The sequence below is a fragment of the Ostrinia furnacalis genome, unplaced genomic scaffold (genome assembly GCF_004193835.3).
Source record: "Ostrinia furnacalis isolate ACB-3 unplaced genomic scaffold, ASM419383v2 OfSCF5861, whole genome shotgun sequence".
NCBI classification, from domain to species: Eukaryota; Metazoa; Arthropoda; class Insecta; order Lepidoptera; family Crambidae; genus Ostrinia; species Ostrinia furnacalis.
Genome location: NW_021136100.1, coordinates 145004 through 417252, shown reverse-complemented (window position 1 = coordinate 417252; position 272249 = coordinate 145004). Strand labels below are relative to the sequence as shown.

General features: G+C 40.3%; 8 protein-coding genes and 1 long non-coding RNA gene across 12 annotated transcripts; 5 read left to right on the top strand and 4 right to left on the bottom strand.

The window, feature by feature from the left end:
• The first annotated feature begins 34619 nt into the window (after nt 1–34619).
• On the top strand, nt 34620–55902 carry LOC114361666 (uncharacterized). Its single transcript, XM_028316789.1, has 14 exons — nt 34620–35344; nt 37255–37471; nt 38960–39030; nt 39712–39824; nt 41299–41385; nt 42332–42414; nt 43616–43710; nt 44741–44831; nt 45525–45748; nt 51777–51892; nt 52345–52514; nt 53844–53923; nt 54449–54538; nt 55755–55902. The coding sequence occupies exons 1-14, from the start codon at nt 34805–34807 to the stop codon at nt 55824–55826; spliced, it is 2049 nt and encodes a 682-aa protein (XP_028172590.1). The 5' UTR covers nt 34620–34804; the 3' UTR covers nt 55827–55902.
• Nucleotides 55903–66563: 10661 nt separating this feature from the next.
• LOC114361643 (BTB/POZ domain-containing protein 7) lies at nt 66564–131110 on the bottom strand. Its single transcript, XM_028316758.1, has 34 exons — nt 130703–131110; nt 126726–126827; nt 123806–123870; nt 123179–123276; nt 121727–121907; nt 120151–120261; nt 118099–118211; nt 116765–116827; nt 115856–115981; nt 114251–114338; nt 112658–112772; nt 111340–111411; nt 111144–111220; nt 110341–110466; nt 108244–108355; nt 107461–107533; nt 106514–106665; nt 105312–105440; nt 103798–103890; nt 102974–103153; nt 102393–102472; nt 90082–90153; nt 89514–89593; nt 88866–88935; nt 87865–87878; nt 86274–86381; nt 85316–85378; nt 84024–84085; nt 81254–81338; nt 78062–78181; nt 74371–74511; nt 72028–72151; nt 70345–70412; nt 66564–67342 (listed from the first exon to the last, which is right to left on the bottom strand). Exons 2-33 carry the CDS (start codon nt 126783–126785, stop codon nt 70346–70348), a joined length of 3120 nt encoding a protein of 1039 aa, XP_028172559.1. The 5' UTR covers nt 126786–126827; nt 130703–131110; the 3' UTR covers nt 66564–67342; nt 70345.
• A 648-nt stretch (nt 131111–131758) lies between these two features.
• LOC114361665 (E3 ubiquitin-protein ligase RFWD3) lies at nt 131759–135988 on the top strand. Its single transcript, XM_028316788.1, has 2 exons — nt 131759–131907; nt 133280–135988. Exon 2 carries the CDS (start codon nt 133302–133304, stop codon nt 135108–135110), a length of 1809 nt encoding a protein of 602 aa, XP_028172589.1. The 5' UTR covers nt 131759–131907; nt 133280–133301; the 3' UTR covers nt 135111–135988.
• Nucleotides 135989–137343: 1355 nt separating this feature from the next.
• On the bottom strand, nt 137344–143856 carry LOC114361667 (thioredoxin domain-containing protein 9). Of its 2 annotated transcripts, none has more exons than XM_028316790.1 (6): nt 143750–143856; nt 143209–143291; nt 142915–143014; nt 141345–141546; nt 139275–139410; nt 137344–138377 (listed from the first exon to the last, which is right to left on the bottom strand). In XM_028316790.1, the coding sequence occupies exons 2-6, from the start codon at nt 143271–143273 to the stop codon at nt 138242–138244; spliced, it is 639 nt and encodes a 212-aa protein (XP_028172591.1). In that variant the 5' UTR covers nt 143274–143291; nt 143750–143856; the 3' UTR covers nt 137344–138241. The 2 variants fall into 2 exon arrangements, with proteins under 2 accessions (XP_028172591.1, XP_028172592.1); XM_028316791.1 differs by having other exon boundaries at nt 143687–143845.
• Nucleotides 143857–143993: 137 nt separating this feature from the next.
• Nucleotides 143994–167463, top strand: DPCoAC (dephosphocoenzyme A carrier). Of its 2 annotated transcripts, none has more exons than XM_028316797.1 (9): nt 143994–144214; nt 147604–147683; nt 157076–157211; nt 158895–159083; nt 159967–160146; nt 160916–161001; nt 161525–161708; nt 166354–166517; nt 166989–167463. In XM_028316797.1, exons 2-8 carry the CDS (start codon nt 147623–147625, stop codon nt 166490–166492), a joined length of 975 nt encoding a protein of 324 aa, XP_028172598.1. In that variant the 5' UTR covers nt 143994–144214; nt 147604–147622; the 3' UTR covers nt 166493–166517; nt 166989–167463. The 2 variants fall into 2 exon arrangements, with proteins under 2 accessions (XP_028172598.1, XP_028172599.1); XM_028316798.1 differs by lacking the exon at nt 143994–144214 and adding an exon at nt 147290–147343.
• Nucleotides 167464–169191: 1728 nt separating this feature from the next.
• Nucleotides 169192–171445, bottom strand: LOC114361664 (fumarylacetoacetate hydrolase domain-containing protein 2-like). Its single transcript, XM_028316787.1, has 2 exons — nt 171108–171445; nt 169192–169435 (listed from the first exon to the last, which is right to left on the bottom strand). Exons 1-2 carry the CDS (start codon nt 171398–171400, stop codon nt 169207–169209), a joined length of 522 nt encoding a protein of 173 aa, XP_028172588.1. The 5' UTR covers nt 171401–171445; the 3' UTR covers nt 169192–169206.
• Nucleotides 171446–183281: 11836 nt separating this feature from the next.
• Nucleotides 183282–184741, top strand: LOC114361641 (uncharacterized). Its single transcript, XR_003656611.1, has 2 exons — nt 183282–184336; nt 184558–184741. It is a non-coding gene; the product is annotated as an uncharacterized LOC114361641 (long non-coding RNA).
• Nucleotides 184742–189919: 5178 nt separating this feature from the next.
• LOC114361613 (protein C-ets-2) lies at nt 189920–200382 on the bottom strand. Its single transcript, XM_028316714.1, has 8 exons — nt 200306–200382; nt 199041–199139; nt 195208–195264; nt 194668–194777; nt 194072–194155; nt 193457–193578; nt 191435–191543; nt 189920–190083 (listed from the first exon to the last, which is right to left on the bottom strand). Exons 1-8 carry the CDS (start codon nt 200356–200358, stop codon nt 189920–189922), a joined length of 798 nt encoding a protein of 265 aa, XP_028172515.1. The 5' UTR covers nt 200359–200382.
• Nucleotides 200383–234051: 33669 nt separating this feature from the next.
• Nucleotides 234052–259026, top strand: LOC114361670 (protein toll). Of its 2 annotated transcripts, XM_028316792.1 has the most exons (8): nt 234052–234219; nt 247467–247637; nt 251117–251345; nt 252017–252262; nt 254341–254504; nt 254954–255282; nt 255608–255905; nt 257356–259026. In XM_028316792.1, the coding sequence occupies exons 1-8, from the start codon at nt 234193–234195 to the stop codon at nt 258778–258780; spliced, it is 2889 nt and encodes a 962-aa protein (XP_028172593.1). In that variant the 5' UTR covers nt 234052–234192; the 3' UTR covers nt 258781–259026. The 2 variants fall into 2 exon arrangements, with proteins under 2 accessions (XP_028172593.1, XP_028172595.1); XM_028316794.1 differs by lacking the exon at nt 247467–247637.
• The last annotated feature ends 13223 nt before the right edge of the window (nt 259027–272249 follow it).

Genomic DNA, 272249 nt, shown 5'->3' with positions numbered 1-272249 from the left:
TGAGACCGTGGAAAAACGCAGAGGTCGCTGCCTGTGTCGACCAAAAACTGGGTTTTTGTTGCGCGGTCTGTTACTAAGAGGCGACCAGGGGAGGTAGGGCAGTCTTCTGTCGCCATTAATGACCGCCCACGTCGTTTCCCGCCTTATAATCACAAGGCTTTTGGCATTTGCGCGCTTTCGAACCATATTTCCAGTGATACCAACAGACTGGGTGCCGATTGTAGTTGGAAGACGATCTGGATTGACTTCTTGAAGATGGTTGGCGCTGTTGTGGTCTAGACCGGTTTTGGGGGCGCGACGCTCTCGAGTACTGGTCCATTTTTGATTCTAGGCGTTCTACCATCATCCGTAGTTCTGCGATCTCGCTGTTCGAGGCGTTGCTGCTTGATGCAGTTGGTTTCGAAGTGGTAGCCACGTGACATCCAGGTCCTGTGATCTCTTGTATGCGGTCTGCTAAGTCTGCTAGCTGCTCCAGGGAGTGAGTTGGCTGCGTTGTGAGCACCGTTTGTATTTGTTTGGGCAGGCGGTTTGTCCAGATTGATCTTACAAACTCTTGAGGTACGTCTGGGCCAGCTAGATCCAGAAGATGGCGTAGAAATTGAGACGCAGTTCGATCTCCGAGTTCTTCGTATGTCAAGAGTTGTTTAACTTTTTTCTCGTGTGAGGCCGTTAGCCNCCCAAACTGGTTTGATCAGCTCTGATTTGATCTTGTTGTAATGGTTTGTGTCTGGTGGGTTCACGATAATGTCCTTAACCGTCTTGGCATGGTGTATATCCAGGTTGGTAATGACGTTGTTGAATTTCATAAAATCGTCAGTTATGCCAAAGTTGTTAAATTGCCCTTCCAATAATGCAAACCATATCTCTGGGTCGTCTGGGCTGAATGTCGGAACCTTCAGGTTTAACTTTAGGTAGTCGACCGACTTTTTCTCGGACCCGTCAGTGGAAACGCGCTTTGTCTTTTTGCGTTCCGTGACACCTCCCTTTTGTGTTTCGTCAGTATTTGATGATTCGCTGACGTCGCTCATCGTGTAAAATACGGGGTCACCAGTTTGGGGATGTAGNATAATGATAATTACTTCACTTACCGCTTATTTTATATCCAAATTTTCACTCACACAAACACTGTAAAACAGTCAAAATAACGCACACACCAAATAATGCCGATCAGCAATTGATTGAACAAACAAGTTTATCAAATTACTTTAAAATATTATTTACCCATCAGCAACTTTTATTCGCGTGAAATTTACGAAATATTATTTCAATCACTAGGGATTGACCGCGGCTCCACCTGCACATTTTTGATTTTTCACAAAGTTTCAACCAAATCACACTTATGGTTTTATTTATGGTTTTATATGACTCAAAATCATTTGATGTAGTTAGTAANATTTTGATGATCATCAGTGAGTGAGTGAGTGAGTGTCGTAAATGCGAAACTTTGCTTTCGCTTAACTTCGGAACTAAATGACCTACAAACTTGAAATTTTGGATTTTAAGTATGTGATTATAGCTTACTAGATGACCAAAATTTCTGCGTTCTGGTCTTATCCAGAGGTTCTCAAATAGAGGCCTGAAAATGCGGCGAAATGGTTCCAGTAAAGATGGTACGGCAGTGTTTGCTTCGCGCTCGACTTGGCGGGGGCACTGCCGTGCCCCCAGATATTAGTCGCTCAAATCAATAATAATTATGTATTATTATGAATAGGTATTTCAAATTCAGAGCTTCCTGGAATGAGCACCTCCAATTTGCAAGCACGCTTCTGTTACAGTTTTATAAAACGTACATGTACCTACAGACAATATGTTCCCCAACAGTGGGAGTATAGGATCCAGCAGCGTTGTGATGAAATGATTTATATAAGGCATTCCTGATAATGTACTACATAGATTATTTACTAGCCTTGCTTACAGTTTTGACAATTTGTTATCTTAAATCCATATTTCATCTAAATCCGTTCAGCCGGTAAAGCTTTATGAGTAAACAAGTCAATAATTCGTTACGAAATCCATCAATCCGTTTGGAAGATACGAGGTAAGAAATAAAACATGAACATAATTACACACATACAAGATATGTGCGAAAAACATAATTTAAAAATAAAATAAAATTATACAGGGTGACTTTGCAATCAGTGTCCAAATTTTTAGGAGCGACTCAGAATCAGTAACTTAATCAATTTGCATAAAGAAAACACTTTTTTTTATTTAATTNTATTTCATCAACAGCCCTTTACAGTCCACTGCTGGACTATGAGCCTCCTCCACTATGGTGGAGGGATTTGCCATAATCTCCACGCTTGGCAGGCGGGTTGGAAATCGCAGTTTAAAAGATTGATGTTTATTTTATTTTATTTTATTTTTCTTTATTATGTTTTTCAGAGAGCGCTGCTGCCCATTCTCTGTTTGTTGTGTAGTCCCTAAGTCGCCTCTTACGACACCCGCGGGAAGAGTAGGGGTTGGTGACAAATGTATTCTACTCTGCCGTCACCACACGGCGACACTTATTTATTAGGACGAATTATTAATATTTATGTAGGTATACCATGATTAATACTTTTGGAGTCGGTGCAGGCAAACTTTACATATTTCATAATCTTGGCACCGACTCCAGAAGTATCAATCATGGTATACCTACATAAATATTAATAATTCGTCCTAATAAATAAGTAGGTAATTAGTAATTATTTTTCTACTTTTTAGTGTAGGTTTTTTGGAGTCGGTTAGTTTTTTTTTAATATCATATTTTTATTATAAATATGAGGTAACGGGAAGTCCAAATAATATGGTTAAATTGCTATCTCTTCAATACAACATTAGGTGTCCATATTAATTATATCTGTTTATTATAATTTCTTTAAATATCCACCACAATTATATCTGTGGGGACCTATAAGTGGTTATCAAGTGTTATTAATTGTAAAATAATCAATTATGTAAACCCTGGTCTTCCTAATATAAATAAATAAATAAATAAATAAATAAATAAATAATAGTGCTCGAAAATAAGCCTTATCCTTTATGGGCACCCGCGAATTAGATTTTCAAAATTGATTTGCGCAAACTGCTGTGATTAAAAATAATTAAGATAAAGTTGTATTGTTGAATTGATCTTTAGAGCTTATTAAAAAAAATTGGATACTGTTTACAAACTCGCCCTGTATTAATCGCAATGAAAACCTTTGTCGATAATACGAAACTGACATAACAGTTTTGTACATAGGTACACTTGAGTGCAAAATAATGGATAACTGTAATTACGATTCATTTTAAAACTAGTAATATGAACGTAATTCTTTTTAATTCTTTATAACCACAATCATATTCTTAACTACTTTTATCACTTGTTAGAAAACCTCAAATTCCATCTGAACATAATTTACAGTATGTAATGTTAATTGTGAAAAATATAAAACGTTAAAATAGTGGTATCGTTATAGCCAATGAGATGCTGTCATAGTGACATTGACAATACGTCAATGTCACGCTGGCATCAAACGTCAGAATAGAGGGACGCGCGGAGACGACTCCGCGCGCTTTTGTGCTAAGTGATGAATTGTATCTAAAATAAGGCAATATACTGTGAAAGTTAAGTATCCAGTGTTTTATTTATGAGAATAGATCGACCGGCCTCTAATAGTAAGGTAAAAGTATTCAGACTTCCATAACGTTACAAATATCTCAGAATCTAATTAAAGACTTAGGCCATTAACATTCTTAGTTACCAATATAAAGTTTAGGTAAATGATAAAATAAATAATAATAATAAATGTGGACAACATCACGTCATACATTGTTCTGAGCCCAAAGTAAACGAATCGAACCCGGGACCTCAGAACTAGCGATGTCATGAAAATCGATGCGTACACCACTCGACCATGGAGGTCTATAGGTGAATTCATTGCTCGCAAGTGTAATGTGTAATAAGATATGTTAAGTTGACAGAAATGGGTTCGCACGCTATGTGTGTGCTAAATAAGCAAAGTTGATTATAAAGCTGTGCATACACTCCGTTATTTAGGTGTTTATAATATTAATTTGTTTTAGATTGTACGTATGTATATTATTATGTTAATATAGTAGATAATCTGTGATGATAATCCAGTTTAGCATAAGTTTCACTTAGCATCGAGCAACATTCGTCTGATTAAATAAATATACCAAACGTCCAATACATTGCTCTAATCCAAATAAGAAGCTTTTAGCCCTTAATTTGATTTTGTTCACTGGGATGAACATTAAATTGAAAAAAATAATATGGCGAGTGCATACGTTTTAATTTCTGGTAAGTTTTTTTTTTCACTAGAAAATATACTTAAGTTTTGGTAGAAAAATATTTTTATGTGCTAGTCACAGTCTGAAAGTGTTAATTTTAGCCAAAATGCCGGGATAGCGAAGACCAGGCTTTAGTGTCAAGGTGTTTATTCAAGCTTTACATGTTNGCTTTTAAGCGCTTCTTGTGTAATGGAATCAGAAACAACGAACATCCAGACTTGAGACAGTAAAGTGCTTTTTCTATATTGTTCTGTCCGGGAATCAAACCCGTGATCTCAGAGCTGTCGACACTTTGATAACCGATGTGCACGCCTATCGACCACAGCGGTTGTGGATTGTCATCATCGTAAGTAAAGTAACTATGTATGGTTGGCTATAAACAGTGTGCCCTCGCCTTAACGTACACGAGCAAGTAACCCGTGATGTCATGTTTCTTTCATTTGAAGCAATGTTCCGATCAGTAGTGTGTGATTGTGTAGTTGAATTGAAATATTCAAAAACTTTGCTTTTAGTATTAACATTTTTATTTAAATCGTTTATTTTATATTAACATCATTTATTGAGTAGGGGGCTGAATTGTTTTTCTTTTTCATGCAGAGTTAATTTACGTCTCAGTAGTCGTTGTTTAGAATATTTTTATGTGCTAATTTATTGTGGTGATATTTTTTAATGCTAAGTGGGTGCCCTAAAAGTCGGGATGCAACCAGAAATAAGTACCCCTATTGGTATGGTTGTAAACAAGGCATTACCTATATACCCACAAACATNGGTAGAGCGTAAACATTTGCGTCCTACTATTTGATTCAAAGATCATGTAAAAAGTGCTATATTGAAGACATTAACAGTATCAATTTGAAGCGTGGGTTGTGGACTAATTAAGGGTGAATAAAATTCCACAAAAAGTGCAGTACTTTCTACCAAAATTGTGACTATAAGCACCTATAAGTGACTGTTGCTTGACAAGTGTAAAATCGGCGCCGTACGAACCCGGTCGTTATCGCTGCCTGGGTGTTCGTGTGGATCGTTGCAAACAACTCTCGTCCTTATTGCGATACTCCTAGTACTGCGTGCGGTGTATTTTTCCTTGAGCGCTGCTGCATAAACTAGTTGTGTTCTACCTACCTTGCGGACTATTTATTGACATTGTATCGTTAAACAGAGTAAACACTCGTCACAATGAACTGTTTAGCTTGCAATAAAACTATTTCCCGTGGTGAATTGATTAACTGTGTGACATGCTGTGGTGTGTATCACTTCGCCTGTTTGGGTATGACCCCTGCTGCATTACTACGGAAGACATCAAGCGGATTTGAATAAGGCCTGGAAATGTCACTCCTGTAGTAACGTAAATACTCGGCGCAGAAACGACAGTACGCCTGTACGTAACCAATTCGAGGTGCTTTGTGAAGACGCAAATATGTCCTGTGACGAAATGAGGCTTGATAACTCCATCGTGGGGCCGTCGGCGGCTGCCGTCACCGGCGCTCGTCGACCTGTAACTTCGGCCGCTGTCATAACCTATGAGCAGTTTGGTGAATTACTGGACACGAAACTTGATTCTCTCAGGGCATCTGTAATTGGCGAAATTAACTCAACTATACGAAAAGAAATATCGAGCGCAATCGAACGGCTGAGATCGGAGTTTACAGAGACTACAGACTTTTTGGCAGCTGAACAAAAAGATATTAGATCAGATATTCAGAAGGCTCACTTGAGGGTGACAACACTGGAGACTGAAAGCAACCGGATGCAATCTGAAATGGTTGAACTAAGAAGACGGATGATTACTCTTGAAAAATCGTCTAGAAGCCACAATCTCGAGATACAAATGATCCCTGAAAAACAAAATGAGAATCTTTCAATAGTAGTAAAGAAACTGTGCGACCAAATTAACCCATATATGCCCAGAGGCACGAAAACGACCCAATGGTACATGTTCCCTTGCGAAGCCTATAAAACAAAAACTATACGTTTAATTTCTGTTTTAGCGCCATCTATATAATGTTGATAGAACTTCCTAGTAATATTTAATAGTGGCTGCGTTCGTTAGCCGCTGTTTTTTTTCAAATTTGACATTCAATATCACAGTTTGTTTTGTTGTTGAAATTAGTGCACCGAGTCTCACAAAAATGTAAGTATTTATTTATGTATTTTGTTTTGAACGATTATTGCGAATGAAATATTGAATTGAATATATTTCCAAGGTAAATAACTAAAAAGTTTTGTGAAAATATAAATATGTTCTCTGTTATTTGTTAGAAAATGTTTGTTGGTCGATAACGACCGGCTGGGCATATATGATGACTGTACTGTATAGTAAACCTATGATTGTTTGTTGACTAGGTCTCGCCGCGTGCTTTCAACAAACGAAATAGCCGACTACTTAGAAGAGTTGGACGATAATGCTGACTTCCAAAATATTGATGTCTTCCTGGATCCACCTCAGGATGGCGGAATATCTGACGGTGATTCCGGGGATGAAGACTGTGAAAATATTGACCGGCTAAACAGGCACCAATTACTTGCTCCAGCTGAGTTGGTTTTCAACAACGCCGTCGATGATCCTGTAGAAGAGATTCTAGTTGACCAGCATCAGGTAATATCGACTGACTCCACTGCTGCACCTAGTTCGTCGACGTCTACACCGAACAGTAATAGAGGGGCTATTCCCAGACCACGTCGCTGGGTCAAACAACATTTGCGGCCAACTGAGAATGAGTGGTCATCGCCTCCACCAAGGCCAGATTTGCCAGTGTCGAAAGATAGCGACCCAGTGGATTTTTTTCAATTATTTTTCAATGAAGAAGTAATTATTCACATGGTAAGACATTCAGTCATGTACGCTATCAGTCGTGATCTAAACTCTAATTTCAGTCTATCTGCAGATGAAATGTATTGTTTTATCGGAATCCTGATCTTGAGCGGTTACGCCCCTCTACCTAGACGTAGAATGTACTGGGAAACAAACGAAGATACTCAAAACGTCTTGATAGTCAAATCTATGAGAAGGAACAGGTTTGAAGAAATATTTCGTTATTTACATGTTGCAGATAATGGCAACTTACAACCTGGGGATAAAATGGCAAAGGTACGACCTTTGTTCGATCTTCTCAATGCGAAATTTTTAGTTTACGCACCTATAGAAAAATGTTTCAGTATTGATGAGTCCATGATTATGTATTTTGGTAGACATGGATGTAAGCAGCATATTCATGGCAAACCCATCAGATTTGGATTCAAGGCATGGGTGGCAGCCACTCGTTTGGGTTATTGCCTTCGAGCTGACTTGTATCAAGGACGATCTGAAGTTAGAGACGTTGGGCTGGGCGAGCATGTTGTTACAAGTTTGACAGAATCCGTAAAAGAAGTCTTCCCTGAACATACCTTTTCTGTTTTTTGCGACAATTTTTTTACATCACCTTCTCTACTGAGCAAGTTGCAGGATAAGAATGTGAAAGTTACAGGCACAGCGAGGCAGAACAGAGTAGATAAATGCCCCCTGAAAGATGTCAAGTCTTTCAAAAAACAACCAAGGGGATCTTATGACTACCGACTGGACAAAAATGATAACATCTGTGCCGTTCGTTGGAATGATAACAACGTAGTTACGCTACTTTCAAACGAATTCGGAGTGAACCCGATTCAAAAAGCTCGTCGGTACTCAGTAACTCAAAAACAGAGAGTTGAAATTGATCAGCCCAACGTAGTCTACCAGTACAATAAATATATGGGTGGCGTAGACCGATTAGACGCCAACGTAGGGGCTTATCGAATTGCCATTCGAGGAAAAAAATGGTACTCATGTATTTTGACATGGTTGATTGATGTCACCGTCAATAACTCTGCCTTACTAGCGAGATCACTTGGAGCATCTGTAGACACTTTGGAGTTTAGAAGGTCAATTGCTAGAAATTTACTTCTAAAATATGGATCTCCTCGAACTCAGCCTGGACCTTCAACATGCCCATTGCCCTCCAATGTACCACTCAGTGTAAGGCGACATGGTGCTGAGCATTTGATCCTCACTGGTCAGATTCGGAGAAATTGTGCAGTATGCAAAAACAAAACTGTGAAGAAATGCAGCAAGTGCGGTGTGAATCTCCATGACAAGTGTTTTGCAGGATTTCATGCCTAAATGTACTAACTATGTTATTATTTAAGTTCCTTAATAAACCAAATATGATTATTACATACTGTTTGCTATATTTTTGTTCAATTTTATAAACTGATTCTATAATAAATACGACTTTTATTTGAAAACACTGCATACTATAAAATCCTATATTCTAGTCTCATATATGCCCAGGCGGTCGTTTTCGACCGACTGAAAAAAACATAGTTACAAACACTGAAATCAAAAAACTCATCTTGGTTCGTGATTATAGACCTATATAGAGTAAATATGCCAAATTTCATAAAAATCTGAGACCTAAATAGTTCTGGGCATATATGGGTTAAGGCTCCAGTCACTGACAGTGATATATGTGCGGTTCGTAGAGTGGCTAAAATGGATAACTCGTCGAAAAGACCGCGCAATATACTTGTTACACTTCCATCGGAGCGACACCGCGACCATGTACTATCAGCTTATAAAAGATACAACAAAACACACAAGGGCGAGCCACTAAGTACCAGGAACTTGGACATGCCAGGGGAAACTCGCATCATCTATCTAGCTGAACATCTTGCACCAGAGTGTAAAAGCCTTTATGCAGCTGCTAGGAAATTAGCCAAGGAACGGGAGTACCTATTCGTGTGGGTCAAGTTTGGTCGCGTTTATGTACGGAAAAATGAATCATCAACAGCCATTGTAATTAAGGATAGTGCTTGCTTNAGTGATATATAAAATAATCTGAATATTATGTGTTGTTACTTTATTATTTTTTGTTTCAATTATATCTTAGAAATTTTATATTTTGTTCTGACCTACTTATCTAATGATAATATACTATCAAAATGTAAATAGGATTCGGTCTAAATTAACCGAATTACTTCTGAATTCACTTAACTGTAATTATGATATAATCTGTCTCACGGAAACCAACCTCAACTCTGGCGTATTTGATAGTGAGTTATTTGATCAACGTTATAATGTATTTCGTAGAGACCGAGAAAGTACATTCGTGAACAAAGTTGAGGGTGGAGGTGTTCTATTAGCGATTAATAAAAGTTTTGATGTAATTCGGCGTAGGTCTTGGGATGGCCCAGTCGAGGATATCTGGATTACTATTTTGCCGCGCAGCAATGATAAAAATGCCTCAGAGATTAATTTATGCGTCTGTTATTTGCCTCCTGATTTACCCATGGATTCCTTAAAAAGTTTCTACACTAATTGTCAAAGAGTTTTGTCCGCCACACGTAGCAACTCAATTAACATAATTTTTGGCGATTTTAATGTTCCCAGCCTTTCTTGGACCTTTTCACCTACCTCAATTTCCATGGCTCCTGGTATATCAAATGACCAAAAATCACACCTCCTCTTGGACACCATGGCACTTTGTGACCTGACCCAGTATAATAGTATCCCTAATAAGAACCACAGGTACCTAGATCTTGTGTTGTGCAATACTAACTGCATTACAGTAAAAAAAAAAAAAAAAAAAAAAAAAAAAAAAAGATAGGCGGGGTTCCAAGTTTAAAAAAAAAAGGGGGGGGGGGGTAAACCTTATACGACTGTGAATGCGACCAAAAAAATCGAGCTCATGTTGAGGCCTTAGAAAAACATGATTCCAATGAAAATACTTACATGAATAAATAATTAACAGTACCTATACTCCTAAAGTAGGCATAATAATTATGCTCTCTGCAGGAGTAATAGACATTAAGAAAGTTAGTATGTATAGATTGCTGTACCCAACCAGGTGTGCATAATACCTAAGTTACTTACTTTCATGCCGAAAAACCAAGGTGTTTGCGATCGCGAGTGATACCCTATATAAAAATTCTGACATTGACAGTGGTGCCAACCGTCGTACATCCTAGATTTTTAGTTTCTCTCTCTGCCTTGTGGAACCGATCAGTACACACGTCTGTTGAAATTATTTCGCATTTTTACTTCAAAATATACCTGGCCCCCCTTCATGGTCCTGGATCGAGCCAGATTATTATTGCAATCGAGAAACCGCTACGAGGATTTCACGGAAAGCGCAGTTATTTGCATTGGGGATTGCGCGTCGTCAAAGAGTGGTCGAGGTTCAAAGTTCAACGGATAAAACGCGTGAGCAAAGTGGTATAACCCNGCACTTTTAAGCCGGTTGCACATGTTGTCGTAGACTCTCAGTCGCTTTGTTTTTATACAGTTGAATGTGTGTGTGGGAGCTGTGGTGGGGGAAATGTGGGGACACTGGTTCTCGTTGTAGTTACGCGCGACTTCATATCTATTCTCTTTCTATGATCTGAGTCCGAGACTCAAAGCGGATTGCTCGACACAATTAAACCGCGTGAAAGTGCTGGAGTGATGCGAGCTTTGTGATAGGGATGTCAAAATATAGTTTCTTTTAACTATAATGCGAACACTGTACGTCTGTAGTACAGAGTGTACAGACGTACAGAGTACAAGTGACAAACCTAAAAAGGATTTAGGACGCTATTTGGATCAAATATGTAATTGCTCAATAATGAATAATAAATAAATAAATAAATAAATAAATGTAGACTAGGATGGTACAGACTCTGTACCATCCTAGTCTACATCTTCTCACTTAACATCAGGGTTTGAAACCACTATCATAAAAAATGCGTAACTAAATCTGTTCCAATGTTGGAGAATTTTCCTCAAGAGATAGATTACGTTTTTTAGAAGGACGTAGGTCACTTTTTGATGCGAAAATAAATCTTGAAGGGAACGAAATAGAGGACAGGAGCAATTAATCATTTTGGTTCTCCAATCTAGCACCCGTTTGCTTCACTTTTCGCTGATTCTACGACAATAAAGATGCCCTTGGTTATGGATTTATGCGTGTTTGTTTCATTAAATATTATTATTTCAGTTGAAGTTTTCCTATTTCCTAGATGTCTACCTACATTTAAGTAAGTAACCTTAAACTCAGGGGCTTATTGCAAAAAAATAAACGGGCATTGAACACTTTGACATTATGGAAATGTCATTTTAAACATGTGTTTAACGTCTGTTCAAGTTTTTTTGTAATAAACACGAAAATAGTTTGCGGAAACTGTCCTACATTTTTTTTAACATCTATCGCGACTTGTTGGTGACACCCCTGGCAGCCATTGTACGTGTAATTGTGTTCGCGCCTCGTCCCTAATGGGCCCTCCAGGCAGGCTGCTAAATGTTGCAGCAGGCTCAAGGCAGTCCTGAGAAAGAATGAACGTTTTGCTTTAGAATCGGGCTACACGAAGTGACTGCTGAATTTTTACGAACCTCAAATTAAAGGTATAACACACTTATCAACACGGAAACGGATCGTAACCGTATCAACTCGAGGTGGTCAGTATTCTTTGTTTGAAACTCCGTACTGCATCACACGTTAGGCGGGTTTTAGAATCGCGCTGACCGCTCGCTGATCGTCGGCGCTGACAGATCAATATGTATGTAATTGAAGGGAACGTTCCTGAGTGACGCTGATCGCTCGGCGCCGACGCTTCATACATTTCGGATGTCAGCGCTGACGGTCAGCGTGCGTCAGCGTGACTCTAAAACCAACCTTACAGTTTTATCCGTAAAAGCACTTTTACACGTCCCAGTATTAACCCTACCACTGCTTCAGGACAATAAATGGGCCAGCGCTGAGAAGTAGCGCAAGAAACTCAGTCGCTATTTAACCGCCTCTGTGGTCTAGTGGTAAGAAGACCACCTGCTTCAGACGCAGAGGTCCCGGGTTCGATTCCCTGTGGGGGTAGATTTTTCTGTTCGGTTTGGTTGGTGGTAGGGCTTGTTCTAAGTCCGCCTGGCTAGCTACCACCATCTTACCTAAGTTTGTTGCCATAACAACAATGTTAACAGCATTATTGTGTTCCGGCAGTTAGAGGTAAGATAGCCAGTTCCTCCGTGGTTGAGGATTCCGGGTGAAGCTCGCTTCCACCTTCAGCCTGATCGTCACTTACCATCAGGTGAGATACAGGCCAAGAGCTTCCTCGTTGTGGATAAAAAAAAGAAAGCTACATTTAACAAATATTTTACTTAAATACTAGCATACGATTAATTTACTTCATACTTATAAAGACTTACAATTGTTCTGTCTGTCTGCCTTATCAACAAATGGACCGTACGAAAACAATGCCTTTGTGACGTCACCCGAAGTCCAAACTTCGTGTTACCGTATTCGATTGGTACGTGCCAGAATGCATATTTTCCTGTACAGCATGCATTAAGTTTGTGTGTATAATATAAATCAGATGACCAAATATAAACGATACGGTACGTGACCAAAACTGAGGATATCCTTGCTTTTTGACTGACTTAAAAAAAGGAAAATGCCTGCCTTGCTTACGTGACAATTCTCACCTCTCGCTCCCTCCGCTACTACCAGGCTGTAGCTACGATCTTCAGCTTGCCCTAATAAAAACCCAACCAGTGAAGGTCAAGTTTGTCCCTAGGGAAAGTCGAACTGTCATTTTACCCGCAACGACATTTTGCCTGCTGAGAATCCAGCCTTGCTTTTGAGAAGGTTATTTTCGGTTGTATGTTTGTTAATAGAACTCCGTCATTTATGATATGACTTGAAAAATCTTTTGATTTTCTGGTTGGTACAGTCAGTTTCGAATAGTTAGTGACACCCAAAGTAGCCAAAAAGTTCGCAACACATCTAGGTTTGAATTGAAATAAACTCGCTCAAATGTTAAATGTGTCCTATCCCGTACAAAACATGTTTTCGAATTGTACCTATTCATGCTCGCCGCCGCGCCGCGCTGTGACTTACTGGATGGCAGGATGGATTAAGACAAATTAATGTTTCTCTGTAAGTGATTGCATTGTAATCTTTTTGAGAAATAAATATCTTTAACCATAAATAAGGTGTTGTCAGCTTTTTGGCCGTTTTGGGTGTCATGAACTATTTGACACTGACTGTATCTTGATTTTTTACAAGCTTTTTTTTAATCAGTCTACTATTTTACTAAAGCCGGAAGACCGGCAGGCCTCCCACTAGGTGGACCGACGATCTGGTGAGGGTCGCGGGAGGTGCCTGGATGCGAGCAGCGGCGTAGGACCGGTCTTTGTGGAAATCCTTGGGGGAGGCTTTTGTCCATTTTTGAACGCCTTTCGGCTGAAACGAACGAACGGACTTCTATTTTATTAAAAAACGAAAGAAAAGTATTGGGCGGTTCCAAAGTGATAAAAAACACAACCCTCCTTCCGGCACAGTCGGGTAAAATACAATTCAATCGTTAACTTATTCTTAAACTAGGAGAGGATCAAAGAACTACCAAAACTTTTACCACTTTTCACTTTTCCATAATTTTCCATGCCCTATCTATCTCCCCGATCGTATCCCGATCGTAATGTGATCGGCGCCATGATTGATGGCCGACCAACTTTGCGTTTGTCGCCAAGCTCCGACTTATTCAATGGGCAAGTTGGCGACGAGGGAGGGAAGTTAGGACTGATTGTTAGTTCAAGGTTGTATTTATTTACACATTATAAAAAACCATAATGTACACTATGATGTAGTATGTATGTAATGACAGCACATCTGTTATTTGCCTCCTGATTTACCCATGGATTCCTTAAAAAGTTTCTACACTAATTGTCAAAGAGTTTTGTCCGCCACACGTAGCAACTCAATTAACATAATTTTTGGCGATTTTAATGTTCCCAGCCTTTCTTGGACCTTTTCACCTACCTCAATTTCCATGGCTCCTGGTATATCAAATGACCAAAAATCACACCTCCTCTTGGACACCATGGCACTTTGTGACCTGACCCAGTATAATAGTATCCCTAATAAGAACCACAGGTACCTAGATCTTGTGTTGTGCAATACTAACTGCATTACAGTACACGAGGCTGACCCTCTCACACGGATAGATATACATCATCCACCTTTATATGCTGAGATTAATATCGGAAACGGATTCAGAAAATTGAAAAATAAGACCAACCATAGACTGAATTTTAATAAATGTAATTACATCAAACTCTGTGGCTCGCTTAGCAACACTGCTTGGTCTGACCTACTCAGTGACGCGGACGTTGACGTGGTGGTTGCAAATTTCTACGATGCGCTTAACGGTATCATTAATGAACACACACCTGTAGTGTCTTCCAGAGAAAAGCAATATCCTAGCTGGTTCTCAGCTGAATTGATTAGGCGTCTAAAGGATAAAAGTAAATATCNATTGTTGGGGCACCATGACTGTGTCAGTAGAAACGAGTTTTACTGTAAAACGTAGGTGGGCCGATTTTTGTGATGACCAGTATAGTTAAATTTTCGCTATTCAATCACACACTCACGATTGCCGCCGAAATTGAATTGATCTGCCCCCTAGACAAGTGGCAAAATCTGACATTCTATTCGGACGGATTCGATTTTCCAAAAGTGTGACTAGTCTATTCTAGTACGTAGCTACAAGTACTACAGCGGTCCACTGTAGTCAGGGACCTCGGCGTTATGTTTTATGATCAGCTGACTTTCAGGGACCACTATGACCACGTTATATCTAAGAGTCTTAAANATTATTCTGTAACATAGTTTCAAAAGGTAATATGTGCTCGCGATTCATTGAAGGAATCAATTTGAAAACTGACGAACCTTTTCATTCCGCGACTGTACAGTGTACACTTATGAAGCAATAAATGATTATGATTATGAACTGACTACGACGATGATGATGATGATGTATGAATAAAGTGTCAGCAATAGATAACTTACAGCATTGCTGTGTGTCTGGTCTGTCTTGAGCTCCTTGTGGTTGGAGAACTGCACGTAGACGGCGCGCCCGCGCAGCTGGGCCACGCAGCCGCCGAAGTACGCCACCATCGCCACCGCCGATATCTCCTCCGCCATTTCGAGGAATGCCTGGAAATATCTTCGAGTTAATATTTGGAAAAAAACGTAAGTATAGTCGGGTCTGCGAGCACGTAGAATTTTGTCCAATGACAAGCTACCCATCCTTATCGCTCGCGCGTAATTATATTGCTGTCGCGACAGCAACATAAACATTGGACTAAATTCTACGTGCTCGCAGACCGGGCTTTAGTAGGCATAGTTTTCAGTAGCTTTAAAGATCTTCTTCTTCTTTTATTTTGACAGTGACTTCTTTTATTTTGACCCGTGACATTGACAGGGGGGCGCCATTGTCAATACCGGATCGCTGGTTTTGATTTTTGCCACGTTGGAAAACACTAAAATGTCATTTGCAAGAGGGTACTGCCATTAATGCCGGGTTACGATTTCCGATCTTTGCCAAAAAATCTATGAGGATTGTAGTTCTTGAAACGTAAAGTAATTACAGTTAAGAATATAATATCTTCCTTACTGGTAAAACTGCCAGCAACAATCACTCGTACAATCACAACTTTATTATGATCAGCTCAGAAGTCTTATTTGGTTTCTGTGGCTAACATAAACATTAGGTACAGAATATCTTGGTGTTCATTAGAGTACCGGATTATACAGGATGCCGATAACAGACAAACAATTTGCCAGACGCTTTAGTCTAGATTCAACACTGAAGTTGGATAGAGAATTTACAGCCTTGTTGCCAATAAATATTGCACCACTTTATTTTATAACAATAACCGGTGCTTTTTATGTGGATTTGACAGATATTTGACGTTTGTCAAAGTTACAATGAGATGGTGCAACTCAGCCTTACACGTACCTACTCTAAGGTTGGTGTGATCTAGTTCTGATTTTGTTTCACCAATCCCAAATTTTAAAACGATACAAAATATCACAACTTACCCAAGTATAACCTAGTAATTAATTATGTTTAATAATCTATAGAAGCTAGTGCCGATTAAACTTCGTTTCTTGGATAATTAAGTTTTTTTATTAACCATGCGATAATTTTCAGACACCTAAACGTTTTTCTCCAAAATTGAACAAAAGTATGATATTTCTGATAAAAGTAAAAGCGCAAAGGCTTTCGTTTTCTATTTTCATGTCTCGCATCCAGATTAAAATGCAGGTGTGTACAGTGCCCAAGGAAAACTTGCGACGAAATAAATCCCTGTCTAGTTGTGCGGCCAAAAGCTTTAAATAAAATGGTTTGAACTTACACGCGTACTTAAATTCCTGAAGTTTGTCGTTTTTTTTTGCGTTTGGTTTGTTACTATGATAATTTTACTAAAAAATACAATATCATACTCATACTCGTAGTAAAAGTATTATAGCTTTTGATATTATATCAAAGGATTCCCATGAATTGGACAACTTTATGCCTATTTATTATTCAGTACTACCTATACGCAGAAAATGTATCTGATCTAAATAGCAAATTTACTCAAATTTTGTAGTCAAATTCAGTAGTATTGACCTTTATCTAGTAGTATTAGGTTAGGTTTAATCTTTGAGGTAAGAAACTTCGCAAACTATCCATTTACTAGGCAGATAAGTACTGAACCAACGTTCAAATTAATTGGCCTCTGGCGTAGACACACTTAAAACAAGCAAATCACGGACTAATCCGTATTGCTTCCATTACCTACGCAATATCATTTCACGATATCAGATAGTCATGTTTGCTTCTGACGTTTCAATTCGAATGATCAACCCACAAAATAGATTAGCTACTTGTATTACGTTTGTTATTAAGTAGCATTAATAACGTCCATGTTCACATTTTCAATGCAATTCAAATGTCCTAACCGTGCAATAGAAAAGTAAATAGTACTTACTTAACAATATTAATCGAAGCTACTAAGATAGAAAAATGCACTTAGCACTTACTCCTTGCTACCAGTTTTTGGCTGTCGAAAAACTTGCCATATGAATTGAATCTGAGATAATAATAATAAATAATCTTTATTTAAAACCAGAAACAATTTTACACAATCATTCTAGCGTTAATATTTGCAGTAGTCTAAGACTGAAACATCGTTGAAAAGTGACTGGCAATAGCGTCGAAAGAGCCTCACATCTTCATATTTTTCCATAGGATTTTTATCTAAGCCATCATTAATTTGTCGGCCGTTTGGTGTAGTGGTTCAGAACGGACTACTATACCGAGAGGTCCCGGGTTCGATTCCCGGCCGGGCAGAAATTGAAATGATGAATTTTAATTTCTGTGACGGGTCTGGGTGTGACTATGTATAATATTTATGTATTTAAAGAAAAAAGTATATAAGTAGTATATCCGTTAAGCTAGCACCCATAACACAAGCATTAAGTCGCTTACTTTGGGGCTAGCTGGCGCTGTGTGAAATTGTACAAACATTTATTTGTGCAAAGATTTATTCCCCGTTATATTAGGATTAACTGATAACTCCCACGATTTAATTACAAAAAGATTTTTAATAACTTGTACATTCCAGATTATAGTTTCTTTTATGTTATAAACAACTAATGGTGCAACACAAACCCCCTAAACTATTATCTCTATTGCAAACAGTATGATTTCGGGATAATTTCGGAGGACCGAGCCCGACCGCACGCCTGGTCTTGGCATCCAACACGGCTGACCAACGCACGGAACACATCGTTAAAGCCAGTAGTAAGCCGCAGATTAAATACAATGTACGGTAGGTTAATTAAAAAATTCACAGATTACGGATCATCTGGTATAATTATTTAATTTAGGGCGTATTCAACTGAAAATAGCGAGTCACTGATTGATTTTTTGTAAAAACGTAGACTATGCAATACGATGTCAATCATTTAACTATTATACTGCAATATTAAGAACGGCAAATAAAAAAAAAACTATACATTCAATTAATAAAAGTAGCGATACAAATCTAATGCTGTGATAATCGATGTTATTAATGAAGTTTGATCTGTAGAAATACTTATGTTTGGAGCTTCTAATGGTAACTAAATTAGCTATGAGCTAACCACAAAATTACGAAGGATGAACATTAAACCCGTACAAATTGTACATCAGCTGATGTAGCAGCGTGTGGGTAAGCGAGCGAATTTGAAAGATTTACAGTTTCCATGTTTGTCTTGTGAGAGAGTTGTTGTTTGAGAAACCAGACTAACAGATTATGGTAGTTTGTCGTGTTACTTGCTACAATTTTGTGCTTATTTCGAAAACTGCCAGACTGGTAAAACGATTTAGTTTTCTTGCAGTTTTCATAATACCCTTGAAACCCAAAATGAGCGTGACAGGATATTTGAGGAATTCCTTGAAATGTAGGTATTTGTAAATCTACATGTAAGCGACTTCCGGCAACAACTTTTACTAAAGGAAATAACCAGAATTTCCAATTCTACGAAATAAATAATTACGACTATTCTGAAACATCAAAAGAGAGTTTGCATGAGAAATTCATTGATTCGCTTTACGCAGAATAGTGAAACAATGGACTGGCTCTCTATTCATCGGAGGAGTGATAAGACTGGTCCCGTAACATTCCCGTATAGTGACGTGCGATCGATGGATCACAAATTAATAGACGCATCCCTGTCACGCGAGGCCCGCTCGTAAAATAGTGTCAACGGCTCTTTCACTTTAATCACCGAGAGTGAAGCGATTGTTAGCGCCCACTCCCGCTGTTTGCCCACCTCTCGACATATGCCGCCTTTGTAACTGGACCGGCCGGGTTCGGTTACCATCGACTACGATACTTTCCATCATCCTCTCTATCAAAGGACAGCGCATGTCGAGAGCTTTACCCATCCATACCTATCTAGAACCTAAATGCAGAACATTTGTTATTCATTATTTAATTAAACACCCAACAAAAAACTCTGTAAATCTTATACGAAGTGAGTAAAAACTTATGAAACTTTTTCCAACGCTTTGCACCTTAAGCATGGAGCGCTCTGGAAAAAGATACGGAATATTTCATGACAAAAAAGCAAGCAAAGAGACTGTGACCGTTCATAAAAAGGGATTCGACTCGTTTCTCGCGGTAGAAGAGAGATTGTTTTCCTTCACGCCGTGGTATATAGCGGCGGACGTCATACGGGCTATTTATTAGACGGGATAACATTGTCGCGCGGCTGGGGCCTCCGGACTGCCTTGCCTTAATAGGATTTTCTTTTTATCATTTTATTTCTCAGCTGTAAACTAACTCATTTTTAATTTGTCAGGGGGAGAATCGTAAATTTCGCATTGCACGTGTCTGGTGGTCGTTTGGAGTGAAACGCGCAGTAAAACCGGCTGGATGTCGCCTTATAACCCGTTCGGACGTAGTTCGCACTCGACGATGATGGGGGCATGTTACTTGATGGATTACTAACTGTACCGTACGAACATGTTTACTGCACGCCGCATTTGATGTAGGTACGGGCACGTCATAACTGTACATTGTATAAGGTTTATACTGGAGATAGCTACTTTGTAATGCAAACAACGATGAATAAAACGTCGAAACCCCCTTCAATATGGGAAGGTGCTAATTTTCAGGAGGTTGAGTCGTAACTGCGCTCTGAGATATGTATCTACGTCTTCTCATTCATTGAGCCCTGCTCGACCCAAATTTGATTTTATTTCAGTCGTCGTCGTTCCCTTAATTTCCTCTAAACACGATTTTAGATGCAATCTCGTGATCGGGGTCATTTTGCGGGGGTCTTGTTGAAAAACCCTGGGGGAAAAAGTAAGTAGGTAAACCGAATTATTTCTATTAGGCTACCAAGTATACCAAAGTGTAAAAGTGTTCGGCTCTTTGAAAATTGAAGCATCCATTTATGGTTTAGCATTTTCTGAAATACATATTAGAGCAAGCAATNTAATGAACACACACCTGTAGTGTCTTCCAGAGAAAAGCAATATCCTAGCTGGTTCTCAGCTGAATTGATTAGGCGTCTAAAGGATAAAAGTAAATATCACAAAAAATTTAAAAAATATGGTAATCCAAGAGATTATGATAGGTTTTCTTCTTTACGCTCTATATGCAAGAGTCTTACCAAATCCTGTTACAAATCATATATCTCCTCTGTCGAAGACTCTCTGGTAAGCAATGTGAAATCATTTTGGAAGTATGTCAACAGCAAGAAGGATTCTAGTGGCATCCCCCACACCATGAAGTACGGTGATACTGTTGCATCGGATGGCGAAAGAATTTGCGAGCTTTTCTCTGACTTTTTTGGTTCTGTTTTTGATGCCACCAGTCCCCCGTCTCTCGATACAGAACGTGCGGGTGAGTTTTGTGGTACCTACTTCTCCAACCTGTCGCTGACACATGATGAGGTTCTCCTTAAGTTGAAACAGCTTGACCCCAATAAGGGCTCCGGTCCTGATGCTGTACCCCCAAAGCTGTTAAGGGAATGTGCGGATGAACTATGTACACCACTATTAACAATCTTTAACTTGTCACTTAAATCAGGTGTTTTTCCCACGGTTTGGAAAACTGCTCACGTGGTCCCAATTTACAAAAGTGGTGACAAATCTGATTGCACTAACTACAGGCCTATAAGTATCCTTTCAGCTATGGCTAAGTTATTTGAGAGTGTGGTCTACGATCACATCTACGGCCATGTCAAACCATCCCTATCTCAAAGCCAACACGGCTTTGTCAAGCACAAGTCCACTGTAACGAATCTCCTCGAATACAAAAATTTTCTTTGCACGGCATTTGCTAGTGGTGGTCAGGTCGATTCTGTATACACCGACTTCAAGAAAGCTTTTGACAAGGTCAATCATTCGCTGCTTTGCCAGAAGCTGCATTCGTGGTATGGTTTTCATGGCAGTCTGTTAAGATGGGTTTGTTCCTACCTTAGTATGAGGAGTCAACTTATTACATTGAAGGGTTTCAAATCAGCTCCTATCACTATTACATCAGGGGTGCCACAGGGTTCGCACCTGGGACCCTTGCTCTTCCTAATATTCATAAATGACTTGGCAGATAATCTGGTTTCTCCGTGTCTTCTCTATGCTGACGATCTTAAAGTTTTCACGACCATTAATAACATTAACGATTGTCATAGGCTTCAGCGAGATCTCGATAGCATCTCGACATGGTGTCGGCGTAATCTAATGTATCTTAGTGTCAGCAAGTGTTACATCATCTCGTTTACTAAAAAGACGAAACACAAAAAAATCTTTGACTACCGGATTGACGGCCAAGTACTACAGCGGTCCACTGTAGTCAGGGACCTCGGCGTTATGTTTGATGATCAGCTGACTTTCAGAGACCACTATGACCACGTTATATCTAAGAGTCTTAAAACTCTTGGTTTCGTTGCTAGAACAACCAAAGACTTCAGCAAACCCCAAAGCCTTATCTGTATTTATTACAGTCTTGTTAGAAGTTGTTTGGAATACTGCTCGGTGGTGTGGTCCCCGAGCTATGCAGTACATTGCAAAAGGATTGAGAACGTTCAAAATAAATGCCTCAAAATACTCGCTTACAGATTAGGACTCAATCGTAAACTTTTATCGTACCATGACAGACTTTTGCGTTTTAAAATGACGTCGCTTGAGATACGACGAAAACAGCAGGATCTTTTTCATTTGCACAAAATTTTACACTCCATATTTGATTCCCCTAACTTACTTTCTCTGTTGAATCTTGACGCTAGAATTATTTCTCGCCATCGTATGAAAACATTTGTTTTGCATGTTTATAAGAACAATACTTCTTTTTATAACCCTGTTATACGCATGTGTCGGCTATACAACGAATTGCTGCAGAATAGTAACCTCGATATATTTGTAGCGAATCATAACACCTTTCGACGAACCGTCAAACGTATCCTCGGCTGAGCTACTGTTCTCTCTTTGCTTGTTTGCTATTGTGAGTAGTAATTACATATATACTGAAACTTGTGAATTCTAACGCAATATTATTTGTTTTTGTTTTCCTTTGCGAGTATTCCTTTATTATGTGGTATTATACCTGCCCGCCCACCTGTTCAATATTGTTACTATTGTTTTACTTTTATGATTTTATAGCGAACGGGTTGCGCCTGTGCATTACTTGACTTTATGGGTAATTCATGGGCGCAGCTTACTTTTGTGTTACTTTTACCTCTATAACACAATGTTTGCGTGATTGTTATTGCATGCTGTGTGTACACATTTTTAGGTTGCAATCTAGATTTATAAGCATTATTCTGTAATAATTGCAATTATTTGTAACTACCGTTGTATCCCTTGATTGTTACCTGTTGTGTATGCCTTAATAAATAAATAAAAATAAAAAAAAAATAAAAACATCAGAATACATTTTCGTTTTTTTTTATCCACAACGAGAAAGCTCTTGGCCTGTATCTCACCTGATAGTAAGTGATGATCAGGCCGAAGGTGGAAGCGAGCTTCACCCGGAATCCTCAACCACGGAGGAACTGTCTATCTTACCTCTAATTGCCGGAACACAACAAAACTGTTAACATTGTTGTTACGGCGACATCGTTGCAAAATAGCTCCTTTTACAACAAGTTTAAGATCACCATCTATGTATGTACACTTATGAAGCAATAAATAAATGATTATGATTAACTTTATGTGCTGTTGTCTGTGCATCATGCTATAAAATAACAGAGAGCAGTATGGCTAAAAAACTTTTCCCAAAGTATCGCATCCCAACCAAATTTTTATTTCCCAAAAATAATTTGCTAAAATAACGTATCGCACTTTCTCATTCTCACTTAGCTATAAACCCTTTTTTGGCAAGATAATATTTGGCATATAATAATTGTTTGGTCGAGCTGACTAAACTATCGGCCGACTAAAAATCTGTGGTTTGCGGGGTGTCTAAGATTTTAAACCTGCTTTAAATAGAAAAAGCTCGAAGTGTAAACAAAGATGTAAAAATATAACTTGAAAGAAAAAAGGGATAAACTTCTAACACCATGGAAGTTGAATCACCAACAGAGTTGTAAAACTGAGTTGCTGACCCAATACCACACAATACCCTCGGAAACCGATCAGAGCGCGCAAAACTTTGTTTTGCTTATAAATCGAAAATATACCCTCCGCGAGCTCGGTAAAGCAATTTCCGTCACCCCCGTGTTTATCGCATTAGTGACGTCACGGGGTGGCAGACGTACATACGTCATCAAACTACAGGTTGGCGGAGTAACCCCATCTATCCAACCTAGCTTTAGAAACTTTAAAGGCCAATGTATAACCCACTTAATTTTAAGCTGCATGTGTCAAATAAGGCTGTATGTTTCTTTAATAAAGATAAATAAACAAATAAATAAATAAATCTTTGATGAAGATCTGGAAACGTCTAGGTGACGGAATTGGGTATGAATGATAGCCTAAATCAATATTTAATTATTTTTTAATCAAATTCAGAGAGAGACAAATCGAGGAGAGGATTTAAAAATGCCTTTGGAATTGATTTGGCTAAATAGTGACGTTGCAAACCCAATGGCCCGGGGGGAACAAAGGGATAAGTGGGACTCTCACCCAAAGTAGACAAAAAGTTCGCAACACGTCTTTGTTACAATCGGAATTTTGTGTTTTCAACTTTTTGACCACTTTGGGTGTCACGAACTATTTGAAGCTGACTGTACCATCTTAGACTGCATCTCACATCTCACTTGACATCAGGTGTGATTGCGGTCATACACCTGCCTTCTTGCCAGTGTTGATTTATGGATCTGAAACGTGGTCGCTTACTATGGGCCTCATAAGAAGGCTCAAGGTCACCCAAAGGGCGATGGAGCGGGCCATGCTTGGAGTTTCCCAGCGTGATCGAATCAGAAATGAGGAGATCCGCAGGAGAATCAAAGTGACCGACATAGCTCGCAGAATTGCTAAAACCAAGTGGCATTGGGCGGGGCACATAGCTCGTAGAGACGATGGCCGTTGGGGCAGAAAAGTTCTCGAGTGGCGACCACGGGCTGGAAGACGTAGCGTGGGCAGGCCTCCTACTAGGTGGACCGACGATCTCGTAAAGGTCGCGGGAAGAGCCTGGATGCGGGCAGCGCAGGACCGTGCATTGTGGAAAACCTTGGAGGAGGCCTTTGTCCAGCAGTGGACGTCATTTGGCTGAAACGAAGGAACGAACCTGCCTTTTGCATTAAAAAAAACTGGTATTTTACAGAGTGGTGGCACTGCACATTTGTCGAGGGTAGGTGGATTGAAAGGCAGATGAAGCCAGTTGGATAATTACTATCACTGACTCACTGTTGGATAACTATCGGATTACGTACGGCTGTGGTACAGTCACCGTCGAATAGTTCTTGATACCCACAGATCACAGAAACCAAAGGGAGATGTGACAAGGGGGCGGGGCCAGTGTCGTAGCAACATGCCCAAAAACAGAACACATTGCTCATGAAAGCAATGATGACAGCAGCGATATCATAATGTAAACAGTGTGTCTAGACAAAGTGCAAATTATAATCGCAAACCAGTCGAAAAGTGGTCGCAAAGCCCCTTTTTTGTATGGAGTTTTGACGGATTCGATTTTCGATTCGATCAAAAAGGGCGTTTTGTCTAGGGGGGCTGTTTACATTGCTTGCGTAGTAGTAAAGATTATTCGAATGTTGAGTGCTGATACCGCAGTAGATAATGAGCACATATTTTGATTACCTACTTTGTGTGTGTGAATTTCTAATGCGACACTGAGTTTCGAACTCAGCGCATTAGTTGGCATCTCTCTATATCTCTATGGTGAAACCCAAAGTAGACAATAAGTTCGCAACACGTCTTTGTTACAACTGAATAAGGTTTTGTTGTCGACTTTTTGGTCACTTTGGGTGTCACAAACTAATAAACACATCCCACATCCCACTTAACATCAGGTGCGATTGTGGTCAAATACCTGCCTTATTATGCATAAAAAAAAAAAAATCTTTGGACAATTTCACACAGCGCCAGCTAGCCCCAAAGTAAGCAACTTAATGCTTGTGTTATGGGTGCTAGCTTAACGGATATACTACTTATTATACTATTGAATTTGACGCTGACTGTACGGCGGGAAAGATGAAAGCTAACGAGTGTGTGTGTGTGGTGGATATTATTAGACTTGTTTGTGTTTTATTTAGATGTTTATTTGTTTTCTTGGCGGTTACTAAATTGTTTTGTTTGTTTTTTCTTTTCATTTCAGCCTGTCACAAAATCTTTATCAAGAACTCGTTGTCCTAAAATACTCTTTTTGGTAATTATTAAACGCATATTTATAGTGATTTTCCATATTGACAATAATATGAGAAATGATGATTCAACATCAATACTTTTCCTGTTTTCATAGTCATAGTCATAAATTTCACCCTTTTCAAGTTTTTTTTCGTGACAAAAATTAGAAGTGTAAAATTCTATCAACCAAATATTGCTTCTTCTCAGCATTGGCCCATTTATTGTCCTGAAGCAGTGGTAGGGTTAATACTGGGACGTGTAAAAGTGCTTTTTATTAAAAGCCTACTTGCATAAATAAGTTTTATGAGTTTTTCTTTCTCCTGAAAATATGGTACTCAGAAAAGTCAGTTCTGAAGAAAGAAACAGTCAAAAGGAAAGTATTTTTTGGATAAAGACTCTATTACTGCTTATTTCTACCCTTGCATTAAATCAATACTGTCAAAAGCGTTTTCAATAAACTTTCAATCGTTTGCTAGACCATAAACCTTTTCGCGACCGTTGTGCCTTGGGCCTCGCGGTCAAGGTCACCCCCCACTTTAGGGGGAGGGCAAAGTTATGTCAATAATAGTCCCCGAATGACGTATCTCCTGGAAAAATTGCTTTTGATAAAGCCAAAGCGAATTTTCGCGGACGATGTGCGCCTTGGGAGTATTTTAGTGTTGTGTTGCGGTAGAATGATACTCGTAAATAATATTTTGAGTGTGGTGTGAGTGCCCATTTGATAAAACTCTTGTAAGATTGTGCTTAGGATCTAGGGAACATCATCATCATCATCATCAACATCATCAACAGCCCTTTACAGTCCACTGCTGGACTATGAGACTCCTCCACTGTAGTGGAGGGTTTTGCCATAATCCCCACGCTTGGCAGGCGGGTTGGAGATCGCATTTTAAAAGATTGATGTTTTTCAGAGAGCGCTGCTGCCTTTTCTCTGTTTGATGTGTAGTCCCTAAGTCGCCTCTTACGACACCCGCGGGAAGAGTAGGGGTTGGTTACAAATGTATTCTACTCTGCCGTCACCACACGGCACTTAGTAAACATGCTAAAGATTAATCGTTTCATTTGGTTAAAACGATGGCCAATGATGGCCACAGGTCTGCAAGGGTTTCCACAACAACCGGTCCTGTGCCACCCTCATCCAGGTGCTTCTCGCGAATTTACCTTCGTCGGTCTATCGAGTAAGAGATCTTGTAGGCATGGGATGCGCGTCACGATAAACTTTTCTATAAAGGTATTTTATTGATTTTGCGCGATTAACCCATACATAAAATCGTCGATAAGTTTCTATCGTGGCGCGTATCCTAGTCCGGATGATCGTCGGTCTACCACCTAAGAAACCTATGGATAGATTGTATCTTTGGGGAAACTATTTATATTTTCCCATGGGCATTATAATCAACCACATTTCATATTTCGAAGTACCACAAGCCATGTTTAAAGAAGATCAGCGTATAGAATGCGGAAACTAAAGCCAAAAGCCCTAAATAAATCACCTAAGAGTGATGTAAACAATGATTCAAGTGATCTAACGGCTTGAACTATAGTGATGTCTAAGTATCGATAGAGCAAACTAATTCAACCTGTCGATAGATTTCTCATTTATCGATAAGTGATTTTTCTTCTTCTTCTGTTTATAGTATGGTCATCATCTTCTTCTAGTAGTATCTAATATGATATTTTTATTTAAATACTGATTTGATGGCATTTTATCGAATTGAAATTCCTGGTCACATGATATTTGTAATGTGGACTATTTATCAACACAAATGATTGCACATTAATACGTTTTTCAAAAGCGGAACTTGCCGAATTTGCAAGCACAACTAACGTGTATGTACAAAAAAGATATTATGCGAAATAATAAATACTAGTTTGCGCATTTTGCTGAATAACAAGAAAAAGATCGGGTTTTTGACTGTGTGGTGGACTGCAAGACTACAACTAGCAGATAAATTAAACTGTGAAAATCAAATTAAACTGTGAAAATTTATCTTGCCACACTCAGGGCACTTCAATCCATTTTTCCTTTAAAAATGTGCAGATTTTCCCCCCTGTATGCGAGTGACTTTTTCTATCGATATATGTTATTCATCGACACATTCCCATCACTATTAATGCAATTGTTTCTGCTGGCGGCCCGCCAGCTCCGAGGTCTACGGACTTTGTCTTTGAAATTTTATTGTGGTGCAAAAACACTGAAAGGTCTGTTTTGATGTGCGCCGATATCTGACAGGCCACTTGTTTTATGTTGATGGGATGTTATTTTTAGTATAGGTCTACCAGAATCTCATGGCAAACAAAAATATTGGAAAAGTGTGTTTTTCATATGGCAATTGTCTATGGTTTAATTGTCACCTGTCAAAGAAAATTATGAAATCTGTCAGCCGCTGCAAAAATTTTGTAATCTCTTCTTGACTATTTGTTATTTTTGTGAAAAAGTCGAAAAAGCTCAAGCAAGTCATATTGTTTTCAATGTGAATTGTAAAATAAGGCATAATTCAAAGTCAATCTTTGATTCTAAAGCTCGTCGTCGAGTTGACAGTAAGTTGGACTGAAATGTTTTGATACTTAGTTTATTACCCAACTACGTCACAAGGAGGGTTATGTTTTTTTATATTATTCTTAATAGCTGCTTTATCGGGGTTTTCAGGTATATCTCACAAATTGGTGCAGAGGAATGGTCAAAATGTTATGACCATGTAAAGAAAATTGAAAAAGATTTTATCTCTTTATCTTGATCATCTATTGAAGAACAAGAAATTGCAAGTGGAGTTCTTAGAATCGTTTTCTAGTTCTGAATGAAGTGATAAGTTAAAAGTATGATGCATAATAAAATTAGTTAGGTACTTAAAGTAATAATACGATTTATTTATTTTTCAAGACATTTTCCTATGTTAAAAACCCGATGTATAACAACATTCTTCATACACATACCTACCTAAAATGTATATTCGTACTTCATGTTCATTAATACTAAAGTCATAAAAGTAAAAAATTAAACAGTATCAAGATCGTTTATTCCAATTTCCCCAGTATTGCTCTCAACAAAGTTTATTTTCCCTATTTGCCATGAGATTCTGGTACACCTATAGTTTGTGTACGTCGCTTTGTACAGTCAGCGTCAAATAGTTCGTGACACCCAAAGTAGCCAAAAAGTTCGCAACACGTCTTTGTTACAATTTGAATAAGGTTGTGTTATCAGCTTTTTGGTCACTTTGGGTGTTATCATATATTTGACGCTGACTGTACGTTGGTTTTGGACTGAAACATAATGTTTTGGGCGCGGCGTCCCCCTGTAAAATACACGATGGCCTAGAGAAATTAAACCTTTGAAAATTCATAGAAAAAGAAGCGGCATAATTTTGCAAAACTTTATTTATTGGTATGCAAAGAACATTAAAAGATTTATTTTTAATTTACGTTTATAAAATTTTGAAAATTTCTTAGTTTCTGCTGCAAAGTTGTCCCAAAAATCGCCAAAAGCATCTCACGTAAATTCACGTAATTAATGGACGCCCCCTTACTGTATTAGTTTTGACAAACGGTTTGATTGATGGTACTTATAAGCATAATAAAAATTGCTAATAGTTCTACATACAATGACTGCAGTCAGCTTGGGTTACCGCAAGCATTTTCCTGTACTATTTCCTTAAACCTATCTAGTAAATTCAGTTCTATCGCGAACCTTAGCACAAAAGTCATAAGGAACAAAATAGTATGGTAATTATATTCCCTTGCCTAGACAGTTGTATTTTCCTTAATTATCATAGTTATGACTGTTGACCTCTTTATTCACTCTTTATCCAGCAAAATACCCCCCTGTTTATTTATATAAAATCTTTAACGCACAAAAAAGTGTACAAAAAGCAATTTTAATGTGGCATTCTCTACCAGTTAACATGTAGGCTAAACAGAGAATTTGAGTCATAGTCCATTGTCCAGTTTTTCCAGGTGGATTCCAAATTCCAGGGACACCAAAGTAGAAAAAGTTCTGAAATGAAAATCAAAAAAAAAAATCAAAAGTATTTATTCAGTTTAGACCACAAGTGGCACTTATGAACGTCAAAGAAGAACGGTCATCTGTGACCCAGGCCCGACAGAAACGAGACATACCTCAGTTTTTTGTCATGTCTTAATTAGTTAAATTATATATTTTTTATATTCGAAATCTATGTATAACACCAAAATATTACCCTTTGTTTTTGTTCAGGCGTTATACAAAAACTAATACAAAATGCCTATTTATCGCCAAAATTGGTAAATGTATGTACCTAAATGTCTATTACAGCTGCTATGGAATGTATCTAGGTGACCTGGAGATACAGCCGGATTATACAGGGTGGAAACNCCGGATTATACAGGGTGGTTATACATATGGAACGATAAGTGATCTCACTCGATTATTTCTAAACTATACAAGATATCGAAAAACTAGTTACTGATTCTGAAAGTGCTTCACGAGCTCTTTCAAATGATACCAAATAATAGGTAACAGATTATAGAAGCTGATAACATAGAATTTTTGGATTTTGTAACTTCTCGTTTCCACCCTGTATAATCCGGCTGTATCTCCAGGTCACCTAGATACATTCCATAGCAGCTGTAATAGACATTTAGGTACATACATTTACCAATTTTGGTAATAAATAGGCATTTTGTATTAGTTTTTGTATAACGCCTGAACAAAAACAAAGGGTAATATTTTGGTGTTATACATAGATTTCGAATATAAAAAATATATAATTTAACTAATTAAGACATGACAAAAAAACTGAGGTATGTCTCGTTTCTGTCGGGTCTGGGTTTTTTTTGTATGGGGCGTGACCGTTCTTCATTATTATAGAAAATGATAAAAAAAGAAAAGTTAGCCCTTATGGGGCACTTTACATGTCTCCTTATCTTTTGGGCCCTACCAGCGCTTCGAGACAAACATATGGCAAGTGCTGAGAAGAAACGCCGGAACAAACTCAGTCACCACTAATTGCCAGGAATTATCTAACGGTAGGAATAACCAAATTCGAGTACATCAAATATGTGCAGACTGAACTGACCACGCATCCTTGTCATCAATATAGTCTCGAACCTTGTAGTACCCTTTGGACATAAGGGTATTTTTTATATGTATCTTAAATTTGTTTATTGTTAATTCGACAAGGTTGTGTGGTATTTTGTTAAATATGGTAATACATTTCCCCAAGAATGAATTACCTATTTTATGCAACCTAAAAGATGGAACAGCAAGTTTTTTCTTATGTCTCGTGTTAAATATTATCTGCTCTGTAAAGATTATTTATAACTGCCAAGCTCGCATATTTTTTTTGTAACTACAATAAATAGAAACTTTGTAAACCCTTGAAAAAGAGGCTGACTATAGTCACAAGAGTTTCTTGCGCTATTTCTTCTCAGCACTGGCCCATTTATGGTCCCCCAAAGCAGTGACAAGGTTAACACTGGAACGTGTAAAAGCGCTTTTTAAAAGCCTATTTGCAAAAAATAAATTTTGGTGAGCAATCAATGCTACTCAGATTTAAAAAAAACCACGATGATGATGTGTGAATTGTGTGATTCAATTTACATACCTATATTAACTCATAAAAGCCTGAAAATAACAGAACAAGGTTGTAATATCATGTAAAGAACTTTTTCGATCGATTTACATTGTGATTGAGCCCCGCTAAATAAAGCCTAAACGTCCCTCGTGTACTTATGGGCTCCAATGTGGCTCTAAGCAATTAGGTCAACCTTCGCCTCGACACAGCCCGTGTGTAATCAACAGCTCATCAGACCACGGGGCTATTCCCACTTCTCGTTTCCACCGCTCACTGACCTTTAGGCGGGTTTTAGAGTCACGCTGACCGTCAGCGCTGACAGCCGAAATGTATGAAGCGTCGGCGCCGAGCGACCAGCGTCACTCAGGAACGTTACCTTCAATGACATACATTGATCTGTCAGCGCCGACGATCAGCGAGCGGTCAGCGCGATTCTAAAACCAGCCTTAACACAGGCTGTCTCATACAAATGACAGGTAATATTGTGTGCCAATTTGAAGCGCCACTACGAGTGTCCCGAGTCGTACATTATATGGAGTAATATAGGAGTAAGCGAGAAAGAAAATCACAAATTTAGTTCCATGGACACTCGTATCTGCCTACAGTATGGCTTACAGCGCCAAATGGCGAACATCAAATAGGCACAAAAATATTACGACAGCACCCAGTCCAGTGTGTATAGAGGTCAGTGCCGCCGCTGCAACTCCTGTTTAGCCAGGATCTACAGCTTGACCGTCACCCAACCAGTGAAGGCCAAGTTTGTCCCGGGGGAAATCAAACTGTCATTGGACCCGCAACGAAATTAATCAGAAGAACACAGGAGTTCGAAGTTAAGGTTCGACTTCTCTCCACTACAATGTGGACGCTAACTTTGTCTCATCATCATCATCTCAGCCATAGGACGTCCACTGCTGAATATAGGCTTCCCCCAATGCTTTCCATGTTGCTCTTTGTCTGGGAAGCAGGAAATTAATGCTTATCGTGTCAATTGAAATGGGCTGGCTGTTCAACAATTGGTAATGTGCCCATATTAATAAAACTGTTGACTCATGTGTGTCGGGGCGAATCAATTGCCACAAAGTTCGTTGTCTCGCCTTGTAAATGTGGCAGACTCATAATAGGGTGATAAAAATAACCAATAAACTGTTGCTTTGTCATAAGGGTCAATTTCAGTTGACCTTAGTACCTAACTAAAATACACCCGGTCGAGGTTACTGCGCAAATGGCGGTCGTGGCGTCACATCGAGGCTCTGTACGGCAAGCACGAAAAACTTTCGAGTTCGAATCGTTTGAGTATAAATCGCGATCAAAAGATTTAGTACGAAAACTACAACAGCGCCCTTGTGAACGTGTCTTAAAGTGAACTTAGTATGAGAAATGGTTGCACGAAACTTATTTTGAGAATCAAAATTGTCACGTTATCGTTGAATTCGAAGGTTGAGAATCGAATTTTGTCGAATACGCAAACGATTCGAAGACGAAAGTTGTTCATGTTAGATGTACTGGTACAACGCTGCGGGGCTAAGGCGGAGAGATGTGCGGGTGAGTGCGAGGGAGTCCAATGAGGGCTATTATACTTAACAGTTGGCACCCCTGGCGATTGACAGGACCTTACTCTACAGTGGCGCCATCTTGATGAGTGCAAATGCGATAGTCCTCCTACCACTTTCGCGCTCACCAGTTGGTGCCACTGTCTTCGCTACTAGCAAGTGACAGGACCTTACTCTACAGTGGCGCTAACTGGTGAGCGCTAAAACGATAGCCCTCATTTCAGCGAGGTGCGCAGTTAACTTGACTAAGTTGTAGTTTTCATGTAAACACTACTTAATTACTGGTGATTATTTTCTTTAGAGACTTAAAACCATGATTTGAAGCGATATTTAAAGTGAAAATAGCCGGTGTCGGACTTGCCGAATAGTAGGAACGCGAGTTCGAACTCCGCCGCTGGACTATTGTGTGTGATGAACCCACTCGTAATCGTCACAAGATATAATATCATTGGTCACAAGCATTTATCTTACCACGAGGGGTTAACAGGGACAAGTTACACAGTTTCGGGTCACGGGACTATTCCCACCTCTCGTTCCCACCGCTGCAACTCCTGTGTAGCCAGGATCTACAGCTTGGCCGCCAATAACCCAACAAGGTCAAGTTTGTCCCGAGGGAATGTGTCAATTTTAAATTTTATGTGTCAGCTAACTTACTCGTAACAATTTTACCGGTGAATCTGACTTTTAATCATTACCTTTTGACGATTACCAAAATGGCTGCCACAACACAAAATCACATGACTGTGCAGTTCATTTCCATTCCAACGCAAATGACCAAAAAATACGGTAATTACGCGAAACTATTGCCGGAGCGATGGTAAATAATTAAGCCATTTCACGGGCAGAAGGCCGGTCTTAATTAGTGGGTAGACAAAGTTGGAGATAGATGCTGCAACCTTACCTTAATGGGGCAGTTGACACCGTTAAACAATTCCAAGGTTTACCACCACCATTATCCAAACGACTTCTTTCTAAAGCCTGGTCCGTGAGCACGTAGAATTTTGTCCAATGAGTCAGCACAGTCGCGACAGCAATATAATTACGCGCGAGCGATAATGATGGGTAGCTTGGGGTCATTGGACAAAATTCTACGTGCTCACGGACCAGGCTTTACATCACATTATATTGGGATGGGGACTATAGATCGTTTCATCTACGAAGATGCGTCCCACATTCTTCCGCTAATGTTTGAGTGTTATCGGTACACGCTAAATCATCCATGAGTGCACACGCACTACAATAATGACGCTCGGATTGCTCGGATCAAACTCCCCGCTCCCCGCGCAACCGAGACCAAACATTGCTGGGGCGCGTCTTCGTGGATGAAACGATCTGTGCTAGCATATTATTGGTTACGGCGGAGTGTATCCCACCCTTTCTGTGGATGTCGTAAAGGCGAATAACTAAGGTACAAAATATGGTCTAAGGAGCGTGAAATCCTCCATTTGCCTCGGGAAAATTAGAGAGGGTGGTTCTGCAGTGGAGACTAAATGAACTGGACGAAGACATCATATAATAACACTTGATAATTATGTGAGCTCCTTTTTAAACTAGGATCACAGTTTAAACACCTGAAACGTACCATAATGTTCTTCTGATTAATTTCGTTGCGAGTCCAATGACAGTTCAACTTTTCCCCGAAACAAACTTGACCTTCACTGATTGGGTTATTGGCGGTAAGCTGTAGATCCTGGCTACACAGGAGTTGCAGCGGTGGGAACGAGAGGTGGGAATAGACCCGTAACAAATACACCCCAACACAAATATCTCTCTATATTGTGGCTTCTATTACTGACCTAGTCTACGCCTGTTTATTTCCAGTTGTTGAACAACTAATTAGTCCGGTGGATCCGCGAATTGTCCGCGAACGTAGACGTCCACAAGTCTATTGTCCCAGACATTTTGTCTGCCAATTGCCATGCTCTATTGAACAAAGAATCGATTTTATTGCTGTATTTTCCTTGTGTAGTGCATTTCGCAATATTGACTTGGAGTTAGAATGAATGACAATGTTATTAGCTCATCAGAAGTAACACTTTTATAGTATTGCGTTTATTATTCTCAAAATAAGATCGATTTTAACACTCAACAGTTTGATATGCCAGAGTATCTTTGACGGTTTTTGTACGCTTTTCGCATTGAAATCGACGAAACTTTTCTCTTTACAATCTAGGAGGTAGATGTATAAAAATGACCATATCCTTATTGCTCGAATCCACTCTTCAAAGTTCATATAACTCAGGAACCCAGTGACAACTACAAGAATGTAGCAACAAGCTCCAAGCATTCACTATCGAACTAGCCATATTACTCTCCAAGCATGCTATGAAAACGGACACCCTGGCTGGCACCAGGACACAAAGCGGGGAGCCGCCGCGCTCCACCGCCTATTACTACGCAGACCTTGAAAGACTCAAGAAGAACAAAACTTCTCCAGAGCCGATACCTCAAGAAGAAACCCAAAACCCGAACGACCTCAGCGAATACGTAGAATCCAATGAGGTCATCAACGATGGTGCCATCAGAGAAGTCCCTCCATTCCGCGACAGACGGCAGTGGAGTCTTCCCGAATACTCCACCCCCGAAAACACGAGGAAGTTGGAAGAAACATATTCCACAGCTGGGACTTTTCCCATGCCAGAACCAAAGGAGAAGGAACCGTTATTGGCGGAGTTGGAAGTTGTGGGAAGGCTGCCGTTGACTCAGCTGGATTCTTCTCCAGGGGTCAGGAGAAGCAGGAGCTGGTATCTCTGCTGCCCGAATGTGGCTGACGAGGAGATCTCGAGGGAGTCTTCGTGGAGGTACTCCAGCCTCAGGCCGGTGACTGCTCCGCCGCTGCCTGGGCAGAATGGAATGAGCGAGCTGGTATGTCTTAGAGCTAGATTTTGGTGTATGTATGTCTGATTTTAACTGAAGTGTTTTTGTAAAATCTGATTGTGAATACATACAGTGTGAGTCACGTTAAAGTGTACATATGAAAATAGATGAAACTAGACCTATTTTTATCGACAAAAAAGAGGTCAAAAAATTTTTGAGTTTTTTTTTTTTATTTTTTATAGAATTTTTTTCTTTCAATTACTTATTGTAAAGAAAACGTAATAACTTTTAAACTAAGCGGTATATCCTGATAAAATAAAAACTGTAATAATGCTAAATAACAGGCGATACTAAAAAAATACATACAATGCACAAAAAATGCCAACAAGTAATAAAAAATGATACTTTTTGAAAAAAATCTGCTTAAAAATTCGTGTTTTTTTGGTTATTTGATAAATTTCTCCAAAAAATGCCCCTATAACAGGTGGTTTTTATTGTTGTGTATTATTCTCTATCGTATTACCTTTGTAAAACCAAAAATTGCATGTCTCTATCCCTATCACAACATTTGCTATGATAGTTTGAACAAAGGCCTACCACAACATTATTCTCCTCTACAGGTAGGGACAATTTTAATTTTAACTAAAATGCTTATTTTACTTCGAAATCTTTTGTTTTTACTTGAAATCTAACTTGTCTTTATCAAAATTACAAATCTAGAGCCATTTTCAGTTTCGTTGTTAACGAAGCGTTGAATGGCGCGCCCGGAGAGGCTTGGTTCGAACGATCATAGCAAATGTTGTGATAGGGATAGAGACATGCAATTTTTGGTTTTATAAAGGTAATACAATAGAGAATAATACAAAACAATAAAAACCACCTATTATAGGGGCATTTTTTGGAGAAATTTATCAAATAACTAAAAAAACACGAATTTTAAGCAGATTTTTTTCAAAAAGTATCATTTTTTATTATTTGTTGGCATTATTTGTGTATTGTATGTATTTTTTTAGTATCGCCTGTTATTTAGCATTATTATTGTTTTTATTTTATCAGGATATACTGCTTAGTTTAAAAGTTATTACGTTTTCTTTACAATAAGTAATTGGAAGAAAAAAAATTCTATAAAAAATTAAAAAAAAATCGCAAAAAAATTTTGACCACTTTTTTGTCGATAAAAATAGGTCTAGTTTCATCTATTTTCATATGTACACTTTAACGTGACTCACACTGTATAGAGCCCATGTGCTCAATAAATTCCTATTTACTCGAGTCTTATGCCTGTTTTCACCATCAATCCCTAATTATTTTTTTAAGTGACCCATGTGAAAACTAAATTCCTGTTATGTGTTATAGGGGTCACTTAAAAAATAGGGATCGATGGTGAAAACGGGCATTAACCCCGCAAAGCAAGGCACAAATAAATAATACATCAATTGTTACGCGGTCATAATGCGACCACATGGGGATTGATTGGCTAAAAATAAGAAAGAAAAATATTTTTCTTCATCATCTTGGCGATATCACACATTCGTACAACATGTAGTTACTCATAGGTCGAGAAAACAGTGGATGTCTAAGGGAGAAATATGGTCACTTAAAGCCTCCCAACCCGTCTGGCCAGTGTGGCGAGTGTAGACCAAATCCTCCATTTGCCTCTATAATTCAACTAGCGGCCGCCCGCGACTTCGTACGCGTGAATCCCGTTTTTCCCGCTAATTCCCGTTCCCGTGGGAATTTCGGGAATTCCTTTCTTAGTGCACCTCTACGGTACCTAAGCTACGTCCCTTCCAAATTTCAAGTGCCTACGTTTAGCCGTTTAGGCTGTGCGTTGATCTGTCAGTCAGTCAGTCAGTTTCTCCTTTTATATATTTAGATTTAGATTAGAGATCCCTTCTGGAGTGGACACTAAAGACCAAATGTTCATGATAAAAATAACCCCTATCATTTCTTTCCAGGTGCTAACGCACAGCAGCGGCCGAGAGGACGTGGCTTCACTGCGGGCGGAGCGTGACGCGCTAGCTCGAGCATTGTCAGCGGAGCGACAGCGCGCGGCCACGGCCGCTAGAGCCCACGACGCGAGGCTAGCGGAGCTGCATGGCGTCATAGCGGAGCTGGTGAGGCGGCGCGCCGCTGACAAACACGCCGCGGCCATACCCGAGGAGGAATTGTCAGGTAAGACAGTTATTGGTTTCACTGCAGAGCTGAGCGTGACGCTTTCGCGCGGGCTTTCAGAGATGCTGTACGGGCGTTAAAACGAGGTGCGGCGACGGAACGTATCTTATAGAGCCAGGGATGCTGCGGTGCGATGACGGAGCGACAACGCAGCGGAGCGCAGTATTTTTAGAATGTCCTAAGTGATAGCTGCTCCTTCATAGCCTGACTGATTCGGTTTAGTGGCGTTGCATTGCGACATTGCGCCGCTCTTGTGGCTCTCAATGCGTTGACATCATACTCTGTTACGACGCAGCGCTTTGGCATCGCGAGTAGGGCATGGCATCTTTCTATGTATGCATATCGGCGGAGCTACGGCCGCTAGGGCCCACGACGCGAGGCTGGCGGAGCTGCATGGAGTCATAGCGGAGCTGGTGAGGCGGCGCGCCGCTGACAAACACGCCGCGGCCATACCCGAGGAGGAACTCTCTGGTAAGACCGTTATATTGTACAGATTTTATATTGACAAAGCCTCGGTGTGAACGTAGCGCAGTATTTTTTAGAATGTCATAGGTGACAGCTGCTTGGTCAAAGACTGACTGATTCACCATTGCTACAACGTCGGAGTTGGTTGGAGCCTCTCACGCAGTCTTTCAGAGATGTTTGACAGCTGCTTGGTTAAAGATTGACTGATTCACCAATGCACAAAGCGGCGATGCGTTGCGACATCGCACCGCTCTTGTGACAATGCATTGACATCATCACGTTGTTACGACGCAACACACCGACAACGCTAGTGCGGCATCTTTGTCCACGTCGGAGCATCAGCGGCCAGGGCCCACGACGCGAGGCTGGCGGAGCTGCATGGAGTCATAGCGGAGCTGGTGAGGCGGCGCGCCGCTGACAAACACGCCGCGGCTATACCCGAGGAAGAATTGTCAGGTGAGTAGTTATGGAGGTCTTGGCTTCACTGCCAAGCGGAACCTTAACTTCGAACTCCTATGTTCTTCTGATTAATTTCATTTCGGGTCCAATGACAGTTTAACTTTCCCCCGGGACAAACTTGACCTTAATTGGTTAGGTTTCCTGGCTACACAGGAGTTGCAGCGGTGGGAACGGGAGGTGGGAATAGTCCCATGCCAAGCGGAAAGCCTTTTTGGCCGAGCGTAAGGCTGGGCGTATGGTCCACTGCAGTGAAGCGAAGGAGTAATTGGGAGTTTCGTAAAGTGTATGTCCATATACGCGGAGATTATAGCGGAATAGAGAACGTATGCGGAGCGGAGATGACTGTGTTTTTCCATACACGGACGGAGTTAAGCTGCGAGCAAGCGACGAGTCATTTTTTTTTACGTAGTGACAAATTTATGTTTGACCAACCAAGGAGATGACGCTCTTTCCAACTGTGGCTTTCATATAATTACCAACATTTTGGTCCAGACAATTTACGTATTGTTTTACTAAGCTGTTGAATGGACCGAATATAAAATGTTTCTTTCTCTCTTATTGCAGATGAGTGCGAGTCGACCACGCAGCCGGCTGGCGAGCTCGACAACGATGCGGACAGATCCCGGACTGAACAGGTCAGTACGACTTAGACATTGTGAATAAGATTTAAAGAAGCCCCCTCTGAATGCAGGGGACTGGATATCATTGGGGGAGGCCTATGTTCAGCAGTGGACGTTCTGTGGCTGATGATAAAGCGCCGCAAAAACTCGGGCTAGTTGGTGTCATTGCTATCTGCGATTCATCATCATCATCATTTCAGCCATAGGACGTCCAATGCTGAACATTGGCCTCCCCCAATGCTTTCCATGTTGATCGATTGGTAGCGGCCTGCGTCCAGCGCTTCCCTGCTGCTTTTACGATGTCGACTATCTGCGATTAATTAAAATAAATTATATCCAGGACAGCGTAGGATCAGTCGTGGAAATCCTTGGGGGAGGTCTTTGTCCAGCAGTGAACGTCACTTGTCTGAAACGAATATCCAGGAGACATATCCAGAAGCATAAATTGCAGAGCCGACCCACTGCCTCCTTTCACCCTGGGAGAAAGGTTCATCCTACCTCCATGGCAACTTCTTAGTTCTTCTGATTATTTCTTCGGTTTTTTGACAGTTTAACTATCCGCTTGAGACAAATTTAACCTTCATTGGTTGGGTTTTTATGGCGGTCAAGCTGCAAATCCTGGCTACACAGGAGTTGCAGCGGTGGGAACGAGAAATGGGAATAGTCCACAACGTTTAAGTTTCCTTACCCTCACAGAATGATTCCTCATCCATGCTGAGTCCTGAGGAGCTGCCGACTCCTCAGGAGCCGAAGCAGGACCAGCTGCCTGATGATACCAGCGAGTCTAGCACGCAGGAGATACCAATCGGGTGAGAACTATTTTATAAAGCTCAGCTTTTTTATACCTTACATCCATCTATACCAGCGGTTCCCAAACTTATGTAGTCTACTGCCCACTTTGACAATAAATTATTTTTTAGCGCCCCCATTTTTGTAGTCAAGAGTCGAGCTCGGTCGGTGTCTAAGAGTCCTCCTAGTAGATGACGCCTCCCAAGCCTCTACACAACGTCCCGATTTTTTTCTGGGTCTCTTACCGCCCCCCTTTAAGCCTGCAGCGCCCACAGGGGGGCGTTATCGCCCACTTTGGGAAAGACTGATCTATACTAATATAAGTTTGCTTTTTTTTTAACTTTAATCAAATTTCGGAAACTACGGGTCCGATTTGAAAACTTAATTTTGTGTTGGATAGCCCATTTATCGAGGATGGTTTTAGGCTATATTATAACATCACCCTACAGCCAATAAAGGAGCAGTAAAGAAATACTCGTATGTTGCAAAAACGGGGAATATTATTCAAAATATTTTCACGCGTACGAAGTCGCAGTCTGTAATATGTAGGCCCTTTTCAAGGCACTTAGGCCCGGTTTCCACCAAAGCGGAGCGGAGCGGAGAAGTGTCAGCCGTCAAATTTTCTATTGAATTTAACAGCAGTGGCGGCGCGGCGCGTAACGGAGAAGCGGAAATAATGAAACCCATCAAAAACAATACTTGTCAAAAAAACCAAGTCTCGCAACTCAGTTGTTCTACGGTAAAAAGTTGTGAGATCCATGTAATACCAAGTCCAGGCCAAGAAATAAAGATTTCCTGGCCTGGACTTGGTATTACATAAATACGTTTTACATAAATATATTGACTTGGCCATCGCATGAAAACACGTGTAAATTTTTGATGGGATCTCATTTCTTTTTGTATTTTGTAGACAGCAGTTATGTATCTAGAAAACTGGACCGAAATTGAAAAATTTTACTCGACTTGGCGGTTGCACTACCGTGCCCCCAAATATTTTAGTTTTTCCTTGATTCATACACCAAACACTACTTATATTCCAAATTTGAAGCTTCTAGGTCTGCTAGAAGTGCCTTAGAATTTTGATGATCGGTGAGTCAGTCTCAGTGAGTCAGTGAGTGACAAAATTAAGTAACTTTGACCCGTTATAATTCTTAAACTACTGGTTCAAATTGAATGAAATTTTAAATATACCGTGTCTTTACAATGCCTGCATAGCTAATGAAAATTCAGCCTTCTAGTTTTATCCACAACGAAGTTACAGGCAGTCGAAAATGGCCTGAATTGCTTCGAGAAAAGGATGGTACGGCCGTGCCGCTTTTTTGCTCGACTTGGTGGGGGCACTGCCGTGCCCCCAGATGTAATTGGTTATTCAACACACTTTTCTGTTCCGCTCCGCTTTAGTAGAAACCGGGCCTTATACATGTCCCAGCATGTTGGCTAGTTTCCTCTGGTAGAAAACAGCCTAGTATTTTTATCATAATTATGTATTTCCAGGGCGGAACAACGAACGGAGGCGGCGCCTGAGAGCGGCAGCCTGCATCTATCCGGGCGGGACTCGGAACTGTGCCTCAGCACTGCCAGGTAAGGCCGCTGCAGTCATCATCATCTTATCATCAACCGTGTGCTTAAAGTCCAAAGATTTTGAAACGTCAAGTGGCAAAAATCAAAAACTAGCGTAGGTCACCTATAATTCTATACCATGAGTTTACGTCAGGTGAGCATAAAAATTGGGGATGTTATGGATATGTAGTTTCGGTTATAGATACGGTTACGGATATAGGAATAATATTATACCGGTTTCGGTTATGGTTACGGATGTTTTTTTATTTCGGATATCCGAAAGTTTCGGTTACGGTTACGGCTATCCATAACATCCCTGATAAAAATGACATTAAATTATGACATAAACTGTACAGCGTCCCTAGAGCGATTACTTTTAAGAACTAAAATCTTCATGATTTTTTTTGATGCACTCGCTAACGAGCACACCTAACGTAAACTCATGGTAAGTGGGTACACATGTCCTTTAGATTTCGAATTCGGTTTTGTCATTAAACTGGACCAGTAAAACAGTATTCAGTTTAGACGTGTACTCTTAATTAATCAAGAAAAAACGGGATACTACCGTGTGAACATACAAAACCAGTTTTACGGGATCGATCCCACAGAACCTGGGAAAGGGCCTTTTTTCATTGGACTTCTAAGAGCGCTTTATTTAAAGCCTATATGCAGAAAATTAATTATTTGTACAACCCATCGAACTAAGGCGATTATCACACTGCGCCGCGCTCCGCCGCGGTACGCGGGACGACAGATTTAATCATTGTATGCAAGTATCTCAGTTTGTATAGAAAACACGCACAGCACAACACACTGACAACGCGTCTGCGCGCGGGATTTTTTATATGAAATCACGCGGACCGCAGCGGAGTGCGGCGCTGTGTGATAAGCTAACTGCGCACCTCCCTGCGCTCGCCCCGTCCGTACCAGTGCGCAGTTAACTTGTATGTGTATGCGTTGTCTGCAGGTGTTGCCAGTTCGCGCGCGGCTGGTCGGCCGGCGACAGCTGCGAGCGCGGCAGCGAGCCGAGGGTGTTGCCAGCCGAGCCAGGTAATATTAAAAGGATTAAAAGTGCTTTTTATAAGCCTACTTGCATAAGTAAATGACTTTTTTTATTAGCATAATATTCAAGCTTTTGTGAGCAGAAAATGTAATCTATCAGCAGAAATAGGTAATTGGTCATTAAACCATGACTAGCAAACATTATTAATTCGACCAGTTTATCATTTTGCGCATTCTTTAAAATAATTTATCTAATTCAATATCTAAAAGAATCTCCGGAAGAACGGAAGAACATAGGAGTTCGAAGTTAGGGTTCGACTTCCCTCCAGTGCGGATGACAGGTGACAAAACAAAGGCTTATGCCCGTTTTCACCATCAATCCCTTGGAATTTTGTTTTCAAAGGGGTCACTTAAAAATTAGAACCAATCTACCCTTATATGCCTGTACTACTCACTGATCAGAAGCATCTTGGAGTATGGTTGTGTAATCTGGTCGCCATTCTATAATGTTCACTCGGACCGAATTGAGGGTGTCCAAAGAAAGTTTCTGAATATTCTTTGCTTCAGATTGGGTTTGGGTCGCGAATATAGGTCATACAGGGCAAGGCTACAGCGCTTCAAAATGACGTCTCTGGCCTCCAGACGTGAATGTCTTGAACTGGTCTGTCTGCACAAGATTTTGCACTCTGAACTTGATTCACCAAATCTTCTTTCCCTTCTTAATTTTAACATTCATTACAAATCCCGAAACCCTACCAAAAAATTATTTTCGCTCCAAGTCTACAAAAACAATACCTCTTTTTACAACCCTATAGCCAGAATGTGCAGACTTTATAATGACACTGTCACTGAACACTCTTCTTTGGACATATTCTGTTCTAAGCTGTCCAAATTCAGGAGAGATATCCTGAATACGAGTATAAAGTTAAGTTGTCCTTTGTAAACTTTAATAACACTTATTAACATTAAATACTAAGCATAAAATAAGTTAAACTAACACTACTTACCCTCTTTATTTCATCATTTTCAATTCATTCTGTGCACACATGTTTAGAGTTGCGGTTTAGATTAATCTATGGAATATTATCGGTGCCTGAATATGACTGTAACTTGTTTTGTGAGCCTTAAATAAATAAATAAAATAAATAAATAAATTAGGGATTGGTGGTAAAAACGGGCATTAGTCTATCGATGTAGGACTATCAAAGCAACACATTTACAGCAATGACCTTATTCTATTATATTGCAGGGCGGTGTGAGTCGCGGCAAGCGAAGGTCGCTTCGCGGGTGCGATTGCGAAAAACTGACGAGACGGATTCCAACCAACACCTCAGTGCCGAGGAGGTGAGTGGAAACAGTATAACCTGCACTATCCTCATCATCATCATCATCATTATCATTATCATTTCAGCCACAGGACGTCCACTGCTGAACTTAGGCTTCCCCAATGTAGCTCTTTTCTTGCAGGCGTGGTGTTATCTAAATATAGTTATAACTCAAAGGTGACTGACTGACTGACTGACATACGCCCGTTTCCTATATTCAATCCTTGTCCAAATCCGGATTACAACTGTCAAATTGAATTCAGTCTTAGATTATATTTCCAAAATGTTCGAAGCATTTACACTTTAACATTGTTTAAATAGTCATATAAACAATATAAAAATGCAAAAACATCAAAAACCGCAGATATTTTGGCCAAAAACATATTAAAATTTGACAGTTGACAATCCAAATCCGTCCAATTTAGATTAGGATTGAATATAGAAATCCAGCAATAGTGATCTATCAACGCACAGCCCAAACCACTGGACGGATCGGGCTGAAATTTGTCATGCAGGTAGATGTTATGACGTAGGCATCCGCTAAGAAAGGATTTTACGAAACCACACCTAAGGAGGTAAAACGGGATCTACGCGTACGAAGTCGCGGGCGGCCGCTAGTGTAAAATAAATTAAGTTTTAACGATTCAGATTTAGGGCTGATTTTTCAATAGCCGGATAACTTTTGTCTGAAGAATAAGTTTGGCATATTTACAGTTTTAGTATGGGAAATATGTCAAAATGACAAGTTTATTATTTAGTTAAAAGATAACTGACGATTGAAAAATCAGCCATTGCTCATGTAAATTACCCAATTTTACCTACTTTAATTAACTGAATAGTGAGATAGACCGATATGTTTGCCCATAAAGTCTCACCCGCAAGCTTCCTCAGTTATTCCGTGACCATGGCGCTTGCAACAGTGCCGAAATATCGGAAACACAAAATTAAGGTACATGGTAGCAATCCCGTCAGTAATAATAATTAATTATGTTAGTGACCATGAAAGTTTAAAACAATTTAATCAACTGTATTGGCACTTTTATTTCTAGGCGTGGTGTGCGGAGGCGGCAGAACGCTTGGCGTTAGACGTGTGCGCTCAAGCCGATTTGCGTGAAGCTCTGGCAGCCGCCTCCAATGACGGTGAGTTGGTTCAGCTGTGATTTGTAGAATGTAGGTGAAATAAGACAAAATAAAAAATAAAACTAATGGTTTCGTGATTAGACACGTTGTTCTACCTAAATCAAGCTTCCACGTACTCTTTGTTAAAAATATTATGAAATCTAAGGCTTTTTCAGGCACTATCATTTTCATTCTTCGATAATGATATTCTAAAACACATCAATTATCCTTTCGTCTCACTATCTTCATTACTTCCGATCCGAGGAACGCGGGTTCGAATCCCGCCGCCGCTCGACTATTGTGGTGAGCCCACTCGTAAAACCAGCGTATGCCTGCGGCTTCACCCGCTTAAAATTTAGTGTCAAACATCGGCATAAATTATAGCCTATATGTTAATCTGGGTTACAAACAATAATACTGTAAAGTTTTAACAAAATCCGTTCAGTAGTTTTTGCATGAAAGTGTAATAAACATCCAGACATCCAAATTTTCGCATTTGTTTAGTAGGACGAAAGGATAACGGGATTATTAGTAATTTGATTTTACTTCGTGGTATTCGTGGTGGAATATTCTTTAAAAAATGACCATCATTTGTCTGTAATAAATGTTACAGTGTCCGGTCCACTTATGAAACTTGATGTTCAGTTATAACAAGTTATGTTTTATTTCCACGGCATTGTCCATAAACTCTAATTTAATCACCGCTCGTTGCAGACTGCGTGTGGCGCGTGCGTTGGTTACGCGCAGCAGCCGAAGAGCGTGTCTTACGCGCCGCACTCGCGCGCTCCGCTGACACCGCGCGACGTTTGCTACACGCGTGCGGGGAGCTTGAAGCCGCTGCAGTCGCTGTGTGTGCTGCGTTGGCAGCCGCTGATCGCGCTTTAGAAGCATATGATGTTCTGTTAGCACTTGCGGAGACGAGCTCTACGCATCACCAGGTTAGATACGCAACTGTTTTAACACAATCACCAAACTTCAGATGACCGCCTATGATGGATGTCTTATTAGCACTAACCGAAACCAACGCCACGCATCACCAGGTAGCGTAATGCATTGTTTTAACGCAATCACTTAACGCTACATATTATATCATAACTATCTACAATAAAGTCTCCGCTAACATCGCCTGGCGACGATTGCTACACGCGTGCGGGGAGCTTGAAGCCGCTGCAGTCGCTGTGTGTGCTGCGTTGGCTGCTGCTGATCGCGCTTTGGAAGCATATGATGTTCTGTTAGCACTTGCGGAGACGAGCTCTACGCATCACCAGGTTAGATACTAGGGCATGCAAACCGGTTAACCGGATAACCGAAAAAACCGGATAACCGACACAATTTAGAACTCGGTTTTTGTCAGTTATAAATCCGGGTTTTTCGGTTTTTTCGGTTTTTCTTCTACGATTTTAGATAATTTAATAACTCATACAAGAACACGCTTCTTTAGTCATATCAATAAAAACAATTATTGTAATGCAATGTGGAAGCGGTACCAAGGCTCCAAAGTGTTCGCAAGAGACAACTCTATTGGGCAAAGCCAGCTGACGAAGCTAACGACGGCGGACGGTAGTGTAACGTCAACAAAAGCCGAGGTTCTGGGTGAGATCGAGAGGTTTTATGGACAGCTATATACCTCGGTCACCAAACCCGTTGATAGCTCAACTTCAGATCCAAGAGCTAAGCTAACTCGACACTATACCGAAGATATCCCGGACATCAGCCTATACGAGATTAGGATGGCTCTCAAACAGCTAAAGAACAACAAGGCACCGGGTGATGACGGAATAACATCGGAGCTTCTGAATGCGGGTGGAACACCGATACTGAAAGTCCTTCAGAGACTCTTTAACTCCGTTTTCTTCTTCTTTTTTGATGATGTTGGCAATACACGTCGAGGTCGACTTGATTTGTGCCATTTTCCAGTATATAAGTGATACGAGTTACAAAATGAGATCAAGTAATGATATAATGAAGGATGATAGATGATACCCTTTCCCACCCTTTGAGTCTCAGTAAAGTTGTGGTGCTTTACTGAGACCTCCTATGGACAACTTGAGAGAACCAGAAGAATCACGATGCACTGTTTTGCTTCACTTGCCCACACCCATGGACGTTCACGAACACTCAATGGTTAATAATCCACCATTATTACACATTAATAGTCGCCCACACACGAATTTGAGGAAATAAAACAAAACCGCTAACATGACGCTTCAGATTCCCGCCAAGAAGTCCTGACCAAAGGTTTTGCTTTGCTAATGAGCGAAGTATCCTATTGTTGATCTCTTTATATTTGATTTTTAATTAAACTATTCAATTGATCTCACAATATTATGTTCAGAACATGTAACTTCATCTTGTCAAACTAGAATATAAAAGAAATAAAATTATTTTTATAATAATTTGCAGCATTTTTATTTACTTACAAACAGTCGACCCGAAAAACCCGAAAAACCCGAAAAAACCGGTTTAGTTCGGTTTTTAAAAATAAAAACCGAAAAAACCGGTTTTTCCAAACCGCTCGGTTTTTGCATGCCCTATTAGATACGCAACTGTTTTAACACAATCACCAAACTTCAGATGACCGCCTATGATGGATGTCTTATTAGCACTAACCGAAACCAACGCCACGCATCACCAGGTAGCGTAATGCATTGTCTTAACGCAATCACTTAACGCTACATATTATCATGGTGGACTAACTATAATGAAGTCTCCGCTAACATCGTCAAAACCACTACTTATCATTGGCAGAAACGAGCGCTACGCATCATAAGGTAGGATTACATATTGTATTATTTTAACGCGATCACCAAACGCTCCATTTGTATCATAGTGGACTGACTAATTATGTAGTGTGGGGAACTTGAAGCCGCTGCAGTCGCTGTGTGTGCTGCGTTGGCTGCTGCCGATAGGGCATTGGAAGCGTATGATGTGTTACTGGCTCTGGCAGAGACGAGCTCCTCTACGCATCACCAGGTAGGATTACATATTGTATGTATTATTTTAACGCGATCACCAAACGCTCCATTTGTATCATAGTGGACTGACAAATAGCGGAGGCTGATACTGTGCGACGATTGCTACACGCGTGCGAGGAGCTTGAAGCCGCTGCAGTCGCTGTGTGTGCTGCGTTGGCAGCCGCTGATCGCGCTTTAGAAGCATATGATGTTCTGTTAGCACTTGCGGAGACGAGCTCTACGCACCACCAGGTTAGATACGCAACTGTTTTAACGGTATCCTTCCGTTTGGCCAAATTACTTTTCGCCAAATTTCACTTCGCAAACAACTTATCGCCAAAGTTTCATTTCCCAAATGAACTTTTAGCAAATGTACTTTTCGCAACTAATTCATTTGGTCAAATTATCATTTGGCCAAATTTTACTTGGCAAATGTTTATTTAGCAAATGTTTTATGTTGCCAAATATTATATCCCAAATAATTTGTTTGGTCAAATTGACACTTCACATACTTACTTACCCACCGTTACCCACAAATCAAAGCATAAGGCACATTATCATGGTTTTCACAATAATTTTATGTAAAACATTGCAGAAAATAGTATGGTTGCAAAAAGTAGGTATTGCAGAAAATAGTAGGTTAGGTTAGGTTAGAACAGTGACCCTTAATGCGCGAAGGCGAGCGAAGCGTGCCGCGGCAGCGGCCGCCGAGCGCTAGAATCACCTCTATTGTTAATGAATCATTTGGAAATTTCGATACAAAGAATGAAATAAGGAAATTAATGTAGAACAAATTTTATATTAACTCCCCACTAAGCAAAATAATAACCACAATAATAGCTAATTTGTATACCATTCTATGCACCAATCAAATTATTTTGTAAATAGTTTATCGTGAAATATTTTTGCCTAATGAAACATTTGGCAAACCATACTTTGCCAACCAATAATTTGATAAACAATAATATGCCAAAAAAAACATTTGCGAATTAAAAGTTTGCAATAAGTTGCTTTGCCAAATGAGAATTTGCCAAATGAAAATTTGCGAAACGTTGTTTGCGATGTGATAATTTGGGAAACATTTTTTGGCCAAACATTAGTAATCCTGTTTTAACACAATCACCAAACTTCAGATGACCGCCTATGATGTCCTATTAGCACTAACCGAAACCAACGCCACACATCACCAGGTAGCGTAATGCATTATCTTAACGCAATCACTTAACGCTACATATTATATCATAAATCATAACTATCTACAATAAAGTCTCCGCTAATTACATATTATATCATAGTGAACTATCTCCAATAAAGTCTCCGCTAACATCGCCTGGCGACTATACTACACGCGTACGGGGAGCTTGAAGCCGCTGCTGTTGCTGTCTGTGCTGCGTTAGCAGCCGCTGACAGGGCGTTGGAGGCATATGATGTGTTATTGGCACTCGCCGAAACAAGCTCTACGCATCACCAGGTAGGATTACATATTGTATTATTTTAACGCGATCACCAAACGCACCATTTGTATCATAGTGGACTGACTAATTATGTAGTGTGGGGAACTTGAAGCCGCTGCAGTCGCTGTGTGTGCTGCGTTGGCTGCTGCCGATCGCGCTTTAGAAACATATGATGTGCTGTTAGCATTGGCAGAAACCAGTTCTACACACCATCAGGTTAGATACTAAATAGACGGACGACCCACAGTCTTATGTCTGACCCACAGTCTATAGACAGCTGCGTGCGGCGAGCTCAAGACCACTACTTATGCTCTACATTATCATTGGTAGAAACGAGCGCTACGAATCACAAGGTAGGATTGCATATCGAATTACTTTAACGCAATCACTAAACGCTCCATTTGTATCATAGTGGACTGACTAATTATGTAGTGTGGGGAACTTGAAGCTGCTGCAGTAGCTGTTTGTGCTGCGTTGGCTGCTGCTGATAGAGCGTTGGAAGCATATGACGTGTTGTTAGCGCTTGCGGAGACGAGCTCTACGCATCATCAGGTGGGGAAATACATTGTCTTAACGCGATCCACCAAACGCTAGGTTGTTTCAATATAAACTTTAGTGTCTAGGTGCTTATTGATGCGGCGACACACTGACCCACACTACTAGACTACACAAAACACTAACTAGACGCTCACTCATTTTAGAAACTAGTACCACTGTAAGAGTCGCTTTTGTCCGATGGACTGGTTAACCAATTGAGCTCAAGTTACTCAACATAGACTGATTATGACTATATTGACACCGCGCGGCGTTTGCTGCACGCGTGCGGGGAGCTTGAAGCCGCTGCAGTCGCTGTGTGGTGCTGCGTTGGCAGCCGCTGATCGCGCTTTAGAAGCATATGATGTGCTACTTGCTCTAGCAGAAACCAGTTCTACACACCATCAGGTTAGATACTAAATAGACGGACGACCCACAGTCTTATGTCTAACCCACATGTCTATAGACTGCTGCGTGCGGCGAGCTCAAGACCACTACTTATCATTGGCAGAAACGAGCGCTACGCATCATAAGGTAGGATTACATATTGTATTGTTTTAACGCAATCACCAAACGCTTCATTTGTATCATAGTGGACTAATTATGTATTGTGGGGAACTTGAAGCCGCTGCAGTCGCTGTCTGTGCTGCATTGGCAGCCGCTGATCGCGCTTTAGAAGCCTATAACGTTTTATTGGCGTTGGCAGAAACTAGTTCTACACACACACCACCAGGTAAATGCAACTATTCTAACGCAGTCATGATAAGGTCTTATAGATAGACTAATGTCAAAGTCAAAGTCAAAATTTCTTTATTTGTTTGGACTAATAAATAGTTCTTACAAATCGTCATTTTGCTCTTAAGGAGCCTCTACATGTCTCATAATCTTTTTACCCTACCAGCGCTTCGAGACCAACATTTGGCAAGTGCTGAGAAGAAGCGCCGCAACAAACTCAGTCACCACTGTCTGCCGGTTAATATAAATAAATAGAAATAGTAGTAGTAGGTACATTCGATTCAGGAGCAGTTCACTGAATTTACCATGCATTCTTGTATGGTGTATCTTATAAGCATGGGTATACAAGATTGCGTGGTATATTAAACAAGGTAGTGACGTGCTAATTTCTAGACTTACATATTAAGATACTAGTAGAAATGACTCGCATACATAAATTTGAATAACTTGGATTGACCAGTCCCCGAAAGCAGCGCCTGTTCACAGACATGACGAGTGAACCAGCCATCGCTTCACTCGACCATATTAGAGGGAATGTAACGACCCGCCTCACTACGCCACCACCCCAGAGACATTTTAGTGAGAATGACAATTCCAAGTTATCTCTATAAAAAAAAACTAATAATAAAGCTAAGTAACAGTCCAGATTGAGAAGCATGACACTATAACATTTGAGAAATTATTATTAGTTTATACATTACTTTTCATTTTAATTCTTAATACTAAATCTAATGCACCGACACACGCCGACCGTGCATTAAAATTTATATATTAAAAGCATAATAATAATTTGATGTTCTACTACCAGCGCTTCCAGATGCACTACGCATCACCAGGCATATTTTAACGCCATCTCCAAACGCTTGATGGTTTCAAACAGTAAACTTACACGCCTGCGGTGCATGAAGTTTGAGGCCGCCAACAGAGATTGGTGCTACGCATCACCAGGTAGCGAAATGCATTATCTTAACGCAATCACCAATCGCTAAACAATTTAAAATGTTCTTGACTCCCTGAGTATGTTAGATAAAGTGAGTGATAAATTAGAGACTGATGGATAGACTATACTACCACACAAATGTATTCCATGAAATGACATAGTGTTCCGAAAAAAGTCTTTACATTACACACAATAACAACTATTCGCTTGTTTCCAGCGCGAAGCAGCGGAATCCGTGCGCTACATATAATATCTGCGGCTCACAAATGTGTTCCATGAAATGACATAGTGTTTCGAAAAAAAGTCTTTATGTTTATACGTAATAAGAACTACATTCGTTTGTTCCCAGCGTGAAGCAGCGGAATCAGTGGCGCTGCAACTGCTGCGGCAGTTAGATGGGGCCCAGCGCTCCGCCTGCATCGGCCGCCCGCTGCTCTCGCCGGGACCTTGGCTGTCGCGAGACCAGTCAGTATTTAATATTCATTCACCACTAGTTTGACTAGTCCGTACGCATAACTAGTCACCTTGTGCCCAGCTATTCAGCCATAATTTAATTAGTTTAACTTGTCACCTGCTACTAGTTACCCTACTAGTCATCTCCTATTTTATATACTTACTGAGTGACTGGTCGCTGGTCAGGCACACAAACGCAACCTTGACCAGACAAGACAAGACCAGAAGGATGTTTTTTTGTTACGACACATACCTACTTCCATGCCACTCCATTATCAGTTATACTCAAATACACGTCTCGCGGTGTATTTGCGTCTCGGAAATTTGAATTTCAATTAGGCGCATAAGCGCCTGAATAAGCGGTTAAAATAAAACCACCAATGGCCCAGTATTACAAAAAACAATTTACATATATTTTGTTATGTAAGTTATTAAGTTTAGCTAAGTTTCCATTCCAATTCCAGGACCAACGGCACCGAGATCCTAGAAGCCCATGACTCGTCCCCCGAGAGCGAGCTCGACACGATGTGGAAGCCGGCGCACGAGGCGCGCCTCAGGGAACACTGTGCGCGACTCAAAGCAGAGACAGTGTCGCTGCGGGCCACGCACCAGCCGAGGCTGTTCTCGTATCATGGTAAATACACACACGCTCGTGAGTTCGTGACTTACTCACACGCTCGTGACTCGCTCACACTCTCGTCTCACTCACTCACACCCTCGTGACTCGCTCACACTCTCGTCTCACTCACTCACACGCTCGTGACTCGCTCACACTCTCGTCTCACTCGCTCACACGCTCGTGACTCGCTCACACTCTCGTCTCACTCGCTCACACGCTCGTGACTCGCTCACACTCTCGTCTCACTCACTCACACGCTCGTGACTCGCTCACACTCTCGTCTCAATCTCTCATACCCTCGTGACTCGCTCACATCCTCGTGACTCGCTCACACGCTCGTGACTAATTTACGCTTGTGACTCACTCACGCTCTTGACTCGTCCCCCGAGAGCGAGCCCGACACGATGTGGAAGCCGGCGCACGAGGCGCGCCTCAGGGAACACTGTGCGCGACTCAAAGCAGAGACTGTGTCGCTGCGGGCCACGCACCAGCCGAGGTTATTCTCATATCATGGTATACTGACACATATGCTCTCTTTCTCACACTTACGATCTCTCACGCTTTTAAAACACTCATACGCCTCTCACTCGCACCCATACACTTACAATACATCTGTTATATGTATATTGGAATGAAACTCAGGTTAACTTAACGGCGTATATTTGGTGACTGGCTTCTCATTACAAATACAAGCTTGTTAAAAGCATTTAGGCATACCCTCGTATCGCAATATTATTAATTATAAAGTACCTACATAACAACATCGACGCTGCAATTTGCTTAGAACGGAGACAGTGTCGTCATGAGCCACGCACCAGTCGAGACTGTTCTTCTATCATGGTAAATGTACACAGCACTCAGAGATTGTGTTTTGACTCTCTCTCTCATGCTTTAAAACATCCTCACACTCTCTAAAACACATTCAGACTCACTCCCATGCTCTAAATCACACTCGCACGCTCTAAAACAGTCTTTCCCAAAGTGGGCGATAACGCCCCCTTGTGGGCGCTGCAGGCTTAAAGGGGGGCGGTAAGAGACCCAGAAAAAAAATCGGGACGTAGTGTAGAGGCTTGGGAGTCGTCATTACTAGGAGGACTCTTAGACATCGACTGAGCTCGACTCTTGACTACAAAAATGGGGGGCGCTAAAAAATAATTTATTCTCAAAGTGGGCAGTAGACTAAATAAGTTTGGGAACCACTGCTCTAAAACACCCTTGTATGCTCTCACTCGCACCCATACTCTCTCAAAAACAATTGGAAACTCACACGCCCGTGACGCACTCACATTGATGATTAATAGATTGAGAAATGTTTAATTTATGATTACATTTGTCTTTTTGTAGATATAGACGAAGAAGACATACAGAAGTCAACCACAGGAGCCTTCAGCATGGCTGAAATGGAAGCTGCTGTTATGATGCAGGTGAGACATTGATACTTATTTCCTGACAATATTAATCATCATCATTTCAGCCATAAGACTTCCATTGCTGATATAATTAATACCTTTATTAAGTAACTAGCGGCCGCCCGCGACTTCGTACGCTTGGATCCCGTTTTACCCCTTTCATCTATCTTACGCGGTTTAGATTTTTTCATACAAATGTTTTTTCCCGCTAACTCCCGTTCCCGTGGGAATTTTGCAATATCCTGTTGTAACTAAGCTTTGAGTTTACTAAGGTACCTGCATGCCAAATTTCAAGCGTCTAACTTAAGTGGTTTAGATTTTTCATACAAAAGGATTTTCCCGCTAATTCCCGTTCCCGTGGGAATTCCTAAGTATACTATAACCTGCCCAGGAGTATGAAGAATAATTGTACCAAGTCTCGTTAAAATCCGTCGAGTAGTTTTTTTATGTACTACTATTACATACTACTATACTGTAATAGTCATTATCATCATAGTCTGGGATGCTTTATTAAGTCTTTGAGTTGGTATTGTGTTTCAGGAAATGTTAGCGGCGCGCGAAGCCCGGACCAGTTCCAATCCTCACTCGCACCACTCACACCATTCGCACCACGACCACCCGGACTATAAGGTGAGTGATGGATGGTACCCATAGCGTAACTTCTGACCGAAATACAATGTCTAAGTATACAACGTGCTCCTTTTGTTTTCCGGAAATTTTAGGGGTATATTCTATAAATAAAAACTAGTTAATGAGTCTTAGGAATATGTGTTTTTAAAAGCATATTTTTGAAGATATTGTGGATTCTAGATTTAGAAGATACCTAGTTGATTTAGATTATAGTAGTCTTCTTGTGCAGACTTTTTATTGATAAGTGTATGTAAATTATGAATTATTTCAGTGAAAAATTAAGTTTTTAAATAATTTCGTATGAAAAAATAAGTCGAAAAAAATTGTTGAATTTAACAAAAAATGTAATACCATTCCATTCTTTGAAGTGGTCTTATTAATACTCTAGAGTTCCAGGAAATCAAAAAGAGCACGTTGTATTTGTTTATTTATAACTAGCGGTCCGCCCCGGCTTCGCACGATTGCAATGGAAATTCTCGGCTTTTCTCTTCTATAATATGCATGTTTGTTTATACATATAAAAAAATCTTCCTCTTGAATTAGTCTATCCATTAAAAAACCGCATCAAAATCCGTTGCGTAGTTCTAGTGTAGTAACGCCCGTATTCACAAACGATACTTGTTTAAGTGAAGCAGCAAATCGAACGCACAGCGTTGAATAGAGCTCTGATTTGTTCGTGTGAGACCCCATAGTAATGTTTGTTAATACGGGCGTAAATGTCATTAAAGCCCTGGCGGTCTTGATGTACGCTGAGCGGGTGCCTTTTTGTCAGAGGGGCACAAGCAGTTAATAGGCTAGTTTCCTAAAAAAATTTTTTTAGTCCGTCATGTTTAATATCAAAAAATATTGGACACATATATTTTATTTGTCAATCTAACAAATAATTACATAGTTATGGTGCGTTGAAGTTTCGCACGACGTCACAACGTGCGGCACTTTTATGCACGCATTGACGTCACGGGCCTCTTCTTATGAACTTTGGCGCGCTTTATCTCTTTAAATTTTCATTAGTTTGAAAAAGTGAAAAATACGTGTAGAGTATTTTTTGATAAGTTAACTGACGGACTAATTAAAACTCTTGCTTTTTGACCCAGGAAACATCATTAGGTATCTCTCTGCTTGAATCTATGTCTTGCCTGCTTGTATACCTTTCATGCAAATAAAAAGTTTTCTATTCTATTCTATATTAAATAAGGTTGATTTACTTTTCCTACAGAGCGAGCCGCCTCGCAGCCGTCGCCGCGACCGCGCCCGCCGCCGCGCGCGCGCCTCTGAGACCGCGCTCTAGCGGGACATGACACGCCACGACATGACACGCCACGACACAACATGACACGTCACGACACGACATGACACGTCACGACATGGCATGACACGTCACGACACGACATGACACGTCACGACACGACACGCCACGACACGACATGACACGCCACGACACGACACGACATGGCACGCCACGTCACGACACGTCCCATCACGCCACGCCACGCCAGGCCACCTTATATCAGGCTACGACTCGATACACCACGTAAATAATACATACAATAAGCTAGATGAAAAAAATTCAATTATTTGTCGGTCAAACAGATAATTAGAAAATATTATACTCATATTTTTTATTTTCTTTCATAATTAAATAATAACAGTGCTACCACAGAATAATAATAAGTACTACGTACAGAAGTTTTACTTCGCGAAGGTATTTAAAAAAAATATGCTCAATGTCATTAACAATATGGTGTAATTTAGCCTGTCTCAAGAGTCAAGCACCATTTTGTTGACAAACGTCAGTGATCGGCACTGCGCCGAAGCTATAGGGCTGACTTCGGTAAAATGATGTGACGTGAGGTGCCAAACTGCGGAAAATGGCGGAGGAAATACATGATTTAGCATGAATTATCATGAATAATATTAACTACTTATTTAGGTACCTCTCAGTGTCTTGAGGCAACTTAAAAAAGTACATTCTGTGTTTTTATTATTATTTAGGCAGTTAAATACTGCACAGTATTTAGTACACCATTTTCTTTATTTTCTTCCATCATACACAAGAATACGCGTGCGTGTGCGTGAGTCAATGTTCGCTCGTATGTGAGGCCTTGTCGAATAGTATCCTGTAGGTGGGCCATCGTGCGTGTTTTGTTTTCGATGTAAACTCGCGGAGATGAATAGGCCTGGTGCTACATCGAGTTGAAATGGCGCGTTACGTCACGCTTGAGTAATTTTTTACTCAAAAGTGACGTCACGCGACACAATTTTACTGTAATTATTCGATTATGAAAAAAATTTAAAAATGTGTCCAAATTTTTTTAATTATCTGTCTGACGGACTAAATAAAATTTCGATTTCATTACCCAGTCATCATCCCTATTGCTTAATAATGTCTGTCGTATCTTTCTTCTATCTTGAGGGTCGTAACAGCGGATGCCATAAGAAATTACAACGGGCGAATAATATTAAAATGTAATTATTGAGGAATTGTGTTTACTTGTATTAATTTAGCAGGTCTATACTCAAATGTACAGGTTTCGAACCAGTGTTAGTAGCAGAATTATCATTATGTCAAAATGTACAACCGATTTACTAGTGAAGAACAATTTGTAAGTTCAAGATGGTTCAAGATACAAGAAAAGATGATTTCTTAGGACTTAGTTACTAAAGAACAATCTCAATAAAAAATAAAAATATGATATTAAATGTTATAATATTCGGAATTTTAATAGTGTTTAGAATGTCGACAAAAATCCGACGCGAGGCTATAGTTAGATATTATGTAATTGTTTTATTTAATTTTATAATTCGTCATGGAATTATACACATCTTACTTAATTCCTAATACTACGATTATACTACTAATGATTTAAATAGTTTTTTAATAAAAAAAAATTATTGACGGGTGATTTACAATTGGCCATTTTATGTGTCATTTTAAAAACAGTTTAATTTTAAGTAATGTTTGTTAATTTTAATTGAAGTATCAATGATGCCTTTTTTTAAATTTTAACTAAGTTATTAATAATTTAATTTTGCATGAAAAAAGATCTAAAAACATTTCTGACGATCTCTAATTTCCTTTTGTGGTGCATTTTTATTATATTAAAAAAAAACTTGGCCTATATTGGTTTGAATATGTTATTCGCATTTAATATAGAAAAATAACAATATATTGTACTGTTGCAACATTATAATTGTAAAACATACCAAATAAAGATCAATGTAAAAAATAGATTAGTTAGAGATAATATTGTTACAATGAGGGTTTTCGCGAATGAAAGATCCGCTAGATGGCGGGACGTGGATGTGGGGTCTGACTGCTGCGTGATTGGTGGATTTTGACATATCTGTCAGTGTCATGTCAAAAATAACCAATTATGCAGCATTTTGACCTCGCGTCTACGTATTGCCATTAGAGATGGGTTTCCACCCGGGTAAAAACCCACATGAGGGTAAAAACCCAATAAAAACCCGTTTCATTCCACCCGTGGGTTTTTACACCGGGTGAAAACAAATAGTTTTATAATTATTTCAATTGGTATCTTTTCTTTATTTTTATTGAATTTTTCTCATTTAAGTTTATTGATTAATAAGTAATAAGTCAAATTTAACACTAATATGCATTTATATCGTGGCCAAATCGTAAAATTGATCACGTTATGATGATGTGACCAATTATTTCATAAAATGGTGTTATTTCAAGAATCGTTGAACCGATTTAAAATAAATTTAGTAGGAACACAATAATTTGTGATCATGGCAAGGACATGGAGAGGGGGATGCCAAACATGCCAAACTCTCTCTTTGATGACATTACGGTATAAAGTTACAAATAACAACACCAACTACAAAGTACTTCTGCTTAAAAACTTGAAATCGACCGCCCTTCCGCCACTGTAACGCATTGTAACGTTTTTCAAGACCTCCTCTCCCCCCAGATTGCATTACGTAACACTAGAACGCCCCCTTAGGCCTTAGCAACAAATACCACTTCTCACTTTTAAAAAACGCTATTTTTGTTTTCACCCACCAGAATGGGTGATAATGGGTAAAAACCGGGTTTTTACCCAAATCACCCAGTTTAAACCCAATCGGGTGAAATGGGTTTTTACCCACTACCCATCACTAATTGCCATCTGGCGGATTTTTCATTCGCGAAAACCCTCATTAAGTGATGCTTGACGATGTAAATCACAGTTAGACGTAAGAATATTCTAAAATCTAGACTAACATCTAGTTCCAATTAAAAAACAAATTATTCTCTTTAAGAAATCTCTCATCTGTAATTTTAATTGAAGAAGTAACGAGTTGATTTTGAAATGAAGCTGTTTTGTGTCAGAAATGATCCGAATAAGTTTTTTTCGTGGTTTAAGTGTTGAAAATTTTGTTTATTAGTGTGGACTTCTTAAAATGGTAATATTATTTTTTTACATCAACCGTTTCGTGCCTTCATTTTGTCGCTGGATATTTCAAATATGAAAAGAGTCATATCTCTGAAACGGTGGTACTTTTAATAAGGTCTCTTTATGGGACACCCTGTATAATAAGGTTTGTTTGGATCATTTTGCCACAGCAGTGTTGCCAGTGTACATGCGTAATGGTAGTGATACTAACGAAGTGCTTAACGCGTGATTCCCCGTGTGATTCCATAGATAAAAAAAGTATTTGGTGTTGCCAGAGAGAAAATTACATATGTTTTGTTTGTATCATATTGTTTTTATTTTGTGTACAATAATTTTGGTGCTGTCCTCATTTTTTAAATTTATGTAATTTGGTGCCGAAATAAATATTTTTCTTTAGTCTATGACTGTAAAATGTTGCCATATTGGATTGATTTTACGAAAATCTCTCTGGACATCTGCAAGTGGAGGAATAAATGGTTTTAAATTGCATTTAATGGCATTTCTGTGCTTGTTTGCTTGTCGCCATGAAATTGTAAATGTGTGTAAAAATGTATGTATGTACAGAGGGCGGGAGGGCTGGTGCTTCAGACTAATAATGTCGAATAAAGGTACTATATTAATGATGCCGTTGTTTTATTTTAACTTTTAAACTCGACTCTGTTTAATAAAAATTGCAAGGCAATTTAAACCTTATTTGTTTACGAATATGTTTCAATATCGTTCGTATTTTATAAAAAAATGTTTGCAAGGCCTCTGTTAAAAAATAGTAACGTAATTTGCACTTTGTTCTGTTTTTATGAATATGGTTCAATATCGTTTAGGGTATATCAAAAATTTAAATTTATTGCAAGTAATTTTGTATCTTGTCTTCTTAAATACAAGGAACAATATCGTTTGCATTTCTTTCAAACTTTTCGAAAAAAAAATTAGGATGCGTTGTTGTTATTTACTTATTATTTTGACTAAGTAAGTAAAAAATTAATAAAATATCATTAAATTTTATGAAATATCAAAATAGCAGCTTTACATTTTGTGGAAGTTTTTAAAACACTTTATTTATAAATAAAACCATGAAATGTGAATAAATATTTTATTTATACATAATAATTTGCAACAACGCCGCGGCCGGCGGCGCGGGCGCAGCGCTACTCTATGTACATATACTTAAGGTTCAATTTCGCTAACATATTGCTTTTTTGACGAACTTTTGGCTCATATTATAATTATTTTATGTATTTATATTTTAGGCAATATGACTCCATTTACGGACTATCCGATTTATATTGAACTAGACAAAATAATATACAAATAGGTACAGCTGTCTCATTCTCCCGTTACATGAAAGAGCGAGACAAGTTCATACAAATGTCATTTGATGTCCCTTTCTTCTTGGTTAAGATAGAGCAGGACAACAGTATTCTTATCAACAGCAATTACATAACATTTTTTTTTTTAAAAATGGACATAATAAGTTGAAAAATTTAACAAAAAAGGACTATTTTAAAATGTAAAATATTGTTTTTAATATCATGTTGGTACAAACAATAAAATGGTCATTTGATGCAGTATTAATGGAATAAAATGTATATTTAGAACATTGATAAAATTCATGGTGACATCGATAAAATTAAAATATTAACACTAACAGTCATTTTAATAAGACTTACAATAAATCAGCAGTTAATTTTATACATAAAAAGATCTTACAGTAACTTGTTTGAATAATACAAAGCATTTCTAATATCTTCAATTTAATTTTCTCTCATTGCAACACCAAATAGTGTTACCATTCGAAAAAATTTCGAGTATTCTGTTGCCAGTAATAAAAAATTAAATTCAAGATATTAGAATTAATATTTAAACATCTCGACATTTCAACATATAATTGACGTTAAATCAACAAATACGCGAAGCCCGCGCCGCGACCTCGCTTACACTAAACGTAATTAAAATATGTCGTAGATACAAACAAATTAATGTTATATAACAATCCGAAACACCTTCGGACGCCGCTTAGATTGCACTCGTTCGCTATTTACCGTTGTTACATAAAATATTTACAGTAATTTACATAATATATCATAGAATCATCTTTTCAGAATAGGTCTAATAAATCTAAAAAAATTCAATGCTGGTTAAAAACTACAATTTTATGTGTCTGAAACTTATTTTTTACTGTTTTACCTTCAATGCGAGAACTGCCAGTGATTATATCTTGCATCGGTTAAATAATTTAGATAACCGTTTCAAATTTTATCAATTACAGAACCAATGTTAAATCAAGTCCTAATAAAATAATATATTTTTGTTGTATTTGGAGATTATCCAGAAAAATCATGAAAAGGCCAGTTGTTTCATAAAAATGTGAAAATTAAAGAATAAAATATACAAAATAAAATAAAAATACACGATTAAATAAGTAAAAACAATAATAAAAATATATACAATTTTGAATAAAACGATATTAACACTACTTCAAATACACAACTTGCGTATAAAAGCGAACGAGTGCACTATAACCTGCTGGCATCATCCTAAAGTGTCGTCGATACGAACATTCGTAGCGTGTCTGTTCGCCGCCGAATTAACAGGACTAGAAAAGAGTCATTTCAAGACATTGTACAGCACAAAAGGTATTTTTTGAAGTTGTTTTTGAAAGTTGAAGGCAAAGTACAAAATTTGATAAAAAAAAGATTTCAAACTTTCGCGTTCCCTTTATAATAAACTAGCTGACCCGGCGAACTTTGTTCCGCCTTAATGGCAATAAATAAGCAGACTTTTTTTTTATTTCGAACGGGATAAAAAGTATCCTATGTCCTTCTCCTGGCTCTAAACTACCTCCCTGACAATTTTCAGCTAAATCGGTTCAGCCTTTCTTGAGTTATAAGTGGAGTAACTAACACGACTTTCTTTTATATATATATATATAAGATATAAGATGTCGCGTTAAGACCCAGGTATTTAAGTTGATAAAAAAAATACAAATATGATTAAAAACGTAGGTAGCATAATTTCATAGATAGTAATGTCGCATAGCTAAAAATAACACGTCATTGTGCAATATCATCCATAAAAGAAATAAATAATGAATTTAATTTTGCTGTTCTACGAAAATACAATGGGATTCAACCCCTGTAACCTAATAGGAATACAAATTAAATAGCTTTTAAAACTAATTTAATACAAGGACTAAGGACAAATCATGACAAGAAAGGATTTGGTAAAAAAATACATACACAAAGATTTTTCATAAATTTTCATCTAGCGACAACAGACACGCGTACGTTACAACTAACTATGAACATGTATAGTTATTTACAAAACATAAAACTAGTTAGTCACATCGCTCGGCCGCCCCGTGACCATAGACAAATGTTTATCTTTTTTTATGCAGAACAAGGCAGGAATTGGACTGTAACCTCACCTGATGAACTTTTTTTTAGCTTTTTTTATGCAGAACAAGGCAGGTATTTGACTGCAATCGCACCTAATGTTAAGTGAGATGCAGTCTAGGATGTTCAGATCAGTTTTAGAAAATCATAAACAAAATACAATGAAGTTATAATAATAAATCACACCAAAGAAAAAATAGACTAAAATGGCTACCACTTGGACTGAGTATTTTTGTTTAATATTAAATTCATAGACAACTAAATATAATGACTTAGAAAAAAGTTTATATTGGACGAAACTGCCCAGTCTTCGCGCATGTTTTGCCTTACATAATCACCAAAAACATATCAACATTCAACAAAATTGCCTACAAAAATGTTGAATATTGACATGTTTTTTTGATTGTGTAGGGCAGGGGTGGCCAACCGGTCGATATCCAGTCGATCGTGGCAAGGCAAAAAATACTATACATGATTGTGTACTAAACTATACTGTTCCATTTAAGATTTTAAGAAGTATGTAAGTGTTAGATGGCCCAGGGTTTAGTAACCAGTAGATCTTATGTCTAATCAAGTAGGCCACCCCTGGTGTAGGACAAAACATGCTCTGGAGACCCAGCTTAACGGATCTGAAAATTGACCTTAAGAAAAGTAAAAAAAAAAGATATTTGTCTATGGTCACACCGAAGCGGCCGCCCTCTGTATGGCAAGAACTTAATAGTCACCATTAGCTGCATATTTCTTCTGGGTCGCGATCGCAACGTTAAAATTACCATAGACTACACAGTGGCATCTTACTTGATACAAATATTACAACTTTATTTTGCTAGTAAAATGTTTTTTAGATATTGTGATTTTTGCATTTAATACTTCTTTAAAAATAGGTTAGTTTTCTAAAAATAAAAAAAATTGACGGACAAAAAAAATCTTTTAGTCCGTCAATTACATTATCAGAAAATATTGGACACGTATATTTGTCGATCAAAGAAGTAATTACGAAATTATGATGCGTTGAAGTTCCGTGTGACGTCACAAAGTGCCACACTTTTAAGCACGCCTTGACGTCACGGGCCGCTTCTTTTTAACTTTACCTCTTTGACCTGACCACTGACTGTGGACACGTTTAGTAAAAGCAAAAATCACAATAAAGTACAAAATAATTTTAAAGTAAAATCTGAATAATATTTTGGTTCTCTAAAGTAATTTTAACATCACTTGCGCGACCGTAACTCTCACAAAACTTAAGTCTAAACGAATGGCAGTTGACTTGTTATAATAATATTAATCGATTATCGCGATTTAGTGTTGCCTAGTCTTATCGCACTATCGATATAAATAAGGCCAAGATCACACTATAATCTATAATAAGCAGTGGTCTTCTTCGAAATAATTCAGCTGTTAAATTAATAAAAATTTAGAGAATTGGGAAAGCAAATACATCATCAGTAAACTAAATGCGTCAAACTTCGAACACAAAGTCGAAACTTATAGCCTGACCAGGAACATAAAAACCCTGGCATAGAGGCGCGTCAATTGCATTTGATAGTGCAACACTGAGTACAGTCACTGTGTTAAATTAATAGGCTAACTTTATGTATCAGGATTCAGGATTACGGGCTAATTTGATATTTTCATAAGTTAACGAAAAAATATTATTATAGGTAACCTGGTTTAAATAAATTAAATGAAACCATCAATCGAGCTAGTAGGATTTATTTTATTATTCATCAATAATCAAATTCAGAACTTGAATATTCAACTGCAATGTCTGCTCATGAACGCTTCAAACTCGGTACTTCTTTCCCATGCCATAAAATTCAACACTTAGAAAGTGAGAAAAAACTTTAAAATAGGTAGTTGAAACAAACCACAGCTAATTTTCATAGTGGACTGTACTATACGATAAAATGTCAATCAATTTGACAACCTTTGTCAAAAACATTATTCAATGAAAATATTGTCCGAACCCTTAGTATTTCTCTTCGACAAATACTTTAACACATTGTGAACCACTTTTCTTTCACGACTATAAAAAGATTTTGGAATATAATTCACAAAATCAATTGCGCACATTTAAAATAAAGTTTGTTTACACTTTGACAGCAATAGACTGACATGCAAGGTGACATGTCAATGAAGTTTTCAGTTACTGTTGCCATTAAGAGAAATTAGTACCATTAGTTTTCCGCAACATTGCGAGGGTTTTTATGTTCCTGGTCGGGCTATAACTTCGAACTCCTCCTATGTTCTTCTGATTAATTTCGTTGCGGGTCCAATGACAATTTAATTTTCCCCCGGGACTAACTTGACCTTCGCTGGTTGGGTTGAGCGGTCGAGCTGTAGATCCTGGCTACACAGGAGTTGCAGCGGTGGGAACGAGAGGTGGGAATAGTCCCGGAGCTTTTTTCACAGTATAATTATTGAAAGTAAATTAATCACTCACTGGCTGCTGCGATACAGGCCGCGAGCCTAGTGCAGGAGCCGCTGTTAAACTCAAATTATGTAACAATTTTTGCAATAAAGTTTATTTATTTAACTTGTTATATCACAGGAAAGCTGCTGTATATTTTTTATGAACTGTCAAAACACGTTTCTACCTTTTTACATGGCAATGACGTCATTCTTATCCCAACCCACCATCGTTCGAGCCAGTCTTAGTTCTCAAGTTGCAGTATTTAGTGACGTCCCTTATTTATATCGATAGTAAATAACGACAACACTATGAGTATATTATGGAGTATTATTTAAATGCTTTTCAATTAATCTTTAGTTGCGAGCAGTCACACATTTAGTAATGCAAAATGTCAGTTTAATTTTTTTAACTGGATTTTATAGAATCCATCGGAAAAATTGGTTATTTTTTAACGAGTTTCGTTTGCTTTAATCTTGATATCTCCATGCATTAGAAATAGAATTAAATCTCATTTTATTTTTCTTATTAAAATGAAATGGGATAGAAAATTTCTCTGTGGTTGAGTAATCCGGGCGAATCTCGCATCCACTTTCGGGCATCAGAACTTCCCAACAAGCAAGATGGAGGCCAAAAGTTTAATAATAAATGCGTTTTTTCTAAACAAATGTGTGACTACCCTCAATATTTTTTCCGTTATTTTGTGCCATATTTGTGGCTATATTGTACAGTCAAAACCCACCACAAACTGGCTCAATCAATTATGAACCTTATGTTAAAGACATAATGCTCAAAATCCATTGCGAAATCATATAGTGGTGAGCTCATCTTGCTTGTATCACTTTAGCAGTCGACTCCAGGTCTATAAATACAGATTTAGATTTCTGTACGTTTAGAAATGACAACAAATGTAAACCATTTTTTGACAGCTGTCATTTATGTATGATTTGACGTTTCGCTGTCATTCGTAGTACGCCCATTGTCAATGCAATATCAACCTTAGTGTCACAATATTAAGGTAGGTACATTTAGTAACCTTTTATGTAGATCCCTATGACAGCTGTCAAAACCCATTTGACAGTCTTTTGACGTTTGAAGACGCATTTTGACATTTGTAAACGCACAGAAATCTACTTAAAACCGTAACGAGTTGGTCATATCATACCTATCCAATGATACTTATCCTACATATTCGTAGTTTCAACATTGTATTGCCAGTTGCAATAATATCTACACAGAATAGTCTGTGTGTACATGTTTTTGCATCTGGCTTCTGTTACAACGGCATCTATCAGTTTGGGAGGATTATGTCAGAATCGGTACAGAATTTTCGAGATTCCATTTTGTCAATTTAATAAACTTTAAGTAAACAAATGCATTTAATTATAATAAAATCAACAATAAATCGATTTAATGAATTAGTCGTAATATTTAAATTTATAAAAGATAAGATTCTGCTTATTAAAAACAAGTTTATAGATTGTTTTATCCACTAAGACGCGCCCCACCACTCTTCCGCTAATGTTTGAGTGTTATCGGTACACGCGAATGCTCCATGAGTGCACACGCACACTACAGTAATGCCTTACGGCTTGCTCGGACCACACTCCCCGCACCCCGCGGGACCGGGACCAAACATTGCTGGGGCGCGCCCGAGTGGATGGAACGAACTATAGTTCAATACTTGGAATGTGTAATAATAAAGCCCGGTCCGTGAGCACGTAGAATTTTGTCCAATGACCCCTAGCTACCCATCCTTATCGCTCGCGCGTAATTATATTGCTGTCGCGACTGTGCGACGGGCGCCCGCAGTGAGTGTGCGAGCGCGACAGCAACATAATTACTCGCGAGCGATAAGGATGGGTAGCTTGGGGTCGTTGGACAAAATTCTACGTGCTGACGGCCCAAGCTAATGTATTTAATAAGCCTTTTTATACTTTACCTAAGCGCCACAGAAGCTCAGCTTAGTTTGGGGCTAGATTTATAATTTTATACATTATATTTCATTTTTCACAACCAAATAATAGATGCCGTGTTATATAATAGAAAGATTACATACTCGTACGCACTTATACATATTATTAAATTTTAATTTATATTATTTACATTTATTGTTATATTCATATATTATTTATATCATTATACACAACGCAGTGTGTGTGTTTTTCGTCGCCATTTTTGAATATTTTTTGCGGATGACAGCTGTCACATTTGACAGTTCGAACAAAAATAATTGCATTTAGAGATAAACATTTCTTATAAAATAATATAATACAAACGTATAACAAAACTGCACAGTACAACTGTCATACAAAATTTGTATGGCGTAAAAACACACACACTACGTCATTATGATGTATGGTCTCATTCAATACACACATACAACTGAGATCAAAATTTTTGAATTCCGACTGCTCCCATACTAAAATGTATGGGATCACCATTTTCTCACGTTGGTTAAAATCTTTATAACATGCCGATACTTCTCATAGTGTCGAGCGAGACGAGTTTATTAAAAACCTATATGACATATAACTATAAGTTGGTATATTTATATGTATTTATTTAGAGGAATGATTGTTGGTGCCAAACGATGTCACGGCTGAAAATAAAAATTAGGTATTATTAATTAAATAAAACTTATGCCCGTTTTCACCATCAATCCTTAATTTTTAAGTGAACTCTATGGTAGCACATAACAGGAAAGGACATCATCCACGTTTCATATCTAGACAAACCTAAAAAGGATTTAGGACGCTATTTGGATCAAATATGTAATTGCTCAATAATGAATAATAAATAAATAAAATAAATAAATAAAATATATTTTTGGTCCAAAATCTAAAGTGCCGGCCAACAAAAAAAAGTGCTGTATTCTGACAGAATACGTCTGCCTTAGCATTTGTTACTATGGCACCAAAGCCGTAGCTCCACTGTGCGTCGAGTATTTGAGATCATCGACTATTCATACATTTTTTGTTCAAAATCAAGTGTCGGCCAATAAAAAAAAAGTGCTGTATTCTGACAGAATACGTCCGCCTTAGCATTTGTTACTATGCCACCAAAGCTGTAGCACCACTGTGCGTCGAGTATTTGAGATCTAAAATTCATCGACGATTCATACATTTTTTGTTCAAAATCAAAAATGTCGGCCAATAAAAAAAACCTGACCTTCGATTGACAGATCCCCTTAAAATTTTACCCTAAAAGTGGTTCCTGACAGATTGTATATTATAAATCTCCCCTACTGTAAGGCTGGGTTGCACCATCCTACTTTAACTTTGAAAAACGTCAAAAATCTGTCAAACTCCATACAAAATGCACCGGTTATTGTTAAAGTTACGGTGAAAGTAAGTTAAGTAAGAGCCTAACTCTAGCGGTTATCTCAGTCAGTGCTTGACGTGACAGAGTATACAAATGGCAATGCCAGATTTTGTATGGAAGGTGGCGTCTTTTTTTTTCGCGCGGCCATCGACCAACCTTTGTTTTTTGATTACAAGATATTGTAATAAACCAAACTTACTATGACATGTATACCTCTAAACTCAGTCTGAACTGAGTTACGAGCGTTAGAAGTTTGATAATTTACATACTAGATTTGCTTTTTGCGCGCAAGTTTTGAAAGAAATTGCAACAAAATATTTCGCTATTTTTTTATTGCGCTGATTATACTCTACACTGATGTCTGGAGCCTTTAATGGATGGTATTGTTTGTTTACACATACAATGTCACTATTTTGTTGCAATTTCATACAAAACTTGTGTGCAAAAAGCGAATCTAGTATGCAAAATCATCAAACTTCTAATGCTCGTAACTCAGTTCAGACTGAGTTTAGAGGTATACATGTCATAGTAAGTTTGGTTTATTACACTATTTTGTAATCAAAAAACAAGGTTTGGTCGATGGCCGCGCGAAAAAAAAAAGACGCCAATTTCCGGCATTGTCTTTTGAAGCACATCTAACGTCTCGTTAACGTTTGACGTCTCAAGTCAAGAACACACTAAAAACCCCATTAAAATAATTTATTTTTGTAAGTAGGCTTTAAAAAAGCACTTTTACACGTCCCAGTATTAACCCTACTATTACATAAAATAATATGCTTCGATAAATATTGAATGTTTATTTACATGACTATGTCATAACAATGAAAAACACGCGTTGCTAAGCAACCATAAAGAAGGTCAGACATGACAACTACCACTGCTTCAGGACAATAAATGGGCCAGTGCTGAGAAGAAGCAGCGCAAGAAACTCAGACACTATTGTCAGCCTTCTTTTCAAAGGTTTACAGGCTTTAAAATATACATAGTTATAAACATTTATGCGAGCAAACATTTTTATCTTTTAAATAATCATCGACTTTATAGTAGCCCTTTTTCATTAAGGTACTTTTAATATGTGCTTTGAATTTATGAATGGGTAGTTCTACAACAGTTTGTGGTAATTTATGAAAGAATTACTGACGTCCGCTGACGTGAGACGTCTCAAGAACACCCTCCCGGTCGCCATATATGTAGTTCCAAAATACTGAACTGTCCTATGCATGACATTGACAGTGGGGCGCCACCGTCAACACCGGATCGCTGGTTCCGATTTTTGCCAAGTTGGAAACCATATAGTTGAACGATGGTAGCGCCCCCCTGTCATTGAGTTTGGTGGGACAGGGGCCGTTTAAGTATTACGTAAGCACCAATTTCTCTGTTTTGCTTATTTTGGATGACATGGGGGGTAGGGGGGTCTAGATGATGATTACGTCATCGTTAGTTATTTACGGTTTTTCGGGGATTCCCGCAAATAATACATATGCGTAGGCACTCGCTTTGAGAACTGATTAGGGGAATTACCGCACATTAGGGAAATTACCGTGCGCTATTCACTTGTCTAATAATTAACTCTCGTGCCGACACTGCCCATTGAAAATTTGTGAGTCGTAGTCCGCATAACTAAAAATGTTTACGTAAGCATAGGGGGAGGGGGTAAGTGCTTTGCTTACTTTTGATGACAAGGGGGGCGGGGGGGTAAAATATGGTAAGAAATCTGCTTACGTAATACTTAAACAGTTCAGCGTGGGTCATCTACAGGGTGGAATTTTGTAATGCCACCTGGAGGGAAAGTACCATTAATACTGTAGATAGAAAATTTTACTGAAAGAAAACATTCCTTTATTTTTGAAAAGAAAGAGAACTGCATTCAAAGATTTTCGAATTTTTTTCGAAAATTCACTACCATCAATACAATTTTCTGTAACGTAATTAAAATAATTTAAGATTTCATGGTTTTCCTTTCATTTTTGATTTATCAAGTTTGTTAGAGAGATTTCATTCTTATACTTAACCCTATCGATAGATGTAATAAAAATACAGGGTGTAATTTTTAACAAATAGTTGATTCGATTCCCGGGTGTGACAAGCAAATTTTTGGAAATCTTTGAATGCAGTTCTATTTCTTTTCAAAAGTAAAGGAATGTTTTCTTTGAGAAAAAAATTCTATCTACAATATTAAGAGTACTTTCCCTCCAGGTGGCATTACAAAATTCCACCCTGTATGCGTCAGGCCCTGGCTGAGTTACCGCTAGTCCTGTAATGCTGTGCGTGTGTGCTCACCTCACGCGTAGTTGGAGGGGCTCTGCCCACGGCTACCGGAGCCCGAGCTGCCGTAAGAAGGCTCCAGTCTGCGGGGACAAACAAAATCACTAAACGCTATAAAATGGGAGTCTGCATGCCTGCCTGGTAGGGCAAAAAAAGAATGAGACATGTATAGGCTCCTTAAGAGCATTTGACGATTTGTAAGTACTGATTTATTTAGTCTATACAAATAAAGATAATTTTGATTTGATTTTACCTGGTATTTAATTGTGGAAGCGGTTATGTTCAAGAGGAACGTCTATATGAACAGTAATAAATAAGAATGAAAATTAAAAGTGATTATTTTTATTGGATAGTGTGCAGGACGACTATTAATCGGCCGAGCGGAACCCTAAAAATATCAATAGAAACCGCATCAAATACATATACGCACCTATAGCTATAGATATGTAATAAATCATCGGCGCTCGGCAAGTACCTAAAAAGACAGAGACAGTGCGAGCGCGCAAAGGACAGCGATAGCACGCGCGCCCGCAATAACCGCCCTTACGATCTACGAAATAAGGCTCATATCCGGACGCCTTATAGTTTGTTTACGACTCCCGCGAGTTCGAGTAAGTACTTGCGTATTCCCGAATACGGGCGGACCGCGTATTATTCTAGAAAATAGGCGGGATTTTATGGGTATATAAACCGGCTGCCGGGCCGCACCAAGCATAGTCTTCTCTAATCAATCGAAGTGAATAGTCTTCTCTAAACAACCGAAGAGAATAGTCTTCTACAAGCAACCGAAGAGAATAGTCTCAAGACAGTCTACTCAAGAGTCTCAAGAGCGCATAGTGAAGATAGTGAATAGTACAACGACTACAGCATAGACCTCGGACACCGTTATAGCATAGCGACTTCGGATACCGTATAGACCGGACTCCTACAGCGTGTGACATCGACCGCACCGTGTTCACCGTATAGAACGTCACACCGCACATAGTATAGAAGCCACGAAGTACGAAGACGTGGCAACGATCCACCACCGATTACAGTATAGTAGTGCAGCGATTGGAGACACCGTCAGCGGAGCTTCTACAGTCTACAGTCCACCGCTCTCCGTTTCACCGCATCCATACAGCCCACTCCGCTCATTCACTCCAGTCACAGTTATCTGGCCTCCGACAGTTTCGTACAGTTTTTAGCCGGATAATAAACAGTCCTGCACAGATAGCTACAAATGAGAAGGATGCGCTTGCTTTTTTGAGAAAACGGGGTTTACATTTGGTAATTACCATTAATTTCTTTCTGTACGTTTATTTCCGTACGACTCACGACGCATCGCGTCGCTCAGTTAGGGAAGCCCTGCCCTAGTGTATCCGTGGCATTAAGGTACGTACGCACCGGTAGTCCCTGGGCGACTTGTGTCTCCTGGGGCTTCACACACCCACTACGGGCGCCCGTCGCACAGTCGCGACAGCAATATAACTACGCGCGAGCGATAAGGATGGGTAGCTTGGGGTCATTGGACGAAATTCTACGTGCTCGGCGACCGGGTTGTATATGTCACCGTAAAATTGTGAATTCCGTCAGATTATAACGTAGTTAAATTACAATGTAACCTAACCCACTGTTAGTTTACAATCTAACGCGTTATATTATAAACTGACAGAGTTCACAATTTCACGTTGACATATACACCCCTGTATTACATACCGGTAGTCCCGGGGCGACTTGTGTCTCCTGGGGCTGGGGCTGGCGCTGGGGCTGGTGCTGCCAGAAGCGCCGCCCGCGCCCGCCGCGCCCAGCCCGCTCAGACCGCTGCTTCCTACGCGGGTCACTGCGGAAAATAATAGTGAAAAACATTTTATTGGCACTTATTATTAAAATCAAAAATATTTATTCAGTTTACACCACAAGTGGCACTTGTAAACGTCAAAATATGATAAATAATAAAAAAAGAAAAGGTAGCCCTTACGGGGCACTTTACATGTCTCCTTATCTTTTGGGCCCTACCAGCGCTTCGAGACAAACATATTAGTATAAGATCCCGCTATACAACGACCTTCACCGAGATGCTTATTTGATGAAACATATTTTATATTCAATTTAACATGTCAATAATTATATTGCTTAAGGGTTGCCTAATAAATTTCAGTCCAGGATATGACTAATTAATCATTAAAAAAAGTTTTATTTTTAAATATTTCATCGGTTTGATTATTAAACAAACTTCATACCAATCGAAAGTATGAAGCCCATAGAATATGCAAATGTTAGGTTGCCTATTCTTTTCCAGTCATAACTCTCGGGTTGCCAGGTATAAACAGGTAAATTGATAGAGCATTTTGCATCGGTCTGATAATTTAATCAAATATAAATGAAAATAAAGATTATTTCATTATGAACACGGTGGTATAGGGTTGCCTGCGAAAAATCAGTCCTGAATGACGGTTGTCGAATTTTGTAAAGTGAAATTAAAGCTGAAAGGTCACATATTTCGAGTAGTTGGCAACATTTGGGAAAAACGAGTTGTATGAGGCGTTTGTGTGTCNAAAAGCATATTTTTTATGTTTCTAGCAAAAATTTTGTATCTTGCATAAAAGATAGGAAGTTGATTATTTTTTTCAAAAATCTGCAATTAATAGGGAATCTGTCAAAAAAAAGAAATCTGAGAAAAGTCGACCCAAAAAAAAGATAAAAAAATTTAAAGCCTACTAGGTCATACAATTTGAAAAAATCACAAAATTAAAGATAACTTCTAAACTATGAAAAATCGTAAAACATACATGGGGGTAAAATCGATAGGTCTAGTCCTCACCTATCACCTGCCTTCGGCTTGACACCTTACAAGAAACACCCTGTATAATTATTGACATGTAAAATTGAATATAAAATATGTTTCATCAAATAAGCATCTCGGTGAAGGTCCTTGTATAGCGGGATCTTAGACTATATGGCAAGTGCTGAGAAGAAAAGCCGGAACAAACTCATTCAATCATCATAATATATTGTAACAAGTTGTTGGTGATTTCCTCTCTTCAAGTTTATGTAACCAGAGAGGAATCCACTCTTCGTCACATCCATAGATGTTCTGAACAGGTACACGACATCGCAGAGGGATATTTCGACTCGCTAGGTTCTAACTCTAAGAAAATAAAATAAAATAAATCATTTATTTGCTCAGAAACATGGTAACAAAATGGTCGATAGAAAATGTCAAGTCCAACATGTTTTGTCCAGGGTAGGCATGCAAATTTTACAAAATTAGAATCTACATATTAATAACAATAATAAATTAATTAAAAAAATGAAGTCATTATAGGCACACAAATCAATCACTCAGAAATTCTTTGACAGTATAAAAACATTATTATCAACTAATCATTCATAAAGACATTTTTTAAATTGGTTTACATGCAAGTCAGTGATAGAGTCTGGAATTTTATTAAAAACTTTAATGGCCATTATAAAACAGTTTTTACTGTAAAGGTCTACTCACGAGAGCGGTGTCCCTGGGTGCAGTTAATGCGAGATCTTTGGTGTCACTGGTGCTTTAATGCCTGATGCCGATGCTTGCTATGCTTTATCTAAGCAAGCCCCTCCCGTAGCAACAGTTTCCTTACGCGAGCGGTGCCCCGTGGTGCAAATGGTGCGAGATCGACTGGTGCGAGATTCCTTGGAGCGACTGGTGCGAGATTCCTTGGTGCGACTGGTGCGAGATGCCTGGTGTGAGATCTTCTGGTGCGTTAATACCTGGTGCGGGTGCTAACTCTCTTGCTAGTTATTCAAGTGAACGGTGTTCCTGCGGATGCGACTGGTGCGAGATTCCTTGGTACGAGATCCCCTGATGTAATTGTTGTGAGGTCCCTGGTGCGATATCTTCTGCTACGCTAATGCTTGGTGTGAGTCGTACGGTTTTAACTTGCTAAGTCTACTTACGCGAGCGGTGTCCCTGCGGGTGGTGCGAGACGAGGCCTGGTGGTGAGAGATCCCTTGGTGCCACTGGTGTGAGATGCCTGGTGTGAGATCTTCTGGTACGGCTAACTCTCTACTCACGCGAGCGGTGTCCCTGTGGGTGGTGCGAGGCCGAGTGGTGCGAGGCGTGGTGCGTCGCACGCGGTGCGGGCAGGTGCGCGAGGTGCGCGCTGTTGGACGCACTTAGTGCGGAGGGCGAGGGACTGGCGCGCGACCGCACCGCTGGAAGGAAAAACATATATTTAAAACTAGCTGACTCGGCGAACTCTGTTCCGCCTTAAAGGCAATAAATAAGCCATCGCAATTTTTCCTTATGTGCTCACTGTTTAGACCTACCCTGGACTACGACAAACATTTTAAAACCAAAATCAGCTCAATCGGCCCAGCCGTTCTCGAGTTTTAATCAGACTAACGAACAGCAATTCGTTGTTATTTATATAGGTAGATTATCATTTGTTTTATAGAACAAAATGGTGTCATTAAATTATAACACTTTTTACGGTTTTAGCAAACATATTACAATCATGACAGTTCAGTACAATAGAAAAATGCAAGAGTGAAAACAAAAGAAGTCCTATAAAATTAAAACGAAAACGCCGCGGCGCGCCGCACAGATTAGTGCAGAGGTTGAACGCCGCAACTTCTCATTAAAATTTGTTTTCCATCTGCCCCCTTAGAAAAAATACACTTTTTGATTGAATCGAAAATCGAATCCGTCAAAACTCCATACAAAAAAAGTATTTTTGCTGGTTTGCGATTTTAATGTGCACTTTGTCTAGAGCTAGACCCACAGAAATGAGGAGATGGGCAGGGCACATAGTAGAATTAACGACCAATGGGGCAGCAAAAAAATAAAGGGTGTATAGCCTGACCAGGAACATAAAAACCCTGGCATAGAGGCGCGTCAATTGCATTTGATAGTGCAACACTGAGTACAGTCATACCTGTGTTAAATTAATAGGCTAACTTTATGTATCAGGATTCAGGATTACGGGCTAATTTGATATTTTCATAAGTTAACGAAAAAGATTATACTATAGGTAACCTGGTTTAAATAAATTAAATGAAACCATCAATCGAACTAGTAGGATTTATTTTATTATTCATCAATAATCAAATTCTGAACTTGAATATTCAACTGCAATGTTTGCTCATGAACGCTTCAAACTCGGTACTTCTTTCCCAATTCCATAAAATTCAACACTTACAAAGTGACAAAAATACTTTAAAATAGGTAGTTGAAACAAACCACAGCTAATTTTCATAGTGGACTGTACTATACGATAAACATGTCAGTAAATTTGACAACCTTTGTCGGAAACATTATTCAATGAAAATATTGCCGAAACCTTAGTATTTCTCTTCGACAAATACTTTAACACATTGTGAACCACTTTTCTTTCACGACTATAAAAAGATTTTAGCAATTTCATACACAAAATCAATTGCGCACATTTAAAATAAAGTTTGTTTACACTTTGACAGCAATAGACTGACATGCAAGGTGACATATCAATGAAGTTTTCAGTTACTGTTGCCATTAAAAGAAATTAGTACCATTAGTTTTCCGCAACATGGCGAGGGTTTTTATGTTCCTGGTCGGTCTATATGACAGATTTTTGACGGTTGTCAAAGTTAAAGTAAGATTGTGCAACCCAGCCTAAAAGTTTTTTTTAAAGGTAGCTTTTTGAACTTCGAATTATGTTGCTGACGCGTTCGCACACTCTGCGGCCGCCCGTCGCACAGTCGCAACAGCAACATAATTACGCGCGAGCGATAAGGATGGGTAGCTTGGGGTCATTGGACAAAATTCTACGTGCTCACGGACCAGTCTATGGGTCCATATTGGCTCACCTAAAGTTATTTACCCGAAATTGTTCTTCCTAACGATTTTAAATCCGAATGATCACTCTTCCTAAAATTTTTCATCCTAAAGTTTTCATTCATAGTCAAAGTCAAAGTCAAAATTTTCTTTATTTGTTTAGACTAATAAATAGTTCTTACAAATCGTCATTTTGCTCTTAAGGAGCCTCTACATGTCTCATAATCTTTTTACCCTACCAGCGCTTCGAGACCAACATTTGGCAAGTGCTGAGAAGAAGCGCCGCAACAAACTCAGTCACCACTGTCTGCCGGTTAATATAAATAAATAGAAATAGCAGTAGTAGGTACATTCGATTCAGGAGCAGTTCACTGAATTTACCATGCAATCTTGTATAGTGTATCTTATAAGAATGGGTATACAAAATTGCGTGGTTTATTAAACAAGGTAGTGACGTGCTAATATCTAGACTTACAGATAACACACTTAAATACTAGTAGAAATGACTCGCATACATAAATTGGAATAACTTGGATTGACCAGTCCCCGAAAGCAGCGCCTGTTCACAGACATGACGAGTGAACCAGCCATCGCTTCACTCGACCATATTAGAGGGAATGTAACGACCCGCCTCACTACGCCACCACCCCAGAGACATTTTAGTGAGAATGACAATACCAAGTTATCTCTTAGAGAAAAAAAAACCCAATAATAAAGCTAAGTAACAGTCCAGATTGAGAAGCATGACACTATAACATTTTAGAAAATTAGATTAGTTTATACATTACTTTTCATAGCACGATTTTAATTCTTTTTAGTGCGAGCATGAGAGGACCATAATCCTACTCCCAGGGTGACTTATCATTAAGAAAATCTCGAGTTGTGTAATAGGCTTTTTTAAGCATGTGATCTTTAACTATACCTTTAAATTTATTGTACGGTAGCTCTTTATATTTATCAGGGACTTTGTTATAAAAATGGATACCTTGTCCCATAAAGGTGGCAAACACTTTATTAAGTCTAAAAGCGGGTATAGCCAATTTATTTTTATTTCTAGTATTGATTTGGTGAATATCACTTTTCTTTTTGAATTCATTAATATTTTGTTGAATAAATAGAATACAGTTTAAGATGTATTGTGAAGCGGCCGTGAGAATGCCAATTTCTTTAAACAATTCTCTAAGGGACGCTCTTGCTTTCATTTTATACAAGTATCTTATTGTGGTCACAGTTCTAACCTAACCTAAACCAATAATTATGAATAGGACCGATTCGTTTCTGGAACTTGACTGAATGAATGGAGCGGGACTTAAGTATACGTGCTAATGCCAACAAACTTGAACTTTAATATATTGTTAAAGAAAGAAATCTAAACAAAAAAGATATGACTTTGAATAATAGTGTAAAATATGGTTATGTTTAGAAAATCTAGGAGAACAAATAAAAGTGTAATAGATGTTTATTGCTAATGACATTATGAAGTTGAATGATTCGGAATTATGAACATTAGAGACAGAGTAGTTAGGAATTGTGATTGTTAGGATAAAAAATTTTAGGAAGAACATTTTCGGACTTCCAATTTTCGGAGTTGAAAATTTAGGTGAACTTTGGCGCACCCCCAGACTATAGCCTATTGCAGGGATGGCGAACCAATGGCACGCGCCATAATATTTAGGGCACGCCCACCTATCACAAAATTCACTATGAAATAAAAAGTAAATAATGTGTTTTAAATAAGGGCTATCGTATTTGCCCTCATCAGTTAATGCTACTATAGAGTAAGGTCCTACTGTCACTCGCCAGTGGCGCCACTTGTACCTACTATACCCCTCATTGATAGCATTAGGTGATATTTGATGGCACGTAAGACTACATCAAACATTTTTTTCGGAAAAATGGCACGTTGATACACAAAGGTTCGCCATCCCTGGCCTATTGTATCTCTCTTACCCGTAGTATGCGCGGGCGCGGACGCGTTAGCGGAGGCGGGAGCGGAAGCGGGCGGGCGGCGCGCGTGCAGCGGCGGCAGCAGCGCCGGGCTGTGCGCGCGCGGGTGGAACATCGAGTACGCTGCGGAGGGAAGAAAGATGGCCGCTATATTGCAGTGTTTTTCAACCCTTTTCATGACACGACCCCCTAGTATCCTGCTTCCTACTAATATTATAAATGCGAAAGTTTGGATGTCCGGATATCTGGATGTTTGTTATAGAGATGAGACGTATTTACTAGAACAGATCCACACACTAGGTATTTTACAGTACTAAGTGGCACCTATTCCAATTTTTAAAATACTTGATCCACATAGTATTTTTTAAATTACACGATTTCCGACCCTACCATCAAAGTAATAGAGGTTATTATTGCATAATACGTAGTCGTGTATTACGCTCACCGCGTATTTCTCGCTAAGTATTTTTTAAATTACACGATTTCCGACCCTACCATCAAAGTAATAGAGGTTATTATTGCATAATCCGTAGTCGTGTATTACGTGCACCGCGTATTTCTCGCTAAGGTTTTGAATATTTTAATTTTTGTTCTCTCTCATCCAGCTCACTCCTTGTCATAAAGTTAATATTCCTTCGGAATAGAGCAACAAAGAATGAGCGAGCGAGATGTCACTATCTGCAACCCTGTGTGATAAAAAGAGATGTGTGATGCTATCATCGTTACGTCAATAGAACCATTTTTGCAAAAGATTTGACAGGCAGTGACACATAGAGGCACAAAGAAAATTTTAAATTATAGTCTTTTATAAAAATATCGTAAAATCCTGTTTATTTTTGGAAAATTTGTTTTCTTATATAATAGTGACCTGTTCCGTCCTTGATTGTGATGTACACCAAAGGAATAATCCTGCAAAATATTCATTTCACAGGTAAATTTATTGAAATCGACACCTCCAAACTTTAGCTTTATTTTTGTGAATGCGCTTAGAATTTTAAGCACTAAGTGTGATAATTATGTTCTTTAAACATTAATTTAAGTTGTAAGCAAAGATTTCATGCTCATAATCCAGAATTTATGAATATTTTGTGTAAAGAAATAATTTTCGTTTTACACTAGGGTTGTACCACAATCGATAAATATATTTTCTGCGCTGTTTATCACAGTCACTGCTGATTATGTAGGTACATAAATGGCGTTTGTATGTGAATATAGAAAAGTATTATTTTGTAATTACCTGTTAGTTAATAAACTAAACTAAATATTACATACTAAATATAATAATAAATATGTTTATGCACACAGATGTTTGTACTGTGCGGGAATCGAACCCGCTACCTCCGGAATAGTAGTCCGTTTCAAACCAGCCGTCACACGTCCGATTTTTGAAGTGTTTATTTTTTACTATTTTTTATAGAAGAAACATTCTATTCTACATGTTATTCAATTTCAAATTGCATTATTAATACTACGGTTGTATCTTTTCAAAGAAAATTGTATTTTAAAGTCATAATACGTGGATTAGTCCGCACTCCGCACTAGTCGCGTCAAGTATGGTAAATTACTACGTACTAAGTGGAACAGGTATTTGGATCACGTATTAATAAATACTTGGAATAGGTGCACCTAGTATCAAATTTACCTAGTATAACCCATCTCTAGTTTGTTACTCTTTCACGCAAAAACTATTGAACGAATTTTGATGAAACTTTAAAGTATTATTGTTTATAACACTGATTAACATATAGGCTATAATTTATGACGATCTGTGACAAAATAAATTTCACGCGGGCGAAGCCGCGGGCAAAAGCTAGTGAAAAAATATTTTACCGTTCGCTTTTCTTTTTCATGCATTTTATAATGTTACAAAGATATTGTAGGGACCGAATACTTCAATCCATACAGGTTAAAAAACACTGTTATATTGCATGTCAGGGCGCCATATTGCACGTCAGGGCGCCTTGAAATTAGAAACGTTAAGGTACAAGTTGGAAGCGGACGACATGAGGCAGCAACCGACGACGTGTCGTAGCGACACTACTGGTTTCTATGTATTTATACGAAATACCATTCGTAATAAGCGACACGACAAATTCAAATTCTTTATTGCTCCAATGTTGGTATACAAAGGTTCTTACATTTACGTCGCCTGGAACCGAGGAGTGGGTCAATTTTAAGTTGCAAGATTTAACGACAGACACCAGACATATGAAAGTAAATAAAAGCTTACAAAATACATAGAGTGACGTGTCGCGGCAACTTGCACTTTTAGTAAACACTGCAGTGGTGCCACTGTTTTCATACAATTTCAAGAAGCACAGTTGCGGCGCCACTACCGTGACAAACGCAAATGGCGATGCAACTGCGCTTCTAGAAATTGTATGTAGCGCTTCCTCATGCCCCTAATTTGAAGACACAAGTTTTGAATCAACACAACGACAGGTCAGCAGTCCGAAGCCGCCTCACAGATCATTTAAGTATTAAAGTTATTTTTTATAGTAAAAACGTTATACCGTTTTTTTTAAATAATTATACCGTTAACTGATTGTGTTCTGGTCTCGTTATTTTGTTTAGTGTGGGTACTTGGAACAATTGTGGAGTTTATTTCTATAAATATTTTGTAAATGTCATATTTTAGGTCTACCTTTTTTAATTTTATTTTGTATTTATGTAAATAAATTGATATTTTATTTTAACTGCAGCGCCCTCTGTTGCGCGCCTTTTTGCCAGGAAGTGTTACGAATCGACACGAATTTTATAATATTTTCTATTGATAAACCGTCACTGTCAAAAGGGCGCTTAATTGGCGTAATAATCCCCATGTTGGTACCCGCTGAAAACCAGCTTCGTGACTTGACGACTTGTGTGTCACGATTTTCGCTGAGCGGGCGCCTTTTCAGCATGGCTCAGTAATATTTAACCTCTGTACATGTATGCACACAAATGTTAATGCTGAATAAAGGTATTTCTATTCTATTCTATTCTTAAGACACCCATAGAAAAGGCAATAATTCGGTATATGACAGTAACTATACAACAAAGAAGTAGTTTTCAAAATCAGTATCCAGACACGCTCTTAGCTGGCGGGACCGGTTACTTAACACTCATAATAATCTCCTTTTTTTTTCAAGACAATCCCCAGAAGCAGTAAAGACTATAAAAGACAAAATAAACTATATTAAAAACTAGTCTTACCCAGCGTACCTCGCATGACGGAGAGCTCGATGGCGGTGCGGATCTCGTCGTCGTCGCGCGCGCGGCACGCCGCCGCCGCGATCGCCTGACAACCACGCACACGTCAATGCATATTCTTAACGCACTCGACAAACGCTATGCGAGAACTTCACATTTCCAGCAACGAATTATACCGGCATGATTATGAGAAAACTATCCAAATTACAAACAACTAAAAAAAAATGGTTTCTGACCACAAGTTGAATAGCAAAATCTATTGGAGTTCTACCGTAACCCCTTTCAAGGAATGTATCTGTCACCGGAAAATAACAAGACTCGTAAGTTGATCAATTGTCTAGGTAGTTGATCAACTCTCGGAAAATAATAAACGGCATTTGAAATGTACTATATAACGTATGTATTTTAGTAAGTTGATTAATTTACGGCGTCTTGCCGTTAAATCATCCGACAAAGGCAAGGTGCACGTTGATTGGTTAAAAGACTCACGTGCTTTTATACCGCTCCCCGCCACCCGGCCGCCGCCATTACCGGTTTAAACGTAAATAAATCTATCTATTATCTTTATTTACAGTAGATAGTAAAATTAGCAATTGTTGTTTTGNACTTTATCGCGCGCGTCCCTGTTTCAAAAACCGGGATAAAAACTATCCTATGTTCTTTCCCGGGACTCAAACTATCTCTATGCCAAATTTCATCAAAATCGGTTGCGAGGTTTAAGCGGGAAAGCGTAACAGACTAACAGACAGACAGACAGACAGACAGACAGAGTTACTTTCGCATTTATAATATTAGTTGGGATATAGCATAGACGAACTTGAATATCTCTATCTCTAAAATATAAATATTAAAACAACATACAGTAGAATCCCGATTATCCGGATCAATTAAAACCAGGGGTGTTCCGGATAATCGAAAATCCGGATAATCGATTTTAAAGTAAAATCAAACAATAATTAACTTTTTACAATAGAAAGGGTTTTCAATACATCATTTATACTCTAAAAATCTAAATTTTAGACCATTGGATGGATCCATTTCTTTTAAAATGAACTAAGACGAAGTCCGTGCCGTATTACGGTGGCGGCGCCCTCCGTTTTTATGGGTCCAGACCCTAAATCGGTAATTAGAAACCGTGAAGAATGAGTCCGGATAATCGGATATCCGGATAATCGGAGTCCGGATAATCGAGATTCTACTGTATCTAAGTGTTTGTAACTCTATGAATAAACACTTGCTAAATGCTTATAATTAATGCTGTCGACCAATCAGAGAAAAGTGTATTAAGTGACGGATAATAGTGTACCGTCAAATAGTACACTGGGCAACGATTGGTCCATTTGTGGATGATTTTACTTGTAGCAATATAGTTAATTATTAAATTACGGCTAGGTACCGTAAGTTGACCAATTAGCTAAAATTCAATGCGTTAAATAGTACATTTCAACTGCCGTTTATTATTTTCCGAGAGTTGATCAACTACCTAGAAAATTGATCAACTTACGAGTCTTGTTAGGGGAGAGTTCGGTATATTGTACCGCCGGGTAAATTGTACCACCCTCATATTTCGTAAAGTATTTATTGAATGTTTGTAATTGCAACACTAAGCGATACACAACTAAATTCAATTAATATCGGCCATGTGGTTTTTGCCGTGACAACGAACTCGTGTGTTTTATTTTGAAAAGTATTTTTTCATTGTTTTCAAGTAACTTTTGACAATGCATGTTTAGTTTGTAATTTTGTTAAATTTAATCACAGGGTATTTCTAATATATTATTTAGAAGCGTAAATTAGTGTGGATTACAATTATGTGAAACATTTTTCGGTATTTATAAGCTATATTTTTTACCGATTTTTTAAAAGCACTATCACCTAGTCGGCTAAATTGTACCACATCAAGTTGTATGGAACTTTACCAAAGGATTTTGAATTTTTTTTTTAGTAAATCTTATTTTGAAGTTATAATAGGGTAGTTATGTTTGACTAACAATAAATGAAAACAAAAGACTGGCGAAGTAGATTAGGTTCAAGTGTGCGTTACGATAATTGGAATTACAAAACTTTTACTTAAAATCGTGATAACGTGTAAAACAATATCGATTGTCTATGTTATTAACTACTGTTCCTTTTCGTTACCTAATTTGTTAAGAATGTATCGTATAATATTTTGCCATAGTTTTTTTATAGGCTTGAAATTTATTGAAATCCAATTTAGTAACCCTGTGGTACAAATTATCGAACCGGTTGGCTAAATTGGACCGAAGCTCTGAGCTCGTATTTAGTTGATTTGTGCTAAATATACAACAATTGTTTTAATTGATACCTATGAAATATTAAGTTGAATAATTTCTCTTTAATTATATACCATGAACATTAGCAAAAACAAAAGAAAACTATGTGTAAAATGGGATTGAAAAAAACTGGTCCAAATTACCGGACTCTCCCTTATTTTCCGGTGACATATCGAACTGGCTTTCTTACCTCTTAACTGCCGGAACACAACAATGCTGTTAACATTGTTGTTATGGCGACAGACTTAGGCAAGATGGTGGTAGCTAGCCAGGCGGACTTAGAGCAAGCCCTACCACCAACCAAACCGAACAGAAAAATCTGCCCCCACTGGGAATAGAACCCGGGACCTCTGCGTCTGAAGCAGGTAGTAGTGCTTTTATTTTTGAGTAAAAAACAAGTTTAATTTTTATTTTTTTCTTTGTTCAGCGAATTATAATATTTGCTGGTTAAAAATGGGTCTTAAATCGGTTCAGCCTACCTGACTGGTTTCCCTGTGTCTTGTCGCGTGTTGCGCCGCCATAGCGCGCGCCGCCCGGGACCCTGCGTATAGAATAATACCACAGAATAATAATAAGTACTACGTACAGAAGTTTTACTTCGCGAAGGTATTTAAAAAAATGTATGCTCAATGGCATTAACAATATGGCGTAATTTAGCCTGTCTCAAGAGTCAAGCACCATTTTGTTGACAAACGTCAGTGATCGGCACTGCGCCGAAGCTATAGGGCTGACTTCGGTAAAATGATGTGACGTGAGGTGCCAAACTGCGGAAAATGGCGGAGGAACTACATGATTTAGCATGAATTATCATGAATAATATTAACTACTTATTTACCTCTCAGTGTCTTGAGGCAACTTAAAAAAGCAAATTCTGTGTATTTATTATTTTTCAGGCACTTAAATACTGCACAGTATTTAGTACACCATTTTCTTTATTTTCTTCCATCATACACAAGAATACGCGTGCGTGAGTCAATGTTCGCTCGTATGTGAGGCCTTGTCGAATAGTATCCTGTAGGTGGGCCATCGTGCGTGTTTTGTTTTCGATGTAAACTCGCGGAGATGAACAGGCCTGGTAATACTAAATATAACTTGTTTGATTTGGTAAAACATACGTAAGTTAACATGAAATATTTTCCCGATTAAAATTGTAACAGCTGATCCGTCAATTAGTATGAAGAAATGTCAGTGCTTGAGATATGGGTGCACGGGAGGGTGTTTTTAACACTCCAAACGTCAGCGAAACTTCAGATTTGTATAGATGACCCACGATGAACTGTCCCACCAAACTCAATGACAGGGGGGCGCTACCATCGTTCAACTATATGGTTTCCAACATGGCAAAAATCTGAACCAGCGATCCGGTATTGACGGTGGCGCCCCACTGTCAATGTCATCGACAGGACAGTCCAGTATTTTGGAACTATATATACTCTGTCACGTCATAATATGTCAATGTCACCCCTCCCGTGCCGTTCTTATATCTCAGGAACTGAGTCAGTTATGTACCAATATCAATCAGCATAGACCAGTGTAGGCAACAAAAAAAACTCAACTAGTGAAGATCAAGTTTGTCCCGGGGGAAAGTTAAACTGTCATTGGACCCGGAACGAAATTATTCAAACGAACATAGGAAGCTGTAGATCCTGGCTACACAGGAGTTGCAGCGGTGGGAACGAGAGGTGGGAATAGTCCCGTTACCAAAAAAGTCACATCCAAATCAAGAAACTCCTTTTCTACAGTCGGTTAATTAAAAGTAAGTCTCACTCACCCGGTCGCGGCGTGTGCGTGGCCCCATCCCCCAGGTCCAGTTGTAAGACGCCCGCGCTGTATTCTGTAACAAGATGCAATATTAGTACACCATCTGTACCATTATCTGTATCCATCTTTTGTACTACATTTAAAGCAAATAAATGATGATTTTGAATCATGCTATATTCAATATCGCGTCTGTCATATACTGTGGGGCGTGCCAGGGGTAGCACGCCCCCCTCCTCTAGGATATTGGGCAACTGATTTGAAGATGATAGTTGATAGTACTAACTCATGAGCTATGACATGGCATATCAGGGGCCAGGCCCCCCCTGAAAAAGAATCCTAGATACGCCAATGATCATTACGTGACGTGTCGTGTCGCATTCTGTGTGTCTGTATACCGATCATCATAACGCGTCGGGTGTCAAGTATCTGGTGTCGCCACCACTAGCGTGTCGTGGTATGTTATGTCGTCTATGTCATGACATAGACGTGTCGATTCGTCTCATGTATGACATTGACATTGACGTGGCATGTCCTCTCATGTTGTAACATTTACGTGTCATGTCCTCTCATGTTATGACATTGACATGTCGTCTCAAGTCATGACATTGACGTGTCATGTCGTCTCTAGTCATAACGTTGACGTCTCATGTCGTGACATTGAATTCTCATGACGTCTCGTGTCACGACATTGAAATATCATGTTGCGTGTTAGACGTTGTCGTGTCGTCTCATATCATATCGTGTCGTGTCGTCTCGTGTCACAAGTACTGACCGGGCGCATGTTTTCCAAAGTGGTAAAAATCGGAACTAGTGATCTGGCATTGACGGTGGCGCCTCGTCTCTCTTGTCATGACGTCTCACATTGACGTGTCATGTCGTTTCATGTCATAGCACTAACATGTCATGTCGTCTCATATCATGTCGTGTCATGTCGTCTCAAATCATATCGTGTCGTGTAATATACTGACCGGGAGCATACGCGGGTTGTGTGAGCAGATGTGTATTCGCGTTGGGCGCCATGGTCACGTCGGGCACGGCGGCCGACAGCGTGGCGCGCGGGACGGCGCCGCCGCACGCAGATGTCACTTGTCATTACGTGGCGTGGCGTGTCGCATTGTGTCAGTATACCGATCATCATGGACGCGACAGGTGTCACTTGTAGTCCGACGATTTGAAACGTCAAGTACCAAAAATCGGAAATAGTAACCAGTATTGATAATAGCGCCCTCCTGTCAATGACATCTCAGTGTTTTCCAACGTGGCAAAAATCGGAACCATAGATTCGCTATTGACGGTGACGCCCCTCTGTCAATGTCAAGGGTGGGACGGTTCTGTTGTATGTAATTCATCATATCTGGTATCACTGTTACTGGCATATCGAGACATGTCATAACATTAACGTGTCAGGTCGTCTCATGTCAAGACATTGACCTGTCATGTCGTCTCATGTCATGACATTTAATTGTCATGTCATCTCGTCATGTCATGACATTGACCTGTTATGTCGTCTCATGTCATGACACTGACATGTCATGTCGTCTCATGTCATGACTTTGACGTGTCATGACATTGACATGTTATCTCATGTAATGACATTAGCGTGTCGTGTCGTATTATGTAGTATACTGACCGGGCGCATACGCAGGTTGTGTAAGCAGATGCGTATTCGCGTTGGGCGCCATGGCCACGTCATTGACGTCTCATCTCATATCATGTCGTGTCGTGTCGTCTCATGTTATGTCCTGCCGTCTCCCTCTCAATCGTATCGTATACTAACCGGGAGCATACGCAGGTTGCGTGAGCAGATGTGTATTCGCGTTGGGCGCCATGGCCACGTCGGGCACGGCGCCCGACAAGGTCGCACGCGGGACGGCGCCGCCGCACGCAGACGTCACTTGTCATTACGTGGCGGGGCGTGTTGCATTAGTTGTCACTTATAGTCCAACGATTTTGAAACGTCAAGTGAGAAAAATAGGAAATAGTAACCAGTATTGATACTAGCGCCCCCCTGTCAATGACATCTCAGTGTTTTCCACAACGTGGTAAAAATTGAAACTAGCAATCTGGCATTACAGTGGCGCCCCCTATCAATGTCACGGGTGGGACAGTTCAGTTGTAGTTCATCTATACCGGCTATCGCTGTCATTGACATATCGTGGCGTCATATCGTGTCATGACCTTGAATTCTCATGTCGTCTCATGTCATAACGTTGACGTGTCGTGTAGTCTCATGTCATAACGTTGACGTGTCATGTCATCTCATGTCAAGACATTGACCTGCCATGTCGCCTCATGTCATAACGTTGACGTGTCGTGTTGTCTCATGATATTGACGTGTCATGTCGTCTAATGTCTTGATATTGATTGACATATCATGTTGTCTAATGTCATTGACGTGTCGTCTCATATCATGTCGTCTCTTCTTCTCTCTCAAGCGTGTAGTATACTGACCGGGAGCATACGCGGGCTGCGTGAGCAGATGTGTATTCGCGTTGGGCGCCATGGCCACGTCGGGCACGGCCGCCGACAAGGTCGCGCGCGGGACGGCGCCGCCGCACGACGACGTCGACTGCCTGTAAGGGAATACACAGTTTAGGACACATGCCCGTTTTCACCATCAATCCCTAATTTTTAAGTGACCCCTATGGTAACAAATAACAGGAATTTTTAAATTTAAAAATTAAAGATTGATGGTGAAAACGGGCATTACTTACTGCAAAAGGGAGCAAATAACTGACTGCACTGACTGTGACAGGAAATACACAGAACATAACTGAATGAAACGGGGAGTTATAACTGGCTGCAACGGGGAGTTTAACTGACTGCAAAGGGAAGTAAATAACTGACTGCAACGGGGAGTATAACTGACTGCAACGGGGAGTTTAACTGACTGCAACGGGGAGTTTAACTAATACACAGAACACAACAGGGTGTACAGGACTGACTGCAACAGGAAGTATAACTGACTGCAAAGGGGAGGAAATAAGACTGCAACGGAGGTAAAAAACTGACTGTAATGGGGAGTAAATAACTGACTAATGAGAAAAGTATAACTAAATGCAAAGGGAAGTAAATAATTGACTGCAACAGGGAGTATATAACTGACTGCAACAGGGAACACGATTGAATAAATCGCAAATAAATAAATAAGTGTAGGGATTGAAAAGCAATACATTTTCTCCAGCTTTATTTGTTTTTTACCGGGATAAACCACAAAAATAAAGTATTTGCTCTGTCTTAATTCAACCGTCTTCTGTATTGTCTTGTCCAAATCACTCACTCATTCATTCCGTTTCACTCACTTCTTTCCATCCCGTTTCACACTCCTACATACATTTCAATTTGGACTGACTAGAACCGGGAGTAGACAACTTAAAGCACGAATGTTTACAACGGGCAGTACAAGTGACTGAAACGGGGAGTACAAGTGACTGAAACGGGGAGTACAAGTGATTGAAACGGGGAGTACACAGTGTGGACAGTTTAGATGACTACTGTTTGCACCAGAAGGTAAGCAGTTTAGAGCTATTTATTAACACATCTACAGCCAACACACTTACCTGTGCTGAGTGCCGTCCACGCTTCTCGAAGGCAACTCTCTTCGACACGTGCTAGATCGGGAACTGCTCTCTGGAATATAAAAAAAATTATAATAAATAATTAAAGTCAGTGTTTTATGAAGTATAGTTGTTGCAATTCACGAAGGGAAGTGAGCTTTACATGTGCGGTGGCTCGCTACTGTTCACATCGTAAAAAAGAGTCCCAATTTCTAACCTTATCCACTTTCTCGATCTGTTCTCCATTAATCTGGATATCGAGAGACTTATTCGCGAGTTTGATAGTGTTTTTAGTAATAAAAACTTAGGCAGAGTTGCACCACCTAATTTTAAAAGCAACTATAACGATAACCGTGCTTCTGTGTGGAGTTCGACAGATTTTTGACGTTTGTTAAAGTAAGATGGTGCACCCAGCCTTAGCCTGATTAAAATTTGACATGACCTCTCAAAGAAGGTTCGTGTGTATAGATGACCTAAACTGAACTGTCCCACCGAACTCATTGACAGGGGGACGCCACCATCGTTTAACTGTATAGTTTTCAACATGGCAAAAATCGGAACCAGCGATCCGGTTTTGACGGTGGCGCCCCGCTGTCAATGTCACGGATAAGACAGTTCAGTATTTTGGAACTATATGCAAGCTATACGTACCGGCTTGATCGGCCGGGCACGGCGCGCGCACGCCGCGGTAGGAGCGCGACGAGCCGGCGCTGCCCGCGCTGCCCGACCGTCTGGAATAAAACGCAAAATTAAATATCAATACGAAGAAAAAACATTGTTTTTGCAATAAGATACTAGCCCCCGTATTCACAAACGATGCTTGCTTAAGTGAAGCAGCTCGATTTGCTGCATAGCGTTGAATAGAGTTCTGCGATTGGTTCGTGCATCAACCTGTGCTTTCACGCACACTGTGAGACCTCATAATAATGTTCGAGCGTAAATGTTTTGCCTTGTAACTCCTTGCCAGACAGTTTTTTTAGGATAGCTGCCAAAGCCGCGATGACCCAAACTTCATGATTCACCAACATTCTATCCTATATTGGGCGCATTCGCTGACAAACTTTCAGCGTTTATAAAATGACGTAGGTCTGGCGTTCACCAGCTCTTAGTCTATAATGTTCTACTATATTATATCTGCCAACAATGCACTTTTTATTCGTTATTAGTCTAATTAAAATTAGGCTTTATTGCGCCCACAATAAGACTGAAAATATCTCACCTGCAACAATCCGGCGGCGTGGACTCGTGGTCCCAGCGCCGCCTCTCGCCAGGAGAATCCCACTCGCGCTCCCTGTTGCAAAACAAACTTCAAACATTTCATTATAACCCTTTCAGACCTGGCGTCCACAATTGTAGACATAAAATATAAATCAAAATTATGAACTTAACACTGTACATTTGAAACTTAAAACGGTTGTCTTCATTTGTTCACATAATAAACTACCTAATTCAGTACTTTTAACGCCATCTCTCATGGTATAATAGCACTAATTGACAAGTTTCAACCAGTGCCCGAGCGTGATTTGAACTGTGCAGGTGAGCTCTTTATTTTATTTCGAAAAAATATGAAATAGTAACAGAGATCTTCTGTAATAAATACTAGCGTGTATTTATTATTACAAGGGACACGTGGAACATACAATTTGTGTATTTTGTGTTGTCTTTGTATTACTAATCTCGAGTTTTAGATTTGTACTCAAATGATCCCATCAGGAGGCAACTGAGCATTTTGAAATTGTTCCAAGTGATAACGGTTTTATTGTAAATTCTTTTTTTTTTCAACTTTTTTATTGTTCAAAAATACATTTATGTCAGAAATAATATAATATATTTATGTTATGTATTAAATAATTATTTAAATCATTTTTTTATATCCAGATAATATACTGTCAAAATGTTCTCACCAGAGGCCTTGAGAACACTTGATGACGGAAATCTTTCGGATTTTCTGCTATCTTCAGATGACTAAGAGAAATTTGGAGAAGCCATTGATCTATTCCTCGAAATTATTGACAGTATGTCTACCTCGGACAAACGATTCAGCTAGGTAGGTCCAATTTCTAGAAAGAGGTCATTCGTCGAATCCAACTCGGCTGGGCAGCGTTCGAGCAATTACGCAACATCTTTTCGTCCAAAATACCTCAGTGCCTGAAGACTAAAGTGTAGGTACAACCAATGTGTGTTACCATTAACGACTTATGGTTCGGAAACGTGGCCTCTCACTATAGGCCTTATACAGAAGCTCAAAGAGGCACAGCGTGCTATGGATAGGGCTATGCTCGGTGTTTCTTTACGAGATCGAATCAGAAATGAAGAGATCCGTAAATGAACTAAAGTCGCTGACTAGCCCGACCGATTAGCACGCTGAATGTGCAATGGGCAAGGCACATAGTACGCAGAACTGACGGCCGAAGGGGCAGCAACGTTCTGGAGTGGAGGCTGTGTACCGGAACAACGCAGCGTGGTACGTCCACCCACAAGGTGGACCGACGACATCATAAAGGAAGCAGGAAAGCGCTGGACGCAGGCCGCTACCAACCGAGCAACATGGAAACCATTGGGGGAGTCTTATAGGACTTTATTCCTATCCTGTATTCAGCAGTGGATGTCCTATGGCTGAGATGATGATATGATGATGATGATGANCAATTGCTAAAAGTTTATTTGGGAAATGAAACTTTGGCGATAAGTTGTTTGCGAAGTGAAATTTGGCGAAAAGTAATTTGGCCAAACGGAAGGATACCATTTTTATCATATTACGCGCGGCTGTTGACATTTATTTCAAAAATATGGCCGAGTTGGAATACCTACTGTATAGATAGTATTACCGTGTCTTTGTTCAACAATGGACGTCCCATGGCTGAAATGATGATGAAGATGATGATCTCTCCACTTGGCACTTACCCTGAGTTTCCGTATAGCGTTCCTGGTGACCAGCTGGCAATCGTACAGCTCGATGAGTTGCAGGTTGTGGCACGAGATCAGATGCTCCAGAGCGTCGTCCGTCACCAGCGGACAATTGTCCAGACCTGGGACAATTGGAACGATTCCAGGGTAAAAAAGCAATAGTTTTTTAATTTTATTTAATCTGATTTTATTTAGGGACTTTTGAAAACATGTCAGTCCCATCGAATCTTAACCTACGCTTACATTAACATTCACTATTCAGAAAGAAACTTAATCCTGCGAAACCATATCCACCACAAATCGGTTAAAAACCCAAAAAGGTTAGCAAAAATATTAACAAAACCTCCTAGATCTATAAAGCAATAGTTGGATTTAGATCGTCGATTAAGTATTCAAAAAATCGTTCGTTCGTTTCAGCCGAAAGACGTCCACTGCTGGACAAAGGCCTCCCCCAAGGATTTCCACAAAGATCGGTCCTGCGCCGCCGGTATCCAGGCACCTCCCGCGACCTTCACCAGATCGTCGGTCCACCTATTGGGAGGCCTGCCCACGCTACGTCTTTAGGCTCGTGGTCGCCAAATACCAAACAAAACAATACAATTCGAAAAATACCCAACACATATTTTTTCGATTTATCAAATCTATGAAAATTGGCAGAGATATGAAAGCCAAAGATCAAAGTGGAGGTCAGTGGCGTCACTGCGTTGTAAAAAAGTGTAGCACGGTGTGACATCTTGCGGAATTTCAACGAAATATCTTCGTGATTATTTATTTGATTGACAAAGAAAAAATATGTCCAATATTTTTTGATAAATAATTTATTATCAAAAACAACTTAAAAAATGCAGCTGGATTACATGGACCGCCATACTAACCAACTGCAAAACTAAGTCTGCACGGGAAAAAGGTCCATAAAACTCAGAACTATATTCAATAGTTTTAAATAAAAAATATGCTACTATGATCGTAATATTTATGGAGAAAGTACAATATCGGTCTGCTATCATAGAAAGACGGTGAACGTGATCCTAAATCAATTTCATTTTTGTTGTATAGTACGGACTACGGAACCCTAAAAACATTATCAACTTACCTAGTACTGTGAGGTGTTCCGCGGCGCACGGCGACATTGACAGCTGTTTGATGCCATAGTCTGTGATCAGCTCGCAATGTGATAGGGTCTGGAAACGCATTTTATACCAACATTAGGTAGAATTCACTGGTTGGGTTGTTGGCGGTCAAGCTGTAGATCCTGGCTACACAGGAATCGCAGCGGTGGGAACGAGAGGTGGGAATAGTCTTGCTGAATTGGGTAGTTGATTAAAAGGAGAAGGATGTATTTTTTTAAACTATAGTCTGGTCTGTTAGCATGTAGAATTTTGTCCAATGACCCCAAGCTACCCATTCTTATCGCTCGCGCGTAATTATATTGCTGTCGCGACTGTGCGACGGGCGCCCGCGAGCGATAAGGATGGGTAGCTTGGGGTCATTGGACAAAATTCTACGTGCTCACAGACCGGGCTTTAATTATAGCTATTGAGAATTTCTTCAAATATGATATGAGTCACATTGCAGTATTCATTATTCTTATTGATAAACAATAAATAATATTAAAAATGTAATAGATTTGCAATAAAACTAACAGTGAAATCGGTGAACATACATCAAAGAAAAAAAAGTGAAATATAACATCTTCTTGTTTTGAAGTCGGTCACTATAACAGAGTAATAGAAAAGATACACACAGAGGAAGATAATTCCTTTTTTACGTTTCATAGGGTTCTGTACCTTACATTGCCACCAAATTGAACCTCATTCAGTTGAAAAGCAATGACTTTTTTTATTATCTGTAAATGTACACCGCACTGTAACAGTACATGTATACTTACACTATTTAAAAATTACAGTTTTTTCACATAAGTTGACTTTTTAAGCTAAAACTCATTTATTTCTTTTTCAAAGGTTTACATGCTTTAAAATGTACAAAGTTATAAATATTTATGCGAGCTAGGCAGTAACGTATCCCAAACATTTTTATCTTTTAAAAAATCATCGATTTTATAGTAGCCCTTTTTCACTAAGGTACTTTTAATATGTGCTTTGAATTTATGAATGGGTAGTTCTACAACAGTTTGTGGTAATTTATTAAAGAATTTAATACATTTTCCCATAAATGAATTACCAATCTGTCTGTTTCTTGTATTAAAGTTATGCAAATCACTCTTTTTCGTGAATTGCTCTATATTTTTGCGGACATATAAAAGGTTTTCATAAATGAACTGTGAAGCTACTGTCTGTTGTGTGTTATAGAAGGTTAAAAATATGAAATGCTCTTACCAGTTTCTCAAGCCTAGGGCAGCCCATCGCGAGGTGAACAAGTGTGGCATCCGTGATCAGCACGCATTCTTCTAAGTCCATTCGCTCGAGGAGTCTGCAGCTCTGTGGAGAAACATCATCATCATTATTATTATGACGAGGGTGGTGATCGTTGTAATGAGGAGTATCGTATTTGCGATCACCAGTTGGCGCTACTGGCGACAGGACCTTACTCTACAGTGATGCCAAAATTATCATCATCTTATGGTTTATACAGGGTGTTAGGTAAATGGGTATATGAGCCTACACTAGCCCATGTTAAAATGGGCATATAAATGCTATGGTGAAGTCAGAAAATTGATATCTTCATTTTAATTATTTAAACTTTCATACAAATCGGATTTTATAAAAAATATTTTGTATGAAAAAAAAATGATATCAAAATTATTTATGTGCCCATGTTAACATGGGCTAGTGTCGGCTCATATACCCATTTACCTAACACCCTGTAGATGACCTACACTGAACCGTACCAGCAATGACATTTGCAAGAGGACGCTACTATCAATGCTGGGTTGTTAGTAAGATAATTATCTGTCATTGAGATAGAATAAGAACACTAAACTTGCACTCGCTACGTTGCGACGTTATTTCGAATAATAATGCCTTCTCCCAATTTAGAAAAATTAGGAAACATTTCAACTTACTAACATTCAAAAAATTATCTTAGCCTAGCTAAAGCTTGAAACACATGAGAATCCCCTAAACTTTGAATCTTAACGCCTCGATAGAAGTTCAAAATTGCTGCCACTCAAAAACCGCTCTTACTCACCCGAGCCAAAGCCTGGAACCCAGCGTCCGTCAGTTGACTACACAGCGCCAGTTCCAACGTGACTAAGTCCGGACAGTGCGCCGCGAGTGCGGACAGCGAAGTGTCCGTTAGTCGCGTGCATCCGGACACGCAGAGCCGACGCATAGCGCCCCCTAGCTTGATTATCGAGTCGTCTGTTAGATTCTGCGAAAGCAAAATTTCACTGTCAATTAATCAGATTTTCCGTGTTTAATTTTGGCAAACTATCGACAATATCCGGCTCGAAGGACCAATAAAGTCTAAATAGAAATGATAAAGGCAATTTGTGTAATAAGAAAGTATGAATTTTCGTACACTGTTAATATTATTGACGTGAAGTCAATTATTATGTGAACAAAAAAAAATAATAAAACTGAGTCAGTGTATAGAGCATTGGTTCCCAAACTTATTTGAGACGCGCCCCCTTTCGACCATACAAAAAATTCCGCGCCTCTCCTCCATTCAAGATTATTTATTGGTGGTATCCAGCAGTCTGGAATGCATTCTCTCAGCGGTCGCAGGTTTCTTATAGAGATGGCCCGCGCCCCCCTTTAAAGGTCTTTGCACCCCCCACTTTGGGAATCAATGGTCTAGAGCAGTGTTTTTCAACCTTTTTCATGACGTACATTGTACGTTTTACATTTTCTTTGCTATAAACCTCACGGAGCCCGAGACCATTCCAACGAATGCAAAACCGTGGAAATCGGTTCGTGCGTTCTGGAGTTATAGCGTCAGGAAGGAAAGGAAGGAAAACCCGACTTATTTTTATATAGTAGATTTATGCATTTTCATAATTACATTTCGAATAAATCTAGCATTAAACCTTTACTGTTTTTTTTTTACTGAGGTAGTTTTTACGACCTCTCGCGACCCCCCTATAGAGGCTTCGCGACCCCCTAGGGGGTCCCGACCCACAGGTTGAAAAACACTGGTCTAGAGGTATGGGAGCGACACGGAAGGCGTGACATAGACATATCATGACGTGACAGAGCAAACAAATCTGAAGTCTTGCTGACGTTTGACGTCACAAAAACAGCTTCCCGTACTGCTCCCATATCTCAAGCACTGACTTTAGTTAAATGCTAGACTTGTCCGGTCGCCGAGCACGTAGAATTTCGTCCAATGACCCCGAGCTAGGTAGCTTGGGGTCATTGGACGAAATTCTACGTGCTCAGCGACCAGACTTTAGGTAATCATTTTTCTACATATCTCTGTATACTCACATCACATCCCTGCACATTCAAAACTTCCAAATCTGGGCAATATGTAGCAAGACAGGATACGGCTCTGTCATTCACATTCTTGCAGCCTGAGAACAAAAACAACAAAAATAAGTTGAATATTAAAAAACTCACGCTACGCTAAATGGTAGAATCACAGAAACTAAAGGGAGATGTGACAAAGGGGGCGGCCCCGGTGTCACAGCAATATGCCCAAACACAGTGTGCTTACCATGAGTTTACGTTAGGTGTGCTCGCTAGCGACTGCGTAAAAAAATGACATCTAAATGTATGACATATTGTGCAGCGCCCCTAGCGGCTACTTTCAAGAAATAAAATCTTCATAGAATTTTTTGACGTATTCGCTAGCGAGCTCACCTAACGTAAACTCATGGTAAGCACACTGAACACATTGCTCGTGACAGCAATGATGACAGCAGCGACGTCATAATGTAAACAGTTTACATTGCTTGCGTAGTACTAAAGATTATTTGTACGTTGAATACTGATACCGCAGTGGATAATGAGCACATATTTTGATCTTTGTGTGTGTCAATTTCTAATGCGACACTGAGTTTGGAACTCAGCGCATTAGTTGGCATCTCTCTACAGGGTGGAATTTTGTAATGTCACCTGGAGAGAAAGTAGTAAAGTACTCTTAATTTTGAAGATAGAAAATTTTAGTCAATGAAAACATTTCTTTATTTTTTAAATGGAAGAAAACTGCATTCAAAGATTTTCGATTTTTTTTCGAAATTTCTCTACCGTAGTACCACATAATTATCTGAAAAAAATTACAATAATTTAAGATTTCTTGGATTTCCTTTCATTTGATTTGTCAAGTTTGTTAGAGAAATTTCATCCTTATACTTAACTTAACCCTCGATGCAATAAAAATACAGGGTGTAATTTTTGACAGATTTTAGTTGGTTCGATTCCCTGGTGTGGCATGCAAATTTTTGGCAATCTTTGAATGCAGTTCTATTTCTTTTCAAAAATAAAGGAATGTTTTCTTTGAGTAAAAATTTCTACCTATAGTATTAAGAGTACTTTACCTCCAGGTGGCATTATAAAATTCCATCATGTATATCTCTATGGGTAGAATAACAGAATTGTTTTAAAAAACTGACCTCTGCATATGAAGCTCTTGAGTTTAGGGCACCCTCTGGCCAAAGCCTCGACGCCGTTCTCAGTGATCGATTGACACCACGATACGTTGACGTGAGTGAGCATCTGTGGACATGACACGTTGACGTGTTAGCCGCCATCTTGTGTTCATCATCATCATCATTTCAGCCATAGAACGTTCACTGCTGAACATAGGCCTCCCCCAATGCTTTCCATGTTGATCGATTGGTAGCGGCCTGCGTCCAGCGCTTCCCCATCTTGAGTTAAAGGGCCCAAAATTCGATGGCCTTTTTGTTTTGACTTTTAGTTGGCCGATAGTTGGGTCGGGTTGTTAATCAGTAGAGATGTATGAAAGTATTGTGGTATGACTATTGTGGTGAGCTCACTCGTAATACAAGCTTATTTAGCTTAGTACATTGGTTCCCAAAGGGGGGGGCGCGCCCCCCAGGAGATACGCAAAGATCTTTTAAGGGGGGACGCGGGCCATCTGTGTAATTAAGTATAAAAAACCTGCGACCGCTGCGAGAATGCATTCCAGACTGCTCGATACGACCAATAAATAATCTTGACTGGAGGAGGGGGGCGCGGTATTCTTGTCCGGTCGAAAGGGGGCGTGACTTAAATAAGTTTGGGAACCAATGGCTTAGTACGAGGGGCTAACGGGACTGTTAGTAATTTGTGTAATAACAAATTACTAAAGAAGTGCGCACATTACACCGATTTGGTATCGGCCGATTCTTCATACAAATTGAAATCGGGCCCAACTATCGGCCGACTAAAAGTCGGTGGTCTGCGCCTAGGCTTAATCTAATGTTTCAATAGTTGATTTTATGACAAAAATGTCTATGAGAAGTACAAAGCTGATAAAATTTCAAGTATAAAAATAAAAGGAAAACATTGTATAATCTGGTCTGCGAGCATGTAGAATTTTGTCCAATGACCCCAAAATACCCATCCTTATCGCTCGCGCGTAATTATGTTGCTGTCGCGCTCGCACACTCACTGCGGGCGCCCGTCGCACAGTCGCGACAGCAATATAATTACGCGCGAGCGATAAGGATGGGCAGCTTGGGGTCATTGGAAAAATTCTACGTGCTCACAGACCGGGCTTTAGTTTTAATGTAACATATTAGAAAAATATATGAAAAAAAAAAAGGAAAACTCACCGGGCATCCATCTGATAATGCTTTAAGGGATATGTCTGTTATGCTCGGACACGAATCGAGGTTTATCCTGGAAAGAATAGAATGTATATTTAATATACTGGTAACACTAGTCTTGTATACAGGGTGTGAAGAATTGGGGTACAATTTTCGGGTACTTTAAATGTACCCCAAAGTATTTACAAAATTTAATTTACCTAAATAATACCACTATAAACAAGACAAACTACAAACAATACGTCAACTACATAAACGAAAACATAATCAATCTAAGAAATAACCAAAAAATAGTCAAAAAGAAACAAAATATACTTCAAAAATGTAAAAAATCCTAAAAACCGAAACAAAAAAAGATAAAATCAAAGAAAAAACTACTAAAAATAAAACGGAAAATGTTATATTTTTCAAAAAACGTACTTTCATGCCACAGTCCGTACGGGTCTATCAACAACTTTCCTAAAAAACCAAAAAGTAAAAAAAAACTAAAAAACAACGAAAAAAGCGTCAAACCGCTAAAACAACAAAAAAAATCGAAACAACTACAAAACCAAAAGAAAAGAAGCGACAACTAAAAACATCCAACACTGAATTAACGACATAGATACCTATTTTGTTCCAAACTTCAGAACGACGACATGGCAAACCGTGCACATCGCAAAATGTCCGAATTACAAATATGGGACTGCAAAATCGGCCATATTGCAAAGTGTACGGTTCACAGGAGTTACGACGACATCTATGCAAACGTTTTCTTTAGAAGAAAAAATCGTTGAAGAAGATTTTCCTTAACCTAAATCTTTTAAAAAACTAGATCCTTAAACGTGTGGCAATAGAGAATTGAATTGAATTTTGATCTAATCACTGAATGGCAAAAAAGATGGGATACGTCAAGTAAAGGGCGTCACTTAAATAAATTACTAGCTTTCCGCCCGCGGCTTCGCCCGCGTGGAATTTTGTCTGTCACAGAAAAACTTTATCGTGCGCGTCCCTGTTTCAAAAACCGGAATAAAAACTATCCTATGTCCTTTCCCGGGACTCAAACTATCTCTATGCCAAACATTAAAATCGGTTAGTGGTTTAGGCGTGAAAGCCAGACAGACAGAGTATGAGACTTTCGCATTTATAATTAGACTAGCTTTGGTCGCCCGCTACGCGGGCTACAAAAGCTAGATCTGCGATGCTGGCCGCTCCGGGCTTCGCCCTACGCGGCGCTCGGCCTGCGGCCTCGCATTCGGAGCTCGGCCTTCGGCCTCGCAAAAATTACAGGGGGCGTTCTCGTTTGTCACGGTGCTCTTGTGCTTTTTTGCCGCAACGCAAGTAAATCTATGGCGACTGTGGGTATTTGAACCATCGCTCGGCCTTCGGCCTCGCCTTTCTGTCTGTCANATGGAAACCATTGGGGGAGTCTTATAGGACTTTATTCCTATCCTGTATTCAGCAGTGGATGTCCTATGGCTGAGATGATGATATGATGATGATGATGATGATGAAAGAAGATATTTAATTTTGTTATTTAGACAAAAAATGATTTTTTTATAAAAAACTAATTAAAAAGTGTTCCATAAAAGTAAGTTCTATTATTTCAATAACACTGTTAATCCTATAAGTTTTTTTCACGTGAGACGGATGGCCACATTTGTAGACATAAAAAGAAAATGCATTTTCTCGAAAAGTATAACACTAGGATTTTTTTCATTATTTTTTTCTTACATACCTTACTATACTTTAGTTGCATAAATTTTACTAAATTGATCGGGTGAAAAAAAATAATTCAGGTCTGAAAGGGATAAGGTACAAAATACACTGCAAATGAGGGTTTTCGCGAATGAAAAATCCGCCAGATGGCAATACGTAGACGCGAGTTCCAAATCGTAAAGGTAGCAGGGAAGCGCTGGACGCAGGCCGCTACCAATCGGGCAGCATGGAAAGCATTGGGGGAGGCCTATGTTCAGCAGTGGACGTCCTGTGGCTGAAATGATGATGATGAGGTCCAAATGCTGCATGATTGGTTATTTTTGACATGACATTGACAGATATGTCAAAATCCACCAATCGCGCAGCAGTCAGACCCCACGTCCACGTCCCGCCATCTAGCGGATCTTTCATTCACGAAAACCTTCATTGATGAAAAAGATAACTTCTAATTTTCATTCATAGATGGCGCTATTCCGAGTTGAATCGCGGTAACCGCCAGTTGTAAGTTGTCAAAACGCGATTGTCTTGGTAAAAAGAAGGTACGACATCTCTAATTAATTATCACTGGTTTATTGACTTTAGGGCCTTGCCACACTGGCGGATTGTAAACGTTTTCTGGGCGGAGCAGCGGCGGCATTTTGCAAGCATTTTGGTAGACCCTTCATTAGGTGGACCGACGATTTGGTGCAGGTCGCGGGAAGTAGGCACCTGAATGGAAATGAACCAGGACCGGTCTTTATGGAAATCCTTGGGGGAGGCCTTTGTCCAGTAGTGGACGTCATTTGGATGAAATGAACAAAACATACATTCATCTTCTTACCCCCTTACTAATAAAAAGTTACACGGTTGTTGATCACTGTTTTAAAATGACATTTCCATACTAAACGTCACTTTAAAACACTGATCAACGAGTGTGTAAGTTTTATTAGTAAGGGGGTAAATATAAAAAAGGAGAAATTGACTGACTCACTGACATATCAACGCACAGCCTAAACGGCTAAACGTAGGCACTTGAAATTTGGAAGGGACGTAGCTTAGGTACCGTAGAGGTGCACTAAAAAAGGAATTCCCGAAATTCCCCCGGGAACGGGAATAAGCGGGAAAATCCTTTAGTATGAAAAATCTAAACCGCTTAAGTTAGACGCTTGAAAAGACAATGCCGGAAATTGGCGTCTTTTTTTTTCGCGCGGCCATCGACCAAACTTTGTTTTTTGATTACAAAATAGTGTAATAAACCAAACTTACTATGTCATGTATACCTCTAAACTCAGTCTGAACTGAGTTACGAGCATTAGAAGTTTGATGATTTTCATACTAGATTTGCTTTTTGCGCGCAAAGTTTTGTAAGAAATTGCAACAAAATAGTGAGATTGTATATGTAAACAAACAATACCATCCATTAAAAGCTCCAGACATCAGTATGGAGCAGAATCAGCGCAATAAAAAAATAGCGCAATATTTTGTTGCAATTTCTTACAAAACTTGCGCACAAAAAGCAAATCTTGTATGAAAATCATCAACCTTCTTATGCTCGTAACTCAGTTCAGACTGAGTTTAGAGGTATACCATGCCATAGTAAGTTTGGTTTATTACACTATTTTGTAATCAAAAAACAAAGTTTGGTCGATGGCCGCGCGAAAAAAAAGACGCCACTTTCCATACAAAATCTGGCATTGCCATTTGGCATGCAGGTACCTTAGTAAACTTAAAGCTTAGTTCCAACAGGATATTGCTAAATTCCCACGGGAACGGGAGTTAGCGGGAAAAAACATTTGTATGAAAAAATCTAAGCCGCGTAAGATAGATGAAGGGGGTAAAACGGGATCCACGCGTACGAAGTCGCGGGCGGCCGCTAGTAAATAATAAATAACATATCAACGCACAGCCTAAACGGCTAAACGTAGGCACTTGAAATTTGGAAGGGACGTAGCTTAGGTACCGTAGGGGTGCACTAAGAACGGAATTCCCGAAATTCCAACGGGAACGGGAATTAGCGGGAAAATCCTTTTGTATGAAAAATCTAAACCGCTTAAGTTAGACGCTTGAAATTTGGCATGCAGGTAGGTACCTTAGTAAACTTAAAGCTTAGTTACAACAGGATATTGCAAAATTCCCATGGGAACGGGAGTTAGCGGGAAAAAACATTTGTATGAAATAATCTAAACCGCGTAAGATAGATGAAGGGGGTAAAACGGGATCCAAGCGTACGAAGTCGCTGGCGGCCGGTAATAATTATTATAGAAAAATAGTACCTTTCATTGGTGTCTTCGGTGAGCAACAACTCTGCGCAGGAATCGGGCAGCGACATCTCGCGGACTGCTCTTAGAGCGATCTGTGGACAAAAAAAATGATAAAAATATGATCCTTCGAGCCGGATAGTATTTTTATTTTATTTTATTTGGAAAACCTACAGCATATTTATGATCCCTAGAGCGGGATAATAAGGCTCTATGACCGGGATATGCTCCGTCAGGGCGAATAACATTGTTCTTCTAGTCAGATGATATTATGGTCCTTCAAACCTAATACTCTTGTCCATCGGGCCGTACCATATAGACCATGTTATTGCCATTCGACCCAGATATGATCTTTTAAGCCCGATAACATGAGCCTTAGATATAGATATAGAGCCAGATAAATGGTCCTTCGAGCCGGATCACATCCCTCACGGGCGCGGGGTCATGCGCATGCTACTTTAATGCACGAGCAGCAGGCGGGAGCAGAGATATGGTTCGTCAAACCGCATATGGTCCTTCGAGCCGGACGCATGGTCCTTCGAGCCGGACACATGGTCCTTCGAGCCGGACGTATGGTCCTTCGAGCCGGATCTCACCTGTTCTCTAACAGGCGCGGGGTCGTGCGCGTGCAGCCTGAGCGCGCGCGCGGCGGGCGGCGCGGCGCATAACTCGCGTGCACGTGCACGTAACGCGGCGAGCACGCGCGGAGACACGCACGCGCCTTCCAACGCGCCCTGCCCGGCGGGAGCTGCGACGTTATTTCGTGCTGCGGCCACCTGTGAAGAGAATATGCCACGTCAACACACGTAGTCATAAGTTCAATAGACTATAGACAGCACCTTACTATCTATTTAACCCTTAACCACTGACGTGTCATTTTGTTACACTAACACTGACGTACGTACGGTATACGTACCTAACTTTGAAGACCTCGTGATGTATCAATAGAGTGCTACTTTGGTGATATTTGAATTTAAATTACTTACACGTTTATATTAAAACAGAGATGGTAAAAAAACATATTAACATTTATTTTATTTTATTCAATAAGTACACATACAGGTTACAGTCATTTACATATCAAAATACATAAACAAAATGAACATTGTCTAGACTCCAACCTACAAGTAGCGTACATTTAAGTTACGATGATTTCATTTACGTTGCACAATTAATAAACACATACAAAATGCTCAAATACACAACCCTATAAACTAATAACATTAATAAAATAGTATGATATTGGTGAAATCCTCCAGAGGTAATAAAATATACACAGGCATTTTTTTTAAATCAACACAAACCTTTACCTTACCTTGGGTTACCTTTTTTTTTTAAATATTTATTTTGACGTTCGTAAGCGTCAAATCTTGTTCTAAATTTAATAAGGATTTATCATTTCAGCGTAGCGCTCACTCACCATATACAGGGTGTCAGGAATACGGTGCATGTAGCGCGCTCGTCTCAGCCGTGCTAATTCTGCTTCCGGCACCGCCTGTCCTTCCAGCAAAGCCTGGAGATCAAACGGTACAACTTGAAAGTATAACTATAAACATAATAGATATATCACTAGACGCACACGAGAAGGTTTGACGATTTCGTAGACTTTTAGAGCATACTAAGGCTGAGTTGCACCACCTCACTTTAACCGTAACAAGTGCTTAGTAACCGGTGCTTTTTGTATGGAGTTCGACAGATTTTTGATGTTTGTCAAAGTTAAAGTAAGATGGTGCAACTCAGCCTAATTCTTTCACTAATAAATTACATAGTTGTTGAACACGACTTCAATGTGACGTTTTTATCTTTCTAGCAAAAATTATATTCTTCTTTTACGTCTGGTTGCCGAGCAGTTAGAATTTCGTCCAATGACCCCAAGCTACCCTTGTTGCTGTCGCGCTCGTACGCTCACTGCGGGCGCCCGTCGCACAGTCGCGACAGCAATATAAATACACGCGAGCGATAAGGATAGGTAGCTTGGGATCATTGGACGAAATTCTATCTGCTCGGCGACCGGAATTTAGCTGCGTGTGTCTTTTTATTATCAACTAGCAAGTTGGTTAATTATTATTGTTTTGTTTGTTATTAATTTTTTTCTCCATCATGTCTGATGATAACCTCAGGAGTACACGTTCAAATAAATAATTTTGTAAATGTACTGATGTCCTCAAAATAAACTCAAATCCAATCATTTATTTGTAGAAACATAGGTGAAGATGTAGAATTCAGGTGGTACATAGTGAGTAGAGCTCGTATGTTTGGCCTATGAATGGCGTAAAAATGAGTCTCATATAAAGTTACAAACAAAACTAGTTACACAACATAATAATAAAATCAATGTCAACGCAAAACCAACCTTAAGCTCATCTAGGTAAGGTATGAAGCAGCGTGCGGGCCGATGCGCTCCTCTACCGAGCCAGGCGTCCGCCGTGGATCCTTCTTATGAGACCGCAGTCAAGGGAATACCGACCTTAAGCTCATCGAGGTAAGGTATGAAGCAGCGTGCCCTAGCAATGCGCCCGCTAGTAAGTAGACCGTAGAACCTTCCTGTATGGTACCGCATGTCAAAGGAATACCAACCTTAAGCTCATCAAGATAAGGTATGAAGCAGCGTGCCCTAGCACCCGTCTGCTATAGACCCATCCTGAATGGGACCGCAGTCAAAGGAATACCGACCTTAAGCTCATCTAAAGCCTGGTCTGTGAGCAGGTAGAATTTTGTCCAATGACCCCAAGCTACCCATCCTTATCGCTCGCGCGTAATTATGTTGCTGTCGCGACTGTGCGACGCGCGCCCGCAGTGAGTGTGCGAGCGCGACAGCAGACCAGACTATAGGTAAGGTATGAAGCAGCGTGCCCTAGAAAGGCGTCCGCTAGTAAGTAGATTAGTAGACCGAAGACCCATCCTGAAAGGGACCGCTGTCAAAGGAATACCAACCTTAAGCTCATCAAGATAAGGTATGAAGCAGCGTGCCGGTCGATGCGCTCCTCTCCCGAGCCAGGCGTCCGCCGTGGATCCTTCTTCGCCCGTCGAAGCCGGGGCTGGGATGAGACCGCGACGCACCATCTGGAAAATAAATAAACTATGGATTTTAAGGGTTCAGTAACTCTTATGAAACCCTAATGGATTAGTACGTTATCGTTAAAACTCTAACGCCCGTTTTCACCACCAATCCCTAATTTTTAAGTGATTTGGGATTGATGGTGAAAACGGGCATTAGTTTATTCTTCAGTTAAAAGTTAACGGATGATTGAAAAATCTGCCCTAAAACGTATCTACTTTTACGTTAAGATTCGATGGAACTGACATGTTCTCGGACAAAGGCCCCTAAATTAAAACAGATTAAAAAGGGTATTTCACTTTCACTTCTTTACCTGCGTGAATTAACTCCAGCACAGCGCCATCTATTACCAGGTTTAGGAACTTATAAACATTCGTAGTCTCTGTCTCTGCATGGGTGACTACAGTATCTTTTTTTTTATGCAAGACAAGGCAGGTATTTGGCCGCAATCGCACCTGGTGTTAAATGAGTTGCAGTCTAGGATCTACTCACCACTTGGCACCCCTGACAAGCAAGATCTTGTTTTGTCTTGGTGCCAACTGATTTAGACTTCGACTATAATAAAGAGGTATAAATGCTTCGTTGTTTTTGGACTAAATCATATAGACTAAGAGCTAGCGAACGCCAGACCTACGTCATTTTATAAAAGCTGAAAGTTTGTCAGCATATGCTCCCAATACAGGAAATAATGTTGGTGAATTATGAAGTTTGGGTTACAACTGACAAACTTTCAGCTTTTATAAAATGACGTAGGTCTGGCGTTCACTAGCTCTTAGTCTAATAAGGTTGAACCGCTGCGTCTTCGTCTGCTGAACCATTCTGGACCCTAACACGCGGCAACAAGGCTCACACCTGCTGTAGCGGCTCGTGGTCTAGCTTACTAGTGGCAGCAGTTCAGCCATCGCTTCCCTGAGCGCCGCGTCCGAACCATTCTGGACCCTAACACGCGGCAACAAGGCTCACACCTGCTGTAGCGGCTCGTGGTCTAGCTTACTAGTGGCAGCAGTTCAGCCATCGCTTCCCTGAGCGCCGCGTCCGAACCATTCTGGACCCTAACACGCGGCAACAAGGCTCACACCTGCTGTAGCGGCTCGTGGTCCGGCGGCAGGTGGTCCAGGCGCACCAGTGGCAGCAGTTCAGCCATCGCTTCCCTGAGCGCCGCGTCGGCGGGCCGTCGTCGCGCGCCGCGTCGCGCCGCAGCGTGCCCTGTGTGCCATACCACGTTCGGCTCTGAAAGGTAAGCGAATTGAGTGTTAATTAACTAGGCGTTGCAACTTGAAGGTTATGCATTGATTTTTAGTAACTTGAAAAAATTCAGTTCGCGCTATGAAGAAATAAACGACCGAAACGAAAGACCGCGACCGCTACTTGACTTGACTTGACTTTAGACAATCTATAAGTGTCGCGAGCGAGACAAAGAGGGGAGACAGAGAACTAAGTCAATCGCAGTCTCCCGCCTCTTGAACCCTTGCCTCTCTGTCGCGAAGAGAACCGCCACCTTTAAGTGGGAATCGAAGTCATGTACTGGACCTTCATTTTAACATTGCAAATAACGGCATACTCTCCAGTTTAATCCACAAAACATTCATAAGCGACTTGTAACGTAAACGCGCGTATTCTTCAACAATTGTAAAAAAAAAAATTCATCATGGAAATAAGAAAAAATACGCGTGTTGTGCGCTAGATGGCGACACAGTAGCTACTTGTAGCTGTCAGCCCTATCGCAACGGCACAGTACCGATCACAGGCGTATGTAAACGAAACGATACTGGACTCTGAGACAAGCTAAATTACACCATATTGTTGACATTGAGTAGAAATTTCTTTAAATACCTTCGCGAAGAAAACTTTCTGTACCATCGGCAACAGTGTTAACTATCCATTGCCTGTCATGTCGTCTCGTTCTATCGCAAAGAATAACCATTTGATGAGAGCGAGAGCAAAAACGGAAGTGGATAGTTAACCGTTAGTGTGGCCGTGTGTACGTAATACATTTTATTATTCTGTGATATTATTGTAACTCACCTCGCTGCTGTTTCGCGTGTTGCGTCTGCTCGGCCCAGCGCCATAATGCACGCAGCGCCTGCGCCTCGCTCGCCTGTACATAGACAAATAACTGTTTACGTTGCGTTGTTATTGTGTTTTGAACCTTGTTGGCATGGTTTAAGGTTCAATATGGATGGATGTTTTTATTGTACTGGTCAAAAGGTTGAATGAACAGACTAGGGCTATTATTTCAATGTATTTTATCTATAGATACATACAAGATACATTCTAAAAACCATATAGTGAAGCTTTCGCAAGGAGAATCTTACATTTACCCTCTTACTAATAAAACTTACACGCTATTTGAACAGTGTTTTAAAGTGACGTTTTGTATAGAAATGACATTTTAAAACAGTGAATAACTTGTTACTATAGTTCCAAAATACTGAACTGTCCTATCGATGACATTGACAGCGGGGCGCCACCGTCAATACCGAATCGCTGGTTCCGATTTTTGCCATGTTGGAAACCATTAAGTTGAACGATGGTAGCGCCCCCCTGTCATTGAGTTTGGCGGGACAGTTCAGCGTGGGTCATCTATACCAATTCATTCGCCAATTAATTCAAGCCGACCTCTCAAGTGCTTGATCATTTTTGGCAACATTTAGTTTAAGCAATGGCTTAATATTACTAGCACCACATGTTCAAACCGACCCCTTAATGGCTTGATCATTAGTGTCACCACTTAAATTCAACATCCTGAAACTCCAATTAATTCAAGCAGACACTTTATGGGGTCTAAGACCATTAATTTCTTCTCACCTGCAGGAAGGGCGAGCCGAGAGCATCAACTAACGCAGCGCGTGGAAGTCTAGCTGCCGCCGCGTGCGCCATTAACGTCGGAAACTCGTCGCGGAGGTAGCGCATCGCTTGTCTGGAAATATACAAAGAATTATTATATTTTTGTTCGTTGTAAGCCACAGGAAAGGCAATGAAAAGAAAAGAAACAGCTATAGTCTGGTCTGTGAGCACGTGAAATTTTGTTCAATGACCCCAAGCTACCCATCCTTATCGCTTGCGCGTAATTATATTGCTGTCGCGATTGTGCGACGGGCGACAGCAACATAATTACACGCGAGCGATAAGGATGGGTGTAGCTTGGGGTCATTGGACAAAATTCTACGTGCTCACAGACCAGACTATATTATCGATAGCTTCAAGCTGCGACTGCATAGAAAATTTACGGAAATTTCATTGCGCGGTCAAGAAGTCGCCAGGTATACACTGACTGCTCCAGTTGACGACTGTTCTTTTGGGATCACATGATGATGTAGCCTATTAGGAACTTATTTGTTCAACTGGTGTTATTAACCGCCGAGAGCGTCCTCTGTGCTCCGCAGCACCTTTACCTGTGTACCCAGCACTCATGTAACTTGTACCTGTGTACCCACCACTCGGGTTGTTTGTACCTGTGCACCCAGCGCTCGGGTTGTTTGTACCTGTGCACCCAGCGCTCGGGTTGTTTGTACCTGTGCACCCAGCGCTCGGGTTGTTTGTACCTGTGCACCCAGCGCTCGGGTTGTTTGTACCTGTGCACCCAGCGCTCGGGTTGTTTGTACCTGTGCATCCAGCTCTCTGGTGACGTGTACCTATGTACCCAGCTCTCTGGTGACGTGTACATATGTACCCAGCGCTCGGGTTACGTGTACCTGTGTACCCAGCACCTTGGTGACGTGTACCTATATACCCAGCACTCTGGTGACGTGTACCTATGTACCCAGCGCTCGGGTGACGTGTACCTATGTACCCAGCGCTCTGGTAATGTGTACCTGTGTACCCAACCCCCGAGTTATTTGTACCTGTGCACCCAGCGCGAGGCGTCCTCTGTGCCCGCAGCACACTCGGGTGAAAGCTGTATTTGATTGAAAAAGACGCTGACAAAGGTGACTGATGCCCATTTTCACCATCAATCCCTAATTTTTAAGTGACCCCTATGTAAACAAAATTCCTGTTATTTGTTACTATAGGGGTCACTTAAAAATTAGGGATTGATGGTGAAAACGGGCATGAGTGTCTTTCACCACTTCTTCTCAGCACCGGCCCATATAATAAATAAATATCCTTGGACATTTTACACTGAGCTTCTAGTCCCAAACTAAGCAAAGCTTGTACTATGGGTACTAGACAACGGATATAAACATACTTAAATACTTTTTTTTTGTAAATACATATATATTATACATAGAAAACACCCAGTCCAATACAAACAAATATGTTCATGCACACAAATGTTTGTACTGTGCGGGAATCGAACCCGCAACCTCCGGAATAGAAGTTCGTTTCGAACCACTACACCAAACGGCCGACTAAATATATATGTTGTCCCTAAAACGAAACTTCATTCGATTTGATTTGTACCTGTGCACCCAGCGCGAGGCGTGCGCGGCCCAGCGCAGCACGTGCGGCAGCGTGTCGGCGCTGAGAGCCTCCACGATGGCATCCTCTCCTGTGTAGCTCGGGTGACTGTACCTATGTACCCAGCGCTCATGTAACTTGTACCTGTGTACCCGGCGCTTGGATGACATGTACCTATGTACCCAGCACTCCTGGTGACGTGTACCTGTGTACCCGGCGCTCGGGTTGTTTGTACCTGTGCACCTAGCGCTCGGGTGGTCTGTACCTATGTACCCACCACTTGGGTTGTTTGTACCTGTGCACACAGCGCTCTTGTGACGTGTACCTATGTACCCAGCGCTCGGGTGACTGTACCTATGTACCCAGCGCTCTGGTGACGTGTACCTATGTACCCAGCGCTCGGGTTACGTGTACCTGTGTACCCAGCACCTTGGTGACGTGTACCTATGTACCCACCGCTTGGGTTGTTTGTACCTATGTACCCACCACCCGGGTTGTGTGTACCTGTGCACCCAGCGCGAGGCGTGCGCGTGCGCGGCCCAGCGCAGCACGTGCGGCAGCGTGTCGGCGCTCAAGGCTTCTACAATGGCGTCCTCGCAGCCCTGCACTACGATCGGCATCTCCAGAAACCTGAAAACACACGGTAAATTGCAACAGAACTTGAAAAAATCGAACTGCCTAAGGCGAGAATTGAACCCACGACCTTTCGCTTTTCGGACGAATGTTCTTCTATAGGACACTGGATGAACCAGTCGAAATTTTCAAGTGCAATACGCTGTTGCGGCCGCGTTTGTATAGTTTGAGAAACGATTAAATGCTAAGAAAAACAACAGTGCTCCAGTCTACACTTAATAATTATTCATCTCCCAGACCCTGACAACACAGCGAATAATAATGAAGCAAAGTTTCAGTGAAGTCTGCACTTTAGTTTTTTAAACTTTCGCGTTGCATAATGAGGGCTATCGTTTTAGCGCTCACCAGTTAGCGCCACTGTAGAGTAAGGTCCTGTCACTTGCTAGTAGCGAAAACAGTGGCACCAACTGGTGAGCGCGAAAGTGGTAGGAGGACTATCGCATTTGCACTCATCAAGATGGCGCCACTGTAGAGTAAGGTCCTGTCAATCGCCAGGGGTGCCAACTGTTAAGTATAAAAACGATAGCCCTCATTGAATTAATTTAAATAGGTTTTAACGCGATCAACACAAGTTGAACATTTGTATCTGTATATGCTCGCCCGTTGATGTAGTCATGTCATGTAAACGTAGTAATGTGTTAAGTTTGTAATATGGAGTCAAATAGGATTCTCACCTCGCGATCTCGTAGAGTTGAAATGCATCGTCTAGAGTCGCGGTTGATGTCGCGCGACCTCTGCTGCCGGTCCATGCCTGGAACACATGGATTATGACGTTCATAAGTGCTAAATATTGGTATAAATTGAATAAATAATTTCATTTTCTGATAATGCTGAAGTATATCTAGTTTACTGTTATGTTTAGATACTCACCGTCCCGCCGCTGCCGGTGCTATTGGTAGACGATGGTGAAGACGAGTTGCGGCCGATCAGGCTTAGGTCCACCTGTAACAGGCATATTCGTATGGCGAAAACGACACATATTGTACAATAAGTAACATGGAAAGAAGAGCATATTAAGATTTTTTTGTCACTTGTAATTTCGGTATCAATCTGGTTATTGATTACCAGAGAGTGGGGAGTTAAGGTTTAATCTTCATTTTGCTTTCGGTTAATTAATTACAGAGAGTTGTGTATTGTCTAAATTACCACGAATCAGTGACAAACCGTTCTATTGGTTCAAGTGCTTCGTTTTTGACGCGAGTGCTTTCCGGGCTAATAACACAAGTCTTCCTAGAATTATTGAAAAAAGTTGTCTCCTGGCTATTAGTTCCAGTTTTCTCCTGTCCATTATCCCCCACCTGGTCGGTGTAGGCGGCCCGCAGGAGGGCTCGCGCGAAGCGTCGCGGCAGCACCTGCTCGTCCACGCACACCAGTCTCCCCCGCTATAGTCCCAGTCTCCCCGCTATAGTCCCAGTCTCCCCCGCTACAGTCCCAGTCTCCCCGCTATAGTCCCAGTNCCCACCTGGTCGGTGTAGGCGGCCCGCAGGAGGGCTCGCGCGAAGCGTCGCGGCAGCACCTGCTCGTCCACGCACACCAGTCTCCCCCGCTATAGTCCCAGTCTCCCCCGCTATAGTCCCAGTCTCCCCTGCTATAGTCCCAGTCTCCCTGCTATAGTCCCAGTCTCCCCCGTTATAGTCCCAGTCTCGCCTGCTGTAGTCCCAGTCTCCCCCGCTATAAAGTCTGTTCGCCGAGAGTTGATAAAAAAAATTAAATATCAGAGGTTCTAAACTCATTATAAATTGCGGCCCGCTAATTATTTTTGTCGATATAATGAAAAAGTTGGTAGATTATTTGGCCTGGACTTTTTTTTCTGGCCTGGATTCTCGGCTCGGTTACAATTTAATTTTGGACTACCATTTATAAGAATGTTCTAAAAATACCAATTATCTACCAAAATCTACTAAACGATTTCGCACTATCGTTCTCTTTGCCTCAAATCTACCAAAAAAGTAGAAATTTACTAAAAGTAGTCACGCTGTGGCCGCCGCCGCCCGCCGGCCGGGGCGCTTGACGACAGCTGCGTGGCTCGTACCATGGTACTCAGTGCGCGTTGTGACAAACGACGCCCGCCATACAGAATGCGATAATTAAGCGACAGTCGCTATTGCAAGACATTTCATAATGTTTATCAACTCTCGGCGAACAGACTATAGTCCCAGTCTCCCCGCTATAGTCCCCGTCTGCCCACCTGGTCGGTGTAGGCGGCCCGCAGCAGGGCCCGCGCGAAGCGTCGCGGTAGCACCTGCTCGTCCACGCACACCGGGCCCACGGCGCCGCCCGCCGCGCGACGGGACATCACGCTCCTGGTACAGGGGACACAAATAAGGCACAGGGTACAAACATTAGTCATCGGCGACAATTAAAGGGGTAAGTTGACAAAGGTCTCAACTGACAAAATAAGTTATGAGTGTTTGAAAATGTTAATCTGCTCATACCACATTTGAATCCTGAAATGTATGAATGCTTGTCAGATAACACCTTTGTTAAGGTTTGACACGTAACAAAATCGCGTGTTTTGAGCTCATTAGTCGATTTTATCATCACTTGAAACCTATGTTCATGCAAAAAAGTCGATTCTTCAGTTTTGTCAGATAACACCTTAGTCCACTCACCCCTTCAATTTTGAAGCAGGCTTATAGGCTACACGCTTTCCACCCGCGGCTTCGCTCGCGTGGAATTTTGTCTGTCACAGAAAAACCTTACCGCGCGCGTCTCTGTTTCAAAAATCGGAACAAATACTATGCTATATAACCTTTCCCGGGACTCAAACAATCTTTATGCCAAATGGCAATGCCAGATTTTGTATGGAAAGTGGCGTCTTTTTTTTTTCGCGCGGCCATCGACCAAATTTTGTTTCTTGATTACAAAATAGTGTAATAAACCAAACTTACTATGGCATGTATACCTCTAAACTCAGTCTGAACTGAGTTACGAGCATTAGAAGTTTGATGATTTTCATACTAGATTTGCTTTTTGTGTGCAAGTTTTGTAAGAAATTGCAACAAAATATTGCGCTATTTTTTATTGCGCTGATTCTGCTCCATACTGATGTCTGGAGCCTTTAATGGATGGTATTGTTTGTTTACACATACAATCTCACTATTTTGTTGCAATTTCTTACAAAACTTTGCGCGCAAAAAGCAAATCTAGTATGAAAATCATCAAACTTCTAATGCTCGTAACTCAGTTCAGACTGAGTTTAGAGGTATACATGTCATAGTAAGTTTGGTTTATTACACTATTTTGTAATCAAAAAACTAAGTTTGGTCGATGGCCGCGCGAAAAAAAAAAGACGCCAATTTCCGGCATTGTCTTTTCATCAAAATCACTTCAGTGGTTTAGGCGTGAAAGCGTGAGAGACAGACAGAGTTACTTTCGCATTTATAATATTAGTATAGATAGATTGTCACATCACGCTCCAGCCACCCATTAGCATTACAATAGTATATGGCTAGTGTTTGTTTTCATGAGTGCAGACACCCTTCGAAGTACTTTGAACAATAAAAATTTAATGTACAAAGGCGTTCAAATTCAATCTTGAAACTCAGTTACCCAAAGTGACTGGTAGTAAGTCATAGTTTACCTAAATATTATTTGCATGATTGTATAACTTGTTGGCGCGTTTGATTTTCTGTAAGCAGCCTTCTAAAATAAATAAACAGCTGTGTCTACACATTGTCATCCTGCTCTTGAGTGAGCAGGATGACAAGCTTGTTTTGCGATGCGATGCGATGCGATGCGCCCGGTGTAGATACAGATAATGAAATAAGTAGTTGTGTACCTGAAGTAGCGCGACCGTGCGGCTAGTACGAGACGGTGCGCCGGCAGCTCGTATGAACCCCACGACAGCCGGCAGTCAGACATCTCGCCTGCAAATCATATGGTAAAGTTATATTCACAGTTGGAAAATATTCGAGGTGGGGCCGGGAAGGGTAGGCTCAAGGCAAAAGGTGTAGGATACAGACAGAGTAAAGGATTTTTGGGGACCCAAAGTGCGAAGTGGCACGCGGCTCAGGGTACAGTGTACCCGATTTAGGGTACATGACACCCAACTTAGGGTACAGGGCACACAGCTAGAGATCAAATCAATACATTTATTTCTTAGAAAGTGGCAACAATATATTAAATATCAGAGAGAGATGTTACAGACAAACACTACTTTTGACTACAAAAAATCGTCATAAGTTGTTTTAACCGATGCCAAAACCAGGTACAGATAAACCGAATTAGAGCAAGTAGCCAGCCCACAGTGGCACAGCTTGATAAGACGAGGTCGTGACGTGGCCGTATCTTCAACTCACCAGACTCCAGCAAATATCGCATATCAGTGTCAGAGCGTCCGGCGACTGTCCAAATAGGACCCGCAGCCAAAGACAAAGCAAAGGGATTGTGGTCACGTCGAGAAGTCCACGTCGATTATAGAGGCGTATACAGCTCTTTGCTCGATCTACCACCATCTCTCCCTGTTAGGAGATAGTTTGGTGTATCGTGTACTCACCAGACTCCAGCAGGTATCGCATATCCGTGTGCAGCGCGTCCGGCGACTGTCCAAATAGATCCCGCAGCTAAAGACAAAGCAAAAGGGTCTTGGTCTTCACATGATCTCCGTTAGCAGACAGTCTGGTGTATCGTCCACTCACCAGACTCGCAACAAATAACGCATGCCAGTGTGCAGCGCGTCCGGCGACTGTCCAAATAGACCCCGCAGCTAAAGACAAAGCAAAAGGGTCTTGGTCTTCGCATGATCTCCGTTAGCAGATAGTCTAGTCTATCGTGTACTCACCAGACTCCAACAAATAACGCATGTCAGTATGCAGCGCGTCCGGCGACTGTCCTAAGAGGACCCGCAGTAAAGACAAAGCAAAGGGATTGTGGTCACGTCGAGAGGTCCACGTCAATTTTAGAGGCGGATACAGCTCTTAGCACGATCCTCCGCCATCTGTCCCTGTTGGTAGACTGCCTAGTGCAGTATAGACGCGGTACTCACCAGACTCCAACAAATATCGCATATCAGTGTGCAGTGCGTCCGGCGACTGTCCTTAAGGTAGCCTTTCGAACTAAGCGCGACAGACGCAGCGTCTTTAGCTTTAGTCTTGTGCCACCAACGCCGCGTCACTAAATCGCTTCGAAAGGCTACCATTAAGACCAAAGCTAAAGACGCTGCGACTGTGACGCTTAGTTTGAAAGGCTACCTTAAGAGGACCTGCAGCCAAAGCAACGGGGTCGTGGTCACTTCGAGACGTCCACGTCGATTATAAAGGCGTAAACAGCTCTTCGATCGATCTACCACCATCTCTCCCTGTTAGCAGATAGTTTGGTGTCACGATCCTCCGCCATCTGTCCCTGATGGTAGACTGCCTAGTGCAGTAATATGCGCGGTACTCACCAGACTCCAACAAATATCGCATATCCGTATGCAGGGCATCCGGCGACTGTCCCAAGAGCGCTCGCAATCGCGGGAGTCCCGCGCCCTCGCCGCGCCCGCAGCGGCAGAGGGAATTGCTGCGGCACGCTGGGGACAAAGCACGGTTCAAATTCAAATTCAATTCAAATTGAAATTGTTTATTGTGAAATCACAGGTAAATACATAAGTCAGGTCATAAAATGTTTGTAATAGATCAGCTGTGTTCCGCCGCATGGGCATACAATAATTGAAAGATACAGAATACGGTTGGTTAAATAGTTGGTAGTTCTGGATTTGATTAAGAAGAAAGAAAGAAAGAATTACATACATTTATTGCCATGGACATCACAAAAGACAAAAGAGGTAAATAAAAAAAGCAAACAAGACAGAGGTGACTCATAAAACATACAATGAAAGAGAAAGTAAACTGAGCAGTGCCACCCTGTCGCACAGCGATGCCCATCGCAATGGGACCCCACTCAGCATATGCCGCGGCCCCCGGTGAGAGAGGCCACGACGCTGGTTTTCAGAGATGGCGCTGTTCAGTTTTATGTCACGGTATCATTTGTTCTTTCTCTATTTTTATGTTGTAGTTCAGAAGTTTTCATTGTTTCAGTCGTTAACTCGTCGCATGAGACCGCAGTAATAATTGATTTCTATTGTGTCTCGATTTGCTGGTACAGTCAGCCTCAAATGGTTCATGATACTCAGGAGTAGCCAATAAGTTCGCAACATGTCATCGTTACGATTTTAATAAGGTTGTGATATCAATGTTTTGGATACTTTGTGTGTCAAGAACTATTTGACGCTGACTAGATAAAAAGTTAAATAAATGAGTTGTTTTGTTAACAGTTTTCCTAAGCAGAAAAATAGTTATATTTTAAAACTCACAATAAGCTCCATCTCCACTGATGATATCCAAATCACCGTCAGCATTCGTACTGCACTCCCATTCTGAAAAATAAATAAAATTTTATGCCTATTCGTTCTTTGAATAGTACTGTTATTGAACAGACAGCTTAAACTTGAGTAAATCGTTTCGGTGCAAGTACAACGACACGATCGACAAAGGGCGACGAAATTAGGTAAGGACACAGGCAGACCTGGAGGGTACAAGGTATGGTACACAAAGCTATGGGTACATTACTCATGGTGGATAAAAGATATAGGACACAGAACTTAGGGTACAGAGCACAGGGTAAAAGGTGTTGGACACAGAGTTTAGGGTAAAAGGACAAGGACATAGAATATGAGAATGTCGGGCAGGAGGGACCAATGTGCGGCTCAGTGTATCGGGAAAAATATCCAGAGTAAAAGGGACAAAACGGCAGCTCGGCGAGTGACAGCGGCACGGCACAGGTAAAGGCGTCGAGCGGCATAGAGATACCTAAGGTTATACAGGTCCTAATCGCCTCACTGTTGTGCATAGGTATTTTTATTTTTTTTATTTATTTATTTACACTTTTGCACATACATATGTACAGTGGCGGACTTAATGCCAGGTGGCATTATCTGCCAGTCAACCACAGGTCGACAGGTATATAGCACAGGTCCCTCAGACTCCATATTGTACACAGGTACATAGCACAGCACCATCTACTTACTTTTGTGCTGCGTAACAGCGCAGGTTCCGACACTCCTTGTTATTTATGAATAGAACATTAGTATTAAATGCTGCGGTGCAAGCAAGGTACAGACAATGACCGCCTTACTGTCGAGCACAGGTACACAGCACAGCACCCCCTACTCACTATTATGCAGCAGTGTTATTTATTTTATTTATTTAGGAAGAGAACAGTAGTACCCATTATACTGCATGCAAGCAAGGTACAGACAATGACCGTCTTAGGCCCAGTTTTTTGATTCATGGTTAAAATAACAAATTCTTAAATTTTGCTACTAATGTTTAAATATTAACAAAATGTTAACTAATAGTTAAAAAATGTACTAAAAGTCAAGCTAACCATTGTTCGAAAAACATTTTTTTCTGATATTTAACCACTTGTCATTCGATATCTGTCAAATTTGACCATTGGTTATTTTAACTACGAATCAAAAAACCGGGCCTTAGGCTGGGTTGCACCATCTTACTTTAACTTTGACAAACGTCAATAATCTGTCAAACTCCATACAAAAAACACCTGTTATCGTTATAGTTACGATCAACATTTGGTGGTGCAACTCAGCCTTACTGTCGTGCACAGGTACACAGCACAGGTACTCACTGTTGTGCTGCGGCGCGGCGCAGGTGCAGGCGTAGAGCGCGCACACGGCGGCGGCCAGCTCGGCGCGCGACAGCCCCGCGCACGCGCCGTCCAAAGGCACGCGCACCACCGACCTGCGGACACATGACGTCTGTTATGTCTCCTGGACTGGGTGTTTTCTATGTATAATATGTATGTATTTAAAAAAAAAGTATTAGAAAGAAAGAAACATTTATTGCCATGGACATCACACAAGACAAAAGGTGTAAATAATAGAAAAAAAAAGTAAATAAGACATAAAACATACAATAAAAGTGAAAGTAAACTGAGCAGTGCCACCCTGACGCACAGCGATGCCCATCGCAATGGGACCTCACTCAGCATATGCCGTGGCCCCCTGCCCGGTGAGGGAGGCCACGACGCTGGTTTTCAGTGTGCCCCATGCCGAGTGGGAGTCACGGACACTAACCTATACTGCATAAAATATACATACATAAATAATAATAATAATAGTGCGCGTATAAATTTTAAGTGTAAGTACAGTATAATTATATAAAGAAAAGATGTAATAAGATATTATAAATAAAACGATAATATTTGAAAAACAAAACTGTGTGGGTGTACATAATAAATAAATTTTAATGTAATAAAGTGCATTTGTGTATACAGTGATTGTGTGTGTCTCGACGACCGCAAAACCGTCACGTGCGATCGAACCATTTTGCGTGGTTGTGGCTATTCATAGCATCAGGTAGGTAGGTAAATTAAAGTATGTTTATATCCGTTGTCTAGTACCCATAGTACAAGCTTTGCTTAGTTTGGGACTTGAAGCGCAGTGTAAAATGTACAAGGATGTATTTATTATTTACTAACTTTCCGCCCGCGGCTACGCGCGCCTGGATTACATTATCTACATATTTTACGGAACCCTATTTTTTTCCAAAATAAAATTTAGCCTATGATACTTGTGGGTAATGTAGCTTCCGAATGGTAAAAAAAATTTAAAAACGGTCCAGTAGTTTTTGAGCCTATTCATTACAAACAAACAAAGAAAGTTTTCCTCTTTATAATATTAGTGTAGATTTTGTTTGTTACTACATCTCATTAGGGGCGTCCACACCGGGCGCGTGGGCTTACGAGACACGCTTGTCGTCCTGCTCACTTTGTTCTTGAGAAAGCAGGATGTCGCAAGTCCGTTGGCCAGACGGGTTGGGGAAGAGTTAGCTGTGTGATTCCAGCAGACTAGAATAGGAAATACTATGACCTTATAACAAAAAAAAAAAACCACTAAAACACTTGTTTAAAATGACATTTGCATACCACATTTCAATTTAAACAAGTGTTCAAATGTACTTCTTTTAAATTGTACCATTATTCCATTTTGCCAAGGGGCTCTCATGTAGATAGGGGATGATAAAATCGAAAGGAGTATAGACTCACGGCTTTTGTGTAACATCAAGACACTAACATGGGGTAGCGGGGTACACGACGGGGGTAATGGGGTACACGACGGGGCTACTGGGGTACAACGGGGGTACAACGAGGGCGGGTACACAACGGGGGTAGATGGGTACACAGCGGGGGTACACTCACGGTGGATACCGCTGCAGCAGCTCGCGGAAGTAGGTACAACGCGCGGCCAGCACGGCGCGGTCACTAACATGGGGTACAGCGAGGGTACACTACGGGGGTACAACGGGGGTACTCACGGCGGGTACCGCTGCAGCAGCTCGCGGAAGTAGGTGCAGCGCGCGGCCAGCACGGCGCGGTCACTAACATGGGGTGGGGTGACGGGGGTAGATGGGTACACATCGGGGCTAGTGGGGTACACGACGGTACAGCGAGGGTACACTACGGGGCTAGGGTACAGCGAGGGTACACAATGGGGGTAGTAGGGTACACAACGGGGGTAGGGGGGTACACGACGGGGGTACAGCGAGGGTACAATGACGACAATGACTGTAACACAGGTACATACACCTAGCACAGGAGTCAGGGGTTTCGCAATTTTATACTGTACTTGTTTTTATGTCAATAAAGTTATTATTATTATTATAATGAGGGTAAACTCACGGTGGATACCGCTGCAGCAGCTCGCGGAAGTAGGTGCAGCGAGCGGCGAGCACGGCGCGGTGCGCGCGCACCGACCAGCCCGCACCGACCAGTTCCACGTCGCACCACCACCTTAAAATTATAAAATAATTTCAAATTAATTAATAATAATCACACACTAGCTTTGCTGGTGAGATAAGCTGAGCTGTAACTATTTTAATACCTTGTTGTATTACCTTGTCTCGGTGAACGATCTTTTTATCTTTAAATGTCGGCGTTTGTCGGAAAACAGCGCCAGCCAGAATAAAAAAAAATTGCGTTCTTTTAGCGGTAAGGCGGAACATCCTACACAAGTAAGTGTTCTTATACACGAGCGGCTCATAGCCGACGGCAGTGGCAACGGCAGCCGTCGCCACGTCGACGACTGTCGCCGACTTGTCGACAGATGCCGCCAAAAGGTGGCGACAGCTGCCGTTACCACGCCGTCGGCTATGAGTTCTATGTGAACAGTGACGAAAGAATAGGCATCCTCTGGGCAAGCTCGCTTCACTATTGATCGCATCTACACTTCTCTAGTAAGATTTACTTACGCTCGCAGTATAGTAGTAGGCCCAATATTATCCACCTCTTTAATAACTTAGCTGCGACTAGTCCTAGTGGTTTCATCGTCATCTTTCTGAGGTCACCGGTCTTCATTTGATATCTTGCAATATGTGATTGCAAAAAAACTAATTTATCATTACCACTCAATCTACATAATATTCTCACTCAGTGTCTTATTCAATTTTACGGACGCGTTGAATGATTGCGTTAAGAATAAGCCCTTACCGTTCGCTATAAGCTCTGTGCAGGTCTGCGTGCAATGCCGCGGCGGGCTCACGCGCCAACTCGGCCTGCGTGACGAGGTCTCAACGCGGCGCCCGTCTCTAAGAACACAAGACTGAGCGACGCAAAAGCTAAGTGAGTCCTTCCCTCTTCCTTCATTTCTTGGTACCTCCCTTCTCCCTATTATGTCTGGTTTTAGTCACGCTAACGCACGCTGACCGTCAGCGCTGACAGCCGAAATGTATGAAGCGTCGGCGCCGAGCGATCAGCGTCACTCAGAACGTTCCCTTCAATTACATACGACAATCAGCGAGCGGTCAGCGCGATTCGAAAACCCGCCTATCTCTTTACACGCGCGCGTTGAGTGACTGCGTTAAGAATAAACCCTTACCGTTCGCTATAAGCTCTGTGCAGGTCTGCGTGCAATGCCGCAGCGGGCTCGCGGGCTAACTCGGCCTGCGTGACGAAGTCTCTCAGCGCGGCACCCGCTTCTAAGTACACAAGACAGCGACGCAAAAGCTAAGTGAGTCCTTCCCTCTTCCTTAATTTCTTGGTACCTCCCTTCTTCCTATTATGGCTGGTTTTAGAGTCACGCTGCCCGTCAGCGCTGACAGCCGAAATGTATGAAGCGTCGGCGCCGAACGATCGGCGTCACTCAGGAACGTTCCTTTCAATTACATACGACAATCAGCGAGCGGTCAGCGCGATTCGAAAACCCGCCTATCTCTTTACACGTGCGCGTTGAGTGACTGCGTTAAGAATACGCCCTTACCGTTCGCTATAAGCTCTGTGCAGGTCCGCGTGCAATGCCGCGGCGGGCTCGCGCGCCAACTCGGCCTGCGTGACGAGGTCTCTTAACGCGGCGCCTGCCTCCAAATCGGCACACAACAGGAACACCTCCGCCAGCCGCCACGAGCCGACCACCGTGCGGATGAAGCGGGCGTGTTCGCATCCTGAACGACAACATAAGTACAGTTGAGTCAAATAGTTCGTAAATAATACCAACTAGTTTTACTAAAGCCCGGTCTGTGAGCACGTAGAATTTTGTCCAATGACCTCAATCTACCCATCCTTATCGCTCGCGCGTAATTACATTGCTATCGCGGCTGTGCGACGGGCGCCCGCAGTGAGTGTGCGAGTGCGACAGCAACATAATTACAGGAGGCTTTACCTATCAATTTCTTAAAATGTAATTTGACCAATCCTGTATCTTTCCATTATTGTATGCCCATGCGGCGGAACACAGCTGATTTATTACACAAATTTTATGACTGACTTATTTACATGTGATTTCACAATAAACAAACACAATTTGAATTTGAAATAAATAAGTGTAGTAACACCCAAAGTGGCCCACTAAAAGGGTCGAAAGACGCAGTGTGGGCAGGCCCCCACTAGAAGGACCGACGATTTGGTGAAGGTCGCCGAAAGTACCTGGATGCGGGAAGTACAGGGCCGGTGATTATGGAAATCCTTGAGGGATACCTTTGTCCACCAGACGTCATTTGGCTGAAACGAACGAACCCACAAAAAGCTAAAAAGTTGACAACACAATCTTATTCCAATCGTAACAAAGACGTGTTGCGAACTACTTTTTGGCTACAGGTGTCACGAACTATTCGATGCTGACTAAAAATAGTCAAATGTGCGAAAATAAATAAAGGAGTCTATCAAGCAATCCCATCGTTTTTATTTTGATTTCCCTATAATAAAAATCCGTCTGCTCGGTTGCCTCCTATCACAAGAACTTAAATCAGAATAGGTAGTGTGTACGGCACAGGGTTTAGGGTACAGATAATTAGGTCTAGGGTACAGTACGGCCAGCACGAAAAACTTTCGAGTTTGAATCGCTGTGACTACATTTTAGCTACGGGTGTCACAAACTATTCGATGCTGACTAACAATAGTCGAGTGTGCGAAAATAAATATAGAAGTCTATCAAGCAAGCCCATCGTTTTTATTTTGATTGTCCTATAATAAATAAATGGCAAAAAACTTAAACCAGAATAGGTAGTGTGTACTCAATATTTTATTGCATCCATTATGTACTTAAAATTTAGAACATTATGGGCCCTGTAGGGCACGGCAATTAGAAGAGAGGAGGACCATCCGAAAAATGTATTAGAAGTTAGAGCCTAATAATTTAGATACTCACTAAAGTACGGCACAGGGTTTAGGGTACAGATAATCAGGTCTAGGGTACAGATCAGGAAAGTGAACACACCTCTGTCAGGACGGGCGTCGCGAGGGCGTCGAGCGGCGGCGGCGATCCGGCGGCGCAGTGTGCCCAGACCAGCACCGCCGGCTTTTTTCTTCCTCTCCCTGTGGATTGACACAAGTGTTTTCAAATAAAAGCTAAAAATAAACTCATGGTTCACACGGAAGTGCACGAGTACCTAGAAATAAAAATCCCTACAGTCAAGGGGGAAATAGAAAGTTCCTTTGTATCCTACAAGCAACGTCTTGAGCGACATAGCAACCATCTGGCTACACAGCTCCTGAATACAAATAACTGCCTGTTTTGGCAAAACAATGCGATTGGCTTCCATATAAAACTTCCCAGGAGAAAAAAGCAGGGATGACACCGACCGGACAAGGCCCGGTTTCCACTAAAGCAGAAAGGTGAGGGAAGAGATGTTTGAGTAACTAATTTCATTATTTCCACCACACCTCTCGGCTCAGCTTCGGTTCGGATATCTGGCTATCTATCCTGGTTTGTCGACTCTGAGCCGATTCGGGCGTCGAGCTGGTGCCCATGACCCGTGCCTCTTCTCGACTAGCTACTGCCAGTCGGTGGTTGGGACGTCGCTGGCCTGAGGATACCTGTTGGGATACCATGTTTAGTAATCACCTTATGACATCCGCCATAGTCGGCGGCGCGGCCGGCAGACCTGCGCCGTCGCACGACTCGCCCTCCTGCGGACACAAAACGATTAAGATAAGTAGAGAGTACAATTTCACAACGTTTTTGCGAATGCACAAGGCAAGTATTCACCGACTGATATACAAAAAGAAAACTAAGTAAGGCTGTGAAGCTTAAAAAAAGAAAAAAAAATTAATGATAAAGTTTCAAATTCAAATTCTTTATTGCTTCCTGATCTATCTTCTCCTTAAAATTGGCAGTGTCCCAAAGGGGACACTACAACTGACGCCAGGGGTACCCTGTACCTGTCAAGGCAGCCTCAATTCAGTGCACATCTTCCGTTCCAGTATAACCACCAGGTTGGTAAATGGCTCTACTTCACTCGCGCCAGTGTGGCGACGCCACTACAAACTAGTGACCAACAGATGGCGCTGTCACTACTTCACTATGGCACACTCCGCCGCTCATACAAACCTGCATCGCGGTGACGGAGTTTTATATCCTGCCAAGTATATATAGACAAACCAAGATGGTGTAAATTGGACCTTGGTCCCCGAGCACAACACCCGCTCGGAAGGAAGCACTAACATCTAGCTTCCTTATTGTGGTTGAGCATCATATCCCACATTGGTGACCCCGACGTGATTTGAACACGCAACCTCCATCATCACCATCTTTCGGCATCAGCCTCCGCCATCCTCACCATCTCCGCCACTCCGTCATCAGCTCCAGTCTTCAACAAGCCAGCATCCAGCCTTCAGGGACCATCGCAGATCGCAACCGACCTTCCTGGTTCCTCGGCAGCAAGCAACCGTCACTTCACTTGTCACGGGTACAGCTCTGGCCCAGCTCCACGCCCGACCATCGAAGACGCCTCCGGCTCACTATCCCGACTCACCGTGGATAGAGCACTGCAACCTGCTCGTCTCGACTCACCGCAGACTTGAGCACACTGGCACTTGTAAGCTCATCACGCACAGACTGCTGAGCTCATCCTGACGTCATCCACCTCCGGTTCTTCCGGGGGGTGTGGTGTGGCGACGCCACTACAAACTAGTGACCAACAGATGGCGCTGTCACTACTTCACTATGGCACACTCCGCCGCTCATACAAACCTGCATCGCGGTGACGGAGTTTTATATCCTGCCAAGTATATATAGACAAACCAAGATGGTGTAAATTGGACCTTGGTCCCCGAGCACAACACCCGCTCGGAAGGAAGCACTAACATCTAGCTTCCTTATTGTGGTTGAGCATCATATCCCACACCAGTTATTGTGGTTCATGCTTTTTTCTTTTCCTTGCTGCAGTGTTTGACAATGTCGAATTATCCACTACAACAGCCAGCAGAATTACCCTGAACGGTTTTAGGATCGCGTACCTTTGCCAGCGAGCCTTCCCCATACCTGTGCTGATGAACGTACTCCGTAGCTGTGTCGCATATCTACGCACATCTCCAGCGTTTCTGCCAGTATAACTATGAGGTTGGTACGACCTGTGTCCCCCGTAACTATAGGCACCTCGTACCTGTGTCCCCCGTAACTGTAGGTACCCCTTACCTGTGCTGACGAGCGTACTCTGTAGCTGTACCAAGGGGCGTGTCCAGTGCCTGTGAGTGTACTCTGTTGCTCTCGCGTTTCGGTCAGTATAACAGCGCTCATGGTTATACCAACGTATAATAGCCCCGAGTGGTTCTTTGTACCTGTGAAGACGGGTGTACCCCGTACCCTTGTCCCCCTGTACCTGTGTACCCCGTACCTGTACCTGCAACAGCGCGACGCCCATGTCTAGGCGGCGGCACAGGCAGCACAGCAGCCGGCTCATGGGCCGGTAGCTGTCAGCTGTGGCACTCTGCAGTTGTCCCGGCGGCGTGCCCTGTACATATGTTCCCCGTAACTGTAGGCACCCCGTACTTGTGCTGACGAGCGTACTCTGTAGCAGTGTAGCTGCACCAAGGGGCATGTCCTGTTTCTGTGAGTGTACTCTGTTGCTCTCGCGTTTCGGTCAGTATAACAGCGCTCATGGTTGTACCAACGTATAATAGCCCCGAGTGGGTCTTTGTACGTGTGAAGACGGGTGTAACCCGTACCTATACCTGTGCTGGCGAGCTTGCTCTGTAGCTGTACCGAAGGCCGTGTGTACCTCTGTAACTATATGTGACCTAGTATCTGTAACTCTGTCCCCCCGTAACTATAGGCGCCCCGTACCTGTACCTGCGACAGCGCGACGCCCATGTCTAGGCGGCGGCACAGGCAGCACAGCAGCTGGCTCATGGGCCGGTAGCTGGCAGCAGCCGTGCCCTGTACCCTCGTCCCCTGTACACGTGTACCCTCGTCCCCTGTACCCCTGTACCCTCGTCCCCTGTACCTGCGACAGCGCGACGCCCATGTCTAGGCGGCGGCACAGGCAGCACAGCAGCCGGCTCATGGGCCGGTAGCTGTCAGCAGCCGTGCCCTGTACCCTCGTCCCCTGTACCTGCGACAGCGCGACGCCCATGTCTAGGCGGCGGCACAGGCAGCACAGCAGCCGGCTCATGGGCCGGTAGCTGTCAGCAGCCGTGCCCTGTACCCTCGTCCCCTGTACCTGCGACAGCGCGACGCCCATGTCTAGGCGGCGGCACAGGCAGCACAGCAGCCGGCTCATGGGCCGGTAGCTGTCAGCAGCCGTGCCCTGTACCCTCGTCCCCTGTACCTGCGACAGCGCGACGCCCATGTCTAGGCGGCGGCACAGGCAGCACAGCAGCCGGCTCATGGGCCGGTAGCTGTCAGCAGCCGTGCCCTGTACCCTCGTCCCCTGTACCTGCGACAGCGCGACGCCCATGTCTAGGCGGCGGCACAGGCAGCACAGCAGCCGGCTCATGGGCCGGTAGCTGTCAGCAGCCGTGCCCTGTACCCTCGTCCCCTGTACCTGCGACAGCGCGACGCCCATGTCTAGGCGGCGGCACAGGCAGCACAGCAGCCGGCTCATGGGGCGCGCGCCATCACCGCGCCGCAGCCGCACGCGCCCGCGCTGCAACAAATACGACCTTAAGTCCACGGCATAAGGTACCACAAAGTTCACATATCAACTATTACCTGGCGGCCGTGACGTTACATCAACGCTCTGTAACCTTAAGGCTTTGGCAGACCAAACGCGGGGCAGTAGCAGCGCAGTTTGAATGCAGGCCCGCGCAAGTTGTAATACAAGGAACTCTTTGAAGTGTGTCACACCAAATATGAACGCGGGCCCGCGCTCCAACCGCGCCGCACTGCAACTGCCAAACGACAAACCAGGCGGCGCGGTAGCGGGACAGAAGCGGCGCGAACGCGGGCCCGCGCTGTTATTACTATGGCGGATATATTATATCATATTATATCATATTAGGGCATATCTGTGGGGACCTATAAGTGGTTATCAAGTGTTATTAATTGTAAAATAATCAATTATGTAAACCCTGGTCTTCCTAATATAAATAAATAAATATTATTGTTACTGTAAAAGCTCGAATGGCAGTAAATCCTAAGATATTCCAGTAAAACCTAAGATCTACCAATTCCTAATGGTAAATGTCCCAAAAGGTTTGCGATTCCAACTGTTACCACCATTTCGTTGGTAAATCTTAGGATTTACATTAATGGCACGGTAAATGTTGAAAAACAAAACAAGCATCTTTTACAGGTAACAATCGGTCTTATCTACCGAGTAGTTGTAGTAGTAGTTTTTGCTTGAAAAGAGTAGCAAACATCCAAACAAACTTTCGCGTTTATATTAGTAGGATGTATGCAGTACAAAATTTCAGTGTTCTAGATAGGCTAGATATAATATTTACAGATATGCGCTACTATCAATGCTGGGTTATTATAATTCCGATTTTTTCCACTTCACATTTCGTCCATGCCATGGACGAAATAACAAAAATGATAATACCATTGACTCCATGGTATTATCATTTTTGTCATAATCTTACTAATTAAAAGTTCTGTAAACTTTTACGAAAACAACATCGTTGGTAATGAGTCAGAAGGAATAAAAAAAGGAAACAGTAAAAATGTGAAAACCAAAACACAAGAAAAAGAAATGATTGCAAATAATTTAAATAAGTTGATATTAGTTTGTACTTATTACTATCTGATACCTTTATAATACTATGTACCTGTTTTGTCTAATAGTTGATGAAAGTAAGTAATTAAGAATTATTCATTGTTTTATTCCTAAAACCAACATCTACCAGCTGACAGAGGTAAAACCTAGCATATACTGAATTCGAATGGTAAAAGCTCGAAAAAGTCGTCGTATTTTCAGCAATACTTACATTTACCAACTCATGTCGGTAAATCCTAAGACTTACACTTAAATCTTAAGATTAACCGTAGTTCGAGCTTTTACAGTAACATTATCATGACACACCGGACGCAGGGCGGTAGCAGCGCGTTGAAAGCGGTTTTCGAATATTAAATTTTTTGACAACCGCCCGCGTTGCAACTGCTTGGAAACTGCACTGCTTTCAGTGTGCCTCAGCCGCGCTGCAACTGATTCTAACCCGCGTTTGGTCTGTGGAAGCCTTAAGAGAGTATGAAAACCAGTCAAGGTCAGAATCTGCAACTAGAACCATTATCCAATCAGTGATTTACTGCGTAGCTTCACCGGTGACAATAATAACAAGGGGGACAGCTGGCGATACAAAACATGTGTTTAGATTCAGTGTAGTCAGCATCTAAAGTAGTATTGGCATGTTTTCGTTTATCTAAATATACCAAAGCTAAAGGTCACTGACTGAGTCACTCACTCATCACGAAATCTCAGAAACTACAAGTGCTAGGAGTCCCAAATTTTGCATGAGGTTTCCTTTTAGAACGTAGGTGCTCACTAAGAACGGATTTTACGAAACTCTACCCTTAAGGCCGGCAATACACGGATTGCTTGAAGCAGTCAGGGTCGACAGCTTCAAGCTGTAGACCGCCCGAATCAGTTGCAACTGCTCGAGCGGTTCGTGTATGTGCGTACATAGAACTCTGCAGTTCACTGTGCAGTCGCAGCTTGAAGCTGTCGAACCCGACTGCTTCAAGCGGTCATTGCCGCTCGAAGGGAGTAAAACGGGATCCATGCGTGCAAAGTCGCGGAAGGCCGCTAGTTTAAGCAAACTTATCAGATGCATTTTTATGTTTTTGAATTAATTTTAGAGACAACTGATTTGTATTATGTTGCTACCTTAAATAAATAAAATAACACTAAAGAAATCAATTCACAGGATCAGTTGTTGTGGAAATCCTTAGGGGAGGTCTTTGCCCAGCAGTGGACGTCATTTGGCTGAAACTAACGAAAGGAATCAACTGCCTCAAGCAACCAGTGTACCATTAAAAAGTAAATTAATTACCAATTAACCAAATAACTATTAACTAGTCTGGTACCTGCTATTAAAGTGTGATTATTTATCATACACCAATTTTTTCAATGATTTGACTATCTTGAAACTTATTAAGTGCTTAAAATTGAATGATGCTTAGAAATTAAAGGTTTCACAAATAGGTATAAAGCAAATAGAAATAAAAATATCCTGGTTTTGCATACTAATGATATTAGTGGAAATACTTCATTATGAGTTAAAGCATAAAGGACTATACAATAATATTATGGTTTTATTTTAGTTTATTTTATTTCTTCAACTTTCTTACAGGTCAATTTTGAAATTAGGTTAATCTATGATTTTTTTGTAAGTCTAAACTTTTACTGTGTCTTTCTAAGTAATGGAATACTCTATCCAACACCATAGAAGTGGTAAACTAAATATGGGAGACCTTTTTTAATAAAGTTCATTGACCTTTGAATCTCATAAGCATCATCATCATCATTTTCAGCCATAGGACGTCCACTGCTGAACATTGGCCTCCCCCAATGATTTCCATGTTGATCAATTAATAGTGGCCTGCGTCCAGCGCCTTCCTGCTACCTTTATGATGTCGTCGGACCACATTGTGCCTCATAAGCATACTGCTTATTAATAAAAAAAACAATTTTGTTATTATTAGACACCAAAATAATAAAAATAAGATATAAGCCTTGCCCCAAAACAACTTAGAACTAAGGCAGTAGTTTTGTTGTCCAAACTGGTTCATTACTTGCTAATATGTATGCAATGCAAAATGCTAGTGGCCAACCTTTATTTTTGATGCCAATAGCTTTCAAGGCTCTATAATACTCTATATGAATTGAATATCAGGTTATATCAGCAAATTTTGAATCTTCTGGGTGTTTATTTGATCCAAAAATTATTATATTGTGTGTCTCAGGATATTATGGAAGTACCTAAATAGTAAAAATTTTTAAAATATGTTACCAATTTTTTTCCCTTTGCATTTAGGCAGTATTGTTTACCACTTTCAGTTGCAAAAAAAAAAACATTCACTTTTTAACATCCTCACACTGGCCACTAAGTTTTGAAATAAAAAAGGAGGTCAATGAAAGATGTTTTATCATCTGTGCTACATGGCCTACATGACAGCCGCCCTACATACCTTCCGGCCTCATCCCTTCCGTATCGGGGGCATGTGGCAGCCGTGAGGACTCCGAAAGTGAACGTAGGGGGTGCGGTTCACCACGAGGGGTGCCTGACGTCACTGCGCGCGCACCTGACCTCGTCCCGACGTGACCCACATAGGCAGTTCATTGCGACACTACAGAAATGTCAACAGCACTCGCCCACAGCCAAAGGCTACGAGATCTATTGACTAACACCTTCTGACGCCCTAGAAACACTATTGCGGACATCGCTATGACCCAAAAACTAGCCATCCAACTCCAAAACCACTTCTTTCGGGACAACTTTTCAGAAGTTATCAAACTGACATTTAATTTTGTAGGTATTGCGAGGAAATTATGAGAGATGATAGAAATGGGAATGCACTCACTTGCAGCCGAAGGCATTACGCGAATTATCCCAAACACACTCGCCAGTCTTCACACAAACATTTTGTTATTTTTCACTAACACCACCACCGCCATTATCATTCTATACGTCAACTTGTAAGACCCAAAACCACTGATCACCTCGCTTCCATTTCCACTTATTTGGCACGCAATGCACTTATCACTATTGCCTTAATATATTTTTACACAAATAAGTCACGGATACAAGCTCGTCGTACAAAAAAACTGAAAAAACAGGAAAAGATGAACCCGTTAGATCTTCCCGTTCTTTGCAATACTACTGCTGCCAACTTTGAAATTTTGTAAATAAATACAAATTGTACCAACATTAACAACTTAACATGACAGAATTACGACACACCATTGGCTGTTTCACGACAAAAGCGAGAGATTGGTCAAAAGTTTGACACATTTTTCTAAATAGCCAATCGCAATACAGGTTAAAAATCTCATTTCAAATTAGAGACACTAGCCGATTTTCTTTCATAATCGGATATAGTTCCAAAATACTGGACTGTCCTGTCGATGACATTGACAGTGGGGCGCCACCGTCAATACCGGATCGCTGGTTCAGATTTTTGCCATGTTGGAAACCATATAGTTGAACGATGGTAGCGCCCCCCTGTCATTGAGTTTGGTGGGACAGTTCAGCCCCCCTAGACAAAACGCACTTTTTGATCGAATCGAAAATCGAATCCGTCAAAACTCCATACAAAAAAGGGGCTTTTCGACCACTTTGCGACTGGTTTGCGATTATATTTTGCACTTTGTCTAGACCCACTGCTTGGGTCATCTATACAAACATGGAATTGTTCCAGAAAAAATATTTTTATGCGAGGTTCTCAAAATTATTTCTATACAACTGAAATAAAGGTAGGTAAATGCAAATTATTTGAGATATGGATTTAAATTTTAATTAATTGACAAGGAAAAATCCAAACTCAACAAACGCATTTCTGATAAAATCATAATCAAAAGTTTTCCAAACATTTTAATTATAAGCGTATCCAAATTTTTCAAGACAAATGAATGACAGCTGTGTGAATTTGATTTGATTTTGTAAATGAAAAAATTGGTAAAATCTGTGTGTCAGTTTGTAAATCCATTTTTGTAGTGCGTCTAATCAAAAAGAAAAAGTAGTTTTAGTTTACTTGTGATACAGATTTACAGCTTTTCACTGGATCAGGTACGATAATGTAAAAATGATACTTGTTTTGTTTACCTACATGCTATAGTTCTCAACGATTGTTTATTTTGGTAAATAACCGCATAATGTCTTGGCCAGACCATAATTCGATAAATAAAATTTATTCGATAGTGTTCAATGTTGTGATAAATAATTGTAGTGACCTCCAGTAGGTTATTATTACTTTTTTACCTAAAGTTATGCCCTATCCATATTATAACCTGGATCTACCTGGATACTATTATATCTATCACAATTCCTGAACCTATGACGCAATATGAACTTATCAAAATTCATAAATTTCTTCAAAATGGATAAATTTTGTCTACATCCCTTATTCTCATCTTGTCTACCCTCACATTCCCCTGGTAATATCCAGGTTCATGTCCCCATTCCTTAAAACATCGTTTTTGAAGAATCTTAACTCCTGTAAGCCTATAATCAGTTTGATATGTTGTAAAACTAGCTTTTCCCCTTGAATTTTGTTCTGTCACAGAGTTTACATTCACACACAATGTGGCATTCTATTGGTAAAAGAATTTTCAAAATCTGTTCAGTAGATACAGAAATTACTCACTGCAACTTCAGAAACTAGGTACCTCTTTGTAATATTAGTAGTAGATCAATATTAAGATTGTATTTGAGGTTAAGGCTATCATCTTTTCAACTCAGTTTCTTTTATTTGAACTTGTTGTTTTATGTGTATCAATAATGTCTTTATCTATCTATCCCTCTCTTGGCCTTCTACTGAAAATCACTGTAAATCAGTGTTCTGGACACTTGACATTGTGTCCATCATACTCTTAGTTGGTAGGATATTCTTACTTAGTGGGTGTCCATTTTGGCATAATGTATTATAATATTATTATTATTTATTTGGTACCAAAAAAAATTAATTTCTTACTACAAAACCTTACACTACACCTAAACCTAATAAACTAAGAGCTAGTGAACGCCAGACTTACGTCATTTTATAAAAGCTGATAGATTGTCAATATATGCTGCCAATACAGGAATATTGTTGGTGAATTATGAAGTCATCGTGGCTTTGGCAGCTACCCTAAAAAAACTGTCTGGCAAGGAGTTGGAACTGTCAAAACTGTTTGGCTGATGGGGAAACTACTTCTAATTGTTGCCCAAATATGATTTATAAAAATCTGCTTTTATGGTATAACATAAGTCTAACTTTTACGGTGGCTTTTTCTGTATATTCAATAGACTGTAATTCTACTAAAGTTATACCATAAAGTCTGATTTTTATGTATAATATTTGGGCAATAATTAGAAGTAGTTTCCCCATCAGCAAGACTCATCTAGCTTTTTCACGCGTAAGGTTTCTGTTTGTCAATGAAAGAAATATTTTTGTCCACAGAACAGCCTCATGATTATACAACATGGACGAGCCCTCCACAAGCGGATCACCACCATCCACCAGCGTCGTCGTCCCCGAGTCTCCGGGGAGCCCCAACTTATTAGATCCTCCTTCCCCGGACAGTCCGGGCCTGGGCTCCCTTCTACGACTTGATACCAACCCGGAAATCTTCGAGCAACCGGAAGATGAGTACAGTAACATAGGAACAGATTCAGGCCCAATCAATTTCAGTGAAAGCAGCCGAAGTAACTGGAGGAGGCTGGATGACGAAAACTCCAACTCAGCTTTACCACACAGTTCCACTAATGAAGACAGCAATAGCACAGCCATACAGTCTATGAATGAGGAGTCTAACAGCATGCTGTCTATACCTGAAGCGCAGGTCAGGAAAAGTGACGATCACTCCGACGAACCCCCCAGCAAAGTTAGGAAGATTTCGTCGCCGAAAACGGACGATATGGACGGAGAAACGTGCCCCATTTGCTTAGATTCGTGGGGCAATTCTGGGGATCATAGATTGGTTGCGTTAAAATGCGGTCATCTGTTCGGTTCGCAGTGCGTCGAGCGTTGGTTGAAAGCGCAAATATCTAAAGACAGATCGTGTCCTACCTGCAAAAGTAAGGCCCATTTAAAAGATCTAAGGCACATCTATGCTAGACGCTTGGTAGCTGCAGACACGTCGCAAGTAACGACGCTGCAGAATCAAATTCATACGCTTCAAGCAGAGAAGAGCCGAGCGGAATTGGATCTCCAAAAGTCGAGGATAGCCCACCGAGCCTGCCTCTTACAACTCGAAGTGCTTAGGAGCACTTTGATGAAGTGCCAAGTGGCGAAAGAACCGCCCGTTCGCAGATCCTTCAGGTTCGCTTTGGAGAAAAACTTGGAGATATCCAGAGAAGGTGGCTGTCGGGTGATGACGTACAACTGTCGCTCGTACGAACTATACGTCTCTCAAAAGAGCACAAATACTTTATTCCCAGGCTTTGGGATAAGAAAAGTCAGCTGCGTCGACTACAAATTGGGGCAATTCGTGCATTTGCACCCGAAACCTATCAGGGACATAACGTATTCTCAACGCAGAGACCTTCTTTTGAGCGTTGGCTTAGACAGCACTGCTAGAATCATGGAAAGAGGCAATGCCTGTATGACAGTCAATGCTGGCTTCCCTCTATGGTCTTGTTCATGGGACTACATGAGAACCAACGAGTTTTACGTCGGCGGCGTGGGCGGGGTTATCCACCAATACGACGTGAGGAACTCCAGTACTTATATGCAGAGATTATCAGCTCCCAGTGATATTTCCCCTGTTGTATCCTTGTGTTCTACTGAACATGGGTTGTTGTCCTGTCAGTTGAACTCTTGCTGGCTGTGGACGTCGAATATGAGGCAGTGGGAACCCCGCACTATACCCATTGATGGTCCTTTTATGTCCTTGTGCTACGACAATGAATCCCACAGAGCGCTAATTTCCTGCAGATCAGGATTGGCGACTTCTGATCGCTCCAGGCTTACGCTATGCAAACTGAGAAGTAGTGTGCCTAGCGGAGAGGTGTTGTTCGATGTGGAGCAGACTTTAAACGGCTCTGCGAAGTCTTCCATTATGTCTCGAGCCGCTTGGGTGAAAACTACGGGTGCGTCGTGGGTGGCTGCCCATTCTGAGAGCGACTCGATGTTGTACCTTCACGGTTTGGACGGAGCTAGGAGTATATCACTGTTAGCAGCGGAACCAGCTCTAGATGTGTGTTCGGCACAAATAAATGGTGACACAATTGTAGCCTCGCTGTCTGAATCCAGACTTAGGTTGTACAAATCTGTGGCAATGAACTCATGATATTAACTTGAACTTAGTGCTGTGATTATGTGTGAATCGGTGCAGTGAACTGAAATTGATACTTCTGTTGTTTTGAAGCATGCTATTGATGAACAGTTTAGTTTTATAGTACCCATGGACCTCTAATCTAGGGAGAAGACTTTTAAAAATTATGGTACGCCAAAGTGGCTGGCCCATTTTGCTACGAACTCTCACGCACATGTCACGAAAACCTATCTTACGGGCATCTAACCATATTGCTTTGGGGCTTTTTCGGGTCGCTCGAAGCTATACAAATAAGCACAAAAGCACGCCCGGTGCACGAAAAAATATCGTTCAACCCATGGATATACCTTTTTTTTATAGGTTTCATAGTTTAACCAGTTTACCCACTTTTAATAGTTTAAGTCTGCTAGGATTTTACCAAAATAATGTACAAACATTAAAACAATTTGTAATCTCAAAATCGGAAAAGAACCACTGCCAAAGTAAAATAATGCTGCCTGATGCCTCGTAGAATAACAATTAGAAATAAATACCTAATTTTTATGACCCAGGACCGATTACACCGATAGATTTTTGTTTTGTATTGTCTCTAAATTGACGTTGATGTGATTTAAACATTCAAGGCCCTTTCTGAATAAAGTTTTTTGTTTAAAATAAATAACTATGTATTCCCGGAATCCCGAACAGTAAAAAACATTACAATTTATTTCCTAGCTTTATTAATGGCAGTAGAAATAGGAATTTATTATTCAACCACTGTTAAAAACATTTATGTACATTTGTTTTTAGTGATGTTATACGTAAATTCCTATTTATATCACTGCCTGTAAAGCTGGGAAATAAATTACCGTGTGCTTACTAGCAATAAAATGAAGTTATTCTGTGATAGATCACTAGAAAGGGTCATTATTATGCCAAGTACTTTAAAATCAAATATGTATGACGAACATTATGATACTATTTTAGATTTTTTATATTATTACAGTAGTAGATACAAAAAATATGTGCTAAAACATCAATTGCTATGATTATAAATTACTGTATCACAATTTGTAATGATTAAAGAAGACTTTGTTTACTTTATTTTTGTTTTGTTTTTAACTGGCAAGACTTATGAATAATTTATTTTCTAATTTTTATTTCATTTGTTTAAGACAGCGAATAAAAGTGAATGTCGTGTATGTTATTTTAATGCATTTATTGTTTTGTAAATAAATTTATCATTGCAGTTTTGTGTAGTTTCTTTAAATGTAATTTTTATTTCCATAAGACTTTTTTTACAAGTTTATTTTCACTTTTAGCAAAATTGTAACTTAAAATACAGGGGCTGTATTACAAAAAGTTAAACACGCGTTGAGCACTTGGCGTAACTTGATATTTAAGTCTTGCGCCTAACTCAGTCATTGCCTGAGGTATGAGAGCGGCACGGGAGGGGAACATTGACATATTATGAGCTGACAGAGCATACAAATGTATAGATTATAAATGAGGGCTATCGTTTTAGCGCTCACCACTTGGCGCCACTGTAGAGTAAGGTCCTGTCACTTGCTAGTAGCGAAGACAGTGGCGCTGACTGGTGAGCGCGAAAGTGGTAGGAAGACTATCGCATTTGCGCTCATCAAGATGGCGCCACTGTAGAGTAAGGTCCTGTCAATCGCCAGGGGTGCCAACTGTTAAGTATAAAAACGATAGCCCTCATTGAACTGTCCCACCAAACTCATTGACAGGGGGACGCCACCATCGTTCAACTATACATATACCCCCTACTAATAAAGTTACACAGTTGTTGAACACTGTTTTAAAATGACATTTCCATACTAAACGTCACTTTAAAACACTATTCAACGAGCGTGTAAGTTTTTCTTTTCTTTCTTTTTTCTTTGTCTTCTTACGTTACAATAAAATACTTCAACATCCGTACCGCGGGTAAGAGACCTGGGGTCCTGAAATACAGGATTATCCTAGTTTAGGCTCCAGTTCACCTAAATAGCGCCAACAAATGTAATTAATATTAGTAAGGGGGATAGTTTCCAACATAGCAAAAATGTGCACATGAAGTCTCGCACGTTTAACGTCCCAAAAACGCCTCCCTCGTGTCGCTCCCAAACCTCAAGCACTGACTGAGTTTAAGCGTAGTTGAGTGAGTTAAGACCTATAGCATGGAAATGTCATTTTAAACCCGTGTTTAACGTCTGTTTAAGTTATTTGTAATAGCACCAACAAGGTTTATCTAAATAAAACAAAATTATGTAGTTAAAAACATTATATTTCTCAAATTATTTTCTTTGAGGTGATATACAAATAATTTGTGTTAATTTATTCTTCAACATTCATCAACATATCAAAATGTTTACCATTTTGGTAACTGGCAACACGCACATACTTTCATTCAAAATTCAACCTACTCGCAAACAAAATAAGGCACCTTTCACACATATTTTTTATATGACAGTAGAAAGTTAGAAACATATTTTATACCTTATTGCCTTGTCTTGATGTCCAAAACAATGTTTTTTATCTTGAAATCCTCTCAGGCCATTAAAATAATAGTTTTTGGACTTTAACACAAGGAAATAAGGTACAAATTGCCACTGCCTAGTCCTCCGCTGCTAAAGCGTGAGACGAAGCAAGATTTTTTTTAAATAATATAAAAGCAATAAATATAGAACGACGCCAAATGTATAAAACGATCAAAATGTATAGTAAATAGGCGTTTTAAAATGAAATAAAATTCAAGTGGGTGTGTTCGCAATAATAAAATTAGTTTGAGGCGGTACGCTAAAGAAATATTCGAATGCGCTACGAATGCTCGCAAACTTAGAGACCGAGAATGTTCCTATTGAATTATATGGAGGTAATACATCGCAATTAAGATCACGGATATCAAAAAAATCGGCGTGAATAAATAAATAGTACGGTAGGTACGTTCTATTGGAAAACGATAGGGTAGTTGGACACCACCAATGCGATATTTTCGAGCGAGCTATATGCTACTAAAAATAGAGCTGTAAAATAACCAGTATTATGTAACTAAAATGTAGTGCTTTTCAAAGAATGCCCCAAAATTATGGTGTCAACTACCTAGTTGATTTTATTGTAATTTAACAGCATTAAAACACGTATTCATAGCTCAAAGCTCACAGTCTTCAATCGCTGAGCTCCAAATCCGAATCTGAGTCATCCCGTCCTCCACGTATCGTCTTCTTGCTTTGTATGTGTAGTTTCTTCTTCTGCTGGTCAGGCGGCGTGAGGACATCTCCAGAGTACTCGATCACCTCCGACCTGGGAGGGAATGTCATTGGTGTCAATGAGGAATAGTGGGGGGCCGAGAGTGGTGCCTTGAGGAGTTCCAACAAATTGTGTTTAAGAAATGGTAGTAGGCCCAAAGTGGTGCCTTGCAGAGCTCCCAAAATTAGTTTGCTGAACTAATGAAATGAGTACTTCTAAATCGTGAGCACATGAGTTTACGTTAGATGTGCTCGCTAGCGAGTGCGTCAGAAAAACTATAAAGATTTTAGTTCTTAAAAGTAGCCGCTAGGGGCGCTGTACAATCAGTCACACAGTTACCAACAAAAAGTTATTAATTAAGCAGTTTAGCCAGCCTAATTGTTTACCCACAAGGTGGACCGACGTCCTCATAAAGGTAGCGGGAAGGAGCTAGATGCACCGCCACCAACCGGCCATTGTGGAAATCATTGGGAGAGGCCTATGTTTAGCAGTGGACGTTCTATGGCTGAAAATGATGATGATGATTTTTTTTTATCCACAACAAGGAAGCTCTTGGCCTGTATCTCACCTGATGGTAAGTGACGATCAGGCCGAAGGTGGAAGCGAGCTTCACCCGGAATCCTCAACCACGGAGGAACGGCTATCTTACTTCTAACTGACGGAACACAACAATGCTGTTAACATTGTTGTTATGGCGACAGACTTAGGTAAGATGGTGGTAGCTAGCCAGGCGGACTTAAAACAAGCCCTACCACCAACCAAACCGAACAGAAAAATCTGCCCCCAGTGGGAATCGAACCCGGGACCTCTGCGTCTGAAGCAGGTGGTCTTACCACTAAACCACAGAGGCGGTTAAAATGATGATGTTGATGATAATGATGATGATGTTGATGATGTTGTTGATGATGATGATAATGATGACAATAATGATGATGATGATGAACTGTTTACCTTGCGAGCCTCCACTCTAACATTTCTGTGGAGAAGTCGTCTCTATTCCCGAGCTCGGTGAAGCCCACGATGAAGTCCTTCGTCTTGTTGTCTTTCACCAGCCCAATAGTGGGAATGACGCGGATCTTCAGGCGCCCTGCGGGTATTACCAACATTTAAAGAAAGAAAGAAAGATACATTTATTACAATGGACATCACACAAATACAGGCAATTACATATACATGACAGTGGCACATAATAATAAAAGAAGAAAAAATAAAAACAAGAGTAAACTGAGCAGTGCCACCCATTCACTAACAAGATGCCCACTGCAACGGGACCCCACTCAGCATATGCCGTGGCCCACGGTGACGAAGGCCACGGCGCTGGTTTTCAGTGTGCCCCATGCCGAGTGAGTTCATTTCGTTTAGTCTAAAGCCTGGTCCGTGAGCACGTAGAATTTTGTCTAATGACCCCAAGCTGCCCATCCTTATCGCTCGCGCTTAATTATACAGGGTGGAAACGATAAGTGATCTCACTCGATTATTTCTAAACTATACAAGATATCAATAAATTTGTTACTGATCCTGAAAGTGCTTCATGAGCTCTATCAAACGGTATTAATAATAGGTTACAGAATAAACTGGATCTATCCGAAAATTCAATGTTTCCAGCTTTCATACATTTGGTAAAGTCACATTATTTTAAAAACTACACATGATATCGTAGAACTGATTACTGATTCTAAAAGTGCTTCACAAGCTCTATCCAATGGTATCAATAATAGGTTACAGAATAAACTGGATCTATCCAAAAATTCAATGTTTCCTTCTTCCATACTAAACGTATGCCAGAGAAACAATATTAGAAGTGTATTTTTTTTCTAATATTGTTTCTCTGGCATACGTTTAGTATGGAAGTTGGAAACATTGAATTTTCAGATAGATCCAGTTTATTCTGTAACCTATTATTGATACCATTGGATAGAGGTTGTGAAGCACTTTTAGAATCAGTAATCAGTTTTTCAATATCTTGTATAGTTTAGAAATAATCGAGTGAGATCACTTAACGTTTCCACCCTGTATTGCTGTCGCGACTGTGCGACGGGCGCCCGCAGTGAGTGTGCGAGCGCGACAGCAACATAATTACGCGCGAGCGATAAGGATGGGTAGCTTGGGGATGGGGTCATTGGACAAAATTCTACGTGCTCACGGACCAGGCTTTACATTTGAAAATTTTACTGCCTCTATGAGGACAGTATAGCTCGTTTCATCCATGAAGACGCGCCTTAACAATTATTGGTCGAGTAAAGCGCGGAGTGCGAGTCATTATTGTAGTGTGCGTGTGCACTCATGAATGATTGTGCAACATTCAAATATTAGCGGAAGAATGTTCGGACAAAAGTCCCAAAAAAAAAAGACATAATATGTCTTTTTTTTTTGGGACTTTTGTCCGAACATTCTTCCGCTAATATTTAAAAAAAATCCGTCTGGCTAGCTACCACCATATTACGTAGGTCGTAGCGTAAAGATTTGCAATACCCATACAGGGTCATAAGTTGAGACTTTTAGTTTAAGATCACCACCTATGTACTGTCACTGTTTATTGTGTTGTGTCACAGCATATTTTCGGCGAGGACAGGTTTTAATAGTGACATTTTCCATACATTTTTTTAGCACTTACCGCTAAAAGAACGCCATTTTATTATTATTGACGCTAACAATTCTATTGTCGGCCAAACGCCTCCTATGTCTTGATCAAGTTCCATAATAACAAGTTCATATTACATGAATGATATGCCCCTGAATTATGTAATATTTAGAGCAATTTTTTAACATGTTAACCAGTAAGGCTGATCACCAGAAGTATTATCATTATTTCATGATAATTTTTAGCGATTTTTTGAGATACTTCTCGTTGCAGTCTGGAGTGGGGTTTTTTTGAAACTTATGCCCATTTTCACCATCAATCCCTAATTTTTAAGTGACTCCTATGTAAACAAAATTCCTGTTATTTGTTACCACAGGGGTCACTTAAAAATTAGAGATTGATGGTGAAAACGGGCTTTATTCTATTAAGTTTCAACTCACCAGCCAAGAACGGAGCCCGTTCAGCGTCCAGCTTCACGAATCTTGTCTCAACGTGTTTCTTGGCTAGCGTCTTGAGATGCATGTCGACGATCCGGCAGCGCGGCGAGTCGTTCTTGTAGAAGTGACAGACGACATTGTTGCTTTTGTTGCAGATCGTGAAGAACTCCTTCTCGCCGTCAATTTCTGTGTATTCTCCGTGACCCTGTGAAAGCACATTTTGTAGGAGTCAGTACCAGTAGAACAGCGGTTACCAAACTTATTTAGTCTACTGCCCACTTTGAGAATAAATTATTTTTAGCGCCCCCCATTTTTGTAGTCAAGAGTCGAGCTCAGTCGGTGTCTAAGAGTCCTCCTAGTAGATGACGCCTCCCAAGCCTCTACACTACGTCCCGATTTTTTTTCTGGGTCTCTTACGGCCCCCCTTTAAGCCTGCAGCGCCCACAAGGGGGCGTTATCGCCCACTTTGGGAAAGACTGCAGTAGAAGGTAAGGTTCCTGTAATATTGATGACAAACAATTTTGACTTAGTTACTGGGCTATAGCTACATATCTACACTATTATAAAGAGGAAAACTTTGTTTGTTTGTTTGGTTGTAATGAATAGGCTCAAAAACTACTGGACCGTTTTTAAAAATTCTTTCACCATTCGAAAGCTACATTACTCACGAGTAACATAGGCTACATTTTATTTTGGAAAAAAATATGAAGTCCACGCGGGCGAAGCCGCGGGCGGAAAGCTAGTTATGTATATTTTGATAAGTGCCGCCTAATCATTAGTTCATGTAGCACCCTCTAGTACCTATTACTAGGACCCATATCAAAGTTCACATATCAATTGTGAACTGGTGATTCTGTGAATTCTCTTTCGCATACAAAACCTATTAAGTCCTCAGAGAGTTGCGTTTTGACAACTCATATATGATACACTCATACATAATGACAATAATTGACTAGGGTTTCATCTACCCTATTTATAACGTTATTTATAAAAAGCGACCCGCCCCGACTTCGCACGGGTGCTAAGTATACTTATGAACCTTCCTTTTGATTCATTATATTAAAAAAACCGCATCTAAATCCGTAGGGACAGACAGACAGGAAAGCGACTTTGTTTTATACTATGTAAAGAATAAAGTTTTTTTTATTAATTTTTTTATTCTATAATTTAAGGGTTTCTTCTGAAAGAAGATGGCACCCTCACAGAACTCACACGTCATGATCAACACTATAATCTAACTTACATTATGACGTCGTCTTATCGCTATTTTTACAAGATTTTTTTTCATAAGAAATCCAAAACTGTTTAAGAGCGTTTGTAGACGTCCGTTTTTTTCACCGGATAACGGACCGTGTTTTTTGCCGGATTCGCGGTGGTGTATGAATGTGTGTACATGCACCGGACATCGGTCTGGCGAACAATTTGTACGGTGCATGTACACACATTCATTATAATTCATACACCACCGCGAATCCGGCAAAAAACACGGTCCGTTATCCGGTGAAAAAAACGGACGTCTACAAGCGCTCTAAGGGTATATCCGGAACGAAGTCTAAAGAATAAAGTTACGTACGTTGGCGAGCCACTCCTGCTTGAGTTTGGCGCGCTGCTTCATCTCGGCGATGCGCTGCTGCCTAATGGCTTCGATGTCGCTGCTGTCCAGGGCATCTAGCCTGGAATATAGCAACAATGACACTGAAACTTTGCCTATTTCGTTCGTTCGTTTCAGCCAAATGACGTCCACTGCTGGACAAAGGCCTCCACCAAGGTTTTCCACAATGAACGGTAGCCTATGTTCAGCAGTGGACGTCCTATGCCTGAAATTATGATGAAAGGTGTAGGGACTTGTAGTGAAAATTAAATTTACCTTTCAATTTCGCTGTCCAGCTGTTTCTCCACCGTCTGGGCCACATGGTGTAGCATCTGATCCATATTTAATTCTTTTCAGTTCTGAAATTAGTTTTTAATTTTGATCAAATTGAGGCAAATAGGCAAAGTATATCTTTATTTTTGACGTACGTATAAAACTTAGTATATCTTTATTTTTGAACAATATTAGCAACATACAGCTACATTAAATAAATCATGAATATTGTTTTTTGGTCCTACTTATTATTTTTTATGACTAATCTTTTCTGTCGATTGGTGTAACGTCGCAGTACCATCTTAAATTTATCTTAATTATTTACTTACAACAGCAGACAAGCTATTTCATTCATAAAAGGCAGCAAAAACATATTTTCTGTCCAAATATTATTCACTCTCCCACACAAAAATGGGCACAAATGCGTAGTGACCTCATCGACCAACATGGTCACGAAATTACAATTTACATAAAAACAGACCTCTGTTCTCAAGATGCGACGACTGGGACTCCTGCAAGATAGCTTAAATTACACAATACACACCTTTTTATGTTCAAAATATTGTCCAATAATTAAATAAATTAATTTTAATTCACGAAACAAAAGCACCGCTATTTGTTTCGCAAAAAAGACAGTGACGTTTTGTTTTTTAAAAGTTTTACAGGCATGACACGACATAATCATAAGGCCAGCGGATTTTTTGAAGAGTAAAAACTAAAAAAAATTGACAGCCTTGCCTTGGTATCACGTACAAAAAAAGTAAATTGTCAGCCAAGCCAGCCGATCAGCTGTCAGTCGTCTTTGACAGCTGTTTGGTCGAAGTCGTAATTCCGCGCAGTGTTTTTCTAATTTTATTCAAAGAAAATTCGACATAACATTATTTCGTAACCCGTTTACAAGTTGAACAGTGATTTGTTTTCATATTAGTGTCGTGTGTGCTTCGGAAATAAAATTGGCTGTGATTTTTAAAACTATCGAAATCGCGGTGGCCGAAAAACTTCTTTAGAAGTGAGTATTCGTGTTAGAAAATAAATAAACAAGGACTTCCTATTAATAGACTGCGTAGAATCTATGTGGTCTATAATCGGTGTATGGAAACCTAGTTCAAGGTCGATCTTCAGACTTTGAACCAAGTTTTGCACTTTGGTATGGGAGCAGTCATTTGTAAAATTAAACAAGTTCCAATCAAAAACTCCTTAATTTTCAATTTGTATAGGTTATATCAACATATATAACTGTAGAGAGGTTATATAAATTATATTTGCTCAGTAGGTAATCCCTCATTTCAGTTTTGTCACTCCTTATCATTCAATTATCATCATTACACAGTTCTATTGCCAGAAAGATTAAGTTTGTATGAACATGGAATTGTGCCAGAAACGTGTTGGTGGAGAATTATTGAATTATATAATTTTTTTGGCCTATAACATCAGCAAAAAATGAATGTAATAAATGTAGGAACTGCTAGAAAGTAAAGGAGTACCTACCTATTTCACTGTTATCTTTTAAAGTTACTATATTTCAATGATTTAATAATAAAATAAGTAAGTAAATTAATAATTTAAAAGTTTGAATAAATACAAAAAGTAAAAACTAATGAAATTATATCTTGTTTTTTTCCCTTTTTATATCTGCAATCGACTTAGGTCATAATCAGATGTTTTGTCTTGCTTTAAAAATTATATCTTAACAAAAAATGTATTACTATTATTTCGTAATTAAATAGCCTAAAGTTTAAATTACTTACTATAAAATATTGGGCCCATTGTCATCATAAATATTACTTCTGACGGGCCCATCCATAGCTACATTACATTTTCTAGGAAATGGTATGAACACAAAATTTTAACTGCCCAAAAAAGCTTATTATCATTCATGATGATGATGTTACAACTTTAAGAAAGACATAATAATGGTGTACTTGAAGTTAATTTATTTTCATGACTTCCTGAAAATACAATTTCGAATTGACATTTAAATATATCATTGTAATGTTAATATTCTAAAACTGTATGCTAAGCAGGTTTTTCAAGTACAATATAACTCAACTTACAAACGATTTAACTATGTTAATTTATGAAAAATTAATTTTCTATTTCAATTAATAATCATTTATTTATGCAAATGTTTTAAAACCTCATACAATTTCTATAAAAACATACTTACTAATGTATATCTAACTAGCTTTTGCCCGCGGCTTCACCCGCGTGAAATTTAGTTTGTCACAGATCGTCATAAATTATAGCCTCTGGGTTATACACAATAATACTGTAAACTTTCATCAAAATCCGTTCAGTAGTTTTTGCGTGAAAGAGTAACAAATATCCAGACATCCATAATGTACAAACTTTTACATTTATAATATTAGTAGGATATTGGTACTAGGATAATATTAGTAGGATGAAATAAATTGTTTCAGAAGCAAATGCTTTTATTTTAGTAGTGTTTTATTATTATGTTGAAGCTCTAATGCCCGTTTTCACCATCAATCCCTGCTTTTTGTGACCCTTTATGAAAACAAAATTCCTTTGTGTTACCATAGGGGTTACTTAAAAATTAGGGATTGATGGTGAAAAGGGCATAAGTGTGTTGTATTTACTCCACACAGCAACAACATTCAAAAGGCTACCTTGCTACTTGTTCTCGACATACATACATAATAATTAAGTGTGAGGTCAGCACTTTACTTAATAATGCAATTTATGCAATACATCTTTTGACTTTGAGTGGTCAATGAAACTGTTACTTATGTCAGTGTGTTAAGTTTAAAATTCATTAGTCTTAAGTATAGTCTAGCTAGTGTTACCAGATTTATTAGTGACTCCTTCAAAGTTGTATAAAACCAGTGTTTTAAACATTATTATTTTCATTGTTAAATTGATTGTATGTAATTCGAAATGAAAAAAAAATAAATAAGGTCTTTTATTTTATTTTTATTTTATTTTATTCAGAACAACAAACAATTACATAATATAGCTTATACCAGGTCTTGGTGAAAACTGGGAGTTAATAGGTAGTTGACGAGCTATGTTCGTTCGCGAGCTGAATATTCTGCGTTCGGTGACATTCGCCGAATTACGGTCACCGTGATTGAATGTTCGTAAATAAATAAGTAGTAGCGATAGCGAATACCACTACAGCCCGTCTGCATAAAATTACATCTATGACAGTTTTACTTTCGAAATCGCTACCTCTACCAAATTGACTTCAAAAACACCGGAGCGAAACGATTTCGCACAAATGTCACGTTTGTAACTTTGTCTAGGGCAGGGTTTCCCAAACTAGGGGTCGCGACCCAGTGGTGGGTCGCGAGCGAACATTGAGTGGGCCCTGCCTGTAGAACTACACACCACCCTACCCATCCAGCCGCTGGGCAGCGGGCTAAATTTCTTATAGGTGGGTCCCGAGTTTGGAAACTTCTAGATGAGTCGTAGACTAGATAACTTTGGGAACCACTGGTCTAGGGAGCTGTAAGCAGAAGACGAAGCTGTGTATAAATAATCGTACGAACGACAACTCACGGTGGTTTCAATAATGTTTGCGATAAAAACGGAAATCCTTAAATGCCGCGTATCTATCTTTGTAAACAAGTACCGAACGCGCCGGACCGCGGGCAAGGTCTAATAATTCTTATTACTGGATTGATAAGGCTTAAAGTGATAAGAAGTTTATAATAATGCTATTGTCAAACGCACAATAATACTTACCAAATAATAGTCAATATTTGTCACTGTTCTTAACAATAGTAATAGTGTTTGTCGGCCGTTTGGTGTACTGGTTCGGAACGGACTACTATTCCGAGAGGTCCCGGATTCGATTCCCGGCCGGGCAGAAATTGAAATGATGAATTTTAAGTTCTGTGATGGGGCTGGGTGTTACTATGTTTAATATGGTATTTACAAAAAAAAAAGTATTTAAGTATGTTTATATCCGTTGTCTAGTACCTACCCATAGTAGGTACAAGCTTAGTTTGACGGGAGTTATGGGACTATTCCCACCTCCCGTTTCCATAGCTGCAACTCCTTTATAGCCAAGATCGACAGCTTGCAAAGTTTCAAACTGCGGACTACAGATTGTTAGTAGCCGGCCGATAGTTAGGTCGTCCCAATTTGTCAGCCGATACCAAATCGGTGTAATGTGCGCACTTTCATACACGTTGAACTGATTTGAAAGCCCGATCGAGCGGCGGTGGGATTCAAACCCGCGTTCCTCGGATCTCGAGTCGGCCAGTCCTACCACTTCACCGTTGGGCTATCGTGGCTATAAATAAGTTTTATGAGTTTTGCTCTGCTCCGCTTCACTCTGCCTTGGAAACTGGGCCTCATGAAGTGTTGTGTCAGCATGGGTATCTTTGTTCTTTATGCTTTTCTCTTCTCTAATCTATGTTGTGTCCCCAGGCGGCGCGGCATGTGAGCGATGGCGGTGGGCGAGGCGCGCGTGCCGTTGCTGCACGGCGACCCGGCGCCGGCGCACCATGGTCAGTACCAGGAATAACCATCACTTCCATCCCCATCACTTAGATCTGGGGGCACGGCAGTGCCCCCGCCAAGTCGAGCGCGAAGCAAACACTGCCGTACCATCTTTACTGGAACCATTTCGCCGCATTTTCAGGCCCCTATTTGAGAACCTCTGGATAAGACCAGAACGCAGAAATTTTCGTCATATAGTAAGCTATAATCACATACTTAAAATCCAAAATTTCAAGTCTGTAGGTCATTTAGTTCCGAAGTTAAGCGAAAGCAAAGTTTCGCATTTATGACACTCACTCACTCACTCACTGATGATCATCAAAATAGAACTAGTACTTCCCATAAACTCAGAGAGCTGAAATTTGGTACAGAGTTAGGGTTTAATGGCCACATAAAGGATCCCACCAAAAACATTCTGTAAAAAATTAGCCAAGTCTCGATGGAGCTGCCTGTTTATCTCTAAAAAGTAATGAAATCTAGACAAAGTCGTGCCAAGTCTATGGTTCCTTACTGCGATTTCTTTATTATTATATTTAATGTTGTGTGACTTGGCCGTTGAACAATCTTTATTAAGATAATCATACATAAGTATTATTGAAATACGCAGCTTTATTAAGCCTACAATTGACTGGTTATTGCATCAACGTTTTCCAAGTGCAATTTATTTTCCATCGTCAATGGGTAGCGGATTTGGCGACAGATTGGTGCAATGGTGTCATGGAGCATCTGGTTTGGTACCCTTCAACGGCCAAGTCACACAACATTAAATATAATAATAAAGAAATCGCAGTAAGGAACCATAGACTTGGCACGACTTTGTCTAGATTTCATTACTTTTTAGAGATAAACAGGCAGCTCCATCGAGACTTGGCTAATTTTTTACAGAATGTTTTTGGTGGGATAAAGTTTTTCTGTGACAGACAAAAGTCCACGCGGGCGAAGCCGCGGGCGGAAAGCTAGTCCTATAATAATTAAAATTAATAAACTAAAACTGCGTCGCGTCCAAATAAATAAAACGGTCCCAAATAATCTTGAACTTCCCCCTAATGTTCGAGATAGCACGCGGTCACAATAAGGTCGCGGTCGCTGTTTTAGGGAAAACCTAATGTTTGATAACTGTTATCAGGTCCCAATTGAATTACCTATATATAAAAGCTATTTAAATTATTTATAAAGTTATTCGGGAGTCTATTACAGTTAAAATAGTAAGACACGGGTCTTAACGCGACGTTTATGAATGAGTTACATTATGTACTCACGGCTTGACGTTTCGGCTGCGAAAAATCGACAGACGCAACGGCAAATCCGCCGTGGCTGGACACCTACTGGAAACAGGAGTTAATCACGGAGTTACACTGTGGTTACACAGTCCAAAAATCCTCTCCACTGATCGGCATTATCACACTTCTTCTTCTTTTCGTGCCGACAACAAACCTACACAGTGTCAGCCCAAAACTCCGCCACAAGAGTGGCGTTGTCAGTAGCACTCATCAAATCCTCCTGAGTGCAGTTGCTTGGGCATTCAGGGCATGACATCAGTGTACCTACCATGAGTTTACGTTAGGTGTGCTCGCTAGCGAATACGTCAAAAATCTCTATGAAGATTTTGTTTCTTGAAAGTAGCCGCTAGGGGCGCTTCACAATATGTCATACAATTAAATGTCATTTTTTTACGCAGTCGCTAGCGAGCACTCCTAACGTAAACTCATGGTAAGCACACAGGTGCTTCATCGACTGGGGAACAAAACCGCACCTGCACTCCATGCTCAAGCCATCCAAGAATAGTTGGAGGATCCAACACTAGGATAGTTCGAGAAGCGGCTGAAATCAAGAAACATAAAAATTTCAATCGGGAGGACGGATTTAAATTGTCACCAGTGTGGAATCCGGTGATTAATAAATGCAAACCGCGAATTTTGCCGTCAAGTACGAATACGGATACTGTGAGTGTTGTGTGTCGTGGTAACATCACTAGTGGCAGTGTAACGAATGACAATATGAGGGTAGTTGAAAATCTTCAAGCCCGCCCGAACGGACGACGCCGCGAACCGCCAGTCTGCTTGTGACCACGGCTGCAACATCGCAGCCGAAACGTCAAGCCGTAAGTACATAATGTAAATCATTGATAAACGTCGCGTTAAGACCCGGGTCTTACTATTTTAATCGTAATAAGACTGCGAAAGAGGATAGACCGACATGTCTGCCCATAGCATCTGACCCGCGAGTTTCCTCAGTTACTCCGTGACCATGGCGCTGGCAACAGTGCCGAAATATCGGAAACACAAAATTAAACATGCAGGCCTGGCTCACTCCGCGCGGTACATCCGATAATTACCTACAGCGAAGCGCCCAGCCGGCGGGTTTTATTATATCAGTCGAGTGTCACGCGCGCGCCCATCAGGACGCTGGCGTGCGTTGTAGTACCTAATTCTATGATCGAAGTATTATTACAAAATGGACATAAAGAGAAAGAAATATTATTGTGCGGCGTTCGGGTGTTTAAATTCGAAAATAAATCTACCGTATTTATCTTTTTTTTCGCTTCCCAAAGATGCTGAAAGGTATGTTGGCCATGTAGGTAATCAATAATTCTTAGGATAGTATAGGAACCTAACCTACCATGACTACTGCTCAGAATGCGTTCGTTCGTTTCAGCCAAAAATGACGTCCACTGCTGGACAAAGGCCTCTCCCAAGGTTTTCCATAATCAATGCGTACTTACCTACATACGTACCTCATTATTTACTAGACACTACTAGACAGCAACCTTAACAGCGTAAGAAGAGTTCAGAGGCACGCGATAGAAAGAGACAAAACTTGTAGGTGAATAAAATTGTAGGTACTTAGTGCTGTGCGAGCTGAATTCCACTGTATCGCGTCGTAGCAAGACTCGCATTTATTTAAATCGTCTTGCGGAGTAATCCTTCTGTACCTGTACTATTACTTAATCTGTGGTACATGGTAGCAATCCCGTCAGGAATAATAATTATTACAGTGCTTGATGTATTACTTAGACTAGGCGCAGACCACCGATTTTTAGTTGGCCGATAGTTGGACCCGATTTTAATTTGTATGAAGAATCGGCCAAATCGAATCGGCGTAATGTGCGCACTTCCATACATGCCCATACCACAGAATAAGTAATAGTACAGGTACAGAAGACGATTTAAATAAATGCGAGACTTGCTGCGACGCGATACAGTGGAATTCAGCTCGCACAGCACTACGTACCTACAATTTTATTCACCTACAAGTTTTGTCTCTTTCTAACACGTGCCTCTGAACTCTTCTTACGCTGTTAGGGTTGCTGTCTAGTGAAAAAAATAATTAATCTACTTATATGTCATGAGGTACGTACCTCATGACACGTATGTATGTAAGTACGCATTCATTATGGAAAACCTTGGGAGAGGCCTTTGCCCAGCAGTGGACGTCATTTGGCTGAAACAAACGAACGCATTCTGAGCAGTAGTCATGGTAGGTTAGGTTCCTATACTATCCTAAGAATTATTGATTACCTACATGGCCAACATACCTTTCAGCATCTTTGGGAAGCGAAAATAAAGATAAATCCGGTAGATTTCTTTTCGAATTTAAACACCCGAACGCCGCACAATATTTCTTTCTCTTTATGTCCATTTTGTAATAATACCTACTTCGATCATAGAATTAGGTACTACAACGCACGCCAGCGTCCTGACGGGCGCGCGCGTGACACTCGACTGATATAATGGCAGTCCCAGGGGCGTTACAGGTGCGTTGCCGGCCTTTAAGGTGAAGATACGCTCTATATACTGAAATAATTCGAACAAGGCTTGCGTCTAGGGACGACTATCAAATGTCACAGCGTCAATGAACCGTTTCTTTCCCAAACGGTCTTTCCCAAAGTGGGCGATAACGCCCCCTTGTGAGCGCTGCAGGCTTAAAGGGGGGCGGTAAGAGACCCAGAAAAAAAAATCGGGACGTTGTGTAGAGGCTTGGGAGGCGTCATTTACTAGGAGGATTCTTAGACACCGACTGAGCACTCGACACTCGACTACAAATGGGGGCGCTAAAAAGAATTTATTCTCAAAGTGGGCAGTAGACAAAATTAGTTTGGGAACCGCTGACTTAGATGGTTGGCAGTCCACAACAGTACGTTTCTCTAAAAACTTCCTGCCCCGTACAACCAAACTGTGGAATGGACTGTCGTCTGCGGTGTTTCCGGACGGATATGACCTGCAAGCTTTCAAGAGGAGAGCGTATCTTCACCTTAAAGGCCGGCAACGCACCTGTAACGCCCCTGGGTCTGCGGGTGTCTATGGGTGACGGTAATCACTTACCATCAGGTGATCCGTCTGCTCGTTTGCCTCCTGTTACATAAAAAAACCACCTCTTTTAGCGACGCCGCGCACTAGGCTGCCAATCCAGTATATTATGAACACTCTTGGCTGCCTAGTGCACGAGAGACCATATCCACCACTTCAACTCCTGTTTAGTTACGATAGTTTGGCCTCCAAAGAAACTAACTGTCTCAGAGCAGTTGGAACCCTCGAAAAATTCGGTCTCGGTCAGCACAGCTCAAGTGGAAACGGCTTATAAAATGAAAAACTGAAATTAGCGCACTTTGCCGATTTTATTTGTAAAGATCACTTACAGATACACGTCATTTGGTGCATCCGCCTGACGTAATATTACAGCGTTTGTAGTAAACAAACGTTACGTGACATTACAATTTACACATCCACCATCATATCATTGACCTTTATGAGTATAGTAAATATTAGTGATGCAACGAATATTACTTTGACGAATACGAATACGAATCAAAATCAAAAATATTTATTCAGTTTAGAGACCACAAGTGGCACTTATGAACGTCAAAATATAGTAAATAATAAAAAAGAAAAGGTAGCCCTTATGAGGCACTTTAGATTTCTCCTTATCTTTTGGGCCCTACCAGCGCGGCGCTTCGAGACAAACATATGGCAAATGCTGAGAAGAAACGCCGGAACAAACTCAGTATTAAATCTACTATTCGGCGAATACGAATACGAATATCTCTACATAGTCATGAAACACTCATTTTAACTATTTTTATCATGGTTAATGTTTTAGTAATTAAAATTTACAAATGGCAAACTAATCACAAAAAAAAAACTTGTACAATCGACCTGCTATTGTCTGTCAAATTCCGGAAGAGACTTGCTTACTAAAGCCTAGTCCGTGAGCACGTAGAATTTTGTCCAATGACCCCAAGCTACCCATCCTTATCGCTCGCGCGTAATTATGTTGCTTTCGCGCTCGCACACTCACTGCGGGCGCCCGTCGCACAGTCAGACCAAGCTTTACTTTGTTACATACTGACCGGGGGTTTCCCGTCATGTCGTTGTGGCTAGTGTTCGAAGACACACACGTGTGTGACAAAATTTAAAAAAGTAGGTATTCGTAAATATTCTTAATTATTATTTCAGCGAATACGAATATTCATATTCGCATACGTTGCATCACTAGTAAATATGTATTCGCTTGTTTGTATCACATTTCTTATTTATCGAGGGTGTGGCTAAACGTCACACGTCGTTTTGGTAAACAAAATCATATAATATTTCCATTAAGTGACTAAAAGACTTGAAAAATACGTAATAATTACTCCAAAATCCGAATAAGAGCATCGAAAAGTACGGAAAAGTAATCAACATCAGTGTTAATAAAGTATCGGGAAGGTTTGAACACGATTGAGTTGATAAAATGGAGATATATGAAGTGTATAAGACGGGGGATATCCCCTGGGATTCTGTGAACAAGGAGGCTCACAATAGAAAAGGTAAGATACTACCATTATCAACCCTAACTTCGAACTCCTCCTATGTTCTTCTGATCAATTTCGTTGCGAATGCAATGACAGTTTAACTTTCCCCCGGGACAAACTTGACCCTCACTGGTTGTGTTATTGGCGGTCAAGCTGTAGATCCTGGCTTCACAGGAGTTGCAGCGGTGGGAAAGAGAGGTGGGAATAGTCCCGTTTTAGTTTTGCCACTTAATTCATTTTTTCATGAAATGAAACGACGAGCACCTTGAAATGAAAACAATTAACGAGGAAATTCGGAGTCTAGCAGCTAAGTACAAAGAGCGGTTAATCCATCATCCTAACGAACTTGTACCTATCGTTGGTGTACCTAATAAATAAAATAATAAAAAAACTTGCTCGCCAACTTACCATGGACCAGTATGTGAGACGACTGAAACGTCATCATATCCTAGAGCAGTCTTTCCCAAAGTGGGCGATAACGCCCCCTTGTGGGCGCTGCAGGCTTAGAGGAGGGCGGTAAGAGACCCAGAAAAAAAAATCAGGACGTTATGTAGAGGCTTGGGAGGCGTCATTTACTAGGAGGACTCTTAGATACCAACTGAGCACTCGACACTCGACTACAAATGGGGGCGCTAAAAAGAATTTATTCTCAAAGTGGGCAGTAGACAAAATAAGTTTGGGAACCGCTGTCCTAGAGCTAAAGGACCGCCAGTAGCTCTGGGCGGCAGATGAGTTGATGCAGATGGAAGCCACTCCGCATGACAGCATCACAGAACAGATTTGCTCATAGTCTTGGGACTGATTGCAAATGAACACAGCAAACAAAAAAAAATCATTTTTTCTCAGCAAGTCCGGATTCGGCAAGGCAGGAATGCTTGTCACTATCATTAATCACTTAATCCTTCAAGGCCCGCGAATCTAGACACAATAGATAATCAATTGTTATGACATTAATTAATGCCGTCTGGGACTCAAGCGGTTAACATCTAAGTGAGCGAAACTGACGCCATAGTCAGGTGATTGCCCGACCTTATAATATTTGGCAGCGGACTCTGAAATGTTAGAATTTTGACAGATCTATTAATTGTTTATCTATTTATAATCGACGCGTTCGTATAGAGTTAGCGACTATTCCATGACGTTGCACTGCTTATACAACGATCTCTTCGATCGATTTTAGACCAGGCTGACTGAGACCTCTTCTGGGGTAATTTATATGCCTCACCACTTCGGGAATACATATCGGCTGCTTATAGGTTCGGCCAAATCAACGCGTTCAGCCGCGTCCGCGATAGCGTGCGGTGTCGATCACTGCGTTTGCAAAAGCTGTTCACACTGCCGCGTTCGCGTTCCAGATGTTTACCATGAAAAATGTAAACGTTTGGAACGACATTTTAAAATCAGTCGTCAAAATCTGATCGCCACCGCCGCATGCAGACGCTGCATCGGACGCCAGCCAATGACAGGACACATTTTTTTTATTTTCTTTTTTATCCTCTACGAGGAAGCTCTTGGCCTGTATCTCACCTGATGGTAAGTGATGATCAGGCCGGAGATGGAAGCGAGCTTCACCCGGAAACGTCAACCACGGAGGAACTGGCTATCTTACCTCTAACTGCCGGAACACAACAATGCTAACAGCAACATTATATGTTATGACGACAGACCAATTTGAACTCATTGCTACAATTTCGTACTTAGCATCGCGGACGCAGACTGAACGCCTTGGTTCGGCCGAAGTTACGCATACCTTTGATAGGTATATTCCACTTTGATCACCTGGCTTTGATCATCCAGGTAATCAAAGTGGAATAGACCTTTTGATACTTAAACCGACGCGGACGACATGTAATTCGCAGGTTTTCTGTACTTATCACACGGCAACTACAATAACAACCGATCAAGTCTTCCAGATATGTCGCTGATAAGTTATCAGCCTCAACAAGTATTAACCAATCGTGCTATCTGTTACGAAATGGTTATCATTAGCCTTTGTACTTGAAGATAAGACCAGTGGTTAGAGTTCGACTCGGTCCTGGGGTCTATTCCCAGGTAGGGCAGCCCAATGCTGGATTTAAGCAGTGGTAGGGTTCATTCGTTTCAGCCGAATGACTTCCACTGCTAGGCTTCCCCTAAGGATTTCCACAAAGACCGGTCCTGCGCCTCCTGCATCCAGGCACCTCCCACGACCTTCACCATATCGTCGGTCCACCTAGTAGGAGGCCTGCCCACACTGCGTCTTCCGGCTCGTGGTCGCAAATCGAGAACTTATCTGTCCCAGCGGCCATCAGTTCTGCGAGCTATGTGCCCCGCCCACTGCTAATTGATTTTAGCGATTCTGCGAGCTAAGCAGTAAGCACGATGAACTGTAGTTTTCGTATAGTTGCTGCCAGATATCTCTTTGGGGTCGTCGGTCCATCGAGCAGTGGGCATATTAATAGCAAAGAAATACAAACCTCTATCTACAGTGTAAGACCGGTTAAGAAATCCTTGGGGGAAGCCTTAGTCCAGCAGTGGACGTCATTTGGCTGAAACAAAATGGCGGACTTGACCTACACTTTCTCTAATCTTTACTATAAACATTTTTGATGTAGATAAATAAATTAGTATATCTTATGTAAAAAACAACGCAAAAATGAGAAAAATATGACTATAACTAATCTAATTAATTTTATCTTTATTATGACTTGACAAAAAAAAATTCTCAATGGGTACTCCAAAAAACTTCGAATCTCGATTGATTTTGAATCTTAACATTGAAATATCAAAATCCATTGGACCAATATTTTTCTTGTCGTACGTTCTTGGCGACAATACATACATTATAGATGGACCTTAGTTATCATTGAGTTTATCATTCATCATTGTTATCAGTTTTAAGCACGTTGTTTACCTACTTATTTTAATACGATGACACCCACGTTATTTATACGATGACACTTGATAGGCTTACATACAACACACTTATGCGGGCCGGCAGTGTCACCTCGTCCATAGTCTGGTCTGTGAGCACGTAGAATTTTGTCCAATGACCCCAAGCTACCCATCCTTATCGCTCGCGCGTAATTAGTATGTTGCTGTCGCCCGTCGCACAGTCGCGTCGCGATAGCAATATAATAACGCGCGGAGTCATTGAACGAAATACTACGTGATCGGCGACCGGACTATAGATGTTGTGTTGTGTGTCACTTAACATCAGGTGTGATTGCGGCCAAATACCTGCCTTGTTCTGCATAAAAACAGGATTAGCTAACAGAAGTGGCAACGGGCAGGGCACTTAGCACGTAGGACTGACGAGCGATGGAGCAGCAAGGTTCTGACATGGAGGCCACGTACCGGCAAGCGCCGCGTGGGACGTCCACTCACAAGGTGAATTATTGGGAGAAGCTTATGTTCAGCAGTGACAGGAGGCAAACGAGCAGAGGGATCACCTGATGGTAAGTGATTACCGTCGCCCATAGACACCCGCAGTCCCAGGGGCATCGGCCTTTAAGGTGAAGATACGCTCTCTTCTTGAAAGCTTGCAGGTCGTATCCTGTAGCTAAAATGATGATGATGATGCAATAAATTTTTCAAGCTTCTTATAAATTGAATGTATTTCCGTTACAGAGAAGGTAACGGACCACCGCAGCTTGAGCGCGGGCGCGACGGTGGTGACGTCACTGGTGGCAGGCGCGTCCGCCGGAGCGCTAGCCAAGACCACCATCGCGCCGCTCGACCGCACCAAGATCAACTTCCAGACCTCGTGAGTACAATATATTACTACTTTAATCTAGATCTATACTTTAATCTAGATAACTACACTAAAGTCCGGTCGCCGAGCAGATATAATTTCGTCCAATGACCCCAAGCTACCCACCCTTATCGCTTGCGCGTAATTATATTGCTGTCGCGACTGTGCGACGGGCGGCCGCAGTGAGAGTGCGAGAGATGGAGCGCTGTTTCTCGTCTGCTACGGCAGATTGACGTGCTACGAAGCGCGCGCGTACTACGGTAAATAAAATATGTGCTACAAAATGAGCGTGTGCTATGGCAAATTGATGTGCTACAAAATGAGCGTGTGGTATGGCAAATTGATGTGCTACAAACCAAACGTCTGCTACGGCAGTTTTATGCTCCAAGTCTTTTGTCTGCTACGGTGGTTTGAAGTGCTACGAAACGAAGCGAGCGTGCGCTCCGTTTGTTCAGAGAAGCTAACGGACTTCCAGATCTCGTGACTACAATGTATTGATACTTTAATCTAGATAACTACTATAGAAGGGGCAGTGGGCGGGGCACATAGATCGCTGATGGCCGATGGGGCAGAAAAGTTCTCGAGTGGTTTACCACAGGCTGGAAGACGTAGTGTGTGGGAAGGCTCCCACTAGGTGGACCGGCGATCTGGTGAAAGTCGCGGGAGGTGCCTGGATGCGGGCGGCGCAGGACCGGTCGTTGTGGAAATCCTTGGGGGAGGCCTTTGTTCAGCAGTGGACGTCATTTGGCTGAAATGAACAAACTACTCTAGTCTGTAGATCGAGCGCTATGTTTTTCGTCTGCTACGGCAGCGCAGAAGCGTGTGCTACGGCATAATAGCTACAAAATGATTGATGTACTACAAAACCAGTGTGAGCTACGGCAGGAGATGTCATTATGTGTCGAGCGAGCGTATGCTACGGCAGATGAGGTGCTACGACATGCTACGAAAGCAGCGTGTGCTACGGCAGCGCAGAAGATGTGCTACGAAACGAGCGTGTGCTACGCGAGCTACGGCATAATAGCTACAAAATGATTGATGTACTACAAAACTAGTGTGAGCTACGGCAGGAGATGTCACTGTGTGAAACGAGCGTATGCTATGGCAGTTGATGTGCTACGGAACCAGCGTGGGCTACGGCAGATGATGTGCTACGAAACCAGCGTGTGCTACGGCAGTTGATGTGCTACGAAACCAGCGTGTGCTACAGCAGTTGATGTGCTACGAAACCAGCGTGTGCTACGGCAGTTGATGTGCTACGAAACCAGCGTGTGCTATAGCAGTTGATGTGCTACGAAACCAGCGTGTGCTACAGCAGTTGATGTGCTACGAAACCAGCGTGTGCTACGGAACCAGCGTGGGCTACGGCAGATAATGTGCTATGAAACCAGCGTGTGCTACGGCAGATGATGTGCTATGAAACCAGCGTGTGCTACGGCAGTTTTATTCAAATTCAATAATTTATTTACTAGAATACATATCACTCATGCTCGTTTTACAAAGCAGATTGTACAGCTATTAAATTATTCCCATGTATTCAGCCTGCAAGTTCTTATGTGCTCTACGTCTACTAAGGCAGTTTTAGTGCTACAAAATGAGCGTGCGCTACCTCTTTTATCTGCTACGACGGTTTTAAGTGCTACGAAACAAGTTCTACATCTAAATAAGTTTTGACGACGAAATCTTTGTTCGCAGCCAAACCCCGTACTCATGGCGAGCCGCTGTGAGCTTCCTACTGCACAGCGCTCGCACAGAAGGCATAATAGCGCTATGGCGCGGCAACAGCGCGACGATGGCGCGCATAGTGCCCTACGCAGCCATACAGTTCACAGCGCACGAGCAGTGGAAGCGAGTGCTTGGTGTGGACACGCCACAAGCTGCGCAGTAAGTGCTACCTCGTTATGAATGTAAAAAAAAGCACTATATCTCTCACCTAGGGTTGCCAGGCGTCCGGCTTTAGCCGGACATGTTTGGCTTTTTAGGGTCTTGTCCGGCCAAATATTGCCTTGTCCGGCCTGTCCGGCTTTTGTTAGGCTTTCCAGGCGAAAGTCAAGCCACAGAATCATATGAAGTGCACGCATCAGGATGTTGGTTAGCAAGTAGCAACCGATGATGATAGTACTCACTTATGAGCTGACACTAATTGCCCCCCCCCCCCCCCGTCACATGTCCGGCTTTTAGGGTAAAATGTCCGGCCAAATAAAACACAAAGTCCGGCTTTTGTGATTTTGGACCTGGCAACACTACTCTCACCATCTCCATTTCCGTCTTTTTCTCTACCTCCATTTCCACCTCTCTTTTCTTTCTATCTTGTCTTCATCTTCGTTGCCGTCTTCATAGTCCCCATTGCCATACTAAATCTATGGGGAAGTTGCATTGTGACAGCTCAAAAAGTGACAGTTGACGGTTACCTACTACTTTACTATTGCATTATAGTTCCAAAATACTGAACTATCCTATCCATGACATTGACAGCGGGGCGCCACCGTCAATACCGGATCGCTGGTTCCGATTTTTGCCATGTTGGAAACCATATAGTTGAACGATGGTAGCGCCCCCCTGTCATTGAGTTTGGTGGGACAGTTCAGCGTGGGTCAACTATAGATTTGACAACGTTACTTCCAGCATGACGTCACAGAGCACCCTCTAGACATAGCATCAGCAGGACCCCATCACCCTGACTCCCAAGAGGCAATAGTTTTTTGTGAGGTTTTTAGTTTACCTGAAGGACGGTTATTAAAAAAATGCTTGTATTCTCTGTACGCAGACACCACCGCATCAAGCACTTAATAGCTGGGTCGCTAGCGGGCGTGACGTCACAGAGCCTGACGTACCCGTTGGACATGGCGCGTGCTCGCATGGCCGTCACCAACGCTCAGGAATACCGCACACTGGCAGCCGTGTTCCGGCGCGTGGCCTCCGAGGAAGGACCGAGGGCGCTGTACCGGTGAGTGAGACAGGAGATCAAGAAAGAGAGAAAAGGAAAACTGTTTAGTGTGACTTTTAGAGAGCGACGAGCCCAATGGTGTCAAGAGTCTCGACTCTTCGACCCTCGGGTCGGTAGTTCGAATCCCGGCAAGGACTTGGACTTTGGGCCTTTTGAGGTGAGTGAAGCCTGACTTCCACCGAACCGAAGAGGAGAGGAGATGGAGGAAGTGTTTTGAATAACCTCAGATTTCGTCACGTCACTGGATCTAGCAGTGTGGAGAAATGCCTTATTTTTATAATGTGGTGGAGCGGAGATGTGGAGTCGAATAACTAAGAGGCTCTGTCCCAGTGAGTAAGGAAGGAGAAGAACTTTAAGCGTGGATTTAGAATGCTACTCAAACTCACTTTTGAGCCTAACGGTGTCACGATGGATCCAGTAGGCCTAAGATGCGCGCCGTGATAACTTATATCGACGTCAAAATGTATGGAAAAAATCGATAAAATGGCGGGATAACCGCTTATAGCGGCGCGCATCTTAGGCCTACAGGTTCTTTCACCACCTGACCAGTTCGGGTGTCAAGCACCGCGTCAAGTGCCTAGTAGCGGGCTCGCTAGCGGGCGTGACGATAAAAAAAAAGCCTCCCGTAATTATTTCTAGATTGACCGCGGTTGGCAGCAGTTGCAATTGCAACTTGCCTTTAGTAAATTAGTGCTCCTGTAGTCGAGACTGTATGACCTTAACATGATGATATTGATGTTTTATATTAATTGTATTGTGTTTGTTGCAGCGGCTACCCCGCCACGGTGCTCGGAGTGATTCCCTACGCGGGCGTGTCCTTCTACACTTATGACACGCTCAAGCACATGTATTTTGGTGAGTGTCTCTCTCTCTCTCTCACTTAAATAGATTGATGCAAACAAAATTCCCATTATGTGTAACCATAGGGGTCACTTAAAAATTAGGGATTGATGGTGAACGCGGGCATCAGTCACCTTTGTCAGCATTATTTTCATTGTTTGTCCCAAGAAAGTTTGTGCCACAAATACCTAGATATTTTGTTGATGTTTTTTTTTGGCCACAACGAGGAAGCTCTTGGCCTGTATCTCTCTCACTCACCTGATGGTAAGTGACGATCAGGCCGAAGGTGGAAGCGAACTGCACCCGGAATCCTCAACCACGGAGGAACTGGCTATCTTACCTCTAACTGCCGGAACACAACAATGCTGTTAACATTGTTGTTATGGCGACAGACTTAGGTAAGATGGTGGTAGCTAGCCAGGCGGACTTAGAACAAGCCCTACCACCAACCAGACCGAACAGAAAAATCTGCCGCCACTGGGAATCGAAAATGTATCTATCTTTCTTTCTAATAAATGTTTCTTTCTTTTGGCCACAGATCGCTTCGGCGGCACCCGCAATCCGTTCTCGAACATGATATTCGGCGGCGCCGCGGGCGCGGTCGCGCAAACAGCGTCCTACCCTCTCGACATAGTGCGGCGCCGCATGCAAACGGCGCGGCGCCGGCCAGACGGGTCATACAACTGCCGCACCATACCAGCTACCATCGCTTACGTGTACAGGTAAGAACTGTGAGACCCACCACCACCCATGGTTCTTCCTGCCTCACGGCGTACGAACCGAATCTCGGGAGATCGCGCGGGTACTTGCTCTGGGCATCTTTCCCCGGGTGCTTTGCTTGACTCCCTACAAATTTATCTGATCCATGTCCCTTCTCATAGTCAATTCTCCCCCTTCTGGGGCTTGACACCACAAATACGGTACTTCGCGGGCTGCTATCGTTGATAAAATGTCATCACTTCTTCTCATAACTTCGCCTGATTGTGAGACTGGAACTCGCGCAGCGCGATCCAGTTACTGCGACTACTCGTGTGTTCCTGGTGATAAACAGGTCCTTGCTCGGCTCTCCGTATCGCATCCAACATTTTCTGTCGAGCTTCGTCATAGAGGTTACATTCCCAAAGTGCGTGATCGCGGCTCTCTTCGACTCCCTCGCCGCATGGGCATAGTGCAGACTCGCACAGCGTCGTACAGGTAAGAACTGTGGACCTTAGAGTCATGGGGATAGAGTCTAGTTTACTATGACGCTCGACATCATTCGGCGCCGCATGCAGACGGCGCGGCGCCGGCCTGACGGCTCCTATAATTGCCGCACTATACCCGCTACCATCGCTTATGTGTACAGGTAAGGGATTGTGAACCGTAGGGTCATGGGGATAGAGTATAGTTTGCTATGACGGCGTCGTACGCGCTTGACATAATGCGACGACTCCAATAACTGTCGCACTATACCCGCTACCATTGCTTATGTGTACAGGTAAGAACTGTGGAACTGTGGACCTTAGACTAGAGTCATGGGGATTGAGTCTAGTTTGCTTTGACGGCGTCATACGCGCTGGACTATGTCGCGACGGCTCCTACAACTGCCGCACTATACCAGCTACCATCGCTTACGTATACAGGTGAGAGATTGTGAACCGTAGGGTCATGGGGATAGAGTCTAGTTTGCTATGACGGCGTCATACCATCTCGACATAGTGCGGCGCCGCATGCAAACGGCGCGGCGCCGGCCCGACGGGTCTTATAACTGCCGCACTATACCCGCTACCATCGCTTACGTATACAGGTGAGAGATTGTGAACCGTAGGGTCATGGGGATAGAGTCTAGTTTGCTATGACGGCGTCATACCATCTCGACATAGTGCGGCGCCGCATGCAAACGGCGCGGCGCCGGCCCGACGNCAATGAAACTCCGATTCCGTGGATATCGCCCTACTCGTCGATATCTCTGATGACCTCATGCGACATGCTCAAATCAGGTCAGAGTCAAGTCAGATACAAACAGCATGTATTGCATTCGATGTAAACAAAGAAAATAGTGAGTCATCATCTTCATCGTTCCAGCCACAGGTCGTCCAATGTTGAACATGGACCTCCCCCAATGGTTTCCTTGCTGCTCCATGGGCCTTCAGTTCTGTATACTACACTCGGCACCAAATAAATCGCACCTTCCGCGACAAGCACTTATCAAACGTATGCATTCCCACTTCCCACCAACATTGGTACCATTTGAAAGCCTAGTTCTAAATTTCATTTCATTAAAGGAAAGGTTTTTACCCCAAAAATGTGTTTTTGAAAGGATCAAATCAAAANGCTACCATCGCTTACGTATACAGGTGAGAGATTGTGAACCGTAGGGTCATGGGGATAGAGTCTAGTTTGCTATGACGGCGTCATACCATCTCGACATAGTGCGGCGCCGCATGCAAACGGCGCGGCGCCGGCCCGACGGGTCTTATAACTGCCGCACTATACCCGCTACCATCGCTTACGTATACAGGTGAGGGATTGTGAACCGTAGGGTCATTGAGATAGAGTCTAGTTTGCTTTGACGGCGTCATACCATCTCGATATCGTGCGGCGCCGTATGCAGACGGCTCCTATAACTGCCGCACCATACCCGCTACCATCGCTTACGTATACAGGTGAGGGATTGTGAACCGTAAGGTCATGGGGATAGAGTCTAGTTTACTACGACGGCGTCGTACGCGCTGGACATAGTGCGACGGCTCCTACAATTGCCGCACTATACCAGCTACCATCGCTTACGTATACAGGTGAGGGATTGTGAACCGTAGGGTCATGGGGATAGAATCTAGTTTGCTATGACGGCGTCATACCCGCTGGACAAAGTGCGACGGCTCCTACAACTGTCGCACTATACCAGCTACCATCGCTTATGTATACAGGTAAGAACTGTGGACCGTAGAGTCATGGGGATTGAGTCTAGTTTGCTATGACGGCGTCGTACGCGCTGGACAAAGTGCGACGGCTCATACAACTGTCGCACTATACCAGCTACCATCGCGTATGTGTACAGGTGAGGATTGTGGACCGTAGGGTCATGGGGATAGAGTCTAGTTTGCTATGACGGCGTCATACCATCTCGATATCGTGCGGCGCCGCATGCAAACGGCGCGGCGCCGGCCATACGGGTCATACAACTGCCGCACCATACCAGCTACCATCGCTTACGTATACAGGTGAGGGATTGTGAACCGTACAGTCATTGAGATAGAGTCTAGTTCGCTTTGACGGCGTCATACCATCTCGATATCGTGCGGCGCCGTATGCAGACGGCTCCTATAACTGTCGCACTATACCAGCTACCATCGCTTACGTGTACAGGTGAGGGATTGTGAACCGTAAGGTCATGGGGATATAGTTTACTATGACGGCGTCGTACGCACTGGACATAGTGCGACGGCTCCTACAACTGTCGCACTATACCAGCTACGATCGCTTATGTGTACAGGTAAGAACTGTGGACCTTAGAGACATGGAGTTAGATTCTGGTTTTTACCTGCTACGATCGCTTATGTTTAAAGGCGAGGGATTGTGAACCGTAGGGTCATAGGGATTAGAGTCTAGTCGCCATATCGCGCCGCAGCATACCTATTATGCTAATAAACGCGTGGGATTTTGAATCTTAGAGACATATGCTAAGAGTAGTTTGCTTTAAAACTCATTAAAACTCATTTATTTCTGTAAATAGGCACTTTTACACGTCCCAGTATTAACCCTACCACTGCTTCAGGACAATAAATGGGCCAGTGCTGAGAAGAAGCAGCGCAAGAAACTCAGTCACTATTGTCAGCCTCTTTTTCAAAGGTTTACATGCTTTAAAATGTACAAAGTTATAAATATTTATGCGAGCTAGGCTAGGCAGTAACGTTATCCCAAACATTTTTATCTTTTAAATAATCATCGACTTTATAGTAGCCCTTTTTCATTAAGGTACTTTTAATATGTGCTTTGAATTTTTGAATGGGTAGTTCTATAACAGTTTGTGGTAATTTATTAAAGAATTTAATACATTTTCCCATAAATGAATTACCAATCTTATGCAATCTGAAATTTGGAACGGCAAGTTTATTTTTGTTTCTTGTATTAAAGTTATGCAAATCGTTCTTTTTCGTGAATTGCTAAGCCGCACAATACTTGCCACTCTCGCACAGTATAGAAAATATTTGAGAAAACATGCACTTTAGTGTGCTACGAGTCTAAAGCCTGGTCCGTGAGCACGTAGAATTTTGTCCAACGACCCCAAGCTACCCATCCTTATCGCTCGCGCGTAATTATGTTGCTGTCGCGCTCGCACACTCACTGCGGGCGCCCGTCGCACAGTCGCGACAGCAATATAAATACGCGCGAGCGATAAGGATGGGTAGCTTGGGGTCATTGAACCGGGCTTTAGTTTGCTACAACGGACTTGTGCGCTACGAAAAGAGCGTGCGTTGCGATTCTTGTATGCTACGGCTGATTGATGTGCTACGACACCACTATGCTACAGGCTACAGCCACAGTGTCTACTTTGCTACGGCGTATTCACGTATTATGCTACGACGTTAGTAGGCTACGATGTGCTACAAAACGTGTATGCGCTACAAGTATCGTCCGCTACGAACTTACGACAGTTTCGTAGTATGCTACAAGTTAAATTCGTTACAGCGGATTGATGTGCTACGAAACGAGAATACCCCACTATAAGGTTTGAAACTGCGATAAGCAGACGCCTGCGCGGTTCAAACAGAGTAAATACAAATGAGTAGGTCATCTTCATAGAAACGCACCGAGCGCGGTTTGTATGTGAGCGCGCCAATACGTATGCGGCGCGCACGCACACACTGACAAAATTTAGCGTGGATTAGCGGGGTGTGGACTGCGTAGTTTCAAGCCTAATAGTTCTAGCGCTAAACTCTGTCAGTGCCTGAGGTATGCGTGAGTATGAGTGGCACGTGGCACTCAGTTAAGCGCTACAGCTATAGCCTATTTTACTACAGCGAATCTATGTTGTTCGCTTTATACGACAGTTAATTTGCACAGTAGTTTTTATCAATTTTAAGACTCCTCTAAGCATTTCCGCTATCCTATACCGTATCTGTAATATGTGTGTTATCATCATCATCATTTCAGCTATAGGACGTCCATTGCTGAACATAGAATTGTATCTTCCTGCACATTTATGTACAATTTAATGCTGTTGAAACATTGTTAAACAAATAAAATAAAAAAAAAATAGGCCTCCCCCAATGATTTTTATATTGACCGGTTGGTGGCGGCCTGCGTCCAGCGCCTCCTTGCTTTATGGGGTCGTTGCTCCATATGATAATGGTATTAATTTTCTATTATCTTTCATTCCACCAGCTCGGAGGGTCTCCGCGGGTTCTTCAAAGGGCTGAGCATGAACTGGGTGAAGGGCCCCATCGCCGTGGGCATATCCTTCGCCACCTACGACTTCATCAAGTCCTCGCTTAGAGACATCGCGCTCGCGCTGGATAGGTAGAACTTATGGAGGGAAGAGTTTAACGGTGAGTAGATTGAACAGATACATGCGACGGAGACTAGAGAGCGTGACAGACTCGCCCTGTTTGTACTACCCGTTCGCGCTAAGTTTGCCGGTCCGTGGAATGCGCGTCCCCTCCCCCAATCGCGATTAAACGCAATTAGTTAGTGATTAAACACAATTAATGTGTCGTATTTTACGCAAATACACAATTTTTATCAATAATAATAAATAAAAAATATTTTAAATATAGTTTGATAAAGTTATAGACGCCTCGTTTCGAGTGACGTCATATCGCCAGTGGCAAACTTAAAGCGAACGGATAGTTGACCAGAGCGGCGATGTGACGTCACGGCCGCCTGGTACGCAGTTAACTTGACCGGATTATTAGGTACTACGTATTTTCCACATCTTTTTTTCGGTTCGAAACAAAATTAGTTTCCATTTTAAGCATACATTGAGACTTAATACTTTGAATTTTCTTTGTTCTTTGCAGCTTATCCTTTTGATTGCCGATGGGTCGCCACAAATCGACGCGTCCACCTACATTTTGTTGCGAATCAGATTCTATAGCAACTGTATAAGGTGCTAGTTAGCTTGTTGTGCCGTCGTCGCTATGGTTGTAAAATTATTGTAAATGATTAATAGTTCTTTTTGAGGCACAGTAAAGAGAGTTTTGTTCTATAGTTTTGTGAGCGGTTATGTAAATATCAATTTTAGCCGATTTATTTTTGCAATGTAAAAAAAATCACACATAATAACATACAACAACTTTTTGTATGGAATCATAACCGAAACTGTTAGCGTCAAATAGTTCGTGGCACCCAAAGTAGCCAAAAAGTTCGCAACACGTCTTTGTTACAATTTGATGTTTGAATAAGGAATGAATGTTTAAAAACCGCCTCTGTGGTCTAGTGGTAAGACCACCTGCTTCAGACGCAGAGGTCCCGGGTTCGATTCCCAGTGGGGGCAGATTTTTCTGTTCGGTTTGGTTGGTGGTAGGGCTTGTTCTAAGTCCGCCTGGCTAGCTACCACCATGTTGCTTATGACATAAATTAATTATTGTATTACTGAATTATTGAATTAAAATATGGATAAAAAATGTATTAATAAAACAACTTTCTTGAGCTGTCAAAGTAGAAGTAGTNGGACAACTACGGAACCCTACCTACACTGCGCGTGGCACGACACGCACTTGGCCAATTTTTTATTCTAATTATTATGGATTTTTGCATATTATTACAGAAGTGCACTAGTTTAGTAAACATTATGTAAAAAAGAGTATTTTAGCGTACTCTATTAGTGTTATAGATTATAGAGTACGCCTACATGATATAGAGGACAATACTCTATTTTAGAGTACGGTTGGCAACCCTACTTGCTGGGTAAAATAACGCCAGCTGTGCCCAAAAGTGAGTAAGTATTTAAACTTAGGTATTCGGAGTACCAACCGTGCGATGTGGAAGTCATTGGGGGAGGCCTATGTTCAGCAGTGGACGTCCTGTGGCTGAAATGATGATGATGATGAATCGCGTGGCAGGTCACCTATGCGCTGGACTGACTAAGTAAAATCAGCAGTGGGAAACCGCGTATCTGAATGCACCAGGCAGTCAGCCAACAGGGAGAGATGGCGGGAGATCGTGCGGAGAGCTGTATCCGCTTCTACAACCGACGACAACGCCTTAAAACCGCTCTGCCAGGAGCAAAACGAATAAGAAAAGAATGGTCATTGATATGAGGGTCAAATCATTTTTATAACATCAAAGATAATAAATTACCCGCAGATCTATATCAACCATGATGTACCTGATGCTATTGATAACAATCTTTGCAGAATCATCAACAATGTCTACTTATTATTAAGATTAGCAACATGCAGGACACATAATATCCACAACAATAAGTATTCATGATGCAAACCGTGCCTTCATTCTCTTCATTTCCACCTACACTATGAATTACGATCTCAAATTGCTTCTGTAATTGACCCCAATTTGTGGGCAGCTTGGGTCAGAGGGATCTTCGTGAATCACGTCAGAAAATTTTGACCTCATCGTTATGGGCCCGTTTAGACTCAGTGAGACTCCGAGGGTAATGCACGTGTCAGTATTTTGTTTAGTTTTTTAATTACTTATATGCAATTTTTCTGCAGAATTTGGGATCGAAAATGTGAGAAAATATTTTTACTTCAGGAGTAGGCCTGAAATTATCACGAAATGGAAGCTGAAACAAATGTAACTTTGCCTAGGGTGAAGAAAGATGTATTAGTTGTTCCAGAGTAGTGATTAAGAAGGAGTCTAACGAAGAAATGAGACATTTGGCGTCCCGATCTAGAGTCAATAGGGACGTGGGAGACCTATTGGAATCGGGACACTGTCAACGGTTACGTTTCATTGTTACTGATTTATTAGGTAAGAGTATAGTAAACATGGTTTCAGCCACTTGGCAACATAAATACCTAACTTTTAACTGACATATCATTTGATATTATCTCCGACAAGTTGATAAAGATTACGTAAAATGCAGTCCTTCGTTAAATACGAAGTAAATAAGATTTAAAGGCTTACAGTAAGCAAAAGTTAAAAATTGTCTAGTTAAATAGAAAATAAGACCTTGAAAGCTAGAACAGTGACTTTCGATTTTGTGGATGCACAATATCTGCTGTTTCATTTCTACAGCCACATATCTGTCGTCACATAAAAGAGTAAAAAAAGTCATTTCACCTGTGTGATTTCAGTCCTCAACTTCACAGCGTCATTAGGCCCAATAATCGTGCTGGAGAACTTGCTGAAGATCATCGGCACCTCTGGAGGTGTTAAGTTCTGTTCTTTGCAGTGGTCCAGATAGTTCAGGCCGACGCCAATCACTTTATCCTGGTTTGTGATGGGAGCCTCCAACCTGACTCCACTTAGGGGCACCCCTTGAGGCTTTTTAGCCTTTATTCTGTAAGGTTAAGGTAGGTTTTAGCTTGGCCTAGTGCTAAAGGGAGAGGAACTGTTGCAACTCGTGTACTATCACGCAATATCTAATGAAGCCACGATAGCCGAACGGTGAAGGAGTCGGACTGGCCTCGTGGTCTGGGGAACGCGGGTTCGGTCCCCGCCGCCGCTCGACTATTGTGGTGAGTTCACTCGTGATACAAGCATTTAGCTTAGTACGAGGGGCTAACGGGACTATTAGTAATTTGTGCAATAACAAATTACTAAAAGTGGGAAAGAGACTATTCCTAAATTGCGGTACCAACAGTACCCACAACCCAGAATCTATTACGATCTTCAGCTTGGCCGCAAATATAACTATCCAGTGAAGGTTGAATAGTCATGAACATTTGGCCAATAAATCTATCTTACAATATTATGTTGATCTTTTTAAATAAAAATCGCAAAGAAAGGTTGATATAAGGGTGTCCTGTATGCTACAGGAATCCTTATTTATACTTAAACTAGCTTTCTGCCCGCGGCTTCGCCCGCGTGGAATTTTGTTTGCCACAGAAAAACAATATCGCGCGCGTCCCTGTTTCAAAAACCGGGATTAAAACTATCCTATGTCCTTTCCCGGGACTCAAACTATCTCTGTGCCAAATTTAATTAAAATCGGTTCAGTGGTTTAGGCGTGAAAGCTAGAAGTATAGATATACATAAGAATAAAAAATAAACAAGTGTTGACTAGTGTTAATAGACTAACCAGGGGCAAATTAATTCATATCAACATAGTAATAAAAATAAGGTCAGAGAGACTGATACTTCATTAGAGCATTGTCAGTAAACCTTCTATAAAACTACATTATACAAAAACTTTAATAATCATGAATACAAGTAGGTTAATGATTTCTGTTTTGAACTTAGTAGTTCTTTAAAAAATATTGCGAAAAACCCTACCACTACTTACTAATTTAAACACTTACTTAAATGAAGCTGATGTTTATAAAGCTTACTTTTTAATTAAGATTATTTTTGGGGTAAATAAACTAAATAAAGATTTTATTAGATAGCTTAGCAAGGTAAGCAACAAAATAAGGGTTCATCAACTCTCAGATAGGCAACATGTAAAAACATTATAATAATTTTTATGAGCTTTTTGAACTTATTTAGATAAGTATCTTTAATTTACTGCCATAAGTAAAATATAAGCTTTTTGTTATAATAAATTAATAAATTGTTTCATACTAGTTTATTCTGTATTATTTAATGCCATTGCATGTGTTTTGCCTGAGCAATTTAATCTATGTGTGAAGCAAATTTGAATTAAACAATAAGTTAATTCACAAAGTTATGTTAATAAACTAAAGAAGTTTTAACAATTTATTGTTAGTCATAACTTTCTTATCATCAGTTTTGCTATTTTAAATGTTTCTTACCTAATGTATCTACATTCAAACAATATCTTACTGAAATAATTGTGATATCTTGTTTGCTACTGATAAGAATCTGAACGATCTAAGATAATGCATACTGTTGTCTATTGAATTGGCAATAATGACTATAGAATATTACAGACAAGTGGTTATTGAATTGGCAATAAGACTATAGAGTATGAAAAACAAGTGGTTGTGTGCGATGGAATTATTTTAATACAAATAAGTGACTATAACACTAAACTTATGGATAATACTTACTGAGCAATCCTTTCTATAGCACAATCCAACTTCAGAATGTCCACCAACTTCAGAGGAAGGGATCCGTCAGCCTTATTCAGGTCTACTACGTCGTCTCCCTCCATATAACCCGCTCTAACCTCGTCCGGTTTGGTGTTGTAAGTAAACTGTACGAGCTTCATATTTCTAGCCTGTGTAACTGAAAAGCACCTGACTGCGCTGAACGGCACACCGATATTGGCGAGTTCTTTACTTATCAAACGAGTTTTTATTGACGATAACGCGCGACTAAACGCCCAAACGCTTCCAGTCATGATCAAGGTTATACCGCGTCACTATTCCTATGTTGCATAAGACATAAATTAATTATGTGTATGAATTATTGAATTAAAATATGTATAAAATGTATGAAATGAAACAACTTTCTTGAGCTGTCAAAGTAGAAGTGATGATTTTATTTTGTTTTGTAAAAAAGAGTAAAAAAACATTAAAACCTCTTTTGTTGGTTCTCAACATAGTTTCGCGCGCGAAATGAATGCGCGACACGCATAAAAATTAATCTTAATGGATATGAATAAGTATGAAACAAATAATTAACCTTACAATTAAAATAATTAATACTTGCAATGACTATTTAAATAAAATTTTCTAATTGTAACATAAATTATAACAACCTTGTAAAACTAAAAATTCAATCGACTGGTAAAACAATTATAGAAGAAATTGACCGCCTATAGGAACCTTTACTGGTTTTTACATTAACGACTCTAATCATGTTGTCAGGTCCAGCAAAAATCTTTTCTATTCTACCCATTGGCCATTGCAAAGGCGGACAATTGTCTGTTTTGATAAGCACTAGCATGCCTTCTTTTAAGTTTGGCAAAACCTTCAACCATTTAGTTCGGGAGTTAAGCATAGAAATATAATCTCTATTCCAAACGTGCCAAAAGTGCTGCTTCATTTGTAAGCATCTGCGCCAAAATCGCAGCCTATTAGTCGGAACAGGGGTAATGTCAGGCTCAGGTAATGCAGTGATTGGACAACCGATCAAAAAGTGACCAGGTGTCAAAAAAGAGAAATCAGAGAGATCCTGAGACATTGAAGTTAAGGGTCTAGAATTTAAAATACCTTCTATCTCTATTATTAATGTATTTAATTGTTCATAAGTTAGAGAATTTATGCCCACTATTCTTTTAAAATGATGCTTTGCTGATTTGACAGCGGCTTCCCATAAGCCTCCAAAATTGGGACTATATGACGGAATAAAGTGAAACTGAATACCTTTTTGAGCTCCAAAATCTGTAATAATATCAATATGATTCTGATTTTTGTATAATTGTATAAGTTGAGTATTGGCACTTCTAAAAGTACTCATATTGTCGCAGTACACATCTGTCGGCATTCCGCGACGGGAAATAAATCTCTTGAAAGCAGCTAAAAAACATTCAGTGGTTAAGTCCGACACTGCTTCTAAATGCACTGCTTTAGTTACAAAGCAAATGAAAACGCAAACGTAACCCTTGGAAATCACAGACCGACGCAAAGAAGACTGTTTCACATGAACAGGTCCAAAATAGTCTATTCCTATCTTAGAAAAAACCCTTGCTGGTACTATACGATCACGCGGTAGAGATCCCATGAGTTGTTGCGTACCTTGACATTTAAGTCTAAAGCATGTTAAACATTTATGTATAACCTTTTTAATTTCTCTTACGGCATTAACAATCCAATAATTTTGCATCAGACTGCTATGAGTTAGTTTTAATCCAGCGTGCAATAATGAAATGTGCTCATTTTGGATTATTAATGCTGTAACATTACATCTTTTTGGTAATATTAAAGGAAACCTTTTGTTGTAACTCAGCTGGTTGGCCTGCTGAAGACGACCACCTACTCTTAACATTTTGTTAGAGTCCAAAAATGGATGTAAAGCTTGCAAATTTGATTTGATAGGACGACCATTTAGCAAACAATCGATTTCCTCACTAAAGAAATGATCCTGTACAAGTTGTATAATCTTTAACTTTGCATTTTTATACTCTTGAGACAAGGAAGTATTAACATCATAACTTCTTTTGCATTTTGAAATGAATCTCATTACATAAATCATGATTCGAATCATTTTTCCAAAGCTTGAAACCTTGTCTAACAAAGGAAATAATTGTTTTTCAGATGTTTGATAACTTAAACTTGGATTATTATCATTACATTCGATCAAAATAGGCAACTCTACATTAGACATAGAAATGTTATAATTATTTCCTGCTAGAAAATCAGGTCCATGCCACCATAAATTATTTCCCTGCAATTGATTTGGATCAGTTCCTCGGGATAAAACATCAGCTGGATTTAGCAACCCAGGAATATGTAGCCAAGTAGCTTTACATTTGTTAATTTCAGCAACTCGGTTGCCCATATAGGCTGGAAGTTTAACAGGCAACGACTTTAACCAACTTAAAACTATTTTTGAATCAGTGAATAATATACAGTCAGATATTTGTGGCATTAAATCTTGGATGGAGCGTGTCAGTTTAGCTAGTAGTACCGCGGCATTCAACTCAAGTTTAGGAATAGTCATTTTACCGTCTATAGGAGCGAGCCGTGACTTCGCACATAACAAATTTATTTGACATTCACCATCCTTGACAACTTTTATGTAAATACAGCAACCATAGGCTTCTGAAGAGGCGTCACAAAAACCTATGATTTGAATCGCATCAGCATTAGACATTTGTAAATTTCGCTGTACATGAATAGGAGACATAGATTGCATCTCATTATAAAAATTCAGCCATAATATATACAAATCTTGTGGGAGAGGTTCATCCCAACCTAACTGACATAACCATATCTTTTGAAGCAATAATTTGGCCTTGACAATTATAGGATTAATCAAACCCAATGGATCAAAAAACTTGCTAATGTAACTCAACACGTTTCTTTTTGTAGGTGCGTCAATATTATGAGATTTAGGCTCAGCAAATTTAAATTGATCCCCTTGCACTTCATAACTGACTCCGAGAGTTTTTACAACAAGTGGGTCATGATGATCAAACTTGACTGTATCAAAGCCTAAACTTTCTTGTGGAATGTCAGACAGTATATTTGAATCGTTGGAGCACCATTTATGTAGCTCAAAACCACCTAAACGCAACAAAGCGATTAATTCTTGTTTAAGTAGAGCGGCTTCCTCGGTACTAGCGGCTCCTACAATTACATCATCAATATATGTATTATTTTTTAAAGCTTCCGCGGCAAGCGGAAAGCGCGCCCCGTGAATCCTTGCAAGCTCGATGAGGCAACGAGTTGCTAAAAAAGCAGAACTAGTTAACCCGTAGGTAATCGTTTGCAACTGCAAACATTTTAAATCATCGTTCTGATTTTCTCGCCACAAAATATTTTGTAAAACTCTATATTTAGGAGATATTAAAATTTGGCGATACATATGGCGAATATCACACATCAAAACTACCTCATAAGTTCTAAATTGGACGAGTATTTCAAATAATTGTCTTTGAACGACATCACCATTGCATAAAATATCATTTAAGCTATAAGGTGAAGCCTTTGCTTTAGCGCTCCCATCAAAAACTACCCTGAGCTTATTAGTTTTCCTATCTGTGCGTACGACTGCATGATGGGGCAAGAAATACTTAGGGAATTCTTCAGGACTACATTGTGACACATCAATTAACCTTCCGTGACCTAATTCAAGGTATTCCCTTATAAAATCAACATACATTGAATGAAATTCAGGCTCCTTTTTGAATCGTTTCTCTAAGTTATAAAATCTCTGCAGCGCGAGAGAAAAGGAGTCTGAAGGATTAATTGTATCTAAATCGACCTTGACTGGCAAATCGACCTCAAAACGATTGTCTTTTAGATTGACCGATTTAACAAACTGCTCCTCGCTAAATTCGTGCTCTTGCAAGGATTCGTTAAATACCTTAGGTACCTGCTCAGAATCCCAGAAACTCCTAACAAGACTGTCAACATTCAACTCGGGAGTCATTTGCGAGTGCAAGGCGATCGACATATTATTAGACAATGGTTTGAAGTCACCTGATAATCCAGATACCACGTAGCCAAACCGCGTGTTGATAAGTATTGGATCCATTGGGCCTCCTTCAATTTTTCCATCTTTGATTATTTTAAAAAAGATGTCAGTGGCCAACAGTAGCGACACCTCGCCTGGAATGTTAAAATCAACATCAGACAATGTGATATTGGATGGTATTACAAAATTATTTACATTTACTTTACACTGAGGCAACAGTGAAGTTATTTTATGTACAACTGAGCATGAAATATTCAATGAAAAATCCTCAGACATTGATATCAAACATAAATCAACTGCCTTTTGCACCTTTGTTGAGTTTTGACCCAATGTAAGTATATTTTTTGGATGATTATATACATTGAGACCTAATTTGTCTACTAGAGCCTGAGTACAAAATGTAGTTTGGCTCCCAGAGTCTAATAATGCTCTGACAACATGCCGTTGATTGTTTGGCCCTTGAATTGCGACTTTCACTGTGGGCAATAAAATTTGCGAATCGCTATTTACAGACTCAAAATGACACGCATTATTATTTACAGTGTCATCAGGTTTTTTCAATGAATTATTTACAGAATGAGATAGCTGAAATGAACTATCATGCAACAATGTATTATGAGATTTTCCTTTACATATTGTACAAATGAAATTATATCTGCACTTTTGCTCGTGCTTATTTAAACAAATTGAGCATAAATCATTTTTATTTACATATGCAAGCCTTTCAGCAACAGGCATGAGAGTAAAATTTGGGCATTTATACAACCTGTGACCGTTTTTACATAATATACAAGAAACTGGTTTGCTCTTATTGGATTTGGTCACACAGTCTGAAATATGAAGGGACTTACTGTTCGAAGGCTTTGATGAGCGGTCCGCGTCGCTGGACGAGCTAGCCTCCAGCGAGATAGCACGTCTCTCCAGAAAACACAGCAGCGACTCCATACTGGGCATGCTACGAAAGTCCTGTTCTGCATTAAATAATCTCAAAGTAAGCGAATCTAGTTTCTTCATCATAATGCAAACCAATATGGAGTCCCAGCTTTCAACCGGCTCATCGTAGCTGCGTAGCGCGCTTATTTGCTGCGAAATCTGCGACACCAAGGAACGGATGGCCTGGGAAGTGCCACGCGTTAAAATAGGCAGATCTAAGATAGCACTAATATGCGTTTTTATTAACAGTCCCTTGGTATCGTATCTTCTATTCAATAAAGCAATAGCGTCATCATACGACTGATTATATTATAGTAAAATTTGGGCATTTATACAACCTGTGACCGTTTTTACATAATATACAAGAAACTGGTTTGCTCTTATTGGATTTGGTCACACAGTCTGAAATATGAAGGGACTTACTATTCGAAGGCTTTGATGAGCGGTCCGCGTCGCTGTACGAGCTAGCCTCCAGCGAGATAGCACGTCTCTCCAAAAAAGACAGCAGCGACTCCATACTGGGCATGCTACGAAAATCCTGTTCTGCATTAAATAATCTCAAAGTAAGCGAATCTAGTTTCTTCATCATAATGCAAACCAATATGGAGTCCCAGCTTTCAACCAGCTCATCGTAGCTGCGTAGCGCGCTCATTTGCTGCGAAATCTGCGACACCAAGGAACGGATGGCCTGGGCAGTGCCACGCGTTACAATAGGCAGATCTAAGATAGCACTAACATGCGTTTTTATTAACAGTCCCTTGGTATCGTACCTCCTATTTAATAAAGCAATAGCGTCATCATACGACTGGTTTATGAGAGGCAAATTATTTATAAGACTTAAAGCCTCGCCCTTTAAATAGCCCTTTAAATAAAATAATTTTTGAACATTAGACAACTTACAGTTTTTGCCTATGAGTGCCATAAAAAGTTCTATGAANACGAGCTAGCCTCCAGCGAGATAGCACGTCTCTCCAGAAAAGACAGCAGCGACTCCATACTGGGCATGCTACGAAAATCCTGTTCTGCATTAAATAATCTCAAAGTAAGCGAATCTAGTTTCTTCATCATAATGCAAACCAATATGGAGTCCCAGCTTTCAACCGGCTCATCGTAGCTGCGTAGCGCGCTCATTTGCTGCGAAATCTGCGACACCAAGGAACGGATGGCCTGGGAAGTGCCACGCGTTAAAATAGGCAGATCTAAGATAGCACTAACATGCGTTTTTATTAACAGTCCCTTGGTGTCGTATCTTCTATTTAACAAAGCAATAGCGTCATCATACGACTGGTTTATGAGAGGCAAATTATTTATAAGACTTAAAGCCTCGCCCTTTAAATAGCCCTTTAAATAAAATAATTTTTGAACATTAGACAACTTACAGTTTTTGCCTATGAGTGCCATAAAAAGTTCGATAAATGGCTTGTATGCGCCAACGTTGTTACCGTCGAACGATTGGATCTCTATCGGAGGTAGCCTCGTAGTCTCGAACAGCGGCGTCGAAGCGTCCACGGCACTCGCGAACCCCAGCGGCGAAGCACTGCTGCGGCGGTCCAGAAGAGCGTCGATCCGGGAAAGGACATCGTAATAGCGGTCCTCGAACTCCTCGTCACCGTCCAACACCTCCTGGCCTTGCAGAATGGCCTCGTCCGCCAGCTGGTTGTAGCGCGCGAACGCTTCTTCTACTGCTTTCCTTCTGTTCGTCAACTCGAAAGCACTCGGGTCCGTCTTCTTGTTCAAAAAGGTAACACATCGTGTTATAACGGCCTTGCACTGCCCTTGTAAAAGCTTGGTTTTTTGGTTAGTGTCACCACAAACCTGAGTAGCCATAATTATCTACTGCAATCGGCAACTATGCCGGCGTTGGCCCTCGGGATAATTTTCCAGCAGCACACAAAAAAACCAATGTGAATGATGTATGGGTTTCGGCACCAAAATTATGTTGCTTATGACATAAATTAATTATTGTATTACTGAATTATTGAATTAAAATATGGATAAAAAATGTATTAATAAAACAACTTTCTTGAGCTGTCAAAGTAGAAGTAGTGATTTTATTTTGTTTTAAAAGAAAAAAAAACATTAAAAACTTTTTTGTTGGTTCTCAACACCGAAATCTGTCGCCATAACAACAATGTTAACAGCATTGTTGTGTTGCGGCAGTTAGAGGTAAGATAGCCAGTTCCTCCGTGGTTGAGGATTCCGGGTGAAGCTCGCTTCCACCTTCGGCCTGATCGTCACTTACCATCAGGTGAGATACAGGCCAAGAGCTGCCTCGTTGTGGATATTAAAAAAGTTTGTGTTGTCACCTTTTTGGACACTTTAGGTGACAAACGGCCACACTGTTAACTATCCATTTCTGTTTTTGCTCTCGCTCTCATCAAATGGTGATTCTTTGCGATAGAACGAGACGACATGACAGACAATGGATAGTTAACACTGTTGCCGATGGTACATGTAATCGATGAATTATAATACACTCGACATCAAATAAATCGCACCTCCCGCAACAAGCACTTCTCAAACGTATACATCCCCACTTCCCAACAATATTGGCACCATTTAAAAGCCTAGTTCTGAACTTCATTTCATTAAAGGAAAGGTTTTTACCTCAAAAATGTGTCTTTAGTTAGAAGGATCCAGAGTCACTTCTTCAAAAAATAGGTAGTTACGCTTGAGCCAACTTTTATGGCTATAAAACTGTTAAGTTTTCGATTAATCGCTATCGATCTGTTAAAGAGGACACGTGAGATCATGATTTGGTTTTATAACCATAAAATTTGGTCTAATTGATCCCAGAGGTGAGCCCAAAGTAAGGTCTTTTTTCAAGTCACATTTATGGTATATGATAAATCATTTATTTAGAAGTTAAATGTGTTTTTCTTTAAGAATATTTATTGGGCTTTCAAATAACACCAATATTGTTGGGATACCATGATTGTTTAAGAAGAAAATCTTTAAAGTTCGCGTCGCGGAAGGTGCGGTTTATTTGATGTTGAGTGTAGTATGAAGAATTATATTTTATTACTTTTCAATGTCGGTCCTGGTACCATACAAAAAGTTTTAAAATTTAAAATCGGGGTTTTTAAAATCGAAAATCATCCCTGTTGAAAAATGAACTGTCTTTATTGGTAGTTGTTTTTTTTACGAACGAACTTGACTGAATCCAAGATTGACAATAAACGTATGTTTGTATTTACAAATAAAAAATCCGAATAGCTAATAAAAAGCAGCTTCTAGATTTTTTAATCACAAGTTAAATAAATAATGCTCTGTCTTTTTCTGACGAATAAAGAATTAACTGTGATGAAAGAGACAAAACATTGTTAAATGACTGTTTAACGCGAATATGAGGGTAGGTGTATAAAATACACTTGCGAGCAAAAGTATGGAATCACTTACATGAAGTTGTTTCCACGCGATCTTGTGTACTAACCAATTTGTTAGTAACAAAAAAAGTAGCACCATTTTAAAGATTAAACTTTTAACTTTAAATTGATACCAAATTCATTTAAATCACACCAGTATTTAAAAAAATATCCCGGCTGATGTGAAGAAGTAAGGAAAAAGACATGTATCAACTGTTTGATACGTCGCGAGTTGCGGCCTATTTATTCCCCATAAAAGCAAGTGTTTTCAGATTTTTGCTTTCACACGTTGATCCATACACATCTCCGCTTCTTTTGACACTTTACCTGGGATTCTACACCTTCAGAAGCAGCACAAATTGTTGCATTTTTGCAAGAAGGGCTCAGCCAGCGGGCTGTCGCACGTCAGCTCCACATAAGCCAGTCCTGAGTTTCGAAAGTTTGAAGACGCTTTCAGGATACCGGTGGCTTTATCCCGAGACCAAGTTCTGAACATTGCCGGTGCACATCGCAGAGGGAAAACCGTTTTTTCATGTCAACTTCTCTACGAAATCGTCATTTGACTGGTATCGACGTCCAGCAAGAGCTCAGAAATGTTCGTAGGATAGCTGTTAGCAAGTGGACAGTTTGTCTAAGATATAAACAACAGAATTTGACTCCAAAAAGGCCTGCCACAGGCTTGAAACTGACGGCAGGTCACCGATAAGTACGCTTTCAATTTGCTCCTACACATCTCGATCGGAAGTCGAGCAAGCCACCCCCATAAGCCAATGTTTTAGCGAACCAGCACTGCACAAATCGCTCCCTAGGCCGTCTATTGACCCGACCTCTTCGACTGCTGCACAGCAAAAACATTCTGCATTCATCGGAGAACAAAACTCGCCTCCATTACTCGCCTTCCGAGTGCGACCTAATTGAAAGCGTGCTTGTCGGTGACCTGCCGTCAGTTTCCAGCCTGTGGCAGGCCTTTTTGGAGTAAAATTTTATTGCTCATATCTTAGACGAACTGTCCACTCGCTAACAGCTATCCTACGAACATTTCTGAGCTCTTGCTGGACGTCGATACCAGTCAAATGACGATTTCATAGAGAGGTTGACATGAAAAAACGGTCATCCCTCTGCGATGTGCACCGGCGCTGTTGAGAACTTGGTCTCGGGATAAAGCCACCAGTCTCCCAAAAGCGTCTTAAAACTTTCGAAACCCAGGACTGACTTATGTGGAGCTGACGTGCGACAGCCCGCTGGCTGAGCCCTTCTTGCAACAGTGCAACGATTTGTGCTGCTTCTGTAGGTGTAGAATCCCAGGTAAAGTGTCAAAAGAAGCCGAGATGTGTATGGATCAACCTGTGAACGCAAAAATCCGAAAACACGTGCTTTTATAGGGGTAAATAGGCCGCAACTCGCGACGTATCAAACAGTTGGTACATGTCTTTTTTCTTACTTCTTCACATCAGCCGGGATATCTTTTTAAATACTGGTGTGATTTAAATGAATTTGGTATCAATTTAAAGTCAAAAGTTTAATCTTGAAAATGGTGATACTTTTTTTGTTACTAACAAATTCGTTAGTACACAAGATCGCGTGGAAACAACTTCATGTAAGTGATTCCATACTTTTGCTCGCGAGTGTAGTATTGATATTATGTAATTTAGACGATACAGGATGTAGCGTGGTCGTTTAGTTACATTTTAATGTTTTTTTTTCTGTTTGAGTGAAAATAATGCGTTTGCGAGGCCTCTAAGGGATCGTAACCGTATCAACTCGAGGCGGTTAGTATTCTTTGTATGAAACTCCATACTGCAACGCACACTTATCGCACCGTAACGTAAACGCCTCGCGGTTGACAGCGCGCGTAAGGCGATGACAGCTCGCGAAAGGCGATACGGTGTTGATCCCTTTCCGAGTTGATAAGTCTGCTATGACCTTTAAATGTACTCGGCTACACCCTGTATCTAAGCTTAGCGAAATAGTTAAAAGTTTTTACATGTTAAATGTTGTGTGCCTTATGCTAATGTTAATAAAACGCACTATCGTCTGTCGTTCAATGCTGTACAATCTTTAGCACATGAAGATATACATTCGTACTATTATAGGTCTAGTCACTTAACTGTGGCCTAATTCACGTATTTTGACAGTCAAGATCTCGCTGACGTTCAGTAAGTCGTCCCATTGAAAAACAGTTCTAAATCCGTATTCATAAGGGTCATTTTGATAGAACGATTACTCGATAGGATCGCATTCAGCGATTTGTTGTCGTTGAAGTTTTGTTACGTGAATGAGGCTACTGGTCAGTTCTAGAGGTATTGGAGGGTGTAGTTGTGACGTCATACGTCAGCGAGACTTCGGAATCTGGGCGCCGATTGCGCTAAATATATATTTTCAACTGCAACGCTACTGGACGATGAACGAAATTCAGCTGTATTGACAAATCCGTATCGCGGTGTCGCTTTGACAGCTAGTTCAAACGAAGCTAACATAAACGGAACGCAACTGCGTCTTTGTGTATAAGTTGATGGAACGCTACTTTATCTCAACCGCAAGTCAAACCTCACGAACATTTGCTGTTTTGGTGAAAAAATAAGGTGTTCGGACTTTTAATGAAATGTGCTGCTTAAATCCGTTGTTTCGTCTTTGTTTGCGCGTGAACTTTACCGCGATACCGAATTGCACATCAGCTGGAATGAAAACGGAGTGTGACTGGAGTTTAGTCTAGAGATGAAACGCGAATGAATTTGAGGCATTACAAATTAGCGCAATCGAGGCGCTGAAGTGTCGCTGACATCATTATATCACCCCTTCTGTGCTGCTCCAATTAGGGTTGCCAGGTGTCCGGCTTCAGCCGGACATGTTTGGCTTTTTAAGGGCTTGTCCGGCCAAATATTGTCTTGTCCGGCCTGTCCGGCTTTTGTTTGGCTTTTTATGTGGCTACCGCACCAGTCGAAACTCGAGCCACAGAATAATGTTCATTCAAAATTCAAAGAGTAGGTACTCAGGAGCTAATTGCGTGCGCTAAATGGTTAGCTAGCTATGGTACCTACGTTAGATAGTTATTAAAAAGGTATGTCCGGCTTTTAGGGTAAAATGTCCGGCCAAATGAAGCACAGAGTCCGGCTTTTGTGTTTTTGGACCTGGCAACCATAGCTCCTATTACCTCAGGTATTAATTCAGTTATGTACTAGGCCTATAAAATCACTGTAGTAATTTGGTTACCAGTTGCAAAATTGTGAGAAATTTTTCGTTTATTATATAATGCAATATACAGGGTTTATTTAAAGTGCCCAATTGCTTTTTAATATTTTTACTGTACATGTTAATCAACTACTGCAAAAATATACTAGATTTTTTTTGTATACAAAAATGTAAATAACCAAAATCATGTAATATGCGTTTGTTTAATTATACCTTTTAGTTTTTTATTTATATTTTTAAAATTTTGAGGATGTAATGCTCATAATTAATAAAATTTATAATTTTAAAACAATTAAGTGCAATACTTCTGATATATTATGTGTTTAAGGTTATATTTTATTAATTAAACATTGTTATTTGTTTTTGTAAAATGTGTATTTTAAGCCGGGTCTCCAGAGCGTGTTTTGCCCTACACAATCTACTAAAACATGTCAACATTCAACTTTTTTTTAGATATTAAGCTAGATGACAAAATTTCAATTATTTGTCCGTCATACAGATAATTAGAGAATATTAGACTCATATTTTTTATTTTCTTTCATAATTAAATAATAACAGTGCTATATCGAGTTGAAATGGCGCGTTACGTCACGCCTATGTAGGTTTTTTAAACAAAAGTGACGTCACGCGACATTTCAACTCAATATAAAATTTTATTCGATTATGAAAAAAATAAATATGAGTCTAATATTTTCTAATTATCTGTCTGACGGAGATGTAGAATTTCTATTTCATTACCAGTCATCATCCCAATTTTGTTGAATGTTGAAATGTTTTTGTTGATTGTGTAGGGCAAAACACAAGCTGGAGAACCAGCCTTAGTTAAAATTGTATAAATGTCATTATTATAACACGCTTATTATTATTTTTAGGGAAATCAAAGATTTTTCTTCTATACCAACTCGTCAAAATGTCTGTTATATTGTTTTTTTTGTTATGGCAATATTTTTAATTACTTACAACTTTAATTGTCATAGGCTGGGTTGCACCATCATACTTTAACTTTGACAAACGTCAAAAATCTGTCAAATTCCATACTAAAGCACCGGTTATAGTCATAGTTACCGTTAAAGGAGGTGGTGCAACTCAGCCATAGAGTATTAAATAGTAAAACGCACATTGCTGTGGTAATCATACAAATCTAAAGATATTTTTGTCTTCTTCACACTCAATAGGTGAGAATAAGACAGATGTATTTTTGACTTATTATGTAGCAAGATTTGTACCAATGTTAAATAAATGTAAATATTGTTGATTTCGTACTGTAAAAATAAATAAATATCAATATTAATACCTCAGGCGTAGCTTAGTAATGAAATAGACTGTCAATTGTTACAATCTGTCACTTTGACAGAAACTGTCAATTAACGCACCATTTGGGAACCTATTTGATTTAAACCAAGCACTATATAGGTTTCAATCTAGTATTGAATGAAGACCTCAGTGTCTATAGAACGAGCCTTAAGGCTGTCTGCCCACCGTAGCGGAGAGGAGAGAAGCGGAGCGGAGATACGCTGTGCCAATATTAACCAATATGATTGTTTAATAAAACCTCCGCCCCACTTGGACAACGATTTGCGAACTTGTTTAAATACTGTTATATTTGTGAAATGTGAATAAGGAGAGCCGAGAAATGAAGCACGGAAGCGGAGAAAGAAGCGGAATAAACTGGATGTGATCTCCAGCAATTCAATTTCAACTTCTTTGTTAACCTTTTCAACGCCAATGACGGATACATGCGTACCTACATAATTATCAGGTTGACCGCTAACGACGGATTAATCCGCCTTAAAAATGATGTCAGTATAGGCTAATTGAGTATTATGTAAACTGAATGATAATGAATACAATGATTATATTGATATCATAAATTTATCAAGCGTGGCGTCAGAGTGATGGCTTTTGTATTTGACGTGGCGCTGAAAAGGTTAAAGGCCCTTTACAGAACATACCACACAGATATACAGCTTGCCGGACCACAATGGATGTAAACAGTCCGCATCTCCGCTCCGCATCCCTCTCCGCTATATCGCTCCGCGTCAATGGATAGTAGCCTTATTTAATAATAATGAGTAATGAGTTGATATCTTATGTTTGCATTCGTATGTACAGTTTGAGACATAAAATATTGCTTATTTCATTTAGGGCTGATTTTTCAATCGTCGGATAACTTTAAACTGAAGAATAAGTTTGGCACATTGACAGTTTTAGTATGGGAATTATGTCAAAATGACAAGTTTATTCTATAGTTAAAAGATATCAGACGATTGAAAAATCAGCCCTTAACTGTTAATGTGCTAATAAAATTTCGAGAAAATTATATTATTTTGCGAACTGTACGTATTTGCTACGAGTATTAATTATAGTTATTGTTATTATTAGACTGTCGTCGTGTTTATCTTTAATAAAATGTTTTTTTTTTACATATTATGTTAGTTTTATTACACCTTGATGAAAGAGAGTACAGTCGGAGTAAATACAAAATTTGTATTTACTCTGGTACAGTTGATAGAACATCAGCAGACTACACGTTTGTTGTAAAAATAAATAGGTACAACATACCGCAGTGAAAAGTTAGCGCGTGGTGCCTTCGTACATGCATACTTAGTTAGGAGGACTATCCTTTATAGGTACATATATTTTTCGAATGGGCCCTTCCCATTCGTTTGTAGTTTGTTTGTATGAATCTTTGCGTCTTAAATACTGAAACAAGAAAATTTTACAACTCAAAACTATTTTTTTAAAAGGTTAATCATTAGTAAAACCGTTAAGAAACTATGTAACAAATGTTCCTGTTAACATTTTAAACTTTCATGTTGTATTGTATTTTTAGTAAATTCACACACAAACACTTTTAAAAAGGTCAAACGAGACACGGGAAGATTTGTTAGACTGACTGTACCACGGACGAAAATAAAGCAAAATGCGGGTGGGTGAAGAAAATTCATCGCGACCGTACAAACGACGCCGCAATCCGCATCTCTTCAGTCTGCCCGCGACCGTGGCTCGTGCAACCGAGTCGAAACGTCGGGAAGGTAAATACCTTTTTACCTTTTTAAAAGTGTTTGTGTGATACAAAATCCCGTACCTACCTATTTAGTGTGAATTCCTGTTAATCTATCCAAGTAAGTAATACATATTTTTATGCTAGTGTTAGGTGTTGGTTCACCTTCACCACTATATTCCAGCGATCGATGGTAGCAGAGTACCTAAATACAAATGAGTAGGTCATCTTCATAGAAACGCACCGAGTGCGGTTTGTATGCGGCGCGCACGCACACACTGACAAAATTCGGCGCAACCACGACTGCTCGCTCGACTGGCTCCCCGATAATCCATGCTAAATTTTGTCAGTGTGTGCGTGCGCGCCGCATACGTATTGGCGCGCTCACATACAAACCGCGCTCGGTGCGTTTCTATGAAGATGACCTACTCATTTGTATTTACTCTGATGGTAGCTATCTAGCTTATCTCAGGTCCTCTGTCCCAAAGGTCGGCATCAGTCCAATGCCCACCTTTGGGACAGACCTAGCTTTGATGTCCAAATAAAACAAAACTCATGGACAATTATGTTTATTATTCACAAGATTGCTTGGGTTCCCTTACATCTATGATATTCCGTAGAAACCACCTCCAAATTGCCTTCCAGTCACACAACAATTTCAATTTTCTCGTCTCCTTTTCTAGTATTGCACAATTTTAACTATAATAATTAACTATTCTAAAATATCATTTATGCCTAAATACAACTATTAAATACATAAATAGTACTTACATATTTTTTTATGTTAAACCTATGTAATTCTGTCCAGTCACGATAAATCCCGACTGTCTTTTTTTTTGCTAAATTAAATCTAAATATCAAGGGTTGAAGTTAAAATATGTGATTTAACGACATTTACCAACTTAAAAGCTGTAAGATACATTTAAAATGAAAATCAATTTACTTCAATAAAAAATGCTTTTTCTATCTTAGAACTAAACAAAGAATCAACGATTAAAGTTACGAAAATCGAAAATATTTTAGTAAAATAAACTAAAATAAATTATCACAGCCGAAAATAATGAAAACTTATTCCTAAATCCTACTTAATGTATCTCATATTTTATACAATTTACTTATTAATTAAACTATTAATTAGATTCTTACGTAGTATCATTTTTTTGTTTGATAGATGATTCACCTGGAATCACCGGAATCCTCAACCACAGAGGAACTGGCTAACTTTCCAACTAACAAAATACAACAATGTTACTATTATTGTTGGAGAGATCAGGATCTTTTAGGACATTTTTGTTATTTTTGATAACACAGGGTGTGGACAAGATGTCTTTTTGTCCATCCATTGTAATGATTGTTCTAAATTAGTAACTGACTAAATAAATACCCCCTGTATGTTAAATCGGTGTTCGTTTGTGCTGAGTAAGCGTGGCCAATTGCAAACCAATAAAGAAATGGGATGATGCGTCACTTTACTTATTTGTGTTTACATTAAACAAATTGATATGTATCGATTGATGATTGACTGATGACTGGATTATAAAGCGATTACAACTTACAACTGTTACAATCAAGTTTTAAACGCATTTTTGGAGGTTTTACAGTCAAAACATTTAACTTAACTAAGGCTTACATTATGTCCAACTAAGTATCTACTATTTAAATCATTCGGTTGATAATAATGACGGTAATTTTGAAATAAAATAGTGCATTTCTAGGGTTTACATAAAGTAGGTAGGATTTTTAAAGGAATTTTAACATACTACACATTTTTTTCTTTTATTCAATACCTAGTTCAGTAACTTCAAGTAGGTAAGTACTTGCTTATTTACTTATCTGTAAACCTTACAGTAGGTAGTCTATGAGCCTAGAAATTATTCCTGTAAAATTACTTTACAATAACTAACTACTATTACGAGTACCTAATGATCATATTCTTTGACATTTCATTATGCAATACATACTCAATGTGTAACTTGTTAAAGAAACAGCGCAGGTAGCGAGCGCGTGTTTGCAAAATGCATTCCAAAAACTGCCTAGTCAGTATATGCATTTAGCCGCACATGTTCCTCAAACGAGTAAGGTAAGTATAAATTTACTGATATGCGCACAGTTTTAATCACATATTTGTTGAAATAGTTGTGTACTCCTCAGGCATCGTAGTGCGACAGGATATTATAGGTAGCTGGTAGAAGCGCGGGCTATAAATTTGTAGGCACACCAGCCAATTTAGGGGTAAGTTACTGAAATGCGCAGTTTTACTGAACTGTGCACAGTTTTGCTTGGGCATAGCTCAGACTCCTCAAGCATCATAATGCGGCAGGTTGTTTTGTGTGTATTTACTGGTATGGGCACAGTTTCAATCACATATTTAGTTGTGTTCTTCAGGTGTCGTAGTGCGGTAGGTTGTTGTAATAGCGACGTGAATAGCTGATGCATTTTGTGATATGAGCACGTCAGTAAATGATATTATGGGTTTTCACAGTCTCAATGACATATTTTAGTTGCTGGGAATAGCTCAGAGTCCTCGTCGTAGTGCGGCAAGATTTTTAGTTGGTAGCAGCGTGGTCTGTAAATTTGTGCACGTCAGCCTAGGGTGTTTACTGACATGCGCAAAGTTTTATTGAAATGTGCACAGTTTTACAGTAAAACTGTTCAGTAACTGAACTGCACAGTCTGGTCTGGGCGACCACAGAGTCCTCAGGCGTCGTAGTGCGGCAGGTCGTTGTAGTATCGTCGCGGGTAGCTGATGCATTTTGTGATATGAGCATGAGCACGCCAGTAAATCATTTTGTGGGTATTTACTAGCATGCGCAGTTTCAATGACATATGTAGTTAGTTGGTCGGAATAGTTGTGTTCCTCAGGCGTCGTAGTTCGGCAGGTATGCGTCGCGCAGGTGCGTCGTAATATGGGCATGCAACCTCAGCCAATGATATATGGGTTTTACTGAAATGTGCACAGTTTTTCCAGGGCGGGCCTTCCCGCTTTGAGCTCTTGCTCAGAGTCCTCAGGCGTCGTAGTGCGGAAGGTCGTTGTAGTAGCGGCGCGGGTCGTGGTAGGGCGGGTACAGCAGCTCGTAGCTAGCTCATAATGTGGGCACGTCAACCTCAAATGATATATGGGTATTTACTGAAATTAGCACAGTTTTACTGAAATTTGCACAGTTTTACTGAAATTTGCACAGTTTTACTGAACTATGCAGTTTTGTTTGGATGAGAATAGCTCAGAATCTTCAGGCGTCGTAGTGCGGCAGGTTGTTGTAGTATCGTCGCGGGTAGCTGATGCATTTTGTGATATGAGCACGTCAGTAAATGATTTTGTGGGTATTTACTAGCATGCGCATAGTTTCAATGACATATAGTTAGTTGGTCGGAATATTTGTGTTCTTCAGGCGTCGTAGTGCGGCAGGTATGCGTCGTAATATGCAACCTCAGCCAATGATATATGGGTTTTACTGAAATGTGCACAGTTTTTCCAGGGCGGGCCTTCCCGCTTTGAGCTCTTGCTCAGAGTTCTACTGAACTATGCACAGTTTTGCTTGGATGAGAATAGCTCAGAATCTTCAGGCGTCGTAGTGCGGCAGGTTGTTGTAGTATCGTCGCGGGTAGCTGATGCATTTTGTGATATGAGCACGTCAGTAAATGATATTATGGGTTTTCACTGGTGCACAATCTCAATGACATAATATTTTAGTTACTGGGAATAGCTCAGAGTCCTCAAGCGTCGTAGTGCGGCAAGATTTTTAGTTGGTCGCAGCGTGGGCTGTAAATTTGTGCACGTCAGCCTAGGGTGTTTACTGACATGCGCAAAGTTTTACTGAACGGTGCACAGTTTTACAGTAAAACTTTTCAGTAACTTAACTGCACAGTTTTGATTGGGCATATCTAAGAGTCTTCAAGCGACGTAATGTGGCATGTTGGCTATGGTATGGGCATAGGGTTGCCAGGTCCAAAAACACAAAAGCCGGACCATGTGCTTCATTTGGCCGGTCATTTTACCCTAAAAGCCGGACATGCGACGAGGGGGGGGGGGGGGTGTAATTAGTGAGCTCACGAGTGAGTACTATCATCATCGGTTGCCTAACGTCTTGATGCGTGCGTGCCTTATTCTGTAGCTCGACTTTGGCCTGGCGCGGCAGCCAAATAAAAAGCCGGACAGGCCGGACATAGGTTATTTTGGCCGGACACGCAATCAAAAAGCCTAACTATGTCAGGCTTTATCCGGACACCTGGCAACCCTATATGGGCACAGTTTCAATAAAATATTTGCTGTGAATAAATCCATTCTTCAGGCGTCGTAGTGCGGCAGGTCGTTGTAGTATCGTCGCGGGTCGTGGTAGGGCGGGTACAGCAGCTCGTAGGGCGGCGCGGCGGGCGGCGAGCGCGCGCGCGGCGCCGCCATGCTGAACAGGGCTTCTGGGTCGCACACGAACTTGTATACGTAGCGCTCGCCTGCAACACGACAAATTCTTCAAGTCAAGTCAAGTCAAAATTTCTTTATTTGTTTAGACTAATAAATAGTTCTTACTAATCGTCATTTTGCTCTTAAGGAGCCTCTACATGTCTCATAATCTTTTTACCCTACCAGCGCTTCGAGACCAACATTTGGCAAGTGCTGAGAAGAAGCGCGCCCGCAACAAACTCAGTCACCACTGTCTGCCGGTTAATATAGATAAGTAGAAATAGTAGTAGTAGGTACATTCAATTCAGGAGCAGTTCACTGAATTTACCATGCACTCTTGTATGGTGTATCTTATAAGAAAAGGTATACAAGATTGCGTGGTATATTAAACAAGGTAGTGACGTGCTAATATCTAGACTTACATATTAAGATACTAGTAGAAATTACTCGCATACATAAATTTGAATAACTTGGATTGACCAGTCCCCGAAAGCAGCGCCTGTTCACAGACATGACGAGTGAACCAGCCATCGCTTCACTCGACCATATTAGAGGGAATGTAACGACCACGACCAACGACTTCTGATTAATTTCATTGCGGGTCCAATGACAGCTTAACTTTCCCCCGGGACAACAGCTCGCACACTCACTGCGGGCGCGCGTCGCACAGTCGCGACAGCAATATAATTACGCGCGAGCGATAAGGATGGGTAGCTTGGGGTCATTGGACGGGATTCTACGTGCTCACGGACCAGGCTTTAGTTATTTGTTATTGGCGGTTTATATTGTATTATCCTGGCTACACAGTAATTGCAATGGTGGGAACAGTCCTTTTGCAACACGACAAAGCGTCAGCCCAAACTTAAAACATAAGGTCAAGTTGCTATTGAATCTTACTTGAGTGCATCACCTGTAGTTAGGGGCTTCTTTAACCTACTGAGGGCTCTGGGCATATAAAGACCAAGTATATTTTATACATTTGTCACCAACCCCTACTCTTCCCGCGGGTGTCGTAAGAGGCGACTTAGGGACTACACATCAAACAGAGAATGGGCAGCAGCGCTCTCTGAAAAACATCAATCTTTTAAACTGCGATCTCCAACCCGCCTGCCTAGCGTGGAGATTATGGCAAAACCCTCCACTATAGTGGAGGAGGCTCATAGTCCAGCAGTGGACTGTAAAGGGCTGTTGATGATGATGATATTTTAAAGACTGTAAACCTTTGAAATTATTATTATTTATTTATTCTTCTCAGCACTGGCCCATTTATTGTCCCGAGGGTTAATACTGGGACGTGTAAAATTGCTTTTTAAAGCCGACTTGGAAAAAATAAAATGAGTTTTATGAGATTGTCACTGATCCCTAAGTGACAGAGGGATCACCTAAAGAAAGGAGTCGTACCTGCGACCTTCTGCATGATGCCCTTCTCGTAGTAGTAGCGCAGCGAGCGCGACAGCTTGTCGTAGTTCATAGCTGGTCTGTTCTTCTGAGCGCCCCAGCGCCGCGCCACCTGGGAATAGAACCGGTACTTAGTAAAAGCTTACGAGTAGTTACGTCAGCGTGAATGTCGGTCTACCAAAGAAAAAATACGTGGTACTCTTAAGTAGACCATTAAAAAGCTACGATTCTGTCTCTAGAGAGAGTAGTTAACAGCAACAATGTTAACAGCATTGTTGTGTTCCGGCAGTTAGAGGTAAGATAGCCAGTTCCTCCGTGGTTGAGGATTCCGGGTGAAGCTAGCTTCCACCTTCGGCCTGATCGTCACTTACCATCAGGTGTGATACAGGCCAAGAGCTTCCTCGTTGTAGATAAAAAATAAAATAAAATGTAGATAACTCCTAACGATGAGATTTCAGAATAAGTAGATGTAGAAGTGTCTAACATGATCTATTAAGCTCCCTGAATTGTGACCGAGTGAGGGGCTACAGCCACAACCGCGGTGGTTACCTCCTCGGGCTCGTGTGGCTCAAAAAATGAACTCCGACAAACGGAGTAAGGTAAACGGCTACTAGTTCGTGATAGTACGTAAGTTCGTAAGTTTTTTTTCTAGCTCAAATAATAAGCAAATGGAATATTATTTATAAAAATTCTTCATTACTACAAAAACTCTATTATTTAAGCTATCTAAAAAACCAAGTACCAACATTGTGGCACCAAAAATGAGAGCAATACGAAGCTTCAAACTCTCAGAGAGCCAAAAACAGCCGTGCGGCTTGCAAAGGTTGCTCTCACCGTAAGGTTAGCGCTCCAACTTCTTAAGCTTATAAAAAGGCGAAGGAACGTCCATTTAAATAAAACTTGTAATAGTGGTTTCATGTGTTCCTTGACAATTTATTTGGCTTAGAAAAAAGTTATATGAAAACGTAGAATTCCTTTAAAATTGCGATTAATTGACTCACGAAATAGCATACATATTATTTTTCGGGTGTCCCCTATTTCGTGATACTACCGATTCAAGGATATTATGGATAACATTTTGATGCTTGGTTTTTAAATAATTATTTATGATAATTTAAATGTAAGTTATGAAACAAATAATGCATTTATTTAAGTTTCTCATGACCTAAATTCGGTATATGTTTCGTTCACTAGAATTTATATGACACGAGTTTGAAGTTCGGGGGGGGGGGGGGTTAAATTCCCCCCCCCCCCCTACATTTCTAATGGTTATATAAATATTTTCACATGTTAGAATTAACAAATCAAAATATTATACTAGACTCACATTATTTCTAATGAATATTTCAGGTAAAATATCGTGAATTTCACATAATTATTTTATTCAAAATTTTTGTTATCGTGTTTAAATTTATTAAATCCTTAATCATTATTAAAATATCCTAACTGTATGCATAAAATCTTATCCCGAAATAGGGGACATGAGTTCACGAACTTAGAAACAGAGCAAAATTTTGTCACGAAATAGGATCCAAACAAGAGGTCCGCAAAACAATTAATATAAAAAAAACTTAAAACTATATAACTATAAATAATGTATTAACTTACTGTCAAAAGACCAAAGTTTAGCATACAAAAGCTTTCATATTGATATCATGCTTGGTTATTTTTAAATAAAATGTTAAAGTCGTAAGAGCCTTAATATACCGAAGTAGGGGGCACTTACCTTAACGTAATGTTGAGAGTTCGTACGCCGTCCGACTTGAACTCCAGCAGGTCCAGGCCATACAGCACACTGCTGGGCTATTGTAAACTCTGTTCCGTCAGCATAAGATGCAGGTTACCTCCTCGGGTTCGTGCAGCTTGAACTCCAGCCCACGGCCGGTCCAGGCGTCGCAGCGCGCCACACTGCTGGGCTATTATCACCTCTGTGCCGTCAGCATAAGGCGCAGGTTGCCTCAGGCTCGTGTGCCACGTTGCTGGGGTACTATCGACTCTGTTCCGTCAGCATAAGATGCATGTTACCTCCTCGGGCTCGTGCAGCTTGAACTCCAGCCCGCGGCCGGTCCAGGCCACGCAGCGCGCGCCCTCCGCCAGTAGAGACACAAGAAACTGCCACAGTTGTAAGGCGCCGCGCCGCCCGCCGCCTGGGACACACAAAAATGCTGAGTTTTATGAAGAACTAGCGGCCGCCCGTGACTTAGAAGTCAGTCAGTCAGTCAGTGCCTAGCCAATTAAGGTCAAAGCGTCTCAGTGCGGGAATGAGTGAATCGAGAAGAATTTTTTTTATGCAGCAAAAAACATTGACTGCAATCACACCTGATGTTAAGTAAGATGCAGTCTAGGATAGTCTTGTAAGTGCTTATCCACTCTCGCCTTGAAGAGGCGGATAATGCTCGGGAAATTTGAATTTGAATTTGAAAGACAGCAGCAGGCAGTGAATTCCAGTCCCTAGCAGTTTAAATTGTAAAAGAGTAAGAGAAACGCGTAGTGCGAGCTGGTATATACCTGCATTTTGTAATGACAGTTAATTTTCCCCCGGCACAAACTTGACCTTCACTGGTTGTGTTATTGGCGGTCAAGCTGTAGATCCTGGCTGCACAGGAGTTGCAGCGGTGGGAACGAGAGGTGCGAATATACCTGCATGTGTGGTGCTGACGTGTTGGTGCGGGGAAGCCGCTTCACTCCTGGAAGTGGACGCCGAACTGCATAACGAGCTGGTCACTGCAAAGTTTACAGAAACAGTTTGAAAGTCTTATAAGTCTTATGTAAATGAGCATCCATGTATTAAGCATTATAATAATATAATGTTTACATTGGTTTGGTAGTGGGATAGATACTGACAGACATCATCATGATTATCATTTCAGCCACAGGACGTCCACTGCTGAACATAGGCATCCCCCAATGACTTTCACATCGCATGGTTTGTAGCGGCCTGCATCCAGCGCCTCCCTGTTTCCTTTATCAGGTCGTCGGTTCACCTTGTGTGTGGATGTCCCACGCTGTGTTTTCGGTTACGCGGTAAATGCATTATTTTGTACCTTTGAATGTAAAAGAAAGAAACATTTTGGTTGAGGGTTCTTCATCACACTTTTCTACCTAAATATCGTTTTCCCTTAACTTCACAACATCACATCTCTTGTATGGCTAAGTCTTAGTTGGTTTGACCAATACTCATTACTATGGTTTGACTGTCATTGTAGCCTTAGTGCCAGTAGAGTTCAACTGCATACCTAACTTCTCCTCCCAATGCTGGTGCTCGGCCGAGCTGGATACCACCTCCTCCCGGTCTCTCGGCTCCTCAGCTGTGTCTTCCACGCACTTGCTGTACGCTGCACTGCATCTGGAAAGAAGAAGGGAAGAAAGAACGTTTTTGATTCATAAGATAGCAGTTTGATGAAATATTTAATTTGTTGTTAGAACCAAAATGACTTGACCACTCAGCATCTGCATCTGCAACAGTGCGGTCTAGATGACTCGGTGAAGGCGGAGGACATTGCAGCCATATTGGTTGAAAAGGGGAGACGCCCAGTAGACTTATTGTCGTGAGCAATATTACTGAAGGAGACACGCGCAGCGTGATCTTGCGATTGCGAATGTTCTTTATGCTTGATAGATTCTTGGTGATCCATAATGCCAACTGCATGTTGAGGGTTTGTATTCCAAAAAATATTATTTTCAAGAGTTTTTAGGTAGGTATACTGAGGGTTGGGTTGGGGATCATGGATCTCGGAGCACATGGTGGTATGATAAAGCATTATTTAAAAACTCACCTGTGAAGGTGGTAATGTTCCCTATAGTCTGGTCGCGGTTCCTCTTCGCCTTTACATCTGGAACAGATAAATTATTATATCTTTAGGTTACAGGTTTAAACAATAAACAGCAGATAGTGTCATTAGACTCCTGTAAAATAATAATGGACGGTCAGTTGTCGCGCTCGTTCATAGTTAGGCTCAGCACCAGCTTACTTTAACCGTAACTATAACTATAACCGGTGTTATTATAAGGAGTTTGACAGACTTGACGTTTGTTAACGTTGCAGTAAGATGGTGCGCCTATAAACCTATGAGTAATAAGTGTATGTATAAATCCGTACCGCGCGGGAATAAGGTAAACGGCTACTAGTTCGTGATAGTACGTAAGTTCGTAAGTTTTTTTTCTAGCTCAAATAATAAGCAATTGGAATATTATTTATAAATAATATTAATAATTCTTCATTACTAGAAAAACTCTATTATTTAAGCTATCTAAAAAACCAAGTACCAACATTGTGGCGCCAAAAATGAGAGCAATACGAAGCTTCAAACTCTCAGAGAGCCAAAAACAGCCGTGCGGCTTGCAAAGGTTGTTCTCACCGTAAGGTTAGCGCTCCAACTTCTTAAGCTTATAAAAAGGCGAAGGAACGTTCATTTAAATAAAACTTGTAATAGTGGTTTCATGTGTTCCTTGACAATGGATTTGGCTTAGAAAAAAGTTATATGAAAACGTAGAATTCCTTTAAAATTGCGATTAATTGACTCACGAAATAGCGTACATATTATTTTTCGGGTGTCCCCTATTTCGTGACACTACCGATTCAAGGATATTATGGATAACATTTTGATGCTTGGTTTTTAAATAATTATTTATGATAATTTAAATGTAAGTTATGAAACAAATAATTCATTTATTTAAGTTTTTCATGACCTAAATTCGGTATATGTTTCGTTCACTAGAATTTATATGACACGAGTTTGAAGTTCACATATATGACCAATTTTAAGATAAATTAGCATAATCATAATAACATTACCAACATAATTTTGGTTTTATTTCGATTTGTTTTATATATCTTTGTTTATTTGTATTGTATATGGGATAGATAATAGTTAATTCACACATTTTGACAATAATTTATGAATTTTACTTGGGGAATTTGCAATAATCAGTATCACGAAACAAGGAACCGTATTATTGTTACTTTTTTCCAAGTTATGTGATATATAAATGTATGGTGTTAGGTACTTTTATGACACATACCATTAAAGAAATCGTCATATTTTTTAGTTTTTAATACTTACCTACCTAAGAAATTAATTAATTACTTACTTTTTATTATGAGTCATTGGCGTATCTGGGGTTATTTTCAGGGGGGGGCTACCCTCACTCGAATCGGTGAGAGGTATTTCTTTTATTAGGGTTTTGTGCAGGACCGTGGAATGTCCTGTCTCCTTCTTTTGCTTTTATATGCCGTTCTTACCTTTAAGTCTTAGGGCGGCTGTTTGCGCTTCCTCCTGAATAAAGAGGTCTAAAGATCTAAGATTCAGAAGGTACTCAAGTGATGTCGATGGAGTGGTTCTCATACAACTAGTGCCCACTATGCTTACTAGGCGTTGCAGGCTTTGGAGTTTTGATCTTGCTGTGGATAGTTGTGTTCTGTGCCACCACACAAGTGATCCATAATAATATGTGTAAGAGGGCCATACAATCTCTTGCACTGATGGAATGCTATACAGGTCATTTTTATTTTGTTCTCGACATGACTCGCCCAGTTCAATTTGTTGTCAAAGGTGATGAGTTTTGTTTATAAAGATTTCTGGTAGTTGGAGTTCTTGTAAATTCAATAATGCACTTATTAAGTACTTTTATTGACAACGTTAGGCACTATGAATTCAATTATATGTTTTACTAGTAGATTTATTAAAACTATTAACTAAAGTTCTTTGATTTATAAACTACGACATTATTTTTTCCTTTAATCTGACGTTGGGCTAAGTTGTATCATTTTACACCAAATAATTAACCAAATTATTAGTTGCGATTTTCAAATGTTTTTGATCTAAGTAACTTATAACATTTTACACGTCATCTTATATTGTTAATCACAAATTCAATCTGAACAACTTCAATCGTGTAAAAAGTAGTAACACGAGTCATACCTCTTGACACAATAAAAAAGTGAAAGAAGACTCCGGTACACTTTGTTAAAAGTAGACATGTATCAATATACACGAAAGAAAAGTTCACAAAGCCTTACTTGTATCATTTGGCACAACATTATTTTCTTTTCTATACGTCGTAGAAACATACCGATTAGATACAAAAATAGCTAATTTTTCAGAGATTCACATTATGTTATAAAGTCGATTTTGATCTAAGTCGAGTTAGATCCCTTTTCACTGGGGGTACAGATATTAGTCTGTTATGAAAAAAACATTAGTAGATAGACCTACCTATTGACTAAACATATCCTTCTACTTTCAACTTGCTATTTAAACGTTAATTTAGTTTTAAACTATTGAAAATAGTAATAAAAGTAATAATTAACGCTTTGATAAGTAAAAAATATATAAAGCTAACAATGTTATATTTTAACAACTGCTAATGACACATATAAAAATATGATTATACGAAGGTAATAGCTGGATAACTCCAAATATCCAAACTCTTGACAGCGTGCATAACTAGACAACTGCACATATCATGGATGTGTTTAGTACTCAGAGGGGATCATAACTTGATAACTGTTTTTGTCAAATTAAAAACGAAAATCCATAAATGTATAAGTCGAGATATTAATAGATACATGTTCTGACATACATTGATAAATCGAAATATAAATGTTTGTACGAATAATATTAATTGGATATATCGTTATGTCAAATATTTATTGCCTAAATTGTAGATATTTACTTATGAACAAGAGCTGTATTTCAAGTATTTTTGGGTATTTCGAGTTGAGTTTTTTATACCAGTAGGGTATAAGGTAGAGGAAGCGTTTAAGCTAATAAAAAAAAAAGTGCAGGTCGAGATGTCAAGTTATTCCCGCGCGGTACGGAAATATGAGTTACAAAAACAATAATTTTAATTAGTTACCCAACACGTATTTTTAACTTTAAGTGTAATTAATTTATGATAAACGCGCCAAAGTTCAAAGGGGGCTCGTAAAATTACTATTTACTACGTAGTAAAGCGAATTACTATGACGTCACGCGGAACTTCAACGCGTCATCATTATTATCTTCGTAAATATTGTTTGTTTGATTGAAAAATAACAAATTACGTGTCCAATATTTTATGACGAAGTAAATACATTTTAGTTAGGAATCTTTAATCCCGCCCTAACCCTTAGCGGTTTACCAGTAGCAGGAAGGCGCTGGATGCAGGCCGCTACCAACCGGGCGATGTGGAAATCATTGGGGGAGGCCTATGTTCAGCAGTGGACACAGTGCGCCACAGTTCCAGCTACCCATTTTCGTTTTATCTCTCGCTCTCATCAAAATGCGAATCTTTGCGATAAAACGAGACGACATCATGAGTAGCTGGAACTGTGGCTCAGTTCTTCTTCTTAGTCGGACATTCTTGTCAGAGTGGTCGTGGTTGCGCGGACGAGGTACATGGTGGAGTGATGTCAGATCGTCGGTCCACCTAGTAGGAGGCCTGCCCACGCTACGTCTTCCAGCCCGTGGTCGCCACTCGAAAACTTTTCTGCCCCAACGGCCATCGTCTCTACGAGCTATGTGCCCCGCCCACTGCCACTTGATTTTAGCAATTCTGCGAGCTATGTCGGGCTCAGTACTATTTATGGCTGAAATAATAATGATGATGATTATCAGGGTATACTCACGGCACGTGCGTAAGCGCATTAGCGTGCGCGTGCGCGTGCGCGTGCGTGTAGTGCGGCGCAAGGTCGTATTCCCGCCGCGCGCCGCCCGCCCCGGGGTCTCTGCGGGAGAAATGTTACTATTGGTTAAGAAAACTAACTTAAAACTATTGTACGTTACACTACGTTTGTCAAAGTTAAAGTAAGATGATGCAACCCAGCCTTAGTAGTCTCTTGGAACCTGCTACGAATTTAAACAGATTGCTTAAGGTTCGGTCAAACCAACGCAATCACACGCGATCAACCGGCGCGTGCAGCGATGGCGATCAATGCATTAAGTCTGGTCCCCATCTCTGCACGCCGGCTGATCACGTGTGATCGCGTTGGTTTGGCCGAACCTTTAATCATTAGAATACTTTTGTTATTAATCGCAAAAAAACTTCTAGCTGCATGTTGCACAGTAAACACTTCGAAACTTATGAAAAAGTAACAGTTGTTTTAACCAATCGAATGTCTCGATACCAGCAGACACAAGGGGAAAGTAATTGGTCCTTGCATCTTGTCTTGACAGTGCTAAAGGCTCGGCGCTAAACCAGTGCTAAACCAACGCGTGTAGCCGGCGTGTGCGATGGCGATCAGTAGAAATCGGTAGGATCGCCATCGCCATCGTCCACGCGAGCTGCACGAGTTTTGGACAATTTCACACAGCGCCAGCTAGCCCCAAAGTAAGCAACTCAATGCTTGTGTTATGGGTGCTAGCTTAACGGATATACTACTTATATATTTTTTTTTTATTATTATTAAATACGTACATGTTATACATATTTACACCCAGACCCGTCACAGAAATTAAAATTCATCATTTCAATTTCTGCCCGGCCGGGAGTCGAACCCGGGACCTCTCGGCATAGTAGTCCAAATCACACTTTCAGCTCACACAATAGAACAAATATAAGCTATCTGCTCGTACACAGTTTTTCTCTTTCCGATCATTCGTTTAGAATTTTCCTGCTAGAACAACGTTACTCCAGCAGGAATCGTTTTTTTCGTTTTGTACCAAAACGACAGCACGCACTAATCTCTAATTCGGCGCACATTTACACCATGTTGGGAACTAATTATACGTTCTACTCATATCACTCTAGGAGCTACTTTCCAGCTGGAGTAACGTACACCTGAACCACTACACCAAACGGCCAACAAGGAGTTGTTTTGCGACTTTACGAAGGGTTAAGTGTCAGATCTGCTGCGTGTCTCAGACGCTGCAGATGCTAGTAGCTGGTGGTCACCTGTACTGGTAGGGCACGCCCCAGGGCAGCGCGGTGAAGGGAGTCTGCGCCATCACCCGCGCGCCTCAGCCCTCGCCATCACCCCTGCGGGAAAAGATAATAGCATTAGTATGATAAATGCCTACCTTTAAATTCAGACAGCAGTACAACAGAAAATTCAGAAAGTTCAAATTAAGGCCCGGTTTCCACCAAGACGGAACGAAGCAGAGAAATGTTTTGAATAACCAATCAGAGAAGAAAACGCAGCGTGGGACGTCCACCCACAAGGTGGACTGACGACATCGTAAAGGTAGCAGGGAAGCGCTGCACAGTGTTGCCACGGCCGGACAAAAACCAAATTTTGGAAACTTACCGTAAACGAAAATTGATTAACTATTATTCAAACTGAATATGTGTGTCGTGAAAATGCAAAATATTGAGGATAGATTGCTAACAGAAATGAAAATATGACTGGTCAAAGTAGGGCGTCCGATAACAAGGTTTCCCTGGAACAAAAATATTGCTTTATTCATTTAGGCACTGTTTTGTCAATTGACAATATTAACACGATTAAAAATATGGGTTCTAGAGTTCAAGGTACTGTCTTTTAGAAAATGTATTTGTGTTTATAGAACTTAGGCCTATTTATTTAATAAAAATTAACAAAAACAGTGATTGAAAACGACCTTAAAAATTATACTCACAAGGCTGAAAGTACATATTTTCCATTACTTTCCGTAACGAAATATTGATAGAAATTATCCTCAGATATTATATTTTCATGTAGTAAAAACAAATTTTGCTACGACATACTACCCGCGCTGTTTTTAGCGATTTTCGAAACTAAGAATTTTTCCGAGGCGCTGTTTGAGAATTGGATCAAGTTCCTGTAAACAAGCGGTCAATTACACATGGTAACATACTTAACGTCATTACAAAGGTGCACCAAGAAATACATTTGGATGATATAAGCCTATCGAGCTATGGAAAGCCACAAACCCTAATCATTAAGCTGAAGTTAGATGATATTTTGCATTCATTTTTGTTCCAAGTTTGTACTAAAATATGTACCAATTTCAAAACTAAAAAATGTATTTTTTCTATTAGATATAGTTATATTCTATACAAATCTGACAAAGGGTAGTAAGTTCAGATCGAAAATAATTTTGTCCGTTACCTACTATGAACCGGCAACACTGTGCGCTGGATGCAGGCTGCTACCAATCGATCAACGTGGAAAGCATTAGGGGAGGCCTATGTTCAGCAGTGGACGTCCTATGGCTGAAATGATGATGATGAACCAATCAGATTTCATTCTGTCAATTTTATTCAATCTGAAACCGGGAATAAAGTAATGTGTTTGCAACTAAGTCCGTTGTAGCGATTCGGGTCTCTTTCTGCAAAATTTTAATTTAACTCAATAAAGAGACAAAGCATTTTTGAATACAAGACCTAACGTTGATCAATTATGGAGGGCGCCTTTGACATTAACTCAACAGCACATCAAACTAATAAATCGTTATTGCAAAATATAGTTCTTATGACAACTACATAAGATGCAGTGTTCAGTTTCTGTACACGCCCTAAACCACGGCAATAATTTTTGCAACGTCTTTCATTACTAAAGGTCGGCCTCGACTGCAACTTCCTTTGCTAATTCAACAACTTTTCCAGCGATACGCGCAACGTCTACGCGGTACAACGCGACAGGATATCCCCGCCACCGGATCGTGCTCGCAGCGCCACCTAGATCTTAGTTCCGATGCCGCAAAGGAGGTTTTCTAACTAAATTACGTGATTGACTTTTTTGTTTAGTTGATAAATGGTTGATACAGAAATAGTCGTGCCGACCGTTTAAAAAAAGAGACCAACATCTTAAGCTGACTTGCACCATCTTACTTTAACTTTGACAAACGTCAAAAATCTGTCAAACTCCATACAAAAAGCGCCGGTTAGGTCCAGTACAGACTGTGAAACGCAACTGCAACGAAACTGCCACTTTCTGATGAATGAAACTGAAACTGAAAGTTTCAAACTGGTCGCGTCATGTGTGGTCTCTCAACGGACGCTATGGCAGAAACTTGGATGCAACTCAAAAGTAACTAGCAGTTGCAGTTTCGTTGCAGTTGCATTTCACCGTCTGTTCTGGGCCTTAGTGTATTGTTACGGTTATAATAAGTTGGTGTAATTCAGCCTTAGTTAGAGTCGGGAGACGTGGTCGTTTTATCGCAGAAAAATGTTCGGCTGCCTACAAAATTGCAATTTTGTACTGACTGATTATTGCTAGCAAAAGTGTATAAAGTTGATTTAGACAAATGAAATTGAAAAGATGTAATTATAAGAGGTACGCGGCCTCCACTCCAGAACCTTGCTGCCCCATCGGCCGTCAGTTCTGCGTACTATGTGCCCTGCCCATTGCCACTTCAGCTTGCTAATCCGTCGGGCTATGTCAGGGTCAGCGACTTTAGTTCGTTTGCGAATCTCCTCATTTCTGATAGCAGACCGCTACCAATCGATCAACATGGAAAGCATTGGGGGAGGCCTATGTTCAGCAGTGGACGTCCTATGGCTGAAATGATGATGATGAATGATAATAAAGTATTTCATTGGCGGCTATAGGATATTACAATGTAAAAAAACTGATTTTTATTTCCCACCTACCGCCACTATATTGTTAGATTTGACGTATTCTTCTCCCCTCAGTGATTGACGTGCGCAAATTCAATCAAACGCGCTGATCTGTTTGCCAACGCGCCGCCGGCATACTGATGGACTTAGCCAATACGCGGCTAGACGGCATCAATGTGCAATTTTTGAAGTGTTTTTACATTATTTCGGGGTAAATCGCGTGATATGAATTCTGATTGGGATTATCGGTGAAAGAAATTGATAATGTTGACTGGCAGAAAATTGATATTTCTTATTTTATAAACCCTTGAAAAAGCGGCCGACAATAGTGACTAACGCCCGTATTCACAAACGATGCTTGCTTAAGTGAACGCACTGCGTTGAATAGAGCTCTGTGATTGGTTCGTGTGTGTGTGTTCGTGTTGCGCACTGTGAGACCTCATAATAATGTTTGTGAATACGGGCGAGAATTTGTTGCGCTGCTCCTTCTCAGCACTGACCTTTTTATTGTCCTGAAGCAGTGGTAGGGTTAATACTGGGACGTGTAAAAGTGCTTTTTAAAAGCCCACTTGCATAAATAAATTAGTTTTATGACTTTTTTTTTATTTAAAAGTGCACAGAATATAATTTCAGGGCGCTATCTCACAGAGACATCTCGTTTTTTGCAAGAACTGTTTTTTGCTGGATCCCATTTACACTTAGTAGTATATGTGTTTTAACAATAACATTCACGCGAACATCCCGTTTGCAGTGTCCCGCAGAAAACCGATTCGTTCGAAGGAATTCGAATTTCTTGACTTTGTGTGTTCACACGACAGTTCAGTTTTGCGGGATTCAACATTCAGAAAACTGGATTGCCGTGGGAAAAGGGTTTTAAACTCTTTGCGCGTTGAAGGCCAGTTAAAACCTATTTCTATTCAATAACTAGCTGCCCGACCCGGCTTCGCACGGTTGCAATGGAATTTCCCGGCTTTTCTCTTCTATAATATTCATGTTTTATACCTATAAACCTTCTTCTTGAATCATTCTAACTATCTATTTAAAAAAGCCGCATCAAAATGCGTTGCGAAGTTTTAAAGATCTACGAACAAGCATACATAGAGACAGATAGACACCACAGCGACTTTGTTTTATAATATATACTTAGTAGTTTTTAACTACTTTTCAGGCCCCCTACTCAGTGGACCGACGATCTGGTGAAGGTCGCGGGATGTGCCTGGATGGGAGCGGCGCAGGACCGGTCGTTGATGAAATCTTTGTGGGAGGCATTTGTCCAGCAGTGGACGTCATTTGGTAGAGAAAACGACGAACTACTATTCAACAGGTGCGTATAATAAATTAGTAAATTGTAGGTACCTCATCAAGGAGGATATTTTGCTAAAATTAATATAACTTACAAAGCATGTAGTCATCCCTAACTTTGTCTAATTTATTCATTGTTATTTACTTATACAACAAATTATTTCTGAGCAAATAAATGATTTATTATTATATTATTTTAAAACATAGACAATGAGTAGGTATTAATTATTTAATTTGTTTACCTACTTGCATTTCGTAGTACCTACTATCTAACTATTACTTACTGCGTAGCTGGAAGAGAACGTTAAAGCTTTAATTTCGCCTTGATGACCAATTTTTGTGACAATGAAGAAAAAATAACCGTATATTATAACGCTAGGATGTGCAAAAAAGTTTATAACTAGAGCTCTTTAAAAGCTAACTATAGGATAGGTCTAAGTAACGCGTAAGTTAGTTAGTGCCCGAGGTATGGGAGCGTCACGGGAGGGGTATTTTTGACACGTTAAACGTCAGCGAGACTTCAGATTAATCTATCAGATTTGTACTAAACTGTCCCACCAAACTCATTGATAGGTAGGCGCCACCATCGTTCAACTATAAAGTTTCCAACGTGGCAAAAATCGTAACCAGCGATCCGATATTGATGGTGGCGCCCCGCTGTCAATATCACTGATGGGACGGTTCGTTGTAGTTGGAGAATATGCTCTGTCCCGTCATAAATGTCAATGTCACCACTCTCATAATTCAGGCACTGATTCACTTAAGCGCTAGACCTACGAGTTTAACTGAAAATAAATGAATTTAATGTCATTTTAAACGCATTAAATTGGTTTGCTCTCCCAGACAAGACGCAATTAACGAACGAAACGTCAGTAACGAACATTTACCATCACCGCATAATTTTATTACTGGCAATATCCAAAATCGAACGCTTTCAATCCATAGACTAAAGATTTCCTAGACTAGTCATTACAATGATACATGGAGCGTTATATTGTAGGTACTTTACTTCGAGCTGTGGATCCGGTGATTTGTTAATTATCCACTAGATGGGTAAAACGATCGAGTATTTTAAAAGCTTTATTTTTATCAGACTAGCTTTTTTCCGCAGTTTCGACCGTATTAAATTCGCAGTAAAGTAGTGCTTATTACTTAACTCCACTAAAATTCTTGGACATTCTTCTTCACCCTCTGAAATTGAAAATCCTGTCTGCCTACGTAATAATTACTAATCATAATTATTGTGTATCAGTCAATCAGTGACGGTTGCTGTAAGTATAGATCTAATAGACAATGTTGTCGGTTTTGATAATTGTGAAAAATAACTAGTTTTAAATGCGAAGTGTTTTAGTGACGAATCCCGAATGCTTGCAAAATATGATGACATTTTAAACATTTCTAACTTAAACTATCAGTAAGTTCTTTCATCCCCATCAAGTATTCGTAAGATCCTTACGAGTGTACTGATGTCAAGTCTATAGGCCCCTCAGTCTGTGCCAATCTACCTGCAGGAAGCGGAAGCGTGCGGCTTATCTCCGCGCGGCGGGGGTCGCGATTGACAGACACTGTTTTACAAATTTGACAACGTCTTTGATTCTGGCTTGGAGGCTTCTTTAAGGTTGTCAACCTTGGCTATTATAAGACTGGAAGCTTTTGAGTTTGCATTTACTCATTATTTTATTATGTTTTTGCAAAGAGGAAAGTCTATGCTAATTGCTATAACTTCGAACTCCTAATGTTCTTCTATGATTTATTGATTATTATTCAAGTTGTAGATCTTCAAGCTGTAGATCTTGGCTGCACAGGATTTGCAGCGATGTGGGAACGAGAAATGGGAATAGTTCAGTCATTTTTCGTCATGCATTTTTTAATTTTTGAGACCCTAAAATCGAACTAAATTATCCGAATAAACTCTTAAAAAAATCAAGAGGGTATTTATTTTCTTTTTGTCAATGTTTCAACAGCATTTTATTGTCATTTAATTAAATTTTTATTTCCCAATTTTACTTTAACACCAGAAACAAAAAAAAGTAAGTATCTAGGTAAACAATCAATTTCATTTGGTACAGGTTTGCCTCTCTCATTCATACATAAGCCTATAGCTGCATAGATTTTAATATCTTTTTTCGAATGTTTGCGTTTATAATTTCAATAACAAAACACCAATTCTCCCTATTGTTATTTAAATGTAGGTGCGAAGAATTTCGAAAAACGTAGCCGCGAGGCGCGGATTAATTTCGACAAAAAAGCGACATCGCTTCGAATACCAAGTGGAAGTGGTGACAGTTCACAATATTTAGATGAGGTGAGGAGGTGATGAGGTGAGGAGACGCGAGCGGAATAAGTTGACTATAAGTAGGTGCAAGATTTGGTGCAAGCGAGGTATGGTTACTTTATGACAGGTTGTGGTTCATTTGATGAGCAGTAACACTTTTTAGACTAGGCACAGACCACCGATTTTTAGTTGGCCGATAGTTGTGCCCGATTTTTTAAAATTTGTATGAAGAATCGGCCAAATCAAATCGGTGTAATGTGCGCACTTCCATACATGCCCATAGTGATCAACTGCCCGACTAAACTATCGGCCGACGAAAAATTTATGGTCTGCGCCTAGGCTAAAAGTTATTGAAATTGAATTCCGATTACTTACTGTTGCGCACAATGTTTCATAGAACAGTAACAACTTATTAAGGACTAGCTTTCTGCCCGCGGCTTCGCCCGCGTTAAATTTTATTTAAAAAAACCGGGATAAAAACTATCCTATGTTCTTTCCAGGGACTCAAACTATCTCTATGCCACTTCAAAATCGGTTCAGTGGTTTAGGCGTGAAATTGACACAGACAGACAGACAGAGTTACTTTCGCATACAAATACTTATTAGTAGGGATTATGATAAAAATGTAAATGTAATGTTGTTGGTATACCCCAATAAATAAATAAATAAATAAAATCCAAAGATAATCGTCCAGACTAAAGGTTACTTACAGTAGAACGCCGATTATCCGAATTAATTGGGACCGTGGTCGATTCGAATAATCGAAAATTCGGATAATCGGACATAGACTGGTAATAAAGAAAAAGCATGTTAAAAACGAACTGACACACATAGAATAAACTTTATTAACGAGTTCTACAATAACGCTCAGTTGAAAAATATCTAGACTCCTGTGTCTCCTATGAGTTCCAAATTGTTCAAAAAACAAAAAAATACTCGGTTTTAATTTTTTATATTACGCTTAGGACCGATTCGGATAATTGGCGATTCGGTTAATCGGCGTTCGGATAATCGGCGTTCTACTGTAATTAAAGTTAATGTCTACTAAATAAATCTGTACAAAAATACAGCATTTAGGACAAAACCTATTCCAAACCTAAACTGAAACGTACCAAAGCTTTCAGAGCTTTTCAGCTTCAGCGCGAGCTTATAAATGATTCACCTCCCCCTCCCCCTACCCTCCCCGAGAGGCGGGCCGGGGGCGGAACCGGAAGCTGCTCTGTTTATTTTTCAGATCAATTTGAGAGGAAATTTAATGAAAGCCGAAGATTTGTTTGTGTTTGAGTTTGTTCGCAAATATTGGGCGTGTTCAGTAGATAGTTGGGTTTAGGTGGCGCTCAGTTTAGGATTGGTTGTTTTGGAATTTGGGACGGAGCTATAGGATCATTCAGGTCAAAATATTAGCCTAACACCAGTTTTTGTGACTTTGTTGAACTTTGAACACAAGGTTTTATGAGGCACCAGCGGCCTCCCGCGACTACGTACGCGTGAACCCCGTTTTACCCCCTTTGGGGTTGAATTTTGCAAAATACCGTCTTAGTGAGCACCTACGCTCTAAAAGGAACCCCCATGCAAAATTTGAGACTCGTAGGACTTGTAGTTTCTGAGATTTCGTGATAAGTGATTTAGTCAGACAATCAGTGACCTTTCGCTTTTATAGGTATCGTCGTTTCAGTCAAAACAACGTCAACTGCTGGACCAAGGACTTCCACATCCACAAATGGTCTTGTACTGTCTGCACGATCTTAGCTAAATCGTCAGTCCAGTGAGTGGGATGTTTGCCTAAGGAAAACGTAGTGCCTTCCAGTCCGTGATCACTTAGGTACCTATAACTTTTCTGCCCCACGGCCATTATTTCTACAATCTTTGTGCTCAAGAAAACTTTAAAAATTCTAAATTGAAGGAGTATAAACGAGTTTAACCTGGACTATTCGTTATATTAAAAATCGTTGAAACTTGTGTTCATTAATTTAATGACATGCCTTGGATTGCATTTGCACTATCTAACAACTTTAACATCGTCAAAAGCCTGTCAAATTCCATACAAAAACAACGGTTATAGTTACGGTTATAGTGATGGTGGTGATTAGCCTAACAATGTAATGTGTCAAACGGCAAATAAACAATCGAATCTCTACTCCCACTGGTGGATTTCCCTTACACAGGCCGTCATTGAGTAAGCTGGACTCCCAGGAGAGTCCACCCTAAATCATTTTACTTATTTACCCATCTATTAGGGATGTTAACAGCCTGTTAATTATGAATACGAGGGATGCTCTGGCATGTCGGGATTGATCTTTTTACAATCGTGCGTGGAACAATGCTACATGTATTTTTTTGTCCTTTTTAAAGCACATAATAAAAGGACTTTAATGAAAAGGGGCTACTATAAAGTTGATGATTATATAAAAGATAAAAATGCTTGGAATGTTTAACTGGAATGTTTAACTACCTCGCTCGCATCAATACTTATGACTATAATAATTTGTATATTTTAAAGACTGTAAACCCTTGAAAAGGAGGCTGACAATAGTGACTGAGTTTCTTGCGCTGCTTCTTCTCAGCACTGGCCCATTTATTGTCCCGAAGCAGTGGTAGGGTTAATATTGGGACGTGTAAAAGTGCTTTTTAAAAGCCTATTTGCAAAAATAAATGAGTAATTTATGAGGTTTTACATAACCCTCCTTCTGGCGCAGTCGGCAATATGTAAGTATAAACAAATGTGACGCTTTTTACGAGTGTTTGGGTAACCAGGGAACCTAGACGAAGTAACGTGACAGTTGTAATGTCGAATGAACATGAATAAACATTTTTCTTTCTTTCTTTCTTTCTTCTTTCAAATCGCTTCTTGGAGCGAAGTAAACTAACAAAAATATATCGTCAAATTGAGGCCTTCCTTTTTGAAGTTAGTTAAAACGCCAGAGCGAAACAATTTCGGAACTGTGTCATTTTTATTTTATCACACAAGTTTTCCGCCCGCGGCTTCGCCCGCGTAGAATTTTTTCTATGAAAGAAAAACGTTTCGCGTGCGTCCCTGTTTCAAAAACCGGGATAAAAACTATCCTATGTCCTTTCTCGGGTCTCAAACTATCTCTATGCCAAATTTCATCAAAATCGGTTCAGTGGTTTAGGCGTGGAAGCGACACAGATAGACAGAGTTACTTTCGCATTTATAATATTAGTATAGATTGTCTAGATCCTAGGTCACAAGACAGAAGTAGACATGTATATCCCTGTAAAAGATGAAATGTAATACCAAAGCAATCACCCTCCTTTGCGTTCAGTCGGGTAAAAGTTCAAGTTACTTCGAGTTTATTGACCAATAACAAAAATTACAAACACCGGTTCACCTATTTCGGCAAATAATTGTTTTTCTTTTGAATGTGCCGTCACACCCCGGCTGGGCTAGGGGTGGCGCTGCAACGGAACATAATACTTACTTAGGTACTTATTTGATTTACTCTGTGACTCATTAGCTAGCAATGACAATCGGTCAGCCTGTTACTAACCAAAATATGGACAGCATTGTCTGAAAATATTTGTTTTTTATTTTTATTTACATATTTATTTTTTAGGCTCTAGAAAGCTGAATTTCTTACAGGTGTTGTTTTTAAGGCGTACACGAATGAGTTAAGCTTTTTTTTTTTTAAATGAACCCTCAAGGGCTAGAAAAAGATATTAAAAGTTTTCTGGAAGTCAGGTCACTTTTGAAAATATGACCATAAAAAATATTATGAACACAACTTATTTTTCTAAATTTTTGACTCGAAGATTAGGACCAGTATTAAGTTCTCTTAATGAAAACAACATCAGTTTCTGTGCTGACTGTCATTAAACGTTTTGTATGTCATCCGTTCGTCGTCCGTTCAGCCAAGTTTCTGGAACTTATTTCTGGAACTACTGAACCGCTTTTGAAAATTATTTCTCCATGACCATGATGACAATAAGTCAAATAAACAGTTTTTCATTGACGACAGTCAGCCCTGCGCCCACGACACATACATACGCCGCCCCGCGGCGCCGCTCAATTAGCTAATGAAGGGGACAAGTTTGTTAGCAGATAGTGGATTAGTCGAGGGTAGTAGACACCTTTGGCTTTGATGTCCTTTGGAAGGTGAAGTTCGGTTACAATAGTTGTGAACAGTCATGCTGACAAAAAACTGTGTAAAAATTTATCGATTGAGGCAGAAACAAGAACAATAAAAAAAGGACATGGTGTACTATCGGCAACAATGTTAACTACCCATTGCCGGTCATGTCGTATCGTTCTATCGTAAAGAATCACCATTTGATGAGAGTGAGAGCAAAAACGGAAATGGATAGTTAACAGTGTGGCCGATTACAGTAACTTCGTTACAGTACATTTTAATTTATTGATATTGACCGATTGCCGAAACCACGGGCATTGATTGTCCCGTGATTTCAGCAGCAGCAGCAATAAAAAGTAGTCCTTCCATTCTTACAACCCCCTTTTAGTAATAAAAATTACACGCATTGGAAATTATGGAGGAATAAAGGGTTTGTCCAGCAGTGGACGTCATTTGGCTGAAACGCACGAACGAACGAAAGGGTTTCAATATTCTGCTTAGTTAAAAACAAACAGATAACTGAAATTCAAATTAATATTAGCACTAAGCTGCTATAAAGGTCTCTACTACGAGTCTCAGGGTGCTACGATACTGGTACCTACACCACAGAATACATACCTAATACGGGACTATACCACCTCTCGTTCCCACCTCTTGTGTAGCCAGGATCTACAGCTTGACCGCCATAAAAACCCAACCAATGAAGGTCAAGTTTGTCCCGGGGGAAAGTTAAACTGTCATTGGACCCGCAACGAAATTAATCAGAAGAACATAGGAGGAGTTCGAAATTAAGGTTCGACTTCCCTCCATTGCATAGTATACATAATAGCAGCAACCTATACCTATACTAAAAACTCTACAAGGAGTGGACTATTAGTATGGTAGACCATTTGACCAAAGATATAGGGAATCCGACTAGCATTTGTCGATATTTCTTTTCATGGCGAGTCCCTCAATCTAAACCTCAGAAAGAGGAGTGTACCCAGTAGTACCCATACCAAATTAACTCAATTTCAATTACCCGGCCTGTGCGACCCGATCCGCTAATACACTAAGTGTTGAAGGGTTGACAGCCACAGGTGGTCATTGGGTTACTGTAATCCAATTTTGACGATCCATTTGTGTGGTGAGCTGACCCGCACTTCGAGAAAGCTCTGCTCTTTGTGACCATAAGATAGAAAGAAGAAAGAAAGAAAATAGCTTTATTTTGGCAACAACACATACACAAAAAAAAATTAACTAAGTTGCCAATAAAGGTCACCCACTCAGTAGGTAACATCTTGACAGTATGACTACCAAGACACTGATTTTCAGTGGGTGCCTTTTATGCAGCCAGCGTTATACAACAGAAACAAAAAAAAGAAGTTCTTGTTTTTAGATTCTGTATCTTTTTTTCTTTTCTTTTTTTTTATAAATGAGTTAAGTACGTAATACTGCTGACCAGTAGGTAGGCCTAGGATGCGCGCCACGGTAGCTTTTATCCATGTTACGCGATAAGCGCATACGTTTGTCGTCTGAAATCATTGATAAGATTTTATCACCTAGCCAGGAAGAGCCCATCCTAGCGCAAGAAACATAGGGTGTATTATAAACCTTCGTTCGTTTTAGGCAAATGACGTCCACTGCTGGACAAAGGCCTCCCCCAAGGATTGGACTATAAATAAGGATCTGGTTGAGGCTTATCCAGATAGGCGACTAAGATACTAACTAATACGACTGAGTAGGTCAGCATCAGACCTTCCCTGCCTGTCTGGCTAGCGTGGAAAGTGTGGGTCAAATTCTCTATTCACCTCTAGTAAATAAAACTCATTTATTTCTGCAAATAGGCTTTAATAAAAAACCACTTTTACACGTCCCAGTATTAACCCTACCACTGCTTCGGGACAATAAATGGGCCAGTCTCAGTGACTCAGTCCCTATTGTCAGCCTCTTTTTCAAAGGTTTACAGACTTTTAATATACATTGTCATAAATATTTATGCGATTTTAATGAAAACTATATTCTTAAAGTCATCGGTCTATCTATGGAGCAAAAAAAATCTCGAGTGAAGAACACGAGCCGGAAGACGTAGCGTGGGCAGGCTCCTTACTGGGTGGACCGACGATATTGTGATGGTCGTTGGATGCGGGCAGCGCAGGACCGACCGTTATGGAAAACCTCCCCCAAGACCTTTGTCCAGCAGTGGACGTCATTTGACTGAAAAGAACAAACGAACATCGGTCTATCGAGCAGATGGGCCTTGTTGTTCCGTTTGCCAACACGTGGCCTCCATTTTGGAGCTGGTTTTCTTTTTCGTCATTTCTACGACGGATTACCTACACTTTAGCTTGCAATTTTTTGTGATTAATTTCTTTTCTAGTTAGTGGAATTTAAAAGGTGGATAAACACTCATTATCAAACTTGTTTTGACATTGAAAATAATGAAAAACAAGTGGCAATTCAAGGAAAATAACATTTTAATCTCTGGGAATTCATGAAATATTTCCAACACGCTGCACTTATCGTTTCCTGCTTTGTAAGTGTTGATTTTGATACTACAACAGACTAGTTAATTAATTATAATATTATTGTATTGTAGACTATTTCTTTGCAACAAAACATACTTATTTTTATAAGCTCTCAAAACGCTGTCCGTTCATTCTTACACTATACAGTGTGAGTCACGTTAAAGTGTACATATGAAAATAGATGAAACTAGACCTATTTTTATCGACAAAAAAGAGGTCAAATTTTTTTGAGATTTTTTTTTAATTTTTTAAAGAATTTTTTTTCTTCCAATTACTTATTGTAAAGAAAACGTAATAACTTTTAAACTAAGCGGTATATCCTGATAAAATAAAAACAGTAATAATGCTAAATAACAGGCAATACTAAAAAAATACATAAAATACATAAAAAAGGCCAACAAATAATAAAAAATGATACTTTTTGAAAAAAATCTGCTTTAAAATTCGTGTTTTTTTGGTTATTTGATAAATTTCTCCAAAAAATGCCCCTATAACCGGTAGTTTTTATTACTTTGTATTATTCCCTATCATATTACCTTCGTAAAACCAAAAATCGCATGTCTCTATCCCTATCACAACGTTTGTAATGATCGTTTGAACTAAGCCTCTCCGGGCGCGCCATTCAACGCTTCGTTAACAACGAAACTGAAAATGGCTCTAGATTTGTTATTTTGATAAAGACAAGTTAGATTTCAAATAAAAACAAAAGATTTCGAAGTAAAATAAGCATTTTAGTTAAAATTGAAATTGTCTCTAACTGTAGCGGAGAATAATGTTGTGGCAGGCCTTTGTTCAAACGATCATAGCAAATGTTGTGATAGGGATAGAGACATGCGATTTTTGGTTTTACAAAGATAATACGATAGAAAAAAAAACAAAGTAATAAAAACCACCTGTTATAGGGGCATTTTTTGGAGAAATTTATCAAATAACCAAAAAAACACGAATTTTAAAGCAGATTTTTTTTCAAAATAAATCATTTTTTATTATTTGTTGGCCTTTTTTGTGTATTTTATGTATTTTTTTAGTATCGCCTGTTATTTAGCATTATTATTGTTTTTATTTTATCAGGATATACCGCTTAGTTTAAAAGTTATAACGTTTTCTTAACAATAAGTAATTGGAAGAAAAAAAATCTATAAAAAATTAAAAAAAAATCTCAAAAATTTTTTGACCTCTTTTTTGTCGATAAAAATAGGTCTAGTTTCATCTATTTTCATATGTACACTTTAACGTGACTCACACTGTATATTTTTGCTAGGATAATTATGATCGCCAACTCAGTGGATATTTATTACATTTATGCCCGTTTTCACCATCAATCCCTAATTTTTAAGTGACCCCAGTGGTAACACAATAATAGGCATTTTTGTTTTTATAAGTGTTACTTAAAAATTAGGGATTGATGGTGAAAATGGGCATTAGTTCATATCATAATTATTATTATAACAATTACATTTCATATTATTAAATTAAAACGTGGTTTTTCACTCAAAATATCGAACTGCCTCAAATGGGACATGAATCCACAACCTTACGCTTGCTGAGCGTCTGCTGCAACCACTGATCTACAGAGACATATGTCTCCATCTGTTTCAAGTGGCAGTTGATAACATGACCCTCTTTTGTACAGTCGGTTTATTTAATTCTTCATCTGCTAAAAGGCACTCGGCTGCAACTCATGTACAGTTCATTAATGTCTCGTTTGTTTATCTATTTTTTTTATCCACAACGAGGAAGCTCTTGGCCTGTATCTCACCTGAGGGTAAGTGACGATCAGGCCGAAGGTGGAAGCGAGCTTCACCCGGAATCCTCAACCACGGAGGAACTGGCTATCTTACCTCTAACTGCCGGAACACAATAATGCTGTTAACATTGTTGTTATGGCGACAGACTTAGGTAAGATGGTGGTAGCTAGCCAGGCGGACTTAGAACAAGCCCTACCACCAACCAGACCGAACAGAAAAATCTGCCCCCACTGGGAATCGAACCCTGGACCTCTGCGTCTGCAGGTGATCTTACCACTAGACTACAGAGGCGGTTGCTTTAATTTACCTAACCCTTAACATGCCTTTGTTCGGTATAGGACAGATTCTGGGATTGGACAGATTCGTGGATTCGGCAGATACTGGATTGGACGGATTCGTGGATTCGGCAGATTCTGTGATTCGACAGATCTTTTGTGCAGTCGGTTATTTAACCCTTCACCTGCTAAAAGGCGCTCCATTACGCTGCAACTCATGCACAATTCACGCGTCTGTCGTTCAACCCTCCAACGATCGGACGACTCCCCCGGGTCTTTTAGATCCGGAATGGATTTGGGGGATAGGCTAATAGACAATTGTTTATTTGTTTCGACAAATGGGTCTACAAAAATGGACACACCTTGAACACTTGGTTAAAATGTAATTGAAATACCTACTATGTGACAATTTAAACTAGTATTAAACGTGACTTTGTCCAGCAGTGGACGTCATTTGGTTGAGTTGAAACGCACGAACGATTCAACGTATGTTTAACTTTTTGTAATTAAAAACCCCTTAAGTCTTTTATGACCAAATTTTCTTAATGGATTCCATTTTTTCATGGCTTCGTAGGATAACTTTCAACTACTTCTTTGTCCTAGCCTTTTCACATTATTTGAAATCATCTCTCCTATGCGGCGCCAAGACAGTCTGTCCTGGGTTGCCGAAACGTTTGCCTGGGCAAGCTCTAATTCTTTGGTCACTAGGATAGGTTTCAATTAACTCTAGAAAATTGGCTACGATTGTAGGAATAATTCATTTTCAAATCTACATAGTACGTCTAAGACGCGAGTAAAAGCTAGTAAATGTAAGCGCGTTGGTTTTTCTGTAAGATTAAAGTTGCTCATCTATACTAATATGTATTATAAATGCGAAAGTAACTCTGTCTGTCTGTCTTGCTTTCACGCCTAAACCACTGAAGCGATTTTGATGAAATTAGGCATAGAGATTGATCCCGGGAAAGGACATAGGATAGTTTTTATCCCGGTTTTTGAAACAGGTACGCGCGCGCTAAAGTTTTTCTGTGACAGACAAAATTCCACGTGGGCGAAGCCGCGGACGGAAAGCTAGTCGATATGTTATAGTCAAACCTCGAAGTTCCGGCACTCCTAGGTTTGACTAGTCAATCCTCAGGTCTGACTAGAAGTCTTAGTCAAATCCCAAACATTTCGGCCTTTGACTAAATAATGTTAGTCAAACCTAGGAGTAACTAATTTGGTCAGGCAAAGGTCGAAACTCAATTTAATGAAATCGGGCTTTGACTAGTCAAACCTCAATTAAGACTTTAACTAAACTATCATCACTTAATTCTGATCTAGAACTTATTGCATAGGCGTTACGACGGTCGGTTTTCACGCGCACGCGCAGCTATCTCTTTAGGTGAAAGTACGAGTAACTAAACTTACACAATACTGAGGTTGTTTGTCAGTGTTTCTAGATCGATCTTGATTAATTACTAATTTTTAGGGTTCTGTTACCTTAAAGGATAAAGAGTTTAGACCCTATTATTATGACTTCGCTAAATGTTGTCTGTCACCAGGCTCGTATCTCATGAATCATTCACTTTAAAAATAAATAATTCAATAAAATACTTAAATATTTAAGGGGGGCTCCCATACAACAAACGTGACTTGTTGCAGTTTTCCACTTGATATTAAAACGTAAACAGATGAACCCTTGAAATATTCACATAATATTTAGTTGCATATCTATTTTAAAAATAAATCATAAAATTAAAATTAAATTTAAGGGGGGCTCCCATACAACAACAGAATTGCACGGAACCCTTCGTGAGCGAATCCGACTCGCACTTGGCCGGTTTTCTATTTGCCGTCTACTTTTGACCGAGTCTGTCAGTTGTTTCTAGGATTAACTAGGCAAAGCCCGAAACATATTATTTTAGTTTCGACGTTTGACTGAACCGTTTAGGCACTTCTAGGTTTGACTTAGTCAAAGGCCGAAATAAGAATTTACTTCGGGGTTTGCCTGAAGGCCTTGGTCAAACCTAGGATAGACCAGTAATTCCGCGAAGAGACTGCATATCGACCTTTGACTATGACAGATAAATAAATAGAGCTCGTTTAGTGTAAACTGTATCTTTTTTCGTTTCTTTTCATAAATACAGCTAATGCTATCACTACCATAATACAAAGCGCCCCCTAAATCCTTGTCCCCCGGGGCCCGGGGCTCGCGCCCGCTAATCGAAGGGTTAACTGTTTGCCGCTCGCATTACGTTGTTGATACGCTTTAATAATTGATGCGGATGTTAAAAGGTTAACGGTTAGATATTAGTGTACTTTTGTTTTTGGGATTATCTTTTTATGGCGAGTGAAGGGTTAAAAGTTGGGGTGGAGTTTATTAATTTTGATTGTTTTGTTTACGAATTAATGGGAACAGTTTTTTTTAGAATTTCCACGTAACTCAATGGAGCTTATGATGTTTCTAAGCTTTTTAAAAGGTATCCTAAGGTCTGTTAAAAAGGACCAAAAACTTGCCCAGAAACTCAATTTTGATTGTGACGTATACAGGGTGTCTGGCGGAAGGTTAGACAATCTTCGTGGGTGTAGGTAAGGTCATTTTAAGAATACAAGTTCGCCCATTTGACCCTAAGTGAGCTACTTTTTTTTTAATTGATATTTTTGTTTTTATTATTTTTTTTCCGAAATTTAACCAAAAACTGCTTAAATTTATTTTCAACCAATTTTTTTTCATTTGGTATTAATATCGAATATGTCTTTAGTCAAACAAAATTTTCACATCCAGATAATTATTGGATAACTACATAGTTACGAGCCGCCAAAGTTTAACAAACCACGATAAAAAAATCAACTTAGAATTCGATTAAAAAAAATGAATGGCGATAATGGATTGCCAATGATTTTAAAAACATCTCTAACTTTTCTTCTTTCCAATGATATATTATCACATTTAGTAATTATCTAGATATTGAAATTCGTCAAAAATTCAAAGTTTATGGAAGAAAATGGAGTGATTATACAAAAATGATCAATTAGTATTAAACATGATGAACTTAAGAGCAAAATGACGATTTGTAAGAACTATTTATTAGTCTAAACAAATAAAGAAATTTTGACTTTGACTTTGACTTTGTCATGGCGTCTTACACCTATCGTTCAAAATCTTTTGTGTGCTAGACTAGCTTTAAAGGTCGTCAGTTCACCTACGCCATACGGTCCTATCTTACAAAGTTGTATTTTTGTGCTAGACCAGCTAAGTTCGTCAGTTCACCTCGCCCTACAGCGTCACGCGGCGATGCGATAATGTCGCGGGCGTTCTGCGGTCTGCGGCAGACAGCGTGGGGTGGCCATGATGTAGACGGAAAACGATATTTCAACCGTGATATCAAAAGAATACGATTTTAAACTTTCAAGTTCCATTATAAATCAATAAAATCAAAATCAAAAAATATTTATTCAGTTTAGACCACAAGTGGCACTTATGAACGTCAAATAAAACAAGAAAAGAAAAGGTAGCCCTTATGGGGCACTTTACATGTCTCCTTATCTTTTGGGCCCTACCAGCGCTTCTAGACAAACATATGGCAAGTGCTGAGAAGAAACGCCGGAACAAACTCAGTTCAGGTTGACACCAATCATTCCAAGACAAAACTTCATTCAAAATACAAAGTCCTGAAAATGCAATCGCTTTTCCAAGACAAGATACACAAGACGTAGTTTCTTTAAAAAGTACACTTCAATCTAGTCCTGAAAATCAAGTCAGGCATTTTTCAATTTGTTGTATAATTTTTGAGTTCACGATCTGGTGACGTCATAATCCAGCTTTCCATATAAAATCTATGGGATGGAAAACTCACGTCATTGAAAGTAATTCCTTTTATTACCGCACCACTACGTCTTGGGCTTTTACTGCTATGTCCTTGTCAATTACTTTGGACTTCTGCCGAATGACGCTTAATTGACCGTAAACAAGATCCATTAACCTGTCCACAGCTCCCATAGTGGCGCACCTTGAAATCTACAAAATATCACTCATTCGTACAACGAATGCTCGCCAACCAAGTTCCATGCAAACGCTCGCAGACCGTCCTACAAAAACTTCCATCATGGCCGCCGCGGCGCCCCGTCGCGCGCGAATCAAAAATACAATCTTACTTTTGATCTTCGCCGGCGAACCGCGTTTGCATCCCCGCACAAAACCCAACCTTAATGCCTTCACAATAAAACTGATGATTCTTCGTGTCTTAGTTTTGTGAAATTTAAGTAGATTACACAGGAGATTGACAGCTGATTTTGGAGATAGAAAGGAAATTGATGAAGTATTGGGAGGTAAAGTAATATTGTAATAATAGCCCCGGGATTGCCAGTCAGGTGCAGGTGCGCTTGAGGTTGGATGGAAGGTATAGGGAACATATTCGGCTTCGCCTGAAATTCGCTATTTGATTATACCAGGCCTATTCATCTCCGCGAGTTTACATCGAAAACAAAACACGCACGATGGCCCACCTACAGGATACTATTCGACAAGGCCTCACATACGAGCGAGCATTGACACGCACGCGTATTCTTGTGTATGATGGAAAAAAAAAAGAAAATGGTGTACCGTGTACCAATTTTTCTTTTACTTTATAATAGTCTATACATAAAGAAATTTTAACTTTGATACTTTTTGAGAAATAAATTAAAGAAAAACTAATTCCATAACCATTTGAATCAGCTAAATGGTGCACTAAAGGGGAGAAAATTAAAGGAAAAAAACATTTTTAAAACGTACGACCTTAATGGTGCTCGGTTCAAAACAATAACTGGATTCTGTGAATGTTACGTGATAAACTGTGACCCAGAACCTAAAAAGTTTACGTTCAAAATACCCAAAGATAATGGTATGTGTTAAAAAACAAGAAACATTTTATTATTTACTTATTTAATCCTACTAATATTATGCGAAAGTTTGGATGTCTGGACGTCTGGATGTTTGTTACTCTTTCACGCAAAAACTGCTGAACGGATTTTGACGAATCTTTACAGTATTATTATTTATAACACAGAATAACATATAGGCTATAATTTATGACGATCTGTGACAAACTGATTTTCTCACGGGTTAAACCGCGGGTAAAAGCTAGTAAATAAATAAATAGTGTAACGGCCCTCCAAACACTATTGTATTATCTGTGCTCTGACGCTCGGATTCGCATTTGGCGGGCTTGAGTTTCGCGGGTTCGCGCGCTCACCCGGCGCGCTCTTTTCAACGGCCGCCGCGCTTTGCGATCCGCGGAACTCGACCTTATTGACCAGTCGCGCCCATTGCCTCGACGCGTGCGAACGAGCTATCGTTTTAATGGTTATAAATTATAAATGTAAATCCGCCATTACAATTGCGCCCAACGAGTGGCCTCGCGTTCTAACTTCGAGAACGTTCGAGAGAAACCACAAGTACCGCGACCCCAGTGAGTCGTGTTGATTGAAAATTGTGTTGAAGTGAGAAAATGCCACCGAAGACACGCCGAGGCACGGCCAAAGATAGCCAAGAAGAGGAGAGATATTATTCCAGCGATGACGAAAACGACGACGCGACTGTGAACGCGGGGCCCGGCGCCGCCATACCCGCCCGCGAAGCTTCGGCGACGACGCCGACTACTACCAGCCGCAACGACGTCATCGGCATCACAGAGGACCAGTTGGCGAGACTGATCACCAATGTCATCAGAGGTTTACCGACTCCGACCCCGGCCGGCGACCTACACGGGCCGCCGCCGGCGACTCCGACCCGAGTTATGGTGTTTCAGAATCAGCGTCTCGTATAAAACTCACTGGCCAACTAGCGAATTCACTTACGCATGCGGCATATCGCGTTATTGTGCGACGAAGTGCAATCAAAACTTCGCTTGTTTTGCATCCATGTTGCATTCAATAGATATTTTGGTTTATGATTTTATGATAAAATTTTTGGGGTAAAATATTCGAAAAAACCGGATTTCAAAGTCAAAATCCGGATTTTTTTATAGCCACAAAATCCGGATTTTTCAGATATTTTCGAATTTCGAATAATCCGGTTTGCAATCTCTATACGAGATGTTTTGATTTGTAATACCGCCGTTGTGCTGGCTGGACGCAGCATACCTACCACTTTCTACGTGATACTTGGGGCTGAGAATCGTACCCTCCTCGGTCATGATTTTATAGTGCGCGCTGACGTCATGTTAGATGTACCACAACGTAGCTGGAGTTTTTCCGATTTACCTGAACAGAAGTTTTCTTTTGTAGATACTTACGACCTGCTGACACCAGCGCCCCCGCCGACCGCCGACGCCGCAGAGCTGATGCGCCTCGATGCCGCGGCCCTGACGCTGAGAGATGACGAGGGTTGTAAGCTGTCACCTGTTCAGCGAAGACAATTGAACGAGCTGCTAGCGCGCCGCGCCGACCGCTTCGCCGAGGTTGGCCCACCTACCAGCTACGCTACGCACCGGATCCGGGTCGATGAGAGGCAAGAACCTATCGCCTCACCGCCCTACCGCTTGTCACAAGGCAAGAAGGAGATCCTGGAAGAAGAGCTTCAGAAGATGCTGCAGGCTGATATTATTGAAGAGTGTGAGTCCCCCTGGGCTTCGAACGTGGTTCTTGTCAACAAGAAAGATGGTGGAGTACGCTTGTGCGTAGATTACCGCAAGCTGAACGCCGTGACAGAACCCGACCGGTACCCGCTGCCCAGGATTGAGGACGTTCTTCATGCAGCCAAGACCACCAGCTTCATGACAACGCTAGATCTTCAATCTGGCTATTTTCAAGTGGCCGTCGCTGATGAGAGCCGTGACGTCACCGCCTTCGTTACGCCGTCCGGTACCTACCGTTTCAAGAGGATGCCGATGGGACTTCGCAACTCTGGCGCCACGTTCCAGCGACTGATCGACAGATTCAAAACGAACCTGTTCGTTAACGGAGATAATGCTGAGCCAAAGGACAGAGGAGGAGGCACCGCTGCTCTGCAGAAAAGGAGGCCTGTAAACGTCCTAGCATATCTCGACGATATAATTATATTATCAGAATCGTTCCTTGGACACCTAGAAGACCTTGAAGCAGTACTCGACAGGTTAGAGAAGTTCAACTTGCGCGTAAACAGGAAGAAAAGCTGCTTCGCCCGAGACTCTGTCAAGTTCCTGGGCCATATCATCGTGCCTGGAGGCCTACGGGCCGACCCGGAGAAGACATCAGCGATCGCAGACATGCCTGCCCCGAAGAATGAAAGACAGCTGAAGGGTTTCCTGGCCACATCCAGCTGGTTCCGGCGGTTTATACCAGGCTACGCTGCTGTTGCTAAGCCGCTGACTGACCTCCTCAAGAAGAACAGCACCTGGGTGTGGAACGAAGAACAGCAAGCTGCATTCAACAAGATCAAGGAGCTCCTCGTCACCGCGCCGATACTGCGCCAGGCGGACGAGACGAAGCCTTTTACCCTGAGGACGGATAGCAGCGGGTACTGCCTCGGAGCCGCTCTGATGCAGGGGGAGGGCCCCGACGAGAGGCCCGTAGAATACGCCAGCCGTCTCCTAGGACCTGCAGAACGAAACTACACGACCACCGAGCGAGAAGCCCTTGCCGTCGTCTGGGCGGTGACCAAATTTAGAGGCTACATCGAGGGATCGGAAGTCGTCGTGAAGACCGACCATCAACCCCTGCGCTGGTTGATGAGCTTAAAATCACCCAGCGGCCGCCTGGCGAGGTGGGCGCTGACGCTCCAGGCGTATAACTTGCAGATCCAGTATACGCCCGGGAAGGTTAACGTCATAGCCGACGCACTGAGCCGCCCCGCCTGTTGCGAAGAAAACCCAGGTGGATGCGAAGTATGCTTGGTGACCGTCGACGTACCGCACAGGACACCAGCTGACGTGCGTGAAAACCAGCTGAAGGACCCCGAGCTGAAGAAGATAATTGAAGACCTGGAAGAGACCGACGATCCATTCAGGGGGAGGAACTGGTCGAACCGAGGATACCTGATATCCGACGGTATACTGTATAGATGCTTACCTGAGTCTGACGATGAAGATTGCACGTGTCTCGTAGTTCCACAGCACGAGAGAGAGCAGATACTCGCCGAGTTACACGACGCTCCAACCGCAGGACACTTCGGCGTCGATCGCACTCTGCAACGCATCCGGAGCCGTTACTTCTGGCCAGGCATGAGAGCCTTTGTTACCGAGTACATCAAACGGTGCGTTGCATGTCAGCGTTACAAGGCAGACAACAGGAAGCCGGCCGGACTACTCCAGACCCCTGCTTCAACCCGGAGATTTGAAGTCGTCTCTGTGGACTTATTCGGACCCTTACCGAAGACCGCGAAGGGAAACCGCTGGATTTTGATAATTGAAGACGTTTGCAGCCGTTGGGTTGAGCTCTTTGCCCTGGAGAGCGCCACTAGCGCCGAGTGCGCTGAGGTCCTCGTCGCAGAAGTGTTCCTGAGGTACGGAGTTCCCCGACGGATGATCAGCGACAACGGAGTGCAGTTCGTTGGTGAAGTAATGCAGCAGGCTTGTCACGTGATGGGTATCAAACAGTCGCTGACGCCGCTGTACCACCCGGAAGCGAACCCCGTCGAACGCAAGAACCGCGACCTGAAGCCCCAACTGGCGATACTCGTAGGGAAGGACCACACGTCGTGGGATGCCCACCTCGCTGCCATCAGGTTCGCGATGAATTCCGCTGTAACGGCGAGTACTGGACATTCACCAGCTTACCTCACCTTCGGGAGAGAGCTGCGAGCCCCGTCTGACGCGGTGGCTGATATGAAGGCCATCGCGGAGAGCGACAACTTCGTGGCGAGCATCACACCCTACCTGCGGAAGCTGTCCACCGCGCTGCTGGAGGCCCGCGACGTGCACGAGCGCGCGCAGGCCACCCAGAAGGCGTGCGCAGACGAAGGTAGGCGCGCACCCCCGGATTATAAGGTGAGTGACCTTGTTTTGTTAAAGACCCAAGGGCCCAACGACGCCGCACCTGGCCAGACCGCCAAGTTCATACCCCGCAGGGATGGACCCTATCGCATTCGCGAGGTTGTTAGTCCTACGACTTACCTGCTGGAGGGGATTAGGAACAGCGAACTTATAGGTCGCTATCACGCATCCAACCTAAGCCCATTCATCGGTGACGTAGAGGCCCCTGTTAGGGAGAAGCGTAGGCGCGGACGCCCACGCAGGTATAGTCCTAGTCCGAACGCGAGGACGCTGTGTTCGAACTAGAGGGGGAGTATGTAACGGCCCTCCAAACACTATTGTATTATCTGTGCTCTGACGCTCGGATTCGCATTTGGCGGGCTTGAGTTTCGCGGGTTCGCGCGCTCACCCGGCGCGCTCTTTTCAACGGCCGCCGCGCTTTGCGATCCGCGGAACTCGACCTTATTGACCAGTCGCGCCCATTGCCTCGACGCGTGCGAACGAGCTATCGTTTTAATGGTTATAAATTATAAATGTAAATCCGCCATTACAATAGACATTTAATTTTATACGATTTTGTTGGGGATTATCGTATCGGTGACACAGCGGCGTCAGACGTGTTAATGAAGTGTCTTAACACATTCATGCCTATTTACGAGTATTGTCCTGAAGCAGTGGTAGGGTAGTTAGTGGTACTTCCTACTTTCTTATATTTTTAAACCGGCAGACAGTGGTGACTGAGTTTGTTGCGGCGCTTCTTCTCAGCACTTGCCAAATGTTTGTCTCGAAGCGCTGGTAGAGCAAAAAAAGAATGAGACATGTATAGGCTCCTTAAGAGCATTAATTTGACGATTTGTAAGTACTAATTTAATTTTTTTATTAACTAAAAGATAATTTTGATTTTTTTTTATTGGTAGGACGTGCAAACCCACGTAAGAATGGGCAACGCATTGCGCCAGGCCATTTGACCTACCATACTGTACTCTTCTGGCTCGCAGAATTACTAAAATCAAGTGGCAGTGGGCGGGCACATAGCTCGTAGAGACGATGGCCGTTGGGGCAGGAAAGTTCTCGAGTGGCGACCACGGGCTGGAAGACGTAGCGTGGGCAGGCCTCCTACTAGGTGAACCGACGAACTGGTAAAGGTCGCGGGAAGAGCCTAGATGCGGGCAGCGTTCATTGTGGAAAAACTTGGGGGAGGCTTTTGTCCAGCAGTGGACGTCATTTGGCTGAAACGAACGAACGAACGAACTATACTCTTAAATCTAAAATCGGTAATCTTACTACGATAGGAGCGGACGCGTCGCGTCGCACCGCACCGCGTCGTACTTTAAAAACTGGTATTCTCACCTGTGAAATTAGTGACTTCCCAAAAGTATTTTTTAACTTAAACACAAAAGATGTTTCAAAACCACTTTTGCACTTTTTGCACTTACACTTTGACATAAAACGACACCTGTACACTTTTTTTTAATTCAAAATACTGACAGCTTTAGATTTAGTTTTCTTTGTCTGTGACAATTTTATCAAAGGGATGTACTGATCAGGCAAGAGATAGCGATGCGACTGGAGGGTGGCCGGCGGGGTGAGGGGGCGGGGCCGAGAAGTAGGCGTGGCTTACGCAAGGGGCGTGGCTTATAAAAGGGTTGTCAGCGCGGTTGTGTTTATTTTGAATTTCATACGTGCTCGTATGGGTGGATTTTATTTGCTTGCATGCAGTTTATGAAGTTTTCTGCCTTTTAAATTATAGTTTAGTTTTCGTATATCGTGTGGGTTGTTACAAGTGAGATCAAAGTTCTGTTGTCATTCTTCAGTTGTCTAGAAGACTAAAAAAGTCTCCGGACTCATCTCTTTTTGATGTGCAAAAAAAATTACAAATACAATATTATACGGTTCTTAAGTATAGCCCGCTGGCAGAAAGACAAAAAACAAACAGAACCAGTAATGTATTAAATAGAATAAGTGAAGAGTATGGTGGATCTTTTTTATTTTGCCGGAACCACACGGCCATAACAAATATTGAAATGTGTCTTAAAGTGGGAGTCCTGCCCACACTAGGTCTTCCGGCCCATTGTGTATTGTATATTCAATTTTTAATATTATTATGTATGTACGCTTTTCAAAAAATAAAATTCTGTGTACCTAACCTTCGTGGCAGCCCTGCATCGTCTAGCGGGGCGTGTCCCGCTGAAATATTTACACAACCCTTTCCGTCCCGTCCCGTCCCGCGCGGGACGCTACATCAATTTATATTGTTCTCTAGATATATGAATACTTTATTGACCTGCGTGGAATTTTGTCTGTCACAGAAAAACTTTATCGCGCGCGTCCCTGTTTTAAAAACCGAGATAAAAACTATCCTATGTCCTTTCCCGGGACTCAAACTATCTGTATGCCAAATTTCATCAAAATCGGTTCAATGGTTTAGGCGTGAAAGAGTAACAAACATCCAGACGTCCAAACTTTCGCATTTATAATATTAGTATAGATGAAAACAAGTTCAATCCACGGCAGCTCAGAATCTGATTATAACGCTCGTTTTCACAAACATTACTATGAGGTCTCACAGTGCGCGTGGACGCACAGGGTGACACGCGAACCAATCACAGAGCTCTATTCAACGCTTTGTATTCGATTTGCTGCTTCACTTAAGCAAGCATCGTTTGTTGTTGCGAAGTCACACCTATTAGGTACAATTACTTATGAATTAATGTTTAATGGATGTGTTATCTTCTCTGTAGAAGGACTAAAGCTAAAAACAAAACTAAAATGTATAAATTAGTTTTATTACGTTTTTACGCGAGGGACTATTCTCACGACTTTTTTCGAGAAATGACAGAAACCAACTGCTGCGTGCAAAAGCTAGTCTGCAATATTCGTACAGTAAAGATAATAATATGAATATTAATATAGAAAATACAAATAAATTATTAATAGAAAGCTTTAAATAACTACGAGGAAAATTCTCATCAATTGTTATAGGAATAGGCACGGTCGAGGTTCATGAAAATACATTTAGGTGAAGGCGAAAACATGGTGACTGACGCCCGTAAAACGATGCTTTATTTATTTATTTATTTATTTATATGGCATACCAACAACATATATATTATACTCTTATGATTAACATAAGATGATGATGCTTGCTTAAGCGAAGCGACAAATGGAACGCACAGCGTTAAAAGGTCTGTGATTGGTTCGTATGTCAACCTGTGCTTTCACGCGCACTGTGCGACCTCATAGTAATGTTTGTGACAACGGGCAAACGGACCTGAGTTTGTTGCGGCCGGGGCGCTTCTTCTCAGCACTTGCCAAATGTTGGTCTCGAAGCGCTGTAGGGTAAAAAAAGATTATGAGACACGTAGAGGCTCCTTAAGAGCAAAATATTTGACGATTTGTAAGTGATTTAAATAGTCTATACAAATAATGAAATTTTGACTTTGACTATATTATTATGTTGTGCCAAGTGCAACTATTTTAACCGACTTCAACAAAAGGAGCAGGTTCTCAATTCAATTGCATGTTCGATGCGGAATAGTTTCTTTTGGTCTCATAAACATTTAATTTCATTTGGTTGAGTAGTTTTTATTTTATGAACATTTTTGTTAACTTTTAGGATATTTTCACTAGTTATTACTTTGTTTATTTATGTACACCAGTGTTTTTCAACCTTTTTCATGACACGACCCTCCTAGTATGAAAAAATAAATTTCGCGACCCCCCGACCGTTCGCTTTTTTTTTTCATGCATTTTATAATGTTACAATTATGTTGTAGGGTCCGAATATTTCAATCCATACACCAATTATGTGCATTTGCATAATTTAAGTGGGGAAAAACATCCCATTTCTAAATTGTCAGTATGAAGCCAGCTTTGAAATGGGATTTTTTCTCACTTCGTAGCCAGCTACGAAAGGCTACGAAATGGCGCAAAAATCTACCTTTATAACTTTATTGTTTTTTTTTACTGAAGTAGTTTTTGCGACCTCTTGCGACCCTCCTATAGAGGCTCCGCGACCCCCTGGGGGGTCGCGACCCACAGGTTGAAAAACACTGATGTACTGCACCAATATCTTAAAAGGATTTGAATGATTTTTTTGTTCGATCAAAAATAGTTAATTGCTATTTGGTCCCATAAACATTTAATTTTGTTTGATCTACTAGTTTAACACGTTGAGTGCGAAACCAGGTCTATAGACCTTGTGTACGTCTCGCTTACCGTGCGGCTAAGAAAATTATAGTCTTCCTTGTCGTGCGAAAGGCATAACTTCAATTGGGTCCGGTGTAGGAAAGTGATGAATATATATCTATGATGTATTCTTAAAATAGAATCCAATGATGTACCTACCTTAATACCAGGTTTTTAGACCTGGTACCGCACGGAAGTAATAAAATGTCTTCACAATGCGAAACCAGGTCGAAGCACCTTGTACCCTGCGCACCTGGTACCGCACCCCACGCTAGCTTCGTGCAGCCAGTGTTGCCTCGCATTCGTAAGAAACGCACATGTCGACATGGCGTCAAGAGAAACAAACAAAATCAAAACTGCAAATTGATTATAATTTAATTTGCTACACGATTTATTGCTAATTTAAATAATGTTTTTCGTGACAAACATTTGAAGTTGTAACTAAATGTTATTAAATAATATGTTTTCTTTAAATATAGCTTATTTAAGTATTTATGCACGTATGTCTTATTTGTAAAATATTTAGACTAAATTATTAAAACATCTTTGTTTGTTACTTTTTTAAATTTTTATTAAAACTTAATTTAAACTATCGATATTTGTATTTCACATCTCTAGAATACCCACCAGACTTCCCTACTTCAGTGCGGCACAGGGTGCATAAGCCTTGTATTTTGAATATAGCTATAATTTTTATACTAAACAAGTTATTCACGAACGCCTTCAGGTGTATGTCAATAAATGCATTATTATTAATATTCAAAGAAAAAAAACACAATGTCTATTAACATGAAGCCAAAAATAAAATTAATATATCTTAAATATTACAAGGTCTTTAAGCCTTGTGCCGCCACAATGTAAGTTTTAATACCAGGTTTACTGACCTTGTACCGAAGGAATGGAAAGTATTAGAAAGTTACTGCCGCAGCAAAGGTGTTAAACATCAGGAAATTTGGTTTGTCCGTGCCGTTATTTGTTAATGTTGCGCGATAACAAAAATCACCAGAAAAATGACACTGTTGCCTTAACAGTGTTATTTCTTACTACCGGCCGCCCGCGTCTTCGTACGCGTGGATCCCGTTTTACCCCCTTCATCTATCTTACGCGGTTTAGATTTTTTCATACAAATGTTTTTTCCCGCTAACTCCCGTTCCCGTGGGAATTTTGCAATATCCTGTTCTAACTAAGCTTTGAGTTTACTAAGGTACCTGCATGCCAAATTTCAAGCGTCTAACTTAAGCGGTTTAGATTTTTCATACAAAAGGATTTTCCCGCTAATTCCCGTTCCCGTGGGAATTTCGGGAATTCCTTGTTGTAACTAAGCTTTCAGTTTACTAAGGTATCTACATGCCAAATTTCAAGCGTGTAACTTAAGCGGTTTACTTTTTTCATACAAAAGGATTTTCCAGCTAATTCCCAATACCGTGGGAATTTCGGGAATTCCTTGTTGCAACTAAGCTTTGAGTTTACTAATGTACCTACATGCCAAATTTCAAGCGTCTGACTTAAGCGGTTTAGATTTTTCATACAAAAGGATTTTCCCGCTAATTCCCGTTCCCGTGGGAATTTCGGGAATTCCTTGTTGTAACTAAGCTTTCAGTTTACTAAGGTATCTACATGCCAAATTTCAAGCGTGTAACTTAAGCGGTTTACTTTTTTCATACAAAAGGATTTTCCAGCTAATTCCCAATACCGTGGGAATTTCGGGAATTCCTTGTTGCAACTAAGCTTTGAGTTTACTAATGTACCTACATGCCAAATTTCAAGCGTCTGACTTAAGCGGTTTAGATTTTTCATACAAAAGGATTTTCCCGCTAATTCCCGTTCCCGTGGGAATTTCGGGAATTCCTTGTTGTAACTAAGCTTTCAGTTTACTAAGGTATCTACATGCCAAATTTCAAGCGTGTAACTTAAGCGGTTTACTTTTTTCATACAAAAGGATTTTCCAGCTAATTCCCAATACCGTGGGAATTTCGGGAATTCCTTGTTGCAACTAAGCTTTGAGTTTACTAATGTACCTACATGCCAAATTTCAAGCGTCTGACTTAAGCGGTTTAGATTTTTCATACAAAAGGATTTTCCCGCTAATTCCCGTTCCCTTGGGAATTTCGGGAATTCCTTGTTGTAACTAAGCTTTAAGTTTACTAAGGTACCTGCATGCCAAATTTCAAGCGTCTAACTTAAGCAGTTTAGATTTTTCATACAAAAGGATTTTCCCGCTAATTCCCGTGCCCGTGGGAATTCCTAAGTATCCTATAACCTGCCCAGGAGTACGAAGAATAATTGTACCAAGTTTCGTTAAAATCCGTCAAGTAGTTTTTGTTTCTATAAGGAACATACAGACAGACAGACAGACAGACAGACAAAAATTTTACTGATTGCATTTTTGGCATCCGTATCGATCACTAATCACCCCCTGATAGTTATTTTGAAAATATATTTCATGTACAGAATTGACCTCTCTACAGATTTATTATAGGTATAGATGATGTTTGTATTCTTGGTAAAATAATATTTTTTTATCAATATCTTATTGTTATTGATATTATTAATATGAGAAACTGTTAATTACTATACATAATTGTCATCCACAATAATAACTTATTAGTGACTGTGATTTTACGCGGGAAAAATTAATTAGTCACAGTTTACATTTAATCAGCTGATTAGGAATATAAATAGAGGTCATGATTAAATTCAATTAAAACTACGTATTATTATTTATTTTGCACGAATCTAAACAGCATTCTAATTATAAGGTAGCAATCCCGTCAGTAATAATAATAATTAAATTATACAGGGAGTCTCAAATTATAACTGTATTTTTTTCATGAGATTCAAAAACTAAGGTCAACATTAATTTATATTAGAGAGATCATGAGTCTTAACTAAACGCCCGTATTCACAAACATTACTATGAGGTCTCACAGTGCGCGTGGACGCACAGGGCGACACATGAACCAATCACAGAGCTCTATTCAACGCTGTGCGTTCGATTTTCTGCTTCACTTAAGCAAGCATCGTTTGTGAATACGAGTGTTAGTTACAAATGTCAATAATATGGATTGAGATCTTAGAATTAAATAATAATATTCTATAGCGAAAGTTTAAAATTTTACTGTTAGAGGCCACCCATTAAAAATACGTCACAAGAATTTCATGATTTTTAAATCACTGCTGATGCTGAACATAGGCCTCCCCCAATAATTTCCATATCAGTTAGTAGCGGCCTACTTGTAGCGCCTTTCTGCCACCTTTATAAGGTCGTCGGTCTACCTTGTGGGTGGACGTCCTTCACTACGCCAAGTACGCGTTTTTAAGTGTTCCATGTGGAATGTTACGTAAACGAAATAAAGTCGCTGACATAGCCCGACCGATTAGCAACCTGAAGTGGCAATGGGTAGGGCACATAGTACGCAGAACTGACGGCCGATGGGGCAGCAAGGTTCTGGAGTGGAGGCCACGTACCGGAAAGCGCAGTGTAGGACGTCCACCCACAAGGTGGACCGACGAACTCATACAGTGGTGACTGAGTTTGTTGCGGCGCTTCTTCTCAGCACTTGCCAAATGTTGGTCTCGAAGCGCTGGTAGGGTAAAAAGATTATGAGACATGTAGAGGCTCCTTAAGAGCAAAATGACGATTTGTAAGAACTATTTATTAGTCTAAACAAATAAAGAAATTTTGACTTTGACTTTGACTTTGACATAAAGGTAGCGGGAAGGGGCTGGATGCAGGCCGTCACCGACCGGCCATTGTGGAAATCATTGGGTGAGGCCTATGTTCAGTAGTGGACGTCTTATGGCTGAAATGATGATGATGATGATGATGATGAGGTGGAATTCAGCTGCTAAAAGACGGCTAAATCACCGATGGGCGATACTAACCCATACTAAAGTACTCTAAAGGTCCATGCTGAAAATACATGCAGTGTTGTGGTACTTTTGATGTCACGACTAATGTTGAGTCAAGAGTCTTTTTGGCACAGGACACTTAAAGCCATTTTAATTTTAATTAAATTGTGTTCTAAATATTTATGGTTTCTTTTTTCATCTTATATTGTGTGCTAAATAAATTATATTTTATTCTGTTCTAAAAGTTGCATGATTGCCGTGGCTCTTAGCAGGTCGATTGATCGAGCGTCCTACGTTTGCCAATACGTGATATCTTTATTCGAATCCGCTTACCACAATAAACTAACTAAATTGTTTATTAATATTGTTGATAAAACATTAGGTTAATAATCGAATTCCCGCTACACCGGCGAAACGAGCTGTCGGTGCTGTAATCGGTAATCGGAACCGCCATGTTGGTACGTTACGGAGGGAGGTGCAGTAGGCCCGGTTCCCACCGAGGCGGAGTGGAGCGGAGCGGAGAAGTGTCGGGCCGTCGAATTATTCTATACTAGCTTCGCCCGCGTGGTATTTTGTCTGTCACAGAAAACTTTATCACGCGCGTCCCTGTTTCAAAAACCGGGATAAAAACTATCCTATGTCCCTTCCCGGGACTCATTTGCTAAATTTCATCAAAATCAGTGAAAGCAAGACAAACAGACAGAGTGACTTTCGCAATTATAATATTAGTATAGATAGTTTAGATGTCGAGGCCAGGGATGGATGAGCGTCGCTGTCGCTGGCGGCAGGGTCTTCAGGGTTCATGGCGTAGGTCTCAGGCAAAATGAAATCCACTCGTAAAAATAAATAAACTCAGTGTATTCACGAGAATAATGACACACAGCACTAGAGTCGTATCGGAACTGAGTGAACCAACGGTCTTGCGATAGGAACGTCCGACCCGAGTGATAGTTGAACACAGACTGGCACAAGCTCAACGATTCCCCACCAACACGATTCAGTTCTCGTTTCGTCACTCAATTGACTCGATCATAATAACGTTACGGCGTTCACTCACTTCCGGTACTACCTACATTAATCAATTTGAGAACTTATTGCTTAATTATCGCAAAATTAAGAAAACAAAATATGAAGACTGCGACATATACATTTTTTACAGCGACAGCAGCGTGGAACGGAGCTGTGCCAAGCGGAGAGGAGTGGAAATAATGGAATTTGATTAGTTATTCTTCAAACCACTACTCCGCCTTGGTGGAAACCCTTATGTATCTATCTCCCTTTGAAGCACTATAGAGACCAAACGCCTGGGCCGAACGTTAGTGAAAATTCAATATGGCGACTACTGGACGCCATATTGTGAAAATGAAAAATATGAAAGTCAACAAACTATGGCATGTGGGGTATCGTTAGAATCTTCTTAACTGTGAAAATGACACGGGTATATCAAAATTGGAAAAAATTAAAATGGCCGATTTTTGGCGCCATAATGTGTCTTAAAAAATATTTCTTAAAACCTATCGAGTGGGGTATCAAAATAAAGGTTTTTTTAAATGCTTGCAAAATTTTTTAGGATCCGTATCCGTGGCCAAAGGGTAAAAACGAGACCCTATTACTAAGACTGTCTCTCTGTCTGTCATCAGTATGTATGTTATGAACCGTGATAGCTAGATGGTTGAAATTTTTACAGATAATAATATAAGTATGTTGCCACTACAATAAAAATACTAAAAATAGTCACAATAAAAACAATTTGAATTTCAATTTCAATTTTGAAATTTGAATAGAAAAAAGTAAATATTTAAGGGTACAAAAAACGTAATGTATTTTTTTGCAGTTTTTGCTCATTCGCAAAACATTTAGTCGTATCACTTTTTGAATATTGTCGTACAGAACCCTTCGCCGAGGGCAGGGATAAAATCAGATAACAAAAATTATACATATAAAGTTACAAGCAAACCTACCGTATTTCTGTATTCTGTGGCACTGCGCCTTATTTCGCTCAGTATCGCCCGTCCTATCGCAGGGGTGAGAGTGCGCGCGGTTGTTTTACAATTTTATATTTGCGAACATGTTTGATAGTTATTTGTTGATAATAATATGTGATTGTGTTCTTGTACTTGAGATGATATTCTAAGGATGCCTGGACGTTTTTCAAAGAGATTTGTAAGTTTTAAGCACGTTTTGTTTTGTTTACAAAATTAAATGAAAGACTGTAGTATTGGCGATAGAGTCGTAAAATTAAACTATTAATAATAATTATTATGTTTTCACGTGGTTATTTTTGCATACGATACGTTACAGGAAAATTTAGTGGATTTCCGTTACATTTGATTACAAAAAGTTATTAGGGTAACGTATAGGCGTTTATGGAACTAATTTGTATCTACTCGTACAAATTGCATATATTATTTAAAAAAAATATTATTATAAACTATTTAATAAGCTCAGTTCACCAACAACTAAACTAAATAATATGAACAACAATAACATTTTTGACTAATTTAGCAATATCAATTGCCTGACAAACTAGGTAAAAAAAACCAAACGTAAGGAAATTAAATAGCAATTTAAACTTAAAACTTATGAATCGTGAAAATAACTTGTAATTGTTAGTTTTAACTTTGTGCTGTGCAGTTAAAAGCGCAATTTCAACTGAGATAACACAAATGATTACAAAAGTTAAAATTACATTGTGCAGTTTATTTATACCGTTCCAAGTTAGTTTTGCAGTGTACAAAGTGCAAGCGAATAGATTAACTTAGTACAGCGACTGCACATCCGACTACATATCATTACAACTGCATAAAATATAAGATGCCATAGTGTTAATTTGATATCATCATCTCAGCCATAGGACGTCCACTGCTGAACATAGGCCTCCCCCAAGCTTTCTATGTTGCCCGGTTGGTAGCGGCCTGCGTCCAGCGCCTTCCTGCTACTTTGATATGCCTGAAGTTTTTGCGCGCGAAGCTTTAAAGAAAGATAGGCAGTTTCTCAATTTTTTAAATTAAGTTTTTCGTGTTGATTTCTGTTTTCTTTATTTGAAAAACAAACAGCTTGCCTAGAAGCTAGAATCCTAGCCTCAGAATAAATACCTAATTGTGACACACAAACAGAACCGCGCATTGGTTATTGTTATTTGATCACTTAGGGAATCTCCGACCGTAGCATTTTCCATTGTATAGTAACTTCATGATGTATATGCTAAATTAGGCGCCAGTATGATGAACTACAGATAAACAATCCGGAAGCTTTGGCAAAGAAAGAGTCTATACTCGTACATGCCATACAAGCTCTTATTGTTCTATTTATAGTGATGTCGGTCGGTGTCAGAATCGGCGCCAAAGCATGATGGCGGGGTCACAGTCAGGCGTTTAAAAGCATAGAAACGCCTGCGCGTCTCAAATGAAATCTAAATATTTAAATAAATAAATATCCTTGGACATTTTAGACTGCGCTTCTAGTCCCAAACTAAGCAAAGCTTGTATAAACATCGTCGTCGTTTCAGCCAAATGACGTCCACTGCTGGACAAAGGCCTCCTCCAAGGTTTTCCACAATGCACGGTCCTACGCTGCCCATATAAACATACTTAAATACTTTTTTTTTTGTAAATACATAGGTCCTTATTATACATAGAAAACACCCAGTCCAATACAAAAAAATATGTTCATGCACACAAAAATGTTTGTACTGTGCGGGAACCGAACCCGCTACCTCCGGAATAGTCCGTTTCGAACCACTAACACCAAACGGCCGACCAATAGTCCTAAAGTCTGATTTTCCATAGATGTAAACAAACACTTGTGCACACAATGTCATTATAGGTCCTTTTCAGGGCACTTGAATATACATCCTAAATATTCCACCACTTTTTTGTTTCTGTTGAAAAATTTTTTCCTTTTTTTGTGTCTTAAGGGACTAAGAGAACATACCTTCTTTCCCACACCACTGCAACTCCTGTAGGTATCCAAGATCTACAGCTTGGTATCCAATGAAACACAACCATTGAAGGTTGAGTAGTCCCGGAATAGCTTAACTTCAATTTTCGATTGTTGGGGCCACTGGCCCATTTATTGTCCCGAAGCAGTGGTAGGGTTAATACTGGGACGTGTAAAAGTGCTTTTTAAGAATCTATTTGCAAATATAAATGAGTTTTATAAGTTTTTATGACTTTTAATACGCAGGTTGCAATAAATGCTTGAGGGTCAATAAATGCCACTTTGGGTACTTCACCGATCTAGGTGCTTTCTATGTTTTCGTCGTTTACCTACATAGTATTATTTTTTTGCGTAGATCTCTGGTCATTGAAAGACGTCGTAAAATCACTAAAAACATACGGAGTGAAGAACAGTTGTGTTCAATAAATCAATCTTAGCCTCATAAAGATGCTCAAAGTTGCACAGCGAGCTATGGAAAGGGCTATGCTCGGTGTTTCTAAAGAAACGCAAACGAGATCGAATCAGATATGAGGAGATCCGTAAACGAGCTAAAGTCGCTGACAGCCCGACGGATTAGCAAGCTGAAGTGGCGATGGGCAGGGCACATACATCATCATCATCATTTCAGCCACAGGACGTCCACTGCTGAACATAGGCCTCCCCCAATGCTTTCCATGTTGATCGATTGGTAGCGGCCTGCGTCCAGCGCTTCCCTGCTACCTTTACGATGTCGTCGGTCCACCTTGTAGGTGGACGTCCCACGCTGCGTTTTCCGGTACGCGGCCTCCATTCCAGAACCTTTCTGCCCCATCGGCCGTCAGTTCTGCGTACTATGTGCCCTGCCCATTGCCACTTCAGCTTGCTAATACGTCGGGCTATGTCAGCGACTTTGGTTCGTTTACGGATCTCCTCATTTCTGATTCGATCTCGCAAAGAAACACCAAGCATAGCCCTCTCCATAGCACGCTGTGCAATGCAGGGCACATACACTCAACATCAAATAAATCGCACGTTACGTGACGCGAACTTTCAAGATTTTCTTCTGGCCCAATCATGGTGCCCCAACAATATTGGTGTTATTTAAAAGCCCAATAAATAAACTTAAAGAAAAACACATATATTTTTTTTATAAACAATTAACAGGTTACCTATAACACTGCACAACAGCATTTCTGATGATTGGGTTATGTTACATGATATTAGTCCAATTTTTAATGACGATTACAAATCTGTGATTGAAATGTCTGTATCAGCTCTGGTTAAAAAAATATGACACTTGGGTCTTTTTGTAAAAAAACACTCTTTTTTTTGAGATAATCCTATTTTATGAAGTTGTTAAGTTGAAAAAACTTTCTTTTATTTGACTTCCTTGCTGATGCTGAAGGCAGACAGCTCTTCTGAATGATTCAACAGCAGTCAGCTATCATGTGTGCATTCCAGTGGCCCTGATAGCGTCCCTCTATCGTACGAAGGCCCTGGTGGATTTGCTCGCCATGTTCTTCACTTAGATCCTTAAGAGTTGTGATAAAATTGTTCAGGTGATTGCGAAGAGAGTGTAATTCGATGTTTATATTACATCCAACCAAAAAAACATGTTTGTAAGTGACTCATACGTTGTTCGATGTGTAAGAATAGTAAGATTTTTTCGGATTTTCCAAAAAAAAAATTAAAATGCCAAAATAACTCATTCCATGTCTTTTCGGAAGACTTGAAGATCCTAAATCTCTAAAACGATCGTTTAAACCATCTTGGCTACATGGTTTTGAAAATTTCGGGTCACATTCAAAGTCTCTACCACACTGACAGTTTTCGCCTCAAAATCCTCATGTGAAGTATCAACATGAGGTTCAGGTGACTTCTTAGGGTTGAAAAGACGTCTACATGCCAAACGTATGCAAGGAATTACCATTTAGTTCAATATTTTTTGGTTAATACCATTTTTGTTCAAAAATAAAAATAACAGTCGTCGCGATGGTTCAAGGGTTCCTTTCAGATCATAGCGGTTTCGTACCTAAATCTACACATATTCTTATTTGTTTATAAACGTAAAAACTCAACGCATCTTTTCCACGCCTTTGGCGGAATTCAAGGCTTATCTTTCATTTCCACTGGGTCCCCAAACTAATTTTTGTAAGCCAATTTTACGAATTTCGACACATTTAAACGGATTATTTAAACATATCCTGTCCGCAAATGAAACAAAATTGATTTGGATCATTCACACAAACACTTCTTAATGCTACCATATGCAATTATACAAAGAAAACATAGTATTTTTTGAACTGTCGGCGAATTAAGACTGAAATTTAGCAATTTTTGAGTGACAGCTATAACACGTAAACAAGAGCTGCTACGAAAAAATGGACGGCAGATTCAGAATCAGCGACGTCAAATTAGTAAACATCATGTAATGAAAGTCAATCATCAGCCAAAAGTTGCAATTTTGTTGTGCAGTGTAATAAATGTGACTTGAAAAACGACCTCACTTGGGGCTCACCTCTGGGACCAATAGACCAATTTTTGTGGTTATAAAACCAAATAATGATCTTACGTGTCCTTTTTAATTAATCCCAATTTAACAGTTTTATAGCCATAAAAGTTGGCTCAAGCGTAACTACCTATTTTTTGAAGAAGTGACTCTGTAAAGTAGCCCATAAGGGCTACCTTTTCTTTTTTTATTATTTTCTATGATAATATTTTGACGTTCATAAGTGCCACTTGTGGTCTAAACTGAATAAATAATTTTTGATTTGATCTGGGGGCACGGTNTTTACACGTGTTTTCATGCGATGGCCAAGTCAATATTATATTTATGTAAAACGTTAAAGATTTCTTGGCCTGGACTTGGTATTACATGGATCTCACAACTTTTTACCGTAGAACAACTGAGTTGCGAGACTTGGTTTTTTTGACAAGTATTGTTTTTGATGGGATTTTATTTATCAATACATAGTAGAACATGGAAAATATTAGACTAATGCCCGTTTTCACCATCAACCCTTAATTTTTAAGTGACCCCTATGGTAACAAATAACAGGAATTTTGTTTTCAAAGGGGTCACTTAAAAATTAGGGATTGATGGTGAAAACGGGCATAACTCACTTAATAATGTTAGGATTATTTATCTTTGGAAGTGTATTAAATATTAAAAAGTTAACTGTTTCCGGTAGAACGCTCTTCCCTCTTCCGGCTATGTACGACTAAGATGTGTCTGTGTAAGAACCCGAATAATAAATGCTTATCTCGCTAACTATCGGTCTTTTCATTAAAGAAACACAAGTTCTGATAAATAACACTTATGCTGAGGTAAGTATGGCTGAATCAATTGTAAAGTAAAGATCAGAAACAATAACGGTATCACATTAAGTAATTAGATACAAAGCATGGAAAAATATGTTTTCTACAATGACCTAAGGTGGAATTGTGTAAAGCAATCGTAATCATTTGACAGTTATGTTCATAACGTACGATTATTCTGTGAAACGCTTTGTTTATCTGACTTTATCGTACGTTATGAACTGTCAAATGATTACGATTGCTTTACACACTGATCGGGAATTGAACCTCGAATCACAGATAACGATATGTAGCTATGGAGGATTATAATAAAATAAAAACGACATTGAAAATTATAAAAATATAATGCTTCTTTAAAATTTTAATTACGTAACATAAGTTGAGATCAATGCTTAATTAGTTACTTATTTCTACACATCACAGCTTTATCCAATCAACAAATCTAACAAGCATGTTATGTATCTATACTATATACTATGTATACCTCAGATCATAGAAAGAGTATACTATCTATACTATAATATTTATATGATCAAACGAACTTACCAAGTGAAGTTCGATCTGAATTATCCTGTTTTCGCCGAAGAGATTTATTTTACCGTGTAGTACCCCTGTACGACAAGTCAATCCGCACACAATATTCAGCGTAGTAGTAGTAAAAAACAAAAGAGCGGGCAACCCCACCCCTACCACGCTGTGGGCTCGGTGTCCGAGCGGTCTCATTATATTTAGAGAAGAGATGACATTGACGTTTACCTCCAGGGAAGAAGATATAGAAATCTTCGGGTTGGGAGGGACCTTAAATCTCTTCGGCGAAAACAGGATAATTCAGATCGAACTTCACTTGGTAAGTTCGTTTTTCTTACCTTTAAGTCTTAGAGCGGCTGCTTGCGCTTCCTCCTGAATGAAGAGGTCTAAAGATCTTAGATTCAGAAGGTACTCAAGTGATGTCGATGGAGTGGTTCTATACAACTAGTGGCCGCTATGCTTACTAAAGCGTTGCAGGCTTTGGAGTTTTGATCTTGCTGTGGAAAGTTGTGTTCTGTGCCACCACACAAGTGATCCATAATAATATGTGTAAGAGGGCCATATAACCGACGTGTAGAGCCAAAGTGTTATCTTTAGGTTGAGACCTCATCTAGTACCAACGAGTCTCTTGCACTGCTGGAATGCTGCCTATATAGGCCATTTTTATTTTGTTCTCGACATGACTCGCCCAGTTCAATTTGTTGTCAAAGGTGATGTTTATAAAGAGTTCTGGTAGTTGGAGCTCTTGTGAATTCGATAATGCACTTATTAAGTACTTTTATTAACAACGTTAGGCACTATGAATTCAATTATATGTTTTATTAGTAGATATTCACCATTATTTATTAAAACTATTAACTAAAATTCTTTGATTTCAAAACTACGACATCTGGGGGCACGGCAGTGCCCCCGCCAAGTCGAGCGCGAAGCAAACACTGCCGTACCATCTTTACTGGAACCATTTCGCCGCATTTTCAGGCCTCTATTTGAGAACCTCTGGATATGACCAGAACGCAGAAATTTTTGTCATCTAGTAAGCTATAATCACATACTTAAAATCCAAAATTTCAAGTTTGTAGGTCATTTAGTTCCGAAGTTAAGCGAAAGCAAAGTTTCGCATTTACGACACTCACTCACTCACTCACTGATGATCATCAAAATAGAACTAGTACTTCCCATTAACTCAGAGAGCTGAAATTTGGTACAGAGTTAGGGTTTAATGACTACATAAAGGGAAAACTATAAAAACTAGGAAAATCGAAGATCTGGAGTAACACCACATTCACAATCAATACTACTAGCGCCACACCGGCAACCGTGGTGTTCGCCTGTACCGCTCATCGCTAGATGGCGTGGCACTTGTTATTAAAACAATTTCCGATTCGTTGTCCATTTTAAAGGTCGTTGAGTTTATTTGTGTTTAATATCGTAAAAAAAATGTCGATGATATTAAAAGAAAAGACGCCGACGTTAAATAATTATGCCACTTTCTACAAAAAGAAGTGAAATCCCACCAAAAACATTCTGTAAAAAATTAGCCAAGTCTCGATGGAGCTGCCTGTTTATCTCTAAAAAGTAATGAAATCTAGACAAAGTCGTGCCAAGTCTATGGTTCCTTACTGCGATTTCTTTATTATTATATTTAATGTTGTGTGACTTGGCCGTTGAACAATCTTTATTAAGATAATCATACATAAGTATTATTGAAATACGCAGCTTTATTAAGCCTACAATTGACTGGTTATTGCATCAACGTTTTCCAAGTGCAATTTATTTTCCATCGTCAATGGGTAGCGGATTTGGTGATAGATTGGTGCAATGGTGTCATGGAGCATCTGGTTTGGTACCCTTCAACGGCCAAGTCACACAACATTAAATATAATAATAAAGAAATCGCAGTAAGGAACCATAGACTTGGCACGACTTTGTCTAGATTTCATTACTTTTTAGAGATAAACAGGCAGCTCCATCGAGACTTGGCTAATTTTTTACAGAATGTTTTTGGTGGGATTTCACTTCTTTTTGTAGAAAGTGGCATAATTATTTAACGTCGGCGTCTTTTCTTTTAATATCATCGACATTTTTTTTACGATATTAAACACAAATAAACTCAACGACCTTTAAAATGGACAACGAATCGGAAATTGTTTTAATAACAAGTGCCACGCCATCTAGCGATGAGCGGTACAGGCGAACACCACGGTTGCCGGTGTGGCGCTAGTAGTATTGATTGTGAATGTGGTGTTACTCCAGATCTTCGATTTTCCTAGTTTTTATAGTTTTCCCTTTATGTAGTCATTAAACCCTAACTCTGTACCAAATTTCAGCTCTCTGAGTTAATGGGAAGTACTAGTTCTATTTTGATGATCATCAGTGAGTGAGTGAGTGAGTGTCGTAAATGCGAAACTTTGCTTTCGCTTAACTTCGGAACTAAATGACCTACAAACTTGAAATTTTGGATTTTAAGTATGTGATTATAGCTTACTAGATGACAAAAATTTCTGCGTTCTGGTCTTATCCAGAGGTTCTCAAATAGAGGCCTGAAAATGCGGCGAAATGGTTCCAGTAAAGATGGTACGGCAGTGTTTGCTTCGCGCTCGACTTGGCGGGGGCACTGCCGTGCCCCCAGATATCGTAGTTTTGAAATCAAAGAATTTTAGTTAATAGTTTTAATAAATAATGGTGAATATCTACTAATAAAACATATAATTGAATTCATAGTGCCTAACGTTGTTAATAAAAGTACTTAATAAGTGCATTATCGAATTCACAAGAGCTCCAACTACCAGAACTCTTTATAAACATCACCTTTGACAACAAATTGAACTGGGCGAGTCATGTCGAGAACAAAATAAAAATGGCCTATATAGGCAGCATTCCAGCAGTGCAAGAGACTCGTTGGTACTAGATGAGGTCTCAACCTAAAGATAACACTTTGGCTCTACACGTCGGTTATATGGCCCTCTTACACATATTATTATGGATCACTTGTGTGGTGGCACAGAACACAACTTTCCACAGCAAGATCAAAACTCCAAAGCCTGCAACGCTTTAGTAAGCATAGCGGCCACTAGTTGTATAGAACCACTCCATCGACATCACTTGAGTACCTTCTGAATCTAAGATCTTTAGACCTCTTCATTCAGGAGGAAGCGCAAGCAGCCGCTCTAAGACTTAAAGGTAAGAACGGCAGAAATCGCAGTAAAGAACCATAGACTTGGCACGACTTTGTCTAGATTTCATTACTTTTTAGAGATAAACAAGCAGCTCCATCGAGACTTGGCTAGTTTTTTACAGAATGTTTTTGGTGGGATTTCACTTCTTTTTGTAGAATGTGGCATAATTATTTAACGTCGTCGTCCTTTAATATTATCGTCATTTTTTTTACGATATTAAACACATCTTTAAAAAGGACAACGAATCAGAATTGATTTAATAATAACTAGAGGGGAAAAAAAATCTGGACACCGCGGTGCAGAAAATCGACGCTCAAAGTGCTAGCGCCATCTAGCGGTGAGCGGTACAGGCGAACACCACGGCGCCGGTGTGGCGCTAGTAGTATTGATTATTATGAATGTGGTGTTACTCCAGATCTTCGATTTTCCTAGTTTTTATAGTTTTCCCTTTATGTGGCCATTAAACCCTAACTCTGTACCAAATTTCAGCTCTCTGAGTTAATGGGAAGTACTAGTTCTATTTTGATGATCATCAGTGAGTGAGTGAGTGTCATAAATGCGAAACTTTGCTTTCGCTTAACTTCGGAACTAATTGACCTACAAACTTGAAATTTTGGATTTTAAGTATGTGATTATAGCTTACTAGATGACAAAAATTTCTGCGTTCTGGTCATATCCAGAGGTTCTCAAATAGAGGCCTGAAAATGCGGCGAAATGGTTCCAGTAAAGATGGTACGGCAGTGTTTGCTTCGCGCTCGACTTGGCGGGGGCACTGCCGTGCCCCCAGATAGCGCGCGCGTCCCTGTTTCAAAAACCGAGATAAAAACTATCCTATGTCCTTTCCCGGGACTCAAACTACATCTATACTAAATTTCATCAAAATCGGTTCAGTGGTTTAAGCGTGAAAGACAGACAGACAGAGTTACTTTCGCATTTATTTATAACTAGCTGACCCGGCGAACTTTGTTCCGCCTTAATGGCAATAAATAACGGGATAAAAAGTATCCTATGTCCTTCTCCTGGCTCTAAACTACCTCCCTGACAATTTTCAGCTAAATCAGTTCAGCCGTTCTTGAGTTATAAGTGGAGTAACTAACACGACTTTCTTTTATATAATAGATATATAGATATAGAATATAGATATAAGTAAGTATAGATAGGGCTAGTCTATAGATATAGAATATAGATATAAGTAAGTATAGATAGGGCTAGTATAGTGGAATTTTGTAATACCACCTGAAGGGAAAGTACTCTAAAGCTATTCACAAACATTACAATGAGGGCTCATAGTGCGCGTGGACGCACAGGGTGACACATGAACCAATCACAGAGCTCTATTCAACGCTCTGCGTTCGATTTGCTACTTCACTTAAGCAAGCATCGTTTGTGAATACGAGCGTAAATTTTAATACTGTAGATAGAAAATGTTACTTTCATGGTTTTCCTTTCATGCTCCTTGGACCTTATCTCCGGTGAGATTTTTAACTTCAGTAAGCATCAGTTAAAAGTTAAATTTGAAAACATCGAATTCACCCGGCAAGCGACCGCCCGTGAGTTCGATTCTGCGACGAATGCTCGCCAACCAAGTTCTTTGCGAACGTTCGCAGACTGTCCTACAGAAACCTAATATTATTTTCTAATATCTGTCTGACGGAAAAATAATTGAAATTTTGTCATCTAGCCTATTGTCGTTGCGTCACTGGTGACGCTTTTTTCAAGGTGGCACCTACTGAATACCAGCATCATGACACACGCTGAGTCGGTGCCATTTTGGTTCAGTAAATTTTATTCCATCAAATATCTGATTATTGTGTTACGAGTATACTGTGTTTGAACCAATTTTTTTTTCTTTCTTGGGTTAACGGGATTAATAATTTTGATAAATTAAGCTTGCCTATAGGTAGTGGATTTTAAGAATAATATTAGTAACGGAATTACTACCAATTACCTTATTTACGAGCCTCCGATAATATATTTCGGCAGTGCGGTGTGTGTAGGCTGTCGAGTCGTGAACAGTTGTGAGAAAATAGTAAGTTTCACCAACTCAACAGTGGGTACTTTTTTATAATAGTAGTCGTCTTCATCGTCCGCATGAATATTTATGAACGTCAAAAGCAATGTTGATAGATGGCGCTTTTTTGTAAATATTTCTCACGTCTTATTTATTCATTGAAATAGTTTGTAATATCGTCATAAATTATAGCCTATATGTTATTCTGGGTTATAAACTATAATACTGTAAAGTTTCGTCGAAATCCGTTTAGTAGTTTTTGCGTGAAAGAGTAACAAACATGTTGACATTCAGACATCCTGACATCCAGACATCCATACAAACTTTCGCATATAATAGGACTAGCTTTCCGCCCGCGGCTTCGCGCGCGTGGACTACATTATCTCGGCCATTCTCACGATTAGGCGTTCTCAGCCTAATTACCATATCATTTTTGAAATTTGGCTTAATTGACTTAAACGCATTTAAATATGAAACACATGAAAAGTACGAATTTAACAATCGTTAAGGCGTCAAATTATTCCAAGCGGTTTTCGCGTAAATGAGACCCAAAAATTTTATGGTCACGGTAATTAGATAAGGCTAATACTTAATCTAACGGTAATTATAAAAAATATGTAAAATAGTAAGAAAACAATATCTTGCATTGATAAATTTGTATATAAATATATAGCGTCATTAAAAACGCTGTAGGTACACTGAATAACCCTTTGAAAAAAGGAAAACACTCATTTCTATTATTTATTGTATCAAGATATTTTCAGTGTACTGCAATAATCGAGGCTATAACAGGAACACTTAGTTTCGGTCAGAAGGGGGTACGTTTCACATTTCATCAGAATTTTAATCATCATTTATTTGATTTCAATGTGGTACAAACGATTTAACGTACAGATTATGGATCAGGAGATCTCACAAATTTGATTTTTCGGATATGCATATATCGAAAAATTAATTAATGATTTAAGTGATTTTTCCTCTTTTTAATCTATCTGCGATTAGCCATCACCCATTTGCAGATTAAATTGAATTTGTAATAATGACTGCGTAATAATGACAGTTCCACCTCGATTCTTTTACAATAAGTTTTTAGATTGATGCTATTCGCTTTCTCCTGAGCCTAAATGCAGAATTCTTAGAATTTAGAAGGGATGCAGCAAATAGATTGCAAGAAGGACTAGTCTTTGGTTGTAAGCTTTACAGGATTTTCCACACCCTCTTTGACGTTTGGTATCAGTTCAATGGACTTTGTAAACCAAGGTGCACAGCTCAAGGTTTTTAAAACTTTATTTTGAAAACGTTAAAGTATTTCTACATTTGCGAGGCTAAGTCGATGCCATGTCTACATGGGTTTTAGGATCCATTTGTATATAGTTTATTCTCCAAGCTTCTTCTGTCCAGTACCCATTGCATATTCACGAAGTTTTTTCTATGCATAACAAAGCAGGTAGGATGCAGTTTAGGATGGTACAAAGTGCCTATATACTCTTGCCTTGAAAAGTCCCATTGTCTGTTGATTTGNTCCAAAATCTTCAGCTTATGCAAATACTGTCTTACTACAACGTATGAAGGCCAAAGTACTGAATCTATTTAAATTAACAACGTGGATCTACCTTCAAAAATCGAGTATAAAAATAAGGACATGGTAAATAGAAAAATTGAAAACCAAAGATATGGTAATTATACTCTTACGCAATTCATCGACGGTACGCCAACGCAATAGACGTCTACTTGCTAACAGGTCTTAGAACTAACTAAGGGCTCGCGCCGCGCGCGTAAATGATGTGTCAAATATTATTATTTAGGCTTGTGTGCCCAAAAACAGAAAACGTCACGGGCATTAGGACTTTCGCTCGGACAAGCAGTTTTTTAATTCTAATTATTTACAGAATGGTTCTATTGAATAGATATTTTGCTATGCGTAAGACAATCTTTTGTACTCTTTAAAATGTTGAATGGAGTAAACCAAATCTATACGACATAAAAATTACAGCCAAGTTTTAACATTAAGTCGGTGCGCGGACGCGTAACGGTAATTAGAGAATAGAGGTTCATGAAATTTATTAAGTCACAAATACTTAAAATAGAGGCCTATGATTTAATGCACAACTGGATGGGGTTGTTAAGTAACATATAAAAATACATGCATGTCTCTAATTTGTCATTTTTAACGATTTAACAGCCCGGACACCCAAAAACTAGCTCATCTGAGAATGGCCGATCTACATATTTTACGGAACCCTATTTTTTTCCAAAATAAAATTTAGCCTATGTTACTCGTCGATACTGTAGCTTTCGAATGGTGAAAGAATTTTTAAAAACGGTCCAGTAGTTTTTGAGCCTATTCATAACAACCAAACAAACAAACAAAGTTTTCCTCTTTATAATATTAGTGTAGATTAGTGACCATGAAAGTATAAAACAATAGATGTATTTTAAGTAGCTTCACCTTCTTCCAGTTGGCAGAAGCAGCGCTGCTGTTCCTTGCCGTAACCAGCGCCCGCGCAGCTTGCCCCGCCGGCTGCCGCTGCGCCCAGAGAGGGGGGCAAGAAGAGTACCGTTGCGAGGGGGGAGGGGACCTGCTCGTCGTCGTCGTGGATGTGAACGAGAGGGCGCAAGTATACTGCAAGGTTGGTTCAGCATCAGGTTTGTTTGTTTCAGCCTAATGACGTATACTGCTGGACGCAGGCCTCCCCCAAACATTTCTATAACAACCGGCCCTGCGCTACCTGCATCTAGGTATTTCCCGCGACCTTTACTAAAGCCCGGTCCGTGAGCACGTAGAATTTTGTCCAATGATCCCAAGCTACCCATCCTTATCGCTCGCGCGTAATTATGTTGCTGTCGCGCTCGCACACTCACTGCGGGCGCCCGTCGCACAGTCGCGACAGCAATATAATTACGCGCGAGCGATAAGGATGGGTAGCTTGGGGTCATTGGACAAAATTCTACGTGCTCACGGACCAGGCTTTAGATCGTCGGTCCGTCACGTTCTTTATCAGGTTCAGCATCAGATTTTTAGTCTTTAATGCGGGAGCATGATCGTCTCTCCCTAACTTACAATACCAGCATCTGGTCATTTAGCCTATACTGCAGAAGAACGACCCAGCATCAACTCACTGTCTTTACTTCCTGCAGTAAAGACTGAGTGAGTTGATGCTGCACGACACTCTTTCCCTAACTGTTGCGGCGCTTCTTCTCAGCACTTGCCAAATGTTTGTCTCGAAGCGCTGGTAGGGCAAAAAAAGAATGAGACATGTATAGGCTCTTTAAGAGCATTTGACGATTTGCAAGAACTAATTTAATTAGTCTAAACAAATAAAGATAATTTTGATTTTTGATTTTGATTTTAACTTCCCAGCATCAGGCATCAGGCCTCTTTTTACCAGAAGCAATTTGCTTTTGGTAAAAAGGATGAGGATGAGGATTTGGACTACACTCTTTAAGTCAGAGCGCTTATAGGGGAGGGCAAGAGGGGTACCGTTGCGAGGGGGGAGGGGACCAGCTCGTCGTCCTCGTGGATGTTAACGAGAGGGTGCAGGTTTTCTGCAAGGTTGGTTCGGCTTTAGAGCCCACTGAGGAAGCACACATGATTTAGGGTTCACTGCTGGAGCACGCCTCTTCTGCTGAACCATTTAAGAACCTAGTAAGTGCAGCGGAGCAAATTTTACAGGAGAGCGAAAAACGCATTTTCATTTGCCCTGCTAAGATGCTTAAAGATTTGGATAACTTCCGATGTTTATATTAAAGATTAGTTACTAAAGTATACTTTATGGAATAAAAGAATATATTTAGTTAAAAATTGCAAGTTTTATGCTCTTTACTAACACTAAAAATTATTTTTTTGACAAAAGTGCCTCGTAAAAATCAAAATCGAATATGAATCAGTACTCATGTAGTCCCCAGATTTTGATATGGTTATCGAGAGTCAGCCAACAGAACTCGAAATACGAGGGCTGCACTAAAAGTATCGGGAATGGAATATTTCCACTGCTCCTATCATATTAAAATCTTTTTAATTGCAAACTCCTTGATTTTATAAATCGAATACTATTTATTTAATTAAAAAAAGATTCTCGGTCTTATCACAAGGTCTTGTGAAACTTGTTCAGTCGTTGAGAAAATGGAATTGACTCGATAAAATTCAAGAGCGACGATTTATTATGACTTTCGGAGTGGTTTAACACAAAACCAGTGTGTTGACCGGATGATTTCTGCATTTGGTAATGAAGCCCCATCCAAAACCACAATTTATCGCTGGTTTGCTGAATTTCAACGTGGACGTGTCAAGCTCAGTGATGATCCCCGTCAAGGTCGTCCAAAAACTGCAGTCACCCAAGAAAACGTTGATGTTGTGCGTAAGCTGATTGAAGAAGATCGACATGTGACATACCGCGAAATTCAGGCAACCTTAGACATTGGCATGAGTCAAATACAAATAATCTTGCATAAACAATTAGGTGTAAAAAAGTTGTTTTCCCGATGGATACCGCATTCGCTCTGTCGAAGGGGAGTCATATCCAGCTTATGCTTATGGCCTGGGGGTAGGGGCAAGCCTTACCTAGCTTCTGGCCTGGGGGGAGGGGGAGGGGTCAAGTCATACCCAGTTTCGGGCCGGGAGGGGGGGGGGATGGGTAAATCATACCCAACTTCTGGCCGAGGGGGAAGTCATGCCCAGCTTATGACCTGGGGAGAGGAGAGGGGTGGGGTAGTCATACCCAGCTTCTAGGCTAAGATTATATTCCTGCAGCAGCTGGCCCGCCCATGGGAACGGCGAATAGATAGGTAGGTGCGTAGGTTTAACTCAGAAAAACTAAATAACAGGTAGGTATTATTAAGTGTACATCGAAATGATTTTCATAGCAATGTCTTATTGTTAGAAGTTATACCTTATTGTTAGAAGTAAATAAATTAATACTTATACATTTTTATATTTTACTTGGAAGAAGATATGACTCTAACAACACTTATGTAGTACACTTTATTTGAATAAATCGCCAAATATACCACCGCGGAGACCCCAATCGCGTCTCTGCGTGCCATTGAATCGTATGAGCGTATGGATTTTTTGCGTTATTTTTCACAATTTCCATTTTTAAAAATTACCTATCGATAGCTTACTTTATTCTGATGAATAAATGTCATTACAAGTTTTTCTCTAAAACTGATAATTTGGCTAGAAAAAAATATTTTCTATCCACGCAGTACGCCGGCAGCGTTCGGATCGGATATAATGACGTCATCGTCCCCGCGCCGGGCGGTCAGTGAACTTTTTTAGTAATTTGGCCATAACTTCGTCAATTTTTGTCGTAGAACAAAAATTTTTGCACTGTGTATTAAGGATTTCTTAGCCCTATAAATCTGCATTCACAGCTAAAAATCGAAATGATCCTCATTTAATATTTAAATTACAGTAGCATTTTACCTCTAGTAAGTCACATTGACCATTTTGAAACCTAGTAAGTCCATGCACTTACTAGGTTTTAAATGGTCATTGTAACTTGCTAGGTTTTGATAATGGTTTTTGCAGATTTGAATTGGACTTACTAGGTTTTTAGCAACGCGTTTCTCCGGTGTTAAGTGTAATAGAGCGATTTCTGTCTTCACATCCTGTGGAGACCTTAATTCTAAGGTGATTTATGACAAAAAACGAAAATCTGCAAAAATGTCCCTTACTAGGTTCTTAAATGGTTCAGCCGTTCTTTCCCTAACTCCAGCATCAAGTCACTCAGTCTTCACTGCAGGAGTATGAGCTGCTCTACCTAACTTCCCAGCATCAAGCCTCTTTTTACCAGAAATCCGAGCAACGCAGGTTCGTGTTCTGCCGCCGCTCGACTATTGTGGCGAGCACTCTTGTAACACAAGCATACGAGGGGCTTAGAGGTTCTTCCTAGCGCTGGCCCACATTCCCAAAGCAAGGTTAAGGGACCCTGTGCCGTAGAAGATGCTATGCCAATCTATGCTAAGGGATGGTTTTAGGTACTCCGAAGAGTGCTAAATAAATCGCCCCATTTGAGTGCTGCTCATACACATATTTATTACTTAAGTGATTGACAGGCGTGAATTGAACTTGTGGGACGTATAACCCTTACTTTGCGTTTCATTCCAGGGAGGTCGCCTGAGCTGCGCCAGCTTCCCCCAACTCTCAGCAACCCACAACGGGGTCCTGCCGACGCTGCAGCTGGACTCATGCGAGCTCCCGGAGTCGCTTGCCTGCTTACTGCCGCGGCTGGGGGCAGGAGCGGTGGGCGCCTTGCGGGTGGAAGGCTGTAGCGAGCTGACTGGTTCCCATGTTGCAGAGTTGGAGGGACTACAGTCGCTGTGGATCTTGGACACTGGTAAGTAGTGTTATTATTGGTTTTTTGGGACCAGGTTTGATCTATTGTGGCAGCCCTTGTCTTTAGAGTACACTGCTTAGTCACGTTGAGTCTATTCCAGATTCTTTGGAGCGTGATATCTGCTATCTCATCCGGGTGCATGATGTGTCGCCCGAGATGGATACTTCTTTTGCTCATAAGCGGGCCGCATGAGCAAAGAACATGCATGGCCGTTTCTTCTTCTGTATGGCAGAATCTGCACAGAGTTTCCTCGGTCATGTTCATGTTTGATTTGTGTTTGTTTAGTTTGCAGTGGCCGGTTAGTATTCTAGTCACTACACAGGCTTTGTATCTTTTGAACTATAGCAGTTCCTTAGTTAGTACTTTGTTGCTATACCCCTGAATGAGTGTTCTTGAGTGTTTTTGTCCTGATGTAGACTTCCACCACTCAATAGCCTCTTGTTTACTGAGGGCGGTTAGTAGTGTTACCTGTTGCTGCTTGATGGGCATTGACTGCAAAATCGAAATGATGCACTTATAAGTAAGCGCGTCTCAAAATAACCTTGAATCCTTTTTACTTCTTTTAAACATGACTGCGCCTAAAGACAATAAATTCGTGGCAAGAGTTAAAAAGTTTACCAAGGACGTGTGAAGCCTTTTTTATAATCCTGTAAAATTTTGACTTTACACAGGTTTCCAAAAGACGCTCCCTTTCGACGCTATAGCAAGACTCCCAACCCTCACCGATGTCCATGTGAAGAACAGCATCATCCAGCTGACGCCGAGCCTCGTCCAGAACACACATCTTCAAACGTTAGAGCTGGGACTCAACCACATCAGAGAGATCCCTCCTGGCACCTTCAGGACTTTCCCCAACCTGACCCGGCTGTTCTTGTACGGGAACAAGATTGAAAATATATCGGAAGAGGACTTTGAAGGTATGGTTTAGTTTGTGTCCCACTGTTGGGGTATTCTCTTTTAAATTCTGCCTTCCAGGCTAAGGGAGTCGCTTATTCATTGTGTAACTTCACTACATCTTACAACTTCGTCCGTTCGTTTCAGCCGAAAGGCGTCCACTGCTGGACAAAGGCCTCCCCCAAGGATTTCCACGAAGACCGATCCTGCGCCGCTCGCATCCAGGCACCTCCCGCGACCTTCACCAGATCTTGTAACTTGCTGAATCACAAAACACAATTTACTGTTATAAACCAAAGCCTGACTAACTTTTTCCACCACTTCTCAACATTATTTATGATGTCAAGTAATACAATTTGGGACGTGTAAGTTCCTTATTCTACCAGGTAGATAGACGACCTCAAAAGGGTAGCAGGATGACCCTGGATACTACCAACCAATTCACCAACCAATCATTAGAGGAGGCCTATATTCAGTGAACGTCCTGAGCTGAAATAATTATCCCATCAAAAACAATACTTGTCAAAAAAACCAAGTCTCGCAACTCAGTTGTTCTACGGTAAAAAGTTGTGAGATCCATGTAATACCAAGTCCAGGCCAGGAAATCTTTAACGTTTTACATAAATTATTGACTTGGCCATCGCACTAAATAATTTAATTTACACGTGTTTTCATGCGATGGCCAAGTCAATATATTTATGTAAAACGTTAAAGATTTCCTGGCCTGGACTTGGTATTACATGGATCTCACAACTTTTTACCGTAGAACAACTGAGTTGCGAGACTTGGTTTTTTTGACAAGTATTGTTTTTGATGGGATATTTCTTTTTTTATTTTGTAGACAGCAGTTATGTATCTAGAAAACTGGACCGAAATTGAAAAATTTTACTCGACTTGGCGGTTGCACTACCGTGCCCCCAAATCTCATTTCTTTTTGTATTTTGTAGACAGCAGTTATGTATCTAGAAAACTGGACCGAAATTAAAAAATTTTACTCGACTTGGCGGTTGCACTACCGTGCCCCCAAATATTTTAGTTTTTCCTTGATTCATACACCAAACACTACTTATATTCCATATTTGAAGCTTCTAGGTCTGCTAGAACTGCCTTAGAATTTTGATGATCGGTGAGTCAGTCAGTGAGTCAGTGAGTGACAAAATTAAGTAACTTTGACCCGTTATAATTCTTAAACTACTGGTTCAAATTGAATGAAATTTTAAATATACCGTGTCTTTACAATGCCTGCATAGCTTATGAAAATTCAGCCTTCTAGTTTTATCCACAACGAAGTTACAGGCAGTCGAAAATGGCCTGAATTGCTTCGAGAAAAGGATGGTACGGCCGTGCCGCTTTTTTGCTCGACTTGGTGGGGGCACTGCCGTGCCCCCAGATGATGTTTTAATGATGAAGTTCCTTTAAAAGGCGGCTACTTAATTTAAAGTCAAGTGTGAATTTGAATTTGATTTTATTTGGAGTATCGTAAGCGGCGATAGCTGAACGATTAAGGTATGAACGAACGCGGTTTCGATCCCTGCTGCCGCTCGACTATAATAATAATAATAAATCATTTGTTTCCCCTCACAAACTTAGGTTAGCACTACAATTGAAGGGGTGAGTGGACAAAGGTGTTATCTGACAAAACTGAAGAATCGACTTTTTTGCATGAAAGTAGGTTTTAAGTAATGATAAAATCGACTAATTAAGTGATGATAAAACACGCAATTTTGTTACGTGTCAAACCTTAACCACTAACAAAGGTGTTATCTGACAAGCATTCATACATTTCAGGATTCAAATGTGGTATGAGCAGATTAACATATTCAAACTATTGTTTATTATTAATAAGAAAATATATAGAAAATTTGACATGTTTGAATAAATAATAATATAATTATGAATAAATTTCTTATTCTTATTCTTATTCTTATTCTTATTCAAACACTCATAACTCATTTTGTTAGTTAAGACCTTTGTCCACTCACCCCTTCAATTGGTATAAAATACTATTACGATGACCCCACTTGTAACAAGCATATTTAGGTTACCACCAGGGGTAACGGAACTTAAAAAAACGTATTTGAACCTGAATCTGTATGCTCAGGTCTGCACAGTCTCACGCACCTGGATCTATGCCGCAACCCACTGCTTACATTGCGCGCGCGCGTCTTCGCCAGCCTGCCGCGACTGCGCCGCCTCACGCTGGCACAGACCGGCCTGGAAGTGATCAAGACCGGAGCCTTTGAGGGACTGGATGACCTTGAAGAGGTAGGTATCATCTGGCATACAAGACTATTCCCACTTCTCGTTCCTATAGCAACTCAGTAGTCAGGATCTACAGCTTGTCCACCAATAAACCAGAGGGGCAGAGGACGTACACAACAGTCCTCCATAGCGTTCGGTCTTGAGCTTCGCGTTTGATCCCGCTACAAGTCTTGCCGATTATCTTCGCCTCGTCTACAATGCGCCGCCAAACGGGCGGAGGAGGCCTGATATTCGCATATTTCTTCATTACTTTTTTTTTTTTTTATGTGATAGGAGGCAAACGAGCAGACGGATCACCTGATACTTACTTCTTATACGACATCTAACCAAAGGAAAAGCAGGGTAGTCCCTTTAAAATCAGCTGAAATGAAAAGTTCTACAAATCACCACATCTCTAACCATCTACCGTCTTTCTGCTGAACACAATCACTAAATCATTCCTTCTCTTTCAGATCGACATCAAAGCAAGTAAATCCTCGCTGAAGTTCAAGAGCCTCTCTCTATCCAACCTGCCAAGGCTCAGGCATATCCTCATACACTCCACACCGCTATACCCTCTACCAGAAGATCTATTCACCAACTCCAAAGCTATATACTACATAAACATCACCAAGTGCGGTCTCAGTGAACTTCCAAGGAAGTTATTCCGCGACCAGAGACAAATGAAGATATTAGATATGAGCCACAATAACATTGAGATACTGCCCGAAGATATTTTCTGGCCTCTTGACAATTTGGCTGAGTTGAACTTGACTGGAAACCTGATTGAAGTGTTACCTTGGTGAGTGCTTTTATTCTTATTTTTAGAGGAGACATTCTTCAAAATTAGGTGTGTGAAGGGTGGATTCGACCAAACATTAATCTCAGAATAAATCGTCAGTTATTCAACATTTTGACATTTTCCCATACTGAGTGTCAATGTGCCAGATATACCAGGAGTTATTCTCGGATAAAAGTTTGGTCGAATCGGGCCTAAATCGACTTTAATGATGTTGTTATTTAATGGCACAGTCCATAAGATCTTTTTCGTGAATTTCGTATGAATTTTCTTTTCTCCACACCCAAGCAGAGCTTTAAACCAATTCCAGAATGCCTTCTTCTTACAGGAGTCTCTTTGAAGGTCTGACCAACCTCAAATCGATCTCTATTGACGACAACCGTCTCTCTCTCATCCCGCATTCCACCTTCAACGGGCCAAAGAACCTTAACAGACTGTCCTTACGAAACAACCAATTAATGCTTGAAGACGGTAATGAAGATTCACCGTTTCGAGATCTGAGTTATCTAGAAGAAATAGACTTGAGCGGGAATTTGATAAGGAAGGTGTTCGACGACTGGCGGCTGGCGTGGGTACACTCCATAAGGACGATAGACTTGTCCAGGAATAGGATACGTGCTTTGAGGGTAAGTGAGTTTTAGCTTCTTTTATATTATCCACATCAGTGTGGGTTTTTATGGAGGTCAAACTGTAGATCCTGGAGTTGCAGGGGTGGGAACAAGAGGTGGGAATAGTCCCGTTTATATCATCCACAAAGTTCTCGAGTAGCGACCACGGGTCAGACGACATAGTGTGGGCAGGCCTTTCACTAAGTTGACAGACGATTAGGTGAAAGTCGTGAGAAGTGTATTTACTTGGACGCAAAATCAAAATCAAAATCAAAATTATCTTTATTTGTTTAGACTAATTAAATTAGTTCTTGCAAATCGTCAAATGCTCTTAAGGAGCCTATACATGTCTCATTCTTTTTTTGCCCTACCAGCAATACCAGTTGCTATGGAAATTTTTGGGGGAGGCTCTTGTCCAACAGTGGATGTTATTTGGCTGAAATGAACGAAGATCCACAAAATTTATATTCATTGGATGAATTATGTGCCTGGGTAAGAGGGACTTATGCGCTCCACAATATAATCTTATCGTTGATTTCATACGACAAATTAATGTATGGACTGATCTTCAAAATTAATAAAACGCCTCGATTAATAGGCAAGCTGATGACGGATATGCTGACTCCAGAAGACCAGTTAGATAATAAAAATTGACCATGATTCCGGGAATCATTGCTTGCTCACTGATATCTGCTTCCGGGGAAATTCCAACCACAGATTGTTTAGAAGTCCGGTCAGCATAGGAACTATCGGGCCAATTGCCATTTTATGCTTACTTTAAAATGTAACTAAACATCCAGTTTTATTGATCATGGAATCGTTGAACTGTAATTAGCTTTACTCATAGTTATAAGTACCATTCGTGTAATTTTTTTAATTATGCAGTTGGTTTTCTGAATAAAACAAAATAAAATGGACGTAGGACGTCAACCGACAAGGCAGAACGATGACCTGATAAAGATAAGCAGGAAGGCGCTGGATACAGGCTGCAACCGACCGGCCATTATGAAAATCGTTGTGGGAGGTCTATGTTCAGCAGTGGACGTCCAGTGGCTGAAATGATGATGATGATGATGATAGTGATCTTTCCTGGAAAGGCCAAAGTACCTTATATTATAGGCTAACACACTAAAGGCCGGTCTGTCTTGACTTACTTGACTTATGGTCCTATGTCCCCTAGATGGGGCAGAGGGCGTCCACAACAGTCGGCCGGTCTGTGAGCACGTAGAATTTTGTCCAATGACCCCAAGCTACCCATCCTTATCGCTCGCGCGTAATTATATTGCTGTCGCGACTGTGCGACGGGCGCCCGCAGTGAGTGTGCGAGTGCAAAATTCTACGTGCTCGCAGACCAGACTATAGGAAGACATAGTTAAGGGCTAAGGAATCTCACGATCGAAGTTCTAAAATTTGCATGGTATGCAAGAATTTTGTGACAAGTTATTATAATATTAATGCTTCGTTTCAGGCACAAGACGTCGAGTTCCTCGGCTTCAACGTGACCATAGATCTTCGGCACAACAACATCACCACCATCGCTGTGCGCCCCAATCTCCACGACGCTACGGAATACGACGGCGCGACTTTCCTTTTGGGGTACAATCCTATAAACTGTAATTGCGACTTGCACCCTTTCTTGTACTTCACTAGACACCACCAAAACCCAAAATTTGTTTTAGAAAACACACTTTGTACTTCTCCAAATATCTTGATCAATAATTCAATACACGACTTGCCTTTAGAATCCTTATATTGTGATGTTAATAATAGTGAAGGATGCCCTGAATCTTGTTCCTGTAAAATTCGACCGGAAACTTCTATGATTGAATTCGATTGCTCCAAAACTCCATCTCTAGGACTTCCTGATGCAATGAGCTTTAATTTGAAAAGTACTAAAGTCAGAATCAGAAATATTCAAGTTCCTATGAATTTACCTGAAAATGCAGTGTTTTTAGATCTCCACAATTTGAGTCTTACTGAAGTGCCTGATATACCTCATGGTATTGTGGAATTAGATTTAAGAAATAATGATTTAACGGCAATACCAGAAGATGCTTTGAGAGATAATCTGACTTTGTATTTGGCTGGTAATAAAATTTCGTGTTCCTGTTGGAATAAGCTTCAAATAGATTTGTTGTACAAAAGTAAGGATAAAATCAAAGATTATGATGCTATAGTGTGTAACGACGGGTCGTATTTGGCTAAATTAGAACCGGGGCATTTATGCGACGTGTGGTGGGCGACCGTAGTGGGGTCTGCCTTAGCTGCTGCAGGCCTACTGGCAGCAGTGGTGGTGGTTTTAGTCTACTACCGCATCAGAAAGATCGAGAAATTCATATACACCCGCGGCTGGCCTCTCCCCCCGTTCATGTACGAAGAAGACGTCGACAACAGAACTACTGACGTTCTCATATCTTACCCCGATTCGTTAGAGAAATTCGTTGTAACTCAATTGGCTCCACTTTTGAGGCGCGCTGGGTTCTCGGTGAGTCTTCGCTGCGTGAACTGGGATGTAGGGGACTACCTTCCTGTGAAAGTCACCAATTTGGTCGAAGAATCTCGTAGGACACTGGTCTTGTTGTCTAATGATTACTTCGAATCGGACGCTCGGCTTGAACTGCGCGCTGCTTTGATGGACGAAAGGCGCAGCAAAAGAAAGCGAGTCTTATTAGTACTTACAGAAGAATTACAGTCAGATCCTAGTTTGGACAGATTCATCCAGACGAGGAATAATTTGAGTCTTAGAGACGACCAGTTCTGGGAGCGGTTGCTGACGCAATTGCCAAGGAAAAGGAAGCCGAAGGCGAAATCAGGTCAGAAAATGAAAAATGTGCTTTCGACCCTCCATCAAGACATGTTGTGCAATTCTAAGATGTCTTTGAACAGGTTATGACCTTTACATACGTAAATAGTTCAATTTTTTATGTCCTAGTCTAATATTTAGTCAGTTATTATTCCTAGAAACTAGCGTTTCCAAACTAGTGTTTTTCTTCTTCAAAAGCGTACAGCGGTGTCACGTGTAAGTGGATATAAAGCGTAACATTATTTTCAATACTCAATACATAATTATTTATTGCATTTATGTTATAAATAGCCAATCTGTTATAGGGTACTTCTCATTTACACTCAAATTTGATGGTCACACAATAATAGTTCATAAACGGTATAAGTTAGAACAATAACTTTGAAATCAGATGATAAAATATCTATTTAGCTACATACAAAATAAATTTTATCGTAATAGAAGCAAAAATAATACGAAAAAATCACATGAAACGATAAAAAACGGGGTCATTTTTCGCGTTCTCATCGTGTCACACCTTCGGTTGCAATGAAACATTTGGTTACTGCATTCACAATTTTCATTCAATTTGTGTGCAGCATATACTAAAATCATCGTAATTAAATATGCTTTCCACACAATAGTAAAAAAAATATCTTCTTATAATTATTTTGAATTGGGAAAGCGAAATACGTTGGTCACACGATTTTAGGTACCTAAAATTTTGAGTTATAATACAAGATTGCCGTTAAACCGAACACCAGCAACCAATCACAGCGTTCTATTCGGTTAACGTCAGTCGCGCTTCGACCATTGGGGAGGTGAGATAGGTCGATCGTCGCTCCGCGAAAAAAATACGTAACTTTTTGTGATTATCCATAGACATACCGTCGCTTGCTTGAACAATATTTTCTACCTCTAAAATTTAAACAATTTAATTGAAACTTTGCCATTGAAAACTTAACATGTTAGACTTATTTGTGTAGTATTCAACTTGAACCGTTAAATTCAAATTTAAGGATAATTCATAAAAAACTAAAATTTTCGTCACCTTCGTGGCATCACCTTCGTGGTGTTTTATACACGAAGGTGATTTTAGGCCACGAAAGTGATTTCTTGCTTTGGTTTATTTTAAAATATAGTGACTGGTGTTTATGTTTTTACAATATTTTAATAACTAATAAATTATACGTGGTAAGTAGAGATCAGTACATCAATAAATAAATAAGGGCCTCGTATTTTTGTTGTCTGTTTGTCTGTGTGACTGTATGCATGTCTGTATATGTGACTGTGTGTGTATCTGTTTGTAAGATAAATTTAATCTGAAGTTTGACTTAAAAAAGTTGTATAACAAAAATACGAGGCCCTCTGGCCTAAATAAAAAATATATTTTTGTTGAAGGACTGATAATCAGTTAGAGTTCTTTTTATTGAGGTACTGATAATCCGTTTTTTGCTTCTTTAGCATTTCAGAATGCCACCAGTGTCACCCTTAAAACCAATTGCGTAGAATCTTGTAACTTAGTAGGTGACGTAATCGGTAAAATTTTATCTTGTATTTAAGTAGGTACCTATTTATATTATGTTATTACTATTTATCTATGAAAATAAGACAAAATATATGTTTTATAAACACTTAAGAGTCATTTACAGTAGTAAAGTTTGAAAAAATTATTGCTGTGAAGTACAGAATCACTTTCGTGGCATCAAAAAATTCAAAACGTTAAAGCTTCCAAACGAGACTCATTATTTGACTGATTTACTGAGAATACAATCTTCACATCAAGCGCTACAATTTTTGTTTACAAAAAGTTGAAATAAGTTAGAAATAAAATTCGCCACGAAGGTGACGATGAGAACCGTGGCGATGAGAAATAGCCTATAACATCAGTACTATGCAAGTTCAAATGTTAAATAGTATTCGTTTAGTTTAGTAGTTAAAATAATTTTAGTTCATTAAACAGGATATTGTGATATTGAAATCATTGGAATCCTTGTAAAATAAGACTCTAATACTCATGTTCATAGCGTTAGAGCCGGGTTTTCCCAAGTATGAGACAAAATCCAATAAGTTATTGTCTATATTTTTACTATTATTATTTGTATTAATAGTGTGTATCGAAATAAGATGCCACATTGTTAAGCTTGCTGTTGGTCTGTAAAAGTTTTTCATTTATTGCCATTTTAAGTCATTGGATCCGGCATATTTCGGGAATGTTTTTTTTTATGTGACAGGAGGCAAACGAGCAGACTGATCACCTGATGGTAAGTGATTACCGTCGCCCATAGACACCCGCAGATCCAGGGGCGTTACAGGTGCGTTGCCGGCCTTTAAGGTGAAGATACGCTCTTCTCTTGAAAGCTTGCAGGTCGTATCCGTCCGAAAACACCGCAGACGACAGTCCATTCCACAGTTTGGTTGTACGGGGCAGGAAGTTTCTAGAGAAACGTACCGTTGTGGACTGCCAACCATCTAAGTGATGGGGATGGAAGTGCTGTCGGGTAGATCGGCGGCGAAAAGTGGCGGCAGGAATAAGTCCGGACAATTCTTCGGAGCACTCCCCGTGATACATGCGATAGAAGATGCACAGTGAGGATACATCTCTACGCAGCGCCAAGGGGTCAAGCCGATCCGAAATGTCCTGGCAGTCAACCATTCGAGCTGCTCTCCGTTCAATGCGGTCCAGAGGGAGAAGCTGGTACTGGGGCGCACCTGCCCAAAGATGAGAACAGTATTCCTATTTCCGTATTATTATGAGGCCGAACCTGCGCCTTGTAAAGTTGCAGACGATGGGCTGGAGTGAAATACCGTCTCGATCTATTGAGCACACCAAGCTTCTTCGAGGCTAATTTAGCCTTACCCTCTAAGTGACCACGCAACTGGACTTCGCTCGATATGTCGACACCAAGGATTCCGATATTGGCTGAGGCAGTTAGGGGAGTGTTCTCGAAACAGCGGGATACCATCTTTTTGGCGGTGAACGCGCAAACTTGTGTACCATGTATCATGAGTAAAGTCTTATTTTAAAAGGATACCAACGATTTAAACACCCTGTATTAGTACGTAATTTGGTTCATAAGTTAATGTGTAGTAATGCTGCGGGTAGACAATGAAGTGCCCCTGTTCGAAATAATGAGGGCTATCGTTTTAGCGCTCACCAGTTAGCGCCACTGTAGAGTAAGGTCCTGTCACTTGCTAGTAGCGAAGACAGTGGCACCAGTGGATACTTCTCACAGACCTGTTGGTACTCTCCCCCTTTAACTACTGTAGTAATGTTTATGGTCCAAGACTGTGTAGTAGCCAGGAAAGAGCAATACAGCGAGTTCAAAACGCTTGTGTCAGATTCAGCCTTAACGTTCCAAGAAGGCAGTATATTACTCCATATATGAACCGACATAACATCCTCAACATGAAGGGCAGGAGAGAACTCCATTATGCATGTACCGTCCACAGAATAATATGGAATAAAAAACCAGAATACCTGTATGAGAAAATAAATTGGCGTACGAATGAAGCCTTCAGGCTGCTCCGTTCTACGGCGCAAAATCTACTCAGGGTTCCTAAACACAGGACTTCCCGATACAGGGGAAGTTTCAGGTTTTCCGCAACAAAAATATGGAACGACCTTCCTCCACCCCTGAGAAAAGAAACTAGCGGTCAATATTTTAAAAATATGTACAAAAAGGCTTTATCCCAGAAACAAAATGTCGCGGAAGACTTGAAGCACGCCTACTGGAAACATTTGTCTTTGAGGCAGTTTTTTTTTCCACTCATCCCAACCTAAATTCCTTTTATACGCAAATACACTAACAAACATACACCAACACACACAACACTCACGTCTCACATGTACACACACAATCAACTGAAACTAACGAGTACCGTACATACATATTCTCTTTGTATTTATAGGGTTTTTGTTTTTGTATTTTAATTACCCCTGTTTAATCTTACCCTCCTCCCCTTTTTACTGGTTGTTTCCCACCTTCCAACTAAGGGAAAAGGAGGAGGCTGAAAATCAGCGCGGGGTAGGGTATGCTTGACCTCGCATATGCTGAGCCTCATCCTTTTGCCTCTTATGTTTTTTAATGTAATTTTTTTGTTTATATTTCTATGTTTGTAAAGCATGTAAAAACGAGGCAATAAAGTATTATCTTATCTTATCTTATCTTATCACCAACTGGTGAGCGCTAAAGTGGTAGGAGGACTATCGCATTTGCACTCATCAAGATGGCGCCACTGTAGAGTAAGGTCCTGTCAATCGCCAGGGGTGCCAACTGTTAAGTATAAAAACGATAGCCCTCATTGGCAATATTATTGTCTAGCGCCATCTATACCAAATAATCGTGCGCCTGTCAGGAATTTGAGACTGATTGTTTATTTTAAGTACAAACATTAATGTAAGTTTCGAATCTTATAAGTTCTATTATTGAGAATTAATTGCTATTCGTTTTACTAACGGCTTGGTCGGTATTAGAAATGATTGTTTCGATTTACTTGAGCGTTGAGAAAATGTGGAAAAGTTGCGAGGAAAGTAGTAAAACAATTTTTAGGGTTTCCATAATTCAAAAGGAAAAAGCGGAACCCTTAGGAGCACTTTGTTGTCCTAAATTAAGTAAGTACTTAGATTAAGTTTAAATACGTTGTAAATATTGATTGTCTTCTATTGTATGTCTTGTTGGTTGTTCTATTAAATAAATAAATTTAGATTCTCTTGAGTTTCGAAGTAGGTATAATATGTTTTTGCACCATAAATGAAAGTAGTTATCTTTGTAATATAACGACTTATGTAAACTCCAGTATAAAATATACTTAATTTCTTTTTTAATGAAAACACAATGTATTTATTATAACCAATACTTACCGTATACAGGGTGGAATTTTGTAATGCCACGTGAAGGGAAAGTACCTACCTACTCTAAATACTATAGATAGAAAATTTTACTCAAAGAAACCATTCCTTTATTTTTTTAAAGAAATAGCTGCATTCAAAGATTCCCAAAACTTTCGTTCGATCGTTAGAGTTAAGTACAAGGATGAAATCTCTCAAACAAACTTGATAAATAAAAGGAAAACCATGAAATCTTAAATTTTTGTAATCATTTACAGATTATTGAATGGGATGGTGGTAAGTTTTCGAAAAATGTCGAAAATCTTTGAATGCAGTTCTCTTTCTTTTCAAAAATAAAGGCATGTTGTCTTTGAGTAAAATTTTCTACCTACAGTATTAAGAGTACTTTCCCTCCAGGTGGCTTTACAAAATTCCACCCTGTATACGGTTGATCAAATAATTTTAAATAATAAGGTAATACGTGCCATAGCCGTTAAAGCAACAAAATATTAAATTTATTTATCAATCAAATTATGATCTGATGGAAATATGCACAGTTTTATTTTGTATACCCACACCTTTTAAGAAACTTCTTATTTTGTTGTCGTTTTGTAACAGAGCAAGAGTAGATTCTAAAGAACGAAAGACCTAAGTATATTACCCACTTTTTAAAATATCAAATAGGACCAGTTTATAAATTAACTAGCTATTGCCCGCGGCTTCACCCGCGTGAAATTTAGTTTGTCACTGATTGTCAAGTATTAAAGCCTATATGTAAATCTGGGTTATAAACTATAATACTGTAAAGTTTTATCAAAATCCGTTAAGTAGTTTTTGTCTGAAAGAGTAATAAACATGTTAACATCCAGACATCCATACAAACTTTCCCATTTATAATATTATTAGTAGGATAGTAGGATTACCTCAGAAACAGTTAAAACCACCGACTAAGACCAAAAAGTTTTATAATCAGCGACTGACTGATAAACTGTTGATCATTATTATTGATCTGCGTATCGCACTGATCAAAATAACCTACAGTTTTCCTGCTAACTTAAAAATACTGAATGTAAACACAGCAGCCGCTTTGGATTTAATGCAATGGAATAAAGTTCACTTTTGTGTAGCAGGAGACAACCTATTTGTCGATAGTGATGTCCTAGTACATGTATCGATATTAAATGTATTGCCTAAAGACTGTTGTGGAAGAGCTTTAAAGTCCGGTCTGTGAGCACGTAGAATTTTGTCCAATGACCCCAAGCTACCCATCCTTAAAGCTCGCGCGTAATTATATTGCTGTCGAGTGTCGCGACGTGCTCGGAGACCGGGCTTTAGAGCATTTCTATGTAATGTCACAGAATAAGTAATAGTACAGGTACAGAAGGATTACTCCGCAAGACGATTTAAATAAATGCGAGTCTTGCTACGACGCGATACAGTGGAATTCAGCTCGCACAGCACTACGTACCTACAATTTTATTCACCTACAAGTTTTGTCTCTTTCTATCGCGTGCCTCTGAACTCTTCTTACGCTGTTAGGGTTGCTGTCTAGTAGTGTCTAGTAAAAAAATAATCTACTTATTTGTTATGAGGTACGTATGTAGGTAAGTACGCATTCATTATGGAAAACCTTGGGAGAGGCCTTTGCCCAGCAGTGGACGTCATTTATTTTGGCTGAAACGAACGAACGCATTCTGAGCAGTAGTCATGGTAGGTTCCTATACTATCCTAAGAATTATTGATTGCCTACATGGTCAACATACCTTTCAGCATCTTTGGGAAGCGAAAAAAAAAGATAAATCCGGTAGATTTCTTTTCGAATTTAAACACCCGAACACCGCACAATAATATTTCTTTCTCTTTATGTCCATTTTTAAATAATACTTCGATCATAGAATTAGTTACTACAACGCACGCCAGCGTCCTGACGGGTGCGCGCGTGACACTCGACTGATATAATACCCGCCGGCGGGGCGCTTCGCTGTAGGTAATTATCGGATGTACCGTGCGGAGTGAGCCAGGCCTGGTAATGTGTAAAGTTCTTACGAAAGGCACGTACGACGTTTGATTCATGAAAGGGTGAAACTGATACTATAACATTCATTCATAGATCGAGTGGCTCGTTGTTCTGTTACACGTTTTGTTTCTAGTCTATACTCACCTTTACACCGCGAGTTAGCGGGATTTGGGGGAAATTTTAACTCCAGGTAAGTCATTTAATTTTGGGAATTTTCTTTTTTTTTACAGATTTTATTGTCGGTCCCTACAAAAAGACGGTTATAACAGAGATTATAACTCGGTTTCTGAATTGAGATTTTCGGCTTGAACATCATCTTCTAATCACATTAGAACTTTTTTATATTAAGACTAGCTGTGCCCGCGACTTCGTACACGTGAAAACCCGTTTTCGCAACATTTTTCATTATTGCTCTGCTCCTATTGATCCTTTTGATTTGATTGATTGATTGATTGATTGATATACCCTTCCTCGATAAATGGGCTATCTAACACTGAAATAATTTTTCAAATCGGACCAGTAGTTCCGGAGATAAGCGCGTTCAAGTAAACAAACAAACAAACTTTTCAGCTTTATAATATTAGTATAGATTATCCTAGTAGAAGTTTAGCAAATTCTGGATGTAATAATAATTCTAAATTCAGAAACCGGGCCTCTATCCAGGAGTCCCGGTAAGTAAAATTATCTTCCGTGTTATTTATTCTGATGAACCTGTTATTGTTACAATTCTTGAATAAAAAGAAAAAAATTCTGTCATGTTGATAAATAGTGGCATTTAAAAAATCTTACAAATATCGACATGCGCTACATCTCTTCTTTTCTTACAACAGGCGCACGCGCAAGAAAATCTTAAAGATTGCGAGACAGAAATACAAATGTACCCGTTAGTGCGAGACGGCAACACTCCCCACTACAGAAACACCATTGAATACAAAATTTACGCATTTTTTCACAAACCAAAACCGTCCTTATCGCTATCGTGTTACGATCTGCTTATAATTTTATAGTGTGACAGTCAGTAGATCCGTGTCATGCTTGGGGCACTGACGCAAGCGCTCTGTGAAAGGTCTCCGTGCAATAATTTCGATAAAAACAACATTTTTTTGAAATTACGTTCTGTTATAGCGTTAAAAATAGACAATTACTGAATCTGCTACCGCGAGTGACAGTGGAAATGACTGTGTAGTGATTTAAACTTCCAATTCCTGAGGTCAACTGGATCGGAGTAAGCCAAAAACGGTATTTGATTTTATGGCCAGCGAGCCGTGTTGTCTGTCTAGTTGCTATTGTTTAAATACCAGTTTGCTAAACGTTCGGTTGTAAGTTAAGTATGGAGACATAAAGTAATGATTTACTGGCGGATATAAGTCAGGGTCATTAATGGTAAATGCTTTTACAACATTTAATTGCCATGCATCTAAGTAACTAGAGAGCTCAGCAAAGATAATACTCGTATTTATTACTCCTACGTGTACTTATTTTAACTAGAAAATGTAACTTCTTTTAAATAGTCATTGCTGTTTTTGAGCCATCTGCCTTAAAATTGTTGCATTGCAGCGTCAAATAGTTCGTGGCACCCAGTAGCCAAAAAGTTGATAGGTAACACAACCTTATTTCGATTGTAACAAAGACGTGTTGCGAACTTTTTGACGTTGCTGTACCTACCGCGCGGAGAGCATGCCATAATAGTATAGTATACTACCAATTACAATAATCAAAGAAGTAAATCAAAGAAATAATGAATACATATTATGAAAAGCTTTGATGCTAGTAATTTTGTTGAGAGAAAATCCAGATTATTTTTTTTCCAAAACAGTTCAGACCAGTTGCGTTCCAGTAAATAATCACCAATTATGATCCAGCGTTATGTACTATGAAGAGCGTGCGACATTCCGCTCAACGCATCGCAACGCAGTTACTTAATGTCTCATATCGCAATTAGCGCAACGTTATCTTACTGTAACATCAACCTATCAATGTAAATTAAGGCAATAAAGATGTTTGGTGTATGAGTGTGCTACTTTTGAGTTAATCGATATAAATAATGACATGTTACATAACTTTGTAGAGTTGATATACTTGATAGATTTACGAGATTTCGTATACAGTGATTGTTACTTGAAAATATTATTACTTGTTATAAATTCTAGCGCTAGAGTTTATTTATTTATTTATTGACAAAGATCTACTAACAACACACTTTACATAAACAAGTAATGCATGCAATGATGACAAGACCAAAAGATGTGTCTTTATAGATAAATACAGCTTACATACAAAATAAAAACTTGACGACCGAAAGTACAATACTAAAATATTATGTTTAAATTAGATTAAGAGTTAAATGTAAGTTTTGATAGGCTCCCGCTGAATCCCGGGCTCGGATTCAAATCCACACCACGAGGGATATTATCATATATAACCACTTAAATTTTATTGTAAATACTTACAATACATATTGTAATTAAATGGAGCCTTATTACAAAATCTTACACCCGGGATGAACACTGGTTTAATGACATTTCCATACTAAATGTCAATTTAAACTACAGTTTAACTAGAGTTTAAGGGCATAAGTTTGGGTAAAATTAATAAAAATTCATTAACTCATTTTATTTTTGCAAGTAGGCTTCTAAAATGCACTTTTACACGTCCCAGTATTAACCTACCACTGGTTAGATAAAGCTTTTATAAAAGTTTGATTGCTGTGAAGATTGAAATCTAAATATCCTATCTGTGGACAATGGTGCTGGTTGCATTGTTACAAAATTTTCAAATTATGTATTTGTTGATAGATCACTATGTTAGTCAGTCAGTCAGTCACCTTTGAGATTTTTTTTTTCTCTTTATTTGGGACAACAAACAGTTACATTGAGGGCTTATGTACTAAATCTTAATACATAATTTAGTACATAAGCCCTCAATGTAACTGTTTGTTGTCCCAAATAAAGAGAAAAAAAAAAATCTCAAAGGTGACTGACTGACTGACTAACATAGTGATCTATCAACACACAGCACAGCCCAAACCACTGGACGGATCGGGCTGAAATTTGGCATGCAGGTAGATGTCATGACGTAGGCATCCGCTGAGAAAGGATTTTACGAAACTCTACCCCTAAGGGGGTAAAACGGGATTCACGCATACGAAGTCGCGGGCGGCCGCTAGTACTTACATAAAATTTATTGGTACGTATTACATGGTATCACTAAAGTGTGAACAACATGTCATAGTCTATCAATTTATGCAAATATGCGGAGCTTCTAAGAATACACGCCCACGACAGGCCATAGAAAAATATATGCATCATAGATAGAGTTACAAACAATACTAGAGAAGCTATCGTACGCAAAATTCTTGCTCCATTTTGTAAAGAATTAAAAAACCGCCTCTGTGGTCTAGTGGTAAGACCACATGCTTCAGACGCAGAGGTCCCGGGTTCGATTTCTGTTCGGTTTGGTTGGTGGTAGGGCTTGTTCTAAGTCCACCTGGCTAGCTACCACCTCTTACCTAAGTCTGCCGCCATAACAACAATGTTAACAGCATTGTTGTGTTCCGGCAGTTAGAGGTAAGATAGCCAGTTCCTCCGTGGTTGAGGATTCCGGGTGAAGCTCGCTTCCACCTTCGGCCTGATCATCACTTGCTATCAGGTGAGATACAGGCCAAGAGCTGCCTCGTTGTGGATAAAATAAAATAAAGTTCGCTGCGTTGAAACATTAGTCCTATCGTCTAAGCAGCGCTAGATCGCTTACAGAGTATAGTTTTATGAAATCAAATCAAACTAAATCAATTATTTCGAGGTGGATCAAACATTTCACAAGAGTGCATGCAAAAATATAAAATTGAATGTCAAAGTCGCACTAAAGTAAGCTGTACGGATTGCAGTACAATGATATGGGCTTAGTGTGAGTTTACAATTTACATCAATCGTCTTTACTAATGAAATCTTAAAAAGTGACATTAAATGTATGACGGACTGTACAGCGCCCCTAGCGGAAACTTTCAAGAATTAACATTTTCATAATTTTTAACGCGCTCGCTAGTGACGCGCGAAATCAAGTGCGTAGTAATAATAATATTTTATGTATATTGATGAAAGGCATGCTATTTTTAAATTCCATGACTGTTGCCTTGCTGGCATGGGACCTCCAAACTGAGGCACGCATACAAATTACATCATTGGACATTTTTATGTATATTTCACTATGGGAGGCAATTGTTATAGTAATTTACATTCAATTGTACTGTCGCAGAATAAATTAGGTTTGTGTTCAAACGACCGTTATTTAAACAAGCTATCGAATAATTTATGACGACCACAGTTCAGAAGGTGTGGCAGATTCGCCGCTATAGGATAAGTAGTTTTATCCCGGTTTTTGAAAGAAGTAAGTACCTAAACGTGCACTATCAAAACCTTCATAACTGTGGGCGTATTGGCACATAATCACCTAACCTAATAGGTATTGGGAATAAATAATAATACAGTGTATAACGCCATCTGCATTGTTATTTTATATTACTAACTTGATTTTCTATAATTTCAGTCAAAATTTGACTCTATTAATGTGACTGAAGGTCACTCTTGATGCCTCTATGTACTACAAGATACACTTTCTCGTTGTGGATAAAAAAAAATATTGACGTGCCAGCTCCTTGAGGCCAGAATTGGTCTAAAAGTCTAAACTATTCTTCTATAACTGATGATGAACCTCTTCTGTCTAACTTCTGTCGTCTGTTGAATAATAACAGCGTTCTAAGAACTTTTTATAGCAGTTTGCATGTACATAAAAGTCTTTTTTATAAGAAGTTATAGTTAGGTATAAGCACATAATGTAGCAGCCTACAGTGCAATTGAATATTAAGCAATCTCCTTTGCGGTTAGTCAAGGATCTTCGATTTCTGGAAACTCGTTATTTACCGACGCGTCATGTTGTGCGATCGGTTAGCATGTTGCATGTGACGATAATATCTATGTCTGCTTACAATTAGTAACACGATATGTTTTTTTTTCAAATGTGTGATAATAATATTTCCATTGTAATTAGATATGTAGGAATATCATCAGGTCATTTAGTTTCCACAGCAAGAGCATGTAATTTATAACAGGCAAAATGAGGATACCTTTCTGTTTTCCATTTTTTTTTATCCACAACGAGGAAGCTCTTAGCCTATATCTCACCTGATGGTAAGTGATGATCAGGCCGAAGGTGGAAGCGAGCTTCACCCGGAATCCTCAACCGCGGAGGAACTGGCTATCTTACCTCTAACTGCCGATTAATTGATGAATTGGGAGGGTAATTGCCAGTAAAAGGTATCAGAAAGGTTCTGGCCGCTACCAACCGGTCATTGTGGAAACCATTGAGGGAGGCCTATGTTAAAAAACTAATTTATTTTGCAAATAGGCTTTTAAAAAGCACTTTTACTGTTCAGCAGTGGACGTCCTGTGGCTGAAATGATGATGATGCCTACTACCCTCCCCACCCAGGTAAAATCTAGGGACTACCTATTCCCACCGCTCAGAAACTCCTGTGTAGCCAGGATCTACAGCTTGACCACCAATAATCCAACCAGTGAAGGTCAAGTTTGTCCCGGGGGAAAGTCAAACTGTCATTGGACCCGCAACGAAATTAATCAGAAGATTCACACGCGTGAATGTTATTACCTGTTCTTAAACTTAGACCTTTAGGAGCTTAGACGTCGTTGACCCTTTTAAATAGCTTTTAGAAATAGCACTGGATTGAGTTATAAATAATTCAAGTTAGACGGAAGCAGTCAGTCGAGTGTAGACGGCAGATCCTGTTAGGAGAGTGTACTTAGAATAGTTAAATAACAAAACTATTGATCACTTTGGCTGGGTTGCACCAACATACTTTGAACTACCTATAACAAACGTGGGTTCAACTCCCTCCTTAGGCAGTTTGCTTTCCGCCCGCGTGGGATTTTGTCTGTCACAGAAAAACTTTATCGCGCGCGTTACTGTTTCAACAACTGGGATTAAAACTATCCTATGTCCTTTCCCGGGACTCAAACTATCTCTATGCCAAATTTCATCAAAATCAGTTCAGTGGTTTAGACGTGAAAGCAAGACAGACAGACAGAGTTAGTATAGATTTTCAAACTACATATAACAAACGTCAAAAGTCTGTCAAACTTCTCTAACTATAACTTTAATCGGTGTTTTGTATGGAGTTTGATTGACTTGACATTTGTTACAGCTAAAGTAAGATGGTGCAAACCAGTCAGACTAAAGCTGAGTTGCACCATCTTATTTTGACTTTAACAAGAATCTGTCAAACTCCATACAAAAAGTACCGGTTATTGTTAAAGTTCCTGTCAAAGTAAGTTGGTGCAACTCAGCCTAAACCACCTTAATTTAACCATAACGAGTGTTTTTGTATGGTATTTGACAGACTTTTCACGCATTTTACAGTTAAAGTAAGACTGTCCAACCAGCCTTAAACCACCTTAAACTCACATAAAATAAGCAGGACTAAAATTACACCCAGCATGAAAATGTTTGAATATAATAAAAGACTTCAAAATGGCGTCATATGAATAATACGACAGTAACAACTCTTGTTGTACACAAACCAACATACCTTTACCATGTAGTAAGCAAATTAACAATTATGAAAAATGTGTGGTATTTTGTAACCGCCCTGTTCGCGTCATGTTGAATGCTATTAATAAATCTTTGACAAAAGTGGCTTAATACCTGCTTTATCTAAATAAGT

Coding starts and splice junctions, on each gene's coding strand:
- LOC114361664 (XM_028316787.1), bottom strand. CDS start 171,400: ATGACTGGAAGCGTTTGGGCGTTTAGTCGCGCGTTATCGTCAATAAAA. Junction 169,436..171,107: donor GCTATAGAAAGGATTGCTCA/GTAAGTATTATC, acceptor TTAACCTTACAG/AATAAAGGCTAAAAAGCCTC.
- LOC114361667 (XM_028316790.1), bottom strand. CDS start 143,273: ATGGATCAGATGCTACACCATGTGGCCCAGACGGTGGAGAAACAGCTG. Junction 143,015..143,208: donor CTGGACAGCGAAATTGAAAG/GTAAATTTAATT, acceptor GCTATATTCCAG/GCTAGATGCCCTGGACAGCA. Junction 139,411..141,344: donor ACGGGCTCCGTTCTTGGCTG/GTGAGTTGAAAC, acceptor TAATACCCGCAG/GGCGCCTGAAGATCCGCGTC.
- LOC114361613 (XM_028316714.1), bottom strand. CDS start 200,358: ATGGCGCAGACTCCCTTCACCGCGCTGCCCTGGGGCGTGCCCTACCAG. Junction 199,140..200,305: donor GGCGTGCCCTACCAGTACAG/GTGACCACCAGC, acceptor TTTCTCCCGCAG/AGACCCCGGGGCGGGCGGCG. Junction 191,544..193,456: donor AGCTGCACGAGCCCGAGGAG/GTAACATGCATC, acceptor TTCTATTCCCAG/GTGGCGCGGCGCTGGGGCGC.
- LOC114361666 (XM_028316789.1), top strand. CDS start 34,805: ATGAAAACGGACACCCTGGCTGGCACCAGGACACAAAGCGGGGAGCCG. Junction 39,825..41,298: donor ACGCAGGAGATACCAATCGG/GTGAGAACTATT, acceptor ATGTATTTCCAG/GGCGGAACAACGAACGGAGG. Junction 52,515..53,843: donor GAGGCTGTTCTCGTATCATG/GTAAATACACAC, acceptor GTCTTTTTGTAG/ATATAGACGAAGAAGACATA.
- LOC114361665 (XM_028316788.1), top strand. CDS start 133,302: ATGGACGAGCCCTCCACAAGCGGATCACCACCATCCACCAGCGTCGTC.
- DPCoAC (XM_028316797.1), top strand. CDS start 147,623: ATGGCGGTGGGCGAGGCGCGCGTGCCGTTGCTGCACGGCGACCCGGCG. Junction 161,002..161,524: donor GCTCAAGCACATGTATTTTG/GTGAGTGTCTCT, acceptor TTTTGGCCACAG/ATCGCTTCGGCGGCACCCGC. Junction 161,709..166,353: donor ACCATCGCTTACGTGTACAG/GTAAGAACTGTG, acceptor TCATTCCACCAG/CTCGGAGGGTCTCCGCGGGT.
- LOC114361670 (XM_028316792.1), top strand. CDS start 234,193: ATGCCTGGACGTTTTTCAAAGAGATTT. Junction 234,220..247,466: donor GACGTTTTTCAAAGAGATTT/GTAAGTTTTAAG, acceptor ACCTTCTTCCAG/TTGGCAGAAGCAGCGCTGCT. Junction 252,263..254,340: donor ATCGGAAGAGGACTTTGAAG/GTATGGTTTAGT, acceptor CTGTATGCTCAG/GTCTGCACAGTCTCACGCAC.
- LOC114361643 (XM_028316758.1), bottom strand. CDS start 126,785: ATGAGCCGGCTGCTGTGCTGCCTGTGCCGCCGCCTAGACATGGGCGTC. Junction 111,412..112,657: donor GGGCCGCCTACACCGACCAG/GTGGGCAGACGG, acceptor TGCCTGTTACAG/GTGGACCTAAGCCTGATCGG. Junction 88,936..89,513: donor GTGCCCGGCCGATCAAGCCG/GTACGTATAGCT, acceptor TTTATATTCCAG/AGAGCAGTTCCCGATCTAGC.